Source organism: Struthio camelus, chromosome 5 (genome assembly GCF_040807025.1).
Source record: "Struthio camelus isolate bStrCam1 chromosome 5, bStrCam1.hap1, whole genome shotgun sequence".
NCBI lineage: Eukaryota > Metazoa > Chordata > Aves > Struthioniformes > Struthionidae > Struthio > Struthio camelus.
The window spans coordinates 40,500,752-40,744,108 of NC_090946.1; the positions used below are offsets into that span (position 1 = coordinate 40,500,752).

The 243,357-nt window shown below is 42.6% G+C and overlaps 2 protein-coding genes across 3 annotated transcripts; one reads left to right on the forward strand and one right to left on the reverse strand.

Moving 5' to 3' along the window:
- The first annotated feature begins 10,479 nt into the window (after positions 1-10,479).
- Positions 10,480-21,247, forward strand: CHST1 (carbohydrate sulfotransferase 1). 2 transcript variants are annotated; one of them, XM_068945870.1, is made up of 2 exons: positions 10,480-10,556; positions 19,221-21,247. In XM_068945870.1, the coding sequence occupies exon 2, from the start codon at positions 19,265-19,267 to the stop codon at positions 20,522-20,524; it is 1,260 nt and encodes a 419-aa protein (XP_068801971.1). In that variant the 5' UTR covers positions 10,480-10,556; positions 19,221-19,264; the 3' UTR covers positions 20,525-21,247. The 2 variants fall into 2 exon arrangements, with proteins under 2 accessions (XP_068801971.1, XP_068801972.1); XM_068945871.1 differs by lacking the exon at positions 10,480-10,556 and adding an exon at positions 10,897-11,074.
- Positions 21,248-23,881: 2,634 nt separating this feature from the next.
- LOC104150379 (transmembrane protein 263-like) lies at positions 23,882-226,452 on the reverse strand. The gene is made up of 3 exons (XM_068945875.1): positions 226,139-226,452; positions 209,818-209,908; positions 23,882-28,892 (listed from the first exon to the last, which is right to left on the reverse strand). Exons 1-3 carry the CDS (start codon positions 226,292-226,294, stop codon positions 28,606-28,608), a joined length of 534 nt encoding a protein of 177 aa, XP_068801976.1. The 5' UTR covers positions 226,295-226,452; the 3' UTR covers positions 23,882-28,605.
- Positions 226,453-243,357: the final 16,905 nt, after the last annotated feature.

A 243,357-nucleotide genomic window follows, 5' to 3' on the forward strand; every position in this document is an offset into this window, starting at 1 on the left:
GTGAGATGGTTAACGGTCCTCTGAAGTGAAGTTCAGCCCTGGGCAGAGAGTCTAGCCACGTCCTCAGGCCCCCTTGATGGTATGGGCTCTGGTGAAGAGGACCGTAGGGAGGGAGAGTAGCTCTGCAGGTGCACCAGTGAGCAACGGGAACTCCTGCAAAAGGGCAGGGGCCCGGTCTAGGGAGCAGAAGTGATACAGATGAGCAGGAGAGGGGAGCAACCATGCACTGTGCAGATCAATGACACCAGTTCATAATCCCTCATTTGTCGATTTCTAATCTGATTTCTCTATAATGAGATTTCTCGGCATTTGCACAGAGGCAGCAGGAGCCCAGAGGAGAGGGGCTGGAAGGAGAGCGAAACAGTAGCTTTCTGTCTTTGCCAACAGAGACCAGGCCCGGAGCAGTGTCAGCTGCCCTCTGTTCTGGGGAGCCCCTGTGGGCTCTGCATGCTGGGTAGGAGAGCTCCACGCGTGCCATTGGGGCAGACCTGGCCCTGCCTCGTGGCTGCAGTGCTGGTTTGGGGAGTGGGCACAGACTGCTGCCGAGCAGGGGTCTCTGTCCGGGGGCTCGCAGCACAGCCTTCTGCACTCTCTGAAGTGCCTGGAGGGGAAGAGTGTCTGTAGGGGATGCACAGGGACTTGTCCCACCCTTAGGGAGAAAGACAGCTACTCCAGGAGCTTTCCAGGACTGCTACATACATGTCACCAACTCACACGCATACCCCGTGCAAGAGCTCCCATGGAGGCCTTCGGCCAGTTTAGGACAAAGTGAGGGAGACACCCCACTGATACCTCCTGCTTTCTGAGAGAGGCCCCACTGATACCTCCTGCCTTCTAAGTGAATTAATGAGGCCTAATTCGAGATTCTGCAGGAGCCGTAACACCCACAACACAGGAGATGGGGGAGGAGGAGCAGGGGCGATGTGCGCCGTTGGTAGAGTCATTCCCGGCCCTCCAGAGAGGCACATCCCACAGATCTGCAGAGCGCACACCGCCCTGGGCCCTCAGCTAGCAGCCCTTTTCTCTTTAGACGCTGGCTGCTGCTCAGAGCTTGGGGGCGCAGCACATCTCATTTCCTCCTGCCACTTTGTAGCCCAGCCAGGCAGCTCTTTCCTGTGCAAGTGCCCGGCTCCCTCGTGTCGCTTTGGCGACTGTGAGCTCGGTATGTGAAATCCCCTGAGTTAGGGGAAGAGCTGCAGCTATTTAAGAACAGGGCTACATCCTCCCAGCTAGACTTTTCTCTAGTCTGAAGTACTATCCCAGCTGTTTACAGGATCTACCAACCTCCCCGTCTTGCCCAGTGATTGGCTTGCTTTTCCCAAGGCCTCTCTTCCTGCAGAGCCTCAGATGACCCTTTAAGCTCCTTTACATAGAAGCAGGTACTTAGCAAAGGAAAGCAGCTTCAAGGAAACGTAGCCAGCCCCTGTCTATAGAAAAGGAAGCCTGAGCAAAGGCATGTTGAATAGCTACCCCTGAGAAGGGCCAGGCCTTCAAGAAAATGCTGCTTAATACAGAGCCAGATTTCAATGCCAATGTGTGAGCGTGGCAGCCAGAGCAAGCTGCACCCTGAGGGTACTGGCCAGGTATCAAGTCAAGCAAGTACAGCAGGCATGAATGATGCAGAGCACCAGCTAGTAATCCTTCTATGGGCAGATCCTGGGTCGTGCCTCACCTCTCTGAGGGGAGCTCCATCGGACGGAGTGGCCAGGGTCATGCCAACTTCAGAGCAATCTCAAAAACAGAAATCTGTTCGAAGGTCCGATACGAACAACCAGCACTACACAAACTTAAACAGCTTGCATCCTTCTTCTCTCAACACGTAAGACTGATCTGACTCAAAACCCAGGGCAGCAATACTCAGGCAGGACTGCTGAAAGGTCTGTAAAATCCTGCTCGTCTGTGGATAGGAGCACAGCTTTTTGCAGTTAGCAAGGAGCGATTTCCGTTTCCCCGTAAATGCAGGGTAGCTGGCTTCTAGGTCTAGCAGATTGCAGGACGTTACTCTTCACAGCCATGATAGAGGCTTTTAACAGAAATATTAAGACTGGTATGAATGAAGTGAAAATGCAGACTCATGTGTGTGTATGCAGCAGAACAGTCTAACAGTGTGCCCTGTGCTCATAAGCAAGGACAGATTTCTAGGTAATCAAACCAAGGAGCATCAAGCCCAAGCCTGAGAAGCCCCCAGCACAGATGTTGCATTAGTAGAAGACCCTTCTCGCTGGTGGCAGAGGAGAGCAGCAACGTTGCAGCATATTACAGTGCTGATACTTTCTGTTAGCCCAACAGGAGGATAATAGCAGAAGGTCACTCCTACTGAGGGAAAAAATCTGTCCAAAAATGAGTTCATCATTGCCCATCAAGAGCAACCCAGGAGGTATAGCGAGGGCTCGGTGACTCGCACCCTCTGTCCTCTGTGTCACACGAGATCCTGGACATCCCCTGAGACGCTCATCTTGGTGTTTATACATATGAGAGCGTGACTGTGTAAAATCAACTTGCTTAGAGGTTTTTGTATAGTAAAATCACCTTCCCCTTCCCTAAGTTCTCACTTTGCTACACCATTCCTACACCATGATTACCAAAAACATTCTTAAGCCACTTAACAGAGGTTTTTAAGACACACATATGTATGAACGCAGAGCACCTTACTCCTGAAAGGGCATGGAGGTGGCACTCAGAGCGGGTTCTGGTAGCCTGGTCAGACACATACACAGTCATTACAAGACCAAAGCCACTGAGCAGACCTCAGAAATACCTTTCTGAGGGTTTTTATACTTGTCTGACTAGGGGGGTGGCTGAATGGGATTGGTCAAAGAAGGCAGCAGCAGAGGATTGGTCAGCATGCCTTTTTGCCCCAAAGACAAACTGCTATTTAAGCAGGCTTCTAATCTCAGGTTTTCACTGACACTTTCACAAACCCCCTTTTTGCACTCAAGTGAAGCACTGAATCTCTTAGGAAATAACCACCCTGTAAATACACAATATGTGAATGATTTGTATTAAAAATACTAGAATCGACATTAAAGTTCCTACTGTATTTTGAACTCCCAAGAAAATGGGACTAAAAAAGATAAACACCACATAAAAATGTTGACTTGGCTGCAGTGTGATTTATGGGACATGTTTAACATTGTGAAGCCTGACATACACTTTTATAGAAGAAAACAAGAAGAATAATGCAATGATGTGTTAAAGCCCAATATAGCTTATTATATGGGCTTTGGCCTTCCATCAGCATGTGATTTTTCTGTTGACCTAACCTATAAGAGGTTAAAGTGAGATTCAGTGAGTCACTGCTTTGTTATTGCAAGCAAGGAGGTGGAAACGAGCCTGGGATGTAACATGGATAGGGGATGAGGAGCTAAGCCAGGGGAGAACTGCACATCATTGCATTTATATTTCAAGGCTCTGCTAGGTTCTGTTGGGGAGTAAGAGCAGATCCTCGGAAGCGTGTAAGATCCGAGCATTTTCTGGGAGGTTTTTCAGGAGTAAGATGGGAAGCGAAGATGGTCACCAGCCCAGGCTGATGACAAGGACGTGGGGATCATGGTGGGGTGAGTGCTCGTGGGTTTGATGAGCTAAGGTATGATCCTACAGCTGTATTAATGAGTAGGGATGTGTTAGCATACCTGCTTATGTGGTCAGTCCTGGGAGGCTGCATGCACTTGTGGGGTCTGTTTTTCCACGTGGAAGTCTGACAGAGAGGAGAAAACCAAAGGAACGATCTAAAGTCCAGAAACCCTGCTTCATCATGAGAGACTAAAGAAGCTTAGTCTATTTAACTTCTCAGAGAGAAGGTTAAGAGGTGCCTTGATCATGATCTATTAATACCTGCAAGGGAAAATAGTTCTGATAGTAGCTAGCTCTTTAATCTAATAGGCAGAGGCTTAATGAAATCCGGTGGCTGGAAGCCAAATCTCGATGCCTTCAGACTAGAAACAAGGGGCACGTTTCACTGCGAGGACTATCAAGCACTGGAACAATTTACCCAGAGATGTGATAAGATCTCTCTCGAGAACGAATGTGCGCTTTAGCTCAGCTGCACTGATGGGTCTGATGCAGGGACCATTGGGTAAAACTTAGTATCCTGCAACCCAAAGCGGCAAGGCTAAACGATCAACGCCCATCTGGGCCTTAAAATCCAGGAATTTACAAATGGCTAGCTGGATGTGCTTGTTTTTATATAAAGGAGGAGAATGTCCCTTCCTCCCACAGTAATTTAAAGCCGATCTGTAGCCATGGTCGTGTTAAGTATGTGAATGTAACAATGTAATACTGAGATTGTTACCTTGGCCTTCATTCATTTTCCTTGCCATATGTGTTACATTGGCGGATAGTGTTTTATCACTAATTACATTGGGAGTAAAATGACCCCTGTAGGGTCCTCAGGCTGAGCTGAACATAAAGCTTTTCTCACTAAAAGCATATACTTGGCTCTTGCGCTCCAGGAATGATTTCTTCACCAGTCGCCTCTTTGTCCTCTTCTGCAGGCCAGCACGTAGGAGTGGCATATCCCCACACGTGAGTTAAATGAGCTTTTCTGAGGCACGGACCTAATCTTACATGTCTGCATGTTTACTGGCACATAAAACTAACACCAGTAAAGAAAATGAAATAGTGATCCTATTCATTGATTGTTTTAAATTCCTGATGTTTCAGTATTTCAAGTCCTAGCCCCAGCATTGTGCCAAGGTAAGCTTTTTGTCATGTCATTTTTCCTAGGTTTTTTGGAAGGAAAAACAAAAAAGAAGGAGGAATGAAAGACTGCAGTAAATAAACACATCATTAGCTACATTACAAGTCCTGCACTCATAGAGTTTATAAGCTCTTCAAGAGAAGGGATTATAACATGAGCTGTTTATTACCGCTTCTGAGCTGCAGAAGGACTTCAAGTCAAAAGTCCTTGTTAAAGCTTTTACATGAAGGCCAATGAGAGAGGACATTTTCTGAAAGTCAGGCGTCTCAAAATTATTCCAGACTCTGTCCCCTAAGACCAAGGTATCCAAAAATCACTTTGTAAGAAATCTTGGCTGGCACTGTTACGGGGGTTTAAAAAAAAAAAAAAAAAAAAAAAGATTTCTGTGACCCTACAAACTCTGTGCGTGCTAGAGCTCTTGCAGAATTTGGAAACTCCTCGGCTGGCGGCTGGTGCACCTTGCAGCTCGAGCAGCACAGCCCTGGGGCAGGCGACAGGCAGAGGCAGCCCGCCTGATTCTGCACAGGGCTGCTCAGATTTTGCTGCAATCCTCCTAACTAGAGCCAAGCTGCTGCCTACCAGCTGCCAGCTAGCAAAACAGAATCTCTCGTTCTCTGCAACTTACCTTGCAATCCCCTTTGCATAGCTGGCATGTGGGGCAGCAATGAAGTTTACAATCTGAGCCTTGAGCAGTGTTGCCTTGCAGCACACGAACTCTCCATCAGGCAGGGAGGGGGCTTGCCTTGCCGAGAGGAGCCAGCCAGCACCACACGCAGACACTGCAGCCCGGAGAGAGGCTTTTTTTCTCAAGCAGAAAAAGCATGCAGGTGGGTTTATAAATGCTACAGTGTACAGTCTGACACAGGCAGTTCAGAAGCTATCAAAATGCAGTGCTTAAGCACACAAATAGTATTTTCTATTAGTCTCCCTTTAAATTTATGTGCCTTAATACATTGATCTTTATGTTAACGGCATTTCACAGGACGTACAGGGAATGCAATGTGGCCACATTACTGGGAGAATCATAAGTTTATTCCTGACTGCATTTTGAATGATTAGAACAGTAACCTTCATATCACCTTAACATCCAAATTTGTACTTTCCTACATATATTCCCAAGTAGATTATGTTGTTAAGGCAGATTTTTAGAACCGTAACTCAAAAGGAGAAAATACAAAACCTTCACAGAAATCTGTTGCTGGAGAGCATGGAAACTGGGTGCTTCCAAATTGCATTTGAGCTCAGATTAAAATTTTAAAATGTGAGCTTTTGTGACTCCAAGTCACCAGCAACTCCTCTGCACTCCCGTTTGTTTATAGCCACATATGAAAAATGACACCTTTTAAACAGACGCAACATTTTCTGGACGAGGGCGAGGTACAGCCACAGCAGTTCCTAACTCTCTCACAGGCAAGCTGACCACAAACACCAGGAAGCCTAATTCATATTTTCATCTTAATACTCACTGTTGGAGACACACAGTTATAACATGTAAGCTTTCAAACCAACAGTCACCTCTCTAGATTTGTACTTAAAATACCATGGAACATCAGAAAATCTGATCATGCCCTGGTAAAATGATCCAAGGCATCTGTTCACCCCTCAACCCTGCATGTATTCCTCATTTCTTGCATTGTTCTTTCACGCTTCTTTCCTTCTTAGGAGACGGTCTGAACTGCCTCTCTGCCCTGATTGCACTGAGGTCAGTGTCATGATCTTAAGCACATCTGATGCGTGGGTGCACAATGCACGCTCCTCGCTTTCTGAGTTCTCCAGGGTGTCCTGCATCTGCGCCAGCCCTACATTCGGGGTGATACCACTAACACCTGTAGGTATGTGTCCGATAGTTCTGAGATTGTTCCAAATTGTGGGGCACCCTGGATTTTTGTGGAGAGATTTCTGGGAGGTTTCTCCGTAACCCTGGGGGAGTGTGGGAAAGAAGTACAAGCTCCCAGAATCTCTGTCTGGAAAATTTGAATATTCTTCGCTGCAGTTCCTCTCTCGTGAGTCCTCTAGGGCCCTGGAAAACTGGCTTGGTTTTCCCAGCAGTAGCTGCAGTTGTGAGCAGCTCCAACAGCTCGCTTGGCCAGCTGGCTCTCGATCTCGAAATCTGAAGTGGATTCTTGCAGAAGAGACAGCCTCCATGAACCCCTTTTCCCAGTCTGTAAAGAGAGTTGCCACTGGTGAAGCAAAGTGACTGCAGGAGTAGCAAAGAAAGCAACATTTGGTGCTGCGGAGCTCCAAGACTTGCCTCTGGATTGACTCACTGTCCTCGTGCCTCTCCAAACGCACCCAGCCATAGTCCCGTGCCTGGCTGCAGGGGTGTGCACAGCTGGCTGGTCCTTGTCAGAGCGGGACAGTGAGAGCGCTTGGACATCTGGCCAGTAGACCTCTGCCATGCCATGGGCAGGGGCACTGCCTCTGTCCATGGGCTCACCCAGGCAGGTATTCCTGCCTCCTTGCGGAGGACACTGGAGCCTGCACTGGAAGGAGGATGGGGTGGGAAAAGGGAAGCAAAGGGGCTCCCGACTAGTGTCCATGGCAACCTGCTACAATATCTTTTCTGCACAAGGTAGGGGAAATGACTACTGGTGGTTACAATTTTGTATTCAATTGCTTGGATTTTGCTCTCTTGAAGAACAGCAGGCAACTTTCTCCTAAGTTACCTTAATTCCATAACTTTCTTCAAGCAGGCCCTGAGAAGGAGTCTTTATAACCTCCCTTCAAACTCACCAGGGCTGGGGGGAGCAGCAAGGGTTCCTGATGCTCAGAGGCACTTCCAGTCCTGTCAAGACCCTCAGCTGTGGCCACCAGGGGTGCTGGACTACTTGGGGCTGGCGTCTAACAGAGGCAAATTGCTACTCTTTCGAAAGACTGGGGAGCACACAAATGCCTGTCTACTCTCTTATTCTTACCATCAAGCCCCTTGACTTCCTTCTGGCGCTGGTCCCTGGCCTGGTTTATGCCCTGCTTGGCAAAATGCCTTGAAATCCTGCCATTCCTGCACTTCTAGTGCCTTGGCCCAAAATGCAAGTAGAGCACAAGCATGGCTACAGGCCAGCTGGACGCCAGCTCCCCCGCTCCTCCCCACCAGTCTCTCTAGGTCCAAAATAAGTACTAGCGTACATCAAGCACGCATCATGACTACCTAGAGCTGCTGAAGATCTGAGTGATGAATAGGGGGTTGGTACAGAGGACTCTACGGCAGAGTTACTACAGGTCCGTAGGATACAAGGACAGCTTGTGTCCAGTGACTCAAGTGAGAGAACATGGTGGGAGCAGATGCCGCAAGCCCTGAGCACAAGGGCTTGGGGCCGAGCAGCTAAGAAGAACCTAAGTCTTCCCATAGCACGATGTGTTTGCGTATGAACGTGTTTCAGATTCCCACAAAGGACCGACATTCTTCCATCTTCCAGCATCTGCTGCAAGCTTTAGAGTAAGCGATGCTGGCAGCTCTGAGTAGAGATCCGAGGGCATAGGGCTCCCACAGAGGAAAATATCAAACCTGCCCTTCACAGAATCACAGAATCACAGAATCGTTTAGGTTGGAAGGGACCTCTGGAGATCATCTAGTCCAACCTCCCTGTTCAAGCAGGGTCACCTAGAGCATATTGCCCAGGATCACATCCAGACGGGTTTTGAATATCTCCAGCGAAGGAGACTTCCTCCTACTCTGGGCCAAATGTTTAATCTAAGGAAAGCCAGAGACATTTATCCCAGTACCACAGCTGAGTTTCCAGCAGCAGCCAGTGGTTCTGCTGTTCCTTGGCATCAGAAAGAGATTCAGGATGGGCAGGAGCATTAAGTCTTTGTCCTTCACAAGACGTGGGAAAAGGAGCACAGGGGAGACCAGCTTTAGGGCTTTCTTGCTCAAAACAAGGATACACCACTCCAGTAGCACGATATAACGAATGCTATGGTTGGGAGCTGTTGCTATGGTGAGAGGAATAATATTTAAGCACCAACTGTTTATAAATATGAAATCCCTACAAAGTTTTCTAAAATTAGATTAAGGGGGCTAGGATTGTCATGATATTATAAAAGAGTTGAGAAATACTGGTATTTCTGGATATGCAAGATCCGGGTACTCCTAAAACAGCAAATACAAGTCCAAATACCAAAAACCAAAAGCGACGGATTCTGCTGTGGTGCTTGTTGAGATTTAAAGGCAATCTGATAGCCCTGAATCCTTGCCGCAGCCTGGCACGCCTCAGAGAGTGGAAGCGATACCAGCATTTCCGGGCATTTTCCCCCCAACAAAATTGCAGCGAATGGATTTGGACTCTGCCGTTTCTCATAGCCCGCTTGCTACTGAGCTAAGTTGTTCCTGAGCTGCTTGTTAACATGCTGGTACTGTGAACCCTCAGTTACACTTTGCGAATTCTAGAGTTTGAGGTGAAGATTTGGAAATCTTGCAAACCTCAGGACGTTGTCAGGAGCTGGGTATTGCTCATATTAACATAAGAGGAACTGCTGTGATTCCCTATAATGCCCAGACAGCACCAAACATGTACAAAATGAAACAGGGCTACACAAAAATGAATACCCGTTGTAGCGTCTCCAGGATCATAAACTGCCTCTCATTGGAAGCTGCCATTTCAGAGGAGGTGCAGTAAGAGTGCTAAAAATGCAGTTCAGTTTGCAAGCGCCTGACAAAAGGGAAACATTCAAAGTTGCCAAAAGTAAATGCCCGACCTGCTTTAGTGGGGTCAGACAGAACCAGAAACTATGCAGAACACGACAATCCGACTGGAGCAGCCTCCCCAGCACCGACGCTCTCCTGCGTTTCATTTCCTGTGTCTCGTTCTACCTTCCCAGACGGTCAGGATGGCACCTTCTCGCCTGGTTTGCAATTACTATTGCGCTGCCAATTATGTTTTTGGTCTCTTCTGGTGGCGGTGAACCCTGGCTGTGGCAGAGCTGGGAGGATTCCTGGAGTTGGAGAACTCGGCCCCATGACAGTATTTTTTCCGATGAGCAAAGGCCACTTGAAAACAAATAAATACGGGCCACCATCACTACCAAAATCCAGCTAGGCCCAGGGAGGGGCTGGGTGCGCCCCTGCGCAGGGGCTCAGGGAAGGTGAGCCGCGGGGAGGGAGCCACCGCCCTGCCGGGCACCCCCGGAGCGGGGCAGCTTGGCCGAGCCCCAGGGGGAGCCGTGTGCTCCCCACAAACTCCCACGCCGGCGTGGCTGGCGTGGCAGGTCTCGGGGGCCCCCACTCACCCACCCCGCGGGAGGGTCTCCGCCCTCTCCTACTGGGTTGGCTCCCCTCCTGCCTGGGGAGGGAGAAATAAATAAATAAGGAGTTTTCGGCTCAGAAAGCCAGGAGCTCCTCCGCGAACGGGCAGCCCGGAGGCTGCGCTGCGGGATGCGCGGGCGGGCGAGCAGCACCGCGGGGCGGCGCGGAGCGTGAGCGGGGCGGGAGGCGGCGGGGTGGGGAGCCGTGCGCGGCCGGCGGGCGCTGCGCTGCGCTGCGCTGCGCGGGGAGGCGGCGGGAAGAAGGCGGGACGGAGGGAGGGGAGAGCGGGCGCGGCCCCCTCCCCTCGGCTCGCCTCGCCTCCGCCGCCGTCCCCTGCGCTGGCCGCCGGCGCGGAGCGGCGCGGCGCGGCGCGGCCCGAGGGGCGTGGAGAGGCGGCCCCGCGCCCGGCGCGGCGGCTCCGCGCGGCCGGGCCGGGCCGGGCCGGGCAGGAGCGGAGCGGAGCCCGCGGCTGCCGGGAGCCCCCGCGGGGCGCTGCGCGCTGACCTCCGCCGCCGCCGCGCCAGGCGCCCCCGCCCCCCGCGGCCGCGGCGGGGGGGTCCCACCGGGGGTGCGGGGGGCCCCGCCGCCGCCGCCGCTGCGCCCCGGTTCCGCCAGGTAAGGGGCGGCCGGCGGGACGCGGGTGCGAGGGGCTGGCCGGGGCGCCCGTCGGCTTGCGGGGTGCGGAGCGGTGCGGAGCGGTGCGGGGGAGCGGCCGCGCCGCAGCGGCAGCAGCGCGGTCGGAGGGGCCGGGGCGCGGGGCAGCGCGGAGCCCGCACCCCTGGGCCAGCCGCGGGGTGGGCCGCCCGCCCGCTTGCTCTCCTCTCCTCTCCTCTCCTCATGACCCTGTCCGTGCCACAAACTTTCCAAGGGTGTGAAAAATCACCTGGAGTATTGCTTAGATGGCAGGGGATTTTTTTTTTTTTTCCTGTTGTTTCCCCAGGCGCGCTGGACCGGCCGCGCTCTGGATGGGGTCCCCGTCCCAGGCTGCGAGCTCGCTGAAAGTTCGTGTTTGGGGTCGCTTTGTGGGGCGGGGGAGAATAGCAAACCTGTCATCAAAAGACTTGGTGGTGGAAATGAGCTGCGAGGAAACTTGGGCTGTTTCGCGAGGGAACCCTGCTGCCTGGAACAACTGAGTAAGTCCCAAATGGCAGAAGGGAGGCTGGAGGGCCCTGCCCTCTTACAAGGCTGTGTGTGAGCCGTGTGAGCTAGATCATATACCGAGGCATTTGCTGTCAGACTTCATAGCGGTCTGATAAACCTGCCACGAGGATGTAGGCAGGCGTTATTAGAAGACCTCTTAGAGTAGGTTGGAGCACGCTATAGCAAGGAGCAGTCCTATGAACAAGCTGAGCGGTTGAAGGTTTGAGCTCCAGACACAGCCGTATACTCGGTACTTGGCAAAGAGGGTGTTTTGAGGTGGTGAATGAGTGCGTTCATCAAAAAAGAGCCTTCGAGCTCCTGCCAGAGGAGCTCTTCATGAGAGAGTGAGCATGCACAAACAGACTGGTGGATGGCTCAGAGGAAGATGGAGATCACAAGAAATTGTATCAGGCTTATCCAGGCAGTCACATCCTCAGAAAGGCAGATGCAGTTCAGCAGATGAGGGATAAACAGACACAGGTGGATGCTGCGATAAGAAAACTTGGGGATTGGCTGGGGTTGGCATTAGTTGCCAGCAATTAATTAACTCAAAACGCGTATGCTGAGTGCAACTAGGAAATAAACAAAATCCCAGTTGAAACCCCTGTGATAATTTCAGTGTTGGCCAAAGTAGGCAGCAGTCGGCCAGTTGCATCATTCGTTGCAAAGGATCCTGTAGTCCCACCGAAATGCAGACAGGGATGGACAGAGATGGGGGAATGGGGGACAGGTTAGGAGTGGTCTGAGGACTGGTGTCCAATGCCTTATCTTTACAAAAGTGCCATGGGAGGGGATACGCATGGAGGGCAGACCAGATCTGGGTCTTTGCGGTCATACTTCATGAAGCACCTCCATTCAGCGTACAATGTGGCGCTCACCCGAGGAAGGTGGTGGGCACGTGTCCCCTGCTGGGATTTGAACCTGTGACCATAGGGCAGCTCTATCGCTATGTGGCTAAAGAAGAGGCAAGGCTGAAGCCTCGCTCCCACCCCTGTTCGTGGGCCTCGCTCGTGGGCGCGACCGCCCCTGCTCCCAGGTCCCTTGCAGTTCCCAAAGCGGGTACTGCTTCGGTGAGGGGGAAAGGGGACCGCTCCTTGCGCGGCTGGCGCGGCGTGGTGGCGGAGGAGGCAGCGCAGCTGGGAGGAGGCAGCCGCTGGGAGCCCTGGGGCTCAGGGCGTGCGCTGGGGGTCTCGGTCCGGAGGCGGGCGAGGGGGCTGTCGGCGATGAGGCGGGCTGGGCATCGGTCCCCCGTGCTGCAGTGAGCGACCCTCGTGCCAGGAGAAGGGTTGGGGCTCCTGACTCCTGGTGTGGGGTTCACCTCCCGGGCGCGCGGGCGCCTCCGCGCACCTGCCCGCCGACACGCGTGTGGGTACCTGCGTCCCGCTCCCCGTGCCGATCCGCCCGTCCTCCTCCGGCTCCGACACCCCCGAAGCCTCCCCGGGGGTCTGCTGCTGGCGGTCGTGTTTCGAGCCGGTCCCAAAGTCCTGAGTCACTGCGCGGTTTCCATGGAAACCGGCTTGCTCACCGCCGCCGTGGGTTTTAGGGGTAGAGGGTGCCCGCAGCTGGACTAGGGCAGCCGTGGGGGCAGCGCGGTCGGGCCGGGTACCTGCGTGTCCTCCAGCCCTCTCCCGGGCTGAAGCCTCCCCCCCTCCTTCCTGCTGCGGCTGGAGGCCGCCCGAGGAGTTTCCCAGAGGTGGCGAGGGGGTCGGCAGGGATGGGGGTGGCCTGCAAGGCAGCTGGAAAGGGCGGCTTGTTTCGACTGTGCTTTCAAAGAGCCTCGGAAAAGCACCCGCGCAGCAACAACGCTACCGGTCGGGGCACGGGTCCCTTCCTAAAACGGCCCTGGCGGCAGAGGTGCCCAAACGCAGCCCCCGCCGGGGAGGAGCAAGGCAGCTGCCTGGCAATGCCACGTAACCTCTGAGCCAGGAGACGACGAAAAACCTCCTCTGCGCTGCCCTGCGGAGCACCCTGGCTTTCGGAGGGGGCACTACCTGGGACTCGCGCCAAACCCTGCAGCAGCCTGGCCAGGTCCAACCTGCCTCGTGCCTTAGCTCAGCTGTGGTCGCAGCCTCAAGCGCTGCGATCCCGTTACGCAGCTAAAAAAGCAGGTCATTCCCATCCGATCTGGGAAGACGGTCCCTAAAGCGAGAGTCCTGCGTTCAGCATCTCCTCCTGGACCGCCGCTTTGCTGCGGCTGGCCAGCCACGCTCACCGCTCTCCGCGCGGGTGACTCACGGATGCCATTCAGCTTAATTCATTGCCTCCAGTCTCCCCAGCGCTCCCGGGCTGTCTTGCTGGCTTCGTGCCTGCTCGTCCTCCCCGGAGCAGTGCAGGGGCTCGGGGGAGGAGGAGGAGGAGGGCAGGTGATTATGCACCCGCTGCTGCTTCGTGCGTGTGTGGTGGGGGAGGCTGTATTGCTGTCCTGTCCTGTCCCTCCTCTCTGCTCGAGGCTGTGAGAAGCTGGGCAGGGGGAGAGGAAAGGCTCAGCACCTTCCTTTTCATGCAGCGCTCCTGCCCCGGTGCCAGGCTCAGGCCAGCCTCCTGCAACGCTCAGAGCCAGTTGCCGGATGCTGTGCATCCCTCATGGTCCTGCAGCTGGACAGCGCTGTGGGAAAGGCGGGGAGTGCAGTGACCAGAGGGGGTTGGGGCAGTGGCGAGGGCCCCTGGGCAGTGCAAAAGGAGCTACGTGCTTGCCTGCTGGAGCCCATGCACACAATATTTGCGCATTATGCCCTGCGCTAGAGAAGGGTGCTTGGCTGCATGACAGACAAATCCCTGGGTGGGGGCAGGTTGTGCGCCTGACGTGTCACAGCACCCATAAGCTGACACTGCTGTCACAGCACTGCACAGCTGATGGGGGATGCTGGAGCAGCCAGAGCCACGCAGCGCAGGGACGGCAGGGCAAGCCCGCAGTCCCAACACGCGCTCAGGCAGGCCGGCGTGTGCTGTGGCCCTGGGCCCAGTCTGCCAGGTGTGCTGGGACCCCAAGCTGGCAGTGTGGACAGCAGGCACATTCGAAGTTGCAAACATGCTCCCCTCCCCAACGTCTCTTGTCCCACACGGCCTGTCCTAACTCCAGCAAGCCCCCAGCAGGATCATGAGCTGGAAGGTATGAGTTACTTTCCCCTCTTGCGCTGGCTCTCCTCGTCCTAGCCCCGTTAGCTTGGAGAGGACTTACTGGACTCAGCACCAGTCCTTTGGCTGCATTGGGTCATCATCTTTGGCAGAGCTGAGCTGGAGATAGAGCAGAGGGAGATTTTTGGCTTGAAATACCCTATAGCATGGAGACATGACCCGAGGCCAATGTTTCAGATGACTCCCACAGTGTTGGGCTGTGTGGCCGAAAGAGCGAATGCCTCACACGGGACTTTTTAAACACAGGCTACAGCCTCACGTGGACACAGCCCACGTTCCAGCTGCTGCTCTGGAAGGTTGGCCCCTGATATCAGTGCCTGAATAGGAATAGGCCCATTTAAGAGGAAGGTCCCCCCAGGGCAGGGATGGGAGAATAAGCTGCATCCCTGCTGTGCACGCATGTGCAAGACACCCTCCTGAAGTACGTTCACTGCAAACACGTAGTTCAGCAAGCCTGATCCGGATCACGCGGATCCACACACACCTCTTCCTTTTCAGGTGTTTTATACCCGCTTGGCTGCAGGCACTGCATTTGTCCAAAAGAGGAGCCATGGAGAGCATGAGTGGAAATGATATTAAGTCTTTCCAGCAGTTCCCTGGTGCCCACGAGCTTGCACTTTCTCAAACAGCAGTGCCCCAGGGAAGGAGAGGGCATGGCCGTGGTCCTGCCAGCCTGCTCAGGGAGCAGCCTGTCCCCAGCCCTTCCAGCTGGTCAGCACAAGCCCATCTCAGCATAAGCCACTGCCCAGGCCCACCCTGGTCCTCACGGTTTGCTGTGATCCGGCTAGGTGCATGTGGAGGGAGGCGGCCCTTCCCGGGACAGCGGTGGGTCTGCAGGCAAGGAGAGGGTCTCACAATTGACATCTTGGCCAGACAAGGAGCCTCAGTGGTGCAGGTGGTGAAAAATGTGCAGAGTGCCCAGGCTGCAAGCCACCCTGCATCAGGGGCTGCTCTGAGCCATGCTGAGCACAACTGCATCTCCAGTGCCACAGGCAGCGATGGGAGGAGGCAGCCAAACCAGCTTGCAGCCAAAAGGAGTTTCCCATTGCCCTTAAGGGTCACAAATGAGACATCAGGGAGGGAACCCTTCCCCCAAAAGCTGGCCCCTCTCTGGCTGCAGCACAGCGAGACAGGCAGGGCACACGCAAGGGGCGATGGCAGGCAGCTGAGGCTGAAATTGGACTGCAGTTTTGCATCTGCTCTCTCGGGGGGGGGGGGGGGGATCAAATCTCCACTTCTCCCCTTGCAGTCTGATGCATTGCAAAAGGGAGAGGCTCTGGGGTAGACAGAGAACCTGAAAACACTTGCAGCCAGTGATTTGGCAAGAGTTGGGATCAAGGAGGCACCCATTCTCCGGTCTCCTTTTGTAGGGGAGCCAGCAGCAGGTATCTGCCACATCCCAGGACCGTCGGAGTCATGTCTTCTCCCATGTCCATCAGCAGCACAGCGAAAAATAAAAGTTGAGAGCTTCTGTGAAGGGTGCAGTTTGGCTGGCCGTCACTAGAGAGCAGGAAAGAGTTCCCACTTTGCAACTTCCACCTCCAAAATAGCACAGTCTGGAGCCTCCCGGGCAAGGAGCAAAGAGATGCCAGCAGGGACCCTCCTGTCTGTGTGTCCTGTGCCTGTGAACGGCGAGCCTTGGGGGCTGAACAGCAGGCCGACAAGTGCAAGGAAGGAGGGAAGAGCTTGGAGAGTCTTAGGAGACCTGGGAAAACAAGCAAATAAACCCTGGAAAAAGTGCTGGCTTGACACTTGCTGGCGCTTTTTCCAAGGCACGTAATATCCCATGTGGACCCTGGGGCCAGGTCTCGCCTCTGCAGCGTGAGTAACCTCCAGACAGGACTAGGAGCAGCAAGAGTCAAATGTCTGACTTCTGTCCCCTTCACACATGCCCCTTCGCTGGCAGGCAGCAGCTCAGGAGAAGCATTGGTACAAGTCTAGAACTGATTAAAAACACCCGATCAGGACTGGTTTGGCCTGGCAACAGCTCAGTGTGGACAAGGCAAAGCCCTCGTCTCGCTGTGCCAGCACTGTGTCTCGGCCCTGTCTTGCAGGGGCGAGAGGGGAAGAGAGGTCAAGTCTGAGACCTCGGAGCAGCCTCGTCCTCTCTGCTGATACAGTGGGGAGGATGGAGCAGTGCTCCTCAGCCTGCTTGTAGCCCCCAAATTCTTTCACCAAGCAGCTGCTACAGCCCACCATGTGACTCCCCCCTCCCTCAAATACACAAATGCTGTGATAGGTGGCAGGAGGGATGCCTGCAGAGCCCCCCCAGTTTGGCTCCTGCTCCGAATCAGAGGGTGAAGAAAGCCCCCTCCCAGCGAGAGGTCCGTGGAGCCTAGTAGCTCACAAAGCCAGACCCATGTGCCTGTGCTCCTGAGGAGGAGCTGGGAGCAAATGGTAAATCATGAAAAAAGGCAGGCCCTTTTCAACTTACCTGCAGGTCAGAGCAGCCCTCCCTGCTCCTGGTGTCACTCTGAGCGACAAGGTCTCTCCCGAGAGCTGGGCGCATTGAAGAGATGGGTACGTCACGCTGTGCCAGCTGCTACAGCCTCTCTGGGGAAAAAGCACCAGGAACTCTGTGCTTTGCCAGGCCTGTCAGGAATTTCAATATCCTAAAGCCCCTGAAGCTCTAGGCTTGAACAGACTCTGCATACGAAAGCCATCCCTGGCCCATGTGCCTCCTGCTCAGCGGCAGCTCTGGCAATCCCACCCTGCCGCCCTCCGTTGCCCCGGAGCAGCCAGCATGCCAGAGGGGCAAGCGGGTGCCTGGGAGCTCACTGCTAGCTCGAGGAGAGCTTGAAGCTTTTCTTGGGGACATGCAGCAAGCGAGAGGCGTGAGGAAGAGGAAGCAACCGTGAATACAGCACCAAGGTGGCTAGCGGGGCAGAGACAAGCTGGGGACAGAGGTGACCACACACAGGTCCTCAGGGTACCTAACGCACATGATGACCTGCAGCAACACAAGAGCCACACAGCCCAGTGCGTGCTTCCCCCACGCACATGCACACACTCCTCCACACCACCTCGCTTCCCCGGGCACCGCCAGGGCCCCTGCGGGCACACGAGCCAGCTTTGCGGCCTCGCAGGGAGGCCTGGGACCCATTGCAGCTCTCGTGGGGAGGCAGTGCTGCAGGGCCCCTACGTAAGCAAACTCAGTGGAGAGCCTGTGCAGGGCAGAAACCTCCCTCTCAAGCAGCTTCTGTGAACGAGGGCTCTACAGAGGACTTTTAAATAGCGACGCACTACTGCGGGTATGCACGCTGCTGATGCTCTCCCAGCACAGCGGAGGTGCTTCTTGTCTTCCTGCCCGCGAGTGCCCCATCTGAGTGCCCCACTCGCTTACCTCTCCCCTTGCCTGTGCACAGGCAGCAGAGGGGCAGAGGTCAGCATCACTAGTTTAAAGTTAGCCTGCATGGCTACGGCCTTGCTCTTCCCTGTAGCTGTCTCTGTCTCTGGTTTCCAGACCCTGGCTCCCCCAGGCTTTCTTCCCCAAACACCGATGCTCTTTCTCGAGGCGAGCTCGCATCCTCCCATGCTCTGCCTGCTCCTCTGCAATGACCTCCCAGGCAGCATCTCCCAGCCAAAACTTTTGGGCATTACCTGGCAGCCGCAGACGAGGGGGTCACTGAGGAGCACGTGGTGCAGCCTTTGAGCTGCCACTGCCTCGCAGTCATGTAGGGAGCTTCTTCTCCAGTCTGGCTGCAGAAGGGGCACAGAGGCTCTCATTGCATTTTCCAGTTATCCAGGGCCGTGAATGGTGGTCATCTTCTGCAAATGCTGGTATTTGGTTGCTTCCCCCTATGCGCATTGTGGTCTGTATGAGCCTGGACTCCTGCTTCTGTGAACAAACAAATCCCCCCAGTGCAAAGCCACAGGCAGCAGAGGAAGAGGCTCATCAGGGACATGGAGTGAAATCCTTGCTGAGGGTTTTGAGACAAGTTATGAGTCTCTCCATCCTGGCCCAAATGCCAGTTTCTGGAATACATAAGTGTTCTGGGATTTTATTCCCCATAGATGAGGGACTTTGACCTAGGAAAGTAAGATTCCCCCTCTCCTTGGTCATGCCTGTTTTGGAGCCCAGAGGAACACAAGGCCCACCACTTTGTACCAGAGGAGGTGCCATCATCCCTCTGAGGAACCGCTGCTGCTGACAGAGGATGGAGGAGATGCAGTTTCTGATGCCTTCCTGTTTGTAGTATTGCCCCTCCTCTGCCTTCCCCCCGTGCTCAGCTGTGTGGGGGACCAGCACCCGCAGCTGAGCCATGCCCAGCCACACCACCCAGGTCAGTGCTTAGGGCAGCTGGGGCTGGCAGCTGGGACATAGCTCTGGCTCTGGCTGCAGAGCTCAGGCTGGTCCATGTCCCTGAACGCTCATTTACTGAGCTGGCCTGGCCCATGGACTCCTTAGCAGAGATGTTTGCAGCTCTAGGAGAGCCATCACCCCTCTCCCCTTGAGCAGACACTCCTTGGCTCAGACAGGCTATGCCTCACACTGCCAGCTGGCCAGAAACGATGGGAGCGCCTCTCCAGGCAGTGTTTGGCAGGATCCCCTGCCCTCATCTTCCCACGACTCCTGGACTGGGTGTAAAAGGCACTGATTGATGGGGTGACAAATGGCTCACAGGGCAGCTGGGGAGGAGTTTGCGCAGCAGCTGGATGGAGGCACATGCACAGCGTGACTATTAGGCTCTAATCCCCCACTGCCAGGGCCACAGGGCATGGGGTGAGCTGTGAGGCACGCGACCTCCATATGCCCCCAGCTTGGAAGGAAGCAGTCCCTGGGGCTGATGTCCTGCCTGGAAACGTGCCTCCAGGTTGGCCATCTTGTTGCTGATCCCCCTTTCTGCTGAAATAAGGCTGTGCAGTGCATGCTGGGGATCCACACGATGATGACTGATATGCATGCGGCATGGGAGGGCATTTGCTGGTGCACTCGGTACTAGGAATACTTGGGTCCTCCCTGGAGTTCCTTGCTCAGCCTGTGACTTCTCTGTTGGGTTGCAGACACCAAGACGACCTGTGAAGAGGCCCTATGAAGGTGACCAGCCATGCAATGTTCCTGGAAGGCTGTCCTCCTACTAGCCTTGGCATCCATTGCGATCCAGTACACGGCAATCCGAACCTTCACCGCCAAGTCCTTTCACAGCTGCCCCATCGCCAACCCTGTGAACTGCAGTCTGAGCCCGGACGCTGATGCAGCTGACAGGCTATGTGACGAGAGCCCCACTTTTGCATATAACCTCTCCAGGAAGACGCACGTCCTCATCCTCGCCACCACCCGCAGCGGCTCCTCATTTGTTGGACAGCTGTTCAACCAGCACTTTGACGTCTTCTATTTATTCGAGCCCCTCTACCATGTCCAGTACACGCTGATCCCAAAGCTGACCCAGAGTAAGAGTACTACAGACAGGCGGGTCATGCTGGGTGCCAGCCGAGACTTGCTGAGGAGCCTGTACGACTGCGACCTCTACTTCCTGGAGAACTACATCAAACCCCAGCCTGTCAACCACACAACCGACCGGCTCTTCCGCAGAGGAGCCAGCAAGGCGCTGTGCTCACCGCCCGTCTGTGAGTCCCTGGGAGCCATCGATCTCCACCTGGAGGAAGGAGACTGCGTGAAGAAGTGTGGTACCTTGAACCTGACACTGGCCACCGAGTCCTGCAGAGAACATGGGCACGTGGCCATCAAAACCGTGCGGGTGCCTGAGGTCAGCGACCTCCGGGCCCTGGTGGAGGACCCGAGGCTGAACTTGAAGGTCATCCAGCTGGTGAGGGACCCCCGGGGAATCCTGGCATCCCGGAGTGAGACTTTCCGGGACACCTACCGGCTCTGGAGGATCTGGGATGGCACTGGCAGGAAGCCATACAACCTGGATGTGACCCAGCTCACCACAGTGTGCGAGGACTTCTGGAACTCTGTTTCCACTGGCCTGAACCGGCCACCATGGCTCAAAGGCAAATACATGCTGGTGAGGTATGAAGACCTGGCCAGGAACCCCATGAAAAAGACTGAGGAGATTTACGATTTCCTGGGCATCCCCATGGACAGCAATGTCGAGCGCTGGATACAGAACAACACCCGAGGAGACAGGTCCTCGTCCAAACACAAGTACGGGACAGTGCGAAACTCAGCGGCAACAGCAGAGAAGTGGCGTTTCCGGCTGTCCTACGAGATCGTGGCATTCACCCAGCGCGCCTGCCAGCAGGTGCTGGCGCAGCTCGGCTACAAAACGGCCAGCTCCGAGGAGGAGCTGAAAAACCTTTCCATCAGCCTGGTGGAAGAGAGAGACTTCCTACCCTTCTCGTAGTGCAGCCCTGGGGTCGCAGGCCCTATTTTTGATACGGACTGTTTCTAACTGTTGCCTTATTTTGTTTTCTTTTGATTTGTTTCCGCTCCGCCCCTTTCTCTCTTTTGTCTTTTCCTCTCCAAAATTTGCACTAAATCGTGAGCGGGAATCTCTGAACAGAGTCCAGGGGAAGTGGTTGCCACCTCTCACAACACGTTTCGGACGCAAGAAGAACCGGGTCTCTCCAAGCAAGAGCTAGAACTGTGGATGGGTAACAATGTTTACAAAACACACACAAAATGTCATAGACAACCGTCAAGCTTTCCAAACCGAAGGGTACCTGGGGTACTGTACTTTTGCACTGTTTACTTTTACAATGTAAGAGGTAAATATAAATATAATTTATGAATGGTGTTGTCCCCTCCAGAATAACTCCCCTTGTCCCCCAATGAGCAAGTTATATTGGTAGCTGAATGTGGAACAACCTCCTTGTTTTCAATCTCAGTTCAATATGTGTGTTTGTTTAAGTCATGTTATTGGGCTGGGCAGTTGGTCAGTTGCTGATACTTGGTTGTTTGGTAACACCTGTGATATTTCTTTGTGCCAAAAAAAAAAAAAACCACAAAAAGGAAGAAAAAAAGTGATTGGGCAGTTTGGTAAAAACCCAACACATTTAATGCTTTATTTCTGTGTTTTCTGTAAATAAAAGAGTGCAATAAAACTGACCTGGGGGGTGAAATTCAACTGAAAGACCTCAGTAATTACAACTGGAGTGGATGCACCAACAGGCAAAAATTAGTCTTTCCAGATATAGCTGTCCCCTACAGTGTGCAGGAGTGGGACAGCGCAAAGCTGTCAGGGAGAGCTAGCACAACAACCCCCTTGGCATGTGCATGTTTGCATCTGAAGTGTGTAAAAATGCAAGTAGTTAAGCCAAAAGTGAGAACCTGTGGTTATTTACAGAGCTGAGAGCTTGCTGGCCTGTGTGGCAGCAGGGGGCTCATGGAAACACTTGGCAGCAGAGCGCTCCACTATCAGCATCACAAGCCCAGCCCCATCAGCCCGCCCCAGTCATTGCTTCTGCTAGCCTTAAGTCTAACACTGTTGACACAAGCGCTAGCGTGGCTCTGCCCTGGAAGACCAGAGAACAGTGCTCAAGTTCAGGTCATAAAACTGCCAAAATAAGAACAACAAGAAAGATGGCACTGCAACTGCATTTGTTGCACTTTGCTAGCCTCCTGCTCCCGGCCGAGCCGGGTCCTTGCATGCCAGGCACCTTGCACACACACAGAGCAGGAGCTGGCCACTGCCTCGCAGGGGCTGCGAGCTAAACAAGGCAACAAGCAGCAGGAATGGGAGGCATGGAAAGCTGAAGCATCTCAGCAGAGGACCGAGGGCCAGGCACAAAGCTTCATCAGTCTCTGTCTGCTCCTTACCTGCAGAAACAACTGGCCAACTTCTCCAACCCAAGAGGGCACATACAAAACCCTCCAAACGGCCCGGTCCTTGAGGCGCATCCCACAGAAGGGCAGTGGCTGCCCAGCAATTTCACAGCTCTGTTGCCCCAGAGCCAGGCAGGATGGGGACCCAGAGAAAGCTCCAGAGAGGCCAGATGTAACTAGTCTGCATCCTCCCCAGCCCTCAGCAGTCCCTGGGGTAGCACAGACCCCCTCTCTCATCACTGGGGTTTCTGAGCCTCCTACCTAGGGTGAGTTTCCTCACTGAAAGCTTCTTCCAAGGGCTACTGCCCACTGGCTCCCAGCCCAAGATCCTACCTGGGAGAGGGGCTGGGGCACTGCAGTAACACGCAGGAGTTGGTGCAAGCAGCTGGCACACCCAGCGCCTGCTGAGGCAGGGAAGGCTGTAGCTGCAGGCAATTCTCTAGCAGCCTGTTCCCCCTCTCAAAACCTTTGGAGGGGCAGGTGCTGCTGCTACACATCAGCTTGTTAGTGGCATCTGGCAAACTAGCTTAACTTTGTAAACCTGCTCTGGCTGGGCAGGGTGGGGAAAAAGGTCAGTGAAGGCAATGAATTTGATGGCCCCTTCTCACAGTTAACTGGCAGGTGTGGGGTGGTTACACCTGCTAAATCTGCCGTGCTGTCTGCTGGGGAGGCAGCGCACACGTGCTCCAGGCTGAGCACTGCCTTCATCTACCTCCCTGAGGCCTCGCAGAGGGCCTCGGCCCAGCTTCGCGAGAACCTGGCTGCTACAGCCGCCTTCGTTGGGGCCGGGCACAGCAGCAGTCGCTCTCATGCTACCCAGAGATACAGCAACAAGCACCTTCCCTGCCACCAAACCTGCTCCTGCTTACTTGGCTCTCAAGAGGGTTGCAGCTGAGCCCTGTGGTCCCTGGGCCGTCTCTCCTAGAGAGGACGGTGGCGAGCCGGGCTCTGCAGCCCCCGATGAGCCCTTGATGTCGGCACGACGTGTGGGGCCAGCCAGGCCGAGCACTGCAGGGTGAGCAACAGAGGTGTTGGGAGCTAGCCTCAGTGCGCTGCACGTTACTCTTAGGAAGCAGCTGGCAGTAAAATACCAGCTAAATAAATGGCTTGATTGCCCTATTATTAGTTACTAAATTAATCCTTTTGTCAGCACTTAACAAATGCTGAGCTGTTGGCTCGTGGCCTTACCCCAGTAAAAGGGACGCAGGCAGAAACCTCCCTGCCAGGCCTGCCGCGCTGCGTGCGCAGGGCAGCGCTGGGGCAGGCTACGGAGGGGGCTATCGCCGGTTCTGAGCAGCTCCTCACCCGCCACCTCCAGCCTGAGCCCGCAGCCTGGGTAAAATGACATTCCTCACGTTCCCCCTGTGCTACATCGCTGATTCTCACTGAAAGGCCAACCTGCTGGTTCCCAGGAACTTGGGCAGCTCTCCTGCGAGGTGGGAAGCAGCGCCTGTGAGAAAGGCCCTGGGGAGTCAGTGAGCCCGGTAGGGGTAGGCTTTTCTTCACTTCTTGAGCTGGGAAAAGTGGCTGTTATCCTAGCACATGCAAACCTGCATGAAAAGCCAGCAGCCGTAAAGGCAAAATTTCCCACCTTCAGATGCTGACATCCCACTTTGGGGGTCTAGGCCAGCCTTCCTCTGGCCCAGAAGACCTCACACACAATGGTCTTTAAAACAAAGCAAGGAAAGGAGTTTAAGTCTTATCCAAATTGTTCTTACCATTTCAATCAGTAAATACGCTTGCAGCAAAACAGCTTTCGAATCGTGGTTGAAAGCCATGTCCTAGTTTAAGCAGGGACTGAGATGCAGCCCTGCTTGGTGCTTCATTTAGAGCCCTTAGGGGAGAGATCTGATTTCCCATGGAATCTCTAACATCTTTGTTCAGCTGCATTTCCTCTGCTCATTTTCCCCCACTGGAAACAAGAACGAGAAAACAAAGGTTTTTATCCTCAAATTTTACTGTAATTAAAATACAGAGATGCAGAATATTCCCAGAAACACACTGCAAAACAAACCAAGCAAACAAATTCAGTAAGAAACCGATTACAGACAATGAAATGATGAAGAACAAAAGTGTTCTCTGGAGCCCAGCACCGTGCACAGGACTGTGTGGCCACAGTGACAGCTCAGGGTTTCCAAAGGGCTCTTAGGCTCACGCAGAAGCAGAGATGGGCCTCGGCATCCTGTCCCAGCAGCTCTGTGGCTCTCTCCATCCATCTCCACATTTAGACTCCATCTGGTATTTTTACAAGAATGGCTTTGCAATGGAGACACAGAAATGACCCACCCACAGGAACAAGAGCCAACAAGGAAATCCAGATGAAAATAAATGGGTTAAGTTTTTCCACACACAAAACACAACTGGAAAAAGGGGTGGAAGACGTGCACTTCTCTCACAGCCAAGGGAGCTGCAGGAGCAGAGTCACCCTCTCTGCCCTCCCAGCCATAATGAAGGTCTCAATAAGAGCTTTGGAGAGCTCAATCTGGGGGGCAAGACAAAAAGCTAAGAAAAGTAAGTAAATGATAATGAGATGAGCAAAGGAAAAAGGAAGGAAAGGAAGTGCCTGTGGGTTCTCCTCTCAGCTGCCTTGGGGCATGGGGATCTCCAGCTGGGGCAGGGCCCAGAGCTGCTTGAAGGCCACATCCCAGTCCCCCGACAGGAGGAGAATCTAGCACATGGCAAAAGCCTGGGTGAGGCATAAGCAGGGAGCTGATCTGTTCTATGGACTGTCCATTGGGCATCCTGAGCTAGCTACATGGAAACACCTAGTATTTGTCACTACTACGGAAGCAGGACATCAGCCAGGAGTGGAACAACATACACCAAAACCTACATTCTTCTATTTTTTTTCCTAGGACAAATTCTGCCACATTCATCCCACAATTCAGAGCCTGCCCTAGTAAATAAACTCCCCTTCACACTCCTTTCCTTGCTCCCCTGCTTTTTCTTTCCCCTTCCTTCTGGCCACAGTCCCCTCACTTCCTCCTGTAACCAGTCTCACCTCACCTGCTTCCTATCACCAGAAAACTGGTGATCTTCCTCGCACTGGCTCCCTTCACTCCTCCATACCACCCATGACCCTCAGTCCCTCCCTCTACCTTTCTCCTGTGCCCTCCCATCAAGTATCTAGTAGGATTTCTGCCAAACATTGGTTTTGGCCCTCCCACCACAAAGGAGCTCTGGGAAAAGGGCTGCACCCGTGGCTGGGATGGATCCTGAGCTGGCTGAAGTGTCTGTAGTGAAGGAGGAGGAAAGATGGGGCATCTGTCAGGTACCAACAGCTTCCCTGCCCAGTCTAGATCCTATCATCCTGCAACCAGAGCTGTGAGGAAGCGCCTTTGTTCTTAAACTGGGAATACTGTCTTTCTTCTACTCTGCCACGGGAAGTGCAGAGAAAAGCAGCCTGGGGCCAGGTCGCCTGATCAACGAGATAGGCCCAGTTCTCCTACACAGACATACTTCCCAGAAGTCTTAAGAGTCCTACATATTTACATATTCCCATTTATCTGATAAGCAGTCTAAGGCCCTGGTTTTCAAGCAGATTTAATCCTCTATCCCCACCTGCTAGTTTGCCCTCTTTGAATAGTTATGGTCCAAGACATCTCCATTAGCTGTGCTCTAAGAATAGTGATCTAGGTTGCGAGTTCCCCTCACTCCTCTTCTTCCCTTCTCAGGGCCATCCCTCAAAGCCATGGCAGTTCCAGAACAACGGAGAGCTTTAGCCCATCTACAACAAGGACATACAGCGAGAGAAGCGAGAGAAGGAAAGAGCAGAAAGAAATATATGGGTAAACCTTAGGACCCATATGGCCTTCCTTAACGTGCCTTTATCACATTTGCCATGCCTGCTCTGCACACACAGTGCCTTGCAAACAACAGCTGGGGAAGGATCTACTGCCCAGAGCTCTTCCTCCACCAGACCAACTGGCAGCAAGAGCCTGTGTGTGATACTGGTCAGCCAAAAGCATGATGAGCTTCCCATCACCTGCCTAGGGGTGGCTGGAGAAGGAAAGCCACTTAGATACTATCTCCTCCTGTCTGTGGACTCAGGGAGGCAGTTAGGAAGAAGACTCCCTTCTGTCTCAATTGGTAGAAAACTGCATCTTCCTTTAGAGGCTTGCTGACTGCTTAGTTATGCACAAGCAGCTTTTAGTTTTGGGGTTAGAGACGGACTGAGAAGCAGGCTGTGATCTGGAATAAGAAATGAAATGCACTCAGGGAGAGCAGTGAACAGAGACCTGTGCAGCACAAACTGCCTTCCTGCTTTACAGGGGGGTCAGGACAAAGGAAGACCAGATGAGACTTCTTCAGGCCTTGCTAACTGCAATGAACATCCTAGCAAAGCGCAGACACACATCAAGGCCTGATCTTTCTGTGAAGCTGCTGCCTTCAGAGAAAAAAACCAACACATTTGGGTCAACTTGGCCTTCATGAGAACAGAAGAGATGAAGAGGGGAAACGCACACACATACCAAACGCTGTTTCCTCTTCAGAAAGAAAGATGTAGGTTCAGCCACTGTCACGCTATCAAGAGTAACATACTGTGGAGATCAGAAACTTCTTGCCACTGCAAACAGCAGGACCACTGCCCAGCAAGGAGTATGAAGAGAGACTAACACCAGTATGCCTAGCACAGGGACACACGCAATTTAAGTCAGGTCCAAAATGTGGATTTAATAAAGGTCAGAATCAAAACTGCCTCACAAGTCCAAGAACATAAGGTGGTTGGATTTTTTTTGTACTTGAATATTCCCTGATGTTTAAGTCCTAAGCATAACAGAACAGCCAGGAAGTGAAATGACCTCGAACAGGAAATGAAAACCAAGGAAATTGGCTTCAGCGTCCAAAAAATAGGGCAGAAAGTAAACAAAGAGCAAGGATGGGAGAAAGGAGATTTTTCACATTCCTTTGGTTTTAATAAACTACATTGTTCGGCAACACAGGGGAAAAAACATCCTCTAAAACATGATTGTTATTTGACCAGGTCCCTATATAAAAACTATATGCGGGAAGTGCCAAAGATGATTATACAAACTCCTCTGCAGCAGTGTCACAGTTTTGTTTACCTGGCTGAAAACATGCCTGTGGACTGACACACACACGCGCTAACACATATGCATATTTATAAAGTACAGCACAAACACTGCTTCACTTGCCTATGCATCCAACATCTAACAATCTAGGCTAATAACCTGCCAAAGCCAGGAAAGGCAGAGTTAATGTTGGAACCTGTGGCTTTCCTCATCCCAAGAATTACAGGGGACCTTGGAGAGGGAGAGTGAGTGAGTGTGTGTGAGTGTGAGATGCCACGTGACACCTTGAGCATCACGGGACAGGCTGATGATGGATACGACTCCCAGATGAACACAGGTGTTTGGGTTTCTGCGGCACTAAGAGTTTGGGCGGGCTATTTAGTGCAACATGGTCATTTAGAGGAGCTGGGTTGGAGCCCCTGGAGCAGCGTGTGGAGGAGGAGCAGCTGGTGCCAGGCCAAGGCTCACTGTCATTGGAGCATGCTCGCCCCCTCGGGGAAGTGTTCCCCCAAGCAGCTCAGCCCACTCACAGCCAGGCCACTGCTCCCAAGGGGCTAAGTCACAGGGAGAGCAATGCTCTCCACCTCCTGTCCCTGCCACCCTGGAGCAGAACTTAGGTGGCATTTGGTAACACACTTGCTCATGGTTACCAGCGACGTCTGCGGAGTGATAGTGTGGCCTGGAATCAGATTGCCCCTGTTGCAGATGGGGACACTGCAAGGACTCCAAGGGGTCAAGCCCAAGGGCACAGTTAGTCTCTGTGTGGCGGGGGCACCTCTCCCCTCTCACTGGTGAAGCACCACTACCTACTGCTGTAGTATTATAGTGGCCTGCCAGATGCCACTGTCAGCAATTTCCCCAAATGGGAATGTACAGCAGATTTCATCCTGCTGCCCCTCACCAAGGAAATCTGCCTGAGGGGGTTGATGGCTTTGTCATATGATACACTTGTGTGGCATCACACCAGGAGCTGCTCTGTTGGGTGTGAGGGTTCCTTCTCTGAAGGGTGAAATTCAACCAGGGAGTAAGTGACTGGGAGCAGCTTGTGGGATGGGCCCAGCAAAGAAAAGGTAAGAAAGAGGTGTGGGACAGGAGGGAGGCTTCCCCCTCTTCACAGAATCTCCCCTTTATGTCAGCTGGACTTTCTTCTAAAGTTCCCCCCAGGCAAACCCCAAACACGCCACCCGGAGCCAAGGTTAGGTGTGTTTTAAGGAGCTGTCTCCCCAGCTGAAGTTGAATTCAACTATATAAATCACACTTCAAGCCATGCATAATTCTTCCCCCTCCTCCCTTATCCCTCACCACCTCCAGGCAGATGGAGCCTCACACCCTCTCCCAACCCTCTGTGCTCCCAAGAGCAAAAAGGGAGGAAAGAAACTGCAAGACAGAGACAACTGCGCCTTTACAGCCCTCGGAGTAGAGATGGTTCCCAGTAGGTGATGGGAGTGAAAGGCATTGACAACAACTCTGTGAGCTCTGAGCCAGGCAGGCGGTGCTGAGCAGGCTGCAATCGGAGTCTGCTTGGGTGCTTTACCCTCCCTGAAGCAGCTGTTTCCAATTCAAAGAGGTGCTGTGTAGGGGGAGAGTATGGACAGGTTGATTTTTCAGAAGGGAGCTGCGTTGGGGATTAGTCAGCTTTGTCCTTCTTCTTTGCGGTGAAAGGGACTTTGCTGGCGACTGCACTGCCTACGGCTCCGACACCGCCGGTCACTGCCGAGACACTGCCCTTCACCAGTCCAACGCCAGCAGCGGGGACGCTGGTCACAGCTGTTTTGGTGAGCTCCAGGCTCTTGCTGCCCACCCAGGCAACTCCTCCCAGTGTGGCTCCCACAGCTCCCCGGGTGATACTGAACAAGCCGCCCGTCACTCTCCAGATCACCCCTGCCTGCTGCTGCGGATGGTCCTTGCTGGCATCTGCAGGGAAAGGAAAAAAGGGGAAAGAGTCAGAAGTGTTCTCCCCAGGCAGCTGTACCAGCCCTGAGGGGTTCTCCACCACCACAGCACATGCTCCAACGTGTGCAGTACCCTTTCAGCCCCAGTACCTTTTAGTGCCCGAAGGACGAACTACGGCAACGCCACACATATTGCATGCTAGAGGAGGACTTGGGAGGGTAGAGAGTGGGAGCAGAACCGCCCACATGACAGAGAAAGGAAGAAGGCAGCTCAAACTATCCCCAAACTCTCAAGTCTCAGTGCTGCAACTTAAAGCAAATCCCACTAATAAGAGACGTAATTCTCCTCCCCTGTGTGTTGACTAATGCCAGCATAGGAGGCACGAACTGCAGATAGCAAGAGCTGATGTCTGCCTGGCCTGCAGGTCCTCAGAAGCATCTGTGTCAAGGTAGGTCTGCGCAAATGTTAGATGAGGGACTGAGGCACAATACAGACCTATCTGCAGGAACTGTAATTTAGCTAGCACAGATAGTGAACCACAGTAAAGATACAGTGACATGGACTTCACCTCGGGTTGTACAAGGCCTCCAGAGATCTCAGCTACATACTTAATCGCCTTAGACTGTGCTTAAGTTGATACACTATGTCACTGTTGGTTTATCTGTGCCAACTGGATCAAGGCCAGCATGACATACCCACCCAAGCTGCCATCGCACCTACCCACAACAGTGCAGACATAACATTCACAACTTGCCAGTGCTTGGAAAAAGGCTCACTCTCAGCTGCTACTCACAGGACTCAAACCTGACAGCTCTGATGCCACTTTCCACACAATCCTCTCACCTTGCATCACCTGCCAATGCTGCATATAGGCAGCAAAGGAGGAGCTGTTCTTTTAGTGGGGTGAGATATTTTGCGTACTCTGACTTCTGATTCACCACCAGTTCCATACACGAGATGAGTTACTAACAATTGCAAAAATACAACAAAGCAATCCTGGCAGGAAAAAAAGCAAGCACCAGCTGGGAATACAGAAGCCCTGGAACAGCAGCATCCCTTCTAACACATTACCTACTCAGAAGAGAGCTTGCACAGTGCTAATGCGGCAGGAGGACTTTTGTTGGGATGTGTGCCCCACTTTCTGAGAAGTGGGGAAATGGCACAAGTGAAAGCGGCTTTCTGAGAGCCTGCATAACAACGTGGCATGGCGATGCCCCTGCAGAGAGCCCAGGCCTGGGGTCCTGTCAGCACCAGTCACTCCCTCGGAGCAAAGCACTGCTGAGGCTCCATCAGTGCCCTGAGAAATCAGCTGCTCTGCCCTGGGCTCTCCCGCGCTCACCCCTTCCCCAGAGCAGGTGCAGGAACAAGGTCAGGCATCTGTTACTGGGACGAAAGTGTGAGACACCCCAGCTGAAGCACTGCAACCCTGTTCCAGCGCCTGCCCAAGCTGGACTGCACGAATGGACTAACCACTAACCCAAACGAGCGAACAGGCTCAACACAGCTAATTGCAGACAGCCAAGAGTTGCTAGCTGAATGTACTCTTCTTAGATCTTTACAGGCCTTCTTTGACCCTCTCGGATTTACCATCCCCCCTTGCTCCCCCTTTCTCTACAGCTCACTGCTCCTTTAAAGAAAGCCACCTTATCTATCTGCTCACTGCCAGTTAATCAGCAGCCTCTTTCTTTGATTGTTAATGATATTCCAAGCAACAAAAAACTCTACCTGGAAAACCCCCTTTGATGTCTCCGCCCACTTTCATTTCCACACACACTAGAGCCAGTATTGATTTAGGCAGTGGATTTCCTTTGCTAGCAAGCAAAGGGCTTGGGAATGCTGGAAAGCAGACTGAATAGCTAATCAAGTTGCGGGGCCTTAGCATGCTGCACACTCTGGTTGATGGAGATGTCAGAGCTACTCAGTCTATGCAAACATGCTCCTTTTACTGTTACTAACATGTCTCACCCCATATCTTTATCACATCCTCTATTTACTATACTTCTGCCAAGCTATACTGTGAATTCTTTCAAGCAGACACCATCTTCCTGTTGTCCACATGACATGTAACACAGTAGAGGTCTCTAAGTGCTGCTGGAAAACAAGCCCTCCTCCCCTCCCTCTTTTTAAACAAGCCAACCTTCAGAAATATGACACAAAACACTCAGCAGCAGCAGGGCACAGATTTTACCCTTGGAAGCACTGGGTGCCCCAGGGTTCTGGATGCACACGGCTGAAGGGAGAACCTGACCTTGCCAAACAGACCAGAGCGGCTGCCTGTATTATAAGCGCTCAGGCAGACTGAAGGCCAAGTAGTCAGATGAGGGACTCTCAGACTGTACTGTGATCTATGGGAAAAGCTGATGTTTCAGACCTTTCAAAAAGCAACTTAAGATGTCTTCAGAATTTCACTCAAGTTTCCAAATTGCTAACTTCTAGGCACAGCAGTTTATGTTAAGAGACTGGACTCTTGTGCCTGATTGTTCTAAAATGCTGCAGATTTTTGAGTTTTCTTGGAGTCACACGTTTTCTCCTGAGCTTCACCCAAGCTGGACAGCAGCTTTCACTTGGGTAGGTCTCAAGATGGTGCTGTGAGGAGCTACTGTCTGGCATTCACCAGCTCTGAAGAGCTGGAATAAGCCTTTGATTAGAGACGAACACATTTGTCCAACTAAAAGGGAGCTTGACAGGGGCCTGCACAGGATTTCTGGTATACTCTGAGTAGCTACAATTCTGCCCAATCTACACTGTATTGCTTGGCTATTCCTCAACAATTTCTCCAAGTATTTTTTCCTCTTCCCAGTGGCTACTGAGACTTCCTGGCTCCATTTCCAGTTCAGCTGCCAGCCCCCTACTTGACGCAGACAGCTTATCCGCTACAGCAATTTTAGTGTTTTGTCTTCAGACCAAGAGCAGGAAGAACAGAAAGCATTCAGAAATCCACCAGAATTTAAAGCAGGACTTTAGTCAGTGAAGCCCTAGAAAATCAGACTGGTTCTCCCAATGAGTGGGGTGGAATTGCATGGGTCTCGTGTTCCAACTTCACGGTACGGGAAAGCAGGATCCTTCTTGTCCCATTAGAGGACTGTGATGCAGAAGTCTCACTATTAAATACCTAACTACGTGCTCATCTGGACACAACCATATATGAGCTGTATCAGTGCTGCAATAATCTTTCTGGCTTTCCCCAGGTACACGTGTGCCTGAGTCTACATGGACCCCTCTCTCTGCTGGAGGCTTTCGGGCTCTGCCCACGTTTCTTTTGACCTGAGGCTACTGGAGCTGGCCAGCCATCTGAACAACCCTAGCGTAAAAATCTCTTGGACAATACCTGGGTGCCTGCAGGTGGATAGCCCAGGGACTAGAGGGAAGGAGGCAACTGAGGACAGGATTGAGGGGACATGCTACTCTGCCAGCCAGGAGCTAAAACGCATTGGAGAAAGTGTCAGGAAATATTAATGAATAAAGACAAGGACAAAGGTTCTTTCTGATTAAGCTAGGCAGAGTCAACAATGCTGCGGCATACTGGAGCGTCAGTGCAAGCACTGCTGCCTGCACCTGGTCTCAGCCACTCTCATGGCCCTCAAACGCCACAAATAGCAGGGAGGAGAGACGGGTCACCTGGCTCTAGGAAAGTGGGAGGCTGTTCCAGGAGCATCCCCAAGGCTCCAACACAGAACAGAACTTGTGCCATGAGAAAAAAATCAAATCTCAGATTTGACTGACTTTGTAAAGGAAAAGAGAAGTCCCTCGTAACCCTAACCACAAGGGGCCAGGCCCTTCCCTGACATCAAGCTGGAACAGGTCGCGTTTGTTCTTTACCCCAGACAATGCGTCTAAGGCTCTCTAACCATGCCTGGTTAGTTTGTCTTCAGGACTGCAATAAACCCCGTAGTAAGCTGTCATGTAAGATAAGCATCGGATTTACAGTGCAAATTAGTCTCTCAGACAATGGAGTGAGCTAAGCATTTTGTTGGCACAGAGGAGCCCAGATTAAGGGAGCGACAGATAGCAGAGATGAAATACACAAAATAATCAGAGAGACAGACACACAGCCAGAGCATGGGAACAACTCTGTTCCCCGGAGCCCGCTGCAGCTCATGCTGCTCATGAAAGCTCTTCACCATCTGTCAAGCCATTTTTCCTTTCCATCAGTGACCCGGCCTTTTCAAGGGTCCCTTCAGCTTCACTTCACCCCATGTCAACTTAGAACAGAAGAAGAAGAAAAAAAGATGAATAAAATACACTCCTGTATATATGCTGATTCTCTACTCTGAGGTCAGCACCCGCACACAATAGACTCTCCTCCTTAGCCAAAGCCTTCTGCAATTGATTTCTGCGCCGAAGAGGGATCCTACCTGCTGGGGCTCCAGACAAAACCATCTTTTCTCATATGTTACTGGTAATATCTATGACTTGGGGCAGCAGTGAGATCAGTTTGTCAGAAATAACAGATATAATTTTCAAAGCTGCCATGGCGACTACTCAGGGCTTTGCATTTTATTTATTTGAGGAGACAAAACTATACCCTATGCTGATGCCCAGTGTAAATGGAACAGGCATTATCCTTCCCCTCAGCACCTGCTGGCAGGTGATATGACAGGCAAAGAGAATCCTTTACTTTAAAAAGGATTTGTATGAGTAGCTCGTTCCTATTAACTTATAAGAACAGCCCCAAGTCAGGAAAGTAGTGTCAGGGAGTAGCATGTATGGTCTTGCATCTCTGGGACATTTCTGTCCCAATTCAGCCCCATGGGAAGGAGCTGGGCTGACTCAGAGACCAAAATGTGAAGCAGTAGTGTCATCAATTTGTCCCTCAGCAGAAGTGACAGGAAGGGATGAGATTGCTAGTTTAAGTCCATATCTACCTCTGACAGCTATTAAGTGACCACTGTGGTGTTAGCCAGTGGATTTAAGCAGGCTCCCTTATCTATAGGACAGTGTGGTCTGGAGGAAAAAGCAAGGAGTGGAGGGTCAGATTCTTACACAGTCTAGTCCCAGCTTTGGCGCTGATTTTTAAGCAACTGAGCAAGTCATGCTCTCTTTTAATACCTCTGCACCACTGTGATTATGAATGTGTGATTTTCTTAAAGCCTTGGTCGTTGAGTCACAGAGATGCTATGGGGGAGAAGATTCCAGTCCTGATGTTTCTTGGAGAAAAACCTGAAAAGTTTGATTCAAGGGCATTCTTAAAGCTCTGAGAACCCCAAATGGATTACTGTTATTTCTAACCTTGTGATCCTTTGAGCCTGCTTCAATTTGAAATGCATGGGCCTGGCACTGCTGCCTCTCTTCCCCTTCTGTAAAGTGATGCTGAAGTTAATGATCCCTGTTTCCTTGTATCGCTGTGCTGTGGTGAAGGTTAATTAGGTACAGTTGGTGCGATGCTTTGAACAGGGAAATTGTGTTTGTATCACCACGACTGGCGCTGACAGATTCCTGTTGACATTCTCAGTAGAGATGCCAACGACAACTTCCAATTTATCTCCAGAAGAGGTTTTCAGATTAAAGACAAGGCCCAAAGACAAGAGGAAAGCTTGCCCCGTCCCCAGGTGCCTGTTGCGGAGCTACTCAAGTTTATTCTGTAGCAGATATTTTCAGTTTGAACGATACGTTTCTCTTCTAGCACAAGCAGCTGAAGCAGGGAGAGACACTCTTGACTCTTGGGCACAAATGAAATCACACCACAGGCCTTCCAGAAGGGCCCTTCTCCAAGGAATGGCCAGCATTGCCTTCTCCCAAGCTCTCCCATGTTACTGGAGAAATCTTAGCCGATCCTTGCTGGTGACAGTTGTAGCCAGCATTAATGCCTGAGGTGGAGCAACTTTCCTTCCTGTCCTTTCTGGCATTTTAGGATCAAAGAACCTGCAGTGTCACAGGAAAGTGTTAAAGACAGCTCCACAAAACCTTTTTTCTTTAAACACTTGTGTTTCATTCCTGCCATCCATTCAATGCTGCAGCTGGTTGGAAACCGCTTTACAGGCTCAGGAGCTGTGCTCTCCCCAGCCCTGAACTACTCCAGCACTGAATGCTGCGAACCAAGTCGGTTGCCACCAGCAAAAGGCCTAGAAATGCCACTTTGAGTTTAGTCCTTGAGTTTTAAACATTAACTCCCGGGCCCTGCAATCAGCAAAGACATACTTGCATCTTGCTGGAACGCGATTGCTTGGGAGCCTGCTGCACACAGCAAAATGGGGGCAGCTGTCTCCAAAACCCAGCTCACTCCAGGGCTCTTCACTGGCACAATGAGCTTTAATTGTTCCTCACATGTGCCCCAGGAGCATTATTAACTGCTGAAGCATCTACCTTGAAGCACTGAGAGACAGGGTTCAGGAGGGTAAACGAACAGCGATATGGAGTGGCTTGTTCTCCTCAGCTGAGCCTTCAGGGAGAAGCAGTCTAAGCTCTGATTATGGAAGTGTGAGACTGTACTGTGCTTAGAGATGGTTGGGAATTTTCTGACTAGATCTCTTTTTGTTGGGAAACATCACGTCACAGAAGCAGACATTCTTTGCAAAGACATGCCGGTATTCTTGAAACTTCCACTGGGAAGAGAATTCAGAGAGATGGGCCTCAGAGCAGCCAACAACCCACTGGTTAAGGCATTTAACCAGCCTTGAGTCAGCCCAAGGATACTCCCTAGCCTCACACACACCTGCTAAATGGTCCATGCAGCAGCTGAATGTCATTTTTATTCTTTCTGTAAAAACTGCTGTGCTTTGTAAGAATAGGTATTCATTGGAGGAGGAATATAAACTTATTCTCTCATCTTCCAAGCACTGTAAATATCAGCGCAAAGATGTGCCCTGAGATAGCTCTCTTTCTTACTCTTGAGAAGAAAAAAAAAAAAAGCAGTTGCTTTGTTTCACCCTTCTGCAGAAAAAGAATGTTTTCTTGGTCTGGAAAAATCATCTCCTATATTGTTGCAATGCCCTGTAAGGAACTGTCAGAGACCCCTTCAATCAGAATTCTCTGGGACCCTTTTGATTCTTAATTCCTTATTTCCTCTCTAGGTTTGCAGCACTTCAGCTACTCCGGTGGCATAGACAAGACGCGGTCTCTAACGATGCTAAAGACCAGGATGGCCCACAGCCCAGAGATATGGCTCCATCTGCTCTAGAAAAATGCAAGTGAGCTGCAGGACAGCCTGCACTGCCCAGTAGAAAGGATGTGGATCAAGCAGGACCTTGGAGGCCCAGTCCTCCTCTCAGCATTATCGCTGATGTGCTGGGTAATGGCTACATTGCTTCTTTTCCCTTCACCTGCCTGGCCTGTTTCAGTCAGAGTCAGCGGCGCATGGCACGCCTGCCTGCACAACATACTGGGGCACCTTGTGCGGCCTGCAGCAGAAAGGCCCGTGCAGGCCAGGAGCGCCACCCAGCTCTGCTGAGCCCGGAGTGCTGGGGAAGGCAGGAGACCACACTTTGCAGAGGGGAAACTAATGAGCGTTAGCTGATCGGCCTCACGGTGCTTCTCAGAGACGCTCTCCCAGCTCCCTCTAGCATACCTATCCTCTAATCGGAGAGTGAAAAAAGTACGTGCTGGTACAAAGTCCTCAAAAGGTTGCCATCCTCTTATTTCGATCCTAAGTGCTTAAGGATGAGGACTCTCCCTTTTATGGGCTTGTACAAGTGCTGGCTTAATGAGACCCTTGTCTTGTTTAAAATAAATGTCATCTCCTACCACAGGGTAAAGGCTGTAAGACAGATGAGCCCGCAGGAGAGTCTTAGAGCGGAGCTGCAAGTGGCATTGCCCATTCAGGAAGCAAGCTGGACATACCATTTCTGTCTTCATAGTGACATCTCTTTTTCTCGATATGAAATACACACAGATAGATCACTGGTCAGACAGATCACTGAAAAACCTATGGGATGTTGTGAGGCCACTGACACTGTGGAGAGATGATCCTAAAAGGCTTCAGATTTCAACTCGCCCTAGGGAATTCTGCACGGCAGCTGCTTCCTCGCCACGCACACCAATCCCACCAGGTCCTGTGTGAGAAACCACAACTGTGAATTACAGCAAGTAACAACAGCAAGGGGCAGCTAGCAGCTGGCCTTTGCTTTTCCTCTCTATTGTGTTAAAAACATCAGGAATGACTATCAAACTTAGTTTGGTTGAACCTTGTGTCCCTGTCTGCCTTCAATTTCCATTTTCTGCTTCAGCTACAAGCTCTTGAATCGGTTAAGAGGCTTGCTTAAAAGCCTGACAAGCTGCACCAATAGCTCCTGCTACTCATCTTCCTACTGGCGTCTCATTGTCACTACAGTGAGATTTTGGATCTCAAGACCTTTGGGATAGGAAGCTCTTCTTTCTGTGAATATACCCAATGGACTAGCACAGTGGGTCTTTGATCTCATTTGGGGATTTGTGGGTGGAACTGGAAATAATCCAGCGAATTCGGTGATTTCCAGTGGCCTCAAATCTTAACAGTCTGGGGAGAGGAGCTTTCAGATATAAAATATTATTTCCTTACAAACAATCCTCGCTAGTATTTGTGCCTAGGCTGAAGAGACCATCTTTTTGAGCCTGCTCCTTGACCCATGATAGCTGAGCTCTTGTCAGGGCACACCGCCTACCCTGTCGATTTTGTAACAGTGGTTGCACACTCTTCACTGAGCTGCTTTCAGCTGCTTATAATAGTACCTGGCATAAAAAGACCCCAAATGAATTGGAGGCTCTTGTTAAACAGCCTTGTTAATTCAGCTCTGATAACGACACAGGAGAAAAAAATAATCACTATTTGTAAAATGAAAAAGGACAAAATCCGTCGAGAAATAAAGGTCATTTTCACGGTTCTATGAGGCCCCTACGAACAATGAAGAGTAAATAACATAATCCACGCCTATGTAAGAAATGACTTTTTTGCCATGCTCTAGTGCTACCCAGTGGATTTTACACAAAGGCAGAGTCAGCTAAGCTTTCTCTGTCCATTGAGGCTACAAGTCCTTCCCATGACAATGCTGTTAACTCACAATTTATCAAAAGGTACAGGATTTTGCTCCCAGCAGGTTTGGGAAGGGGCATGGGAGTGAAAGACTCAGTCCCAGCTATCCAGTAGGGAAATGCATTAGGCTGTCAAGATCAGACATCAAAAGTCTGCTCTGCTCTTCCATCAACTGCCACAAATATTTTGGGTAGTCTGCCATCTTATTTTCAAACACTTCGTCTCTTTAGCTTATGGAAACACACAACTGTCACTCGGGCACTTTACAGCTAAGATATCCAAGAATTTATCCAAGAATACACCCAGTAAAGTCAGGAGCAGTTTCTGCCTTGCTAACATGGGAGAGACCCTGTCCAGCCACTTGCTCTTCCCACTTCTGCAGGATGAGCAATGGATGCTGATGCTTTCCACCAGGATGGTCGGCACCAGTGAAAAGCCCAGAAATATCCCATTGCTTTTGATTAGGTCCTCCTCCTCCTCCTCAAAAGACACATGAAGGAACTAGAGAAAAAAATAGATGGAAGCTCAAAAAACTAAGCCACAAATATTAACTGAGCTAAGGTCTGAATGAAAATTTTTGACAAAGAGAAATGACCCATTCATCCCAGAGGCTATCCAGGAGTCTTTTTGCCCATCCAAAGGACAACAAGGCAGTTTAGCTAAAAGCTGTGTGCTACAGAAACAGCTGACTTTGGCATTCACCAGGGAAGCAGGAATATGTTTGCCTGCTCGTGCTTCATTCAGTGTGCCAGCAAAAGGCAGGGAGGGGACTTTGTTATTCTGCTGGTTGTAGGTGTTCAGTGCCTTAGTCTCCAACACTCATCCTGAATCTCAGCTGCCAAGGGGAGAGCGCTGCATTCATGAGTGGGCAGGTATGCTGCCTCTGGGAGCAAACAGATGAACAGACAGATCGTCCCTCCCCCAAAGCCAGGCTGAAAGGGGAAGGACAGGACCGATTTGTATTTGAGACAATTAGTTCATTTCCAGTACCAAAATCATACCCCCGGCATATACGCCCAAACCTCTTGTGTGTCCCCTCGCCTCGGTCGCTTCTAAGCGAGACAGCCAGTCCTACCCATTGCTGTGCTCCTGTTGAGCCTGTCACCTTGAAATTGCAGCCCTGAATGCATAAATTAAAGGTAGCACTAACACTGCCCAAGGAGACATCAAACCTCCTCCCTTGTGCTGCTGGCAAAGACAAAGAGCTGCTGCTTAGGAATGTGCAGTCGCTAGCATGACAGTTTCTTTCACTTTCTTCCATATTCATGTTCTTGCACTTTTCAGGGCGGATTTCAATACTGCACAGCAGGGATTCAGTGTGCACTTGGCTTCCCAGTGGTTAGTGAAGAGCTCTGTCTGGTGCTGCAAGTTGGGCTGCAGATAAACTGGAATTCTTCTTTGGCCCCTGTGGCAAGGCTGCCATGGAGACAGGGTCTAGTTTGGCTCTCAGAGATACTTAGACCTCCCTTCATACATAGGAATACCAGGAATAACAGATACTTCCTCCCACCTCCCTCACCACAGCCACAAACTCCGACCTACACTCTCAGCCCCAGTTCGGAGGTTTATCTAAGCTTGCTTTCCCCCATTGCCACATAGTAACAAAGAGGCTACATTTATCTAGAGGGGAGAAGCCCCTGACATGTCTCGGGTGTTTCCTGAATCAGTCTTGACTCTAGCTGTGGGCACCTCCTGTAGCTGTCTGGAGAAGACTGGTCTCACCAGGCAGTAGAGAGGAGTATCAGAAGTATATGAACTACCAGAATAATAGCACATGCAGGCTGAGGACTAGGTTCCTTCAGTGCTCTGTTTTTAGTTTTTCTGAAGTATTTCTGGTATTCAACACATCTCTGCAGCAGTGGGAGGAGGGAAGTCAAATGGCTCCCACCAGTCTCACCAGGACCTTCATTAACTCAGTCCCTTTAGCCTCATGAAACCTATTCCCAGCAGAAATCTCATGTGAGACCAGTATCAGAAATGTTACTTACACTGCCCCTCTCATTCATTTTACCAGCTGCTGAAAATCCTCCTGCTTGCCTGACGGGGATAGTGATGTGCTGGGGAAGGCTGAATGCCTGGAGAACCTGAGGCGCCTCCAGTGGGATCACCGCCCTTCTTTAGTATCTGCATGTTTTGAATCAAAGCTAAGACAAAGGCTCATATTCCTGTCAGAGCAAAGGGCTCAGTGGAAAAAATCAGCTACACACCTACAGCAGCCTTTCAGGTCTCCACGTTAAGACAATATTTACCATCTTGATTCTATAATGTAGCCCAGCTGGGCAATGCTGTCATGTTTTTGCTACTGGGAAATGAAGAGCAGTATTAACCTTCTTCCACAGATTCCCCTTGAATTCTCTTATGTAGTTCTGCATACATAGGAAACAGGAGGGCAGAATGGTTGATTCCTCTAAAAATGAGGGAGTATCCAGGGATGCTTTCAAGTACCACAGCACAGAGCTGCAGGACCTATGCGTCTCAGGGACCATCTCAGCTTTCACACCAGGATGCCCAGCTGAGTCAGCTTGCGGTCCACATGCAGCCTGCTGCTACCCTCATTCTCCATATACGATGAAACCTTCAGAAACTCCAGATCCCAACATGCTACACTCTGGCTTGCCTATAGCAATCGTTACAGAAACTCATTTGCACCTTTTCTTCCTCCCTTTGTTTCCACTAAGATGCATATAGGGAATGACTATAGAGTGACACAAATCTAATCAGAAGCTGATGCTTGCATCAGAAACCCCATCAAGTTGTCTTCCAGTCCCAACAGGCCCTCCACTGAAAGAAAAGATATTGTCATGGCCTGGAGAACCCTGTGCACCATGTGTCCTCAGCAGGATTCTTAATGGGCTCAACAGTCAGAAACTGGGTTTCATTTTAGAAAGTACAGACAAAAATCCTTCCTACTTCTAGCTCTTAATCGTGATTTTTCTGGACTTCTTTCCTAGTAACAAACCAACTCTGTATTAAGGAATTTCACGCAGAGATTTCTTAATTCTCCAATAACACTCACTACAGCCGGACCCAAACGGTCTATGGGTGCCTGCACACACGAGTCATGCATGCTGTTCACAAGCACACATCTGCTCAAGCAAAAGTCCTGCTGCTGGACAGGTGTGGTCCTATTCGCTATATTCACTATATTCACTATTGAGCCAGCACAACTTTATGGGGCTTTTGACCTTCAAATACCTTAAGATTTGAAAATCCAGCTGATACCACCAACCCTAACCCAGGCTGCAGAACTTAACACTCCTATATGCTAAGCCCTGTTTCTGAAATGGACTAACACAAAGAGAGATGTGGCTTCCTATCCACACCTTCCAGATTTCTGCTTAAGAAGTTTTATCAAGCCTCCCATGGTGGCATTCAAATATCCTTCCAGCTAGGGTGCATCCTGATCACAGACAGATGCTGTCTGCTGAGCAATAAAGGCCTCTCTTCCCCTGCAGCAACAACTTGGCTGCCTGAACTCTAGCTGGCTGATGGCAGCACCTGGATGCTATCCAAAGGCAGTAAGTTTCCTGCAGTTGAATATGTTTAGTCCCTTTCCTAGAGCACAATCTCCATTATACAGCTATTGTTTATGACCCCAATTATCTCTCAGAAACTGGTTCTTGCCTGCAGTTAATAACTAAGGCTAAGTGATCAACTGTTAGGACCCTAACAAACTGGTTGTTAACTTCTCTGTCGACCAAGTTCAGAGTCTTTTATTGCTATTAGAAACTCAGACCAATGACTCATAACTGAAATGGACTCTTGTTACGCAGCTAGGTGAGGCCACGTGTGGGAGGGAAAAGCATCACCAGTGTTTCCTTGAGGTATCAGCTAGAGTAAGAACTACACCTTCCTTCCATTAACTCCCTTCTCAGCATCCCCTGATGTCTGGGAGATGACAAGGGAACACCTTATTTTGCAGACTACATTAAACTCTTCTTGGGACCTGGATCATGTGTAAAGATGTATATGTAAAATGGGCTAGCGCGCTGAAAACTGCGTTCAGGAACCTCTTTTCCAAACTGTAATTCCTACCTCAGTGTTTCAGATTTCCAGTGACTAACAAAGCAGGCCAACACTGCAAACGCCGTTTGGGTAGGAAAACGAGAAAGAAAGAAAGAAAGGCTACTCAGAACCAGAGCCTAGTGAGTAAAAACAATCTCAGATTTCAATGAGACATCTATGTCCAGTAACAGACATATTGTCAGCCTTTTCCAGCCTACTCCTCACAGGTTGATTTGTAAAGTAGCCCCCAAAAACTCGTAAGAAAATTGTAGTTTCCCATTCAAAAAAAAGCTAATGTCACTTCCATTTTGTAGTTCTTGCCCTCTGCAAATAGAAGACCATCAGCTTTCCTCTCACAGGCTGGCAAGAATCACTAGATATCTTACAGGAAATAATTTTGCCAAGAGATTCCCCTACTCCATAAAGCACAAAGTCTGATCTTGAGGAATCACCACCTTGGTCTCTGGCACCTTGTCTGTCCCAATGACACTGGGTGCATGAGCTCACTCTCCACCACTTTATATCCCTCTATATCCCTCTATTCCGTGGCAGCTTTATAAACAGTCAATAAATGATGGTTTGAGTGTCAAACAGCCTAGTTGGTGTTTATACTTGTTCTCTATAAACTGAAAAAGATGACGAAAGAAGAAAATTTATTAACATGATCCTCTCTCTTTCTCTCTCTCCTCCTCCCCACAACACCTTTCAGCTGGCACCCATCATCTTAGACTGCAAGCTCTACAAGGCCTGCGCTCAGGGAAATTAATCTCAGAGAGCGTAACTGTCTCCTCTCGCCACCGTGGATATACAGGGAATAGAAGGGAATGGAGTTGCTTGGTGAAAGGTCTTCTGCAGCCAACCTCTCCTGCTCAGATGCCTGAGCAGTCATCTCAGCTCCTCCAGCTCCTTTCTGACATTAAGGAGCCAGCACTGGGACATCTGACATCCAGGACCCCTCTATCCTGAATAGGCCACATACTGCTCAACAGATATTTACTTTCCTACTCCTCTATGAGTCAGCTAGGAAAAAGGAGACAAGGAAGGAGATCATTAAGAACAAGAGAGGGCACCTTTCCTCTTCTGACCAACTGTTGGACAACAGAAGACCACAACAGGTCTGTCACCATGTGTGCCAGCAGGGCAGCCACCTGCAGCAAGGGGGAGGATGGATGTCTCTGTGTATGGTGAAGAAAGACCAGCTGATATTCAGAGGAAGCAATTGGTTTTCTGGCAGTGTGAAGATGACATAAGGAGTATCCTTTACTGATGAAATAGCACTCAAATGGTGGAATATTTACGGCAAAAATTTGCTAGTGCATCTCTGATTTTTCTGCCCTGCTCAGGCTATTCCTAGCCACATCCCTCATAATCCTGTGAACATGGCAACATTTTCTAATGGAAGTGGGGCACTATTTACTGTGTGTGTGGCTGCCATCAACAGAAACCCTGTCAGCAGACACACCAGAGCCCAGCTGCCCCACAGGAGTACCTGAAGTGTAACTGCAACATGCACAAACACACACTTGTGGTGTGAAGCCTTGCCTGTAAGTCAACAACCACCCTAACATCAGCCAGTGACCATGTTAACGACTCACAGGGAGCCCGTGGGCCTGCACTGTCTGGGAGGGAGCTGAACAGCGGCTGAGTCCTCAGCTGCTGTCCTCCAACAAGGCTTGGGAATAGGGACATGGCTGACCATCCCAGAGACCACTCAGGCAGCTTTAAGAACACACTCTTTCATCCTTACACACAGATTTACTTATTCATGTATTCTCAGCAGAAGCACTAACGGCCATAATCGGATCCATTACTGGGCTTATTAGAGCTCTCAGTCACTGCCTCTGCAGCCTTGTGAGGTACCAGGGAAGTGCACAGGAAGAACAAACAGGGCAGAGGCACGGCCAGCAGTAGGAGCTTCAAAAAATTCGTTAAGTTGTTGCTGTGGTAACTATAACAAAATTTCTGGCAGGAACTGTGGTGTGTGGGGAACTGTAAACTTCTCCATTTGTGGAAAACATTGGTCATGTCTCTGAAAAGGAGGTGGAGGAAACACAGAAAGAAGGGCTCTTTTCAGAGACTGCTACAGCAAGAGCCAAAAATGGTCTGCTTGCAAATTTATTCTTATGACAAGCCCTGATGATGGTGAGATTCTACATACCAGAGCTTCCCAGGAGCCAGTGCACCGACACACAGCTGGCACTTATAGAGGAGCACTTCTAGGTATTCAATACAACTAGACTTGATTCCTAGGGAAGCAAGTGAACCGCTGTACAAGCAGCACTGGAGTCCACTCACGCCTAACTTCACCTGTCTCCTCTGCATCCCCAGCCTATCAAGAGTCTTCATGGAAAGTGAAGCTCCTGTGCAAGTTAACTCTTCTTAAGATGACAGATTCCGGATTCACACCTCAGGAACACCAAACTTTCCATTCATAAACAGGAAGAAGAGAAAAAGCAGTGGTTAGGTCTGGAAATACTGAAATTTGGCTAGGAAAATTGAACTTGATCTCACAAAAAACACCATAAGCCTTCAAGGTATTCATTCTCTCTGAGCAGTTAGGACAACAATAACAATACAGACAAATGTCACATATCCTGACCAACTTTAGATGATGTCCGCTATTTCAGCATCTCAACACAAGTTGCAAACTTTCAGGATCATGTATGGTTAGCATCTCAATTTCAGGTTTGATTATAATGCAGGACATGCAAAAGCAGAATTAGAGTTGATTCAGCGCTGATTTAGGCTAAACAACTTGCTATTGTATCACCTACCTAATCTTCTGGGAGAGCGCTCAAATCATGACTGAGCCTGCTTAGCCAGTGAAATACAATACCCCTGCCCCTCACCCTCCCCTGCTCAAAGAGCATGGTTAATCAGTTTGTTATGTATGAAGTTCATAATTCATTCATTTTGGAAACTCAGAATGGCACAGATGCACGATGCAAGACTGCATTTTCACAAGTTCAATGGATAGTTTGGCGCGAGCAAAGGGGCACTTTGCAAAAAGGGTAGAAAAACAGGTACAGACTCAAGAGCGACAGCAGATGCTGCCAGCAGAAAATTTGCCTACTGAGAGACACTGCCTAGGCAAAATGATTGATGAGAATTTCGGTTTTTCTCTGAAGTCAGCATCTTAACTAGGAAGACTTTATTGCAAGTTAGACTCACTTGGTGGGACCAATTTCTACTATGAAAGGAAGAGCAAAGGGGATGGGAGGACAAAGATAAGGGATTGGCATGAGGTCAGCAAGGGAGAGCAGGTAGTCAAGCAGTCCATTATAATGCAGCTGGGCTCCTCTTCTCTGTCCCCGGTGGCACGAAGGCTCTCGCCTTCCTGACCCTGGCCCTCACAACTCACACAACTTTACTGTGTTAATGACTGCAGGGTGAATTTTTTAAGCAGACTGACAGCAACCTGGAAAAAACCCAGGAGCTATGAAATTGCACCACTGCCAAAGGAGAGCTTAGCATAGGGCAGGAAAGAGGCCCCGGCTAAGCGTACAGGAGGGCTTTACACAGACACCTCAGGTCTGCTCTGTGCAGCATTAAGGAGTCATGCTGAGTCTCTGAGGTCAAGGCAAGAAGTGAGTACTTGCAAAACTCAGTGAAGCTTATGCTTACAAATATAATTCTAATTATCTTGTTAATCAAAGTAAAAATCCTTCAGTTTTGCAAATTCGACTGGCAAAAGGCTGAAAAATCACAGTTCAGTCACTTAACCCCCAAATGCCCAAACACCAGAAAGCTAAGGAATATGCAGTTTTGAAAGGTCCTGAAGAAATCTGACTCTGCTCCATCTCCTTATAGCCTTCTACTTCACTCCTAGCCTACAACATTTGGATAATGGCTTGTTAATAAGGAAGTTTAGAGAAAAAATGTAAGGTATTACCTGCCTGCAGCAGTTAAAATCTTAAACCTGTAGTACGTGAAAATTGTTTGTGTAGACAAAGACCTCTTGTTGGCATAAACGTCAGTCACCTCAGTCCACACCCCTGTCACCCACTGAAACGTGGAGTATGTTATCAAAATGTTACATATTTTACTCCGGTCAATGGAGTCCATAATGTGGTTGCTTCTAGTGAACAACTGAATTTTCTACACTGCAAACTACTTGTTTTCAAGCAGCTGGCTGCTTGGAGACACACAGGCTTTGGTTTAAATGCTACAGTAAGGGAGAAAAAAATCACTCTATCAAACAAGAGAAAGGTAGACTATACACAGGTCACTTCTCCATTTCCAAAGTCACTGATGCGGTGAAGATATATGTTGCTCAAGAACAGGGTTGTCACTGGCTTTGGGTGGTGAAGCACTGGCAGCAGCTAAGGTTGGCTGGGAAACTTGCACTGTGCATGAATAACAATTTTAGTCCTAACTTTAAAGCTGTTAACACTCACATGTGAACATCTCCAAACTTTTAAGCAGTTCTCAGCTTTCAGAAAACAGCCTGCGCTCATAAATTATGACCTTATTATAGCTGACAGGCAAATACAACTTTTACTTTAGGTTTATCCTGGGGGTAGTGGGAAGCTGGTCATTTCTTTAGGATTTCCGTTTTAATTGCTAAGAATTAGGTGGCAGAAATTCTTGTGAAGCATCTAAGCTACACACTTGATGTATCTGATTCTGGAGATATCAAATGTGGCAACTGCTTTTTTCACCATGATCTTCCCTCAGCTAGGAATATAACAACACGGGATTGTCATATCCAGTCTGCCGCTGCCACAGGCAACCACGTTATTTAATTCTCAAATAACCAAACTCCAGGTCAGAACTAGATGTGTTATTTGCCCCGGTACTCTTCCTTGCATATCTAAACTCTCACTTGTCTTCTGCTTAGAAACCTCCTAATTTGCAGCCTAAATGCATTCATGGACCATTTATACCCATTTCCTCTTGTGCCAGTGTTGTCTTTTAGTTTAAATTGCTCTTCTCCCTCCCTGGTGTTTACTCCTCTGATGTATTTATAGAGAGCATTCATATCTCTTCTCAGCCTTTGTTTTGCTAGATTAAACAAGCCACACACTACTACTCCCCATGTATACAAAAGAGTTTTCATTCCACTCATCATTCCAGAAGCCCTTCTCTGTACCTATATTCCAGTCTCATGTCAGTTGTTTTTGAACGTGGGTGTTTGGTAGCGTACAGCGAATTCACTAAGGCCCTTGACAATGCATGGATAGCTCCTCCTTTCTAAAGGGACAGCTCGCACAATGCAACCTAGGATTGCATTTGACTTTTTTGAACTCCAGTATATTGACAGGGTGCAAATTCTTCGATCAACTAATACAAATCAAATTCTTTCCTTCCCCCACCCCCTCTAACAAATGAGTTCCCAGCTTACACCATACATTCTTGTTATTAGCTCCTATGTATATATTCTTTCATTTTTGTCCTATTAAATATTTTCACAATTCTATTATTTTGGTCACTAGACATCAGTTTTTCCTGTTTTTCCTAAGCACTGTTATCAATAACAGTAATATCCTAACTGTTTTGTGTTATCGCTTTTCCTGTGCTTACACCCAGCAGACAATCTGTGTAGGAATCTAGAAACTGCTCCTGAGTCATTCCATAAAAATACCTGTTCAAAACTAGGAAGAGGAGTGGCCCTCCTTCAGCTCCAGTCCCCACCGACTGAGAAACAACCACATCATCTGTACGTGATCTCCTCCTGATACTGGACACTAATCATATTCTGCTAACGCCTGAGATGCCAATCCCTCTTGCAAGCATGCTGAATTCTGGCTATGCCACTGGGGAGCTTGGTAAGAAGCAGCTCTCCCAGATGATGTTCTTGTGCGGTTCTGAGCACAATGGAGGGGGCAACAGCATTTTCCTTACACAAGCCTATCTTCCTGTTCGAACTCAGACAGGTAGAAGAGAAGGACAAAAAGCAGAACACAGCGTAACTTTCTTTGCCCTAGAAGCTCTTGTAGCTTTTCGGTCTGTGAGCGCTTTGAGGACTAGGTTTTTCACAATTTCCCCTCTCCCACCTCTCGTTTCATTTTCGATGCTAGGAAGAGAACCACTACTTTCTTCTCCAGCTACTGCAGCTGAATACTTGCAGCCCTTGTGCTGTGGAATCTGACATTCCTCCTCCAATTAATTCTCATTTCTCCACTTCTAATTTACTTGTTTTGTTGAGCAGAAATTCTCTAGGGCAAGCATGGCACTGCGACTCCAGCTCTCGTTCAGAGATCGCAGAACAGAGATATAATATACAACGCTGATAGTAATACTCCTCTCTGATCTCTCAGTGCCTTGCTACAATGGCAATAGACCTTTGGAAACGCTTATCAATAACACTGATTACAGCCTAGATGCCTAGGCTAGGCAAGTATTCTCTAGTGCTCCGGAAAGCTGCCCATGAGTAAGAATCTTGCTTGAGCAGGAAGGAAGCTGTTTTAGACAACTCTGGGCCAAAAGCAAATTGGTTTAATTAAATTAAATTTAATGTAAGGGGCTGTAAGCTGTAGAGCAGAACAAAGCTCTTACAGGAAAGGAAGAGGACAGAAAAGCCTGGTCCTGAGCCGTCTGTTTCCAAACCTGTTTACTTAACTATTAGTGAGGGTGGCTTTTCCTTAATTTATTTACATAGGATGTTTCTGTAACCATCTGCTCTTAAGCTAAACGAAAAATTATCATCTTTCTCCTGCCGCTGCAGAGACTCCCTTGGATGTTCTTAATAATGCAAAAAATCTATCATTTTAATGCAGACAGCTTGGCTAATAAAAATGATCTGTACCATTAGTGATTATGCCACAAATACAATGCAAACAAGCAGCCTTTCCCTGAAGAGGCCAAGCATAAAAAACTCCTCTCAACAACCAGGGACCAGAGATGACAGCATGGGAATGTGACTGGGTTTCTCATTTGACTACCAAAGAGCAGGAAAATAAAGAGGAGGGCAGTTTAATTAAGTTAGTTATTCACTTCTTTAACAAGCTTCAGGTGCTTCAGTCAAATCTGCCTCGGCCCCATTTTACTAGGGGATACGGCTCGGGATTATTAATATAAAGCCATAGTCCTAAACAGACCTATCTTGTTTTACGTGCTTCTACAGTTCTCATTATAACAGAACCCAGCATGGCTATAAAAAGGGCAGATGCTGCTAGCCCCGTTTAACAGATGGGAAATCGAGGCAGAAAGCAACTAAAAGTAACAGCAAAGATGACAGAAGACAGCAGCGAGGCAAGAAAATGAGTTCCAGCCATGAAATCATTACCGAGAAGTTGAAAACACCACTTTCAGTAAGTCCAAATTAAAAAAACCCTCCCTCATGGGCAGTTTGCTCACAAATGGAAGGCCAACCCTACTGGCACATGTTGCCTCATACCATTTTAGTACGGCCAGCACTTGACTAGCAGGCAGGACACCTAGATCTTATTTCTCATCTACTGCTGCTCTCTTCTGTGAACAGTAGCAATTCACTTAACCTCCATGACTCAGTTTCCTGCCGCAGTAAAAAGAGCAATAAAATGCTTAGAAGTCCAGGGATAAAAGAAACAAAAACAAATCAAAGCAACACAGAAGGAAATGTTGTTTTCTTTAAAGAGTGCTGAGGGAAAAAGAATAAAATTAAACCTCAAATTATATCAATAAAATATGAACACATCTCTTTAGTAAATAATTCAATTGATAAAGAAACATGTGTAAAGAAAGATAATCAATGTCCTGGGGATTTTCAAACACTTCTGTTGAGAGATTAGCATTGTAAGACATGAAACGAGAACAAACTGGAAGGCCAGTAAGTACCATGAATTTCTGCAGCCCAAAGGTCTAACACAACTTTCACGTGCTGCATAAAGAGCCAGGAGCGTCTGTTGTGGCGGTGGAGGGTGGGACGGGGGACGAAGAAGGGCCACACGTGGGAGCACAGTTCTAGAGGCAAAAGATTTAATCCCAAGTCAGCATACTTGTCTGCTGGCAGATTTCCTTTGCTTCTGCTCTCACTCTGCAAAATGCGGTTAGGACAGTTCTGTTGTGGGAGGCTGGGATGATTCATGTTTGCATACTGTTTCAAAAGGTAAAAAAGCACAAAGGAGGGCAATTTTTAGCTAGGCAAATAAGAAGAGTAAACTACAACAGAGGATAATCAGCAGCCATGAATTGACTCCTCTGTGAAAGCACTGCAGGAAGGCACCACAGCTGCGCCCATCGCAGGGCAAACCGCGCAAAATCGGGTCAGTGATTTCCCGCGCTATGCCAGAGGAAGCGAGCTGTGAGGAGAGCACCGTGGCCCTGGCGGTGAGCCAGTCCCACAACTACAAGGAAAAATAGGAGCTGATGTTTCATACTGAGGTTAAAGATGCACATAGATCATTGACATGGATGATAGCTCACCCATGAAGAGGATTATTAAGGATGAGCCAAGCTACTTTTAGAAATAACTCTTTGGATAGTTGAAGAGCTGATCTTGGCTCGTGCCTGGGCAGGCCTGCTAAGGAAGATTGAAGACTGGTGCACAGGACTTCTCTCCTGAATCGGATACTTCAGTTAGGCTTGTACCATGCACAGGTCGCAAGCTGCAGAGCTGAGATTGGCTCTCGAAAGCTATCAGATACCAGCACCACATCTCCAAATTTACCAGGGCTTGAGAGCGACAGGCCAAAGGCAGGTGGCAGAGGAAGCGTGGAGAAAGAGGCCACTGTGCTGCACCATGTAGCCACTGCTTTCTTTCCCCCACCTCGTCAACATTTTGGCCTTGCATTGTTCCATAGCATATTAATATTCTTCAGTGACTTTCCATTGTGTTTGCACTTTTCTGTCAGGCTCACAGGCCTGATTCCCCACTTGTCTTAATAAGATGCAAACCTCACAAAATCAAATCTTATTAGCAAAATTCCATTGGATGCCCTCAGCAACACAGTAACCTCGGTTTCCATTCCTGCTAAAGTGCAAGGGAAGCCTTCCATGCTGTTGACATCTACAGAGGTCTTAATCTAATACAACACTTCAATCTTAACAGCAGAAACAAGCAGGAGTAAAACACTTAGGGCAGGGAATGCCACTGGATGCTGCTGAGTCAAGCCCCGCAGCATTACAGTCAAGAGATGGAAAAGACCTTGAAACCCTATTTCTAATGCTAGCTTGCGATAAACCTGACAGAACAATGGTGCTGGTTCATTAACACCTTTATCTGGCTGATGATAAACTGCTGATGTACCCCCACAGGATTCCTTCCAAATTCTCCATCCTAAAGTACAAAGTTTTTGGCTTTCTCATATATGATAGCTACACTATCCCAGTGCATAACCTCACCTCCGGAGGCTTCACACAGACAAAATTCAGGGGAATCACCAAGAAAAGATAGTGCTGCAAAATGCTGATCACCTTATTATGCTGACCACCCATCTCTGCTCACTGTCCTTCCTCCCTTTTTAAACCACTGACTTTACTAATGTGCACGAGTTTTCAACTCCTTTTGGTCTTGCAGAGCCAAGAGCAGAGAATGAGAGGGATTGGTGTGCTGTGTGCATCATCAACAGAGATGCTTTGCACTTCTACCTCACATGCCCTGAGTCCTGCTTTACGCCTGCTTTGTATATCATCACTGGTGATAAAGACTCCATAGACTGATTTTTCCAGATCCCTGGTGAAGTTTGTGCCTTTGGCAGAAAGAAAAATCATCCTTGGAGTTGCAAAGTGAACAGATTTTAGTCTGTAAGTCAGTGAGAGAAAATAAATACCAAATGTACAGTGTCATGTTCACACTCAGTCACTTTCCAAAGCAGAAGAGTTACATTAACACATTAATTTTAAAAGAATTTCTAGCTGTAATAGCTAACAATGATGTTGATATAGCAGGCCTCTTACTCACTGAATGAGAGCTGCTCAAGTCTTGACCCTGAACTGCCCAAAACCTTTCTGCTTAATTAATGACCTTCATTCCATATCAACAATAACTGATAGCAATTTGATGGAAAATTGCTGACCCAATAGCCAGGCCACTCTGCCAGTCAGATTTGATACAGAGTTGTTCTGTGGTGCATATCTCCTGCTCTCAATGCAAGGCAGAGCGAACCCTCACCAAAGATCACATCTTATTCTTGGCAGACCGTTCAGAAAATGAGACTAGACCCATACGAATCCAAATTGTTGAGAGCAGAGATGGGATTTAATAATAGTCTTTCTTGTCCTGGAGATGTGAAAAGCTCTCTCAGATCACCCATATTACCCAAAAGGTCCTGGGTGCAAGCAGTACTCCTGGGGAAACTCAGGAGTATCCAAGCTTTAGTTACATCTTATTACAAGGCTTTAAATTTTCTTTTCTTTTCTTTTCTTTTTTAAACCTGTTGTGTGAACACCAAAGGAAAGGAGAAATCTGTTACTGCTATCCTCTATTCATACCTCCAGCTTGGAAGTTCAGCCTTACCATACAACTATCTTTGACTACAAGGATTCTTTCAACCATACTTGATAGAAACAAGGGGAACTGGCACAGGGACCAAAGGATAGTTTTGTACAGTTTCAAGAAAACACTAAGTCATTTAGATTTTCAAATTACTCTACAAGCTGCACACTGTAATTTACAGACCGCTGAAAGGGCTAAAGTTAGCCAGCTGCTCTATGGCACTCCAGACAAGAGTGGATTATTGTATCAACTACAGCTCTGTACAAGGGTAGCACCCCAATTCAGCTTCCGAATTTATAAGGTCAGAAGGGGTAATAAATTTTGGCTCGTAAGAAGGTATTAGGAACCCTGTTCTTCTCTCAGCTTAATTACCCATTTTCTCTGAATCAAGATATCTTTGCTGGAATTCAGGGCCTGATTAATTTACAGACCTCACAAAAGGTTTCTCCAGAAACACTGGAATAGTTTCTCACACCTCAGGAGCAGAATTACAGGATGCTGCCGCAGCTGCTGCCTCAAGGTTACGCGTACAGCATGCTGAAGAGATCATCCCAGGAGAGTATAATAAAGAACGCCTTCTGGATCCCAAATATCTTAAAATACAAAAGTAAACTTTCCCAAGCCTTCCTAGCACTGTTACGGATACATAACACCACCTCTTGATATCATGCGGTAGGTCGTTATTTGTGCCCTGCCTGGACAAAACAACGCATTTTGCCTTCTTTGCTGCATCCAACTAAAACTTTAAGAAACACTGTTCCTAAAGCTGTGTCAACATCATTTAGGTTGTTGGTGCACAAACAGGGAGGTAAATAACAACAACAAAAAATGTCATGTTAATTTCAAGCTCCATTAGAAATGCAGAGTTTGGCAGCAAGAAAAATCAATGTTTGTCCAGTGGAAAAAACCCTGCACTGGTAGGGACAAAAGGGTTGTTTTCAAGTTTCTAAGAAGATGTAAAAATCTTAGTACTCAATATCCTCTTAACTATTTTCTTACCACAGAAAGCTATTTGATTTTGACAGAGGTGGTAGTTTGACGAGAATGATCCAGTCTCAGATACTGTCTGGCAACGCTTTCCTTCTTTGTACATTTGATCAGTTCTGACACTAGGACCAATTGATTTCCTTTTTTCTTTTTTTCCTCCCTAAAGATGTCGTCAATGCTGGTTTGTTCTGACAAACTCCACGAACACTGCACCAGATACAAACAGATCTCCCAGGGCTGACTTCAAGTTTAGCTGTGCTGGATAACAAGCAGAGAAACCATCATTCTTAGGTGCTACTTTTTGTCTGGGATAAGTCTTACTCACTGTGACAGGAAAAAATCTAAAATGGATTGGAGAGCTGACCTTTCAACAGTGACTGCACTGAGGCCAGCGTGAGTGAAAAATTCCTCCCTGGCTTCATTTAGGGAAGCAGCATTGAGAAATTACTGAAAAATAGCAGGTCCCCATTAGATCCACAGCTTGTTTATCTTTATGAAAAATCACAGTCATTTGCTACCATGACTATGTTAATTTGTATAAATGCAGCAAATTCTATAAAGTACTGGGACCTCCCAAAGCACCACTGTGATTAGGCTAAACTGCATGCAGCCCATCTCAACTACAAATTCACCAAACATCAGGGTTGCTGCTCATTACATCCCAAGATTTGCAATCCCCAGCACTATGCTTGTTCGCTGGGGTCCACACTCTACCCTTGGCTATGCAAACTCATGAGACTTCTCTCCAGGCTAATGGGATCTGCATGAATGACAGTCTGCCCCTATGGCAGAGTTTAGCTCCAAAGGGCTGTTTTACTTCTGAACAGTGACCAATCTTCTCCTTGCACTTGCCATCCTGAGCACTCATTCTTCTGTACAGAAGCAATAAGCTACTCTGCTGTCTGAAAAACAGACATGCAAACCACAATTCCTAAACTGTAGACTACTCCATCTCAAATAAAAAGGGTAACATTATTTCTGTACCCCATGCTGGACATTATCAGCCCCTGCTAGCACAGTCCAGAAGTAGAGAGGGAGGTGATTATATATTACATGAGGAGTGGAAAGCAGAGAAACTACAGCTAGGGAAGGCTGGTTGCATTAGCCGCATTCCCCATCAATGACTGGAACTGTAACCCTCCTTGCCTGCAAGTATCCCTGCAAGAGTGTGAAAACAAGAGTTCAATAAAAGATTAAATCTACCTGTTCTGCAGAGCGGTCCTAATGTGAAGAGAGACCTCCCTTCCAAAAAGCAAGGTATAATTCCTCTTTGTTCCCAATAGATAAGGTTTGTTTTCTCTGTTAAGAATGAAAAATATCCCAGAGAAGATCACAGAATCCATTTAACATAGACTACAAATTAAAGGGGTACCACTGCACCACTAAGGGGTAACAATGTCCTCTGGCAAGCGCTCCTCAACTTTCTATGAAAAGTATCACATAATGTGTCAGCTCTTAAACAACTGAGACATCTCAAGTAAAGTGGAACTTTTAGGAATCAGAGAGCCAAGATCAAAATGAAATGCACCAACATTTGGAGTTAAAGCCCATCTCCAAACAGCTGAGGATTTCTCAGCTTGCATCTATCAGTTCAGAGGAAGAATGCTGCTCCTACTGAAAAGGCCAACACACGAGAGCGAAATGTGGAAGCCAAATCAGAACGGATCACTTCCAGATTGGAGGTGCAGCACTGGGATGTGTAAACATCACCCTCCACTCAGAAAGCTAACTAGTTGCTTTGCTCTTAGATTTTCTGCGCTCTAGCAAAACGGAAGATGCTTGGGCTTCAGCATAGACAAATCAGACTGGGATATAAAGGAGAAAGCGTATGCTAACAAGTGAAAGGGAACAAACAGGTGAAGGCTAAGGTTATATTGCTAAGTAAATAAATATCCAGACACCTTTGCAAGTTCTACTAGCAGATAAGAACGGTGTACACTTCAACAAAGATGCAGCATCCACTACGCACGATCAATTGAAGGAAAGATCAGGCATTTCTGAGGAAGGAGAGTAAGTTCAGTAACTGCAGAGCTCTAGCATCTCTAGCTTCAAAGAATAAGCACAGCCATGTGCCACTTCATTCACAGATTCATATACACCAATTCAGGCTAAGTCTGTCTTTAATTTAGAACTTTTTGCATTTTGACAGCCCCCTAGGAATTAATTTGTTAATTCATTTGTTTCTTCCTTAGATGTTATGGTGTCTGTAGAAAGTGTAACAAGGGACAGAAAAAATAGTGGGTGTAATTGTAAGCCACAAATTAAACACCCAAGCACAAAAGGGTGGAGAGGATACATTTCATAGGAAGTCTTTTTTTTTTTTTTAAACAATGAATAGATTTTTCTTAACTTAACTAGATAGATGTAAGGTTCAAAGGTGACTTTTTCATTATAAAGCTCTATTTCCAGGGTCCAATAATTCCTCAAAATATTAACTTCTTAAATTCAAATTCTGCAGACCTGAACTCTGGTCAAAGACACCCGCCGTTCCTTGGGAAGTTTGATACAATTGCTTTTGACCTTTTTTAGGACAGTGGGAGGTGGTGGGAAAGCAAGACAGAGAAGTATGTTAGGAGAGGGATATGAAGAACAGGAAAACTCTCATGGAAGAATTCTTGTAGTCTATTCTTGAACAGTTCCACAGTCGAAAGGTTTTGAAGTTGAAATTGGCACAGAAATAGTTCTGCCTGAAGGATTTCAAAGAATAATCCCAGAAGGGTTCCTTGGGCATGGCCTGACTCCAGTGGGAATTAGTTTCCATTTGACCCAATTATACATGTTTAAAAAGCACATGCTGAGTACGCCTGCGGGGTTTTCTGGTAAGCTCATTAGGGACTTCATTTTGCCCTGCACTGAGTGCTCTACCTCAATCCTGAAAAATGCTTCACAAAACCATGAGGCTAGTTTCATAAAAGTCCATGGGACGTTTCAACTCCTTAAAACTAAGGAGGTGTCTATGTGCTTTGCTGGCTTGGACTAGAGCAGTGGTTTTCAATGCTTTCAATCTGTGGTCCCCAAAATGTTTTCCAACAGTGATCGTGATCCTAAAGAAATCTTGCCAATTTAGTACGGGATAAACGAGCTTGTTTTTCCTAACCAACTTTGCAGACTTCTTCAAAGTAATCCAGTGCCTCCCACTGTTTCAAGATCATGGACTGAAATTCACTGGAGCAGAATATTCAGTAAAGCTGGTCACAAACTATTCAATAAAATACTTAAAAATAATAGTACTAATAATAGTACCCCAAGTGTGTTGAAATGGACACTTGATGAAAATTATTAAACTGAACAAGATAAAGATATCCTTCAAATCAAAATCAATTTAAAATTTTGCAGCATGGAAAGAGGAAACTGGAAAATATTGTTTAGCTCAACATGAAATATCCTAGTTAATTCAGAACAAAACATGTCCTTTATAGTGCCTGTTAGAATAGAAAAAAAGTTATGAAAATAAATGACTGGATTCACAAAACTGGTGGTGCACTTCCTTTTTATGTAAGAACTCAGAGGGCAGAGCATCTATCACCAAAGACAGAGGGAAAACTAGGTTCAGTTGCCTTAAGGCTGCAAATTTTTATCTCCAAATTACTTGCAGAGTACTAGGTGCTTAGGCTATTCTGTATTTTGGGATGGACTTCTTTTGGTGTTTTTTCTATGCCATAATAATTAACCATGCAGTGGAGCAAAAGGTGGAACTCAAGTACCCTCCCTCCCAGCTGAGAATTCTCACTATCAGGCTCCAAATTTCAATCACTATCTCCACAAGGCTATGGAGAAGAACAACTAAGGGACATCAACCTCAGAACATTCTAGCTTGGCAGCAAAGGAGCTTTTCTGAGCGATGGAAAGTCTTTTTTCTCAAAAGGATTGTCTTTCATCTGATTCTCCTATCTTCTGCATGAGCACTTAAGCAATAGTTTGGATAAAAGCTGGGATATCATCAGGATGATCTTTGTTTTTGCTACCTTCTTCCCTTCTACTTCCTCTACGGACATTACTACAAAAATTGGGGTTGAATCAGCAGACAGCTAAGGAATTGTCTCCCATCCATCTCCTCAAACATACCTGCATTACAAAAAACGTTGCCCAGTTCAACAGTGCACAAGAAGCAGTTGTAGTTAAAGAACATCATTTTAAATTTTAGAATAAGCAGACTGACCTTAACAGAACACAACTGGGGGGAAAAAAAGAAGTTGAATCGCACATAGAGATAACGTAAGTTTTCAGGTAATTTAGACCCCTCCTTATTTACCCTATTCCCTAAATTACAGCTAAGGTGTACTGCACTACACATAGGTACCAAGGTCAAATCTGGTTCACTGCTAGCTGCCTCAGCTCCAGAAAAGAACATGTCTAATAAGGTTACTTGCAAAATTATTGCTGTAAATTATTTAATGAGAACATGTATAAGAGGTCTAATTCAGATACATTCTGATGATGAAAACACAGAAACCTAGAACAAGGAAATTAAAATGCTACAAACGTTTCTAAAGTTGCATAGAAATAACATATTCTACTACACTGTATTATGTGAGAACTACTAAAGTCATGACATTATTAAATAAAATATTGTAATGCAAATACAGCAAAGGGCAGAGTTAAGGTTTCTCTGCCAAAACTGATGATACACATATTCTGATTTTTGCATACTTCCCCTTGCACGCTATAACACTCTCCTGATGGATACTTTCTTTTTTACTATATGCAGTCTTGCACTCTCTATGCATCTACTCAGAGTAGGACAGGGTCTCTTAAGTTTAAGTAAGTTCAGCATGAACTGCTCACGCCAGAAGCTTACAACTCTGAAACAACAGCAAATACACGGATTGCTGCTAGACCCTGGACTCCAGCAATACTAAGAGATTCTAAGCCATCTGCCAGAGAGCTCATAATGCATTTTCATCTCGGGGAAAAAAAAAGCCATGGCCAGATGAATAAAACACTGATACCCACACTAAACCCGCTCATCCACTGGTAGAACATGCTAAAAGAGAAGCTGAAGTAGAAGTGAACCCACTGGGTGAATTCACTTGCTGCAAGCACCAAGCAGTCCAAATCCTCTGTGGACTATAAAATAGACAAATGAATATTTGATAGAGGTATAATTTGAAAAAATAAAAGCTCCAGTCAGCCTAGCAATGAAATACATTGCTTATATTTGACCTCTCTAAAGAATAAATCTGCAGCATGCACCAATTACTTCCAGACTGTAATATGAAAAACCTCCAAAATCACTTCCTCAGGAAGCAACATTAACCTTTAGCGGGAAAAATTTACTGTACACTAAGACATTGCATTTCAGAGGTCATGGTCGTTGCAGTTTAATTGCTTGTCCTATTAGTACCACCCAGACATCGTGTTACACTGTTGAACTATTCTAACTCACAAACTAAGGTCCCACCAAGCTTAGAGCAATCTTTTAGAAGAAGCCAGCTATCTGACTGTATCTGACTGTCATCCTCTGCATGTCTTTGAAAGGATTGATGCAAGGCTAAACACAAAAATTCGGCATCTAGGAGTGGCCACACTATGAAAAATGCACTACAACACAAAGCAACTTGTAGAGGATTTTGTATAGGCTTATATAAAAAATGGGGATTTTATTGGGTTATTTCATCATAAAGGAGTAGCAGAAAGGGAAAGAAACACAAAAGGTAAAAGAAAAATGCACGTTTTCTAAAGACATTTGGAAAACAGTGGGCAGCAGGAAATGATTCCAACTCTCTCCTCAGTTACACGGCTGTCAAGGTCTACATGGTCCTGATCTTAGTCTCTAGTCATGTGACTTCAGGGAAGAGACGGAGACCTGGTAAGCAAAAGCTAACCGAACCAACTCATGCACTGAAGACTTAGAGGTGATGCTAATGTCTTTGCTGTCCCACAGCTTCTTTCAGGGTTTACTCTGAACATTCTCTTTCCTTGCTCCCACTCCCGCTTCATTTCACCTGCCCCCGCTCCATGACAACTCTCCATGAAGACATATTTCCGTGGGTGTTTTAAGCAAGTCCTGCCTGACACAACAGCACCTTAAAAGAGAAGTAATCAATGAGTCCTCAAACCAGGGCAACCATGTAAGTCTTCACCTTGCATGGTATCTCTCTTCCTCTGGACTTTGTAAACTTTCTGGAGCAGATATCCTCATTTATTTGTCATGTTCAATACTGAGAGAAAGAAAGAGAAGATCTGAAGAGGCAACTTCCATCCAGTTTCCTGACAGTCACTGTGCAAGAAATAAAGAACAGTATGAAGGCTGATTTATGGCAGGAGACGCAGAGCCAAAGGCTCATACAATTATAGTGCAAGCCCATGTCTGAAGACAAGGATATGAAAAGCACAGGAGCTCTGAGATGAAACCTGTTCCCTGTTTCGAAATATGTCCGTGGAGGTATTGTCTTGCTCTCAGGAGCTGAAAAGGCGAAGGGAGCAGGGAAGAAAGGAAAGAGAAACAAGAAGAGCTAGAAGGGGGAAAAAATCCCCTCAGACTTTTCTTGGGGGATCACTGTGGATTTTTGCAGCTACCTTCTGGTTTGAAAGAGAGGGTCTAATTCGAGTTTGACATGTACGACACATTTTATAAGTAGGAACAGCAACAGAAGGTAGTTTGTCATTACGGTAAGAATGGAGGTGAGTACGCTGTTAGCCTGTGAGCCAGACACAGAATTAACATCTCAGGAACAAATCATGCTACAGATCGACAATCTGACAAACCTAACCTGAGCTATACCAAAGAAATCAAGTTTTTAGAACGACCTAGCCCTTAATCTTCATCAACACCTACGTCAGCCACCTCTTTTCCCCTAACATAAGTTTGCTACTTATTTTTGCAAATCTTTGCTTCTTAAATATTAGTTACCCTAATAAGTTTGCTTATCCTGTTATGGCCTTGGGGCCCAAACTGGTGAAGCACAGGTGACAGCCATTTCAAAATAAGACAAGCAAAAATCCTGTGGCATGAGCTGTCTGAATACATCTTTTTGGTATCTGTGTCAGAGATGTTTGTCTGACATGTCACAATACAAACTTCATAACACTACGGCAGTAGGCTCCACATGTGTTCTGGCAAGAAAGACCTAAAAAAGCTTGGAGGCATGGGGGAAAGGTATTTCTGAATAAGAGACAGATTCAGACAGCCAAGCTGAAAGAAGAGTTGTGTACCAGGTATTAGACCCACTAGAAATAAGAGCTATTATAGTCCCTGCATTAAAGCGATCAGACGGCGCCTGCGACCAGAACTCGGAGTATATCAGTTCTGCATTTCCACGCTTCTGACACCGGAGAAAAGACAACATTAAGGCTACAACTGAATATCTGTTTTAATGATTTACTCTCAACAACCTTAGTGCATGCTGAGATGTTGTGGGCTCCATCGTCTGTTCTCTCTCATAAAGGCTGAAATTTCAGATAGCCACGGCTCAAGAGTTCAGACGCATTGCTAACGCATAACTTGCATATTGCTGCCAACATGGGGAGGAGAAGAGGAAGAAAGTAAGAGCAAAGAGCTATGCGTTTGGATTTTGTGAGGTAAAGGTGGTGATGATTTCCTAACACATGTATCACAGAGCTACGTCATGCTCTCCAACAGCACATACGGGTCCACGTGTCAAAATACTTTCCAAACACCTGGAAAAACTGTTGCTCTAAGAACCTCAAAACAGACAAGGGCTAAGAGGGGAAGGGAAAACGTATTATGAGCAGAGTAATCAAGGTGACAACAGGTTCAGGTGTCTCCTTAAACAGCCAGGCAGCTTTTCTTTCAGCACTGCAAGTGACATTACACCATGAGGGACTAAAAGCATACTGTAGTCCTGCTGTTGTGCTCCCTGGCCAGGCATCACGCCTTTGCACTGGGTGACAGCAAAGTCTCAAATAGATCTGAGCAAACAATTTTCAGCCCATAATTTGATACATCTAGTTTTCTTCTCCCCTCTCCAAGTACAAGCTGTCAGGAGGCTGGCTGCAAAAATCACAGATCTACTTTAAAGTAGTTGTGAATGCTCTCCACAGACTGTTCTTGTTCTAGAGATTCTAGTCCAAACTCCCCTACATACAAATATTGTGCCAGTGTGGTGGTTTAAAATTGCGTCCCTGTAGAGGGATGGGCAGTTTGTCTTGTGACTGTGCATCTCCAGAGTCACTGGGAGCAGAAGCGGGATGCAGGGAGGAGCAGTGGCTGGTTTGGAAACAGGGATGGAGAAACAGAGCAGTCATGAAAAGTGCTGTGGGAGGAAGGCAGGTAGTACAAAGAATAATTGTCCAAGATACATCTTGGCTTTGCTTTCCTGGGCAGCTTTGCTTTCTGCTTTCTGAGTTCACTCTTCTGTTAGCTGGAGTTTTCTTAGACAGCTAAAATTGTGCAATCCTTGACCTGTTCCTGACACAGCCACCTCCTCCCAGTCACATTTCTCCTACTCTGCTTCCATCAGGTGCCCAATAATTGGAATTTCATCTGGAGAAGACGCTCCTCAAGATCATGTTTCCCTAAGTCAGAAACAGTTGTGCAAGTAATCACAAGCATCAGACAGATAGTAGGACATGAAGCTTGGGGGTGGGGGAGGAAGTGGCAGATAAGAAAAAACGGTTTGGAAGGGGATGCACTTTGCAACACGAAAACAAATTACAAATTCTGAAGTTAGTAATTCAACACACAAGTCAAAACTCACACTCCTTGAAGATTCAACTTAAACATTACCTCTTGTAGGTAGCAGGGCTGGCAACGCTTGAGTGCCTTTCAAATGACAAATTCGCTCTCAGACTGCGTTCATGCAATATGCTCAGGAAATAACTTGAGAATATAATTTTGTCTCATAATCCCAGCTCAGTACTTCTTGAAAAGGGGAGGAAAGTGGTCTTCACTGAGGAGATGGGGCTTGCACTGTGATTTTCAGCACACCAGTGAGACACTCGGCATTATTATTGCCTTTCCAATCAGACAGGAGAAGCTTTTCAGGCACACGTCACCACTCCATTCATACCAGGTTGGATCTGGGTTAATTTCTCTAAGTGACAGAGAAGGAGAATCCACCTACGCTTCTGACATCTTCAATTAGTACGTCTTCTAGATGAGCAATTCACGACACCGAAGAAACAAGAGTATTAGAACGTGAAATGAAGGGCGATGGATGGAGACCATAGCAAAGAAAATGATAAATCATGATTTGAGCTATAGATCTGCAATTCTGCAGAACACAGCTTCTCCTGACTCCACTGGATTCTGCTAGACCACTGCTGCTCAATTACATCCCTCCGCATTCTTCTTTTGTGAAACTAAACCAGGGATATAGTTATCATGAAAGAACTATGAACAAGAAGGACTTAAGAAGTCCTAAATGTGCTATTGTATAAATCAGTGGATAGTGCACATCTAGAATACTATGTGCAGTTTTGGTTTTTCCACCTTGAAAAGGATGTAATAAAACCAGAGAAAACAATAAAAGCGTTGACAACAATGTTGAGATGCTATTGGTTGAGAAGGATAAGGCAGCTTCCAGATGAGAAAAAACTAAATAGTTAGGGGTCTCTCCAGCGTGCAGAAGATATGACTGAGAAGGAATATCATAAAAAGCTACAAAATCATGAATGGTATACAGAATTTGAATAGGGAATGATTATTCATTATTTCTTATAACAGGAACTAGCAGGCAGCCAGTGAAATGATCAGGCAGCAGGTTTAAAACAAATGAAAGGAACAATTTTTCACGCCACACATACTTGAATTGTGGAATTAAACTGTCATGGACTTTTGTGGAGGCCAAATTCCAAAAGTGATCAGATAAATTCTTGGAGGACAGGTCTACAGTGGCTATTAAACACGATGGTTCAGATGTAATCTTTGGCACAGGAAACATCTGAACAACGGATTGCTAGAAGTGAAAGGGATGTATTAGAGAAGAATCACTTTAAACCTCCTCTAGCAAGCAAGTAGGGAACACACACTAACACATGAAAGCCTCAAAAATATCACACTTCAAAGGCAAGTCTGGCCACCACTGCAGACAGATTCACTACAGTTTGCAGAACAGCGTGCCTAATACCTTGGATCACCTTAAGAGTGCCGACTAAATGAGATTTAAGGAGAGAAAACAACAGCTTCACTCTATTGCAGAACAAAAGTAATTATTCGGTTTACACAAATGAAAAACAGATGCAGTATTTCTGAAGAAACTATGCTGTAGGCTTCCACTGCCTCCTTGAATAGCTCTTGAGAACACCTCCTCTGCGTGATGATGCTCTCAGTCTTTTGGGAAAACGGGGGAAATAAGAGAGTGCATTAATATCTACTTGAAACTTAGTTCTCAGTTGCTGTTCTGGATTCCTTCCAGCGCTTCCTCTCGCATTAGGGTACAGAGGACAAGTCCGATAACACTTCATCTTTGAGCATTACTTTGGAGAACTAAGTGAGAGATTTTTCTAAACTTTGGGGCAGAGGGTCTGAATTCACAAGGCAATACGGTTTTCCCTGTATTAAAATCATGACTTAAGAGTACAATCTCACTAGACGCCCAGAAGTGAACTGGTTTTCTTTCAGGGCACAGGGCACATGATAATATCAATGACATCTGATGACCCCTCCCCTAGTCTTCTCCCATTCTTTAATATAAGCAAATACACTATCCTGCAGCCCACAGTTAAGGAGGAAGACAATGGAAACATCCCTAAATTCATCTGGGGACAACTGCACCTTTGGTTCTGAGAGGGTTTTCTGAATCAGTGATTTCTTATGACTTACTAAATGCTTCAATTATCACTGATTTGGATGCTTCCATAGAGAATATAACCTAAGCAAAAACTCCCTTTCTGATTTTACAGCATTGTACAAGTCACATAGCATAGAACATACATGCTCTATAATCATGTTCTGATAATCTTATGACCTCTACTAGGTTGCAAGATGCATCCCTTTCTGATTTTACAGCATTGTACAAGTCACATAGCATGGAACGTACATGCTCTATAATCATGTTCTGATAATCTTATGACCTCTACTAGGTTGCAAGATGCATATAGATACTACACATCACATCAGTATTACTGATGACTAACTTGACAACTGAGGATTTACACATAATCACCTTTCTCCCTGCAAGGTAAATGGAACTTCTGATGCTCGTCCAGAAGTTGTTCTAAGCGTTTTTTCGGTTGACCGTGTTTTACTTAAGTCTCACCATAACTACCATGTATTAAAAAAAAAGTTCACATAATATCTTACCACACCTATGATTTTCAGTTCATCTCTGGCAGCACACAGAAAGCAGACATGATACCCAGAACAAAAAGCACTGTAAGAAAGGGTGTGTCTGTCCTGTGCAGAACCCCCATAATTGGACCCTGCCATATTGGACAGACCCTGCCTGTCCAATAGAGGGAGAAACCCCTTACAAGTATTGCCAGCCATCTATTTAATCCATCAGAGCAACAGCTCAATTACATGAGCAAAGTGAGGAGATACGTCACATGAAAAGCTTCTTAGACTAGGTCTTGCCTACTGTATTTTTACTTAAGGTACCACATGTGCCACAACTTGCCACTGAGATAGCCTTATTTTGCTCATTTCACCTCCTATATTCTGAATGTCACCAGCCATCACTTCCCAATAGTCATGTCACGCTGAAAAAGGCCAGTGACTCCCAGACACTAATTTTTTTTTTTTTCCAGTCCATTAAGTATGTATAAAATCCTTTCAGGCCGGATATCTATGAAGACAATGTTCTCCAGATTGCCATCGCTTTCCTGAACAACCCTTAGGACAGTCTGTGCCATGTCATGGTTCCCAGCCTCTGCAAATTAGGTGGTTGTAATCTACAACCTCATGTGCTCTAGGACAGTATCTCCTTCTTACTTTTCAGTTTTCTGTACTCTGACTTCTTATGGCACCTGTAACTGCTCGATTTTATGTCCACATCCCAAGCTCCAGAGTGACTGGGATCCAGTATAGTCTCCCCAGGAAGACAAGAGGTTTAGCAACCAGAGGCCTGAAGAGCCAGTGCCGTGTAGTATTTCAATACCAATATATCTCAGAATTTGTTCTGTGCTTTTGCCTACTACTTTTTCCTAAACTTGTATAACCAACAAGTAGCAAGCCAGTCTACAATCTTTGTTCTGCCATCCTTTACTTTCCTTTCTGCATCATTACTGATTACGTTTCCTCGGTGCTCAGACTACAAGCTCTACTGTGCCAGAAACTCCATCTCTCACATTCTGGGAAAAATCTAACACATTATGCCAACAACAATAGGCTGTTCTGCATATGCAAGAACTACAGAATTAGGAACAACCTAACAAATTTTGCAAATGGCGCTTTGGCATCTTTCATACAGAACTGGTTTAGAACAGTTACCAGCAAAGCAAGGAGACAGTGCTGTGACCCTCAAGCTCACATCTGCTGGTTTCACAAGCTTCCCACGGTCATCATCAACACGTCCAAAAAGGTCAGGTGTTTTCACGTCAAGATCTCTTGCCTGGAAACTCATGCTGCAAGTGGCATGAAGAACACTTGGTGTAGGACTGTTACAGAAAGGACTCCAGAGAGACAGGCTGCAAAACAGTGAAAGGAGACCCTACTAGAGAAAATACACACCACAGAAAGGGTCAGTTCTTTTGAGTATGCCTCTTTCTTCCTAAACTGCTCAGCTTTGTGTTTTGCCAGTCAAGAAGTCAAGGTGTACTCTATCTGAAAAGCAAACAGGGCTTATAAAAAGCTGTTACATTTCAAACATCTTCATTTGCAAGCAACTCCCATGTGAACAATTTCTGCTACTTAAATTTTTCCTTTAAACATAATGAAAATAAAGCTGTTGCACATTAAAGAAAAGAAGTTACAATGTTCTCTTATTATTTTCTTTATTGCCATCTCTGGAGTACAAACCTCACTATACACAATCCTTTTGTCTTCACTATATACCACAAATAACAAATAACCACAGATAAAAAACATTTTCAGCTCCTTTTTGGGAGTGAATGTGCTTTTCACCCTGTAGTGCATTATCTCTAAAACGTCTTCCAAAGATCAAATTCATCCCATGGTTCCCATAAAAGGTCACGTTTTGCGATGTAGCCTACAAAACAATGACATTTCAAGGATCAAAGAAAAGGTTAAAATATTCCTATAAATCTATTCTTGAGCCTTTTAAGTATTTTCTACGCAAAGGGAAATGTCATTTTTCTCATGAGCAACTTCGGGCTCTGTGATGGGTAATGGGTCTGTTAGGTTTTATATGGTGAAAGAAAGATGCACTTCACTCCCCAACTCATGCAAATGAAACCTAATTTAATTTTAAACCTCATTTATTTATTTAGATTTAATCTAAAACTCCCACATCAAAGTAAACAGAAAAACAGCAAATACTATTGGGGCCTTAATAAAAATAAATTGCAGCAAGTCAAAATAAAACTCGGAGGAGCAGCTTCTGCATAATGTCATAAATTATGGCCTTGTAGAGCACCCCAGCCCATGAAATCCTTTACTCAGTCAGGCTGACGCCGAGCGAATGCTGAGGATTTAATTCAGTCGCTTAATGCTCTGTAAATCTGAGCTAGCGTTGAATTTTCAGATCTGGAGCTTGGTAGTTAGAATTACAGCAGTGGGGTGGAGAAGCTTTTGTGCCGCAAAAGCAGTCGGTACCCTCTCTGGACTCCCAGGAGCCCATTTCCAGGTTTTAAATGAAATGAGCTTATGGCTTCCACTCACTCCTTAATTGCCACTAAATTACACTCACACAGACAGCAGATACTGTACGCAGGGGACAGAACGTGGCAGCCTAGAAGAGATATGGGGAGGTGGGGGAGCAACGTTTCCTTTTTTCCCCTTTTTAAGCGGCATTGCAGTCTTGCCTCTCTGGACTCTTGTCGCACGGGTCCCTTTGGCTCATATTCACATTACTACCGTAACAGGTTCTTTATTTGAAATGATGTGTACAGGGGAACTGGAGAGAGGGAGAAGACATAAAACTTCTCAGCTTTAGGTTGCTGGAATGGGCTCTTTGTGAAACGAGGACAGATTCAGACCAGTTTCTCGTTAGGCAAGAGTCTACACAATAAAAATCTAAACGCTGCAGATGCTAATTGGGTGCCTTTTTCTTGGCAGTCTCACCAGAGACACATGGAGGACAGAATTATCCTCTCATCCTTTGATTTCTGCACAACAAGGATAAAACCCATTGGCAGAGAAAGCCTTCTGTGCGTTTTAGACTGGTTCTTTTGACGAACAACGCACTTCAGTTCACAGTAACAAAACAGAACTGTTTTAACTTCACAAAGCTGGCACGAAGGTCTTTAGGAGTAAGGTATTTGAGGACATGAACCTGACAGCAGCCAGAACACAAGCTTATCTCATACCTGACCAATAGGAATTCTTTAGAAAGGAAACGAACGTTCCTCAAGCTTCCATTAGGAGTTGAAAATCCTCCTCTTTCATATTTGTGACTACTGCTTGGATAACTGGCCTCTGTCTCATTTGCTTCTGCAAACTTGTACACTGGGTTAGCATGGATGTGAACAGTGGCTTTACGGGGTTCCTTAGCAGAGTCAGGCTAAAAATAGGACCCCAGGAACTACGTTATGCCAGGCTTTGGATCCCCCACATCACTAGCTATTTGGAGGCACTGAGAAGACAGGACACAAGTGCTCCCGCTCAGACAGACCAGATCTCCGCCTTGTTCTGCGGACTCTTTGTGGACTCTGCACACCCTGCAGAAAGCAAGGCTTGGCACAAGGGAGACATTTATGGCCATTCCCCGATGTCAGTGTACCCCATTTACAATTTCAGTGTCTGGTTACATCAGAGATTTCATTAGATCCTCATTCTAGAGGGAGAATCCTCGTTCCAGGCATCTGAGTCTGTCATCATGCTCTTCTGGGTGGCCCTATAGTTACCAATTTCTGTTTTTACTGTTCGCTTGCCATTGAGGATTTCTTTTAGATTGCCTTTCTTTCTCTGTATCTTCCCTGTTTATTAATTACCAGTCACCAAATCACACCGGAAGTTTTCCCAGACTGAACTGCTGAAAGCTTTAGTTTTGCGCTGCTTACTCTTTTCTCATGTTCATCATTTCCTCTTTCTACACCTATTATGTAAATTGTGGAGATCTTCAGTGTTCCTCCAGGCTTGCTATTTTGTGTGGGGTTTTTTTTCAGATTCTGAAGCACCCATACTCTGCTCCATCTTTTTCTGATGCCAATAGTTTTACATTCATTTTAGAATCTAGATAGAAACTTCCTAAATTCTTAAAACTCTGCCTGGACTTGGTCCCATCTCAAATCTCAGAGAACATATTCTACAAATGGAACTTACTGAGCTGTGACTGGGAGCCAAACAATTTTTAGCCCTCAAGGCTTCTTTGATATACGGAAATAGCATTGTACAATGGATTATATGCTTGTGCAAAAGAAATCACTAGACCTATAAGGACCTGTTATTTCAAAGCTCACTTGTCCTTTATGCTGTCTGGTGCTTACAAGACACGAGGACACAAACAAAAGATTCCAGCCTTCAGCCCAGTGCTAATAGTAACTTCCAGCTATGATAACGACAAAAAAAGAAAAAAGGGAAAGTTACAAACTGTGTTATTTCAGAACTGCCTTCATTACTTCTGCTAGATGGCTTTGCTCTGTAACATACCACTGTATTCTGTCCCACTTTCTTAAAATAAACAACTGGTCTATGGCTTGTCAACAAAGCTCCATTCTCAATCATCTAGGGAGACTAAGCAAAGTGCATTTTGCAGAACCCCTACCTGTATAAGGAGGATTTGAGGGCGCTTCAGGCTGAGAACTTCTTCTGCTTTGCCTTAAAGTGATTTGCTGTCTAAGATATGACAGATTGGCACTGACAACTGGACTTAAGAGTTTAAGGAAATCCTAAAGTGGGACGGGGATATTTATTGATAAGCATGTGTCTGTCTGTAGATCTGAAATTCTCTTTCTCCCAGACCAGAGCAACCATTAAAACAATGAAAACTTAAGATGATAACACAGTGTCTGACAGGAGCGTGGCGGGTGTAAGGACAGATCACCTTGCACAGCTTAATTTGGAAGACTACATCTCTGTCAGGGAAACAGTGATGCTAGTTTGCTGCTTTCAACAGGACTTGTGGCATTTACTTTTTATATTGAGGGTTATATCTTCACCTTCTGCAGACTCAGGCTGAACAGAGGAAAAAACATCAGCTAGGATTTCGGCAAAGAAAAAACTACCAGGGATGCAATGAAAATAAAAAACTCAGTCTTTCCTGTCTCCTAACAAATAAGCTGTAATCCTACCTGTACATAATGTAAAACATCTTTGGACCTTACAGTGCTGCCAGGATTAAAGGAGATTAATTTTTTTTTAAATTGGAAAGATATTAAGATTCTTCAGCATGTATAAAGCACTGACAGCAGCTGAGCTATGTAGTTTGAGCTGAGCAGCGATTTGCATTGTGAGTGAGGGAAGAAATCAGTTGCTCACCAGGGCTGCCGATCTTTATAATCAACAGAAAGATAAGAGATACACTGATGAAGGCAAAAATTGACAGAGGAATTCAGAAGAGAGACTGGCCTGTCCCCTTCTTTTTGAAAAATCCAAGAATAAATCAGAGAAGGGATGAATGGAGAACAACTGCACAGAGCTGTCAGCACACTGTGGTTTTTGGCCATTCAGTTTTCTCATTGGGGAATCGGGGTTTGGTTTCATGTGCTGACCTGACCAAAAAAAATGACAGTGAAGGACAAGGACGTGTAGGAGGGTTGCTAGCTACAGAGTTAGTGGCAGCAAAGGTCTCAGAACTGATCTGAATAAATCAGCACAATTAGATTCTAATTACAGCCTTTATGTGCTACCATAATATAAATATTTAATAAGAAGTACAGTGCCCAGAAGATCATTATTAATCTGCAGTTAAGCAGTATTAGCAAAAGCAGCACAGCTTCTGGAGAAGATGAGCTGTTCCAGAAAGTTACACAAGAATACAAGATCCTAAATTGAGATCAAAGGCACTAGAAAAAGTTGGTCCTGTAACTATACTTGCTTGGGATATGGAGATCCCCAGCTAAAAGGCAGAAAAAAACCCAGACAACATGAAGAATGGGCTCCCAGCTGGGAGCATCTTCTGTTTTTTGCCCAGACTCCAGAGAAACCAGGACACTCACTGGGTGTGCAGCAAGAATTCCTTGGGGAAGAAGGGCAAGAGAGAGAAGTCCAAAACTGTAGGTATGAGTGAAAGAGCCTTGTAAGCGCTAATAAAAGAAAGCTACGTGGATCCTGAAAAGCCCTAAAATACTTCTCGTTCAAAACGTTGAAGGGAAGATGCAGACTTAAAGACGGCTAATATTTTTGGTTCAAGCGGCAAATGGAGCCCTTTTAAGAGCCAGCATAAGAAATATTAGGCTTTAAAAGATTTTACAAAGGCTTATGGAGTAGAGTAGCTTCTAGCTAAAGCAATGTCCATAAGTGTCTAATGAAATCCTTTTAAATTACAAGATGTAAGATAAAAGACACAGGAGAACGCTGGAAACCAAAAGCTCAATGACAAATTTTCCCCAAAGCAGAGGGCATCAGAGGAAACTGTTCCACGTCGTGCAAGAGATAAAAAGCATATAGAGACTCAAATAGAAGCCTTAGAACAAAGCCTTTTTAAGTTATAGTCAACGTGCTTTCAGTAAGGTACATCCTTCTCATGCTTTACTATATATTTGTATATAAATAACATCCCCTAATAGAAAAGTCCCACTGGAAAACATGAACTTGGAGATTGCTAGAAAGAATTTATTAGAACAAGAAGCTAAAAGAAATTCTGAGCCTTTAGAAGTGCAAATAGTATGGCAAAAGACCAGCCCAAACAACCAGATGAGAATGGCAATGTTTCCCACATAGCAGATAATGCTTAAGTCTAGCATCAAGACAGAAGGCATCCTGAGTAACGGGACAGCAGCAGTTTAACAAACCAGAGAGCACAGAAAAGAGCATGAGCTGTTGAATACAACTACAACATCACATGCCTTCAGGGCATGGGAGGTAAGAAGAGTATCAAGGGGACACAATAAGCTGGTAGGGAGTACAGCTGGTAGATGCAAAAATTCTGGTAAAGGGGTTACAAATGGTACGGGGGGTACCAAAGGGGTAAGGGGGAATGTAAATGAAGGCACTTCTTGCTTTTCTTTAGAAAACCATATCACTGGGAGGTGGTATGTTATACCTTGACTGCCGTACAACATCTGCTTTTGTAGGATCTGCTTTTCTGCACCTTAGCTTTGGGCAGGATGGTGCAGGAAATCTCTGTGCCTTCAGAAAGGACAACGAGAGATGGGAGCTCAGGCAACACGGCAGCTGCCTGCAGGCACTTAATGGACTGAAACCAGGCTCACTACTCTACCTGTGAGCTCCTGAAGGTGAAAAAATTGTCAAGGAAGGACATTATTTGCCTGGAGACTAAAGATGAATTGTCAGAACGCTTTCAAAAGGAAAAAGTCCATTTACTTCCTCACTCACTTCCACCCTTCCCCCCGACTTTGATGCTCTCTCCCTTGTGACACAGACAATGAGACAACGTAGTCAGGCTTGGGAATACTATAACCAGACATGGAAAAGCATAACTGTACTGTCCATCTCACAAGAAGTCTGGCTGCCACCCTAATGATTGGAAAAGGCATACAGGCAAAATAACAGCCAATGGCAACAGCGGATATCTGATGAAAAGCCACCCTGATTGATGTGGCACTGTTATAGCACGTAGTACTTTTCAGGGCTGTCTGAAGAGATCCTTTCTGAAGAGCTTCTCTTATAAGGAAAGACACGCAGGCTTTGTTTGCTGCAGAAGGACAGAGAACCCAGAAAGGCGAACAAACCCATTACTGAAAAGCAAACAGTTCTATTACAATAATACTTGAACAGAAATACCTCGTGTGAACAATGAGAGTTTTGCCAGAATCACATGCTTAAGGGCTCATACTCCCAGTTATGTCAGTACAGCTTAATAAGATACTAATGTCAGCACAGCTGCTTTAAATGTAACAAACACAGCTTAACTCATTTTCACTGTAGGCTGAACTAAATTGCACCTCCACGCACGCAACAGACTGAGCTTGAGGTTTTGTGCTTTAGATGACACACAAACGTTTTGAGTCTATCTTAAGCGAAGGTAGGTTAGAGTGTTTTGAGTACTCTGTAAAGCATTTCTTGTGTGTGTCTATGTGTACATATGCACTAGAAAAGCTGTGATTCAAGGTGGATTTGGACTGAAAATGGTATTATACATGACTCAACAAACACAGGTCTCTTCACGGTTACATCACAGTACTGAGAACTGGGGAGCCATCAGGTCTCAAGATATGCTGTGGGACCCTGCCTAAGTTGTGTAACCTGCCTCTACAGCTCAAGTTACACAGATGTAGGACTGGATATAAAGCAGGGATCCTATTAAAACCAGATGCTAAAGATGAATGGAACTTTCCTGGAGAAAGGTATTATACAACAAGATGAGAATTTGTTCACTGAGTAAACTTGTCCTGAAGCTAAAAGTAGGGATGCCTGACCTATTATAGGAAGTTAAGTTTCAATAACAAATTAATGGGATCAGTGGCCCCATTATCTTCCCATAATGAACACCAACTCAAATAAATCCTTCTTTCTGAAATACCTGAAGACATTTTATTCTGGCAACAAATTTACCTTATAGAACCTAAAATCACATAAAAGTGATTTAAATGTACTGAATTCAAGACATTCCCTGAAATGCAGAAGGTATTTTGAAATAGTACCACTGCAGAAGGTAAACTGATATCCTGAATTAGTGCACTAACCTTCAACCCCTAGAGAATTAAGCGAGGTCATCAATGTAAGAAATTCTAGTGCTATACCTGTAGCTTTTGGTGGGAAGTTACACAGTATGGCAACATGCCGCTCGTGGTAGTATCCACTCAGAAACAGCACATACCTGGGACAGACAGGGATATCACTGGCAAGGCTATTCTGAGTTGTCAGCCTTGGAGAAAGAATGGATAAACAGAAAAAGAATACAAAGTTTTCCACAACTGAAGACTAAGAAGCACTAGCAAATGATGGGACATGACAAGTCCATCTCCTGCTTTGACTTCCTCTTTTGGTTCTTAGCTATGATTCCAATTTTTTTTTTTCTATCTCCTTTACAAAAAATTCTGTGCAAGCAATAATGAAACCAGGCTTAGCTGTTAGTATTACCAAATTAAGATGTTGCTTCATCAAAATCCGGAGAGCTAAAAAGAACGGCTACCACAAATGCCAGCTGCATTCCTGTCTTTCCTGATTTCAGTGGTTTCTGCAGTAAGACATGAAATGAGATGTCTGCACAGCAAAGCCTGAAGTATGTTCTGCCTGCTAGGTTCAGATAGAAAGTGTCATATTTTCAGAAGTGCTCATGAAGCACAGATAAGGGCCAGATTTTCAAAACAATTTATTTCCCATAGAGGGAGACTAAAGAGAAACAGTCAAACTCTCAAAAGGAGCTGAATATTACCCTAACGCTAAGAACTTTTGAAAAATCTGCCCAAAAAGACCTACTTCAGGCCAAATGTGATTTTCTTGGAATTCATGTTCCCATTACCAGAAGGTGAATATTGTCCAGGCTGAGAAAACATTCTGATTACATTTAAGAGCAACAAGGATATATTCTCAGCCTCCGAAAGACTCATCTCTGTGAAGACCTGGGGCTTCCTATGATATCTTGGAAAGAAAAGAGAGCATGAATTACAGAGAGATTGTTGCTTGGGGACTGCTTTAAACAAGACCTATGTTTTCTAGAAATCAAGCGCTGAGGGAATTAAACAATAAACCTAAGCAGTATTTTCTCACTTATTATCGATTTATTCCCTTGTGCTGCAGGTGGGGAAAGAAAAAGAAGGCAGAGAGAGAAAGTAAGAAGTCCTGGTAAACAAATATTCCTCCATGGCTCACATGCAATCCTCACATCTGTATTATGGACAACATCAGCAGGGCAGTTCGTTTGCCACAACTGCGGTAAAAACTGTCTCAAGAATGAAAGGAGAACGTGCAGATTATTTTAATTTGAGATCATATGAAAAAGTCTGTCTATACTGCTCAATTTCCTTCCAGGGCACATTCTTCCAGGCTACAGTGGGAACTTGCCACGTTTTATAGTATAAGAGCAAATTTATTTCATTGCACATGTGCTCACATATATACTGCTGTCAGGACTTGAAACTGTTTTCCCCAGACAGCACTTGGATTCTGTGCACATCCTGACCCAAGTAAAGCCACAGATGGCAATGTAACCAGTCCTCCCCCTCTACCAAAGATTATACTGACTGTGCAACTGTTGTGTTGGATTTCTAGAAAATAACAGATTTTAAAGTACCTACAACATAGCACATTCTTCATTAGCTCTGGCTAACAACTAGAGCTCAACAGGCAGCTGAGTTTGTCTTGGCATTCTCCATTCCGTGTATTTTATACTGTGAATTTACTTCCATTATTGAATCCAGCAACTGGGGTGTCGAATGTAAAACTAAAACCAATGCTCTTCCACAGAGCAATTCTGAGAAGAGAGTTGAAGGATGCTGCTAGAGAAAGGGCTAGAATTATAGAGACGTATGTCCCACAGAGGACAATATGCTAACTCAAATGAGATTTTAACAAGTTTTAACTGAGAATTTCCGTTTTCCATTTAAACACATTGTGAATCTCTGTGCTTTAAAATTGCTTACAATGGCATGAAATTGAACGCCCCCCCCCCCATGAATGCCACCTGATAAGACTGATAAAGCAAGTATTGATACTGAGATTAGACAAGATTAAATTCTACTATTTAGAGTATAACAATTCATAATTTGGACAGCAACAGTCTTCACTGGAGATGTGAAATGGTTTCCTACTGAATGAGTTAGAAGGATCATCAAATTCTATCATCACTTCATAGCTTTGAATAAAGGTTTTATCATATACTAGGGAACTCTCTTTAACAAACACTTTACCTGATAAAATAAACCTATCAATATTGGGTAACTCCCTGCTCATCTGCAGATGCCACACAATAGCAAAACTGAGATTGTGAAAAGGACAAAACTATTCAATGAACACTTCTCCTCAAATACAACTGTTTATTGCTAGGAGATGGCATTAAAGACATTGGACAAAAATAGAGCTTTTGCGGTACGTGCATCACTGACACCATACCAACAAATAACCAAATGAGACTATTCTTTACTGCTGTTTGTTTTGTGATTTGCATTTCACAGTGGCAACAGGACAGGCCAAATAAAGCATTTCCCAAACAGCAATTATTTACACCCAGGCAATTAAATCACTTTGTTTTTAGGTCATATTTTATACACAGAACAGGAAGCAATTTACTCTTAACTGTTCAAGAACACAGAGCTTTACATAGGCTTTACTGCTTTATAACAAAATAGAAACCTCTTTAACCAATACCTGTTCAAGTAATTAACCTATTATAAAGAAAAAATAAGTAAGTCAGTGCACCAAGGTTATGCATCTAAAAGAACTCTACTGCGTTTCTTTCATTTAAATTTCAAAGTGGATGTCAATGTTATTTCATATCTACAAAGACAATTATTTCATGCACTGTGAGGTTACTTGCAAATCATCACGAATACACCACGGTCTACGAGAACACCGATTTCAAAGTGCATTGATATTCCACAGTCTCCTCTCTCTGTAGTAACTGGACGGATTGGATTCTCTAGTCTAGCTTTCATTTATTAAACTCTTCCTTCTTCCAGATGAAGAGCATGAATATATGATGCAGACGTTTTATGTGATCCTCGGCTTTTTGAGGTTTGATCTCTAGAAATGCAGGCTGTCTAGCCTGTGTGGTTAATTTTCATATGGACTGACAGCTGTCAACGAAGAGGGCTCCGGGGCAGGACTGGCACACTATGGCAATGCACATGCTCGGAAGAATAGCAAATTTTTATACATCCTTACTGTTCTCCTTTTTTCAAGCTGTGTTGCTTCTGGCCACTGCCAGGTAACTGCAGATAGCAGCGTTTCAAGGTTCCCGCCACCTTTCAGGCCAGTACAAACTATACTGCTTAAAACTTGAGCTTTTCCAAGTTGCCTACTGAGGTCCAGTGAGAGTTTGGCATCTAGTTCCCTCCGATTCCTTTGAAAATAATTAGCCACAATAAGAACCCTTGCGATACTCAAGATATGATCTTTAAGTCTGAAGTTCTAACAACAGGAATTGCTTCACAATTCTAGTTCATTAACAATATAAAATCTAGAAGGGCTGAACTCACCTCTGTGTTATGCAGTACTGTTCCATACATTAATCAAACTTTGTGTTTTGTACAAGTAAAGGAATAGAGCCACGTTTTGTTCAGGGTGATGATTTTAGATATCCCTGTCACAGAGAATTCTGACGCTTGATCCTTTTCTTAAATCAAACCCCCTTTAGATTATCCTAAACCATCTCTCCCTCTTCCTGTTACTATCAGGCGCTAAATACAGTAACAGAGTGTGAATGTCTTATAAATTGCTTTGTAGCCAAGTTATACATATTTAGCTTTTCAACATTTATTCTCCTAATTAAGTCCCACATCCTCTTATATCATCGCTGCTGCTTTTCTCTGCATGGCATCTTCACTATGAACAAAGATACAGATAGCAAAGAAAAATAAAGACATTTTGTGTTGTCTTGTAATGTGCAGCAGTCAAACTCATTTAATGGGACCCAATGCTGAAAATGACACATAAGTTATTGACAGACACATGATCAGACCACTACAGATAGCCCTGACGTACAAAAATAAATATCTGATGCTGGTGAGAAGAATGGGAGTGCACTGATAGCCATGCTCTAAAATAAGGGATTCTAGAGAAGACATAAGCCTAAAGGATAATCAGGGTTTTGGTAAAGAGTTATGATTTCAACCGTTTTTCTATTCCCCAGGCAACAGTATGCACCTGCTGTCTTCAAAAAGCAATGTACTCGTCGCATAAGCAATCGCTGTATTCACTCCTCACTCTCTTAGCGATCATCCTCAATGATAAGCTTTCCATCTCAAATATCACAGTAAGGCTACTGTTGCAGGCAAGAGCTTGATGCCTTCAGCACGCACAGAAAACCTGCTGCAAAAGGTCATGCACATCCCTTCTGATCCAGCACGGCAGTGCACACGCCTTTCCTCTGATGCACGTGTGTTTCATTCACAAAGATACCTCGCAGACAGAATGACATTCCCAGATTGCCTTTCGCTTATGGTTGCCGCACATCAGTTCCTACCAGGCAACCTCTTAGAAACACGAACAAAAGACAGTACCCCCTGGAGCCCCACGTCCATTCCACCGCCCAACAGCCGTCTACTGCCACAGGCAGGTGAAGGGGGAGCGTGCACATCTCTCGCCAAGCTGCACAGCCAAATTCCATTCTCTGATGATCCCCTTCCGCACACTCGGCCTGCTCCCAGAAAGTCAAAACAAATAATGACAAAGAAGCTTTCAGCGTCCGGACAGTTCACATGGAGCACCTTTCTAGCCTACAGAGAGCCCTTTCTCCAGCAGGACTTCTTGTTGACAGGTGGACAACTCCCAAAATTCAGCAGTAGGAAACACTTTACCTTTAATAAGCTCCAGTCACCCTAACCAGATTGTCAATAAACACAGCACATTGCACAGATGGACTAATAACGCAATCCTAATTCAATTGCCCAGAACCATTTTCTGTGCACACTCTATTAAAAGCAGCCACTCGGCTTGCAGCAGCTTAGAAACCAGGACAGGGTCCCCTCCTGAAGGAGGGAAAGGAACAGCCTTCCCTTTGACTAGCTAGCAGCTGTGCGCCAGCTCCCCTCAGCAGCGCGCTAGCTAGTTGCCTGCAACCTCGTGCCTACGTCCAGTGGCGTCCAGCCGCCTTAGCAGAGAAAGCAGCTTGCTCTTGTCCTTGGCTAACCTTTCAGCCACGTGCTTTCACATAACTCACCTATCTGAACCAGAAGTCTGATGGCCTCAGACACTGTCCTGCACTAATATTTGTATTTGAAGAAAGTAATTCAGCAGTGAACACTCAAGACCTGTTTACGTGTGTTCTTTTCCTTGCCCCGTTCCCCAAATAGCCCCTATGGAAGCATGAAGGTTCCCAAAGGCAAGGAAGTACTGGTATTATGGTCACGTCACAGCGCGACCCTTTGTTCTTTAGCTTACAGACAACTTCTAGATTGATTTTCATATGCTTTCTTTCTCTTAACATGCACTTCACTAACAAGGAAGTGGTAAGAGCAAGACTTGGGTATGGGAAAGAGGGATAGGAACCAAAATCCACCGGTATTATTTTCAAAGTTTGCTCGCTCTCTCTTTTAAAGTCAGCCCGCCAGCAGCCATGGGCTGAGGCATAGCAAGGGATTATCTTTTGCAGCGGTACCTTTGAAGTGCACAAGATTCAAATCAGTTGCAAATAGGGGACCTGAGGCCCATCAACAGACGTGCTGCTTGGGGCCAGGAAAGTCCAAAGAGCTGGCTCACTCTTCCATCTGCACTCCAGATCGAAAGGATGTAAAGCAGGCCAGGCAGAGCCTCGCTTACTCTCCATATGCCATTTCTCTGCCCTGGTTTCAAAGTGGGAGCTACACAATATCTTACACCAGGCACTGTGACCACAGCACACATGCAAAGAAAAGTCTGACAAAGTAAGGATTTTAGGAGAGCTTTTAATGTCATTTGCTGCCCACGTTTCCAACCTTACTGTGACAGCACCCCAGAGCCTCCACACTCCTTCACTGAGGGATATTTTTACGCAGAACCATGACAATTCTCACTTTTCCCTTAATCTCCTTTCACTAACTGTCAAATGGGCAACCTAGTTTGCCCCCTCTGAGTATCCTTTCCTCTTCCCTCTTCTCCTGGAAGGTATTAGTATGCCTGAGAGAACCATAAAGTGCTAAGAACCCCTTTGAAGTTAATGCGACTGGACGGCCCATTGGGGCTAGCGATGATTGATTCATACCCTACTCACACCAGAAAGCTCTCTCTAGCCCATGGCTGAGTGGGATTAGTTACCTCTTCAGTATTTTTCCTACCTCATACTTAATAAATCCTCTACTTCAGCATTACCTTAAGGTAAAACTCACTAGACATTACCATGGATGTCACTAGGGTAAGAGCTTGGATTTTTGCCTCAGTTGTCTTCTCCTTTGACATCTTGACAAGATGCTGGACAGAAATACTTGAGAATTTCCAGCAGTGTTTGCACTTTCAAAAGCTCTTTCACAACAGGCCCCCATGGGAGAAAGGGCTAGCGGTTCAGCAACAAACACGAGGAGATCCTTGTGTTAATGCAACCACGTCCATGTGCTTCTTAGGCAGCATTTTCAGAAAAAGAGGCTGTGCATTTATATCTGGCTCTTTTGAGGAAGCAGATGCAACAGCAATGGAAAACTCCATTTATTCAAAGAACACATTGTGATGAAGAATAAAAAATTAGTTGAATCCAGTGCCTGTGACAGTGACAAACTCAATAAACCTAGCTAGCGCTAGGCACAACGTTCATAGATAGGTGGCCTCAAGTCCTGCCAGTAACTTTGCAGGATATTTCCAGTTTTAATGGTCTAGGTCTCTCTAAATACCACCTCCAGCGCACCCCACTGCTGACCAGCAGCATACCCAGGCCTGAACACCTGCTCGCCATTTCTTAGCATTGGAAACAGGGAAAAGCATAATTTTAAAATGGGTAGCATGAAAGGAAAAACTATTTAGCATGTTCTAGACAGAGTCTTCCTAACCCATTTCACCTGTGATCCATTTGAAATTTGAGATCCAGTGCAGTAATTCATTGCAACACTTACTGGTCTCAAAGTAGTGAAAAATAAGTCAGGAAAAAGATGTCTGATAGAGATCTAGCTGACTGATCTTGCGTGCAGATAATGAGCCTGAGGAAAAAAATATTGTTGCAAAAAAGAAAAATGTCTATCAAAGTCCAAGTATGCTAATTATCAAGAATTTAATGGAAACTCACTTCCTGACAAATTGCATGTTAAGAAATGAGACAGACAGCTGAATATTTTAATACCAGATCTCCCGGGGGGGGGGGGGGGAAGAGAAAAGAAAAAAATTGTTTTCTTCACCAAAAAAAAGAATCTCATTTGAAAAGTTAGCTCCTGTTACATGAGCTTTTTGGAAATAAGGCAGTGTAGCTGTTCATCTCAAGAACAGGTGGTGACGCTTCTAACAGAGACCTGCAGCCAGGTCCAGCTTCCAATAATATCCTAATTAAATGGTTGTTATTCATGCAAGAAAGACAGAGTGGTCAACGTGACACAACAGATAACATGACTAGCTAGCTAGGCTAGCTGACAAGTACTCCAATGAGTCAAGTCTAAGTGAAAAGTGGAAGCCTGTTAAAACACAAGCAAAGTGATTACAGAGCGCTAACTTCTCCTGCTGCATGATGTGTGTTGACAATGCAGGCCTGTATGATTCAGCTGGCTGCCAGAGTATCCTGACACTGGCCTTTTTTCATTTTTCTATTGCTACACAAAGCGCTAAATAAAGGGCATTAGGTTCTGTCCGGAAAATCCTGGCTCGATTCTTAGGGAAATCGGACTGATCAGACTTCTGCGCTGACACTCACAGATCACCCTGGAACTCTGAAAGAAGAGCAAGAAACCATATGAAAATCATGTTGTTCAAGCAACTGGCTGTCATCATAGCCAGAATATTTCAGAATATAATTACAGATCGTTAAGTCTGCAAGGCTCTTCAAAACTACAGTCAGAAAAGGTTCACTAAATTTTAAACAGAGGTTAACTAAGAAACAAAGAAATACCCCCTGCACCCATTTGCTAAACTGTCACTCCGTTTTTTCAAAGTTTCAAGATCTGTGGCCATTTTGTGTTACCAACTCACAAGGTACTATGGCTTGGACACTTGTGCAGTACCTGCTGAGCTGTGGTTTCTGTTCATCAGTGGGAAATGCAAGGCAATACCAACCAGCTAATCCTCTTTCACTGTAAACTGAAATTAATCAAATTACCTCCCATGTGATAAGAACACACATACAAGAAGCTACTCTAGTTTGGTAGACACAGAGAAGCTTGACCATGAATCGGAGGCATCAGTTTGAATCAAACTTTGCTTACTGGATATGATACTTTGCTTGCTTGTACTTGGTTTTTGTGGCAAGAAGCTGAAAAGGTGCTACAGTGGTAGCATTAGCAAGAAGACAGAACTTGCAGCAACAGAAGAAACCCAAACATTTCACTTGCTCTCCCCACAGTGGCTACAGGCCACAGGCTTTCCTAAAGCTTAAAGAGAGTGCAGGCAAAGGCGGGGGGATACCAGAATACCAACTGAAGGTGCAAATGGATAAGAAGGCCTGGTGTAGAACAGGAGGTTTTACGGAAGCATCAGTCAACATCTCAAAATCTCAGACTAACACGCAAGTCTTCTGCCTAACTGCTACCCTAGTTCACACAATCTGATTTACTAGAATGCGCAGGAACCCTCTGACAGCCAGCAGTCATTTTCTGCTCAGCTGGGCAGTTTTAAACCAGGGTATAATTGTTCCCTGCCATATGTAAGGACCAGGCCACCCTGGGCTTCGTGATGTATAGACAACTGAATGCAAGGAGGCTTTGGTCTGTGTTATTTTGAGATCCAAGAGAGGGATTGAACAAGAAGGCCATGAATGTCTGCGGTTAGAAAGCCGGGCCCTCTAATGTCCCAGGCCCAGGAAGCAACTGGCCTGGGATAAAAGACACCAGAGAGAGAGAAAACACCAACAGCAACTGAGACAGAGGCATTAAGATGAGTACATCTAAAGTCTCAGTCACAGACATTGCCAGCTGACTCCGGGAATTAAACAGAGGCTTTAATTGTCACTGTAGAAGCAACTGCATTAATCCTTATTTTCAAGGAGAGCAATAAACTTCCGATTCCCAAATAGCAAAGATATTAGAATATCTGACTCTCTTTAAATGGGAACCAGGACTGTGAACACAGAATAACTGAAGTAAATTCACATATCAGCTAAGGAAACAGGAAAAACTCCTGCAGAACCACTCAGTTCTTATTCTAGGATCAAACAGTCTCCATTTTGCTGCTCCTCACCAATTACCTGTAGTCAGTGCTTACATAATCTGTTTCTTCTCTTTGCATTTTGCACTGCTATCCTAGTTGCCAGCAATCTTTTTTTTTTTTCCCAGAGGTCTGTGCTCACTGCTCACCTAGGATTGCACTGTAGACCACTAATAATTCACATAGCAGCTGAACTGCTGGGATAGGTATGGTAGGATCATATACAATAGCATTCTTTTGCTCTCCCTAATGCTGCAGCAAATCTTTGGGACATCAGTATTTTCTGAGACTCACAGTAACAGTACTGGCGTAACTAAGTACTTACCATGATAAAACAAATGCAATGGCCTTCTAAAGACATGCTCAGATGACAGCAGTCCTACAACTGCACTGAAAGCAATCATGCATTAAATGAAAAATAAAACCTTAAATCCTAGTGACCCTTGAACTGAATGCCCAGATACGGGAAGGAATAGACATAACAACGTTAAATAAAAATGTAAGAAAGGAAGCGAAGGTGAGAGAATTCAGCTGAAACTGCAAAGATGCCTGTTGTCAGAACTGAATTACACATGCTGGAATCCAACCAGGGGGCTAGGGTTAGACAGCTCAGCTTTCATGGAAAGAGACCTGCTATCTTTAACAACCACAGAACGTCAGAAAGGACCTCAGCTTCAACCCAGGTTTAGGATGGTGGTTTAGGTGGAGAGGCAGGAGAGATCCAGAAGAGTAACATGAGAATTCCGGCAGTATCCTTAAATCTGAAGCCACGGAGTACATACTGCTGTCCAGTTCCAAAGCTCCTGGTGGCAGAAGATCGCTGAAAAGCTAAAGCTACTCACAACATCAATGCAACAGTAGCAGCATTTCAGTCCTCTCTGTTGCAACGCAATGTTAATATATTTAAACATGGAGACTACAAGTTTTCAAATAATTACTGAAAACACAAACAAGGCAGACAGCTCCCCCCCCCCCAAAAGAAAAGGACAAGGTCAGATTGCAAAGGTCACGTTAGAGACTGCATTTCTTAACAACTTCTTCATCAACACAACTCTTGCTTAGGGTCATGGGAATGAGGCATGAGAGAGGACACATAGGTCTCATTTTCGATCAGATGCAAAGAAAACTCCTCACTCAAATTCTTGTTAATTTGTGAAGCTGCCAGAAAGACTGATGCTTCCAGAGGCAGCAGCTTTCCTTGCAGTTTACAGCATTGCCATTAGACAGCTGAAGAGCCTATCATTTCGTCCAGGGGCCCTCATACTGAGCACCAAGATCGGCCTGTTCCCACAGCCTGTCCTCCTGTCGGAGTGACTTTGAAAGAGTCTTTGCCCTGGAAACTAGACTCTGGAAAGAACGAGCTGGCTCTAAACGTTGCATACAGTGCAAACACGGGGACAGACACTGATGTGTGCCTGCCTTCCCAGGAAAGGCTTTAGCTAGAGGGCAGGACAGTTTTGTGGTCAGTGGAGATTTGCAGGAGGATGAAACGCTGATCTGTGCATTTTCATCTGTAAGACAAAGTTGATGCGTTGCCTGTTAACATTGTACTGAACTGGATCACAAACGCGTTCAGCTAGCAGAGCAGAGGCTCAGGAAGAGAGGACTAGAGGTGCTCTTTCAGTGAGTACATCTCCCAGGGCCTGTGAAAAGGTAGGCTATGCTCTAGCCAGAAAAACAGATGGCTTCTCTCCATCCAAATGTTCTCCTCTTCATCCCCAGTGTGATCTCTGTCTCTCCATGGGCCATGCACATGTCAGCATGAACCTTCTGCCTTTTCAGTGGCTGAGAAAGATGACTTTGCTTTCATCTTTCAGCAGCAGGAATTCCAAAGGGAGGTAGGCGAAAGGGAGGTGTAGGGAGAGACAACATTTTGACAGTGTGCAGTAATGAAAAAAATGACAGAAGCCACAGACAGAGGAGCAAAGAGCCTCCCTGCTTCCCATGCACCATGATAGATGAAAGGGAATGGATGAGGGATCACGGAGGAATCAGGCTGCATGCAGAACAGGCAGTGCACAGCCTCTTTCCACTGGGGACCACAAAGTTTTGATGAGTATGCATGTAGTTGCTACATCACTCCTGCACATTACCTGAATCCTTAGCTTGCATGGATGAGGACAGGTCAACTTTTTAATGCTATTCTAAAGGCTAGTAATCTAGCTTTAAGTCACCTACACTGTGACCAATACATTACTTGGGCAAGTTGTCTGATGTGCTAGAGAACATGATCCCACTACCTCCTTCACAAAGCGGTCATTCATTAAGGATCTGCGTTTCTCCAGACTGTATCTGCATAGCGGACAAGTGATTTTGCTGCAGGGAAACGTTCAGCACCAGCTCCTCCTCTCTCAAAACATGCTTTTGCTGTTATGGAAAGAGGAGATAGAAAGAATCTTTCAGGACTAGTGAGGCATCGCGTGAGGGTTGTGTGTCCCACCAGGGATTGCTTGTTCATTCTGGACGCTGTTAGCTGACTGCGCTTTGCAGTCTCCTCTGGATCCCCCCAACTTGTTCTTCCTCCCACCTTTGCTTTCCTTTGAATAATTCCCTTTCTCTTGCCTCCCATTCTACTTCCGTGAGTATTATTACTATTCCCTTCTCCAGTGCTTTTGACCTTAAACTTTTCAAACTGTTCTCCTCTTCTTCCACTCCGTATTCATATTGTTACCAGCCCTTTTCTTCTTCTGGCTGGAACCACTGCCCTGGCCAGAGCCTTCTGTCACAATAAACACTATTCTCTGAAGCCCCGTGGGAAAGATGGGATCATTACATTCCGGGACGCGTGCTCAGTCCATCATTATGCAAGTCACTGCTGGAGCCATTTTGTTTCAATTTGCTTTTCTTCAGGGCCGAAGGATCTGCTCACTCATTATACTAAATGAGGCGGTTTCCCAGCTTGAAAGTGCATTTTTAAAAATCTTACTCTGCTTAATGATTCTTTTTGTTAATTTTAAATAGATTTTTAGAATCATTCTTTCTGCTGGTAAAGGACCCACAGCAGTAGAAACTGTGTTTGGAGCTTTCCTCCATGATTGCATTCTTAATGACTCGAACATTTATTTGGAGAAGCTTCTCTCTCCGTAGGTGAGATATATTTCATGCTCCCAATTAATACAGAACTCTGCTTCACTTGGCACAGGAACTGTGCTAAGCTTTTCCTAAAAGGGAGTGATGAATTGGGGATGTTGGGTAGAGCCTGAGAAGGCCTAAAACCATATCAATGCAGCTTTGCAACTGTATCACAGGTGACAGGTCTATTGCTCAGGATCTGTTTGCAAGGGAAATATCACCTCAGAGATCACTTCTTAATAAGGTCACCAGCTGCAAGTCTGCTCAGTCTGCTGATGTGTACTGTTAAGGCACAGATGTCCAGTGGGAGTCAGGCTGCCAACGCAGGTCAAATTCCTCCCGCACACTCAGCATCTCCCAGAAGAAGGCACCAGCCCCTGTCTGTCTTTAGCGTCAACCATCATGATCCAACAAATCTTTACTTTTACAGTTAGCTTCCTAACCTGGCTACTGAGCATGGAAAGCATTTTGAGTGACAGGGCAGAGTGAGGCACATTGATAAAAGAAGATGGTATCTCCTGAGTGGCTAATGAAATGCTGAAGAGCGGACTGCCCTACAACGCCACCGTCAGCAGCAAGGATTGTTCTGAGCTGATGGGAGTTTGTTTCAATAAATCCTGTTGTCGTTCAGCCATCCCTTGTAAAGACCACAGTCAGGAAGATGTGCTGATATAACCAGAATTCTGTACACAAGAGGCAAAACGTTTTTGAAGGAGCCACTTGCTCAGGCCAGCATTTTAAGATGAAGCTAGTTTAATATGAAAGCTAATAAATTGCAGGAGCAACACAATTTTTCTCGTGTGACCTCACATTACTTGGCTCTCCTCAAAAGAGCTTGTGCTGTTTGCTCCATTCTAGAGGGAAAAGCCAGACTGCAGGACACTAATTGCTGTGACACTAATTGTTGCACATACAGCAGAAGGCATTGGAGAGACACTCTCCTCCTTACTAACAGGCATTAAAGTTAATAATAGTTTAGTTATATAAAAAATGGATTCTGAACTTGCAAAAGATGCAGGAAGACAATCTGCAGCATATCAAGGTATTTGGGTCATGATTATCTTATTTTTTCCTCCTCTGCTTCCTTACTGCTCCCCTCATTGGGTTTCATCAGAACATAAGCTCTATGGACCAGAAACTGCCTTTTTAGGAGCACGTATAGCACTTAGCACAACAGGCTCCTGAATTTATTGGAGCCTCCAGATTCCATTTGATATAGGTGATAAAATCACAAAAATTGGACACATTTGAAATAATATCACACCTGGTCAGTATCTAGCATACATCCAGAACACAAAAAAGGCATCACCAAGATATTACTTCCCTTCCACCACCACCAAACATGCCTAGACTTCCTGAGGGATGAAAAGCTAGGGACTCCAGGGTATTCAATACGTTACAATTGCTTAAAAGCCCAGGAAATGCTGAAATCCAAGTGAAGTGTTAAATACAAGAAAGGGGACTACAGGGTGAAGCTCAAATTGCACACTACAAACACAATATTCAATTAATAAACAATATTGGTTATATAGTATATTTGGGGAAAATCTGTTGGCACTGAATAACCGTACGCTCAAATGAAACAGCAAAACATATTTGTATCCCTTTAGAAATCAAGGAGAGGTTGGTAGGGTGATATTTCTCTCATGGTCAGCTAATTTCATCTTTGGGCTAGCAAGTGTTCAGATCACTTGTAAAGATCTGTTATTTTCTACAAGCATTGTCTGTTTTTACATCTGTAACTGGAGTAACAGTTCTAATTATTTACTCTTCCTTTCAAAGGGGACTTTCAAAGGGTGGAAGACTAGGAATGCAGTAAGGAGCACTGAGACAAGTTACCTTTTTGAAGCTGCACAGCTGACAATATTCTTGGGGAACTGTTCTCCATTTCAGAGCAAAGCCTATAATTTGTACCCTAAGACCACACCATATAAGGCTGGATTTCCTATTGACTGCTTCTGATGGTAATGCTAAGCACAAGAGCCAAGCTGCAATAGTTGGTTAATTTTATTAAGCTTGGGTACTGAAAAGCCCTGAAGACATCTGAAGTGGACTTTAATATTTTTGTTTAACAATTTGCATCCCTTACTGTCTCTCTTAATGTGTTTGTGCCTGTTTAATCTTCTGTAAACTCTTATCTCTGTCCTTCTGATGTATATAAAGTACATTTGAGGAGGGCAGCAAACAGCAATGGGAATTCTTGGTAAACAAAATTCGACACATCCCTTGAAGGAAACACGTTTATTGCCCACACTGTGCTCTGAGAGCAACATACTATATCGTGCAAGTGGGGGCTCACAGTGCCAGCACCAAGATAGAGTACAGCAAAAGACCCACATTAAAGTTTGCCTCAGGCAACCATTTACTATTGCGTGATACACCTCTGAAAAATACTGATGCATAAGATGTATCGGTTTTGCCACATATTCACTTTTTCAAAGTCAATTCCATTGTCTAAGCAAAACTGGGCCCATTTCTGGCTCTTGTCGTGTGAATTTTCACTTCATAGAATAAGGGGAAAGAAAATCACTTTGTTACTTTGATGAAGACGCCCTGCACATTTTGACAAACTCAAGTCCCTCCAGGGTGCTTACTGGCCATGAAGCTCTTTCATATCTCATTCATTATCAGAGAGAGACAGGAAAATACTTCCTCATTCCTCTTGCGTATGAGTAAATTAGTGAAAACCACAGAGACTCTGTTTCATTAAAAGTGATGGAGTGAGACTGGCTGCAGCCGCTGCACAGTAGGGACCAGGCTGAGCTGACTCAATGCAGTCTGCGCTGCAAATTCTGGAAGAAAGATTAGCTGGAAATTTCTCTATTGAAGCACTAACTGCTTGCAGCAGCCAAATTCGAAGACAGCTTGATGCTGTAAAATCTGAACTCTGAGCTCTAAACTCAAGACCTAGTTGAACATCTCATGTTCCTTAGCTTCATCCCTCTTTTGCTCTGTAGATTTTAGGTTTCCATATGCTAGACCCGTTTTTGCTGGTTTCAAACCATTGCTATTACCACCACCAACTGTTACAGTTTCTACTAAGTAATACCCAGCACATAATAATTCTGGAAGGTCTTTCCTCACGAGTTTGCCAGGACTGGGTGGATAAAAAGCAAAAAAATGAAAGCAGCAGGAATTACTTCAAACTCAGCTTTCTCATCTTACAAAGTAAGAAAACTCTTGAGGTGCAAGGGAAGCAGGATAAATCATTTTAATACCAGCTGAGTCAACTCTCCATCATTTCACTAAAAACTTGTCTGAAATTTTCTATTTTCCCTGAGGTTTCCATTGTTGCTGTGCAGCCCAATGATCAACAGCATCCTAAGAAGAAAGTGAAGATGCTGATAGCTGGTGACACTCCTGCCTGTGTGTTGCCTGGGCAGAGCGGCAGGAGTACCACTGCCTGCTGAGGTCTTGCTTAGGTGACAGCCCAACCAGTGGTTTTCATCACTGATAGTCACAACAGCAGGATAACGCAGGTGGTTGGCATTAGATAAAACCTTACATTGCAATTTTATGTGAATGCCTTGAAAACCACCTGGAGGAGAGTGAACTGTAGGTTAGAGCAGTGGTCTTTCACTTCAGGAGTAGGGCAGCAAGGCAGAAGGAGTAATTGGGATCATTCTAGTCTGCATCTTAATGCCTTCCTGCCAGTAGACAGCATGATACATACCAGCATCGTCACAACACTCAGCCCTCAGTCAGGCTCCGAGCTCTCTACTAAAAAGCAGTATGTTCAAGAGAAGCCTACAACTGGCAATAGAGGGACTGCTGCAGTATGAGACTTAAGCATTCCCTGATTCTTATATGTGGCACAAAACCTACCTATTCTATGTTTGAGTCAATCTACTGCTCCAGGTCCCTCAATTTTACGCCTTTTTCCTTCCTAACCCATTTTGAGCTCAAAGGTGAAAGAAGGGCCCTGAGATATCTGTAATCGAAATCAAGCCATTGACAGATTATTTATGAAAAACTCTGACTCTTGTGATGAGTTAAAAAAAATCCACATGGTTCAGCCAGTCATAAAATCCCCAACCAGGTGGCAGAATCTTGTTTAGATGACTTAACACAACTGACTTCTAGCTCCACTTAGCTCAAATTTCCAGAAAATCTGTGTTCCTACTGAGCATAATAACATACTACGCATGCTCTTTTTCCAGTATCTTTTCTCTCTGAGAAAGCTCTCATCTCTTTGTGAGCTACCCTCTTGTGACACAAAACACTATTACCTCGTAACCTCGTAAAACTCACATCTCACATAGGCTCAGGTGTCACGGTCGTTTCACAAACTCCTGGATCAGCTACGTGAAAATAGGAGATTTAGGGACATCCAGTGTACAACCACTCACCTGGGTTCTGTAACCAGGGTGTCCAAGCACCTGGGCTATATGTATTCTTCTGCTGGGCTCATGCCTGCAGGAAGCAGGAAATAATGCGCATGCTGAACAGCACACAAATTAAATCCTTAAAACTACACAAGGAATGGAAACACAAGGGAGGAAAATTCTGATGTTGCAGACACACAGTGATCACCTTGTCTTTTCATACAACTCAGCAATTCAGACAGCCAGTCCCTGAGGTGGAAGGGTAAGAAAAGACAACCTGAGGAACTATTTTGATGCTACTGGACATCACAAAGGAGTAAGCAGTACCTTTTCCTGTCTGTGATGGAATTATGAACATTTTTCTCACTACAGACTGCAGCAAAAACAATGCTCCCAGTGAAAATAACTCAAATCACCTCTATTCTCCAGTATCATTGATAAGACAACAGCGCTGTATGGATGATAGGCAAGTGGGTTGGGATAAGATGGGGAGAGGAGAAAAGCAAATAGTTGCTCTCTGACAAGCTGCCTGATGTAGGTTGCCAACAAAACAATGCCAACTGCAGATAAGTCATCTCAGACTACTGAACACTCAAAGCCACAAAGGCTAAAAAGCTTATTAGTGTATTGCTTCAAAAGCCACAAACAGAAGCAGATGCAAGATGCACAGCTGGATTATCTGTCAAGACTCAAGCTTTTCCTCTAATCCTGCCGCAAAGGCCCCAGATTCTCACCTGCTCTGCAACCAAGGCAGGAAAACAGGAAACACTGCAGAAAGTGGAAGGTTTTTACGCTGCCCCCAATTACAACTTCAGTTCATGCAGTGCCGTGCAAGTCCCAGAGACACTACATGTCCTACTACAAAACATAATACTTTGAGCTGCACAACCCCAAAACCGCCTTTATTTCACAGCCCATTGCCAGTGCTCTTCAGTGCATAAAGTTAGTCCATGTGAGTTATTCTCTCATCAGTACCTGGGAGATATACAGGCTGCACTTACGTTTGGGAAGAAATACTAATACTATGCTGTACTGCAACCCTTCACCATTAGCAAAAGTAGTTTTGTTGAATAGTGTTGTCATAAAACAGCTGCTATTTTCCTCTTGAGAGGCAGCTATACTTCAGCAGTGGTAAACCTAGCTTCTGCACAGACAGCAAAACCTTGGCCTTGCTTCAAAGTGTAGTGGTGACCTTCTGAGTCAGGTCTATGGCAATGTGGAACTGTTCTCATGATTCAGGGCAAGATTCCCAAGGGAAGGAGCACAGATTTCTGGCAGAAGCATGACTAAAGCCTACCCTCTCAGAGCTTGGGGACAGACAAAGGGGAGTGCGGAGCTCGGGCCACAGCTTGCCCCTTGCTCAAACTGCTCTTCTTTGTTCCATAGAAAGATAGCAACATTTCACGGGGGAGGCGATGGGTCTGGCTGACCCTGGCCCTTTGCAAATCAAATGTGGCGCAGGGAGGAAGAGAGAGGAGAGAGAGGAAGAGCAACCTTTGAAACGTTCTGGGCAGTTCTCCTTGTATGAAGGAGTTGGTAAAAGTTTTTTTTTTTTTTTCTTTTTAACAGGAGCAAAAGCAAAAGCCCCAAACATGTTTTGAAGCAGCTGAATTTACTGACTGCCCCCCAAATCCAGTATAATCCACAGAAGTACTAGCGTGAGCACGGTGATGGCAGGGGGCCCTGAGCAAGTGGAAGGCTTTCTTAACACCTAACAAAGACTCAGCTTTTCATTTCCTTAATTTTGTAGGCTTGCGCCAAATGTGTGTGTAGTGTAACTCTGCTTCATAGCTACAGTTTGTACTTAAAATGTCTGCTTTATTTATGTATTTGAAGTGCTTAGGTTGGGGATTTGGAGGAGGACAGCAAGCCTCTGAGAAAGCCAGCAAATACCTTACAGACCAAACGTTTTATCTTTCTTTGTTTCAGCAGAAGGTAGGGTGTGAAAGAGGCAATCTTGTGCTTGCCAGTTCATACAGCCACCCCTTCAGTCTTGTATTTTTCCACCAGCAGTTCGGCTTGTACACAACTCTCACAAACCAAAGGTGATCTTAAGTCCACTATAAAAAATAGATAGGCTGTGGACATTTTACTCAAGATGCACTTCTGAGTGATTCTCATAGACATGGGCAATGTTTTTTTTGAATTTTCTGGTCAATAACGAAAACCAGAACTGCCAAAAAAAAAAAAAAAAAAAGGAGGGAGGGGGAATTCAGCCTCAGTCCAAATTCAGTGATTTCATATTAAACATTTATAAAGAAAAAAACAAACAAAAACTAAAGAGAAAAATTTGGGGACACTAAAACTAAATCCATGTGGAATCTATCCCTGGCTAGTCACCTCCTTTCAGAAGGAAAACAAACATTCACCCATTAAAATTCCTTTCAGCATACAACCCTAACCATAGCACTGTTACCGTGAGGCATCTCATTTCAGCAAGGTTCCCGGCTGCTGGTTAGTTTTACACCAACTGGGATGCAGGGTGTTTCCCCTCGGACATTTGTGTAGGACCACATACTGGTCATGTCAGGGTTAAATCAAACGATTTTTCCAATTCTAGCTATTTGCTTTCACCACAGCTTCAATACTTTCACTACAAGTACTGAAAATACAAACTCAGCTCTAAGAGAGCAAAAGCATGGAGTATCTGCAATGCAGAGTCAGGCAGACTTCAGAGAGAGGTAGATCACCATAAAGGAATGCTAAGTCTCCAATTCAGCACCCCAAATCATTTCACTGTGAGCAGTGAAGGCAGAACAAAGTGGTCACTGTATGACCAAGACTGTACCAGATTTTTTTATTTCTGTTTGTGTTGAGGTAGCTACTTGTTTAAAACCACTACCTCAAATATTTCAAAAGCACAGTGACCTCCCCTAGCTAGCTGGAGTTAGTCTGTGGAAAACCCATTCACAACTTTTTTGATAGTCTTTCGAAAACAAATCACACTGGGATGAAGAAAGGGAACGCTGATCCTTCCTCATCTCCTTTCTGCACCTGATTCTGCTCTCTGTTATTTTCATACCAATACCTTGTGAACCTCAATCCCTTCTCCTCTGCAAGAATCTTTGTGCTGATGCATTAAGCATAATGAATGCCAAGCCAGAGGTAAAGTAGTAATGCCACTAACTTCCCATCTGCAGAATCCAGACAGCATCAGCTACTGTCTACCTGTTTGTGCACTGGCTTCCTTGCTTTGGCTTGTTTACAATCCCTCTTCAAGTGCTGGTGAGCCAAAGAAAATGTCTTTAATCCAGTTATACTGCAACATCAGCCCTTTGCCTGTGGCTGACACAATTCTTATGATCACAGTTACCATTCTGTTAAGGCTGGGATGAAGCATGATGATGTCACCAGAGCTCAAAGACTCACAAACTTACCATGGAGCCTTTTATTTAAGCCACACTCAGCACCTTGAGACCAGAAACAAACTTTCACTGAAGCAAAAGCAGTAGGAATTAAAACTGGTTATTTCTGTTCAAGCTCATACAGCATATTACAACAAAAATAGCTAAAACCAACATATACTTGTATAGTCAAGGCCTTATCTAATATCTTTCTAAATTAATTAAAAATGGGTGAAAAACCCCTTCTAGACAGTCTTATTTTAGGGTGAGAGTCATTTTTGATTTGACTTAATACAATCATGCTATTAAGTAGGTTAACATGCCTTAAAACATGAATAAAGAGGAAGGCAGCTGAGGGATAAAGAATTGACCATGTGTGAGAGGTTGGGGAGAAGACAGATGGGGACACCTGATTTGGACAGTACAGTCAGTGAATACCTCACGTTGTTATGCAGGGATGTCTTCGGCCCTGCTATGAACAATGATGCAGAAACCTGCAGATACGTACTTACTCTCCATGCTTGGGAGACTATGACAGTGGGTTGAGAATAAAGCAATAGAAAACTCTGAAAGCTCACTCATGGTTCAGAAAAAATTTGAAGAGCAGGAGACCAGGGCATCAACAGTCATGCCCAGTGGTTAGCACTGAAGTCCATGCAGAACAAGGACAGGAACTGAACTAGAAAGCGAGGCCAGAATACAAACCAAGGGACAGGAGAAGATTTAGAACAATAGCCAGAAGCTCAGCTGTTAAGCTGAGGAGCAACTGTAAATTCAGCCTCTGTTAATCAAAGAAGCCAGTCACCCAAGATGCCCATCCATAGCTACCACTGCTCAGCTAAAGGGCTAGCTTATCTCACAACTGCTTAAGTAAGCCTCACCTGGGGAACAACTAGTTTTAACACCAGTGACCCCCAAGCCCATCACCATTGTTCAAAAGGCAAAAAAACCATTGATTTCTTGCAAGGGGAAAGAATGGGAGTGGTTTGATGGGCGTGTTATATCTGGCTTTTTAAGACTTTTGCTGTGATTGTTTAATCGTGTTTGTTTTTCTGTTAAGCAATGGCTAAAGATGCCAACCTTCCAATCCTCCAAAGAGCAGGAGTGGTTAGAAAAGAGCAGCATGTTACTTGGTTTGCCAGTGTACCCTATGTGGGCAATTAATGGGTAACTGGGAGTTCTGAGTTCAACTAAATTAGAAAGAAAAAGTTAAGAGAGAAGACTGTAATTGGCTTTTTTTTTTTTTTTTTTTTTTTTTTTTTTTAAGAGGGAGGTGGAGGGGGCAGTCATAGATTTGGAAGACACACAGGGTCTTCCGGGAAGCATGAAGACTCAGCTGTCATCAGGCACAAATTCAGGGGGTTGTGTGCAAAAAATGGGTGTGCCTACAAGTTCTGAGAGCGTGTGAATGGAGATGGCTGACTCTACAGTTGCGTAAGTGTCTTCTTTAGCTACAAAGAAAATTCTCGTTCTTGGAGTGAGGCACACTCTCCTGGTGCTGTGGCTCTCCGAAAAGCCAATTACATCGTCCCCCATTCTGATCCACATTAGGTATGCCTCAGTGACGGACTGGCTTGGCAGTAATTCTATCTGCAAGAACTCTCAGCGGAAGAGCGAACCTCCAGCAGCAAAAACAATCAAAAAGCAGGCAGGAGCAAGGCTAATCCATTTAAGTGAGACTAAAACAGCCTTTATTAATAATAACAATAAAAAATAGGCTTAACTAGCAATGATGGAAATGATCTGTGCTGGTCAAGCAAAGCATAGACCATGCAGCTACTGAGCATAATCAGATCTATGGGGAAGGTGTGGGGAAGGAGGGGAGAAAAGAAATGGGGACTGAGGAGGTTTGGAAAAAGGCAATATACTGTCAGCTCTCTGAGTCTCTCACAGCTTTTCATTGGCTTCACCCCATCAACTCAGAAATCAAAGAGCTTCAAGCATCAGACATTTGCGTCTGCTCCATCTTCATCACTGCCAGACACAGCCCTACGATTAAAAGAATGGAGAAATAAGGAGCTTACAGATTCACTTTCCCCAGCTGATATGGTGACTCACTGTAGCGAGGTATCGATCCACAGGTCTGGCCTCTGCCGATAACTACACGCCACAGGGGTTAATTTAACTCCCCACTGCCTGGCTCTGCCTCAGACACTTTGCAGAGAACAGTTATAAATTATATAGCCCTCCAAAGACAGAAAGCCAGAGAGTATTTTTTCAGTACGTTTCCTTTGTTACGCATCCTCCTGTAACCGGACCTGTTTTGCTGCTTCCAAGTCTCATTTGTTTTCTTCCTGAAATTATATTAGTCATTTACTCAAGCACAAACAGCCCACAGGACACTGTGAATTAAAGCCACAGAAAGAAAAAAAAGAGTAAAAAAGAGTCTCCTTCCAAAGCAGTCAGTTATTTTATATATGAGTGTGCAGACATGCATGCATGTGCATACAGACACAGACCTCAGAAAGCAATTTCTACAAGGCAGCTGTATGTGAACACACAACTAGTCTTATTACAGAAATGCTAGTGATTTTAGATAGCAGTATCAAGCCCTGGAAACGGTGTAACAGTGATAACTGAAAGGATACATACCCAGTTTTTGAGGGTGTTAAGTCCCCTCACCCCAATAGGGCAATGGTGTACTGTAACAGGGAAATTTGAAATAAAATGATGATGAAAGTTTTCTCATTTTAAGGTCCTATGTCCAGCCCTAATTTGTAGTTTAATGGATAACAAACCCTTTAAGGTGCTATATGAGGTGATGAAATTTAGCACTGTTCAAACCCTGCAAGTTTGTTTCCAATCCATGAATTTTACAGACGCTCCCCACTGTATCTCTCAGCAAAAACAATCTCTGATCAATATAATCTCATAGGAAAACCACACTGAAAATCTGACATTAACTCTATGATCATTAAACTCTGTGCTCCTAAAACATGAGCCATCATTTATGCTCCTGATGCCTCCCAGGATCCCAAGTCTTCCATACAGCCTATGTACAAGCTAATGCACAAATACCACCTCTATCCCAGTACGCTTCTGGATCTAGATGAACCTTTCCCCTGAATATCATACAGTAGAGTAACCATAACCACATCCTTTCTGCTGGGGCAAGGTACAAGGAGTTTTACTAATCTGCTACATGGACAAGAAAGCTAATTTCACACCTCAATTACCTTCCTTCACACCTCAATTACCTTCTAGGGAAAGAGGTTTTTTGGTTGGTTGGTTGGTTGGTTGTTGTTTTTTTTAAACTCAGGCCACAGGTTTGCCCCTTATTGCTAGCGATCACCAGATCCTTCAACGAAGTCTTTGTGACTTTAGGCCTTTCTTTCATTCAGGACATCCTCCTCTCCCCATTTCCTAGGCCAAACTGTGCTCAGGTAAAAGCTCCAGCGTAAAAATTGAGGATTATAATAGAAATTACCAGATGCCAGTACACCAAATGAGTAATTGTGATTGCTGAAATATTTGGATTGGAAGTACCAGAAAATGACATTCTATTTTATACCCTAAGAGGGATGCCATTAGCCATGTCCTCAGCCCTCGCCTGTAGCCCTGCCACAGAGGATTAACTGTGTGTGAGAAATTCCTGTGTTCTCAATTCAGTGAGGGATGGTCTAGCCCTCTCTTCTGTCTCAGACAGAAGTAAAACCATAAAGATTAAATGAAGGTGCAGAAACACAGGCTAGCAGATGATTTCAGAATGAGCTACATACCGGATAAATTCTCCCCTCCCTCTTATTCCTTTGATTTCAAATGCTGTGCAGTTTCCTTAAGGAGATGAAATTCTTTTTTATAATCAGAGATGATTGTTTCATAGCACAGGTAACTAACCATGCCTGGCTGAAAGGGAGAACAGGGCTTTTATCTGATAAAGTGTGACTACTGCTCTCTGGACTGTGCTGAGCTAATTAAATATGGCCTGTCTCACTTAGGGCACATCGGTAATTAGGGGAAACTTAGGAAAGTTAAGCCAAATTAAGTATAGGTGTAAGTTTAAGGTGCATTAGCTGAAGAACATGGAACCCCTGTAAAGATGTTTTCAGTCAGAAGTAAAATGGGGTCTGAGAAAGCCAATGGGAACTCAGAGCAATTTATTTCTGATGGAGAGTGCTGAAGGGGTTTAGTGAGCTCTGTCTAACGTATCTGGAATTCAACCCTTTCACTAATGTGGTTTCATTTACCCAAGCGTTTCTGTGTAGATGGGCCTGTAAAAATCTGTACGTGACAGTCCAGAAAGGAGCTCTACAAGTCACTCAGGCCCTTTTGACTCTACGGAAACACAGCACATGACCAAAGGGTGGAGAATCCTAACGCATCTTTGCAACTAATCCTGTCAGATCTTATGCAGGCACTTGCTGTTCAGGGCTGAGCATTTGTCAGCAGCAGACAGAGAAAGGAAACGCACCCCTCAGCTTGAGATTTTGGCAATCTTCTGTATATAAGCATGTGTAAGACACAGCATAACAGCCTTTTCATTTTGTCTCATGTTTTTTCCACGATGCTTTTAGAAACCAAAGTAGGACATTTGTGCATTCCATGATTATAATTTTATTGACAGAAGAAGAGATAATAGTTATGTCTAATGTATCCCTAAGGGTTGATAATTGGATGTAGACTGTATTCTGGGATAGGAGATATGACTTAAATGCATCTAAATCTCTGAAATAGACTGGGGTGTGATGGGCCGGAAGGTAGAGGCGAGAGAATGATGTGAGAACGATGCATCAGGTATGAATATAAAATGCACTTCTTCATTCTCAGAAAAATGTAATAGTTCCATTCATCCCATGTCCCACCACAATCGTCATGCAAAAGTATATAGCAAACAAACAAGAAAAGCAAGTACGACGACTGCAAACAAAATGAGCAGTTTTGGCGCGCTATCAGTAGAAAAAGAATACTAGCTTTTGAGCTCTTATTCAGAACCACCACTTCCTGACCCTGGACTACAAACCAAAACACTGTCCCTCTAGATATGAAGCATCAAATCAGGCAATTACAGCAACCAGAAGTATCATGGGTCAGACACGCTTCTACTTTTTCCTGGTCAGCGGAAAGCCGCAGATTATGTATACCCACTAGGCCAAGAGAGACACTTCTACCGCCTGCTGGTTTGATTCATGGACTAATGCTGATGGACTCTTGCATGAACACACACAGAACTTGGGAAACCAAGTACTTTGCTTTTTTAATTGACTGCAGGATGAAGATATAGTTAAGATGAGTAACAGAGTGAAAGGAACAACACGAGACGTAAAGGGATAGTAAAGTCCCCAACCTCTTGGAACAGGAAACCACTGCCCTCTCGGCTGTGCAAGAACAGTCCCATTCAATTTCTCAGTACCCTTACTGCTACTGTGCATAGAAGATAGCTAAGTTAGCCTTAACTAGTTATTCTGTATACTAAAACCTGTGCAGGTACACAAACATCGAGGCCTTACGGGGAAATTCACCTCTGTACCGTGCAGAACAAGTGTATGCGTATCTGCCAGAATACTGAAGGAAAGTCTACAGAAATCAACACATATCCAGAGAGTAACCCGTGTTGTGTCTACAGGTGAGTGACAATGGTTTTTCCATCCTATGTCACTCCAGGATTTCATACGTTTTCTTGTTTCCTCTCTGAACGAAACTGAAAAGTTTTTCAAACTTTTTGTTCCAAAAGAAACTGAGCAAGAAAGCCCCCATCTAAGAACTGCCAATAACTCAATGGCCAGGACTCTCACCTAGAAATGGGAAAATTAAGCTCAAGCCCTGGCCTTAATGAAGGAGCAGCTGAAGTCTGGTCTCTCACACCTCAAGTGAGAGTACTCAGCATTGAGGGGAGCTCTTCTCAGTTTTTTACTTGAAATTTCTTCCCGGAAACAGAATACTCTTCCCATGAAAGTTTCCTTAATGCAAAACATTCACTTTTGACAAATTGGCATTTCCTAATCATTTAGTTTTCCCAAAATGTTTTCAGGTAGATGCAGGTGCAAGACCCTGGAAACGTCCTGCTGCAGCCCCTGACTATCTGTCATTGCCACGCTGCTTGGGAAGTCTTACCCACCAGACTGAAGAGCAGCTCACAGCAAGTACAAAAAAACAGATGTGAGAGTAAGTAATAAAATTTTGATCTAGCACATAAAATGGGAAGTTAATGTGGCTCCATTCAAGGGATCTAAGAGCAACGCATGTTTCTTCTGTTTCAGCAGAACATCCATCACCATGTTTGCCTCAACGCTCACAATCCAGTGTATCACAGTGCAGTTGAGAGGTGCTTGTGCTTTGCTGTCCAAAACGTTCGTATTTATAGCATTAATACTGACAGATCTAATGGTGACTCCTAGTATACAGATTTGTTTTTCTTTTCAGTATATTACTCAGTGCTTCTCAGCCTTTTGCATTTTACAGACCCCTAAAGGCATTTTCCAGAAAGGGTGCAGAACCTTATAAGCAAGTCTAAGTCCACAGACAATTGGTTTGCTTTTCTTAGTTGCTGCTCTTCACAACCCCCTTGGAAGTAACCCATGGGTCCCCAAAGGCCTGCAGATTGCAGCTTGGAAGCTGCTCTGCTGCAGCAAGGCAGTTCAAGGGATGATTATGGAGAATGCAAATTCCTGGTGTAGGAAGCTATAAATCTCTTGCAAATTCTAGAAAACCTGTGAGAGCACAGCAGAGAAGACAGCACAGGCCAGAAATCTTTGTAATGGTAGTTCTAGAAATAGGTATTAGTTACAAACGCATAAATATTAAGGAGTGTGACAATTAGAGCATGTCCTGTTCTGCAGGTGGAAATTTCTCAGAGAAGTAACTTAACCAAACTAGATAGGCCGCATCCAGTGAAAGCTTAAGCTAAAAAAGCTTCAGCTAAACAAAGAAGAATAGAAGCTGAGGTCTGAATGAAGCATCACTTCAGCTTTGGAGCAAATGAACAACATGCACACATAATAACAGCATTAGAAAGCTGCTGCCACCTATAGTTAACCATTAGCTTTATTCACACAGTTTCCAGTTACAAACAACAGGGATGCAGCTGCCTAATTGGCTCATACAGTAAGTGAAGGTGAGCCAAAGCATTTTCCCAGTTAATACACACCCACTCCTTATTATCAAAGCAGCTTGTCAACATGCCTACAAAATAACGTCACATGAAAAGAGCAGAGGTTAATCTGCAAAAGGTGCACAACAACTGATTAAGACCCACAGTTGCTGTCTCTGCTAGCTAGTCCATACCAAGCAGGTCAATAACTCCACTGGGAGGACTATGCTCAGGCTGCCTGCCTGCTCATGTGGGGAAGGTGCAATAAAATTGACTCTCCTGCCTCAAAACCACTTTAATTAACTTTGGCCAAGGAAGAAGCAACGCTAGGGCTCCTCAGGCATTCAAGAGCAACAAGAACACATCAGGACAAGGAAAGAGTAGGAGCAGGACGCACACAGAGTGTGCCCAGAGTCTTGGCTGGGAGTCTCAATCAATGCCTTTGAAGGCAATATAATAAAAAAGAAAGGCCACCAAAAGCCCAACCACTTTAACTTGCTCTTAAGGGCTGGAACTGTCATAAAAAGGAAATCCAGGTGAAGTACAAAAATAACCAAACTTCAAAACACTGTTTTGAGGGGGGGAAATGTGTCTGAAGGAAGCTGGGAGGAGAAATGCATTTGCAAGAGAATCGATTAGGCAAGAAGGGCTGAGTCTACATCAAAGCAGCTTCCGGCAGAACTTCTACGTAGTCCAAACTCCTTTGGCATTTGATTGTTAGACATGGAAAAAGCAAGGGCAATTCTTCAATGATCAGGCATAAAATAAGTGTTTTTTTTTTTAATGAAGAAAACATTAAGAAGAGAGAAAGCAAGAGAAGCTCAGAAGAGCCCTATGCTGTTAAGATATCAGCTACTTGCCTGCCCTTTCTCTTTGATCTTCTTTCATTAAACTTCCCTCGACAGACTATTTGCTGCACTGAACCAGCTACCCACCCAGCCCATCAGCCACAGCCAAGAGCAGAAGGGTGAGGAGTTGTGTTTGCAGAGGAACAAACAAGGAAGGCTTCCCAAAACCTTCAGCCACACCACGATGCTGCTTTCCGGTGTCTCCCACCCAAACCCAATGATTTCCAGTGCCAATGGAAGAAAAAACTAGTAATCTTTCACATGTATCACTGGCTCTTCAATTGTTACTGCTCATTCAAGCTTTTTCTTTCACACACTACTACATAGCGCACCTGCCAGAATGGGTTTAAGCAATAAGGGCATGGTAGACTGAATTTCTGGACAGTGAGAGGCCACCTTGGTACTGTGACAAGGCTTTCGCTATCCTATAACGTAGAGTAAGGAGGAACCTGCCTCTTTTGGTGCTTCAGTGTGTATGCAGTGCCTATTAACATTAATGCCAGCTGCCTACAGGCGCTGAGTCCACCAAACGACAACTGATGAACAGCAGCTTTTCATTCAGCATACATGAGCATGAGAGGGGCACAACACACACAGCCATCTATTGCAAGCACTGAGTCAAATCCAGGAGCTTTATATAACAAAATAACATAGAAAATATTCACTAAGGAAACTACGGAACACAGTATACACTCTATAGCTTTGGAGCAGGTTGCTACGCAGGGGGGACTGTTCCAAAAACACATGATACATATACATGATAACATATATAAAAACAAATCTATGGCAATCTAGTCCTAGTCTGAAAGGACTAGGCCCTGAAACCTAGTCCTCATTGCAACTAATAAAAACATTTCATTTTATCCTCCAAGCACAGAATATTCAATGTTTTGGTCTATACATTAGGTATAAATTCAGAATAAAGCTTCAACCATTGCCAAAAAAAGCCAACAAAAGACAGATCAAAAATTAGGGAATGCATCCCCCTCTTTGACCAGCTATTGATACAGGCACATTATAAAAAGAAAGATGAATTCTTTACTCTAAGGAGAAGGAAAATTTTAAAATATCCTATTTCCAAGAGTAGCCTTTCACAAGAAATGCTCAACTTAAAAACTCTAGCAGAAGGTTTGCGCATCCATAGCACAACCTGACATCAGTGGAAGCTTGTGGGAGCCATCAGCCAGACAATCAAGGTCAAATCCACCATCTGGGACCCAAAAGCAGAAGCAACCAAAATAATATTTCGTCCATTTTGGTCCTTGCATGAACCTACAGTATGCTAAATTATTATGTGTGTAAATCCCACGCCCCCCCCACCCCACCCCAGGGCTGGGAGAGAATGTTACTGATTGAACTACAGGAGCAAAACTGCAGTGGTTTTGTGCTGTGAAAAAGACATTACTACCACCCTCTGCAGTTCTGTAACGCACAGACTATTTCCTTAAATATTATTATTATTAATAACAACAACATGGGGCTGTGTATGCTTAGTGAAAAAAACACATTCCACAAAACCCGAGCAAGCTAGTTAAATATTTACTAAATAAGAATATTTAGTATTTAATAAGACACTAAAGATTAATGGAAATAAAAAACAATAGCCATCTTTCTGATGCTTCTAACATTATTCCAGTCAAATGATGTCCCTCTATTTCAAATACGAGAAATGCAGCTCAGTATTTGAACATCCAAGATGTTCAAAACTGTTGCAAGGCAAGTGCTGTTATTTTTTCAGCATTTCATCATTATTTTAACAGTGGTTAACGTTAATTGAAACAAGTTCTTAATAAATAATAATAGATTTACCCTACCACCCTCAGGGGCTGTTGGGAGGATTAGTCGATATTTGCTCATAGCTTTCAAGGTGGGAAATGCTGCATGAACATAATTATAATATTCTTACAGAGATATGCCTTAGCAGCTTACTCTTGTCTGTAATTAGATACAGTGATCAGATTATACTTTATATTACACTGCCATTTTCCTTTATCAACATACAGCAAGTGGCTCCAGAGGGCACCTATGCCCCTTTAATGACTTCACTGTTTTTCCACTAATGACCATTAAATAGACTGATCATATCCAAAGGAGATGAAGTAACCTGCAGGTATACACACAGTGAAAGGCAAGATGCCTCCCTTTTTCCACTGACTGACCATTGAGAAATTAGCTAATAATAATGATTTAATAATGAAACAGATACTCAATGAAGCTTGGTTGCTTTATGCATGAATAGCCCCACAGGAAACCACCCATCCTAGTTCACTCCAGAAGCATGCACAAGTGGACTATGCTGCAGACCGCAGAGCAACCTGCCCTTTTATTTCTCCCATCCTGGAAGTGACAGGCTGTGTCTCACAAGCTCTTGCTGTGCATTTTCTCTGTACAGTTCTCCCTCAAATGGAATTAGGAGGGCTATTTATGATGGAGACTGGCAATTGCCTATCAGGACTACAATAATGGAAGGAAACAAATAGAAAAAAGACACTCAGACTGGCCCTCATTGTGTACTGCAGGATACAGTGTCAGAAATCATACTCACACTGCCTGTCCAATATACTTTACTGAAACAATTTTAGTAAGAGGGGAAAGGTTCATGAGAAAGACACCAGCAGCAAAATTACATGAGGTCTGTGCCTTTGAGAACATGGGTTCAGTGTTGATTGCTCATGCAGGAGAAAATCAGTATAGCTCGCCTTGCATTAGCTGCTGGGGTCATATGCTTCCATCTGCAAAATCACTGCCCACGGATACAGCACAACTCAATCTCTTGCTGCAGAGAGGCCACAGAGAGTTTGAAACGGCAGCCCACTGCTACCCTGTAAGCAGCTAAACTGTCCTTACATAGCCCACGTAGCTCAATGTCCAGCCACAGCTGGCCATAGACGCTTTAACTGACACACAAAATATATCCGGGGAAGATGAAAAGGACATACCTCTCCGTCTTTGCTTCCCCTCTCCCTCTCAAATACATGCACTTCTTACCTCACACGATAAGAAGGCCAATCTGAGATATGCAAAAATGAGAAAGAGCATTTAGCTTCATATTCTATTGTATACAAATCCCTGAAGATCGTGTGGGTGGGATTCAAATAAAACCTCTCGGCTTGTGTCATCTCTGACAAAATCCAACTGCCAATGTTTTAGCACACAGCAAAAATTAAAACGTTTCTGAGGCAGCTCAAATAATGGCCTGGCTGGCTAAACGTGATAGATCTTCCATTTTGATTATACACTTCTCTCTCAGCCACACTAGGAACGCAAGAGGAAGGCTGCAGTGTTTCCAGCATTTCCAGTCATCGATAAATAAGTAAAGTCTTCTTCAATCCCTTTAAAACGAGGCAGAACAGAAGCAAAGCAAGAGTCACCAATCAGCTACAGAAGATTAAAAATAGTAACCACTTGATGCTACTGTGACAGGTCCAAGAGAAGAACTGAACACAGCTCAAATAAAGTATTTATCTTTCCGGAAGACTTTCACCGATGCAGGGAACCAACAACATCAACGTCTGCAAATGTACTGGGCCAGGGCAGATCTAGCTTTTCGCCAGGGCTATAGATTGGTCCATAGTAGCCACGCTTTACTGGTTTTCAAGGCTACAGACTATTAGCAAAAACAGTATTGCTAATTTCCAAGTTTCCTACTAATTCTCAAACTAAGATAAGAAGAACGTTTGGCCCCATCACTGTTCCAATCCAGCTCACGCTTTGAAACTTGCCCCTTTTGCAGACATGTTTACTACCCCTGGCCAAATGGCGCAGTCACAATTTACATGCACTCTCCCTAACGCAGAGCTCCACACAGAGTTTTTCTTGCCTTAAATCAGTGTCAGACCATTACTGAAGCAGCCGTATAACAGTCAGAAAATTAATGAATTTAAAGGGCGGAGGTATTGATGGCTGTGAAGTGGAAACGATTTATCCTGTAAACACAGTAACAGCTAAGAGCTCGTCTCATTACAATGTATTTGTTTCGAACACTAGTGTAGGGAAGGGTTGGCAGATGGAGGTTCCTGTTATTGGAAGAGATGTGGGAGAGAATTGCAGCAGGGGTCTGCTATTGCAAGCATGGTTGTTGGAGATGCGCAACAGCAGGAGAGGCACGCTCTCACCCTGCTAACCAACCAGAACATCTTCCTTTAATAACACACCCACATAAATATGTCTCCACGTCTACTTTCCAATGACTTCTCCTAGGGGCAGCTGAGCCTGTGCTATCTGGCCTTTTCTACATATTGTTACATACTCTGATATACAGGCAACTCCGAGGTACTGCATGGGCTGGGCTAGACTATGGGAATCCCATACCAGGCCAGGATACTGCCAGCAAGCCTCTGTTCGTTTGGGAAGCACCTCGTAGAAACATGCAGTATAAATCACAAGTTGCAACAGCAATTTTCAGTGTACTCTGCCAGGTTGAGATCTCAGAAAACTGGGACACACAAGTCATCCTCCTGCCCTTGCAGAACCTCAGAGAACAACCTTGAGAAAAAAAAAAAAAGATGGATTTTTCAGCCAATTAGTGGCACATACAATAAATATCGAACTGTTCTGTCTGAATAGCAGCCTGTGAGCATCTTAAAGCCTCTAGCTTAGCTATTTCAAGTCTCCAAACCATTCAGTTCTGTATAACTTTTCAACTGAATTATCTGAGAAAAAATTGGGAGATAATCCCAATGATTTCCACATAAAACCCTGCTAGGTCCTGGGAGCATTAGAGGACTGAAGTGAGAATGAATGGGAGGGAGGGAGGGAAGACAGTAAATACTCTGCACTTTATTTTTCTTCAAGGAGTGGAGAATTTATAGGTGTTTTTAGGTTTTTTAAGACTTGTTTACTCTGCTTTGCTATCAACCTAACTAGGATGCAGACCTATCTCTGGCCTGTACAGAAGGACATTCCCAGGCCAGAAGCAGACCTGCTGTTTCTCATTCCCTGCAAAGGATGATACAAGCCAGTATTAAGTATTAGATACTCTTTCAGTAATATCCCCAATGTGCAGCTACAATTCCATGCTTTTTGACTGTAAAGGCACTTTGTTTAGACATAAAACTCATCAAGAATTATGTAGAAATCAACACTCACAAGTTTAGGCAAACGGCTCACTTCTCAGGAGGAAAGGGTCTCTACCTTTAATTGCCCTACATGTGGCATCCAAACTTTGTCTGCTCCTTGTCTGCAGGCCATCAGTACCCCTGAAGGCAGTAGTTACTGCAAATCTCTCTTTAGTTGGGTGGTACTTATGCACTTCAGGTAAAAATCTAAAATTATACTATTATCCTTGGGTCTGTTTAAAGCCCATCCAGACAGGGTTGTGGGAACATCTCTAAACTGTCAATACTAGCTGTCATTTCATTACTGGTATACACAAAGGTATATTAGAAGGAGATTTAAACCAAAATACAAGGGTGCTCTGAAACTGCTATGAGACAAACCAAGACTTTAATTCTCAGATGTTAAAAACAAAAACAAGCCCTTTCACTTCTCTGCTTTTGGCTGTTCACTTTCATTTGTTTAGATGCCAGCACATTGCACTTCATAAAAATTAACACTTTTTTTCTTTAAACACTTACAAGCTTGTTTTCCTTTTGCCTGTACCAGCTGTTTATCTCCTGACTTGATGATTCTCTTTGGAAATGTGAGCTGACATCTGGGTACGAGTGGATGCTGTAAATTGCCAGCATTTCTGTCTACTTATGCAAGCAAAGATTAGTTCCTCCAACTACAGTAGCATCTCTCCAAAGAATGCTAACATTATGATACATAACAACCCTCTCTGACTGCTCTCACTCCTCTCTTTTCATTCAAGTACCTTTTCCTTTTGCTGAAGGCAAAACAATACATTAAGGCACTAGGCAATACAAAAATGTCATTAAAATAGAAAGCGTCCCAAAAAGTTCATATTTTCCCTCACAATAGTTACTAAGGACTGGTTGAGAATGAAGTACAAGTCCTGTGATGGATTAAAGGACGCAAAATGAGGTGAATTCACGGGCTCTAACTTGGCTTGAGCACAGCAACTGAGGGAACCCGACATGTGGTTCAACCCTTTCCAAGAAGAAAGAAAAGAGGAAAGAGGAAGGGAGCTGACCTAGGCACCAGAATATTTCACCATGACCCCAGCTTGTTCGTTTGACCTGTCAGAAGCAGGTTCCATGGCTGTTTCCCAGTCCAGATTTCCCTTTTTCCTCAATTTCCGTAATTTCTTTCACAGCTTTTAGGCTTTTGCTTATCTCACGCTGGTATAACATCAGGAGACATTTACAAATAATGCTTTATAACCATATTCCATGCATTCCCACAGAGCTCTACAAAGAGACTTTTCCTCATTATGCCCCTACCCTGGCCAATGCACTCTTCTCTGCCATGTTAAACATACAGGAGAATCCATCATTCATCTGAAAGGTTGACAAATTCAGGCACTGGCACGTGCCCGACACATGAAAAGCATCACAGGACCAAAGGCCTCAGGTTAAATCCCCCCCCCCCCCGGCCCCTTCTTAAACCAACTGGCTGTTAGTAGGATCTGAAATCAACAGAGGCACCTGAGCTATGCCACACCCCACTGACCCTATTTCAAGCTTTAAAGGTTAAAGCCAACATCTTAAATTACACAAGGAATGCAATGCGTGCACGGGGCAGAAGTGTCACATACTCCCTTGAGGGAAATGAATCACAGACAAGGCACAGCACAGTCAAAATCAGTTTCACACATAATCCTTGCAGGCAGAAAATCGGCACTGGATGGGGTTTGCCCCATGGCTCTTGGGCTTGGGAGACTTGTTGGATAATACAGTGGTGCCTCAAAAACTAAATATGAACTGTTTTTCAAAATCTGTAATTTTTTGTATATTAAATAAAAATTGTTTAAAAAAATTTTAAAGCCTTCCATGCCCAAAGCATGGAAAACAAAAGCATCCTTTGCTCTTGGAAAAACTCTCTGCTCTCTAAAATAAGAGCTCATAAATAATTATTCCGACAAAAACATGTTAAGCAGAAGAAAAGGACAAAGCACCACTGAATGAACTGGGCTGCTGTGCTTTCTACGGAAGACATTATTTATCCGGAGGGAGGGACAGTGGGGTTTCTGCCTAGAGAAAGAGGATACTTGGTCAGAGAAGATCAGCTCCACAGAAATGGCGACAAGATGGGGGGAACAACATGTTGTTAGTAAGGGGGAAAAGGAGCATACCTAAGTTTTATACGTATTTCTATATGAACAATTGCTTAACCTCAGCTTCAAGACAACCTACCATTGTGGTGTTAGCCTTTGAGAGGAAGCTACTTGGTGGAACTAGGCCTCCTAGCTACAGTGAGCATTTGCTGCCATTTGGAGAGCCGTAGAGCGGCAGCAGGTCTAGCTGATCCCTCCTCTACAGGAAGGACTGCTCCAAACACCCAAAGCCCACAGACAGGGCTGTCGCAGTCCAGAGTTCTTTTGCAGACTTGTTCTTCACTTTAGGAAATAAGGTGAGTCCTACACAACATGTATGGAGACACTATGGAAAAACCATGACCACCTATGATTAAATGGATGCAGGTTACTTTACAACATAATACAGGAAAGTAGATTTGAGGAGAGGAAAAGAAAAGCAAGTGGTACCCTCCGCTACTGGATTACAGAAACACTGCTGCTGATTGTGCTGAGACTCCCACATCTTGGGACTCACTTCCTTGCTCACTTATCCCCTCCTGCTTCACACTGTTCCTCCACTCACTCTTCCAAAACAGTCTCCCTTACTTATTTAGCTATTTAAACCATAAGGGAAAAGTTTTCTGAACATAAAACAGCTCTGACGTTATTCTGAGATCTTAAGTTCTTGCTCTCCCCAACAGTTCAACCCACTGCTCCTCGTGAAGGAGAGAGTATTCAAATATGCTCAGAAGTTGAGACATACGTATTTGCATGACGTGTTGTTTGCAGAAGGACTAATTCATTTGTAATTCCCAAGCCCAGAAGACAGTCATCTGAAGAGGCATAGAGACACGAGCTCTTCAAGCTCTTCATGGAGACTCTTTCCCATATTATGCTTAACCTTTGCAAGCTTCCTGGTTGTACTGAAATTGTTCCATTTTGTTTTTATAAGACGTCATGGGAGATGAGAACGGCTCCAAGTAGAATATCAAGAGAGGAGACAGCAGCAACATTTCCAGGAATGCACATGGCGCAAGAAGGATCAAGAATATTAGTGCTTTCCGCTGCTTATTTTGCGCTCCTCGCACCTTGCTTCTAGTTACACTTTCTGACAGCAACGGCCTCCAGCAGTAGCGTGACATAAAGCCTAGTGCAAAAGACAAACCTGGGATTTGCTAATGCATTGAACCTCTTGGAGGAGCGAGGAGCAGAAATTCTATTTGAGCACAGGCAGCCTAAGTCATTTTGGCTCTCTCCTCACAGGAGGTATAGCAAATTGAAGGATGCTAAAGGAGACTGGGTAAAAAAAGTAAAAAGATTTCAGTGAAACAAATAGCAATGTCATGGACAATAACCTGACCCGTCTGATTATTCCAAAGGGAAGAAGGATGGCAGATCATGCCTGCTCTAACTATATCCTTCTAATAATCTTCCCAACCATAATAAAGTTGTTAAAAAAAATAAAAAGCAAGAGTCTACATAAACCTGTGAGAAACAATCCACCGACTAATTGTCAAATAGTCAAGATACGCATCTGCCCAGAAGAAAACTAATATATCCAAAATAGGTATCACCCATCCGCTACGATCTTCATTCATCTTTTAAATAGGAAGAATCAGATCAAATATCTGGGTAAAATTAGACATGATGTTAAATCACTGGTCATTCTAAGATTCATTAAATGACAAATCTTTGGCTGCTGCCAGAGATGTAGAATATTGTACCATTACAGAAGTTACTCACACAGGAGGCAAAAGATGTACTGCACAGTAGGAGATGTGTAGTTGAGCTTACCTTCTCTTTTCTTTTCAACCTTTCTTATGATATGCAGTACCTGCCATTTTCAGGCAACACATGAAAACGGGGAAAAAAAGTCTGAGGTCTGAACGTTTCTTGCTAAATATGCAAGATGTAACTTTCAGTAGCTTTTCACTAGGAACGTGCCTTTTCTGTGTCTGCACAGCACCCACAACCGGACACTGATCCCAGTTATGCCTTAGACCCTACTATTTGCTGACAAACTTGGGAAAAAGTAGAACACTACCAAAAGACAGCTCCAGGCATGTGAAGAGCCCATGTATCCTTAGGAGCTTTGCAGGATACCGCCCTGCACAACCCAAGTTGTGCTTACCCCAGTGCGCTGGCAAACCTTGGGACTCCTGGAGCTCAGGGGCTATGTTCTCCCTGTGGGATGCAGCTGCTGCCTGGCAAGTAAAGAAGCTTCTACCGAATTGCAAATCTGCAGACAGATCGCCTGCAGGTGGCTTCTGCCACTAACGGCTCTACAGCAAACTCGCATGGAACCGCGCTTAGCGCCCCTATTGTATTCCAGTGCCTCTGCCAGTAAGGGGACTACCAAATACCTGAAACTCCTCTGCAGAAAAGAGAGATGCTCCTTGCATGACTGGGAGAACTGCAAAGCAATTGGCATGTCACAGTACTAAAATTAAAAAGTATAAGGATCACTGCATGCTGTCTAGTTTGTACTTGGGTTTGGAGGCAACAAAGAAGTTCTCCATTACTAATAAGAAAAATAATTAAAACCCTTGACAAGGCCTGACAGCTCACCAACACAGGGCAAAGCACTGCAGGAACAACTATCCCCATGGGAACTGCCAAGTACAGAGCATAGGAAAATAAGAACTGTTTGAATTAACAGAGAACATTTGCTCTAAATAAAAGCTATTTTGAGGAATTAAAGCAAACAAATGTCAGCTCCATGCAGCAGCGCGTTGGGATGTGATGTGCTGTAATGTGTTGTGACACTTCATAAATTAAAGCTTTTTCTTCTCCCCTGAGGGGAGAGAATTCAAGTGCAGTCAAATGCATGAACTTGGAAATTCTGCAGGTTTGACACTTACCAGTTTGTGACTCTACCGATCCCCAGAAGTCGGGACACCTTTGTGCCTGCCCTGTGGACTGCTCTGTCCTCCCAAGAGGAGACTGACGCATGAGGAGCTTGGAGCTCACATGAATACAGGGGCTGCCGTCATCTCACCTCAGCTGTCAAACTCCAAGCAACACTCACCAGTCCACAAGGTGAAACCAACTGTTGTCATAGCCCAAACTCTCAGTCTGAGGTGACAGTTCTTTTGCATCCTATCTATCTGACCACACAGATAGTATAAATTTTAGCAATTTATTATGTATGAAGGCACCAGCCTTATTATGCTAACTGTGGTATAAAAGGCCAACAAACACCCAAGGTGAAGCACCATCCCATTTTAGCTGGCATGATTCAAAGATGGAATGAAACTGTAGGCTCAGATAAGCGTCAGCCGTCGATTCTGTGGCACTGGAAGCTTAACTGCACAACGGTAACCCTATTTCTAAGCTAAAATGGATCAACACTGAGCAATAAAGCTCTGTGAGGAAAGAATGCAATTCTGCTTACGCAACGCCTGATGTAGAAAAACATCCACCCTCGCCACATTTCTTTGTCACACACCACTCTTCTCAAACAGCTTCAAAAACAAAAGAGGAGAGGTGGAAAAAACAAGAACAAGAGGTAAGAGGAACCTAGATGACCTTGCTTGTTACCAAAAAAAGAGAAAAAAAAATCACACATACATACACACACACACACAGAGAGAGAATATCCTTTTCTTCAGAGCATTTTACAATTACTATTTGGAAGATGCCAATAACAAGTTCGGAGCTGTACAAGCTACACAGATACCATGCAAGTTCATTATCTAGGAGTCAAATCCAGAATGGTGAGAGACGCTATGGAGCAAAGGAACAACTTTAACTCTTCTGTCCCTTCCTACTTTCTGTGTATAAAACCCTGAGGAAAAAAATCTTTAAAAGTCATTTGATTTAGCTCAAAATTGGAGAACAAGAGTGTGTTTGTGACTGGGGGCTGCAAGAGAGGAGGCATAGCCAGTAGTAAGATTTGGTAAAGCTTAGAAAGACATAGTTGCAAATTAGTTTTTAAACATCCTAGAGATGTAGACACCATTTCACAGTTACATAAACTGAGGCATGGCTTCAGCTGCAGCATACAGTTATTACAGTACACAACTAAATCTCATATTAATGTACTGAATATTTAAGGATAAGTGTCATGTCTCCAAGCCAGTTCCAGGCATGTGGTTATATCCTCACCACGTAGCCACAGCAAACAACATCTGTGTGAACAGAGCTAAGCCTTGCCCCTTGTGCGATGCACGCAGCAGGGGCACAACAGGCTGCCAGAAGCTGAAACCTGGTGGGAAAACACACTCAGAAAGCCGACTCTGCATTGCAGCATGGCCACAGCAGAGCTTCACCAGCCATGGGGAAGCAGACCACGTTCTGGCACAGATCTGGGTACAGGCAGGCAGCTTTAGACACAGCACACTGCCTGCAGACCCCGAGGCCCTGAGAGGAGACTTCAGACCTTGCTATCCCCTGCTCCACCCTCACACTGTTGACAGCACTCCCAATCACAGTGCAGCACTATGCGGGGTACCAAAATCATGTAGGAGAGCGGGAACTAAGCCTAGCGGACAAGGCAACGACCTTTTACATCTCCACCTTCCCCTCATAAATCCCAACCTGTTCAGTGCAATGCCATATGGAAATGCCAGCATAAGTCCTGGAAGGAGCACAAGCATGTCAGGGTGGCTGAGCTGAACAAACCAGGCCTGTGCATCAGAAACACTATGCTACCGCAGAAGCATCCAGACAGTAAGGTGTGGATGCGCTCTCAGAAACATTAGCCTATTGCTTTGAGTTTCACAGTTAAGTCATTGGGACAATTAGAAAAAGACTGCTTCCAGAAGCTGCCTGAGGTCGGTCTTATGCCAGTAAAGGATTTTTCTAGTTTACGACCCGGTATTGCTTCTAAAGAAGTCAACAGCAGAACTCTTGTAGCAACAAGACTGTCCTTTTCAGTTAGAACTTTGCAATTATCCATGTAGACAGGCTCATCCAAGAATGATAGCTGCTTTGATCTATTGTCTAAACTCTCAAGTAATAAGGGACACTTCACTCCCACTTGTAAGCTCAGACCACTACGAGGCTCAGACAGATGCACTCTCAGAGTTCTCAAGGGAACATTTCAAAGTTTTAATGGAGGTGGCAGCTGCTCTTTATAAGCTGAAGGCAACGGCACTTCATTTTTTAAATGGAGGCAGATTCTGATTTATAAATATGAAAACCGAATGTATGCAAAAGCACAGTCCCGCTTCTCTTTGCGCATATGCAATTCAGACAGCTGAACTGATCAGTCACCAAACTGAGTTGAAAGTCATTACACCAAAGAAAAGACCTTGCTTGCCTAACCTCAATCCAGAATGAATCTAAACCTCTACTTTCCAATCTCTGAATATGAATAGGGACAGAATGAATACGCTGACAGGTCTTTTATTAGAGCTAGAAGGTGTAGCAATAATTAAAAACCAAATCTTGTATGTATGCACTTTCCAGAAGAAATGCTCTGACTTTGTCTTTTTGCAAGATTAGGTTGTCAAATTTTTTTAAGTTTTTGAGAGAAATCCCAACACACAGGATTTCCAAGTAAAGGAAGCTTTAAAAAGCTGCAAAAGGGATGAAAGACTAGGGACGTCCTCCAACTTTCCCTCTACTAGTCTGCGCAAATACCTATGTGCAAAACACAATAGCACAACGTTACGGTTGAGATGTAATACATAGAGGACGGAAAATTCAAATTCACAGCTTTTTCAGCAACAACTTGCTACTTCCACAGCACCAGAATCCATATTTGCTGCAGAAATCAGCCAGTAATAACCTTAACACAAGCATTCTGGCCAGGCTGCTGTAGGAGCCATATACCCAAAGGTCTGGTACTTCAATTAACAGGTGAAACATACCCTCCACCTACTTGTTTTTAACTAATTTCTCAGTTGATCTTTTCAAGCTCAGCAAAGAACGTATTTCCCACTGAGCACCACAGGTAGCACAAGCAGAAATGTGAAGTCAAAAAGGATATGAATTATTAAAAAGTCTGAACAATTGAGGTTGAGGGGGAAAAACAGTGGGAAGAAAAGCTCTTTGATAACTAAAGAATGACAACATTGATATTTTAAAACATTCAAAAAGGTCTTCTCCGGGCTGAAACAAATGGTGAAATAGAAAAGCATATGCAGTAAGAGGTCTAGCAGACTTCAGATCTGGAGTAAATCCCAAGAGGACACCGAGAACATAAAGGGTCTTTGCACTGAGATGGGGCTCATCTCCTCCTGTGACCAGGAAAAGAGTTTTTTCTCACAAACTCTGCAAGTTTGCTGTTATCTGGTCACAAATCTGGAGGGAGGAGCGCAAAAATAAAGCCAAGTTATGCACTACTATTTCAAGCCTAACTGTGAATGCTGAGCATGATCTCTACAGACTGTTGCTCAGATAACACTTCAGACAAAGTCAGCTGTTTCCAAGGTCCCTGTTAGGCAAACCTTACTAGAAAAAGTATTGATTTAAAATGAAGTTAGCACAGTCATACTTGTGAACTTTCTTCACATATGTTACTCCAGAAGACTTCACAGCTTTGCCTGTAAACTGGTTTCAACATATTTACATGTGACGATGACTTTTTTGTGTAATAGCTTTATCACCAAAATTTAGAAATCAAAGTTGTTCCCTGACAAACAGTCTTGGGGATCCGGGTGCTACCCGTTGGGCCTTATCAGACTGGCTGCCTATGTTGTAACATCCTGCTTTTCTGTCTTTCAGACATCCCATTACTTCTAAGAAAGGTGGGCCATTTTACTCTGGCCCAACAGATCGCAAAGCAAAAGATATGCCACACTAACACAGATCACATCTCCTGTACCTCACTTTCAAACCACAACATTACATCCACCCCTAGATGCATTAACTTTTAAAATATCACTGTTGGTCCCATGTTAACATCCATCTCCCCCTTTTGTCAGACTCCTGAGGGTTTCTAGACAGCTGCTTAATGCTCTCTTTCTCCAGGGATTTATATTTTCCCATATGTTACAGAGCTGCAAATTGAACTGTTGTGTAGTATCTCACATGCCTGCCAGAAGAAACAAACGTGCCGGTAACTCATTTTATTTGCTCTCATTCTTTTGGATATTAAAGAGTTTTTCCTCATTTTCAGAGTACCTCCTTTTACATTTGTCCTGCTTACTATCCCTAGGTAGCTGGAGCAGTCTACAAATACTGTTGCCCAAGTCAACAGGGAAGGGGAGACAACTTGTATTAGCTCAAGCAAATTGCAGCAATGGGCAGCCCAGCTGGGCTCCTCATCACCGAAGAGTGGTTGTGCGCTGCAGATAACTTTACCTGGGATTGCAGAGTGCCCCTGCTAGGCTCCTATCAAGGCACAGAGGACAAAAAAGTATCTATAATAAGCTCCATTTTCCTGAATCGTTGAGGAGGAGGAGACAGAAAATCATTCCTGTAACACTTCTGGAAAACTTGAAGAGGTTATTGCTATGGAAACCGTTCCAGCAAAGCGGGTGGGGAGCAGGGGAGCGGCAGAGAGAAGCATGGCACACGCAACCAGAATTTTCAGTATCCTGAATGAAATCTGCGCATCTCAGGCAAAACAATCTATTTGGAATAACCTCAACGATTTACCCCTAGTCTTACATAAATAAAACCAAAGGTAGGAGACAATGAAGTGAAAACCTGAGACTGCTCTAGAGACCCACAAACAGAAACATATTAAAATTAAAAAAAAAAAAAAAGAAACCAAACCTCATACACGGCAGTAAGGAAAATCTGGTAGAGAACAGAACTGGGCATCATTTCCTCCAACTCAACTAATGCACACTTTACAGTGGAGCTTGTCTAAAACAAGCGGGAAGGCAAAAGGTAAACACTTGACTTTCTTTTTAGTGATCTTTGAGGGCAAAATACAGTGGGCTAGAAGAGGCCTTTAGCAGAAGAATGAATGACACAGAAGGGCTCGGATTGTACCAATGGCTGCTCCACAAAAACTAAGAAATCTGCTAAAATGGGGACTTAAAAAAAGGAATAGTTCCATCAAGAGAAAAACTGGCCAAAAAATAAGGTGACAGACAAAAAGCTGTTTGAAAGAGACTGTGTCCTACAAATAAACTGTGAACCCACATCGACTATTTTCTGTCAGTTTTAATAGTAGATGGGAATTCTGTTCCTTACAGCATGCATGTGTGTGTATATGTGCATATTTTTCTCCATACAAAGAGAGAGGGTGGTCCAAGTGTAAAGCATTTTGGCAGACGTCCAATCAGCATTAGTAGGGTTTTGTTATGTGTTTAAGAATTCTGCTAAATTGGGGTTTGTGCCTGTACAAACCCAGCAACCTGGAGGTTTTAAATGAAAACATGTAGTCTATTCTGGTGCAACTATGTCATCTTGGGATAGTGTTTTTAGCTGAACACCTACCTGAAGAAGAATAGGTTTCCAAGCTGGGGTGGGGGGCGTGGCAGGATAAAGGGAAATGATGAACTATGACACTAAAAAGCCTTTCGAGATCCTCTTATCTTCAGGAAAATAAAAGCCAAGCTTCTGGGTCAGAATTTAACAATGTCCCTTTAAACTTAGCTTGTTTCCTTTTTGGCTAAATAAACATCTGTAATCCCCAAATTCCTATCACTATTCCCACCAGCCGGTGAAAATGAAAGTGATCCAGCAAGGAAAGTCTGATCCCCATCAGCACAATGACAATATAACACCATTGTGCGTGACCCAGCTCCACCCTAGTAACAAACTGCCTTTATAAAACAATGCAGCGCACTTGTAAATTTAATAAATTCAAATCATTTCACTGACACAACTATAAGGCACAGCTGAGACAAATTTTTGCTTTCTCTAGCCAGAGAAAACCCGCAAAGACAACAGTAAAGGTCTTCCAAGGAAGGCATAAGCTGGTGAAGACTATGTGGGACTGGTAAGGGTTAAGCTCAGCATTGGCAGCATATTTCCACTCAAGCGTCTGAGCTTCTGCTGGAGGGAAATTTTACAAATAAACTTGCAAGCTTTGCAGATCAATTTTCTACTTGGTTTTATCACTCTTCTCTTGCAAACAGCCCCATTGCTTCTTGGTCTCTTTTTCAGACTCATTTTAAAGTTTTGGTGCCGTTTTTGAAACAATACGGACTCCTCTATTCCCCCTTTTCTTAGTACTTGAAACCACATATGGAGCTTTGGTGGCATCTGTATTTCTATCAAGAGTATTTAGGAATAAACAGCTATGAAAAACATTACCCTAGGGCTCCAGCACTGCAGAGCACGCAGTACAGACCTTCACTGTCTGAATACTCAGCAAGCATTTAAATGATAATATTACATTAGAGTGGCGGCTGTAGCCATGTAAATAATTGTGCATTGTCCCTGCTCATTGATTTATTTTCATAAGTGCAAACATACACGGCTGAAAAACTGCTTAAAAAAAATTCAAAACCCAGACAGTAATAATCCAATAAACTCTAAAGTGAATCAATAGACTACTTAACAGCAGAGAGATAAACCGCATTTAATAAGAGTTAGAAGGGAGGGAGAGAAGGCTCTGCAAGATTCAGTCAGCAATACCAGAAGCACAGACACTGAGGGTGGGAGAGGCGGGAGCCTTCAGTGGTCACAGAGAGACCAGGTTGTACAGGGAGCACAGCACGTCCAAAAATACCCTCCAGTTTTCAAAATGGTCGTTACACAGCAATAAGATTCATAGGATTTCCTCACAGACATAAAACGTAACAGAACCTGGTGGATACTTAGGATAGGATGACCTTCCAAGGAGTACTCTGTGGTTGTTAAATTTAGTTTCTGATTAACGCTGGGGCTCCAATACAGATGTGCGGCGCTCTCACAAAAACTGCCTCATACAACTGTGACCCAGAGCTTCCCACAGGAGAAAGCAGCAAACATTTTTATTCTAAAGTTGTTTCTAAGGACATTTGTGACTTTTACAGATACAGAAACTGAGGCACAAGAATTAAGTGATGTGCCAAAGATTAAAAAGAATCAGTGGCAGAGCTGAAAATTTAATTAGTTCACTTGACTAGCAGGCCTGTGCCCCATTTACTAGCCGTGTTTCCTACTTGCACTGTGGATGACAACCTTTAAGACAAAAGAATTGACTTCAGGAGATTACAAGGTTCTCAGTGCACAAGGGTAGGCAGATTACTCAAAGACAGAGTAATGTATGCCAGGATCACCTCTTCATTACACATGAAAAAAAGTGTTTTTGTTGTGTCAACAAAAAACCTCCAAATGGAACAGATATGAGATCTGACTACTTCTCTCCCTCTTTCTAGTATTTGCTTGAAGTACTTTCTACTACGGAGAAGCCTGGAAGATCACCCAAAGTTATCATTTTGGCATACAAACAGCAAACATTTTGTTTTTTCTTAAAACTGGACATCTTTGTCTATCTGGCATAAAAATAGCACCATAATAATTAGGGAATTCTGATACATTATATTTATTTTTATTATTAACCAAACTCTAGCAAGTCATTGCTAATTTTGACTCTTTGTTATGGCTAGCTCTAGCTCTGTCTGATGGATTCTCCTGACATTGAGAACCTGAGAAAAGCTTTAAAATGTTTGGAGAATGACTGAGTGAATCCATCTCTGAAATTATTTCCTTCTAAGTCAGCAGAAGAGACAGATGAGACATCACTTTAACCACTCTGTTTCTGTCATGTAACAAAACGCTCCAGAACTAACACCTGGCACTCATGCTCTGATTTTCCTCTCAGCTGCATCGACAGTCTATAAAAATAATTTCCAGAGAAAAACAGTTCACAGATCTTATCAAGAATCTGCAGTTTGAGTCTAAGATTTCTGGATTGGGTCCAGTGTCCTACATGTATTAAGTTTCTACAGTCTAAACAAATCCAGTCATACCACTTCAAAAGGACACATTTTCAGGGCTACCTGAAATAGTAGGCTACCATCCCTACTCAAGGCCTATTATCCAGTTAAATTACCAGGGCTCTCTCACCCAGCAGCAGAGGTATAAAAAATACACACAGAAACTTTAAAAAGCCTTCTACAAACTCTTGAACAGATCATACCATGACCCATTTGAAAAATAATCTTCCTGAATGCAAATCCCCTCAACATAGCTCATCCTTTTCTTTCAAAACTTGACAGAAGGAAGGAGAAAGGGGAGATGTCTTACTGCCTCTCATAACCTTCTGGAGATTTTCTGGGACAAAAAAGAAGGTATCTTGGTGCCAAACATACTGAAATAGTAGATCACCTCTCTTCAATAAAGGAGCTTTCCTAAGTTCTACTCAACCTTAACACAGCAAAATAGAGGTGTTAAATAAGTTCTAACAGCTGGTGAAGGTCCTGTCTGGCTACACAGACGCATTGCTTAATGCTATATCACTGCTGAATCATAAAGGATTTTTAAGGCGCAGTCGTTACCTTTACCTTTCATCTCTTCCTTCCAAACAACATTTTCAATTTTTTTATTTCCTTTTCAGTGATTATTTCAGTCTGTACATCAAGGAAACAGATGAATGTCATCATCCTTGACACAACATGTGCAACTGGAACTGGAAGTACCTTGCAGCAACCTGGCAAAGAGCTGACAAGGAGAACAAACTCCTATGCCAGGCAGCGCAGCCCCTCTGAAGTCTCTCACAAAACTTTGTCCTCTATCTTCAAGTTAACATTTCCTTTTGGAATTATATCCGTATAATGAATAGCTGCACAGACATCCAACTTATCTTTATGGATTGGCCGTTGACCACGCTGGCTTTTACTAGTGAACAAAAGAATATTCTGTGTAGGCTAGTTTTAAGCACAGACGGAACAAGACCAAGAGCCCATGGCTTCCCTCAACACACCTACCACTCCCTCCAGGTGGCACTGGGTGTTCACAGCTGGTTTTATTTCTGCTACAGAAGATGACTTAATCAAAGGCAGGTTTTGAGGGAAGATACAATGCTGGGCTACAGAAGACGGGAAGCAGGGCAGACCATCAGTCTGCTGATGCTTACGTTGCTAGTGTTGGGCACTTTATCTTGCAGAAGTCCTCAGAGTTTTCCTTCTTTCAGTCCTTGCCATAAGCATTATGCATTGAAAGTAGTATCTTAGAGGTACGGCTAGTTGGTATAAAAGATGGCAAATGAAAGGCTAAGACATGTGACAACAAAATAAGAAAAAGAAAAGCCAAGGAGAAATGAGCTTTTAGCCTATTTTATTCAAGTAATTAGATTTACTGACTGTAATAGTTCCTTCAGTTTTAAACCAATAGGAAGTAACTCCAGTTTTCATGCAGAGGGGGAAAAAAAGCGGCATTGATTTTTAACCGTGCTTTTCCTAACTGTCTCAACAGGCAATCCAAAGACCCAGCTACTTCCTTTCTCACCAGAGCGACTGAATCTGAAGCATGTTGGCGAGAAGTGCAAGCGAAGATTCATCTCTTCTAGGGATGAACAGGGATTAAAATCTCCCAAACTAGCACTATCATACAGATCCTTTCCTTAACACAGTACTAAAACCAAGATGAACACCATCATCTTATTGCTGGGAAAGTCTATAGCTTCCCTTTCTCTTGCCTCCATTCTGTTCTCCTTTCCTTTAAGGAGGGCACATTTAGCGAGAAAAGAGAAGAGTGATTGTTATTAGATTTACATTCCTGCTGCTTTTTGATACAGTAGAACGTTACAGTAAGTAACGTCATGTAGAGCGAACTGAAACTGAAAATCAGGATTGCTTCAATGCAATTAGCTCTATTAGTGTCATTTGGCTTTAGTCCCTTTGAAATGTGGAATGTAGTAACCCCTCTCTAAGGGAGCTAGTTGCACATGCTTCTGTTTTGAGAAAGCAAAGGAAAAAGACTCCCCTACCTGTTGTAGCATGAAATGACAAAGAAAATTAAAAAAAAAAAAAAAAAAGGAAACCAAGCCCAGATACACAGCTTCTGGACGTAGCAATAAGCCATATGTGAATGCAATGGTTCAGTTTAAAAAGCAGCTCAGTTTTACGCAGGTAATTATAGCATCCAAGCACTAACATAAACCTCTTCCCAATATACCCAGACAGGAGAAGAAACAAAAATCAGAATAAGGAGCAAAATTCTGTAGCATGTCAGTCAGCAAATCCAGAGAAAGGAGATAAAACTACTCAGCTAATATAAAGCCAGGTAAGGGACTATACTGGCATGTTACAAAAGTAGGTTCCTTCAGTGTGATAATGATGATCCTATCAGTCAGACACAGAGTCCTTTTTTAAAAATTAGCACGTAATCCTTCTGCAAGGAGCAGTCACAGACTATGTAAGAAGGTGCTAGTTAAGTCTCTCTAAGCCACAGAAAACTAAGCGACACGCACACTTTATGACTCCAGTCAGCAAAGGCTAATAATAAGCATACTTGAAAGAAAAACAAACGAATCAGTAAGCAAAGAAGAGGAGAGGCATACGATGCCCAGATGATGAGGAAACGCATGAGATATTACATAGAAAAGAATTAGGAAAGAGGATTGAAAGCGACTGGCAAGTAGTGATAACCTAAAAGCACGAGGACGAGCTAATCACTTTCCACTGGAGCAACATTCACCTTCCCAAATTCAGCTAAAGCAGAGAAAGCAAAAGGAAAGACAAGGAACTAACCTATTTCTGTTTCACCAGCTGCTAAGAAATTTAAAGGTACAGCCTAGAAGACAGCATTAATTGTACTCAAATTATTTTTGTCCTGTACACTGAAATTAAAGATCACCTCAACTGCAGACGCTTAAAAAGTTTCAGGTTCATTATGTCCAGGTAGTCTCTCCACATGGCTTTCTTCACTTCAGTTAAAGTCATTGGATAAAATCAATTACATTTGTAATTCGATTAATGAAGAGATACATTTTGTTAAAACAACCACATAGGAAAAACTCGGATCCAGACTCACTGCTCTCTAGTTGGTAAGTTATTTCCCTTGAGAATGGGAAAGATTTTCAAAACCATTCATAATGAAGAAAAACGGCAGGTCAGAACAGTCCTGGAGCCAGTTAGAGCAGCCTCTCAGCAGATTTTCCTCGAGTTCCCCCCGGCAGCATGAAAATTTCAGTCCAGTTTATTTCCCCACCTCAAAATAAGTTGACAGCACAAAGAGCTTTTGTCAAGGGACCAGTGGTCACCTCTGGCTGCCATTTACTTCTGCTATACTCGCTATTTTTGGTGGCCGTTTTCATGGCTATATTGGCAGCTCACGCTGAATGAAGTTCAGCTACCTTTCTAAGACTTTGCTCAGTTCAAAAGCACTGAACCAGCAAATGCGCTGTGTTGTACTGGTGGATGGCTTCAAAGTGCATAAATGCGCTGTGTTGTACTGGTGGATGGCTTCAAAGAGCACCTGAATTTGCTACAGAAAAACGGCAGAGGACAATGAAAAGGCACACTTATTTCCACTTAAAAATTTCATTTATGGGCCCTGGAGGTCACTAGTCAGAGCTGTTCTCTGTCTAGTGTAGACTGAGAATAAATGAATGACAGGAGAGGGGCTTTTCTGTACGGTAAGCAGTTGCATCAATTAGCTTAGTGGATATGAAATGCAAGACCATTTGATCCTAAACCATTCAAGGGGACTTTTTGTTTAATAAACAAAGTACAGTTTTTGGAAGGACTTATAGCTTCTTTCTGTTCACTAATCAGCCATTTACTAGCCTTTACAAGTGAGAAAGATCCATGATCCCCCCCCAAAAGGGCACAACAGTTCAGACACAGTAAGATGGTCACTGTTCATTTCCAGCTCTGCTGTGTTTCTTCTCACTTGCTTCTGGCTGCAACCCAAAGTCTTTACAAGTAAAGAGGAAAGAGTTCTCTCTTTGTCATTTTATGTACATTTTATCCTCTTGAACATAATCACTGCCCTTATAACGGGAAACCACCAGGAAGTGGTTCCTCAGTTCCTACCAGACAGTTTACCTGACAGCTGACTGCTGAATCTGGAGACTCAGACCTCTCACTAAACAAACTACTCGATACTCTTCACCCACATACCAAACAACAGCTTTGTCATGCCCATGGATGGCATGATTCAGAGAGCACAGCTAAGGAGCTTACAATGAGCTAAGTGTACAAGCTCATGAGGTTGAAGCAAGCGCACACACCCCTAAGGCAAATGCGCAAGACAATTTAAAAGGTCAAACATGCACTTCATCCATCCGAGTATTATCAAACGGAAAACGGTTCCTTGGATTTGAATAAGTTTGCTTATCCAGCAACACACAGGACTCAATATTGCTCTGCAAAACTTGATTTCAGGGAATGACTGATGTTTCCTGTTTGAAAATTCCCAGAGCCTCAGGCTGTGGTATCACTAACATTTAAAGCGGGCATAAGCTGACATTGTTGCTGAAAGCAATTCTGCCAATCCCTGCCCCAGCCTCCTCTTATTGCCCTGGCCTAAAAAACCCAAATCCACCTCAGTTCCCCAATCTGATTCACCATATAACTGCACAAATATTTATGCTCACAAAAGAGTTGACAGAGGGAATGAATGGCTGGGGGCAGACAAGACTTCTTCTATCAAAGGCAAAGCTGACTGCAGACATTATCTTGCTGGAGTCAAATCACAGCCTAAAATACTAAATAAAGTTTATGAATTACTTTATCATAGAAAACAGAAACTCTCTGAGCTATTTCTACAAGCAGTTGCATCAGCAATGTTTTTCTCCTATCAGTACAGTTATGGCTACCTGCAGCTAAACATATACATAACTGAACGCACAGAATACCTACCTACATGGTAGGCCTAACCAGGATGGTTCTAGTAGAGTCTACAGTTGAGCTTCATCTCCTGAAAGTAGAGAATCTGTTTCACAGCTGTCAGTGCATTTAACACAAAAGCTGAGAACAGACAACAGTATAGCTATCCTTAATTTAAAAAACCACTCTAGACTGAGTTTGCAGTCTGTATGATGTGCTTACTTAAAACAAACAAAAATCACAAAAAAACAAAGTCCCCTTGAATGGTTTAGGATCAAAAATACAAAAACCCACAAAAAAACTCAGCAATAACAACAAATAAAACCCGCTCCATTTCATATAACGTAAATCATCTCCTGAGTTTCTGACAAGATACCACAGCACTTACTGACAGAGCAGTGACCTTATTTAAATCAAGACAAAATTGCACATATCAGTATGTATTTACTTTCAGCCAAAAGTATTATTAGAAATTGGCTTCTTTTCCAAGTTATAATCTCTGCTTTTGAGAACAATTACATTTCATCCTAACAAGGAAGTCTGAGAATTTCAGAAATTTTCTTTCAAACAAAATGAAAAGCACCACAAAATTTATGCAAGCGCAAAGCTAGCACTGGCCTGAAGAATCATCATTATAGCTTCCAAATCAGAAATAATCATCATAAAGCACATGAAGTCTCAAGCAAAGGAAAAGTTCAGCATGAAAGACAAATGGACATCATTTTGGAAATGGTCACTGCTCTGAAAACTAAATTTATGCTACATACCTCACAACTTACTTCACAAAGACAACATTTCTAAACGACTCTAGCTAGTCCTTCCGGACAGGTCAAGCAACGTAATGCTGCAGGCAAAGTTGCCAGCTGCAGAGAGAGGCAAGCCTGGAATTAAACTGGTCGCCTGCAAATAAGGAATCACAGAATCGTTCAGGTTGGAAGAGATGTGGGGAAGTTAACTGCTCAACCTCCTGCTCAAAGTGTAATTAATCGAAGTAGAAGCTAGCTATATGGAAAAATGAAAGGATAAACTAGATTTCATGCTGCCAGGCACAGACTGACCACTGGACAGTCAGAAGGGAATTTTTGTTTCCTCTGTTCTCTCACCCCAATGGTAACTACCATGGGCAAGGAATTCACCTTGTGGTACAACATGATCTTCTCTAGAATCTCAGGATCGGAAAAAAGATATATAGACCTCATCATCCTAAAGACAGCCTAAAAGCAACAAGCCAGTCTAACCTTCCCTAGTCCAACCTTCTGCAAAGTCCAACCCTGAGAATTCTGCACAGCTCCATTCTCTTTTAAGTATGGCCTCACAGGCTCTACAATTGTCAACTACTTAATAAAAAGACCACCAAATATAGCAGTTCTTTTGAAGAAAGTGTTCTTTTGCTCCAGTCAGAGGTACAGTATTTTCTTCTCTAATTTCTTGCTGGAAGCTGTTTGCTTGCCATCCTCCCCACTGGTCCCCCCTTGCATTCTTCCTGCACTGTCCCATACAGTTTAGCAACACAAAATGGGTTAGGGAGCTGGAGTTGAACTGATGAGATGGCAACAAGATGAAACGGCTAAAATTGCTCTTCCATTCCCTAGGACTCCTGAAAACATGATGGCTCTGAGGAAAGCGGCCTTAAGTGGTCCTATGAGCTGAGACCTGGAAATAAGGGCCAGGTCACACAGACAAAGGAAATTAAGGCTATTCTCAAATATAATTTTGATGGACAAAAAGAAAAAGAGAATTATTATTTTATCAGTGGCTATTTTCAACTGTGACCTTACCTGCATATGCACACATGGAGTGGTACATCATGCATGACAAGAGACTAAATTAATGTCATTGCAACTTTCAGAAGGTTTAGAAGAACTCTTCACCCCATATGTGCTTTCAGGTACACAGGATCCTGCTACCTTCCCTGCATTGTCCAGGGGATCTCACTTTTCTATCATTTTCTTTTAACACATTAATAATTTTAAAAATGCTGCTAATTGAGCCTGATCATAAAAAGGCAGAACAGACAACATTTGACAGGAATCAAAATAACAAGTATACCTGCTGGTGTTAAAGTTATTCAATCACTGGTCTTCCGCAGGTGATACTCTTCCCCTAGCGGTGAAAAGTCTGGCATACTTGTGTTTATTTGGCTCTCCTGCCCTCAGGAGGCGTGGTGATGGGAAGCACACAGGAACACAGCAACTGAAGCACCACTGCTGAAGGTTTAGTATCAGCCAGATGGGCACAATGACCATACTCACTATTATCCTCCCTGTGCCCATAGAAGTTATGGAGAATTATCTATTGCTGAGAAGCTACTTTTGCCTTTTGGTATCATGTAATAACAAAAAATAAACTGAACTTCACAAAGCATGCCATTGTGAAATAGCTCCAACAACAGAAACCTATACTGATCCTGCAAAAAAGCCAAGATAGTTTCTGTCCCTGTGGTTCCCTTACAGAAAACGTACATCTAATATAGACAACATCCAGCAAAAAATCATTAACGCTACTTCAACAATGTTTTAGCACGGTGACAAAGAGATTATAAGCTTATGAATGTCTGCATGGAGGAATAAGAATATCCGTTTAAAGATAGGCATCACAACTCCAACGGAGTCTACGAAGGGGCTGACAAAACTGAACATCTTTTGCGAGCGCTGATTAAAGCATGACGTGGACCTGGTCAATAGGTCAGCATAATGTTAACTATGTAAGGCAGGGAGCCAGCTAGCTCATCAGATTAGCAATGGAAATTTTCAATTGTAGTTTACCAATCTGAATATAATCTAGACTGGAAGTTAGTCAAAAGTTTGTATTATAAAAAAGCAGTCTCAGGTCTATGTGAATTTGGGGTTCCAGAACCACCTCCTAGACAGAATTACTGAATTATCACCAAAGCTAGCCCTGACTGCATTTTCAAGAATTGAAAAGGTCACAAAACATTACCACCTCCTTCACCTAGATAAGATTTTGAGGCATAGGGACAGGTAATTTAGAAAGGAATATTTCCCTCATTTCTGTCAAACCTTTATCTCTCCTGGAAACAATCAGCCTTAGTGGGTTTTAAACTCAAAATCTCTCACAAACTCCAAACAGACTAAAACTCTTTATAAATCCCCCTTGCCTATCTGGTCTACTAACAGACTTACTATAGCCACACTGAAAACATGCAGCTTCTTGTTGGCATGAAAGGTGTAGGGAAAGGAGAGGAATTACAACCAAGAAGAGTTAATGCAGCAGCTTCTCACAAAATGTTCCTCGTTCGGTTTAGCTAGAAAGTGAGAATACCTTGAGCACATCTGCAAAAGGAAGAAATAATCTTTGTTGAGAAAACTCCTTAACAAAGAGAAGAGACTTCTCCCTTTATGGATTTCTTCCTTCTCAATGTACTGTCAAGTGTTCAGTAGTGCAGGGTATTTGTTTTCTTTTTTTTTGATCTCTTTCTTCAGGTCTGACATCTGGGCACTTACCAGATATATGTTGAGACTCCACACTGCAAATAGACCCCTTTGTTAAGCAGTATTTTGCGGGCTTTGTTTCCAGAGACAGACAACGCTCTGAGCTCTTGAGTCACAGCTCCTTTAGCAAGATGGATTTTCCCACCTATCAAGGACAACCTGATAATGTTGGCAAGAACCCTGGAACGGTGCACTGAAACCCATAATGTTATTTATGAGTGAGCAAAATAAAGGAAAGATTAAAGAACATTTTGAACTTTGAATTTAACAATGAGTTTGCCATTTAAGTCTGACAGAGCTCAAGGCTGCGCTAAATGATAAATGCAACACTAATGAAAAAATCCCTTCTGTGCCACGCTAGGTGCTGCCTGCTCTCAGTTCATTTTCATGCACCTCCTTCAAAAAAACAGAACAACAAAAGATTACTTGAAAGTCACCACAGGCCATGAGAATTGATTATGTTTATAATCTGAAGCAATCTCATCTTTTGCTCATCGTAACACTGCCCATACTTTGGGTTTTGCTAGAGAGCCTGCAATATCTAGCATTATTTTTAAAGCTTAAGCTGCCAGTTATGTGATGAGAGGATGATCTCATCTTGTGCGTAAATAAAAATCAGGTTTCAGGGTATGTTCATTAAGAACATAAAAATATAAGTGATTTACATTCTTATTTTTTTAATATATGTAAGTTACACTACTGTAATATCTCATGATTATAACAGTCTCAGAATTTGAGGGCAAAGGCTACAAATAGATTTCATTGCCATGTTTGGGATCTGACAATCACAAATCTCACTTCTTTTCCCGGTAAGACTGTCCTGTCCACAAATCACAAGCTAAGGCCTCAAATGTACAACTATACTTCTTGTAAGTATATTTTCTTTTTAATTGTCATTAAAAAATTGACATCTCTTGCCTGAAGTCTTCTTTCATATTTCAGAATCAAGAGGACTGCATCATCCGCCAACTAAAGTAGAAAATTATTCTTCAGTCATACGTCTCTCAAAAAGTGTAATATCAACACAGGGTATTATGACATGAGATAAGATTACAGACATATCATTTAATTCCTCTCTGTATTTTGATATTATGAGCATTCATTAAATCTCTGCTTGACGAGTATAAGACAGCATGTCATGGCACAAGAAAAACTAAAAGTCCCAGCTTAAGCCATGTCATGATTTGGGAAATCTGTCAATGCACAGATAAAGAATTAGCCACAGTACTGAAGATGTCAGGCTAAAGCCCCGTTTGGAATGTACGGCTTGTCTGTGCTTTCCAATGGAATTTCAATGCAGTATGAAGTGAGGAGACAAGGGCCAGCAATACACGGTTAACAGCAGACAATTGTTAAATTTTAATAATCTCCCCTATTTGCATAGACACACAGTAGGCAGAGCGCTATATATCATCCAGAACAACTGGTCTACAGGGCTAAACAGATCGCCTAGTAAGTAAGAGATGATCACTTGAGGAATCTGATGGGAGAAGCGTCACCTGAAGCAGGGCAGGGAATTATTCACTGGCCATTAGCAGATGAAAGGACACTGACTCCAGGATGACAGCCAGACTACCTTCCTCATTTAGAGGAAAAAAAACAAGCAGAAAACAATCTTTGGCAGTCTCGGTGAAATACTTGATAAGGGAGGCAGGAGGGTTAAACCATCTGAGCATCTGGGTAAGCAGTATGACTTGCAGGGCCAAGGCAGCTGGGATGCGACATCTCATTTTTCTGATACGTGCCAGATCTGCACCTCAAACACTGTCTAAACCCAAATGAAGAGCTGATATCTGGACTGCCCTTTGACTTAAGCTATTTATCATATGGGTAGAACATAAAAGCTCCTCAGAAGAAAAAGAAATCATTTTTATATTTAAAAAGAATCATTTTCATATTTAAAGAATCAGATTATAGTTTCAAAACTCTGATAGTAAAATAAAAAAACAATTGAAAATAAATGTATCTCATAGATCTGAATGTGCCAACAAAAAGCAAAGAGAAATTGCTGAATCTTTAATAAATACAGAATTGCATGTGAAGTCTGTTACAAATCATGTTGTCAGATTTTGGGGTTTTTTTTTCTTGCTGTCAGTTTCTCAGTGAGGGAAAGAAAATCACCTGGGGAACTACCAACTCCATGGCTCTTATTTTAGTATAGTTAGATCACATCAGAAAGTACATAAAAGAAACAAAAAGGCCAGAGAGAGCTCTTTTAATGATCATTTTACAACTGGACAGGGTAGAGTCTATGACACAGGTTTATCTCTACGGTCACCAAAAAGGGTACTGCTTTGCAAGATGGATGGTGCCAGCAAAGCCATCACACAGGCAGACCACAAAGAGAGAGAGACATCTTATTGTCCCTATTTTTTTCATCTAATGGTAAAAATGCTATCTTTCCAATGTTCAGTCTGCAGACTCAAGAAAGACAGCAGAATAATTTATCAGGCAATCCCTTTAAGCATCTCTCTGACACCAGCAAATATGAGTGCCTCAGTGGAACACTAACAATTTTAGTTTCCCTGCCTCCTTCTTAAACCTTAGCTCCCTTAGAGAACAAAGCGCTCTCTTTTGGGTTTAGAGGGTAAGTGTCAATGACCAGCACCTTCTTAATAAGAAACAGGCTTATCTGGAGCAAACGTGCTGACTTTTGCCACCCATAAGGCAGTGAATATACACTGATATGTACTTAGGATCCTTCAGAATGATCTGGAGGTTAGATTGCACTACTGACCTAACCACAAGCCTTCCACAACAAAGTATATGGAAGACTCAAGTGTCTCAAACACTTACAGGATCCAAATGATAATTGTACATTTTATTTTTAAAAACTACCTGAAGATTTGGTCATTGAATTGCTCCCTCTGTTCATCTGGCGTCAGTCTTCTCTTATTATGGAGAGGCATCTTCCTTTGTAGCTCCCTGCCACGTGCAACATCTTTTCTAACTTTGGTCTTCATTAGGCTAAGTGGAAAACATTTTTCCTCTGTTGCTTACCTCTGTCTTCATCTCTCCACCTTCTGCACTTCATTACTCTGACCAAATAAAGCAGAACTGTATTTTTCAAATGTGCTTGTAAAATGAAGAAAAAGGACCCGTGCACTCCTCTGGTTCAGCTGAAAGCGCTTTGCTCTCCTGGGTCACCAACTAGTAGAGATCCATCCACGCTGGTTAAAGCAGACGCTTAAAATCCTCTCTCTGTTGAAACAGCAGAACGAAGTGCAGGCCCTTTATCTCACCTGCTCTGTGGAGTTAGTCCATTAACTCTCCTCTGTCTTCTGTCTCTTTGCTTTGAATTTCTAAGTCAAGCCAACAGGTTTCATTCTGCTAACCAGAAAAGGGGATTTACCACAGCTTCCAAGCAATCATGTGATACGCATCAACTACAACTTCTACAAAACTTACTATATAGAAAGCCATGTTCATAAGGCAGCTGCAAGGAAGAGAAGCAGAAGGCTTTAAGTGAAGCACCAAAAGGTGGTAAAGTAGGTCATCTAGGACCTTCAAGGGAGCAGAGGTAAAAGAGACAGGATTTCATAGGTGGATAAATCCCTTCCTTGCTCCCTGCAGAATTTCAACAGGTATCAAGGCCCAGTCCTGCAATTACCAACAGGTAGCTACAAACATCTCGGTACATGTGATGGTCCTGACAGAACCACTGTAACAGTGCTGGGAAAGGTATTGCAGGGGTTTTGATATAAGGCTTTTCTGTTTTTTCTGGGCTACTGCCAAGGAGGGTAACACCTATTTATTTGAGATTTTTACTTAGGCTATATTTATTCGGGGCTGACTATCAGCCAGGCTGCAGTCAATAAATGGCAAGACGCAGGACGGGTGCATTTCCAGCATTTGCCAGAAGCTTTTTCTACCAGCATTTTATAACCTGTCTGACCCTCTTTTCTGGCCACCACTGACACTTCCCTTCCCTCTGCATTTCTTCTCCTGTTTACTTCAAAAGTCTGTCAGGCACATAAAAGGTGGGAGCATCCTCATTACCATTCTAGACACAAAGTCGTCTTTTATGTCAACACCTAGATAATATTATCTTTATTTCAACACCTCTGAATACTCTCATTAGGCTGCTTCCTCTCTGCTCTATGATCTGTTTTCTGCTGTAGCTTAATTTCTTAAAAAAAAAAAAAAAAAAAACATCATTACCAGATAGACAATCTTTCCCAGGCACCCCTCCAAACTTCTTTGATGTAGCGCACGAGGTTTCTAAAGATACCTTGTAGGAACAGACAGGCATTTCGTAGACCTCATCCTTCTGGTATATGCCTTTAAAAAAATCCCAAACCAGCCTCCAGCCTTTTCTCCATATACAAATTCCCACTCAGAATGGCAATTAGGCTCCCCCTGTATTTGCATGAAGTGCTAGGCCATGTGTACCAATAAGGCTATCGATTATACTTAAAAATTTCTGCATTCCAGTCCAGTTTGTGATCCTTCATACTGCTTTATCTTAATGCATGAACAACAACATTTACTAATCTGATCCATTATACTAGACTAGAGGGCTGGGATTTCAAGATTTGGGGGGAAAGTTGCTACTACATCTCTTTCCCTGCAGTTTAACATGCACAGTAAATATGACTTTGGCACGTTTACATATGTAAAACAGTAATTCACAGGTTCCCAGTCAGCCTGCTGCTTCTCTCACCGTTATTGAGCCTATTAAATGATATCAACCTTAGCTAAAAACTGCCACCTCCTGCCTCCTCTGTATCTTCTGTTAAAGTTAGAGAGAGGAGTGAAAATATCACGTGGGGAAATGATAGCTTTATTTTTTAAATGGTTGAATTTTAGGTTGCATTTGGCCCAGGTATCATTTTCCTTCACCATCAATATTAAAAATAACTTGAGCTGTTTTCAGATGTTCTCTTCTTCACAAACAAAACACATGAACTGATCATCCTCTGCAGAAGGGATTGAGAAGTTTTAGCTATTCTGGTACAAGTCTGTTAGAAATGCTTATGAAATAGGTGGTTTTTCTCTTGTCATGTCACACTACTCCAAAAGGGCACCACGTCACTGTCATTCCCATTATTCCAACTAAGCATTACTTCTATGCAACTAAACTAAATAATTCATAGCACAATTCATAAAGCTAGATATCTAACTGGGATACAATCTCTGTGAAAGACTTTTCTCTCAAAGAACACAGCTCCCAAGATCAAGGCTTTTAACTGCTGCCATTCCTCTGCCTTCGGTGAGCGCGGAAGATGTTTAACTAACTGTATGGTGGAGCCCCAGGTGTAAACTCTCTTCACTATCCAATGCTCATGTTTAAGCTAGGAATTTCTAAAGATGTTGAACCAAATACCAATTGCTATGGTGTGGTGAATAGGCTTAAACGGGTGGCAAACAAATTATACCGCTCCTCCCAAATAAAACAGAAATAAAATTTTTATATCATACATCATGCTTCTCTATATACAGCACACATTCTAAAGCTATTTTAAAAAGTTTTGAGGTATTTTACTGGTACTGTTTTCCATATGGCCTATAAAAGCAGGTCACTTTAATACTCCAAGTCCAACTGTGCATGCCTTGGAGTCAAAGGGAAATTGTCACTGCTATGTTTTAAAATCTGTAATATCCCTAAAATAGTTCTTAACCATATAAAAATGGGGTTTTATTAAAATCCCAGATATCTTGGTACTTTCTAGAACTAGAAGCAAATGTGTGCATTCCAGTAACGTTGTTTTTCCAATAACAGTGCCTTTTTGTGGCCCTTGTAATTCTGGAAATTACCTAAGGCAGGTAAGGTTGTAAATGAGGTGTGCAACTCATGCTTAGGGTCTGCAGCTCCGCTCCTACACAGTTGTAACCACTTGGGCAAATACTTGTTCCTCTGAAGAATCATACTCACTTCAGTACTACTCTCTACATGGCAACATTTCTGCATATAATGAATTCAATTACAAGATCGGCATCACAGATTAAAAAAAAAATCTATAAAGATTCTAAACCATAACAATAGCGAAATGAGCAGAAATATACAAGATTAAAGTAGTGTAAAAAATACTATCCAAGGGATCTAAGGCTTGTACAAAAAAGCACATGCTGTGGGAGAAGCATTACACGACAAGGTAATTAGACTACACTATGCACAGGCATACTCACATAAGGAAACTAGATCGTATATGCAACTCAAAGGCTGTTACTGCCTGACTTTTGAGCAGGAAAATAGTCAGAGAACAGCTTTCTGAAGCTTTGCTTTACACAGCATTCTAGGACTGCAGAAAGAAGTGATGGAAAGAAAATATATATGACACCAAGGTCTGTTAAAGGGTCCTTCTTCTAGTGAATTACAAAGCCGACTAATCAGAAGTATTTGTCCTGCATGCTTTTTGGAGCTGGACACCTTTTCTTTAACGGTCATGCAGTAAATCACATCAAAGGTTTTCACAGATGATACTGTAAGCAGCAAGCCAGTCTTCAGTGGAGGATGCAAAATCAGTTCCTAACAAGGTTACTTCCATGATAAATTTCAGCCTCTTACTCAGGCAATTTGTTGATACTACATAGCTCTGAGAACAGAATAAAAACCCCAAAACACCCTTCTTCAGTGACCACAGAGACATTTTATTAATCCTCTTTGTAGTCAAAGATTTCTCAGAAATATTTACCTTTAGGTGGAGAGGAAGCCCAAGAATTTAAAGGCCTAGGTTGACAATGCAAGCAAAATTAAGTGACCGAAAGCAGGATATTAAACTGAGAACACTTATGCAACTGTAGTTCCTGAAGGAATTGTCATCACACGCACATGGGAAATACACACATAAAACGTACATGTAACAGGCAAAAATGTGTGCCATTCCCCCTTTTCAAAGGTAGGATTCTACTTCCAATTCCAGAGAGCTGGAATTTCATCCCTGTGCCATGCAATAGAGAACTTTACTCTGGTAAAAGGATTCAGACATTACTGGTAATGGAGGAGAGTTTGTTACGTGTAACACAAATGTTGAATGTTTATGTACAAACACCGACACAGGATATCCAGCTGTGCATTTAAACATAAGACATATTCTAAAATGAACCTGTTCTTGATTTATAATGTGCTTCCCTTCTGTGGAGACCAGAACTTCAGCTTCACTGAGGAAGCCTAACATCTGAAATTGGAGTGTGGGTTGGAAGCCACACTCCAATATGGCTGGAAAAGTACTCGCTCCATTCTCTTGTGAAGTCTGGATCTGAGACAGGCTAATTGTATGTGGGGATTCATCCACACCCCAGGACAACGAGTATTAAGGGGTTTATCAAAAGGAACATGACAGAAACAGATTTCCCAACAGTTACATTGAAGTTGCACATGTAAAAACCACTGTGCTTCAATCTAAAGCAACACCAAAAGGCCAATACCTGTCCCAAAGTAAATTTCCATTGACACATCACTTGAAGAGCCTATAAACATGAGGAGATACCGCAAAATAGCTTCTTCCACTCAGCCAGGTTTACAGATGAGCCAAAATGATGCGGTCACTTCACAGAGGAAAAACAAAGGGAAACATGGCACATATCTAGAGTCTACATTTTGAACACCTTCTGTTACTGGAGTCTCAAAGACAATTCACTTGTTAGATAGGGGAAATAGAAGATAGGCAGCGGATTATTTTTCTGATTGCTTCAGGTACAAATGCTCCAAAATCTCAACTGCCCATTTTTCTGAATAGCAACATATTAGTCATCCTCTAATGTCTAACAAAGGCTGGAGAAGCTGCAAGAATGACCAGTTGCGAAGGATGCTGAAGGGATGTTAACAGAACTCACTTTATACTTATTATGTCAGTGCTTTAATTTCATCTCATTAGAAAGGCTTTACTGTTGTTTGTCTTGTATATAATTAGCGTGTCTCAGAAGGTGGGCACACTTCCTCTACGCTACCTCCCTCCTCTGGCTATATGAGTTTATACAGGTCTGTCAATGGCCAAACAAAATGAGTTGCTAATCAATGGCAGCCATACTCCGAGTGACAACAAAAGTGAGGAATTCAAGTTTCAGAGTTGTATAAGGTACAAGGAAGAAATTTCTCTAAATTTCTAGAGCAAGGTTGCGCAAGTCACCAAAACAGAGATTTTTAAACAGTAGTGAGAGTCAGGTTACTCAAATACTATCAAAAGGGAATGCAAGTGTAAAACCAGCATCCCGGGCTCTCTTGAAAATGTAAGCCTAGACGGAACAGCAAATTCGGTTTCTTGCCAATGCACTGGATATCACTACCAGAGCTGATATACTGAATGAGAGAGGCATATAATTCAGCTTCACATAATGCACCAGAAGTTATTTTGCAGGGCAAGAAGATCATTAAGAGCAGGCATTGCTGTCAACTAACATCAGCAAATATCTGCAGGAATGGCAGACCTAGTGGGTAATAATAGAGGTGAAGCCCTTCTTTAAACAGTTTAGCATTTACATATCTTTATTAATAGTAAAATGCATTAATGAGCAAGAGCTAGTGCAAGGGGAACAACTCAGAGGCTCTCAGGGGATCAGTTAAGATAGACTTACTTGAAATAAAGCCATTTAAAAGGACATATACAGTATAATCCAGGGCAAAGGAAATTCCCAGTTTAGAGAAACAGGTGTTTCTCAAACTAAGTTCTGATGAGCTTCCCTTACTTGTTTTAGAAATAAATTATAGTTATAATTTTAAGAAAAAATTGAAGGCTTGAATTGCAGTTTTTCCACTTGCTGCTTATGGCCACATACAACGAAAAAATACATCAACCTGGGAAGATGACCTTGTGTCAGTCAGAAAAACACAATGGAGTGGCAGAAAAGCACTGGAGTGGTGACAATCCCTTTGTCATCCAGTAATGATTTGCCCCAAATCTGCCTCCCACATGGTCCTCGTTTAACTCCGAACATAGGCAGTCTTTGCTGAACACAAGCACTACTGGAGAAATAGCAGATGCTACCAGCGGTAGAACCTGGAAACCAGGATGAATCAAGACTCCACAGAAATGTAATGGCTTAGTCTAAATGCTCATCTTGAAAAGGTTTACTTGAGGAGCATCCCCAAAGGCCCTAAATAAGAAATGTTCTGTTGCCAGCAAGGGTTCTGCAAATAGCCTAATTGGAAGACGTTCTGTGCTGCTAGAGACTGTCTGCTTCACAGCCTGGTACCCCTGCCAAGCCACTGGAAACGAGGTGTGTCCCAATCTTTGTTAAGACCACCACTGTAGTTTCTCTTGTTGAAATGCTACTGAAATGCCATTCTTCTCTACCAGTTTCTCTAGGTGGTATTTGAGCTTTTCTCCTAAATAATCCAGCTGGCAATACCATTAATCAAAGGTGAACTCAGCTCTGCTTTTTTACAAGATCCCTTTGTACCTCCACTCTCCTCACTACATTTAATTAACATCAAATTTGGTTGAAACATTCTTCTCTTCTATCTTATGAAGACCAATGTTACTGTTGTGATCATCCATAACAATTGTGTGTGCAACTAGGACACATTCACTCACACTGATAGCTTGAGAAGTAAGAGCTCTCAAGTTAGACAAATCTCACTAAAGTTAGTGGGGAAGCCAATTTGGAAGATGACCAAAGAGAGAGACGCTCTTCGGTGGCACATATTTGTCCTGCTTGAAATTTACAGATAGTTTCCCATAATACCTCCTTTTAAAGCAGCATTATCACAGAATAATTTATGATCAGCCTCACTGGTTGCAGGAGTCTCTTGCAAGTTCATAAAAATAACACTGTGGCAAGAAATGTCAATTACAAACACATTAAAACAGATGCAGTGAGACTGCACTGCCACAGGAGACAACCAGGTTCCAGGTCCAAGCTGCAGGAGAACTAGAGGCAGCACATGCAGCCTCTACAACCTTTTCAGCACCCTTCATGGCTGAACAAAGAGAGACCCCAAAGGATTCCAAAGGATAAGAGAACTTATTTCTGGGTTTAAAGATGATTTCCAAGATGCAAGAGCAGCAGAGAAAGAACGTTAAAAGAAGGTAACAAATTGTCTTGAGGACACAAACAAGCAGGAGACGTCTGAGCTACTGGACACAGCAAGTCATGTGAATGTCTTTGGTTATGCATAATTACTTCACCATTACATGCAGGTTGTGACTGGAAACCTCTCTGAGCCCAGAAAGTATACTAACAGCTACACTCATTCTCCAGATCCTTGTGAATGCCAAATAAATAAATAAATAAATAGAATCCACCAACACTGTGCTAATTTGGACAAGATTAATTTATGTAAGTGAAACCAAGCCATGATTGGGACTGTGGGTTGGGGAGTCCAGGCTCACCTCCTTTCAGTTTGCTGGATAAAGCGAGGATCTCAAGAAAGCAAGATAGCAGCTATAAAATCATTTGTTGTAATATTTAATATAAAGCAGATTTTAGCCTCAGAGCAGGAAAGGAAAAGGGGAACGGAGAACAGGCTTATGCTGACACTGTGGATGGTCTATTAACTACAGCAGTTCTGCTGCTAGAATGATCAAATTCAGGTCCAACGGTAGTACCATCTTTTTCACTCTGCAAGGAAGGAACAGAAGGGGCTTGATAGAGCTTACAGACTTTGAGCTTTCAGTGTAACTGACAAGAAATAACTCATTAATGAAGACCTAAGAGGTGAAAGAATTAGTAGTATTACTGACTTACTACATCACCCAAACATAACCTACAGGTTCCCTAATTGCTCTTCTATTTCTCTTCACACCACTCATGCAAGAGATTCAGGGATATTAAGACCACTTTCACACAGCTGATGAAAAGAATACAAACTACATAAGCTGAAAGCCTTTAAAAGCCCTGTAGGCTTATGAAAAAAAGTGAGGTCATTATGCTCCAGTATTCGTCTCAGCTGTCCTCAGTGGGTATCAGTCATCATTACAGCCCTCTGAATCATAATGGACTCCAACAGTTTAATAATGATTGCAACACCCTTCCTAATGAGGTTGGTGCTGCCCTCTGATGTGAATATTCATAAAACACGGCTGGTAATGGGTTCTGTCTTGATTAGAAGGCTGTGGTTCTGTATCAAGTTTGAGACATCTTTTGATGCCAAAAAAAAAAAAAAAATCAAATTAAATCCTTGTTTCAAGCAGAGTAAATGAATTTGACTTTAGGTGATCAAGAGGGGAAAAACTTCTAATTAGACACGCAAGCAATCATCACGTTCGGTGTTCTTTCAAAGAAGGGCTATAGGGACGCAGAATCCTAATAAACCTTCCCTCAATCACCTTTTAGATAAATGTTAAGGATTAAAATTAAATGTAATTAAAGTTTACTAATCTGATGTGGTTTCCACCAACAGCCCTTGATTTTTTTTTTCTTTGCCCCGTTATCCTTTGCTTATTCCCAAATCCCTCTCCTCACTTCCTACCAGTCTCATCTCTTCTGGCAGACAAGGTAGAAAAGGCAAGCTGCTGCTTGGAATATCAGACCCCAGTGGTAATTAAATCGATGGATTGGCACTTGCTCACTCCACCTGCCCCCATACTGCACACAGCAGTCACTGCTGCATCTGGTTTTGAATATAGATGTTTTTACAGTTCTCATCACTGCAAAATCTGAAGTACCTCCCAAGTAATTAAAATAATACTAACACTCAGGTTTCCTTTTTTGATGGGGAAGATGGGCATCCAGTCCTCTCTTTGCAATTGTTGCTGATTTCACTTCATCACTAGCACATAAAGGGCATCCTAGGAAAGTAAATGGAATTAACCTTTAAAAATCAGTACTTTAGCTTCTGTTCATTAAGTTCATAGAAAGACTTCAGTTTCTTCCTAACTCCAGGACGAGGTTATTACACCCTTCAGTAATGGAGGGTGAAATGGCTAACCCAGTCCAAGGAGCTGGAATTCACGGGGTTATCCTTGTAAGCAAAAAGGTTCTTGCCTAATAAACCAAAAATTGCAGCTATCTTGCTGCTAAACCAGCCAGGAGGAGAGAGACTGATTTGAGCTAAACTTTTGCTTTTGGAAAGAAAAGAAACACAGTGATGCATATGAAAGATGCACAGTACTTTTAAAGCTCTGACATCTTAATTTGAAGTATCCCACTGCAAACACAGCTCCAAGGGTTGCTGATCTGCATGATGCGGACGAGACTGCCAAAAGTCATGGAACAAATAAATCTAAGAGGCACGTTTTTCCCTGTCCCCCTCAATTTGTAATCAGCCACAATTAACTTGGGCAAGACATACCTTCTTGCCCGGATGCTTGAAAGTGTAATGAAATCATGAATTCACTACTGAATTCAGCTCTCTCCTTCTACCCTGACTTTCCTTCATTTGTGCAGACTGTTCCCTTCCCTTTACTCTCCAATGCTTCTGAGAAAGAGCAAACGCTGTTCACGGAAGCGTTGTTTTCTTCTCCTGGCCAACGACTTTTTAAAACCCTCAGCACGTAGGTGCTCAATTGCAAGAGCACTCGGTATCTTAGCGAGCAGATGCTGTGTCACTGACAGGCTTCTCCTGCTGCAGACCTGTGCCTGGCCTCCGCAGCTCTGTTTCAGCCCCCGGACCACTAGGGGCCAGCAAGCAGATGGCTTATCTCAAAGTCTAATTATCAGCGCTGACTGGAAAGCCTGCAGCCGGGACCAGCACAGAACAAGACTTTGTTGGGTTACTGTTCAGGGGAAATGGTGGCAAAGGAGGATGGGATAAGGATGGATGAATGAGACTTTTCTGCCAGGATCCTACTGCACCACAAGATGATGGTGAAAGCAGGACTGAACTCTGGTCTGGGGTTCTAGTGACACCTGGCTTGCTGGGAACAATACCCTGGAAAACATTAAATGACTTACACAAAAACAGAAACAATATCAAAATCTTTTCAGTATTCTTTTGAGGCTTCAGAGAAAACGGTGCAGCAAGAATCAACAACACTATCTTCTCTGTTGTCTGCAGTAAACACTGCATACGGCACTGAGCTACACAGACCATATTCAATCTGCGCTGACAGCTCAAAACAGTTTCCAACCATACCTCTTTTTGTGAGCTTGCAATGAAAAGAACAATCCCAAATAAGTGAGCTAGCAACCCAATCTTAACCACAGCTGTTTTGTTCACTTTCAGAAAAGAATAGCAACAAAGATAGTCATATTAAAAATGAAAAACCATCACAGTAATCCTGGGTTTTGTCTTTTAATTTAGGCAACTTAGAGCTAAATCTGAGCACAAACTGAACAATGAGTAAGACTGACCCAAGGCAAATACCTAGGCAGTATGCTTAGCCCCCTCTATCCTGGCCAAAGAACCATCTTAATATCCTTGGGTTGGGGCCATCCATGCTCTGTTGTGCATTAGTCCTCATTTGCAACACTATCTGATTTTCAGTAGTAGTTACTTGGGGTTGTCCTAGATACCACTCATCTCAAATCTCCTCCTCTGCTTGCTAGGATTCTAGGTTTCATCATCTAGAGGAATAGCCAGCATGGACCAGCCTAAGGCTCAATGGCAATATTTGCCATTAAGAGAAAAAAAAAAAGGGGGGGGGGGGGGGGAAGAAAAAAGAAAAAAGAAAAAAAATCACACACAGCTCTCCCAACCTCTTTCCAGACATAATACAAGTTGAACACCATCTTATCCAAGCATGTTATCCCCAAATTGTGTTGCTAAAATACATCAGTTCCCTTTCAAATGTATCAATTACCTTTCTGTCTCTGAAAATCCTAATTGCAGTATTTTTCATGTAAGTTATTATGTCAATCAGAAAATTTCCAGAGACAGTACAAAAGTTGCATTGCAGCCATTCCTACAAAGGGATGAAAAATCACAAAAGCCAGAAGAACTAGGTTATTTGGAATGGCCTTAGTGAGAGAGAGACAGAAGCTATTTAAATGAAAGAGTGACAAAAAGGAGGAGGACATGTCTGAAACTAAAGCAAAATTTTCTCCAACACTGCAAATTAACTCCAGTACTAATCAAGCGGATATAAAGGGCCATGTGTTGTTACATGACAGCAAGGTGGCTAAGGGCATCCCAAGGCTTCTTTAAAGAGGAGAGCCTTCATATCCATATCAGGAATTACCATTTGCACGTGTTCCCTTTCACAGCCTTGAAGCAACCAACATTTCTTCTGTACTCAGTATGTCACCAACGCTAAAACCCTTCCAACTAACCTGCTCTGCCTTTTTTGTGCCTATGTGTGCAAAACAGTCAAACAGTCGGTTACAGGTGCTTTGACATTCCGTTCCACAGAGCTAGAAATTAGGGAGTGGAGGAGAACTACAGCAGGACATCACTTACCCCATCCTCTTGGCTAGGGAGATGCATATAAGTGGAGGGGAAGAGGCAGCAGAATCTCCTCTAGCTGAGAACCTGCTTATCTCCAGTCCTGTAAAATGTTTTATACTGAAAAAAAAAAAGCCCAGAAAATTTTTTGTGTGACTTGACAAATAGGTTGCTTATTCCCTTGCACGCAGTTTATCCTAAGCCTATCCCACAGTAACTTGAAGCAACCTGGAGATAATGTAAAACAACAGGCTGGCAATGCTCTCCAACATGCTACCTACCAGTAGGGGCTGACACTATACGGATGCAGGTCTGCAGGAAGGGTATGACTTGTTCGGGCCATCTCAGTGCACAACCTTGAACTGGCTAGCTTGAGCGTAGGATGTTCAGAGCAGCTGGAATTCAAGATGACCCTGTACACACTGTTACTTGCCACATGTAAAATATACTGCTACTACTTTTAAGACCACAACGTAAATGGGCCCATACATACCCTTGGGGATGTGCCTATACTTGGGAATATTTTCTATTTCAGTAGAGCAGTACAAAGAGAGCAAACCTGAGGTCAGGATCTGAACTTCTGTAGTCACATAGATGTTATGTAAAATTACTGATACACCCTCAATACAGTACTGAAATCTAGAGATGCAAATGCTAAGTAAAGAAAAAGGAATTTATATTCTGCCAATAAAGTAATTCTAATCAGCCTATCACCATAGCCTCTAAGCACCTGTATGATTGCAAAGCTCACAGTATCCTTTCAGTAATCCCATCACCTCCCCAATCTGAAAGTTACCACAGCTATAGAAATATTCTCTATTAAAAAAGGAACTTATATTTCGATGTGCCTATGCATTCCAATATAACACATTGGCTGAAATGGACAACTGGTATAACTCAGCATGACTACTACTTCCAACAAAAATCATCATCAGATGTTCTAGAGGCAGATTCAGAAAAGCACATATAGGAATTAATTAGCCTAAAGGAAATATCAATTATGTCCTACAGCAAGAAACTTTTTTTTTTTTTTAAATGAGAATGACTGAAAACTGGATCAGACCAAAAATTCATCTTGTGCAGGATCTCTCTCAGTCAAAACACTGGGACACAAATGAAGGGAAGAATAGGACAAGTTTATAATGAAGAATACTTTCTCTGTACTTTCTCCTAATTTCCAGCTATTTACAGCTAAGATATTTAGTCTCACCTACACCTGGCAACCTTGTGTTTAATAGGTCCTGATGGATTTTTCTTCCATATTTTCCATAAATTTGTCTCCTCATTTTTTAAACCCATGTAAACTTTGGCATCCGCAATAACCTGTGGCACTAAGATCCCAGTTTATAAGTGCTGTGGAGAAAAACCTGCCTTTCGTTTTTTTTGAGCCCACCAGCTAATAGCTTCACCAGCTAATAGCTTCATTAATGATCCCTAGTTCTTGAACTAGGGGACACAGTGAACAACTACTACCTGTTCATGAAACTCATGAGTTAATACACCTCTATCCCAGATTTCCTCCGAGTGGTTTCTTTTCTACAATGCAGAGACTTGGTCTGTAGTCATTCCTCAATATGGAAACTGTCATAGACCTTGAATTATTCTTGTCATCCTTCTCTGCTCCTTTTCTAGTCCCATCTTTTTTTTCCCCGTAGGAGAGGAGTGATGGTAGGAGGGACAAAGAAGCCCAAACCACACAAAATATGCAAGATATGGATGCCCCATGAATGTATGCAATGGCATAACAACGTTTTCTGTTTTATTCACTGTTCCTCTCCTAACAGAGGCTACCATTCCTAATATGAAATTTGGTTTTTCAACCCTCTTTATTGGTAATTTTGAATGCTATTTATATTTTTAAAAAAAAAAAAAGAAAGCTTTGTCTCAAATCTTGCTAGAATGCACTAAGCCTCAGCAACCTTCTTTCTGCCCAGGTCTTCCTAAGGTCAACTTTGACGGCCAACAGTTCAGCCAGGACTTTCTTCATTTCAGCATTAATGCTGAGCCTAACTTATTACATACTTGAATAACACACACAAAAAAGTTATTAGGACCTATCCTTCCCTACTCCCCAACTTGTCCTAAAGTTCCCTAAGGGAAAACCAAAAATAAACAAAAAAACACACCCCAAAACTTAATCAATTTGTTTGCCTATATTCTTTCCAAAGTCTGAAAGGCAATCTAAAAAGGTATGATTACACATCCTGCATGTCGCATGATGTTAATTAGTAACTAGACAGAAGGAAGCACTTCTAGAAATCACATAGGCTATTTGTGGCCTTTAGAGACACATCCAAAAAGAAGGGATATCTCAGCTCCAAAGCTGTCTACATTGATTAATTAGGCTGTGTATCAAGTTCTGCTTATGAACTAGCTAATGTTGCTCAGCCAGGACACCTTAGGCTCACTCTGCTAAAACGATGGCAGTTTCTATTGCACATCTCCATAATAAGTCCTTATTAAGTAGCAGGAGAGCTACTACAGAGAGCTTAGCTCATGTGTTCAGTAATCACTATTCTCAGCACTGCCAACAGCATACACTGGTTTACAGCTCTTCAGTTCATCTGACACTTCTTCGTAGCAAACCCTGCTCCTACATGGGGAGCTCCATTGGAAGCAGTATTATGAAGTGTTTAATCTCATTTAATTTTTCCACCCCAATACTTTCAGGCTGAGACTGTGCTGCAACATAACACCTGCCCACAAAGCATTCCTTCCTATTTCACTTAAGTCTTTCACCTACTTTTACTGCTGGAAAGAATAAGCACTTCACATGCTGCTGTGACTCAGAACACAGTGAGCAGTAGAGAATCATGCTCTGAACTCTCACCTTACTGATCTTCCATTTCTATTTGTGAAAAACTCAAATATTTGGAGGTTTGGTCTGTGTAAGTCTCCATTTTTTTTCTGGTTGCTTTCGCAGGTCTCTAGGTTTGCAAAGGCAGACCTGAAATCTTGTGAAGGCAGACTCTCATTGTAAGATTAGCAGCAACACTGCTACAAAGCTGGCTTATTAAACTAAGGTAAAAGAAAGCTTCTTTGTGGATACACCTATGCAGAATTCCAGAATCTCCTAATACACAAATATATCTAAAATATCAACAGAGAAACGTTGCAGAAAGACAGGAATATGTATCCCTGTTCCTCCCCCTCCACTACTCTTTGCCGACTTCAAGCAGAGTGCATCTTCATGCACCTACACAAACCACCTTACTCAGAGTGATACAGCGTACTACAGATCTCTGCACTTGGGATGAAAATACTTTAATAAAAAGATTTCATGGTAGATTCTTGATTCTCTCACGCTTGGCCACCTGTGTAACAGGGCAGATGGATCAAAATAACATTGCACTATATAGTTCTGAGTCTGTAAAGCAGAATACCCAATTCTGCCTGCTTACATTACTAAAATAAATTAAAAAAAAAAACCAAAAACATCTTAGTTTTGCAGTAGCATCAAACATGGATGCTACTGCCTGTCCTTTGTCACTCTCTCCCTTTGATTCCTCTATGTTGTAAGATCAGTTTCACAAAGAGAAATTAAATGTTAAAAAAATCTGTTAATAGAGCGAGAATATTATATCCACATTTTTACTGTTAACAGAAGAATTTCTCCTGGCTTAGTCCTTCACTTCATCTCACTTTTGGCTTCTCCTGTCAGTAGCCAGTAAGGTCAGATGAATCCGCAGCTTAAATATTGGATGGGGTGTTAGTCAGCCAACCAACATAAAGCTGTTATTCTTTTTCCAGTGACAGAAAATGGTCTTACTCTAGGGCAGAGTGACCTGCATAGAAGGATGTGTGAAATACTCAACTAAGGAAACACCCCTTACATCTTATAAATAGATAATTATAGGGTAAAATACCCTCATATATAACAGAGAAAGAGAGTGTGAGCACACGAAAGTGCATGAGAAAAAGCACCTGTGAGTGGGACAGAGCATGAGAGTGTGTGAAAGTGTGCACATGAGAGAAAGAAAGAAAGAAAGCGCGCAAGAGTCGCATTGATTTGGTTTAAATGAGATCGTTGCTTTGAATTTTGGCTAGCACATACAATCTCTAATCCCCTCCCCCCCCCCGAAACCTAGCTTTCATATGAAAACCAGTAGGTTTGTGGATATTTTTACGTCATATGGTAAATTAAAGTCTAGTCTTTACTGGCAGGTGCAGTAGCACCTGGGACAAGGGTAGGAGCAATAGTTCCTTCACTGAAGTTTGAGCACTAAGACAAATACCCAAATATTTATATAGTATGTCAGTAAGGGCCAGTGTTTATGTTCTGATCAACATATTTTTCTGAAGAGTAAACAAAGGCTACTGTGCTGCCACATCCATGGGCCAATGCACTGGAATTTGTGCACCGCAGCTTTGGACAGCTGAGGTCCTTGGGAGAAAAAGTCTGCCAAAATCCCTCAGGCAGGGCTAAGATATTCAAAAATAAATACTTTTTACATGAGGGAGCTTTTCTGTGGAACTGGATTTAGAGGAAAATGTATGTGTCAAAATTAAATGGAATTATGCCTAACTCGAGGAATTAAATGCTTGCATCTCAGAGACAACACACACAATGCCTGCATACGTAATGCACGCTCACTATGGGAAACCAACCACAATTGTTGCTAAGTTAATTACTTGCTTGGTGTTAACAGATGTTTCATATCTGAGCTGCAGTTTTCAAAATTCCTGTTCTTGGGCTGTTGAGCTATTTGGACAAAGCAAGCGAGACTACAGGAGCAAAGTGTTATTATACTCATGCCGAATTCACTGGTTACCGTGTTGTTGTATCTGTTCTTTTGACTTTCACTGAAATTTTGGGTATCAAACTTACAAAGTTTTTGGGACAAAGCGGATAAGACTTAACCCTAAGAAAAATACATTAAAAAAAGCACAGGTGTTCTAAAGCCTATGATACTTTTATGCAACCATAATGCTCTGTGGGACTTCTGTATATATAGGAACTAAGTGATGAACCAAAAATTTAGTTCTTCTAACTAAGCTATTTTTTTCTAACTATTTTTCTCCTAGATATTTCCCTAGGCAAGTGTCTTCCTAATTTCTTTTAGGCATAGACTGAAAAATGTCAGTACAGAGAACTATAAACATACCTTTTTTATCCTGTCTCCAATCTTTGAATAAAGCTATAGATCCTGTTCTTTACTGCAGATTATCAAAGCTGTTGCAGGGTTTTTGTTGTTCTTTTTTTAAATGATGCTACCCAACTGTGAAGGGAATAAAAGAAAAATCAAATCACAGCCATGGGAAGACAGGATGTATAAGCCAGCACAACATGGTGAGCACGAATATCCTGTGGGGTGCTCTTCCTCACCTTCTGTGGTTTATTAGACTCCAGAGACAATAGACTGTATTTAGTCAAGGACACGAGAGCGTGTGAGGGGGGGAAAACCCTAAAGTGCAAAGTAGTTTAGAATTTTGCTTTTGCTATGACAGGCTGTTGGTGGAGGGCAAATTAGGAGGGCTACACAAATGCAGGATGATTCACAAGCTCATTGTCCCAATTCCCCAGGGATAAACAAACTTCTATATGATGAAATCAGAACATGCAGCAAATTTACATTACTGATGCCTAGGTAACACGACAATACCCTACCTAACCGTCTTCTGAAGAGGAGCCTACAGTCCATAAATCAAGACAAGTTATTCTTTATATGTATCCCTTCCATTAAAAAAAGAAAAAATGTGAAGGTTTATTTTTTTTAATGTGTAACGTGAAGTATGATTATTAAAAGCGTATTTCAGTCAATGAGTTCTTCAGAAATTACTTTAATATTCAGAGCCGCTGAACTTCACTTTAACTTGATTCATCACCTTAATTACAAAGGCTCTTTCTGCTCCCTGACTAGCGGATTCCGAACCATTCCACCGAGAACACACAAAACTGTCCTACATCTACAGTACAGTGAACAAGGAAGATGCCTCCAATGTTTCACCAGTCTTAAGGAAATGACTAAACCTAGGACAGACTCTCCAAAATACAAACGCTTTCCTTACCAACCGCTTGGGTGCTTAGATTTCCATGGTTTTGAAAGGCTACATTTTAACACTAACTTAATGAAAAGTAAATCCTGGAGCAGAACTCAGAAAAGATCATAACACAAGAAAAAACAGCCCAGGAGGAGCTCCTGGCATTAAAGTTTATTCAAAGCTAGCTTGCTGTCTTGGCTTTTGCCTCTTCTTTCTGATTGTGGTAGACTCCGGTGAATAGAAGATGACAAGGGCAATAAAATAAATTTAAACTTAAAAAAGGCAAATCTGAACACCTTACAAAAGGAAAGTTGACCAATAAAGTATAAGACAAAGAGTTAAAGATCTGTGGACAGTTCAAACGGGGACACTGGAACAATCTCCAGCTGAAGTGGGCAGAAGTGACAGAGATCATCTAACGTTTATGCTTCACAGCACCACTGCCTGTGCTCAAGAAAAACTTCTCCCTGCAGAGCAAACTGCACAAGCGTCCTTTCATACACATCCACCTTACAAGACGGACTACTAGAAAACGAAACTAAATTCTTCCTCTCTCCTGACAGGCTTAAGAAAAAACAAGATTAGCCCAGCTCGTACAAGCAAATTTTAAGGCAAACAAAAAACTGAGGAAGAAACTGAAGAGAGGACACAAGGTTCTCTATAGAGGGAAAAGAAGTCCGAAGCAGAACAAAGGCTACATTTAGGTGAGAACAGAACTGTGTAGGTGATGCCTTCTTACGTGGAAGGACATGAGAGGCCAGCTAGGTAGTTGACTGGTGTTTTTCTAGCAGCGTCTTCAGTTTCTAACATCACTCGTTGCTTTTTCATTAAAGCGGCCTTTCCTTTATTGTTTTGGTTCACTGCAGCCAAGTAACTCTGTGTCTGCGAAGTCCCTGCCTCTGCCTTGAGCGCCAGCAGCTTAAGAGGTTTGTTCACAGAGCGTTCCATAATTCTTACGCTGACTTCACTGTCCAGTGGCTTCCTTCTCCCCATCACATGTATTTTTAAACAGCTATCAAATCCTTTAGAATAGAGTAGCTCTTTGGATGCATGGCTGTTTTCTGTACAAAAGGAATGTGGCAGACTAAGTGCAGCAAATAGGCATTTAGCTGCATGATCACCATTAATGGCTTCTTAGCAAAATCCTATCACCCAATACACTTTTATATTTGTTCTACACGTTATACTACAGTGAACTAATACATTTATCAGAATAACACAAGAGTAAATGACAAACTGTTTCCCCATATCAACATCTGGGTTTTTTTTCCTCCCAGATAAGGCCAACAGGTCACTAATCTGGAGTATTTCAATTATAAACAACTGTATGACATTAGCTTTAGAAAAAAAAAAGTTTCAGTCTGTACATAATAAAATTTCTTTGAGAAGATAAAAAAAACCTCATCAACATTGTATGTTACACGACACGCTACTAGCTGACAAATATCCATAGCTTTCATCATTTAAGAAACACTTTAAGAGAAATGTTAGTGCTGATAGCCCTACTATGGTCTACAAATAAATCCTTAGTCTGCTAGAGACTGGCTAATCTTCCTTGGCTGCCATTTTGGATTATCTCTGTTTGAGCTATGCAGCCATCCGATTTCTTTTACAGGCTCACTTTCATTTTTAAGTTTTAAACAAACAAAAAAAGGCCAAACATTTAAAGAAAGCATTCTATTGTTGTTTGTTTTTTTTTTCTTTTTAAGTGGTGTCAGTGCATGGTCATAGGATTTAGATATTATATGGTACACATTACAGAAAAGCTGAAAGCCCACTCCAGTAAAAGTGCAGAAAGTGCACATGGGTTTCATGCATCTTTCCCATTCTCTTACTAGAACGGGAACAAAAAAGGAAGAAATATTAGGGGGAAAAAAAAAAAGATGAGAGTAGCTAACACACTAGGAGGTAACCCAAAACAGCAAAGAAATTCAAAATCTAGCCCCTACCATACTTAAGGGCTTTTCAGAGAGGTTTGGAATATATATATGGATATATGTTTCACAGGTGCTACATCATCACAAAACATGAATGGAGGAGCTGCAAGTAAATTTTTAAATTAGAAAATCTCTTCTTTCAGGGAAAATTGCTGTTAGATGAATACACAGTTGCTTTCACAGCTTAAAAAAAATGCCTACAGGAATTAATGCACACGAACTTACTTGAAGTAAAACAGTGAATGCAGATGCTTTTACTGCAAGATAAACTAGGCAGGATCAAGGCAAGGAGGAGTGAAGCACTGACTTCACCTAAATCCTTTGTGGCAAAACGGAAGATCTTTTTCTTCCAGGTTACATCAAGGTAACTCAAATTCATTAGTTACCATAAAATATACCAGACATCCACACCAATACCATATTATTTTGTGATACCAGCTACACATAATCTCCCACTCCCAGATCATATTGCTTCCCTTACTAAAATCTGCCACGGAGCTTTGCATGCCCCGTCCCCCCCCACCACCCCAATTTGCTACCTCTGCCTTCTCAAGCATTCCCTTTTCCCTTCTCTCTCTTACCACAAAGAAGAAACCTAAGGAGCTCTGACACGATCACTCACACTTTCCACTTCCGTTCTTTTCCCACCCTTCTCTTCTAATCACTCGTTCTCAGGTTTTTCTGCTTTTCCTTTTCCAATCCATACTGGTATAACGACGTTCAAGCTGCCCGCTCCCCTCATTTCTCATCTTGGCTACACAACCTCAGGCTCCAACTCCTTCGTTGCTCCCCTCAAAGTTGCTTCACCGTTCCTTGCTTGCCCCCAGGCTTTCAACTCTCATCTGCTTGTGAGTTTACACTTTTAACTTTTATTTCTTCAGTTCCACCTTTGACTGACAAAATTTAAGGGACATCCACCCCCTTGAAAATGTTCTGAAGTTTCTCTTCAGCTAGCTCCCAGATCCTAATGCTGTATCCACAGCAATTAGTTCCCTCAGTCAAAATGCACTGAAAAAAAAATTAAATCAAAGAGATAACTGAACAGGTCTCCAGTTTTCTTTAATTATGTTAGAAGTTACAGGAACATTTGCAAGCGACCAAGAAAGGCAAGGCAACCTCTGATCAGTATTGCCTGGAGAAGATCAAGCCCCAAGAAAGTTGAGAACTGATAGGAGGACAGAGGCTTAGGGACAACTAAGGACATGTTAATGGGTAACCACTCCGCACTGATCAGCAACACACCTTATTCAGGATGTCCTTTTGCACAGAACTCTACTTTTGCGGATATTCTTCTCCGTGTCAGGTAGGCCTGGCTGTGTCTACACTATCTGGGCAGATTAAAAGCATCTGAAAACAACTAGGTAAATGTATATTCAATAAAATCATCATGGAATGAGATTTGAAAAGTAGTTTTTTTGGTCTCACATGCAAATATTTAAAATGTTTAACCTAGTTGTGGATGGACGTTTTTGTGCCCATGTATGAAAAATAGCTAATTGATTTTAATTTTACTTAGACTACAAGTTTATAGCTTCTTCTAGTCTCACACTGTAATGACATTTTTCCATAAGTAGCACACAGAAAACAGACTCCTTATTTAGTGAAAATAACTCTTGAGAAGAAATCCATTATGAAACACACATTTTTCTAGGCGTCAGACCCATTGAGCTTGCTTCTGCATAAAGAGCATTATTTAAAACTGGAGTTCTTAAAAGTATGGCTATTCCTATAAGGCAAAGGAAACTCTGGACAGATTGTACCTGAGCTCTTAATGATTGCTTCTCTTTCATTAGCTGTGGGGAGGAAGAGTAAGTAAAGGACTGCAAACATGTATTCATGATTCTCATTAGCAAAAATGGCACTGTGCAAATCAATTTCCATGGATCCTGCTAGGCTGGGCTTTCTAATTAGTCCATCATTAGACAGCTAACTTCTCACTACTTCTGAGACATCAAATAGTCCATCACCCTAACACATCACCCGAGCTAACAAGGAGAATTCTAATGAAAGCAAGTCAAATTGGCTGTACCACAGAAAGCACACAATAGGCTTTGTTACTAATCTGTCTCTACCCTTATTTCTATTCTTTATTTTAGTTTCTGTTCTTATAAACCTTTTGGTTTGCACCAATATATTTTTTTTTCATTTCCTATTACTAAAGAATACACTAGCTGCAGTATTGAGGAAAAAGCTCAGATAAAACCAAAAAAAAGGTACAAGCTGAGATTGCTACTGGGCATTTCAGAGCTTTCCATCTTATGATGCTGAAGAGAAATGTCAGCTTGCTACTCGTGGTTTTAAATGGAAGCAGTCTGTGAAAAGCATTTGGCTGACTGACTCAGCAGTGTGGTTTAGATGAGCTTCCAGCATGGTCACCCTGCTTTACACAGTGCAGATGCTCCCTTCCAAATAGTGGGGTTCAGGTTTGATAAACCTATCAGCCAGCACAAAAGGGGAAACTCCCTTAAGATTAAAAGCTATTTGACAAACACATTTGCATGGGAATAAAAGAATGCTTGAGAAAGATGAAAAATTCTCTCCCCCAACTGAGTAGCCACTTCGGTATTCGAGAAGTAATGCTGGTATTGTTGCTTTGGGGGGAGGGAGGGAGGGCTGTTTTGTTTAAGTCAAGGAGAAAAAAAATACATCTATTTAAAAGGATAAATTCTATAAGGATATGTCCCTACTTTCAAATAGCTGCTCCTGCCTCAAGGAAAATCTGCTGCCCTACTACTCAGACACAAGCCTGTTCACAGCAATTTTCTGGTTCTCCATCATATTTTCCCTCCCTTTGTTCTTTATTACTAGGGACATTTACATGAAACAGCATTTTTTGCTTTTAAGAGTTCATCTGTTCCTGCTGCTTACCCCCCCACCTGAAGTCATAATCCTCCGTTTGTGACGACATAATAATTTCCACTGCAACCAATTCTGATGCCACAAACGGAGGATTATGACTTTAGGTGGGAAATAAACAGCAGGAACAGATGAACACTTAGGAAACAAAGATCCTGTTTTCATGCAAATGCCTTTTGTCATCAAAAACAAGGTTAGAGAAATGCAGAAAATATACGATAAGAGCAAGTAAGCAGAACGGGTACTAAACAGAAACTCCTCAGCAGTTTCCAGGAGGCATTCAGCTGCTCTTTCAAATTAACACCCGACATAACCAGGAATTTTAAATGTTCCTGAAACATAGGTAACTTTGTATTTGATTGAATTACCAGCATAATGTGATCTGAATTATTGACGCCTTCTCTCCAGCAGGGCTAGTGCACTTCACCATGAGGTTCATGAGTGGATAAAATAAATAAATAAAAATCACTGAAATCAGATCAAGAAAGGTTCCTGATGTCAAAGCTCAGCTGGGCTAAACATTTTCCTCCCCTCTGTCTTCAAAGCAACAAATTCTCTAATTTCAGAAGTATCGTTAGCTGAATTAATATTCAAGTAATCCAAACAGTGTGAGCTGCAGCAGCAATTTGGCTTTTAATTTATTTTGGATCGATTTCATCACGGTTGCAGCTATAATTAGAGAGTTGGAACAAATATATCTTCTGGGTGAAGCTCTCCCCAAATTTATTCAGAACAGAGCCTGTAAGATCTAGCCCAAAAGGACACAGAACCTGTGAAGGAAAGCATCTGAAATTATCCTTCCTCCTGGAATAAAACTAACACCTAAGCAAAACAATTTCAAAAATTGTTCACAATTTTCAGTGTAGATTTTTTGCTTCTGAATACAGATTCTAAAAATAAACATTCAAAATACAAGCTCAAAAACGTTTTTGGGGTCAAATGAAACAGTTTAGGTTAATTCAATTTGTTTTCAGCTCACTCATTGAACTTCAGAATACAAAAGAGCCCTACTGTCTACATTAAGGAGTTAATTAACTTAATGAAGCTCACATGACACCAGCATTTAGAGATGAATACTTCACTCCCTCCAAACCAGCTCTGCCAACTCTGTGCAAAATCGACGTGCTCATAACACAACGCAGCACTGATCCGAACCATTCTCTCCCCAGCAGAGCTTTCAGAAACAGCAAGGGGCTTTTTGGTTTTTTGGTAAGGCTTATGGTGAATTGACTTCCCAGCAGGGACATTGACTACATGAGCTAGTTTAAGAAGCCACGCCAGGAGGCGGGATGCCCTGCCTGGCAAGGGCTGCCGTGCAGCCACGCACCCCTTCCAAAGGTGCAAGCGGCTGGGGACAGGAGGTCTCAGCACGCTGCCTGCCTGTGCGAATCAGGCCATCTCACACCCTCAAACAGGTTTACTGGAGGGAAGCAGCTAATAATTACATGACTTCCCACTTGTTCTTGAATTTTTACTTTTCAAAGATCAGGAGGCCTTGGCTCAGATCCATTCAGCCTAGTTTTAAGCAGCTGACTGAAGCCGTGGATTAAAGGTCCAGTCTTTCTAATCTTCCTTCACAAACAAGACCTCCAGAATATGACTTATCTTAAAGTTCTGAATTACCCTATGGAAACGCCTGACTGACTGCAGAGGAAGCTATGTCTGCATGTACACACCACAGCTCTCAAGCTCACTTTCTATTTTTAGGCTATCAAATTCCACTCCATGCAACTTATTACACATTAAGCGATGCAAAAGGTGATCTTCTGGTGTTGGCAACAAAATTTTTAACCTGACACTCACAGTGCAATGTCAAGACAACCATTCAGTGAAGTCTCTGCTGAGAAGCAGGAAAAAAATTGTCCTATTATATTGTCAGATTTCCTATCCATTTCTGAGACTACTTCAAATTAATTTTAGAAAAAATGCACCTTTATTTTCTCTTCCCTGTCGCATGAATTAGCTTTCCTTTTTTCTTTTTTAATACTGAGCTCTTGAAGAGGACCCTTAGCAGATATCACTACAATAAAAAAAAAAAAAAAACTCACTACTGTTTATTATCAGAGCCATATATGTCTGCACATAGAAATATGGGTGAGAAACAGATAACCTTTTCATTCAAAGCTGAAGCTAAAACTAAAGACAAACAAGATGAAGAAAATTATCAGCAGAACTAGATTAGTAGCAACTAGAAAAAAGGCAAACCTAAAAGAGAATCAGAGTAAGTGACAAAACTTAGGAAGTACAGCTAGTAATTTGGGCCCTTTTACAGATATTGAGGAAGGCATATATGTGTACTTGCATGTGAACAGGAAGAGAGTGTAGCAACCGGTTTGTTTGATGGAATAATCTATTTCGATTTCAGGACTAGCTTTTGCATTGCCATACATTCAGAATATACCCACTTAGGGTCTGAATGATGGATACATTTTATGTTTACATGGCATGCTATGAAGTGCTGGACTTAAGTTTTGAACAGTGACCCACATATTGCCAGAAAGTTGAAGTTCAGGCACAGTGAATCCAGTTCAGTCGTCCAGAGGCTTTCACATTTGGACTCCATCCACATGAGGACAATGCTTAGGAGCAACCAGACTCCTCATTTAAGCACTTCAGTTCAGTATCTGAAGTTGGGAGAATGAAACCGAGGCTTTACACAGCTGTACAGGTAAGTTAGAACTTTTGGAGTACGCTACATAGAGGTTACGGTTATTTAGTAGTATTTCACTCACCTAACTGAACATCAGAAAGAAAAGGAACCCAGAAGGGGGGAGGGGGGGAGGCGGGGAAGAGTAATTTTTAAAATATATCTTCTTGAAAATGAGTTTTTCCATACAGCTGTTCCTTTAAGCCAGAAACAGAGCTGGATGAGGCACAGAAATCAGCTCTGAAAACTGGTCTTTAATAACTGAGTTACACAAATTGAATATAATTCAGTTACACCAACTGAGCATGTGCTATGCGTATTTGAATGATGAGGTCGGCAGTAAAAAGCAACAGAGAACAGACGTTAAGGTAATTTCTATACAATTTTCCCTTGCACTAAATGTGCCAAGATATTCAGATCGTAAAAGGGTCTTAAGTATGTGCAAGAAACTAGTTTATATTTAAAATTCATTTAATACATCAAATTAAAAAGTGAAATATGAAAAACTAAAACATCTCTCCTCTATTGTCAGCTCGATAAAATGGAAAGTAAGAGGGACAATGAAAGAATTTCACTATCAAATTTGCTTGCAGTTTTCAATGTGACCCCAAAGCCATAATTCTCAAATCACCCCTCTACAGAGGAAAATTACCCATTCTTGATAGTTTGTAAAAGTTGTTATTCTTTATAAGTGTATTTTTACTACTACATCTTGTGCAGGATTCTAACAGGAAATTTAGAACTACAGGATAGTTTATAACAGTTCATATACTTTAAAGGGCATATACTGTTTACAAAATATCTCACCCTTGAAAAAAATTGAAATAAATCTGCAGTCCATTACAAATTACAGAAAAAAAAAAAAGACAGACATAGCTACAAGGGATCTCAAGAAGTGATCTAGTCCACCCACTGTCCTTGGAAGAATCAATGGATATGGTACTCCCGAGAAAAATCTAACAGCAGGTGAGACAAAGATATCCAGTGATCAAGACTCCACAATTCACTAATCTAATCCAATGCTTGACAGTCTTTTCTGTTAGAAATATTTTCCCAACTTCAATCTACCTTACTGCAGTTTACAGCTCTCTACTGCTTTTCTACCCACCACAAACACAAAGTTCATGTTCCCTTTCTTTCTTCAGTAGCCTTTTAAATGTTTCAAGATTATCTTTATGCTCCCTCCTCCCATCTTCTCTTGACTAACCAGTCCCTGTTCTTTCAGTTTTTCTTCACACAGCAAGTTTTCCAGGCCTGATCATCCTCATTGCTCTCCTCCGCACTCTCTTCAACTGCTTCACAGCCTCCTTGAAGCATACCCGGAAGCGACCACCACACTCCACTTGAGGTCTTCAGGATTATTTCATATACCCTCCGACATCCTTTTTAGTTTTTTTGTTTGTTGGGGGGGGGGGGGGAAGAGGTCCTGTTTGTTTGTTGGTTTGTTGCAAGGAGTCTAACATTTTGACCTATGTGGTTCATAGGCTAAATGCCAACAGCACATCTTTTTCTACAAAGCCACTGCATTGCCAGTTGTCCTCTACTCTGCGTTCATGCATTTCAATATTCTGAAGTCAAGGAAGATGCCCTTTTCCTTACAAAGTATCGTTCTATCTTCCCAAACCATTTCTCCAGTTTGTCAAGATCATACCGGTTTCTTACTGTGTCCTCCAACATGCTTGTAATCCCTTCCAACTTCATATCATATGCAAGCTCAGTAATTACAACGCAGATAAAAGAATGGGGAGCATCAATAGTTACACTGAGCATTACTGGTCCAGGACAAACCCTGCAGATTGCTACCTCCCCCCACTTGAGAGTGAATTGTTGGGGTACAGTGAGCTGACCAGTTTCGCACTGTTCATACTGGAGAGCACAGTGTTGAAAAAAACTCAGTTTACTGTTAAGTTCTCTCTTCCCCAAATGTAGATACTACAATAGGTATCTTCACTCTATTTCCCAGATCATATCTGCAACACACCCCCAAACTGCTCCCAAAGTAATACCCAGATACCATTAAATATGGTTTTGATATTTATGTCGGCAGAGACAAACGACAGTCTAGCAACTCCTCACCAGAGGATCTCCATCTCAAACTTTATCTGAGAACACATGTTCACATAAGAGCAGGTGCATCTTCACATATAAGGCAGTTATAATGAATACACTGTTAACAAGCATTGAAAACACTGAAAGAAGCCAAAAAATCCAGGGCTTTAACCTTTCTATAATCTGCAAAAAGAGGGATTACAAATACAATTGCACTAACAATGCTCATTATACATTAACTTTTCTACTCTTTGAGAAAGATGAGGGCAGGCTCAGCTTTAGTTTCTCCATACCCCAAGTGAATTGAGGCATTTGATTACGTCCATAAAAATGAAGTATTTTGACAGCCTTCATCAAGGTGTCAAACAGAAATATTATATAAGCAACCATCATTACTACAGCTCTTGTTTTTTTATTATCTGACTTCAGAGAAATTGAAGAAAAAAAGGTGACACTTCTAAAGAAGATGAAGGCATATATTAGCTAATGACAGTGATTTACTCTGAACTGCACTCGGTATCTGCTAAAGTAGATACTTAGTGATTCTGCCTTCAGCAGAACTAAACGTGGAACTTTGGATACCAAGTCCTGTTAAAGTTAAGATATTAACACACTGCTTTGAGGAAAAGGACATTTTTCTTGGCCTAGAATTCTAAATTGTAGCACAGATATTTTTTAATCATCATTTTAAACTCAGGAGTGCATCTAGCTCATTAACCCCACTACCCTCACTATCACTAACCCTGTATATTTTTCCAGTATGATGGCGGACACAGAAAGAGAAAGCATCTGCTACACTAGAATAGCAGTAAGAATATCAGATGGACCCCTGTCTCCTTTAGAAATCTAATGTAGTGAGCTGTAATTTGCTTTCAATAACTGACCATCAATTAATCATTGTGAGAAAGGTTTAGGACCATAAACTTGCATTGATTTTTAAATTAAGAATAAAAGCGGAAAATAGCTACATATGGAACACCCTCCAAAAGTGTTTCACTAAAGAGACCTTTTGCTTCCCACCTTAATTTCTGCAAATTCATGTACTGAGAAAAGCCAAAAGAAACTCTTCACTAAATTAATAGCGTAAGTGGATTTACTGCAGTGAAAACTGGCCCTACTCACGCACTCGGGCTCTTCACCTTAAGGAGGATTTCACACATTCTGAACTTCTTGAATCCAAGAGGAAATCAATGTTTACCATCCAGAACAACATATGGAATTAGTTCCCATCGAACCTCTAAAAGTCATTTATTTTCTATCCTTGAAAGACTTTTACATCTCAGGAAGTTTGAATATTTTGAGCGAGGTCTCCAAATAATCTTTAATCCTCCATGTCAAAGCCTTCCGTCTATCTCCACAAGCTACATTTGTGTGAATAAGTATTTTTGTAAAGCAGAAGTGTATATTGGAAAAATCTTGCTTCTCATCAACTAAGTCTAGAACCATTAAGGGGCTTTCAAGAGCCAATATACTGGAAATTGGACTTCCTCCTGTAGCACTCACTAGAGATTCATTATTTCATCATTTATAACAAAAATACTTAATCAGATAAAAGTCATGAGATGCACCTCATGTCAATGACAGTCAGTGAAAAATTGGGAAGAGATGCAATAAAAGTTATCACATACATAGAAGAGAGGCTTACACAAATTTTCATAAAACTGACATTGTTTAATCCCTTTGTATTTAGGTCTCTATCCCACACTATGTTCCTGTTGTCATTTAGGCATCCGTGTGTTATACAATTTAGCAGAGCAGACATGCTGAATTCAGATATACCTGACACAGGAGATCACAAACATTTATTGACCTTTTTGCCACAGGGGAAGGTGAGGAGAAGGGAGAGGGATTACTCCTTTCCATTTAAACTGCATTATCAAAAAAGTAGAGATGAAAAACAAATTAGTGTTTTCCTACTACTAAAATACTAAAATTCTGGACAATCCTCTTCAGTACCACTACTCAATGCTCCCAGGCTAAGCAGACATCAGGTTTTCATATGCTGTAGGAGACCCTAGAAGGTTTCTCCATCCACTATCAAGACATTCATTGCTCCTCTATTTATGCACCTTACATGTGAAATATAGAGAGGACTAAGTTTTAGGATTGTCTACATTGGGAGTTGGAAAAAAAAAAAAAAAAACACAATTCATGGCAACCAAAGAGTTTTCCAGACACCTACTGATTTTAACACATCATCTGACAAACCACAGGCAAGCTTCCAAACCAGCTGGTTAGATCAGTTTGAATGAGAAACTTGCCAGGCTTCCTGCAAGACCCTACTCCCCCTCATCAGCCACCTGTTACCACACGCAACACGGGGGGCGGTGGAGCCAACAGGCCCAAAAGCAAGGGCTGAATCGAGAGCTCAGAACTTCCGTTCTCAAGCGGAACTGTGAGGTACAATCTTGGAACAGTGGTTTAAAGTCCCTTCTGCAGAACGTTCTCCAGTTTTTAACCTACTACTTACAATTCTGACAGGAATTCCACAGCTTGATTAGCTTTAACCTTTTCGTCTCTTGAATGAAGAGCTTAGGTATTGAAAGAAAAAGTGCTCATACCCAAAATGAAAGTCTTCATATGTACTTTAGTGGACTAGACCACAGCTCCCATGAAAACCACTGATGTACAATTCAGCATTATCAAATTTATTAAAACATATGGATTTATGCTTTAATTTCCAAATCATCTTTAGAGGGAACAAAATAGGATCACAGCACAGTTGGGGAATTCCATATTATTAAAACTATAAATCCCCCTAAAATGAAAATAAGTCTTTTTATTTTTTCCTTCCAGTGTTGAAAAGGACGAAAATGGTGTCACGGTCTTCCAAAAGTTCAGCAGACAACTTAATATTTTATTCAACTAAGTGCTTTGTTTCCTTTGCTGCCTTGCTGAGGAATAAATAATAGGTGCTCTAAAGGTATGCGAGTGTGGAAAGCACACACTCAATTCTGCCCTTTTTCAGCAAAGCATCAAACGCGTGTCTAACATCCAACATTTACCCAAGGTATATCAACTTTAACAAGATTTAAGTGCAGTCTGAAGCATTCAGTTAGGCAGGTTTGCTTTCCTAAACCACTACTAACATGATCCAATAGTTGAAAGATGCTCAAGTACCACACTGGTAGATGAGATTAGATTAAATAAAATTATTAAATTAAAAATTGGAACTATTCATAAATGAGTGAGGGTAAACAAGTTCTTCTCTTTTGGGGTTTTGTTTTGTTAAGTGTACAAAGAAATTTTTCTACTACTGAGTTCATTTAGGGTACAGTTTTCAGAGGTGTGCATTCAAAGCATGTGCATGCTGCTGCACCTAATTAGACAGAAACAATCATCTTATCCTCACACTGTTGCACTTGCTCAGATAAATTATAGCAAAGTTCTTACAGTCTAATTTTCAGCATTTAAAACAAAACAAAAAGATCTATGACTATGCCCTTCTGCCCCCCACCTCACCAGTAGTTCCTTCAAGGTATCCTTTCATACCCCCAAGCCTCCAGCTGCGCATGAAGATAACTCTTTTCCTATCGCTATCATTTTTTATAGAAAGTTTATCACTTGTTACTTAGGCACTCTGACAAGCTTTGACTTTACCATTAGTTTCACTTAAATTCCATAGCTTGGAAATATCATGAGCGTTAGCAAGACACCCAACCATTTGCTTCCATCCTGCCCAAGAAATCTCAGTAGGGAAGCACACGTAATGGAGCACACCTACATAGCATCTAACAGTACACAGTGCTGAGAAACTTCACTGCACACCACAGCACCAGCAAGCAGGTCACACTCACCATAGCTTTCCGAAAGTCACAACAAATGCCTCTATCTTACGGAAAAGAAAAAGAACAAGGTGCTTACGAAGTAGCTTTTTGACTCAGAAGGGGGTTTATTGTACACACACAGAGATTTTTCTATGCAGTAAACGGACACTGGTTTGAAAAGTGAACGCTATAACAAAATGCTTCAGTACGCACAAACGTCAAACTCACTTCTGTTGTGCGACCATTTAAATATGATTTGCACATTTGCCTGTGCCTCCAGCGATATGCACCAAACACCCCAACCTTCCTGCCAGCACTGCTTCAATGTTTATATTCCCACTGCTTCAGCTGTTGCTCTAGCCTCTCTGTATCTAAAGCTCTGCTACCCACCTTTTCCTCTTAATTTGTGTGTCATTTTTCCTACCGCTAATCATGGCGGTCTTCGTTCCTCACGTTTCCCACCTCTGACAGCAGCTTACCCTCCTTGTTTTCTTTTAACCTCCCAAACCTTCCTATGGCAGAAGGAGAAAGCAAAGAAATGGAAGCAATAATACGTCATAATTTAGCAATGGTACAGCTAGTGCATGGGTTCACAAACCTCCATTTGTCACAGTTCTATTACAAAGAAAAATATTTTTTCTTGTCATCACTTCATCCATTAGGTTTAAAAATAAAAAAAAAGCCAGTACAGAAAAGGTTCAAAAGCAGGAGAAAAAAACGATTTCAAAAGGCAGCACGTATTAACTACTATCCTGAACACTGAATTAAGGGATTCCACAGGATTGGGGATGGACACACACACACACACACACACCCCCTGATAACTTTAATTTTTAAGAGGAGCTATGAAGCAGATTTGTTTCTATTTCCCTTCCACATGCCTTGAGTGCCCAGTCGTTATCCCTCTGCATCTGGACATGCTTCAGGATAGATTTGGCAAGCGAACAGCACGTTCTACCTGGGTAGTATCCATACAGAGTCGAAGGAAAAGCTACTCTGCATTCACACTGGAGTGTGAGAGAACTTGCTTTACTGCCATCACAGCCTCCCACTCCAGTCTCACATTCTCTCCTCACCACAGACCACGCATTGATTGCTCAAACAAGGAGATCAGAAGATAAAGACACGATGCTGTTTTCAGGATGGAGATGCAGTACAAAAAACAGCAAAAAAAGGATATGAGCAATTCAATTAGGAAAGTTTACTCTGAAATAGCTGCAGAAAGAGAGAGGTTCGCAGGCTGAAAGGGCTCAGAAACAGTGGGAGCAGAAGACAGAGGAATCCAATGTAACCTGACTGGTCCTGTCAAACCTGTGGCTCAGGAAGGACCACTGGCAATCCCTCTTCTGAATCTCCTCTCTCCTCTCTTGTTTTGAGGGCAAGCCTGCTGTGAGTAAGATAACATTGTTTGCTGTCCCGGCCTCCGCTTTTCGCTACTGGAGGCAGCCTGGATCTGAACATGCACTTAGAATAACCGCCCAGACAGAGCGATGGCCCCGAGGATGCAGGCAAGGATGCACGACCCTTACGGATGGGCCTTCCTGTAGCGAGAGCATGAGTGCTCCAGAGGGACTGCCAGCTCCTCGCTTCCTAGGCTCTCAAGTCCCTTATGTTTCAGTTGGTCATTTCTGAATACTGTTCAAGGCACCCAAAAGGCCTCATTTGAAATCTCCTGTACCACTCCAGTCAACTACATTCAAGGAACAGAAGCTTTAACCGGAAAGGTTACCAAAAAGGCTGCTAGAATGATTACAGTTATTGAATCTCTCTTTAAAAAGAAATTAAAAACAACTTATTTTAAAAGCTTCAAAATGCTTTTCAAATATGGAGAGAGTAGACAGAAGGGATAAGAAGCAAGGTAAAAGACTTATCAACTATTTCAGTCAAAGGGTAATGTTTCAGCTGAAGAACAAGTAGTTAGAAAATAGTTGCATGCAAGTTCTGATAAAGTCAGAAAATAATTTCTGACCACACAAAGAATGAAGCTCTAGAATCGCCTTCCCATTTCAGCAGGAGGAGAGGGAGCAAGGGTGCTACGTTGTTTGAAGACAATCTGAAAAGCTTATGAAAGAAATCGCGTTAAGTGACTGGCTCCCCAAAGAAGGCTTAAAAGGAGAGACCAGGTCACAGTTTCCTCCCATTGCTTTTATTTTGCACAAATCCCAGATTCAGGTCCTTCCTACCGTGCCACCACCCCACAGCCCAGTCAGACTGGCAGGACTTTTTGCTTTGGTTTGCTTTTTTTTACCATCCTCTATAATGGGATGTACAGTCTAATTCCTAGGTTCATCTACAGATTTTTCATAATAAATACTATGCAAACATAAGTGCAGGAGTCCAGTTACATCCTTACACTCTCCCGCTCTGCTTTATAACGCATTATGGTTGCAACTTTTGGGGTTTTATTACAGGTCATCAGATCAAATTGTTTAGACGCACACTATCACTTGTGATGAGTGGGGTTCATATCCTATGAACACTAAGCTAAACATCAGCAGATAATTCTCGTTACTGAAGAGTGCCCTCTGTGACCCAATGGTCCCTCCCATCTGTATATTCATAAGAATATACAATAACACTGATAATGCTGTGTGACTTGAGACTCCCTTACCAACACTTACTGTGACGTCAACTCTCCTTTTTTTTTAAAGGATGTGCTATGTGGAGGTGCTAAAGTAAAGCAATTTAAGTGCTACTACACATTTAATAAGAGAAAAAACAAGCCCTGAGCATTATCACTCTAGATGCATCACTGGTGTTCAAAGGCTTTTCATTAGCTCGCATATTTCACTTATTTTTACCTAGATAGTTTTAGAAGTGTCTTTCAAATTACATCCTCCCCTATTACAGATAAGCAAAAGCGATCCTTCAGATTTCTTTTACAGGCTGTACAGCACTGAAACACATGGATGCAATCAGCTTGGCGATGGGCACGACTCCCAGAAAGCAACACTCCCAGGGCACTTGCCAATTTTATTTCAAGTTCACATATGCAATAGCTCGCTGTTTACTGGGACCTTCCAGCCACATCTGCGTACACTGCAGGGAGAGCTGGTACTTCTGTCAGCAGATGGCAGCTGACCATTTCCCTGTGTTATCCAAGTGGGAATTGAATATCCAAAACAACTACTGAAATTGGAACGTTTCTACAGGACGCACTGGAAAATTAAGTTAAGAAATAGCTGCAGAAATTATGTTTAATTTCCCTATTCACTCCTCTCCCCAGCTTTCACTTAAACATGGAATTGCCAACTAGCTTTCTATGAACTACACAATAGGCATGGCTGAGCTTCGAATGGGCTATGGGTCATTATGTTGGACAAAGAGTTTTTGAGGAAGATTTCTGAATCATTCCTCCTCCCTCTTCTTGCCAGCACTGCTATACAGAGGAGTGACGCCCAAGAGGGTTTTACTCTCTTCCCTGCGGAATTGAACCATTTGGTTAGCTACGGCTTCCTGGGAACCTCGCAGGAACGGTCCGTTACACAAACGGCTAGAAAACATCTCTGTCCTTCCACAAGGACGGCAGGCAGGCTGGCTGAGATCGTAACTCAAGAGAAGGGCTGGACTCCTTTACAAAAGCCAGTACTCATGTAAGGAAAGCATGCACACCTTTCAAGGAAAGAAGCTATACCAGCTGGTATTTCTTTTCAAAGGCCTCAGGGAAAACTGGCTTGTTTAAATGGTCAAAGCCACTCCTGCATCAGGAAAAGGAAGGTGCATGCTGTGAAGTGAGAAGTAGTAACGCATAGCATTTTCCATGTTTGGTGCAACTCACTAACATTTATTAAGGCATGGGACAACTCTGCAGTGTCTTGTAGGGGCTAGGCAGGGCTTCTTTTCTTTTTGACTTAAAGATGGAACAGCAAAGATGAGGAATTTATACAGCTTGGCCAAAACCCAAGGATGGATCACCGACAGAAAGGGGTTTGGAGAATAGGCCCCTAAACCACATTTTAGGGCTCGTATCATGACCACCCCATTGAAGACGAGCACATTTTAATACTCCGCTCCTTTCCTAGCACTAACCCCACTTCTCCACAACATGGATGGGTCTGTGCATTGAAAAGGAACAAGGAGTTGGTTTCAGCTATCTGCAGGGCAGTGCTGCAGGCACATAGGCTCCCTAAACAGTTCCATTAATGCATTTGCTGGCTTAGCACGCTGTGGTCTAAATAACACCTTATCCAAAACTGAGACCTCTGCAGTTAGAGGAATGAAAATATGGCATGCTCTTCAGGGCAACAGTGGAACCACCACTCCTGGAATAATATTCAGAAATAAAATAGATAAGACATCATAAATATTGAGTGGTGTGCAAGATTGTCCCTACAGGGAGTCAGGAAAGAGTAGATGGCCAGCTATGACTTACATCTGGGATTACATTAGGCTGAAAAATCCAAACAGAGCTAAATTACAGACATCTACAAAGCTATTCCAGCACAATACAAGAGAAAATGGCCTGAAGCAGGAAAAGGAATAGGTTAGTTTAACTGATTTGCAGAATGGGTGGTACTAAAACAAATGTCCTCTGTATACCAACTGAAGGGATTAAACATGGACAGGAACTGTTTAAGCCATCCAACCCTTCAGTCTTCCCTTCCCTTTCATCCTCACCCATCACCCCACTGGAAGTCTGAGCATCACTTCGGAAATTCTAATCTAACATTAGCTTACTTATATTCCTGATTGAAACAAGAACTGCAAAAGCCACTGTCTTTAGCAAGAATCTACTCCTTGGTGGTATTGCTTATCTTTCTTTTAGAGAGGAGTTATACGCTATGCATACAGAAAGTGGAGGTCTTAACAGAGCATAAGCAAGTTGAAAAGAAGTAACAGTTTCTCAAAGATCCACCACAGCTTTAAGCTGGCAGAGGTACATTTCACAAAGGATACCCAGAGGTTGCACATGCTGCCGACATCACTGTTATGAACAATTGTACTTGTTCAGCTAGCGCAGCTTTGTGCTGGTGGAGACAAGGCCCATTAAAACTTTGCGATTACCTAGGGCTCCAAATCCCTTTAGCAATGTTACATTCCGGAAACAATCGGTCAACCTGTAGCTCCCTTATCAGCAGCATTCAGCAGTGCAGATGGGACTGTTCCAACTCCATACTTCTGTTGGATCTTGCCAATCTGCCAGATTTTCCACAAGACTTTGATCTGCCAGTTGAAGCCAAAGTGTTAGCTAGAAATCTAAAGCCTGGCGAAGTAAGCTGTCATGTCCTGTGCTTTGACATACAACAGCTACAGATCTGTAAGCTATATCTCTTGTTACAGAGCATACAAGATTGACTGCATACATTTGGGAGTCAGCCTAATGAAACACACCATAAAGACAAAGTCAGCTGGACGTTGTATAGTTATGCTCTTCTGTGGTTCTTAGAGAACGGAAAAAGAGGATCGGCCAAGGTCCCATTTGTTAGCGTATCCCTCATTTACTCTGAAATGATTCACTTCCATGCCCAGGCTTCTTCTATTCTTGCCATTCTTTAGATGAACGGGTGTTGAAAAGAATGTCTCATGAACGTTGAAAGTTAGAATGATTTGTCTGTTTGCACCACTTGTGTATCCACTTGGTTTGGGGGTGGTGGTGTTGTTTTTTGGTTTGGTAATCTCAAGCATTTGAATAAATCCACTGGGAGCTAATGACATAAGAGGGGTTAAATGTAGAAAGAAAGTTTTGCAGATATAGTATGAAATTCCAAATTTATTTTGTAGAAAAGGTAGTCTAATATACCAGAATATAAAATCTAACTCCTTCCAATTATTTTAGATGAGACAAAGACAAAGACTTTTCATAATTTGAAAGAAAAATTAATTTTACCTGTTGACAACTAAATAAAGCATTTTAGACTTCCACAAGACAATTGCCACTTACTCTGTTCCACCAAAAATATCAATGTAATAGCTAGAAGAGATGCATTTGCAAAAGAACAAAAGTGAAAAACCCTTGACTACACAGGGAGTATCCCATTATACTGGGCAATAGATACAGAAAAGGAAACTCCGCAAAAGGGGTTTGTCAGTGCCTTCATGAGTTCTGCCACAGAACGTTCGGGGGTTTTGTTTTTTAAAAGGAAACGCTGGCTCAGATTCTCTTCCGCCCTCAGCTGGCCCACTGTTTTCCCCAGATTCCGAGACAGCCACAGCAGTGTCAGTAAGGCAGAGTCTCCGTCTTCTGTAATAGAAGCTAACCCTTAGGAGGAAAAAATGAATTCCTACACAGGCTACTGGAAGTGATGCTGACAATATCTGTAATTTGTTTATCCAGTTGGTTTTGTGTTGTGATCTAATGGGACTAAAAGGCTGGGTGGGAGAATTAGGAAATAAAGGTGAGAACAAATTGCACAGAAACGTTTGATCCGTTACAAGTCAGTTATCAAGCACTGTCAACCCAAGACTGACGTTATCTCAAGTTACATTCAAAGGCCCACCACCAGTCATTAACTTCTAAAGATTATCAACCAAAAGGGAGCAAAACATACGACAACCACATAATTAGAGTTTGAAACAAAAACCTGAAGTGTTAAAATACTTTAACTGATGAAGCTGACTCACAGTGGGATAACCAATACTAGCATGGCTGTGCTTGTGAACTCCGTTGTTTCTACCCTAAAACACCCAAAACATCATGTTTTTATGTGATTACAAGCTTTCGAAAAATTCTATTTTGCTTATCTCAGCAGGAAAGAAGTTTACAGCCTCCGTAGACTCCACCTGCATTGGCCACATCCTAGTGCAATATGGAGTAGATCTCTTTCCAGTTATAGCACCAGGGAAGGCCACATCTCAGGCACCTAACCAAAAGCAGGAAGAACTCTTTTCCTACACCACTATTTGCCAACCCCAAAAAGCTGCTCAGTTTGAATATAGAAAGAACCACCACATCAGAACACAAGCTGGAACACAGACTCCAAAGCTCACATGGACCAAAGATACTTCTGTGCCTCAGTTTCTATCAGCAAGGCTAAAACTACTTTCTTGTTTCACAGCTACATGCACTACAACTATATTTATGCATACAAGTTAAACACTGATATCAAAGTAATACTATAGAACAGTCTATGAGAAGAAATTAGCTCTGACCTTACAACAGGGTTTAAATTGTATGCAACGTAAGACACGCAGTCCTCCAAAGAATGAGGAAAAGCAAATGCAATTAATACAACAGAGGTTCTGTGGGAAACAGCAGTAGGATGTGAACCTCGCTAAAAACAGAGTCATAATAGAGATACACAAAAGAAAATGGCTAAAGATCATCTTCACTAAGGCATTTCTTAGAATGAGTGCAACTCTTCATATTCTTTTAATATATACTGTGTATGTGCAGTATTTATAACAAATATCAGGGGGACAAAATAATACCCATCTTAGAACATTCAAGTGTTGTCTAGCACACCTAAGTGCATGCTAAATTTTTCTTCAAGTATTGTGGGAAAAGGAAAGAATGAGGAAGGAGAGAGGAGATAACACAGAAGGCGGTATAGGTTCTGCAAAAACAAACCTTTCAACTCTCTTTGTACATGGATTTTAGTAGAAGAATATATTTAAATGAATATTTAAGTAACTAGAGGATAAAAGAACTGTGAGTGAAAAGCAGCAGGGAGTTCACAAGAACTAAGTATCAGAAAAGCTTTCCTACCTTCTTCTGGTAGAATTATTGCACTAAGGGAATGAAAGGGATGCAGTGGATGCAATCTACAAAAGATTCAGGTCAAATACATGCAATACTCCCAAGAAACAAAGCCTGAAGTACATCTTTTTGTCCATTATCGTTGGCAGATATTTCTTTCTTAGGTCCCTACCTTATGTCAGGACACATCTTTTCAGTGATAATAGCAGAGACCAACACAGAAAAGCATTCAAGAATATTGGTGCTGCACTCAACTGACTGACATTTAGACTTACAAATATTTCTCCCCAGAGGAGACTATCTAATTTCTGTCCTATGGAAAACTGCTGTCTTTTACATGGAAAGCAATACCCGCTGAAGCAACAGACAGCTGTTTCAATAGTATTTAATTTACTTGAGAGATGGTGAGTATGAAAAATCTGAATCGGAGACAGCACCAGGCCTGCAAAACATGATAGACGTAAAATAAATTCAAGGTTGTGCACTAAAAAGTTTTTCTTCTGGTGAGATGGATTATTAGGAATACAGTGAGGGCTGTCAGCAGTTTATTCATCTAGTAGGTGCCCTCTTTATAACTTTCTCTTCTCCATGCTTTGAGCTTCACTCTGTCTTCAGAGCACGCCCTTTCAAGAAAACCAGCAGAGCTGGCAAAGCTGATTTGCCACCTTCACACAAATACAGCACAAAGAGTCCACATCCTTTACACGTCTGTACATTATAGAAAGTCTTTATATGATGAATATTTTTATAAAGGCATATTTCAGCACCCATGAAAGAGGGCTCATACACTAAGCAAAGTCAAGTACAGAATAGGCTGATGATGTTCAAAAACCTCAGACAAAGCCCTGAGAGCGTACCTCAGATCTGACCTGAAGCCCAGACAGCTAACGCAGTTCTGACCCATGGGTTATCCCTGTGCCAAGTTTCTCTTATTCCTAGGCCAGACAAAGCTGTCTAAGGCCATTTCTAGTCCACTCCTCCCCCACTTCTTTGACATTGTATACCACGCCTAACTTGCAAGCTCCCCAGTCCTGTTATTCCTCTCCTGAGATTCATTTCAGCAGACTGATGCAGTGCTGAGCTAGGTAGTACCTAGCAACGCAGCAGCACGCGTTGCAAACAAAAAGCAATTAAGATCTAGTCTAGAATAACCAATCTCATTTCAGTCGGAAAAAAAATAAAAGCATTTCACATTGGATGCACTTCTAGCACATTATTAAGAAAATGACTGGGAGAAAGTGAAAATTTGGGGGTGGGAGGGGAAGTATGTTTAAACTGCACCTATAGCCATAGTTTCGGCTTTGCATTTCTGCTATTACTAGAGGAATACAGTTCCAGGATAACTGCAAAGTATAGTAAGTGTGAACTGTTAAATGTTCTGTCACAAAGCAGACTGGAGTTTTCCATCTTGACAGCAAAGCAAGATTTCCGAGCTCAAGGGTATTCTGAGGTGTTGTTAGACCTCAGGGACATATTAGAAGCGCATAACTTCTCAACACCCATGTACTTGCTGCCACTGTAAATGCACAGTCAATTGTACTCAGCTTGCAGCTCATAGTGAAAACAGTTGCCCTCTTCCTTAGAAACAACAGATCCTGCAGGATTCAGATAAAGGCTTCTTTCCATACTGCTAGTCTATTTTCTGCCCAAAACAAACTGAAATAAGACAGAGTTAAATATAATGAACTATTTCAGCAGCTCTTCTGCAAGAGCCACGTGTCAGACAATAAAGACCTTAATGTCACTGGCTTCCAAGGAACGCTGATCTATCTGGGTCTCAGACTGGCACGTATTCCAACTACTTAGAGCGCTTCCTAATTTAAAAAAAAAAAAAAAAAAAAACTTAGAGAAACAGGAATTTTTCCACAAACATATTTCAAATTACCACCTACTATCAGTGTGTCATTCTCCACAACTGCTATATACTTTAAGCTCAGCTACAGCCACTGAAAGCTTAATGGTGTTTTAAGTGTCATGAATACTCTGTTGTATTAATGCAGTGACACTTTTCTTCTGACTGTAATTGGAGATTCAGATTCCAGCAACTGCCAAGCTTACTGCGGTCTCATCTTAAAAGGCAGCAGAGCTAGAACCGATTGACTCTGAAGAGTTATCCAGTATCCAGACAGCTCACCTTTTATAAGGTTGCAATACAGAAGTGAAAGAGCCAACATAGTTTCTAATAAGAAAAATATAAGCTTGAAATCACAAAAAAATATTCAGTGTATGGTGCAATCATTACTGGGGAAGAGGAGAACAATAGGATTTTGATTGCTGGATGAATCAGCTAGTCACTGCTGATTTATTCATCTACAGGGAAAAGAGAGGGAACACATGCAAACAAAATATACATTTTAATTTTTAGCACCTAAACTAGGGATTGCATTCATCAAAAAGGGTCAACTCTGAAGCCTGAGAAGAAAGTTGGAACTAATCTCTTTACAGTCTCAAGAATCCAAACTGCTATGTTCTACTGCCTTTTTAGACAAGGAGTTAAAAGATTTCTAACTGCAAGGGGAGAGACTTACTTCACAGACGAATAATTTAAGTAGTCTCAAAATGATCAGTCCTCTGATCATTTTATGTACAAGGTTGTATGGCCCTGCCTGATGCAAACAAGGTACTGGACTTGGACATTTTGATGCAGGATAAAAACACAGAAAGAACACTTATCTGTATAAATTTTTAGGAAAAGCTAGAAGAAATCAGTACATCTGTGTGGCTTTTCATTGTGAAAATAGTAATTCATCGATCAAGTTATGATTTTACAATAGGAATATATAATAGATGAGTTAAAACATAGTATCTGTGTCCAATATGAGAGCTATTGAAGTGCAAGTTCATAGTTACGGTAGGCCAGCACAATCGCTTTCAATGTTCTCTTTTCTGTTGCTTCTCTAAGGCAAAGAGAGAATTGATTTGCAAGCTGAAAGCCTAGCTCTTCACCTTTTCAAATAAAAAAATCACTTGAGCGAGCTGTGGACACCAATGCAGACGTTACTTCCGCGTACTTGGTCAGAATCCTAAAATCCCCCAGAACTGTCATCCACATACTCAGCGTCTGACAGTGCTTGTCAGCCTTCAGCAGTTAATGCAGCAATAAGGTTCTACGGCTGAACCTTTACCAGCTGCTAGTAAAAACACTAGGCAGTGCCATAATTGTAATATTTAAACTTCAGACGAGAACACTAAAAAAGTATTTTGTAAGTTTTCAATCTAGATTTTGGCCTCTAAATAAGCTTCCCAGATTCCTCTGGGCACGGGCTCTTTACAAAGCAGTTCATTACCTGCTTTCGACAACCGAGAAGGCAATTTATGCAACAGAGGTGTACAAACAAGCCGACAAAGTTGTTTCTGATGCAAAAGAAATTAAAATGTAGAGCCTTTAAATCCTGATTGAAACAGTGAATTGAAAACAGCAGTCAGCTTAGCTGACTGTGCAAGACACTGGGCTTAAACAACACTTCAAGTCATTTTAATGAACATTTCAAGACATCACCACCACCAGTGAGCAGCAGGAGCCTCGCAAGTGATACAGAATCTGTTAAAGCTCTATTTATATCCTACTTGTTAAGTGACAAAATCTCATTCTTGCTTTGTATTGACGCTCATAATAGAGATAGCATCATATGACAAAAGATTGTCACTGGACGCCTGCGTGCGGTTGGAATCTTGAAAAAGGCAAAAGAAATTTCTGCTCCCCTCAAAACCATTGCTTTTATTTTAAATTGGATTTTTTAATCACTCCTTTTACAAGGTCCCAGATAAGACCCAATTTTGATGATAACGTGCCACCACTGTTCACTTCTTATCTGAAAATCTGTACAACTGGAAAGAGTTTATAATCTGATTATATGTGTAACTGAACATAAAGAGATCCTACACAATCGAGTGTCACAGAGCAGGGGAAAGACACACCCTAGAAAACAAGATGGCAAGAGAGCCCTTTTTTTTTTTTTTAAAAAAGGAATTTCAGTATATAACAAAAGACTCTGAAACCTCACAAGTACACACTGCGGCGTTCAAGTAAAGGAAGACCATACTAAATCTACTCCTGATGAAGATAAGCACAAATTAATACCTAGCGAGACCATTTGGTTTCAAAAGGGCTGCCATCATGAAACCAATATTCCAGAAGATTACTAAATCAAATCACTTCCCTGAGCAGAGATTACAACTACTGGGGAATGCTTATTGTGCGTACCTGTAGGGACTCTCACTAGGAACAGGTCTACAGCTGTAGAAAGTCTCTAGGTAGTCAACGCAGAGAGAGAGTCTTCTACGAGACGATCCACAACAGATATTCAGGCCCCCGTTTTATTATCTCCTTTTGGGAAACCTTCCTATTTCCTTCTGCTGCTTACATAGATCGGAGGGAAATAAGGCAGCACAAGGACTAGGAAGCTAATTTGTTACTTAAGATGATAACATTGCATCCGAAAATCCCTTCCCTGCCCAACACCAAATCTGCAAGGCAGGCATACTTTGGTAGTATTTAGGCGATACACACACCTATGTAGCAATATACATAAATGAGACGCGGACACAGGTTGAGGAGCCGGACAAAACTAAGACAAAAAAGCCTTTGTTTCTCCAGCTTCCATCGCTTTGTTAATTTCTACCTGTTGTTTGCTGCACTTATTTTAATTCTGCTCAGATGTTTCAAGCTCTCTGTGTTCAAGTCAGCTACACAACCCTAGCAATCGAGCACAAAAATCGAGCTCCCTCTATTTTTGCAAGAAATCCTGTCTCTCCTGAAAACCCACTCTTTACCTGGTTTCTCATTGCTGACCAAATAACACTTTGCTTGTTCTTACCCTTGTCCTTTAAATTATTTGGTCTTGTAGCTACACAGCTTACAGTGGAAGTTTCCCAGGCAGGGACTTTGTCTAACTAGATGTTTTGTACAACACTGTCAATATTGTTATTACAGTGGTGAAAAAAAGCAGGGTTTTTTTTTTTCCATATAAATTCAGGCCAATTATAGCTTCAAAAAGCAGCTGGAGAAACGGACACAATCTTCTTTCCACTCCAAACCCCTACTTTAGGTTGACACCTCACATTTTTTTATGTTGTCAACCTATTACAAGCTCCCATAGGTTATCCTAAGCCTTGTCCCTCTGGCTTCTCATGGCTTACTGTAAAAAGCAGCTGCCGCTTTTAACGCGACCCTTGATAGTGACTGTATGCGGACGTGCACAGCCCTGCAAGCTCAGTGCTCAGAACACACAGACTTCCCTTGGAAGGGGTAACATCCCTGTGTTTTGGCAGCCAGAGACCATGCAGTCACAACAAATCCCCAGAGAACAACACAGCACAGCACGTGGGAGCATACAGGGCCTGCGAAAAGTCAGCGTACGCTTGGCTCTTTTCTCAGGGCTAGGCTATTTGCTAGTTACAGACAAGCTAGGACTTTCAGAATTCTAGACAATCATTGCAGCTGGTGTTTCTCCTAGGGGAGGATCTTACAGGATCTCCTCTGTGAAAAAGTCTTTCATATCTGACCATGAACATACCATTCCTCTTTGCAGTTTGGCTGCCTAAGGGCAATGGCTTGAATCTGACTAGGGACGCTTGAATCTGACTAGGGACATAAGAAGCAACATTCAATATCATTTATGGTGACACACTTTTGGGGGTAATTTGAGAAATAAATGAGCATTTATCTGTGCAAAAACTCAGTGTGAATATAATAAACTGATCGATTACGAGTTTTTCTTCCCCCTACTCAAAGCTCTCCAAACACTACAGTATTTCCTCAAAATGCATGATATCTCTCAGTCCAACTACTCCAAAAAAAAATCCACAACGTTCACATAAGCACAGATTGTGGTAACAGGAGCAGAAAAGGATGTACCTCATAGTAGGATGCAAAAGACAGAAGCAGATGTATGCATGTGTGCTAAAGTTCTTCTAATCATAGGTAACAGTAAGGGAAACAAAAACAAAGTACACAGAAGAAAGGAACAGATTACAGGTTAAAAAAAAGAATAAATAAGTGTGACCCGAAACTTCTATAGCTGATTTTTAACAATGCAGTAAAGCAGACCTGTAAACCTACGTGCTATACAAAAGCCATTGCCACCTATTGTCCTTCCCATTGCGACAATCCCCCACTCCAAGACCACTGCAGCAAGTATTGTTATAGGTACTCATATACGCATGTGATCTCATAAAACAGAAATATAGCAAGAGTTTATAATGGATCCTAGTCAGGGGGCCGCAGCCTCACCTCTGCAGCAAGCTGGAGCACAGAACCCAGTCTGCTCTACTTCAGACCACAGGAGGTTCTATATCAAGGGCATTTCAAAAAGGGAAGTAAATTAAAATTCACACGCACTCATCTTCTGCCCCACATGTGCCAGAGATTCCTAGACATGCAACAAGGCTCCTCAGCAAGGGCATCAAAACCCCATGTTCTTGGCCTTGGCAAATAGCAGCGATCTTTACACAGGGAAAAATCCGTTTGCTTGGCTTAGCCTACCAACTGGCCCAAAAAATATGACAAAGCAACAAATGCAGTTTGGTTGCCGGATGTTTCTTGTGGGCCCCAAATGCTACCTACTGCTCTCCACTGTGCCATAGGAAAGCAAGAGCAGGGGAGTGCGGTGTGTCATTCGTGTGCTGCCCTTGTTTGTGGGTGAGCACTTCTATAAACAGATGCGAGAAAAATGCTGCATCCAATATATGTTTTACACAAGCTACTACATTTAGCAGCAACAACGGTCTGGTTATCGTGTAAATTCAGGTGAGGAACAAGAGAAACAAAGCTTGTAGTAGGGCAGAAGGCTGCAAACTTTCCATTGAACTCTGTCCCTAATTTGCTTGTTCATGAAGAAAGACAGAAATTAAAATGCAGCCAATGAAGTCAAAAATCCTAGAGATTATCTTTCCCAGTGCATTTTAAATTTAGAACAGTTGTTCTTGGACAACTGGTCCTCTTTCTCTCCCTCTACACTCCCCCCAATCTTCACTACCACTGCCTCTGATTATACCATCTCCCTTAACCTCCTTGCTTCAAATCTCCTTCAGCTTCTGGCAATCTCTTCCCAACCTAAGTTCTAGCCACAAGAGCGAGATACAGCCGGCCATACGATTGTTAAAGTTACTACAATCTTCTGGCCCTGCAGAGATCTGGGAAATCACTCTGCGATCCCTTAGTCGATTGACATGAAGTTGTGTCCTGAAGTAACTAGGTCTTGAAAGCAGACGCATCCCGAGCGATGCTTGAGCATCAGAAGCCACAGGACCTCAGGTTAATGTAATCTCTATTCTCACACACACTGTGTCTTTATCACTTCCCCCTTCATCTTCCTATTAGCATGCAATAGCAAACAGAGGCCTGTTGGAATTCATAAAGTCAGTCAATCTTCAAATTCTTGACTCGTTTGTGTATAGACTTCACAGCTTTAGTTCCCTGCAGAGACAGCAGTTGAAAGACCTGCACTCAATTCTATATTATTAAATACAAATACATAAATGCTGCCATTTGGTCCTAAAGTGACGATAGCACAGAAACTCAGTTACTTGTGTTGCTGCAAAGTGAAGAGTTGTTTAACAGGTAGACACAGGGGCTGAGTCAAGGACTCCGCAGAAGTTTAAATTCACCATTTCCTTCTTTTATCCATTAAACACTTATGAAAATTGTTTGTTTCCTGCTGTAATATATCTCCTGCTTCTCTCAGATGAGAGATTTCAGGTTAGAAAAGCAAGATGATTGCCTCAAGCATCTGCCAAGGCTCTGTACTACCCCAGCCCCCCGCAACTCTCCAAATTTCCATGTCTTACAGATGACTGCACAGTTGCTAGTTTTTTACTAGATCATAAGACTAGGAAACAGCAAGGAAGATATATATATAGTGACCAACTGCTTACAGGAGGACATTTTTGGAAGTGCATTCAAACAAGGAGGAGGCCAGCTACAGTTCAGAGGCAAGGGACTAATACAAACAGCCTGAAGAAATCACTGAGGTTAAAACGTCCTGAGGGCAGATGCACTGAGAAGATAAAGAGAATAAGCATATAAATCCAAAGATCAAATCAGAATCATATTTTTCCATTTTTGTATCTGCCAAAATGAAAAGTTTTCTTCTTTAGTGAAACTATTAAACAAATTCCACCAGTCTTGCTGCACCCTGCAAATATAGCAGCATTGACAGCAAAGGCTTCCTGAGAGAAACTGGCATAATTATGTCACGTTTAAACAAAACAGTCCACCCTGAATGTGATATGTTTCTTAGCATAGATTCAAAGTAATGTTTAGCTTTATTTTAGCTGACTGAAGTATACCCCTGTGCAACCTGTTTAAAGAAGTTTTTGAAAGCAGATGCTTGGAAGCTCTCAAGCTCTGTTTTTCCTGCTCACAGTGCTATGCAATTAGGTCACTTGTTACAGAATCCTAAAATTATTTATTATTTTATTAGGAAGGCTGCTTTCAGAAGTCCTGATCAAGAAATCAGTCCAGCTAGTCAAGAGTCCTAGGAACACATGAAAAAAACAAGCCCACCATCACCACCCACCACCACATAGCTCAGGCATCAATAAGATGATCTCAGGTGGAAGAAAAGCATGAAATAAAGAACAACTGGTCAGCTGTTCTAAGGAATCTTGCTGTTAAAAGAAACTGGGAGCCATGACACTAGACTCTCTTGTGATCCCAGCTCTGCAACTGTGACCTTGTGCAAGTCATTCTGATCTTCGCTTCTGTTTTCATATATAAAAAATTCATCTACTTACCCTTAGCATTAAAGCACTCATTTGAGAGAAGTGCTGTGAGTATTAGTTTAATGTTTGGAAAATGTTTAAACACTTTCAGGTAGAAAGTAGGCAGAGGAAGGCAGGCAGAGGATTACATTACACACTCTGCAGCTAACCTGCTTTTAAGGGAATATTAGGGTGGAGGCTGCTTCTAGGCAGAGTAATCTGATGTTTAGTTTCAGCCTGAAAGCACCTCACACATCTGAGATGGAGGATAAGCCAGTCACAGGGGAAGTCTACAATGGAGAGTACCATACAGCAGTCCTGCTGGGTGGGCCCTACCATCTTCAGACAAAGTCTTTTATGAAGAGTTAAGAGAAGAAGCAGTAAGTTACATTCAAGACAGATACCTGTAACCACACAAGGCTGCACTTTCTTACTAATGCGACACGTGGTAAGAACAGCTTAGCTTGCAAGCATCTTTACTAAAGTTTAGAGAAAATGACAATGTCCACAACAATGTCCTATCAGAAAAAGTATTTTCATCATAGCCAGAGAGTAACCTGAGAGCTTTAAATACCCCGCATTAATTTACCACCTAAAGAGTTTTCTTTCACTGGACAGAAAGTCTACTCCTCTCTCCTTGCCAGGACAGAACAAACACCAAATAGCCAATTCCATGAGAAAAATCTCCAAAGTAAAACCTATTTTCAACAATAACTCAGAGCTCCGGTTTATTTTGAACAACAGAGGGAAAGTGCAGTTAAAAAATAGCTATGATAAGCCTGAGAATACAAATCCCACTGTGGCTGTACTGCGTTCCTTCAGAGTGCTGATTTACTTCACTGTCCCAAGCCTTCTGCTTCAAACTTTTACTGCTACATAAAAGCTGCTCTCAACAGTACGCAGAGCGGCACCATTCAGCCTGAGCACTAAACAGGATTCGGGGTTTGGATGGGAAGCACTGCACAGCTAGCATGACAACACGCTGGGAAATAACCAAAGCTACTAACAGAAACGGGCTACGACCCTAAGTCAGTCTGATCTAGGGAGATGGGCGAGGACATGCTTCACGCGATAGCGGACTGGATCACAGTTTTAAAGCTATACTCTCATTGGCTACAGCAGCATTTCAGTTGTCAGAACAGGGGACAGAGTATTCGGATCATCATTAGGAAGGCATTAGGCCTTCATCATTGCTCTGCTGTACAGTCCTGGACAATTCACTAAGCATCTTTTTTGTTCAGTCTCCTCACCTGTGAAGTTGGATTAACTAAATTTCCCTTCTCAAAACTTACGAGAAGGCTTGCTTTGGTATGCTTTACCAAAGCACACACAAATGACCATATCGTTCTTCCTCTAAAGACTCTTCCTCCTCAACATTGTGTCTGTTTTAGACCGAGGGTGAGGCAAGGGGAGGTGGGACACAAAAGGCCGTGACAGCCATACCTTGCACTGCTCTGCTGCAGACAGAAAGATGATAAAATTTCAGCCTCTGTCTAAAGCGTCAACTGTACCATACGCAAGGTGTTTCCAGAATTCTCCCTGGGAAGTTTATTACTAGGAGAGAGAAGGAATTTAACTCTACCTCTAAGAGTCTTAACTGAGCATATTAAAAACAAACAATTAATATGCAAATCCCAAGGCAACTTCCTTTACAGTCTGCTACAGCTGATGAGAGTCTGCAGGATACCTTGTCACAAAGACAGTTCCATCTTTATACTCTGAACACTTCCTTTGTGTCAACCTTCAAGATCTCCGCATAGTCAAGTTCGTTCAGAGGGGACACCAAAGGAAAGAAAATTAGACAATTACATCAAAAGCAGTCAACTGACTTGTTGCCTTCTCTGCCTTGCTTATTATTAGACCTCGCTGCTCTAAACAGCTTTAGCCAAAATAAACCAGCTTCTCTGCCTGCTTGTAACCCAGTATTTACTACAGATTTCTGTAACGATCTTAGTTCTGGATATATGTCCAAATGCTACTTTAAAAAGATTAATGAATAATCCAATATAATCCTATAGCGACAACGACACAATCCAGGGAAGTGACTGACGTGCCAAAAATTAATTCTGTTTTGAAAAGGAGATGAAAGATGGGCTCTGAAAGTCCTGCCCATATTTCGGCTACGTGTACTTGAGCAGGTGAAATTATTTAACAGAAGAAAGAATCACAATAGCTGCACCTGAGAAAAGGATTTCTACCACTTCCTCTCACATAAGGAAGTTCATCTTCCACGCCATTAATAGCAAGTTACCAATCTTATTCCTCAGGGAAGAAATCTAGCAGTCTTCCACTGAGGAGGAAACGGTCTTAAACACATGAAGGAGAGAAGTAACAGAACAGTATAGCTACAAAAAAGTCTCCTAATCCTGATAAATGATGCAATGGTTTTAGGAAATTTAACATAATTATGCAAAATTGACTGCCACTGTTCTGTCCGTGCCCGTGCTCAAAATACGTTGTAAGCATGTAAAGCCCTAACTCCATTATACAGTAACATTGGGTTTGTCGCCCCAAAGGTTATGCAGGTTCTCATGTCCACCAGATGGGTAAAAAACACATTCCCCATAGCCCTGTCTTTTCAGATTGGGAAAACAGTACAGTTTTATACATTTCCCATTAGTTTTGCTGCTCTGTCGTTCTGGACAAAGTGGTTATGCCTACTGTACACATGCTTATCAGATTTGCCATAGTGCCCTATTATTCAGTACATGGATTTCTGATGTGTGCGGTGTGAAGAACTGGAAAGGCTTCATTCACTAAACTTCCTGCATTGGAAGAATTGGGATTCAGTTTAAGACTGGGAGCTAAGATTGAGAAGCAGAAGTTCTTAAAAAATTAAGAGAATTAATACACAAACCTCCTTTCAACTTCAGCAGAAGTTCTGTAGTTCTGTTTTCTAGACTATCTTAAGAATGTCTTCCAAGGCCTTTATTTATTTTCTGCTAGTAGTAGAAGTCATTCAGTGCACAGCTGCATAATGAGATTATATGACATCTAGAAACTGTAGCAAAAGAGAAGAGCCAGGCTATCTTTGGGCAACGGACTATCCCATTTTATTTCTGGCATAAGAAATACGTTCACCTAAAACGTGCACATAAATACACATTCATCTCTAAGAAGAAAAAAATCCGTGTGCCTATTAGTCAGCTTTATGATTCAAATGAACGTATGCACTCCAGCTTGTAATGATGAGGTACCCACTGTAACATACTCCCATTTTTTGGCTGAAAAACCAAGATTTAAACGATCATACTCCTTATATGCAGGGCTTGAGGACCAGCAGCTCAAAAGAGGCAGTACATCAGCACAGTACAGTAAAGAAACTTGCTCTTTCATCTTGAGCTTTCTCCATCAAACAGCTTGCATAAAGTAGTAAGAGTGAACATATTAAAGTAGGTGCACTGGATAATGACACTGCTTTAGTGTTCTTGCAACCTTTAGCTGCAAGTTTAGTTTTAGTGCTTTAGTGTTACACTCCACAGTGAAGACAAAAATCAGCAAGCAGATCAGATATTTCACGCAGCACTAATTAACAGGAGGAAGGTAGGAGGGAAAAAAGCCCACATACAAAATACAAAACCAAAACAGCTGAGACACTGCACCCTCTCTGAAATGCTAATTCAGTCATGGTTTACTCTATGAAGGTCTACAGCCACAGATGCAAAAGACCAAGAGTGCTGAGAAGGAAGAATTTAGCACAGAGTTCTCCACAAATCCATCCCCATTTGTACAGGATGTCAAAAACAGGGAAGGTGGTCACAACTGGGGGAGGAAGCAACCCATCTGTTAGTTAGCAGGCACTTTTTAATCTTACCTTCTCTTCCTGAAGAAGCACTAAAAAAGCCTCTAAAAGTCTACCAAAATAGACAGCCACACATCCTATCTCAAGCAACAAACAAACATTTACAGATACCATACAACAAAAAGGTGAAGACCATGTCAGAAAGACCAAGAGCAGCAGCAATAATATTATGCAAGTTTTAAACTAAGGTTAACACATAAGAGTGACAGAGTACTTTTTTTCTCCTTAAGAAACAAACTGAGTGAACAAATACAAACTGCCCAATTAAGCAGCTATGTTCAGGTAGCTATCTTGAAAGAAGAGAATGACAAATAGCTCAGTTTCCCCACTGCTCTATTAATGCGTCTCCTCAAATCTACCATATCTGCCATAACAGATGCATTGCAATAGGGGAATGCAGCATATTACGTGAGAGGAAAGGGAACTGATCAAATCACTTTGAATAAATCTGTATGTTCAGTTCTCCTATGAGGAAAGGCCTGGCCCCACAGAAACTACTCATCTCTTACACATTAGAGAGCCTTACATGGCATCTGCACACTGCTTCCACTCCCCCTTTCTCTCCCTCCATAACGCTTTACTGCGCACAGAAATGAGTCACAGTAATATTGCAGCCTATGGCTATGACAAACATTTTGGATTATTTTCTGTCTTTGATGCTATGAAGTATTGTGAATGTATTTGATATCCACAACCAAAGCTGTAATTGAATTTGCCAGGAAAAAAAGGTCCATTTTATTTGCCTGACGCAATGGTAGTTGAAACCAGCAACAGTAATCTGCCAGCACAAAGCACAAGAACGACAATCACATCTGACACCGTTCTCCAAGCCAAGATGATGATAGGTGGATGAACAAATCAGTCCAGACAATCTCATGCTGCAGCATTCTTGAACGCCACAAGGGTCTGATGCTTCACGACCCAAGCATCGACTGAGGGAGGGACAGCAGTCTGAGCTTCTGTTTAAGACCATACTACATATTTTAGTTATTTCTGTGCTTCCAAAATGCATCCTAGTTTTTGCTATATGTGGTCTTGGTGTGGTCAATACTATGCTTCTCTAGAGACATGGGTTACTTGTAATAGAAGCAAAAGAATAACATACACCTAAACTCTCCACCCAGGGCTGTGCAGCTGCCTACAAACAAATGTCTCATCACCACATAGACTTACTATTTCTGTACATAAAGAGTTTGAGGAAGTCCATAAATCTTCAGTATTAGCATGAAAGAGTTTAGATGTTAATTGACTCAATAATGAAAATGAAGTTAAGTGATTTTCTGAAGGTATACGCTAAGGCATCTAAAAACACAGTCAACAGGAAAAACTGTAGAGACTACATCTTGTACAGACTACCTCTAGGGTTATTAAATTCCAAGATATGGAATATTTATTGTTCAGTCCCTCATTCAGTTTCACTAACATTACAAATGGTCCCTGGAGGGAAGAACCAAATGCACCCATGCATTTTGCTGTCATGAGAGCAATAGCAGGTGCTGCTTAACCTTTGGAGACTTTTCTAAAGTGCAGTTTAACAGTTCAGTTCACTGACCGTTTTCATAGCGGTTAAGTGTATAGTACAGTATGATTTCTCCTTATGAATGGCAGATCTACAGCGTACCTCTCTCATCAGCATTAAAGTCAATCAAAAAGTGTGGTGAAAAATGCTGTCCTTCATCAGTACTCCAACAAAATTTGGGGGTGGCGGGGGTGGGAGGGTAAGACTAGAAAAAAGAAGATTAGAACGTCCACCTGCAGAGCAGGGAGCACAGATTCTGTGCCTGCGCTGCTGAACCAGCAGGAGCTAGGATAAACTACTCTTTAGCAAACAGCAAGGATTTGAGCTCTGTTGCCTCATAACGTAGAGCAATCAAAACCCTTGCTCTTGCAATGGGGCAAGATCGTACCATCCACAGGCCTCTAAGGAAAAGCAAGGGAGTTTGGTGAAGAGGGGTACTACTGTAGCCTTTATATAAAGTCAGATAATAAAATTAAGACAAAGTCTTACAGTGTTAGGTTTAGCTTACGAAAATTTTAAATCGCACAAACTGACAAATGGCAGAAATTTGGAAGAAAGGGGAAAGATGGGAGCAGAGCTCTCATATTGCCTTCTTACAGGTGCATCTTGTTTGCACTGTTTGGTTTTAAAATCAAGGTTGAAGGGCTGTATTTATTTCCATGTTATTTTGAAGTTATAAGGATACATTATTACTTCAGAATAGCAGAGCCTAGCACAAATGTGGGCATGGAAACGAACAGAGAGCAGGCAACAGAAATGGAATTAAAGCAAGAGAATCAGATCGCATATTAATCCACGAACAACAAGGCTTATTCCAGACTTTTATGTCATATAAAAGAGCAAACTAATCAGAAGAGTTTAAGAGAATTCTAAGCTAGTTATCTTTTGTTTCCTGGAAAGAAATCCCTTGGTGGGGGCAGGGAAGGAGCCCAGCAGCAGTACAGAGTACACCGTCACTACTACACCGTAATGCTTTTTTCAGAAATGCAATGACTAACACACTGGCGGTTTTTTAAACAACCCACATACACACGTGCCAGCTTCCTGGGACCAAGTAGTCAGTGAGTCTGCTTGTATACATAAAATAGAAGCCTTACAGTAGGGAAAGAGCAACAACATCTGAAAGTAACTTTCAGATTTAGGCTTCAAATGTGTTAACAAAACAGTGGAGAAAAGTAAGATTTTTCAACTACCACATTCCTTCAACTGTACTTCTTTAAGGACATTATTTTGAGATTATACTGGAGTGCCAGCCTCCTGTCTTCAGGTTACTAGAACCAACCCTTGCACACCACTACCCAAAGCCACGCTACAAATGAGATGACTTACGAAGCTGATGATGCACCCCCAAAAAAGTTTCTAGGAAGACACAAGTGGGAACATTATCACTTTCAGAGGTCACAGCCTTCATTACACTGCCAAGAGAAGCCAGCGCATGTGCCGCACCTTACTTCACAATCCAGCTCCAGCCTACCTGTATCAGCAGTTTAAGACTGCAAACTCAGCTGCAGCTGCCAAGCAAAGGATACACTTCCCATTCTATCAGCTGCTCTGAGGACAGTCACTTCCAGCAAAGCAGACAGCTGCAGCTGGTTACAACTTAAAACTGCTGTTCTAGATGCATCAGAGATGCATCTGGCCCTAGCCTTTACTTAAACAGAAGACAGAAAGAGATGGAGGAACAGCTGTAACCTGTAATTCTTACCCTTCTGACCTACTGCATCATCAGTGTCATCTCTGCACAGCAAAACTTTCCTAGTACTTCTCCAGAGTTGGTGAAGAACAGCTTCATAATGTTACTTTCATTTTAGTTTTATAAAGGGGAGCCACCTCAGCTGCCTATTTAGTTTTTAATCTTAGTTGCTCTTTAAACATCACTGAGAAGGCGGGGGGGGAGGGGGGAAGGGGAAAAAGGGGAGAAAATAAAAATAGTTTAGAGAAATTTATTATTTAAATTGCTCTTTATACATGCTAAGTAAAATTATCCAAGAAGCTCTTCAAAAGGAAAACATTTAAACATTTCCTGCCTCAGTTTTCTCCAATACATCTGAGCCACTGGGAAGTTTCATTTGTAAATTCATGGGAGGTGCCTTGTCACATGCTCACAGTCCATGCCAGTGGTCTAGCAGTGCTAGACCTGCTCCAATAGCTTATTGTTTTACTATTTTGAAATCAAAATGGTAAATTAATAACAAACAGACATTGCAAGATAAATCCTCTCCTTGTTATTTGGAATGATCAAAGGAGCTGTCAAAAAAAGCTCTCACAGAAGAAATTTAATTTAGCCAACACCACAAGGGTGGCAATATCTACCAACTTGGAACCATGTGGATTCACTTTGGGAACCTGGCATCAATATTCACATAGTTAATCATACAAAAAAAAAAAGAAGTTTAGATTGGTATTTTGTTAGTGAAGGAAAAGCCTTTCCCTTCCCTTCACCAGCCACATATATTACAGTCTTACACAACGAAGCAGATCATATCCTTTTGCCTGTGAAAGGGCTATTACTGTTTATTTTGGTGTACATTCAACATAATTGGTTTGCTTAGGAGATCATTTTTCTTCTTCAGTCTAACAAAGCTTTTATTTCCAATACTCCATTTTTGCTTTTTTAAATATACATGTATTTGTAGTTAGGAGTACATACAGAATGTTGTTGTACGGGGTCCACATACTCACCCAGAAACACTAAAGCAGAAAGGCAGTTCTTGTAGAGAGAACAGATTTCCCTAAAAATTACTTTTTTTTTTTTTTTTTTTTTCCTCCTGGCACTCCTCAATACCATCTTTCAAAACAACCAGACTCATGAAACCTCAAGAAAGGTTCCTCACCATAAGGGAGTCCCCACAAATGTTTTTCTCATGGTTATCTGTTCAGTCAGAGTCTTCCTGTCAGTGCCCAGCTTAGGCAGTTCAGAGCTCTTTCCACTTCAAAACCAAGACCCAGATGTGTTCTTTTTGTCATGACTCTAAATTCCACAGTTCTTTGGAACCACCGGTTTGTATATCCTACACATTAAATGCCTGCCAAACAGTACCAGAGTTCAGCTGCAAAGGCAAAACCCGTTAGCTTTGCTGAGGCTAGAATTTCACTTATTGTTGGTGTTTTATTCACTAAAGGGGTTTCTATTTCACTTTTTCCCTTCCAATGATTTTATGTACTTTTCAACAAACAGGCAGGTAAACAGTCTAAATGGGACAAATTAGGAATCTGATAACCTGCTGCAAGTTACTGATAATTTGTCTTGCAATTCAGCAGTTGCTGAAAGCCCGGCAGGTAGAGATATGCCTGATGAACATGAGTAAACAGAATAGTTGTCGACTATCTTCTCACACAGAAAAGCAAGGGGCATCAAACAACGCCACCAGATTTAACCCATTCAAATATTGCATTGTTTTCCCCACACAGTGTGTCCTGTTGAGAGTTTCACTGTTTAAATTTCCCTTGGCTGCTAATTTGTCCAAGCTTGTTCTGATAAACTCAGAATCAAAATTGAAGAAGTAAAGGTGTTCTGCATATTTATTTCCAGCAAGAGGACACTGGTTCTCTAAAGCAGCTAGAGTTAGCATGAGAAGTGGCACTCTCTGGAGTTGGTATATAAAGAATAAAGGTTGGAAGTGCTCCAGTGCTGTTCTCTAAGAAGTACTACCAGCATTTTTAAGAGAGCTAATAAAAACGCTAGAATGATTTGAAAGTGACAGTCTGAGATCATCCCCTTTGCCCCAACACAAGGATTGGATAATTTTTTCTCCAAAAAGTCCCTGGGAAGCTGAGGAGAAAAGACAAACTGGCTCCACTCTCTTGAGTCTGCTAGTGTTCACGCAGAGGAGAAAAAGGTGTTAAGTGGTGAAGGGCTTCAGAAAAATCCATGTTCCATACCAAGGGAAAGCAGATGAGCCCCCTGCCAGAAAAGCCAGATTGTAAGAGGTAAAGTTGCACTCTGGGACCCCTTGCAAACTATGCTGGTAGCAATTGTGATTCACACTAGCACATATGCTTGTTTTAGTGTCGAAATTTCAGTCAAGGACTCCATAATCCTAGAGGAGGAAGTCTAAAACAAAAAGATACCCTTTCATGTGTAAAATGCTAGGGATTGCATTATTTTAAGGGATACATACACAGATCCCATCTACCAGAATGGTGAGCGCTCAAACAGAAAACTAACTTCCGGTACTTGGCACATCAAACTCACACAAAGAACTTAAAGACTTGTCTTCTGCATCCTGACTGTTAGTTGCAGGAATGAAATCCTTCCTTAAACTTTTACAGGATGAAATCCTTGTCTAAGCATTTGGGTTTTTTTCAGATTACTTATGGCAAAATAAGAGTTTGTTAATAAAAAATGATTTTTTAGAAATTTCCCTAAAACCTAAGGTAAAAACCACACCTCTCATGTGATACACAGGAACAGAAAACAAGTTTCCCCAGATGTTTCTGCTCTTGTATTTCTTGCAATCTGTAATGTAACAAGGTGAATTGAGGACAAAGTAGCAGTTCCTCAGTTTTGCTCATGGGGAACATACCTCCAAAACATCATTTTAAATACAGTTTTCAAATATATATTATTTAATACATCAGCAGTGCATTGCACCTTACAACACTGCTTTTATTAATGAACATTGCAGCGCCTTAAGAAAAATAGGAAGATAACTGCTTTCAGCAGAATCATTATGCATTAAAAATTAAGGAATCTAAAAGGAAGCACAGCTCAGCACCCTTGTGATAAACATATTTCTCATTTATACAGATTTGAAACAACATCCTGCCATTCCAGCTGGTAACAGATTGCTACAGTGTGTGAACAGCATCACTTGTCGATATTTAGTCATCTTCTCTTTCGCACTCAGGATGGTCAAAAATGTTTAAAATAAAAAAAGCACTGGCAATATATAGATCAGACAATTATTTAATCCGAATGGCTTTTGAACTGAGATGACATTAAAAATCCAAAATTTCTAATAAATTAAAGAGAGCATGTTCTTCCTCTTACCTACCAAACTAGTGTCATCTCTCTACCTCTCTCCAGCTGGACTACAGACCTCATGAGGAGCCATAACAAATTAGTCCATGGTTGAGTAAGCTTCTGCTTCATTGCACAACGTAATGGTGATTCAGGGAAGAAACTCCACTTCTGCTTTCTTAATGCCCCCTCTAATTCTCTACTGCTGATTCTGTTAATAGGTAGTAAGTTTATCCGAAGTTCAATCTTTTATTGAAACTTTCTAATTGCTTTTAATTTTTCAAATCAATTAATACATTGACAGCCTAAAAAGGATAAAATGACAAAGTAAGAACAAAAATTCCATCTTGTTACTAAGGCACCATACACAACTGGAAATATTGCCTCCAAAAGAGCCCAGTACATTTGTGTGTGTTCAGCTGGGACACAGCTAACAGCGCTCCTAACTTCTCAATGCAAGCAAGTAGCCTGGACACAAAAGGCAGATAGTGATTTGTTGCAGAGCTAAAATCCCATATCCAACTTAGGCCTTAGATACCTACTCCTTTATATTTTAAGAAACATCTAAGGTATATCCAAGTCCTTCCATGCTCTTGTAAGAGGGGTATATGCTACTGTTTTCTAGCACAGTTGGAATCAGTGCCTGCTGGGCTGTAATTAAGTTTTAATTCAGAAATCTATCTTAGGACAGAATTTCAAACCACTGCCCTCTAAAATGCAGTAAGGCACAGAAACTATCACGAACCATCAGAAGTCTCCAGGTTACAGATGCCTACAAAGCTGCAGAGCCTCAGAAACACTATAGTTTGTAATGGCAAACTGCCTGGAGCACAAGTCAGCTAATAGGCCCATATACTTACTCAGGATTTTAAATCAATGATAAACACACCCCATGCCTCCAGGAGTACTGCAAACATATACAGCATATGGCACAATATCCGGTACAGAGATTTCAGCTTCTCAGTTGAGAAGTGTCAACAGTTTCATGGTCAGAATGAATTTTTTTTTTAAATGTTATCTCATACAGCTTCATCCTTGTCCTGTGCATAACACGAGTTCTGGATTGCTATGGCAGGCAGCTGTTTTCCAAACTTTCCTTTTCAACATTTCCATATGGGAAAGAACTGTTTAAAAATACGGAAGCTGATAAAAATACTAATTCTCATGAAACTGCAGCCATCACTCTGCAAGCCTTTTGGGACAATATAGAAGACTGCCTTACAGTGCACGGATTAGACCATCTAAGCCGGTCTGGTCTCAGTTTCTTTACAATCAAGTGGAGGAAGACAGGGCCTGCAGGCAACATGAACATCTCTAGGCTGTCTTGAGAATCTGTTACTGATCCCACATTTCCTGGTATATCTTGTTCATTCAATGTGGAGATAATTGTGTTTATAGTTCTCAATTCCATGAATGGGTTAAAAATGAAGTTGCTCATACATGCAATTGAATTGGCAGAACACAGCCTCTGTACACCTGACTTTGGTAAAACAAAAATCCCAGGCCTCCCACAGAAGTTTGATGGTTAATGCCAGAAAATGCTTTCTGATTTCCAGAGGCGAACTGACCTAAACCTTCCGAGTAACACTCCTTTTTGCAATCTTCTGTGTTCAGCTGCTGTTGATGCATCTTACCTTACACCACTTTTCTGAGAAACACAACAGACGGTCAAACTTTTTCGCAGCTTTCATACCCTGTGATGCAGCTTTAGAGCAGGTAGTGGTTTGGCTGCTTACACCACTCTCAGTTCTGTTTCAGCACCGAAGTCCAGGAAGTCACCTGTCCTTATGATCTACCCTTTTTCTGACCTACCACTGCTACTGCTGCAACAACACACACACACACGCTAAAGGATGATGCTACAAGATGTTCACATGGTTATGCCACAAACCACATCTTCCTACATTGTTTCTGCCAGGAAAGACAACGAGGAAGAGAAAAGGAGGATGAGTGCCAGATATCAGACAAAAGTCTTCTGTCTAGCATTTAGGAAAAAGTGACCTGAATTTAAATTATAATGAATGTAAAACCTCTCCTGATCTTTACTAGGGCAACACTGTACTTTCCTGAGATAGATGGAAACAGTGGAACCACTTTTGGTGCAACATATTTCTAACATCACAGCTTCTGGTGTAAGGGCTGTTTTTTTTGTTTTTTTTTTTTTTTGGGGGGGGGGGTCACTTGTTTTTTAAATCCAGAACAATCTCATGTACTTTTCTTCAATTAAGTGGATGAACAAGCACTGCCACCTTACTTCACAGACTTTCATGGCTTAATTTGCAATACAGGATCTTAAACTACCTTGATAAAACTAAAAGTTGCAGATATCAGTATTTCAGGAAAGAAGAAAGAAAAATATCCTGTTTTGTTTTAAAAAGGCGTTTAGAGCCCCTGTGGATTCTGTGACCCTTATTCACGCATAGACACTTCATTCTTTCTCAGTAATTGCTCTTTGAGATTCAAGGAATGGTCCATGAAGCCAGAGAAAGAAAGTGATAGGACATCAGTAAATGAAGCATGAGTCATTATCATCTGCCATCACTCAGCCACATGAATGTGAATGCTGGCACAAACCTAGACATTAAATGCACTGATGACACTGAGTCATAGGGTGCAGAAGTTAACCATCAATGTAGTCATCATATTCTCTATACTTCAAGTGCACTCTGCAATAATGAGATTCTTCATGCTCTAGACAAATTCAGCAGTGGAAGGCCTGAGGCTTCACATCAATTCAGACTGTGTCAATGCCTTAAAGAGAAGAAGAAAAAATACCATACACACACCACACAGTCATACCAAGACTCAAATTCTATCAGTGACAATCTCACAGAGCTTAGAGTTTATTAGACCTTTTATCATTCTAACTCCACTGAAAAAGTAGAGCCACATTAAAAAAAAAAAAAAAGGCAACAACTTCTTCCTTAATAATCTCATCCCAAAATAAGGCATAGGAGAGATTCAATCCTAAAACAAGTCAAGACAGCAGTTAACAGGTATGTTGATATGTCCATCTCAGCCATACTGCATGTACAACAATCCCTTTCAAAAGCATACTTTTGCCTGATGCAATAGCTAAGAGAAAACTTATGTTTTTTTAAGATTGGAAAGAAATGGTGGGTCAGATTTCCATGCTCTTCAAGTCAGTGGAAGTTTTGATGTCAACTTCAAATGGATCGAGTATTTTATCAGAAAAAAAAACCCTAAAAAGATGTTTAAATTCAGCATAATAAACATTGTAATTTTTTCATTGGAAGACTGTAGTAACAAGTTTTGGCTTATGAAAGACTGCTACCAACTCCTCTATCAAAATTCATTAAAGATCAAAGTGTCTGTAATTGAACCATAAATCTCTTCTGTTCTTAGAGACTAACTGAATAAAAAAAGAATAGCAGACACTTACAGTGATACACTTAGTGGCTGCAAAACAAAATATTAAACCATTTTAATTTTACTTTGAAATAAATTCCACATCAGTAAAGAAAAGGAAAGAACGGATAAAGACGTAAATCAGGATCTCCAAGACAGAGAGGAATGGCTCTAAAACTGGGGGTCCTTGACTTCTACTCACAACCAGTTCTTAAGGACAGCATAGATACAATTAATAATCAATGAATTAATAACCCTTGGGAAGGAGGCATATAGTCTCTACTTGGAAAGTAGCCAGGACACTCTGAAGACTACTTTAATCTAAATTAACACAAGCTCCCCAAGAAATGCTCTCAGGATACTATTTCAATTTCTAGTCACCGGGGTTACCCAGTGAGGTAGAACTGCAACTAGAGGGCAGAAAGATGAGCGAGTTCTCTGGAGGAATACACAGTAATGATGACCGGGATAGGCCCTGGAAGATGGCCTCTAATAACATTTAAGGAATTGAGTCAAGTTTCTGGTAAATCTTTAAAAACAATAATAAAAGTTTTTCCTCTTTTTCCACAGTTGGAATCAAGTACCTGACCATTTGCCTTGCTAGAGTAAGTGTCTTTTTTTCTTTGCCTGCTGCATTTGTCCAGTAACGAGAGGTTTCAAAGCAATCTGACATGCATATGGTACTGCATGTTGCAGACAAGAGTTTATTTATATGGCCATGCAAGTTTCCTTCTTCCTCACATTGATGACACATTATGGGATTCTGCAAATAAAGTGATGTACTCTTACCAAGGTAAGAGCATCAGTTTAGGAGGAAGCAGGGCCAAAAAAAAGAAGAGGCCTCTACCAGAGGAATGCAATTCATTATTCTTTTCTCAAGAGCACGTAAGCAGAGATTAGGGGGACACAGGAGGGCAGAAGAGGACACGGACAATGGAAAGCAACATTTTGGGGGCGGGGGGAGGGTTATAACCTTTGCATATATGTGACTTCATGGCACTGAGCCACTGCACAAGACCCAAGAAACATGGACTAAACCATAGCCATAGCATTGTTCCTTTTTGCTCTTTACTTGAACAAACACTAGGAAAAATGAGAAACCTTTGATGCCACTGATGATGACATCCTATTGACTTAGCTTAGCAGGGCTGCACAGGGTTGTTGCAACACAAATGGTTGTTGTGGCAATTGCTTCCCTGCCCTAAAGCATCTCTTCTAAAAGTGTACAAGGAACTTTGCTCATTGTGGTTGAGGACTGCTGGGAGAATTCATGAAGAGCCAGGGACTGGGACACTATCAGCATGTTGATGTCTCTCCTGTATGGTCATTTCCAAGACAGCTGAATTTAAGGAAAAACATTGTCATGTTTGGTGGGACATGGGACTTGGAGGATTAGCTAATGACAGCTAGCTGAACTAGGGAAAGCTGTCCCGAGGGTAAGTGTATCATACCAGTGAACAGAGACTGATTGCTGAACATAAGACAGGTGAACAAGTTCCTGGTATTATTCGAAGCTAGTGTTCTGAACAAAAGTAGTGTCCATCTAACACAACAAAAACTGCAGCTTCCCATTTGATATATGACATTCCTGCCTCTAAAAGGATTGTCTCCATGCTTTATGTTCTGACCATGCCCCATATCTGACTTGCAAGACACTGTTTTCGCTTTTTGCATGCGGCAGCTCCAGCAAGATGCATACAACAAAGCAAATGAAAGCTGCAAGTCAAGTAAGCTGGTACGAGCCAACAGCTCCAAACTTCACTGCAGCATCTGCGATGCCAAAACATCAATTTCCTCCTGTCGGGGAAGATGGACAAAAAGCCCTACCACAGATATTCCCATTATTTCTGTAAAGACGACCTGCTTTGCTCTCCTTATACTGAATGGGTCATAGCCTCCCTGTGGAGATGCCTTTATGGCCTGTGTAAAATTAAAAACAGGGAGCCTAATGGGTCTTGTTAAAGATTAAATAGGCACACCAGTACCTAGTCCAAATTAAACTTAACACCTCAGGTTGCTCACGTCAATTTTCTGAAACATGGAGGGAAAAAAGGTAATTGACAATTAATAACACCATCGACTTGGGGTTGGTGGAAATCAATAACATGAAACAATATGGAGCTATATAATCTTAATCAGTATTCTATAATGAAAAGACTTTTAGACAGATACACAGAGTAATTGGCAGTTCCCTTGTGGCCCATTCTCTACACCATAGAGCAGTCCAATTAAAATGTAACATCAGTAGCAACACAATTATTTGTTTGTTTTATGCACTAGGTTACGTTATCTAAATCAAAAGTTGCAGACACTGAACCAGCATCCACAGAACAATAAAACATGGATCAAATTCAAGGGATCAAATTCAGGTCAGACACCACAGTCAGGCAGTTTAATTGTAAAAGGCTTCCAACTCGCCATCTTTCTAATTATATGTACAGGATGACCACAGGATTCACATCTCTTGGGCTCCACAGGGGAAAAAAAAATTGCTCAGACATTCCTCTTTCCAACATCAGTTGTATACTCCTCTCAGGACAGTTTCACATCTTCCATAGGAGAAAGGAGACTGGCTTGAGATAAAGTCTGCTGCTTGCTGACGAATAACAATCCATATAGTCTCCCAAAAGCAAGAAGAAAATCATTACACTGATGCATCAAGAGTTCTTGAAGAAAACTAGAAAGGCTGGATGGATACAGTAATAAAGAGAATACACATAGGAAAACTTTTCCAGTGAGACTTTTCCCCCTCTTGATCTTTGATACAAAAATGAAGCGTTTGTATCAAAATAGCTCTGTTAGGTTAAAAGTGCAAGAGAAGCACCTGAATTGAGGTTAAAAAAATCTACTGCAGATGGCATGCTCACATATATTACAGGAAACACCCATATTTCTTTACCTACACCTAACCTTTGGGGTTCAATATTGATTTTTCCAAAACTAAATTTTTCCAGTAAGCTTGTGACATGCTTGCTCTTTCTTCATATTGGTTACTAAATGGTAGAGCAAATCATAGTTTGTTCTTAAGTGACAAACTGTCATGTCGCTATCTCTAGGACTGGGCAGCCTGCCCATGCTACCCATGTTAGAAACATGGCCCCTTAGGTCACAAATCTACCCAAACATGCTCCCATTTTAATCCTCACAGCTTGATTTTTTCAGTTTAGTAGATTTTGATAAACCATTTCTCTTTCAGAGTTAACAAGTGCTTTCAGGAAAGACTCTCTCCTAAGTATCCACAAAAATTTGGTCTCAGTCATACAAATCCAAAGAGGAAGGAGTACATTCTCTAAAACCATAATGCCCAGCAAAGATATTTGTCCCAATGGAGCAGACACATCTGTTCTAGAAAGCAGGTCTGCTTTCTTTCCTAATTTAGATTGCATAGGAATATTAAGTGCAAATTTAGGTGAAGAATAAGTGCACTTTTGCACATGCAGGTGTAATTGCAAGCTAAAGTCTATGTTGCCTTTACTTGCGGCTGTTCAGTGACGCAAACATACACATCCCCAAAACTGCAGCTCGGACCCAGCCCATTACACCTCATTTGAGAATTCTGACTTGAGAGCTGCAAGGAAACCTTCATTTCACTGAGTATGCATTTATCAGGATGGCTAGAAATTACAGGTGTTGCACAATCAAACATATTTTGCATTTCCTCAAACGTGGCAGGTGTGCTGGATGCTAGTAGTACATAGATAAGTAGCTCTTACAAGACTAGATTTTTCAGCCACCGTGACAGAAACAGCCCCACCAAAACCTAGGCTAGAGAAGACAGCACATTAAACACATTTACTTTAAAAAAAGAAAAATTTGTAGCTGTCTTTGGAAGCCGGATCCCCCATGAACGCTTAAGCTTTTATGGCTGTGCTCAGGCTTTGGGGGATGGGAGGGAACAGGTTTGTCTTTTCCCTTTAATGAAAAAGGGCACTAAGTTCTTTCTTACAGGTATGAAAGAGCCAATCTACACTCCAGATGCCCTGATCTCTGATGCAGCAATGCCAGAGAAATACTATGAGGTTAGTGAAAAGAGACAAACCAAAAAAAAAAAAAAAATTGTGCTTAGTGAGGATTATAATTCCCAAGGGACTATCCAAAGGTCATTTAAGACCTCTGCGAAGCAAAAACATGGAAGAGGTGTCAGCATTCCATTAACAATGCACTTGTTACCCACCGTCAGCTGGAAATACTACAGCATCTGATGTCTCATTAATATCAGAATCATTCATTTGTTTACAAATGGATTTTTCACTCTTGAAACAGAAATTAATCTTAAGCATTGGGAACATTGCAGTGCATTGGACGCTGTCACACAAGCCATTATGGTTTTAACGCACAAGCTGAGCAGCAGCATAGCAACACTTCAGAAAATCTAGAAAGCTGCATTTGAATAGCAGCATGAAACTATTTCATTAAGGACACTCTTTAAAGCATTGAGCTTACTAAATTTAATGTCAAGCTTGAAATTAAATACCCAAACGTATTAAACATTAAAAAAAGTAGTAGAGATGCTTCAGCATCTTGCACTACATCTTCCAGCAGTATTATGAGTTCCCTATAGATAGGAGCAAAAAGGCTTGGGGGTGGGGAGGAAGGAGGGCACAAAATCATAAACACAAATCAGATCATTAGTTCTGGTCTAGAGACTAGAGATGGTGAAAATGCAGCTACTTCTACCGGCTGAAGTATAACAGCCATCACTTTAAGAGGAGGAAAATAAAAAAAAACAAACAACCAACAACCAAAAATGTTGGTATTATAGGGAATTTATTAAAAAGGCAACTGCCCTTTAGGAACAGAAGCATCTGTAATGGCTATCCCTTTTGTGCCTTTGGAGTCAGCCTTTTTGGCTTTTACACAATTAAAAAAGCTTCACTAATGTTGAAATATCTACCAGCTCTGTAACTTGATTAAGTGTTAAAACGTGCACAGACTCTACAGCATAGAGTAACGTTAACAGGGGTTGTTAAAGGTCTACAACAAACAGTTGTGAAAGCAAAGAGGCAGTGGTAGATTATCTTCTGAAAGTGAAAGGGGGAAAGAATCACTAAAAATAGAGGGGGGAGAATTCCTGTAGCAGCAAGTGGCAAGACGAAATTAAACCAACCTTCCCTACCAAGCTTTCTGATTTCTCTCCTGCAACTACCAAAGATTTTTTCATGCAGCTGTCAAATACCAAGACATTGTTTACCATGGAAAAGGCAAGTGCAAAATTCTGTGCCACAGTTTTCATATTCTGTAATGGTATATTTATAGAAATAAAGGGAAGCTCTCATATAATTAAATAGAAATGTAAAAATCTTAGGTAATGCAGAAACTCAATTTATTTCGATATGAAGTCCAGTATATTTGATGTCATTCCCATATTCAGCTTACAGTGTGCCAAAATTTTCTATTTTTAATAACTGCATAGTAGAAATTGCCAGGGAGGAGCCAACAGTCTCAAAAGAAGTTTGAGACTTATGGATTCCTGTGAAATTAACCTAAAAAACAGTTTTGATTTGGTGAGATAAATGCAGCAATAAGATGGGTTTTTTTTCAAAGAGATCACCAGTTACATTTAAAATATCTGTCATTGGAGATAAAAATCCCTAGAGACGAAAGCAGACAATATGCAAGTTTTGCTTCAAGCTAAGCGCTTGATCAGTTCCCCCATACTGACTTATACTCAGCTACCACCAAGGTCTCCTTGCAACCAGCCAGGCCCCACACTGGTGGGAAAGGTGAGATTCTACAGACAAGCAAATACAGTACTGTTTACTGTATTTCACTGTACTCTTGCACCCAAAGTCCTGTAAAGCACTTTACAGTTAAAGTGCATCTCAAAACAATTACACTATGAAGTCACCATTTGCCATCTTGGAAAAGGGGAAAGGAAAAAATATCAACATATGATTTATTCATTTCAACTTGCTAAAACAGCAACAACAAATCCCTTCTACTTTGTCGACCTTCCAGAAAAAGCAAGAAAACTTTGGCAGAGAACACAGGTTTAAAAGCAGGTTTACAAGAAAGCACCATGCCCATTTCAAAGACCCATCAATGAAGAAATTGCGATATCAAGCAAATTTCACGTTCAAAATGAGCTAGAACAGAACTCTGATGCGTCTCTGGAGTGATGACTCCCTGCGCAGCTACACAAGGCTCTTATACAGAAACTCCACACCTTCTGAACTTGTCTGCCCCACGGCATCCTCTGAGTTCAATTCCCCCCCTCTTCAATTCCACAAAGTAAACATTATATAGAATACACATTTTCATCTTTACTTTGGTCTGTGGTGCACATACAGCTAATGTCAATTAAACTCTCCAGCAGTCTAAGATCAAGAGAGACAGACAGTGGTAGACTTCAAACTTTTACTCAGCCAAGCTGATAAGGTCTGGATAGGGTCCTGGCCAACATGCTTCAGTCAACTCTGTGGTTGATGGCACCCTGCTCCTGTCAATGTGGCAAATGGAGTCTACCATAGAGTACTCACCTGTACTGAAACTACTCCTGCCCATCAGTCTCAGAACAGAAGAGGTACAAAATCCATTCCCATGACAAATAAATCAGAGTTCAGTAAGGTCCAGATGTCTCCAATGTCTGCTGGGGACAAACCTCATTTAAGGTTATTACACTCTCGCTGAAATATTGACCAGAATCAGTTTACCTCTTTCTTCCCTTTTTGTATTTCTTCCCTCCTTTCCTTAAGCCACTCCGCTTTGCAAGCATTCAGTGCTTTACTTTTCGACATCACATTGTTTTCTCTGACAAAGTAGGGTATCTTGCCATGTTACAATGGAGACAGCTTTAAGTCCAGATAGTGTCCTTTCCAAACTTAGCAATGGATATGGAAAAATATATACGGTTGGACGGGTTTTTGTTTTGTTTTCTTTTAAGGAGTGTGAAACTCCCAGTTGTCCAACAAGAGATTGATATCTGCATCTAAAGGGCTGGAAGCCTGAAAGGAAAAAATTTGACCACAATTTTTAGAAACAGAAGCTACAGCTGCAGTTAAAAGTAGCTGGGCAATTCAAAGACTATCCTTCCCCTATCTGTCAGTTGTAACTGCCCAAATATATCCTACCTACTCCATGTAGGGCTGGAGACTGCTTTCTTGTCAACTTGTTACCGATCTGGTTTCCTGTGTGGCAAAGAGATGTAATACAGCACAGGTTACTATCTGAGAACAAGAGCTTGCTCAGAACAAACTGCAGGCAGAGGAGAGTGTGCTTCTCCGAACTGAAAGCTTTCTCATGATCTCAAACCACACCCGTGACTACTAACAGACTCCAACAAGGTCCCCCTGAAAGGTCAGACTCAGACAGAACTCTCCTTAACTCCATTTGATATTCTGAATTTTTTTGTGCTGCAGTAAGAAGAGAAGTCAGGTGAAAAAATGCTCTACTTTTACTCTGAAAATACTTTCTAGACAACAGTTCACTTGTTCCTGCTGTTTTGCCTTTATTGTATGTCATGGAGTATGACTGCAATGATACAATTTGTTCCTCTGGAAGAGATCATGCCAAACAAAAGGACTAAGATCTCAACTTGCTAATTAGCAGATACATTTGGAGAAGCCTTTTTTACTGCACCTGCCTTAAAGGAAGAGAAGAGCAGATGCTTGTTTTCAAGAAGGACGTAACAGCTTATGTAAGGACTGCTTCCCCCTTCCCCAAAATTCTTTCAGTCTAACAGATTCTCACAGTCAGTAATTAATCAAGGGCCACTCTGCTTTAGGAACGTATCAGTGGACAATCTGGAAAAAAAAATTTGAGTGGAATTGAAAGCGTTCACTGAATCAGCAGTAGCCTTGTTACACTGCGAAGCGCACTTCAGCTTCAGAGATGAAAACAAAGCTAAGGGTTACAAAGATTTCATTGGCTAGTGTGCATGCTACAGTTTCCACTTCCTCAGGTATTTGTCACCCTTAAACCAAATTCCCTGTCTAGACACACCTCCTTTAAAAGGTACCCTACTGCTGACAGGGAAATCAGGGATGGTTTGGACACTAAGATCCCCAGAGAGGATATGCGGGTGGTGGGGGGAAAAAAAAATTAGAAGTCTTCCAATAAGGAAAAGAATAAGAAAGGAACTAGAGGGGAAAGAAGCTTTACCATCTCTTCCAAGTTTTATTTTTAAAATGAATTAATTATAGAATAAGAAAACCCAGACACATTAACAATGTCTTAGAATTTAAACTCAGGGAAGCAGCAAATGTAAGCCTCATGATATTAAAAAATTGCCACTCTTATTCTAACCATATTTGCCATCCCAGGTTTAAGCAAAACTTTGGTATGCTGATTAACATCTATTTTAGCCCTTGGCAGCCCTCTACTGGACTACTTGCAGTAACACCATAGCAATCAAAGTTAGCAAGCAGAAGAGTGGAAAATCCCCGTTGCTGGATAGCTTTTTCATTCAGGATCTCAGTGAGCACACTGTCAAGAGGTAGCAATAAGCGCTAAAAAAACCCACAAGCTCATACCAAAAAAAAAATTACCGTCCAGAATTCTGCTTGAGCAACAAACTGTAATTTGCCATTTGCTGTCTCTAAATTGTGTCAGGAGTATTTTGTCCTCATGGGACAATTGAGGAAAACGTTTAAAGATGAACAATTGTGAATAGACTGCTGAACTGTAAAGTTGCAGATGCCAGATCTGTAGAAAAATTAATAAAGCCTATCTCAAGTAATTTCCTAAGGCCAGGCTTTGCAGATGCTTCCCTATGGTACATATGCCAGTGTGTTTCTCAATTTAGTTGTAGATATTTGTTTTTAATAGCACATGTCAGCATGCTGGGTGGTTAACTTATAATGTGTCACACAAAACAAGGACAAGCCTCCCAGTTAATCAAATACCAAAAAAGTGTCTCATGTCACCATTAACGATGCTTGGATCTGAGCCAAGTGGAATAAGTTTTAAAGCCAAGATCCTTCTGCTTTCCTCACAATCTTAGTTAGTGTGCTACGCTGAAGTTGCTGGAAGCATGGACATCAACAAATGTCCTCTTATATACTATCACAAGAGATCTTTTTAAGGACACCTGCAGTTACACCTCTCTTCTCCTCCACAAACAAGAAAGTCAGAAAATCCCCACAGCACATACCAGACCCCAAACTTGCCCTTTGGTTCCATATCGACTCACGCCATACTACAGGCTCTCCTCAGCTGCACAAAGCATCCTCCAATTTTTGATCTAGGGAATGGTCTAGAAGTTAACTTGAACTGGTTAAGTCCATGCTCCCTCCAGAAAGAGGCGATCCTTTTCTTTGGATACACTGCTGCTTTTGTGGCAGCATTCAAAAGTACGCAGCCACAGAGTGGGGCAAAACTAGTAACACGTGACCAGGGCCAAATGTAGAAATATTTCTTTCAGTGCCTGTGTGGGCACATACTACCTTAAAACAACAGCCATACTGCATTTTTAATATAGCTGATTTGGTTTATTGCTTGCAGATCTCACAAACAAGAGGTATTTCTTTACACGTTATAATGGAGATTTTTAGGCAGTATGTAGACTCTGTAAACATGACTTTGGTGCTTTGGTAATCTTTTTCAGTGTAAAGAACCAAGATCAATAGACCGGCAGCACTCGCCCACTTCCCTGATTAAACAAATCAAATATATTAAGCAAAAACAGCCCCCAAGATGCTAGGAACAAACTACTGCAATAAAGGTAGCATTAACATTGTCAAGCTATAAAATACAGGCCACACTCCAACAAACCTGGAGTTGCAATTTGCATTTCCCAGAGCCCCAAGCTTAACATACTGTAACAACACCATGTTAAATCTTGGTTTTGTCCACTAGCTTTTGGAGAGTACTGAGCACTGGGCACTTCATACAATCAGACTTAGCACTTTCTAACACTAAATACATACAAATTGTTTCAAATGATTTCACATAATTAGTTACATTTATCCCAACTCTGTATTAGAAAAACAGAGGGACTCTGTAGGGGGAAACTAACAAATAAATAAAAGCCAGAATGATCCCCCCCACCCTCACAAAAAAAAAAAAAAACACACACTAACACATAGCAGCCATTTACATAGGGTATATAAACAATCTTGGGCTTTGAACTTCTGCATAGGGTGCCAGAAAGACAAAGACACTAGATGCCAAGAGCAGTACCAGTTTCTCTTACAGTTTTAAACAGATGAATAGTTTTTTTTTGCTAAACAGCTCACACAGCTACATTATAAACTCTTTATCTCCTGCCTATCTCTTGAAAGCCTCTCACTTGTTCCAGGTGCTAGAAAATAAAATCTGTTACAGTTCAAGACTATTAATCCGTTCTTTCTATTGTAAGAAGATTCCAAGCCATTATTTTAAAAATCCCAGATCTGAAGACCCTCTCACAAACCACAAAAATATCATGGCCATTTTTATCATTAATTGCAAACTTAATTTAATACTTTATGAGGAAAAACACTGTTCCTTTATTTCCTTTTGGATATGATGGGAAAAGGATTTTTTTCATAATATAAGACCCCAAAATATAAAGTCACCTAAAACGTTTGCAGCAAGCGTATCTTACTTAATATTACACACTTCAGGCAATAATTGAAAAGGGTACTCATATTAGTGGCACAGAGAGGGCATAGCAAACCAATAGAAGTAAATATGAAACTTAGCCTTAGCTAAACTCCTTCTGACCGGGCAAAAGGTCAGCTGGATAGAAAAAGAGGACAGGTCCCCACAAATATGCCAAAGATGTCTGCTACAATAGCTTGAGAATCCTCCATACATCACAGGGAATGTGCATTTCCTTTCACTGTGATCAGAAAAATCAAATGAACAAAAGCTCATCCTTAAACTCATCCTTCAATTTATAAATAGCTTTGAAAATTAACCCACTCTTCAGAGTAAGATTGTTTTCGCGACCCAAAGTGATCAGTCCAGGACAGACAAGACTGATGCAATTGTGCAACTATACTGGCAGACTTTAAAAGCCAAGCAACTAGCTTTGGATCTCCTACAGTAGTCCAGTGCCTTGAATCTCAAACATTTAATTGAGCTGAGACAACAGCAACTGAACTCAGAGCTGCAAACCAGCTAACTGCTCTAGGTCTACAAAAGCTGGTGAAAGCAAAATTAAGGGGGAATTGACTCCTATATACAATGAAAAGCCACACAGAGAAGAGTAGGTTGTCTTCTAAGCTTTTGTTCATAGAAAGACGTTCGAAAGAGGAAGAGATGAAAGAACGCAGTCACTGGCTATGCTAGCATAAACAGTTCCCTTTTTAAGGGATTTTTGCTGGTGTCTGCACTTCATCAAACCACCCAACACCAGGTTCTAAAACCAACACACGCACGCATCCCCAGGAAAGAGCAGGAACATGAACTACACTTCAGCTTTGCAAGAGAAGCCTCTCAGTCTCTTCTATCTAAACAGAAGCGTCATCAGCAATTCCCCAAGAGAAACTCCTAAGCCATCAGGTATGTCAGATAGGTCAGAGTTCTACAGGCACTTTAAAAGGCTGGTTCATCTGTGCTAGGAGCACAGCTGTAGGATGGGAGAAAAAAAAAAAAACCTAACTAAAACAAATGCTGCAACAGTCAAGTGTAAGTTGTAAAAGGAAACTAGTTGTAAAGAAACCCACTCTGGTGATGGTCCTTCCTTAAAAAACAAGCCAGGCTGATTTTACTAGTTGCTCAAGTTGTTCACTAACAGCTGAAATAAAGATACGCAGCCAGGTCGAGACTATAGAGGTTTATGAAATAACTGGGCATTTCACTCAATTTTGAGGTAGCAATAATAACTTCATGTACCAACCTTATGATTTAATTGCCTGCTATATTACTTTGATAGTTTAGCAGTTTAAGATATCATCATTGTTAGCACACCGATTTCAGCCCTGACCTGGATTTACTGCATTGCTCATTCTTACTTAGTACTTCCGATTGTAGCTATACTAAGTCACATTTGCTAGCCCCTCACATCCCCATATGATGTCCATTAGGAATAAACACTTTCTTTTTCAGCTTTGGAAGTGGACTAATAACTGCAAGTTCAAAGATATATTGAAAAACTGTTGGCTGCATTTCTATATTAATAGTTTTGCCCCTCAAAATGAAAAATACACTGTAAGAATATGTTCTTGCATTCATATGTTTCTAGCAAACGTACAAATGGTGACAAACGTCTGCCACTTCAGTCGGGTAATACGATATGCTCGTGAAACAATTCTCGTAGTCCTGCAGTGCAAAACCCTATTGCCAGAATAAAACACATTCACCAATAATTGGTAAAGATGCATCCTCTGACAGAGGCTTCCCACTGGCTCTTCACATTTGGATGATGCGCATTATTTACAGCAACTGTACAAAGGCAAACAGTAAAACTACTGCTGCCCCCATCCTACGTGCAAACATCCCCAAGGAAAACCAGATGGTTATTGACTCACTTTGCACCATTATTATACTAACAAGATCCACTGATAAGAGGTTTCCCACACTTAAGTTACAAGAACCTTTCTTCTGGAATACGCCAGGCACTTGGAGGCTATTTATGCTGCCATTAACAGCATATGCTGTGCACACATACAACACTTACTGACAGAATGATTTGCAGGGCTCGAGGCAGGCTAGAGAAAAGGGATGCTGAGCTGTCAAAGTAACATCTCATTATATCATACAAGGACAGTGAAGAGGAAAGAATGGGGCAGAGGGAGAAGTTGAATAAAAACAATTTAAATTGCTTTCATGCTGTTTCTAGGAGACCATGGAATATAGTTGCTGAATGGAAGATGCACATGATCAGCAGCTGGTATACTGCAGCAGTAATACAGAGGGTGGGGGGGGGGGGGGAAGGGGAAGAGGGATACACACAGAAACTGGTCAGGTATTTTTCCAATTTCAGATTGGCGACTTCCCCCAGGGAACAAAATTATATAAAGTATGAGGAGGCCAAGACAAACACCGGAGAACTTAAACAACAGAGAATCTCAGCTTCCACTAAAATAGTAATAGTAATAAATGAAACAAAAGGAACAGAAACATGGTATTAAGAGTTGGATTGATGTCAAAGCATTTGCAACTCTAGTAGAAATACTCAAGTAGACTTTGCTTGGAAGATGGAGCTGACATTTCAGGGCATTTCTCTTTGCAGAAGCAAGAACTGTTTTGGCCAACAAAAGAGCATGGCTGCACAGAATCTGTACCTTAAAAGCAGACAGATGATAGTGAAATGTTGCTTTGCAGCTTCAGGCCATTTGGAGAAGATCAGGAAGTGTTTTCACGGATGAGAGGACAGGCCAGGTACATAAAGTTTCAGCTCCAAAGAACAGACAGCCTCATTGCTAATTTCTCTCTCTGCTGCTTTCTATTTTAAGTTCTCTGACAAGTCCAATCACCTTTTCATCAAAAAAGTCTGACAAGACATATATCAGGCAAAGTTTTATATTATTTATACATTGCTACCATATTTACTGCTTTAATTTTCCAAGTATGTTCTACCTCTACAAGTTGACAAAGTTATAATTTGTTTTTTAACAGTCCTCATTTATAAATAAGTACAGTCATTTTTGTTTTGGAGGCAAAAAAAAATTTTTTGCCTTTTAAGAGAAGGCAAAATAACTTGACCAGCACCACACAATAAGTCAACAACAGAGCTAGGAATAGATCATAGCTGTCCCAGTTCCCAGTCTTTTGCTTTAGGTATAAGACCACAGAACTGCATAGGTGAATCCAGGCCACAGAAGTTGCCAACTGGCCATTAGACAAAAAAAGCAGATCATTTAAAGAGCTCCTGTGTAGAAGAATTTGACTGTTGGACCTCACTAGGTAGCACACTGAAGAGAGTGATTTGACCTAGGATAGCATAGTTTTGCACTGCCAAACTCCCAGAGCTTCTTGAAGATACTGGTCTGGTAAACTACGCATGTATGAAAAAACAACACCAGAAAAAAACAACAATTTACAGTACAGAGTTAAACATCGCCTGGAAGCTGAGGTGCTATAAATGCACCAATTTCAAAGGTGTTTTCTTTGCAGTTATTTAGATATGGTCAGTTTTGGGACAAACATGAAGGACAACTTGCAATAAAAAGATGGAAAACATGGTGCAGCTCATGTTTGCAGCGTTTAAATCTTGGAACGGCACTTAAAGTAACAAACATTTGGTCCATCAATAAAAATTCATCTCCAATGGAGACAGTTCTCTGTCAAGAATACTGTAAGCAAAGTAATCTGGGAAAATGCCACAAGTTCATCAAACTTGGATCTTTCTATAAAAATTTACCCCTTTAACAAAGTTAGACACCATGGGCTTGAACTGGATGTCTCATATCTCAGAGGAGGTGCCTAAACAGGCACGTTCTTCTTTGCTGGCTTCAAGGTTATGCTGTGTTCTTACAAAGCAATGATGCAACATCATCCCAATATGAAAAGTCAAATTAGTCTCAGAAATTTCAAACAGGGAAACGAGCTCTCACCTCTTCAAACACACAGTAGTCCTGAATTGAGACACAGCTGTACTTTTTTTTTTTTTTTTTGCAAGTTAGATCTGAAGAGATGGTACATGTAGGTAATATACTTGCATCCAAAGTCAATCCTGTATGAGTGATCCATAAAGTTCTCAGACAACTTGGATCAGTAATACTCAAACTGTGCACGCAGAGTCCTAACGTTTCCCACATAGGCATGCAATCTACTTTTATCTTGCAGAAGATATAAAACACCAGAAAAGGCTATATGCCTCCATGGAGGCAGATTATAAGACAAAGACAAGACACTGTTCTAAACCGGTGCAAATCATCTGATTTACAGTAACTATGCATGCTCTTTACCCACAGCAAATGTAAAACAATTTGAATTAGGAACACGACAGTCATTGGGAAAGCAAATTCCCCAAGATTTGTTATATACTCCAAACTTGATAAGACCCATTGCTTTTTAATAAAATGTTACTCCACAAGGTCCAATCAGTCTCCAACAAAGACGGAACATCTCCGCTAGGACTGAAGCCTGCAGAAGAGATAGTACAGATGGTTCAGACACAAGGCTCATGCTCATTGCCAAACTGGTCATAGCTGGGCAGCCAATAAAATTTGAATGATTATTACTTAAAGAACTTGGAAGAGAGCACCTGGTTTGTAAAATCCCACGAGCGGCTACTGCTATTAACCAATGACGCAGCTTTGCAACCAGATCACACCAACCAGCACTAGGCTCTAGCACACTCGATGTTAATTAGCTATGTAGTGGCACAAGGAACTACAGGGACATGCCACTATCTGCCAAGGACGCATTCCAGAAATGCACAAAAGTTAGCAATTTGCCAGAGCAAAGTTATTTTTCCCAGAAGAACTGACGCAACAGATGAGGAACGTATAAAAAGACTTCAGAAATATACTTTAAATACATAGGGATAGTATGTATGGTGTGGAGGATGTAGAGGCAGGAGCAAGGTCAAGGTCACAAAGGTTATCACATAGAGAAGATCAGGGTCTAGGTCATTAAGGAGAGGAGAGGCTGGCTTTTTAGAACAGATCATATTACAGAAGATCTGATCAGATTTCATCGCCATCATCTTCCTCTGATGATTCAGGGGTGAGGGACAGAAAAGCAGGGTGATAATAGGTAACAGTGCACTGTATCAAATGATCAGTAACAGAACTCAAACAATGAGTGGAGAAGCAACATAAATATATATTTACACACACACACTCTGTATGTGTGTATATACATACAAAGACACTATAGCCATGCAATAGCAAATACTTGAGAACACACAGTATCTACTTGACTCAAAGTAGTTCAGTGTTCAGACATGCTGCACCACAGATCAGCAGTGACAAACCTCTTGTAAAGGCAAAGGTGCTCCATACATTTAACACATACTTCCTCCCATCCAGAGATCATTGCCCTTCACTGTTGGATAGCGATAACTCAGCTGCACACACATAACCTTCTTTGTAAAGTGTTAAAGAACACGAGGTTGAGCAGTGCACCAAATGCTAATTACTACTGTTCCCCCCCGTCCCCCCTCCTCCTTTTTTTTTTTTTTTTTTTAAAGGAACGAAAGAGGATGTGAACAAGATCAAAGACAGGGGAGACTGGGCTAAGGGATGAGGAGGGGGAAGAAAGTGAAAAAAAGCAAATTGGACAGATGGATCACGAAGTTAAGTGATAAAATATCATTAGGGAATAAATAAGCTTCTTATGGTAGGAAAGTATGGAAAGCTAACCTTGTCATATCACAAAGTAGCTTATGGGAAAGGAATTGTAGGTTTAAATACTTTTTCTTGTTCACTTGGATGTGTACACAAGATGTGAAATCTATGTTTTATATAATTAGAGCCTATTAAAATATTCTTAACGGGGTTGCCTTTTGAAAACCAGAATTAGCCAAGAGTTTAGGCAACTATGATATTCTCAAGTATGCAGCGCCCTCAGGTGTCCATAGGAGAACTACTTAACAATTCCTTTAAACAAAGTTTGGAGGAAGTATTTGCTCTCAACTTTTCATAACATTTAATTCTGCAGGTATGACACACCTCTTCATTTACTGCTACAGTCTTGGCCTCCACTGACCATCCATTGCTTTGCACATCGTTTGCATCTTCCTCCATTTCAAGAAAGAGCACAGCACAACAATGCCATTAACAATAATGTATCATCATTATAAATAAAAAAGCCTTTTGACATCTAATGCCACTTACAGTATAACAGCTGCAATTTTTACTCATCTAACCTGTTGACTTCTTTTAATATCAAAAGTCAACTTTGACAGCAGATAAAACAAGTGGATTCAGGTTAAATACAAATACTTCTAACAGTTACCTTTTGGGATTTCCTAGCTAATGCTGCACCCCCACCCCTTAAGAAAAAAAAAACACACCTTTCACCTCTCAAATACCGGCAGGCTGCCAGACAGCACCAAAAAGCAGTTTGCTATACTATAGCTCTTATTCCCCTTGCGTACACTTATTCAAGAGTTACGTACACAATGAACTTGTTAAATTGTCCCTTTTTTTGTAGAAGGCCATGCTGCAATGTTAGTAAATAACATGACAATCCCTGAAAGGTAACCTTTTTATTACTGCAATATTTATATAGCTTCTAATTCTAATGACTGCTTCTAATTCCCCTCCTTTCAGGAGGGGAGTAAATATACAGTACAAGCTAGAAACTGAAGTCCCTATGATGCAATCCGGTGAAAAAGTGGATTGTGCTAAAAACAACAGAGACTCTGGAGAGCTTTCCATCCCTTATGTGCTCATTACCACCAAGGCAAGCCAATATAGTCTCCAGTTCATAGATCCCAGGAAACAAGAGCGTTGCACTTAAGACAACATGATTTGTTTATTTATTTCAAAGCATTTGATTTAACTAGAAAAACGCTATCAAGAGAAACTAGAATGTAGTAAAAGGCAACAAGGAGTTCGAGCTTAATGGCATTTCCTATTAAAAGGACTTCAGACATCTATTTCTATCACAGGCTGTTTGTAATCACTCCTGCAACTACACAATCTTCATAATAATTCCAGTTGGTCTGTGTTGGTAGACAGCAGCTTCTAAGTAAGATTCCCACTACTCAGTGCCACTAATACACAGAGCCAGTTGTAATTTTAGCATAATCCTGAAGGCTATCAGCAACAGTTTTTTTACCTCTTCCTCCCAAGAAGAAACTAATTTGAGTTGTGCTCTCAATATCCCTTCTGTTTTGCTACTCTTGAAAACATCGCAAATCAAAAAAGTAGGGACTGAGCTCAGATTTTAAAAGAGCTCACAGTATCTATAGCTTAACCAGATAGTCTCAGCTGTCAACATTCTTTTTCTTAACACTAACAAAGTAGGCATATCTGAAAACTGCATTTCTCACAGACCTCCCAACCATTCACACAAGCAGAATATTAACACTGACATTTTCCATCATCCTTCAACCCAGCAGCATTACAGGCAGAAGCAAACATTTTGATTTAAAAAAACAACAAACAAAAAACAAACACAAAACTTGGGTTTGCCAAAATTTTAGGTCACGTTACCAAAAAAAAACCAAAAAAACAAAAAAAACACACACCCTTTTGATTAAGAAATTCAAAGCCAAAAATCTAAGCTGCTTCTTGGTAAACTGATGAGAAGATGATCTCCTGCATTTTACATTTCCGGATTTGATTTTGAGGCTCATGTAATCACCAGCTCAGCCCAGTGACCAGAATGCTTACCTCAACAATGCATTGCCGTTACATGCTGATTTCGCATGACTATTATTTTCAAAGAAAGGAATCAAAATTCTATCCTGTGTGTACATATACAGTAAATCCTGACTCTTCCACATGTATTTCTGCTTTTCACTTACCTCTATACACTGTATTTGCCAACAAAGAATCAGAGTATATGGAATGGCAGAGCAGGGAACTAGAACTTCATGAGAAAACTCTAACAGAATGCTGAACAAGAAGGGAAGGAGCAGCAAATACATAAAACACTATTTGGTTCATATTCCCTTTAAGAATGGCTGTTAGTATAAAAGCTATACCAAGAATAGATTCTTCTCTTAAAGAAAAAATATGAGCCACATTTATGTTCCCCAGTGACACAACATGGCATTTTACTAGCAAGTTGCTAGTAAGAATCTCAGTGCTCCGGCTTGTTTAAGACGTCCAAAGAGATTATGAGTAATTGTGTTGTAAAAGTCACTGAATTGGAGACAAAGCTCAAAACATACCACACTGCAACGTGGTACTTCTATTTAGAAGAAAGCAACGCCTACTTTGTTGCATATATATATATATATATATATATATATATGCGCAATGTCTGCAACATTTGCACAGTGGGCAAAAATTTGTTCCCTGTATAAATCCAGAGTACATCACTGCAAATAAGGTTTTTAATTAAAATTGGCATTGCTGAGCCTCCTGCTGACTGATAGCCTCTCACTACCTCCTCCTCAGATGGCTAAACCAGCTTCCAAGAGATATGGCAGAAAGAAACAAAAATCACTAGCATGCCTGGATTTGACAAGTCTCTGCCGGGGATGATTTCAACAGCAGGGTACTGCAGAGAGAGGTAAGGAGAGAGAGTAGATAACTATTTAGGAAATCTTCCCTAATGATTGCTCAGAACATCACAAACAAGACAGTACAGGTGGCGTTTTATTCCCAGGCCTGCAGACAGGATGATCAGGCAGGACAATTTTAATTAGAAGCCATATTGTTAAGCAGAACGCAGAACAATGTTTGCACCTCAGCGGGTGAAGCTTTCTTAAAATACAAAGTAGTCTTGGGAGTTGACCAAGCCTCTTTCTGGGAGGTTGGCTCACTTGTCAACCCTGATCTATATCCCCCAGAAGAAAAGGTCGAGGTAGGCTCCCAAGTCCAAAAAACAAACAAAAATTTCTTACTTCCATGGCCAGAACACTTCTCCCCATTTTACCAATTTACACAGAGGAGCTTATACTGACTGCTAGTATTGTACCTTCAGGAGGCTCTTCCTGCAGATGAGGGGGCAGTTCTTCACTGGTTGTCTCAGTTTCATCTTCCACCATCTGTGTTTCTAAGCTAGGTCCCTGTAGAACAGAACAGCAAAGAGGAGGTAAATTGGAGAAAGTTCAGAAAGGAACCACAAAAAATAATTAAAAGATTAGACAATATACCAGACAGTAAGGACACAAGGAGCTCACTTTAGTTGATGAAAAAGAAAGCTGCTGGGAGATTTATTTGCAGTCTAATTATGTACAGGAAGAAGGAAAAAGAGATTGATAAGAGGATTGTTCCAGCTAACAAGCAAAGGTATGAGCGCCCAAGTGGACTCAAAACAGGAACACTTCTAAAAAAAACAGGAACATTTCTAAAACACATAATGCAATAATCATTTCAAATCCCATTTGCTAAGGGTTGTGGCAGATTCTCCACCACTTGGAATTTTCAGGAAAAAAAATTCAATCTTTGATTTAGAAGGATTTATCCATGTCTTACCAAGACTGGATTCCAAAATGTTTGTAGCCTGTCTGATACAGAAGGAGATCAATATGGGTTACACAAATGGTCCCACACCTCACTTTACATATGTGCAAGCAAGACTTAAAATAGGAAATTATTTTCAGAGGAAGACAAAGCAACCTTATTTACAGTCTCCTAAGCCATTCAAGTCTGTTGACCACAGTTTTCCCCTATCAGTCACATTTGTACCTGCTTATATATAAAAGGTGCTAAATTAACTTCCACTTAAGAGCTACTAGATTTCCCTCCAAAGTTTTACAATTCCACTTTCCAGCCTTCAGGACCTTGGCAACAGCCTGCAACATTGCTGATATGTAAGGATGTGAGCAGAGTTAACCTTGTAAACTTAGAGAGCACTAACTTTTACTTAAGGCTGAGAACTCACTTTACATACACAACCTTTTCATGACTTGAGGAGCCATAAAAGTATAGTTGCTTTTTCAACAAACAAATAATGCCCTTAATCTTTTTTTAAAGTAATGGTAGAGTGAACATTGGGTGTAGTTTAAAAATAAAATTTAATCACAATTTTCTTCATTGGAAGCATTAATGCAGTCAAAAGTGAAATCAGAATTTTAGCCCTCATTAGGAACAAGGCTCTTGTGCACTTTTAAAAACAGCAATGAGCTTGTAGTCTGGACTATCAGAAAACGCACATCAGCATACGCAGCTGGAAGGTTACGGAAGCCGGTATAAACACCAGTACATCAAAAGCTTGCAAGATTTTACTATTCAAACTCAAGAGGAAAAAGGGATAACATTAAAGCTGCAGTATTTGTTTTCCAATCCTGCAGCTGCAAAGGTCCCCCCCGCAACACTGCATACTTTGCAAATTATAAACAGTAACACACTTTTTATTCCTCCCTTCACAGAAATAGCTTATATTTCCATTCATTTCCCATTATTTCAACAGAACAGACATGAAAACTGGAAGTACTACCACATTATTTTCAAGAGTCTGATAGCTAAGAAAAACAACAGACAGGCGAAATGTAAGAGTCTACTACATTAGCACCACTGTTGTAACCTTGACGGCTGCCATCCTTGACTGTGCAAGCTTTATCTATGGAATCAACACTGAATGAATATTTCTCCACATTTAAAAACACCTAGTATCCACATCTTCCAGCTTTGCTCAACAAATTATTCAAACATTAAGTCATCCCTAGTAGTAGCTATCATGGAAAATTATATATATATATACACACACACACACACACAGTCACCACAGACTACAGATAAGTTAAGTATTTTTTCCTGACAGTCCCATCAAAAATTTAACCCAGGAGTCAGCTATCAGCACTGAGGTCTAATCATCTCCTCACTTCACTGAAATAACACAATCTAGATTTTAAGAACGCGTCAACATGTCTAGATAGGAGCAATAAGTTGAATATAGAGTATGTTTCTCTATATAAGTATAAACATGTAGGTAGTTTCTGCATCAGTCACATATAGCGTATTTCTATACTTTTTTCTTATCTACTAACATTGCAGAGAGAAAGGAGATGAGGCTACAGCAGTTTACCAAAACAAAGTACATTTTCACATAAATGATCTAGACATGCAAGACATAAGGTACCAATATTTGTATTACAAACATTCTAAACCACAATCTAAACTATAAGCGATCTCCTAACTCTTTGTCTCTACTTTCCTTTATCGCAGGAAAGCCTAGATAGATATTTAGAATGCACGTGACGTTTGGATAGTCAGGGACTAATACAGTTACTCTTTGTCTCCATGTGATCTTCAACACTCATTTTGATTTCCCTCAGTTTTTATTGCCTCCAATAAATATAACTTGATTTAGCCTAACAAATAGTATATAAAATCTGTTTATCAAGCTGTCTTCCTTGTATAATTAGTATCCTCCTCTTGCCCCAACCCCTACTTAACAGCAGCACCTGAGAAAGAGTAGAATCACTGCTGTTATCTACCTCCATGTTACACATCTTGAAAGAAAAACAGCTTCTAAGACAGGCAGATCTTAGCTTTGTACACCCGTACCGGTTAGGACGACATAGATTGTGTCAAGTCACAAATTAAGCTTAGAGTACTTCCAGCGTCGGTGTAACTTAACCAGCTAGATGTTTTGCTGGTGTTCAGGTGTATAACTGTACTAAATAGCAGTCTATTTAAGCTATGGCTATCCCTTCTTAATACCCCGAACTCAACAGCCTTTAACTAAAAAATGAAGAGATAAAGATATGTAGATGATATAGTGTCAGCTTAGGCAGTACCAGTTTGTGTATCCAAGAGAAACTTACCCAAAGTACTGTGAGATTTGGCAGATTAGCTAGCGGTTTGCAAGACCTAGCCTAAAAAAAGACAATATTAATGGTTTAAAAAAAAAAAAAAAGACACACACACACACAGCAAGAGGACCCATCCCACACAATGCAAAGCTTAAGTCCATATCAATTACTTGCTGCCTGATGAGATGTTCCGACTTCTAGGACTAAGGAAAAAGCAGACATGCTCATTTTTTGAAGAACCCTTCCCCATACAAATTTAATGCCCTAAAGATCATTAGTATAGCAATAAAATTAACTAGCTAAGAACAAGGCTCTTTAACATGATCATTTAAAGCTATTAGCCACAGGCTACCATGAAAAACACCACTTTTTCCTTCTTCAAAGAAAAAAGCTAGTAGTCTCACTTTGATTCTATAAGACAAACCTGCTTAGCGTTTTATCCTGATAACAATCTAAGATAGTGATGTTCCTTTGATGTATAGCTGCTGTCATTTACGCAAACACAAAGAAGATAAAAAGTCACTCCCTTTTAGTAGCATTTTCCACCTTTTTCCTTATGCATGAACCACCCAGTGTTGAGAAAACAACAATACGGCTCTCCAGCCAAGTGGATATCATTCACAATATTTATCCTGAAATAAAGATTTGTCCTAGCTGATACTCAATTTTAGGCCTAAACTAGTATTAACAAATCCAGTTTGGAGCAAGACAGAGCCCCCTACAGAAGGCGATGGCCGAGCGCATCTTTGCTATCACTTGTTTTTCTTCAGATAAGAACTTTAACATTTGCTGGCGGATTTCCACAGAAGAAAAATACGCAATTCCAGAGAATTACAGTTAGAGAACATTCTTAATATCTAACAGAGATGACCAGAATTTTTGAAGGGAGTTTTTACACTACTGAGGAAAACAAACAAGAAACCAAAACCAAAGGAAAATCACACACAATTTCATCACAACACAGCATATTTTGAACTATATTTGGTATGTATTTTGTACCTTATATAAAATTTATTCCCAAGAACAATGAAAAAACTGATTACCAAATTTTGTCATTTCAAGTTTTTATATTAAAAATTGAAAACACAGTCTAGATTGAAGTGGCATTTCAAGTAACAACAAACTTAACTTTTCTAGGAATTCTCTTTTGCAATCTTGAAATCCTGAGATCTCTTACTTCCTAAAATGAAGTTGGAAACATTTTCTATAGCACAAACTCAAGTTCTTATCTCATTACTAGCTTATCACCCTACATAGGAAGCTGCTAGGAAAAGTAATTCATCAGACTTGAGCATATCAGTTTCATCATTGTTACCAGCAAATAAGCATGCATTGCATTACTACTGCATTTCACTAAGTAATTAAAATGTCAAACTGTTAACAGTAGATGAGATACTAGTTGTAGCATCTAGCATCCCTATCTAGAAGGAATAGTTAGGGTTCTCAAACCTTGACAGACTTTATTAACAAAATCATAGCGCCTCTTTACAATGGCTTTGTATCTTAGATTAGCAGGCCGATGGCTTTTGCATCTGCTAAGTTCAGTTCCCCACGTCTGCTGGGAGCTTGGTAACATAACCATCAATATCTAGTAAAGATACCCACAGTTCTGGCAGCAGGGTAATCTAGAGCAATCAAAACAAATCCTCAAGATTGTCTTCCAGGAAGATTTATAATCAAGTTAAAGTGGTTAGTCTCAACTTGTCTTGGTTAGTATTTCAAGAATGAGGCACCAGTGAAGTCTGATTTTTCATTCTTAAGACGACAGACAAATAGGGGAATCTGATCAGATATACACAACTGACTATATTAACAAGTTGCACATAAACCATCACGCAGTGTCCAGCAATTCCGTAATCAAGTCCTCTTGATCTCCAACTACGGCAGAAGCAATACGCTCAGATGTTGCCTTTGCTTTGATGTCCCCTCTAAAAGCATCCAGGAAGCAGGAAAAACGTATAGACAGTTTTAGAAACATTGCCAAGTTATTAAATGCATGATAGTCCTTCAATTATTTAGGGTTCGTACAATCTTTTTAATTGAATATGTGGTCCTATTCCTCACCACAGCAACTGAAGCATAAAGTTATACACGTACTATTAAAGGAATACTCAGGTTATGGCATATAACAGAAGAACATCTGACTGAAAAGCAGCTCTGGCGTCTCCAGAGACAGACCCTGCTCTCATAAGCAAGCACATCAGTTCTTTTGAGAAACTAGTGAGTTTCTGGATACAAGCACTATTAACGATTCAGTGGCGATTTTTACAGGTCATATTTAAGAACAAGATCTAAGCTGACCATAAACAAGTCAATTCAAGTAGAGGCAACAGCACCCTTCCAAACTGAAGCCTATGCCTGTGCCAATACTAAGGCAGCTTGGCCTGTCCCTCCTAACAGCTTCAATGAACCACAAAGATGCTGAAGAGCTTTGCACAAACACACTAAAGGATGACAAAGGTCAAGAGAGAAAACCTACAGGGATTCTCACAGAAACTGCCTGAGGAACCTAATAACCTATGTTCTGATCACACCATGTTACTACTGACCTTACAATGCAGTCTAACTCAAATACTGTGGGCTGCTGTGAGCTGCTAAATTAGTGCTCATTGGCTGCCTTAAACTGTGTTTCAGAGAAGGCTAAGTATTTATGGATGAAGAGTCTGCCACTATTCAAGGGAAACCAAACCAAACAAGCGACAAACTGGAGAGTAATCACCTACAACCATTTAAGACCTACCCTACATGTTTTCTCTTGGGATATAACACTTTTCAGTATAATTCTGACCAGGAGTTCAGCGTTATGCCTGTGTTTTCAGTGTACTGAAAAACTGTGCATTTTACTAGTGCTGTAATAAGTCCATACATGACAGGAAACAAGAAGGTTCCCATCCAGTGATAGGCAGTATTTTCTGCAAGGTATCAAGCTATAATTAAGACAAAAACACCAAGAGCTGTCTTTAACACCATATTTATATTAATAAAGTTTTCAGCATAGTCTTTTCTGCATCTTCCTGAATAGACATGTACTGTAAGAGACCTGTAAGAGTTTAGAACACACCCTAGGCACCTCTGACTGTGCGATCAAAGTCCAGTCCTGCTTTTGGAAAACAAGATCATGAAGAGTCTACTTTATCTGCAGTGTATTAAATATTCAAAAAAAACCCATATAGTTTAGAAACAATCCCAACAGTAGGCAACCATTATTGGCCCATTTGCACATTAGTTAACAGTGACACGAGGCTGGCACTGCAATGCCCAAATGGATGAGTCAATGCTGGAAATGGCTAAGCTTGCTAAAGACTCCCCATATACAAGCCTGAAAGTGAAGACACTGCTTTTAGGTCTTTTAGACTCTGCTTTTGTACTTACATTACACTAATCATGGTATATAATCTTAAATTGAGATTAAGACTGTCTATTGACTCTTGACTAGGCCAAGATTAGGCTGATAGCCAAAAAAACAACAAAATAAAAGTCCAATCAAGTCAAATCAAAGATCATTTTTCAGGGGGGTGGACTTTTTATTACTGGAATTAAATTAATCAAATCACTTGAAGTTTCTTTCAATTTATGACTACTAATGATAAAACAACTTTACTGCTGCACTGTTGTTCCCAAATCAAGGAGAGGCACATATCTTATGAATCTGTTCCTTCTTCCCATTCCTACTCAACCTCTAGAAATGGAGCATTTAAAAAAAAAAAAAAGTCACACACAGAAATAACCCCTCTTCTCCACTACACTGAATTTTATCTGGAATCATTTCCTCATTTCAGAACAGAAACTGCAGGTATTTAAAGCCCACAGTCATGACTTCTGCAGCAGCTTGAAAACTGAAATATTAAACTACTCTTTGAAATTATTCTAGACTCCTCATGAAACTCCAGCTTTAGCTGGACAACTTCCCTAGGCAATTTCTGTTAGAAAGGGTATTTATTTCCCAACCTAGATCTTCATATTTCCATGCTTGTTCCTGAATACTTAACTCCAGTTTTTCCTTTCTTTGATATTTATCACCACATTCTCCTTTATCCTGCTTTTGAGCCTAAACTCACTTCCTTCACTGTTTGAGTCTGCCTTCTTCCTAGTAAAGCCTCCCCTTGAGAACTCGCAAGGTCTTATCTCCTACTTAAAGCCTATCTAAAGCTACAACTGCCAGCCTAAGTCACCTGTCCTCAGTCCTGCCCAATGCCGATTTCAGCTCTTTGTACGTAGACACAATTCCAATAAAGCCATTTTGCAGAGGAAAACTACTGACAGCACAGACTTCACCTCTCCACATCTGTGATTTCACTGGTAAGCTTTCACAGCACAGGTCCAACACCTTTTTCGTATATTGACAAACACATGGCAAACAATAGCTACAAAGTAAAGATTCACCTCTAAAGCATTACAAGACCCAGTAAGTCTGTGAGAAGAAAAGGTGGAGTAATCCTTAAATATAGGACAGTTTGATAAGTACTTTGGGAATCAACAATGGTATTTTTAAAGTATCAATAATAAAAGCATTGACTTTTTTTGCATTATGTTTAAATAATTTATTTCATGCCCACAAAACAACCGTTTCCGGCACATTGGTGTACTTAGTCTCTTCTTACAACCACAAGATCCCAGCTCTTCTTGTCCCAGGTCTCTTTCCTCCAAGTGGGCAAAGGATGGTACAGTTATGATTAGGCCGAATTCATGCCAAATGTTTGTCAGATGCAGTAATGTAACAGCCGAGCTTCATCAGGTTTTCTTACAATGACATCGTTAATGACAGTATTAACGTGGGGTCTCTCCTCTATCCAGCCACTGACTGATATGAAGTTCCTCAGAATTTATCTTTGAGATTTCTTGTTTAACCAGATTAAATTATCTCATCTTTCATATTTGATAGTAGCTTTGGTTCAGAATGTCCTTTTTGCTTCCACAGAATTACATAAAGCCTCAATTCCTATAAAAACGAAGTTAAAAAAAAATCAAAAGAGACAAAAGACCAACCCTCCCTTCCTCACAAAACAGTTTTGGCACAGACACTGGTATAGTTCAACTGGAAGTCTCCCTTTCTCAGGCAGTTGAGGGTCTATTGGTACTTGTTTTCAGCTAAAGCACATAACCACCCAACATTACCCAGCATCTCCTTATACGTACTTTAGCGCTCAGATAACCGCTCTCAAATAGCAGAAAGAAGCTTAAAACTATTACTGCACCTTTGTTACACAGGTATCTGTTGTAACTGCAGGTTTTACCTTGGCAATGAATTTTCAGTAGATTCTGGATTTGAGACAGCTTCATTTAATATTTTCTAAATACAATAGGAAAGTTCCACTGAATCAGCCAGCACTATTGAGTGCATGCCAATACCTCAGGGGTTTCCAAAGTCAGCTGGGGTTTTTTTTCTTCTTTTTTTTTTTGGGGGGGGGGAGGGGGGAGAAGGGGACTGGGGAAGGGGGTAGAGGAGAACAAAAAGTGATCTGTAACCACAAGCCTACATGAAAACAAAAAAAAAAAAGCCACATTTAAGAAAGCTTCTTGATGGATGTTTTGCTTTTAATTTAGCAAAACAAGATTATCTCAAAATGAGAGCTTTTGTGGCAGGTTTCAGCCCAAGGGGGATTAGTGTTGTAGCTACAAATCCCTTAGAACACTGAAGAAGAGTTCAGAAGTAGAAGTGCTGAGGATACGCGTGTGAAGTTACAACACTTCGCTGCTAGTATGCTACAAGAAAGAAAAGTTACTTAGATTAATTATGTGCTCTTCTACATTTGGCAAACACATTAAGGAGGCTATGAACTAACTATACTTAATTTTGTCTTGACCATGGGACTGAACATGCTTGCAGAGAAAAAAAGGCAACATGAGCAAGTTTTAATGTTGCAAAGTCCAAATTAAGATCAACTTCCATTGCTCTTAACAAGAGTCAAATCCTGTTCTACAGTAAAAATAAAACTTCAGACTCGGTAATCCTAATTAGGGTTTACTCGGCATAAGTAACTTCAACAGCACTAGCAATACCACAGTCTATTCTCCATTCAGAAAGCCACAAAACAGTCTGTTTTATACTTCACTTTTATACTCATACTTTTATGGGGCAGAGAGCATTGTTTATACAGCAAAAAACAATATAATCTACTCAGTGACAGTTCAGATGGCTTTGCACTTTTGAACTAATTATTGTATTTAATTGCCTTGATCAACATTTCTTTTCCATTCTGAATTACAAAATCGATATATTTAGCCTCCATTTTGACAACTGACAGAGATGAACAATCCTGAGGCAATGCAATTTAATGTCATATCCAAGGAAGGGGTCTTTATTTCATAGTCTCTAAATCTCTGAATTATGTACAGCAGCAGCAGCATATAAGACATAACCTGCATCTTTTAACAGATCAATAATCAGTGAAACTCATAGCAACGCCAAAAAAGCAGCAATCTGTATATTCTTGACAATTAACAGTGTTCCAACCAATATGTAAAGATCAGTTCCCGCCAGATAAGTGAGACCACTTTTTTGCTGAATTACTAAATTAGTCTAAATTCATGATAGCACAGAAATTTTTTTCCCCCCCTTCCAAAAGACTTCATTTGATATATATTTAATCTGGCCCAAAGACAATGCTTGCCACTCAGAGCAAGTTAAAAATTGTAACAATCAAAAGCATACTATGTGGCACTATAATGGCTGGAAATTTACCCAGGCTGACTTATTGTCAGGTCTGGTTTAAGTTAACACCTTCACAATGAAGAGAATACCTTGTCCAGAACACTGTTTATATTCAAAAATGGACTGTGTTAACTTACTTTTGCAAGGAATAAATAAGTTACGTGAAGACAAAGTGGCGTTGCACAGTAACTCAAATACTAACAACTGTTAAAGTTGGGGGCATGCTCATACATATAGAAGACAGTCATCCCAGAAACACCCAGCAGATTCAGAAAGAGCAAGTAGGACCACAGATACAAGATGGAAAGATAAAGGACCAAAGCATGACCCTGCATCACAGAAAATAAATCTGAAAGCAATTAAATCATTACCAATAATGATATACCAAAACTACTAATTAACTAATTAACCCTTACTGGTTAACTGACCATTCACTGATCTAGATAGTTTCAGTGGGAAGAAGGAAGAACTCTTCCTACGTCCTGTCAGTCATTCACTGTCTGATGGTGAAGACTTCAGAAAGAAATTCAGACAGTCAAACTAGCAAGTCAGAAGCAAGCAGTAACAAGACTGTAGTTTTGTTTAACATTGTACATAACTACAGTTACCAAAATGGTACAACTATACTTTCTCCAGCCTGGTCTTTGGCAGGTGGACTTAATGATTAATGTCAATATTACTCTGACTGAAGAAATCAGACAATGTACATTGCATACAGAATATTTTTCATCTTCCTAGTGAAATGTGCAAGTACCATCCTAGAAAGCTGCAGACAGTATGAGAAATTTGAAATACAAATGAGAAGTCCTTCACTTAATATAGGCCTACATTTGTATCAGAGAGCACATTAATATTTTCTTAACCATACTAGAGAGTAAAGGGGAAAAAAATAAAGAAAAAATAAAAGAGAGAACTCACTAGGGCCACAGTTTCACATGTGGAATTTAAGACAGACCCTGCAGTGATGCATTAAGCAGTATTCTCTAACAGTGGTTTCACAGGGCCAACTTGAATTACCTGACTTTCATGCATGTATTTCCTTAGAAGTGCAACACTACTGTTTTAGCTTTAATGACTTAAAGTATAACTGATTTTTGCCAAGTGCTCTTAGTGCAGGAACATGCTCAGTTGCATCATAAAGCTCCAATTCAAAGTATATAAGCAGGTACTCAGCTTGGGGGGGGAGGGGGGGAAGTAGGTGGAAATCAGTCATCCCCCCCACCCCCCCAAAAAAAGACACACACGTGGCTTTACTGAAACAGTTTTAAACAAAAAATCTTCTTGTTCAAACTCAAAATTTAATTTTAAAAAATAGACAAAAGATTTTGATAATGCTGCAAATCCATTTTAAGTATAAAGTTGTCCCCAAAACATCAAAAGTGATTTGAAAAACTAGAAATTGAGGTTATAAACAAAATATTTTATTCAATCTAGAACTTATTTCGTTTGGAATTGTATTTCTTTAGGAATTGCAAGATGAGTTTTCTGCTAAACAGATCAAACACCTTCTGAAATTAGCACTGAGCAAACAAGCAGGGAGATTGCAATATGCTGTATTTATCACACATTATTACCACTTCGTTTTTTGTTCATGGCTAGGCAATATAGTCTATTTCCTTCCTTACAAAGGAGTTCTTACCTCAGATCCGAGCTCTTTCAGCTCGGCATGTTGTTTGCTGCTCTTGTGTTTATTGCTGTAGTGTTTTAAAGGTGTACACTTCAGATAGAGCATCTACTTATTCCACAAAATACAAACATCGCAACTCATGGTACTAACAAGCTCTCCAATTATACCTAACCAGCATGCCTCAAACTTGACAACCAGACTTACCAGCAATAACATCCATTTTATTTCCAGGCTTCATAGAAACCTTATTCTCTTCCAAACAACTGTTAGTAGTGCAAGATCACAGCTTGTGGCATACAAGATTCCAAAACAAAGTTACTTCACTCTGCAGCTAAACTGCTGCCAGGTAGAGAAAACACTTGATCATTACAAATGCAATCAACGCCAGACTTGTTGACTTAGAGGTAAAGACTTATTCTGGTAGCAATAGCTTTAGATAATGACAGCCTTTTATTTTTGAGAATCAGCAAGATTCATAGGCTCTCCATAAAAATTAATTTATTATATGGAAAGGAAACACAGGAATTGCACTAGAACTTAAATAGCTCTGCAAAACTCTTAAGATTATACCGTTTGCTAACGCAAGCAAAAGGCACTTTTGTAACTCCCTGTAAGTTCCATCAGCATCAATATTTCTTTTTAAGAAACTGCTTAAGAGCCTGTCTCTACCTTCACCCATGCAAGTGTGTACCTAGTCAAAAAACTCTGAAAGCACGTAACCTCTTCCTACCTCTGAAACACTGGGAAAGGAAAAGCACCAGAAAGTTTGTAAGTTAACTCATCAATACAGAAAAAAAAAATAAAATACAAGCACAGGACTGGACATGATCAACTGCAGACAGACATAAGTCAGAATTATCTACAGAATATCCATTCCATATTCCCTTTTACTCTTCTGTTCACTTGTATTCACTTCCTCCAGCTTCCTGTAACAAATTTAAGATTGGATGCCAGCAAAATGACAATTATATACTCCATAAAAAGCAATATCTTTTGTCTCTTCTCCTTTTTATAAGCTATTCCTTTCCCAAGTACTTTTCATTTCAACTGTTATGAGCCTTGCTAAGCAGGATCAGAGACACGTAATAAGAAAAGTTACATATACATCAAGTTTTGATAGGACAATCCATGACATCCTTCAGGAACTGAATTACCTGTCAAAGGTAACACTGTAGAAGAAACCTAACACACAGTAATTACAAGCAAGAGAAATATTTACTTAGGTTGTCCATAACTTTTGATGCCTCACATCCAATAACCAGCCTTTATCAGATCTCTGGATTCACCTGCCAACATCAGGTACCACAGTCAGAAGGTCAGAACCACCAAGGGCAATGAATTCACATTACTTCTTAGACACAGCTGTAACAATTTCTCAAAGGAAAGTATCACAATTATATATTTTGGGATAAGAGGGTGTCATAATTCAAACGCAAGCACCAGCCAAAGCACCACCAGCCCTCATCCTGCCTTGCAGCAAGGATCATTTCAGTTCGGAAAAAAAAAAAAAAGGGACTTAACTGAAATCATATCTTAAGCTTGCACCCCTAAATAAGAATTCCAGAACCACCTGACACTGACAGTGTATTTTATTCCTCTGATTTTGGTTTTAAGCCAGAGCAAGGACAGGAGCAGTGTTAAAAGCAGCCACTGCACATTTCAAGTGCTGCCTGAGACTTGAGAGACTCAGAGCTTAGCCATAGCAGAAGACTATTAGAAGCATGCTGTATTCTGGGCTAGTAACTGGTGGCTGACAGCATGTAGACGGGGATTAAGGCATCCCTCACAGTTACGCACATCCCTAATGAACTGAACAGCCCTCCCACCCGACAGAGCAGGTATAAGAACCTTCTTGTTCCCCGGGCTCCTAATGCACCCACAAAAAGTGTATTTCCTTGTCATGAAGGAGATCTGCCTCTGAAGGAAAGCAAAAGCTCTTGGCCTATTCACCACATAGCCCTTAAATACTTCTACATATGCAACAGGTCCACTTTCACTCCTGTCCCACAGTGCAGGACATATGGGCTTCAACCAGTTTTATATTTCACATAGCTAAAAAGGCTCCAGAGATACAATCTTTAACCACTGCCATTGCTTTAAAGAGATGGGTACAGAAGAGTACGTATAGAGACAATCTTGAATCCAATTCAGCTTCAGCACTTTAAAGTATGACTTTGCCATGCTGCTTTATTTCACTGTACTTTCTTAATAAGATGCTTGTATTATTTCACTTGATTGACTTAAAATATGCGAAGCTTCAGTTTCTCAGCAACAATCAGACATAAGTGGTCCTTTCGGGATACATCATTATTATTACAAGGGAACTCCCCTGACATTACCACTTACCTCTTTTCATGAGCTTCTTCCCTCCCGTAAGTAGGCAGACCATCTTTACACATAGTGGCATTAGCTTGTTTTACTTTCACAGCCCTACGTTCTCAGCAATCTGCTAACAAGCAGTGATGAGAAAGACTCAAAACAACTGCCGACAAAAATATACAAACTGAAATGTATTTCCAGAGGCGGTTAGGGAGTTAAGGGAGAAAGACGCAAGGTGGCTTTTCAAAAAAGCTTGGTTCTGACTTTTCTCTGCAATGATCAACAACTTAAACTTTATATCGATTCATTTTAAAGTCACACCAACTTATTTGTTAGCAGGTCTGTAAGAGGGACAGGGATCCAATTCCCACCCCTGACAAAAACAGATTCTTCTTTCTTCCCTCTGTTACCCTAGTTCAAGTGAGCTTTGATACTTGGAGATCAAAGATGACTAGAACAACCAGCTGGGAGCAAGCAGGAGAACAACAACACTAAGCTTCTTCAAAACTTCTTGAAGCTCCTGCATCCTAGAGACTTAACTCCCAAATCTCACATACAAACAAGACAGATTATTTACAAACCCTAAGAACATAAAACTGAAGAAACAGCATCAAGGGTAAACAACTCCGGGCACATTCCACTTTTTTTTTTTATTTTAAATTTTATTTTGTATTTATTTCTCCTTCCATGACTTCTCAGCTTAAGACTTCAAATCATGCATCTAAAATGATCTTATCTGGAGGAAACTGAGGCAGCTGCCACAGCAAAAGATGGTACGTGTGATAAGGAACATACATTGACAGAAATTATTTTGTCAGAAGGAAGACTGTGAACCCTTTTTATACTGAAAAGTTCTACACAGCACTTTTATCTGATACACAATTAGTTTAAAAAAAAAAAAAAACACACCCACCCACCCACTCCCCTCTAACACACAATTTCCTCGCAATCAGAACATGACTTCACTCACACACTGCCACATGCAGCGTGAGCCCATCTAAAATAGCCATGAGCATTCCCACTCCAGTGGGGCAAAAGAGGAATCCAGCAGAAGTAATGAGCTTAGCAAGAAGAATCAGTGGCTTATTCTCCATGCAATAAAACAGAAGCTGAAGGAAATCTTTTCGTTTTTGGCCTCAAGCTGGATATTCTGTTCTACTAGCATGCTGAAGTTTTTCTTTTGCAGTGTAAGTCAGTAGCTTATTCAGGGCCGTAACACAGTATCTTCCTCACGTATATCTTTGTTGTCCTATACTAGCAGAAGTAATAAGCATTCAGAGAAAGAAAAAAAAATCTCTTTACTATTAGGGGTTGAACAAAAGCAAAACAAAACAAAACCTTAACACTGCATAGTAGGAAACTTTCTTTCTATTACATCTACTCCGAAACTATCAAAAATATAACTTTTCGCATTAATTAACAAGAAGCAGTACTTGTTCTCTTATAGTGTAAAAACTGCTCTTTCTTATTATTTGTGAATACTTATTGTACTTTAATAATCAGGAGATGAAGATTTACTGCCCTTTTTGGTTTTTAGCTCCTTCTTCTGTTAACTGTGTAGATAACTCAGCCCTGAGCACCCCTCATACGCAGGGATGATCCTTAGCTCGTCTGACTGACACGCACGCACTGCCCAGAGCCCAAAACCTACATAAGCGGGGGGACTTCTAACGCTTACTTACTGGAGTCATCAGCGCACGGAAAGGCCTGAACCAAAACTCTCCATTACGATAGGTACAGACCAAAGGTACAAACAGTTTCTGCCTCAAATAGCTTACAATTCGGTTAATCAATACAACTTTTACCGCAAGGCAAATTCAGCAGACAGGGAACGCCTGGCTTGACTCATGTTTCAGACTCATTAACAAGAGACAACAATTTAAAAAGTCATACACTTGCAAATAAAACAGATACAACACAAAATAATAGAGAGAAAGAAGGAAAAAACATTCCAGAGCAATACCGTGTTTTTTCTACAATATAATCCTGCTTTGGACCGTTAACCACGAGACCTGCACAACCTTTCAAACGAGCACTAACGTGCTGCCGCTTTTGCGACGGGGACAGTCTCCGCGGCTGCCGCTACCCAAGTTCCCGACGAGCTGCGGCTCCCCTCGGCTCGTTTCTACCCTAAGGGCTTTCACTAGCCAACCAGGCAGAAAGATGCTCGTTTCCTCCAAGCTGCTGTGAGAGAGGAAGCAGAGGTGAACGCTACAGCTGTTCCTGGGGGCATATTAAAAAGCATAAAACCCTGCAGCTATGGAGATGTAAAACTGCCTTCAAAATTATTTGCGTGAGCTAAAAAGCCTGGGGAAAGCGGGACAGTCTCCCGGTAGAGAGAGAAACCCAGAAGAGAAACAGGAGCAGTAGTGGGAAACCTCTACCTCGCTTCCCAACTGGTTTTCCTTTCAGTGACAGGACTACAATAAATAATTCATCCTATAATGGAGGAAAGCGCGGGGGGGGGGGGGGGGGGGAAGGTGTCTTTTATCACGAGACGTTTTTGAAAGGCGACACGACGCGCCCCGCCAGCAGCGCACCCGGGAAGGTTCCAGAAGTGGCGGTTCGCGCGGCCGCGGAGCAGCCCCCCGGCGCCGCGCACCCCCCCGCGCCCCCCGCCCAGCCCGGACCGGCCCGACCCGACCCGCCGCGGGGCGAGAGGCTCTGCTCTGCCGAGCCGAGCCGAGCCGAGCCGGGTCCGGTCCCGCACGCCCCGCCTCGAGGGGCCGGCGCCGAGCAGGCTGCCCCGCCGGCCGGCCCCCCCGGCCGCGGGGATGCTCGTCCCTCCGCCGCTGCCGCGTAACGACCGGAGGCAGCGACACCGCGGCGACCCCCAACACCCCACAGAGCCGAGCGGAGCCACTGGCCCGGCCCCCCCCCGACCAGCGGGGTAGCAGCCGCCCCCGCCCCGCCGACTGCCGCCCCGGGAACGGCGCATCACCTTCATGCCGGGGCTCCCGGAGCACGGCCCGGTGGGGGCGCAGGGCGGCCGGCAGCGGCGGCGGCTGGGTGCCCGGCTCGCCCGGCGCTGGGGCTCCGGCTCCTCCTGCCCGATGTAAACACACAGCGGCGGGAGGGGCACGGGGGGCAGCGCCATGGCAACCCCGGCCGGAAGAGGAAACGCCGGGGTCAGGGGGTGGGGGCCGCCATCTTGGCGGGGGGAGCGCTCGGCCGAGGCGGCAGCCCCCGGCCACGTCCGCTGCGGGAAGGTCTCCGTCCGTCCGTCCGTCCGCCCGTGTGCGCAGTGCTGCCGTGGGGAGCGGGGGCGCGGCCTTGCGGGCGGTGTCGGGGGGCTGCGCGCCGCCCGCTGCGCCCCCGGCTCGGCGCGGGGCGGGGAGGCGGCCCCGGGGCCGGGGCCGCTGCCTTGCGGGTGTGCAGTGGCCGCTCAGGCAGGGAACGGCGGGAGCCGCCCGCTGGGGACGGGTCTTGCACTTCCAGCGATCCGCCCAGTGAGTCTCCAAAACTGGGAAATTCCCAGACACCGCCCCCCCCCCCAAAAAAAAAGATCGAGTTTGTGCCCCCCCCTTCACTGAGGAATTCAGCCGTTCATGCTGACCATCGCTTACACTGCGGTAACGGTTTGCGCTTCATGTCACTTGACAGCAGCTTAGGTTTAAAGCACTTCACAAAATAGAAATGAATGGAAACATTCTCACTACCTCAGTTACCGTCCCCAATTTATACCTGCTGAAAATGGAACCAAGGGGAATGAATTGACCTGGCTATAGTCCAACAAGAAAGTTTTGTTTAGCTGAGAACAGAAACCTGCTCTCGGGGCTCCAAGTTCTGACCTTTTCACTATTTGTTTGCCTTCATTTAACCAACTCTACTCAAGTATTTAAGTTAGTGGGGGGGTCAGGGCTGTCTAGCCCTCTCTCCCATTATCATCAGCCAGTGTATCACATGCTCTGGCCCACAAAACGGCGCTGCATCTACTGCTGCTACTTCACATGAAAGCATATTATTTGGTGAAGATAAAAGAGACTCTGGAAATAGCGTCTCTGGAGCATCAAGCTTGCTTTCTCATGTGTTGCTCTAAAATTATCCTAGGGCACAGTCAAAGATAGGCACATGGATAGAAGGATGTTACTGCTCGTGAATCGCTTGATGCAATGAGTGACACCCAGACAAAGCAACAAAAGGATGGTTCGAAAGCAATAATTCTTGGAATTGGGGGATAAAACAAAATAAAGCAAACAAAGGTGAGCAGAGTTCCATTTTCCCTGACCTAGAATTGTTCTACAGGTGAATGCTGAGTTGTTACGTTACACAGTGACCATAAGTACAACTTGACAAGTGATTAAATCCCAAAGAGGAAAGATTCCTTTTGTTCCATTTTTCTGTTTTACTGAGACACTTGCAATTTCTTCTTTAAAATAATTTCCTTGACCACAGTCTTCTAAAACATTCTGCTGGACAGTGGACCCTACTTAGTCAGCAACTACAAAGCAAAAAAAAAGAAAGAAATGGGCCTAAAGGCCAGAAATGCCTTCTCTCAGTGCAAAGTGGAGGAAAATAAAGCAGGTAAATTTTGGAGTTTCCTACTGTCTTTTCTAATCTGCAGAGCCTCCTTGGCAGTAGAGGTAGAGTAGTAGCCTAAGACTAGCTTTCATTCTTCAGTTAAGTAGGGAGGTCATGAAACACACTAGTCATTCCCTTGCCCCGCTTGGGCCGATATCTCCAGAGGCCCCTTTTCTTTGCTTCTTGCCTTAAATCCTTATCTGGATCATGGCTCCGAGAAACACCCTTACACCCTTTCCTGGCACAGGTTCCCATAACAGAATTTACAGTTTCCTCTGCAAACATACTTAATTTTAAACACATGTGTCTTCTCAGCAGACCAGTAGTGCTGTTTATGTAAGTCACTGAGTCTAGGAAGGTTTCACAGACCACACTGATTTCTATACATACACATATATACGTATGTGTGTACGTAAATGTAAACAATATGTGTGTGTATGTGTGATATTACCCTTCAAATAGGTGTATAAGAAAAACCTTGAAACCAGTAACAAAATATTTTGACCTTCAGATTTGGTAACAGTACATTCCTAGACAACTTTTTGCAAGAAAATAAATACAATTTCGTAAAAGTTATTGTTCTTTATGTAAGGGTGAGTGTGAGAGAGAGAGAGAGAGAGAGAGAGAGAGAGAGAGAGAGAGAGAGAGAGAGAGAGAGAGAGAGAGAGTGTATGTGTGTGTGCATTCTTAGGCTTAATTTTTGCTGTGTAGACTGATACACAAAAGCTTTCGGGATACAGCACCTTAGAGAATGGACTCAAAAGTATTTGTTTCATTGCTGGCAGAAGCAGAGAAACACTGCTGCTGTAATACTGAAAACAGCAGCTTCTCCTAAGGAATACTTGATTTGTTAAATCTTAGCTAAAAGCTGGTTCATGACTGGATTTGAAGAGGCTGTGCAGTAGCGTAGAGGGGAATAATAACCATCCTACATCCTAATGTGTTAAATCATGTTAGAGTGCTTTGTATCTAGACTTCGAAAGTGAGGAGAGGGAGAGAAGTGGTCTCATACCCTCTGACAAGCACGTGGGAGATGAGGCATAGGAGCTGAACTAGTGGGAAGCAGACGGAGCACTGGCTCCATCCACACTTGTCATGCCTCATCCAGTTGGCGCCAGAAAAAGTGCCTGTTTCACTGTGTCCAAAGCTAGGACTATATCCCTCCTATCTGTTGTGGTGCCCATAGTCTCTCCAACTCCTGGACCCCACATGGCATATTCAGATGGTTGATCTAATCTGTGATCCCATTGCATCTAGCTGGCAGGGGAGAGGCCAGGGCCATGCTGTACTGCAGTGCAAGGGCACAGTCTGCATTGAGATCCTAGGCTTGAAAGAAGCTTTACTAGAAAGCACGCTCCTCAGGCACAGCATAGCATAATGGCACTTCCCTTTTATGTGCACTAAGTTTAGGAGATCAGACTGCAGTCCTTTTTGCCTAAGCTGGTGGCCAGAGACTCACTCAGAGATAAGAGTCTGAGGCAAAGACTGAGATTTGAAATTTCAGCCCTACGATGATAACACTTTCCCTCTTTTTTAATATTTTAAAATATTAAAATTATTGTAATGATTTACAATGATTTACAATGATTATTGTAAAGCATTCATTTGGACTGAGACATTGGAGATAATTGATGGTAAAATTAGACTGCAAGGTTCTATTTCACCTTCCCAAGCAAGCTACCACAGTGCAGGTGACTGGTATCATAAAGCAGAAGTGCCCGGCATTTTTACCCCTGTTTTCTTTCACGCTCTTTTCAGCCCTAGTTACCTATGTCATGTACTTGTCCTGTGCGGCATTTGAACAGCCTTCACATTGTCTGCTGTTAAAATGGAAAATGCAACATGAAACAAATATAAGCACCATGTAGCATAAGATGGAAAAATAATAAATAGCAATAATTCATTGTAACAGGTGGTCATGACACGATAGCAGTAGTTGGCTCATGTGCTACTGGTAAAAATGAAATTATTTCCAGACAAATAACGTAGCCACTAATTAGTAATGACTGTAGCATTCACAGTTCCTCCAGACCTCCCTGTTCCAGATCAAGAAATCCTCCCTTAGCTTGAGAAAATAAACTGGCCACTAGCCTTATCAAGCACCTCAAGAACACCCTGCAAATGAATCAGCCACAACTTTGCAAAAACGTAAGCAGTAATCTTTCCATATGCGTCATCTTGGTGAAAGACTCCTATGTATTGAGATAATTGCTCTGAATCTGTTTATCTTGCACAGTTATATAGCTAATTATAGCAGTATTTGAGAGTTTCTTTCCACACTTCATCCTCACAACATTCTGGGAACATGCGGAGGTGCTACCTGCGTTGCATATCTGGATATTAGAGAACACCCCAATCCAAATAAAAAAAAAATTGTAGAATTCCCTCTGAGAATGAAGTTCAGACTTAGGAAATTATAAAGGTGACTAAATCAAGAGAAGAACCTACACAGCAATTAGTTGCCTAAACGACATCATAGATCTGGATCTGAAGGAGATATCAAGTGCTAGAGAAAATATTTGTGGCAGAGCAAGGAGCTGTCACTTAGACTCCTATGGCCTAGACTGGTAATGCCCTAATTATGGAACATGCTGCTATTAAATGCTTGTTCCTATTTAGTTAAAACATCAATAAATCATAATGGTATAACAAGAAAAATCTAGACAACCTTGTGATTCAGCTATGCTGCTGGATACCACAAATCATATCTGTAAAAAGGAGCATTCAGAGGTCCATAGTTCTCTTTCTGCCCTGTCCTGAGAGAAGCCTCTGGCACTCAAGCCGAAGAGTGTTGACTAGATAGTCGCATGCTCTAGGGAGGATTTCAGTGTTTCACATTGTATTTTAGAGTTGGGTGCAAGGTGCATGCGTGTGTACGTGTGTGTTTTTAAAAGCAGAAGTGCAGCTCAGTGTTGTATGACATAAAGACAAGCTATGGTTCTCCCTGGGCAGAGGGAAATCTTGTCACCAGGCAAGACAAGAAGTTTAAGAAGAGTGGGAGAATCAACTGTAAATGACCAGCATGTTTTTAAATGCCTGTTAGGGGCTGGTGACAATTGGAAATGTATACTATTAATAGTTTTTGAAGTTCATTATAGTTCAATTTGACATGTTATTGCCTAGTTCTGTGCATATAACTTCTGGGTATTGCAGATGGAAAGGAAGAAATCGTGACATTTCCAAATAATCTATTACACTCTTAATGTTTAAAGCAGATTTGGTGACAGAGAAAATTAAAAAATGGATACTTATAACTGTACTGCTGCACAAATTAAAGCAAGAAGCAGCAACGTTTGAAGGCTCTTGAAATCTAAAAAAACAGGAAATAATTTTCTACCAAATGTCTTTGCAGTATCTGCACTAGAGAACAAATCTGTTTAGTAAAATACCTCATAATAAGTATAATATGTTGTGCATTAAAATGTGCTCATGACTGAACACCTACACTGCATCATTTTGGCAATAATAGGAAGGGTGGGGAATATACAGCCCAAAAAATATCCCTCATGCATCTGTATGTCTTAACCCTTACTAGAATAGAACAAAAAATTGGCAAGGGGAAGAAAGATTAAACTAGTTAGCCTATTTTCACTGTCTGAGCTGAAAGGCAAAATATAAACAGCAGACAGAGTAAAAATCTTTATACTTTACAGATAATGACTTTTAAGAACACATCTTTTTTAACTACAAAGCTATTCTTCACGGATGTTAGACAGCTTGAGAAATCTGTCATTTTTGTCTTAGGATTCATTTGTCTTGTAAGCTTTTGTTATGAGGAGCGAGTGAACGCCACACCTTTGTGGCTGTGGTAGCTCCACTGTGAAGTACCAAGCAACTTTAGAAGGTGTTTGCAGAAGGGTGTAGCAGAGAATACTGCAGGCAAGCCTTCCAAACTTGAGGATAGACCTAGTCCTCTTGGTCGTTTTTTTGTCTCTCAACTCCATGTCACTGCAAGCTTCCCTATTGCTGTGAAACTAAAATAACAGAACCACTCACAGACTTGTTTCTTTTAACTTCTTTTTACTACTGATGACTGTGACATTTCTTAACACAAGTATTAAAACTAAGCTGGAAAACTATTTGTGGTTGACCTTAGTGTTCATAAGGTTTTTAATATCCCTTTTCCCCCTCGTTCTTTGTTGTTGCATTACTAACAGGCTTGGGCATATTAAATATAGATGTATTATTCTTGCAGGGGAATCCTAAGCAAGACTCTAAAAGTAAATGTGATTTATACCATACTGAAAAATGGCTGCAATAAAAGGAAAAATCTATCAGCCCTCTTACTAAGCGGAAATCATCTAGCAATAAAATAGATATATGAAAAGGACTTAGTGCATATTGCTGCTTTGGGTAACAAATGGTACTTCAGCTTTAGTCTGTTACATTTTCCCTCTTCTTGAAAACTCCTTATATAAAATCTATTTTTAACTCTATTAAAGATCCTTCTGCACAAGGGTACAACATTTACTCTTTACCTTCCAGGGCTGTGCTTATCATTCTGCCCACTCCTCTGCAATGCACATGCTTTCTGCTCAATTGGCTAAAAATCCTGAACTCCAAATTGCAGCTTTGCTTATTCTGTCATTATTTTTGGTTCTTTGATATGTTTCTTAATAGTTCTTTGAAAGAGCAGCGTTAAATGAGGCTGTTTAATGCATGTAGCAGAGCCTTCCACAAACTATTACATGACACAAGAAAACAATACATCAAGGATGATATGAGGACATGCAGAACTATGACCAAGGGCTACTTAGAGCACCAAGAAAGAATGATTTGCTATTATGCTACATCATGCAGTATTTTATGATGTTTAAATTTAATGGTCAAGGCATTTCTAGAAGATGCCATCTTCTAGAGAGATTTTACAAAAAAGGTTTTATAAGAAAGGGCATACTGTTGGCTATCAAGGTTTCTAAGAGCCTAATTTTTCCCCTGCCATTCATCTTATCAGGCACATCCCTGCAAATGGAGCACAAACTTGGTAGAAAATGCTACTACCTGGAAGGCTAAGGTAAATTATGAAGTAAGAATAGTTATGCCAGGAACATAGTTACAATAGTTGCATCTGCTGTTCGTTGGATAGTGTTGTTATAGGAGCATTCAAGGAATAAAATCCTTTCATAACTGAAGTCATGCAAAATTCCTGTTAATTCCAATAGGACTAGACTTTTGCCTCATAGTGATAGGAATTTATCAGATACCTCCTGTATTTAATTCTCATGCTGCTTGAGAATTGTTGGTTCATATACTGTATGGTTAGTTTTGCAGCATTGACAAAAATACCAGACAAGATTTGAAAGAACTTTAAACCAAAACTGTGAATATATCCATGCTTATGTGGTGACAAAATTAAAACGCCTGTGAGATTAATTGAAAAATCTACAGAGATTCACCAGCCTTAGAAGCAATTGGGAGCTGCATTTGATAAAAAGCCATGTATTTGGCAATTAAAGGAGATTTTGATATTTTTTCATGAGGAAAAAAGTGAAAATAAGCGGGTTTGAACTTTTGGGTTCACTTAAACAAAGCTGCCAGATTTCATATGCCTTTAGTTATAGCATATAGCATGAAAGCAATTTTTTTTTTTTTAATGTAAGCTTCAATGTCTTGTAATAGAAACCTATCTGTGCCAAAATGCTACAATACATAACTGGATTCACATATGGGCTTCCCAGATTTCAGAAATGTTCAGATTAATTTCTACTTTGAACCCATGCCAAAGACTCCAGACTGTACAGACAGCAAGGCCGCAGCTCTGTTAGTGGATTCTGCTGACATTTGGAATCACCAGCGACTTGTTCCTAGGATGCCAAAACAAGACTCTTGGTGATATTTCCTCCATAACAAGAACAATAGAATTCACAGGTGTATTTCTATCCTTTCTGGGTATTTTTGACCTTTTAGTGTTAAGCATACTTTTTTTTTCTTCCACCTACCTGGGCAGATTCTTTTACAGGAAGGAGACATTGTTGTGCACAATGCTTGCGAGCTATGGAGTTTCTTTAACCAGAGCTTCTGGCCCAAATCCTGTAACGGGCTTGTCAACATCCCCTTTGTGATCTCCCCTTCCTACCGTAAGCTCTTCTCAACACTGCTAGCAACAGGGAAGAGGAGTCAACTGGCAACCTCCAAACTCAGGATATGTGGTCCAGAAAGAACAATATTAGTGGTGCTGAACTGAGATAACAAGACTTGTATTCCAGCATAAATTATTTTTTACAGTGATACAGCTTAATTAAATACTGCCCTGGTTAATGTTCTGCTGAGTATCTGAGCTGGTTTTGGAGCAGATGGACTTTTCCCTTCCCCTATTCCTACTGTGAAATATTTTCTTCTCTTTCTCCAGCCTTGCCACCAATGTGCACACACACATATATCCCACCAGTGCAGGTGGGAAAAGGTAATCAATATGTCCCTTGGGACAGAGAAGAGGAAAGAGAAGAAAGTAAAAATGCTCCCCTTTACAGCTGTTAAACTGAGATAGTGGGCCTAAAGTAGAGGAATACAAGGCCCTTCAGTCCAGCCAGTGGTACGTTAAATGTAGGTAACTCAGGAAGAACTGAGGATTTTAGAACCCTCATACCACCCTGTATACGTTAATCAAAAGCCTTTGGACACCACCTAAAAAAGACTTTCTCCCAGTTTTTCTCCTGGCTATACGCTACAGGAATATATGAACATATAAACATATGGAAAGAGGGTTTCCTCCTTCATCTTTGACCCTCTCTACAGATACTTGTATTTGAAATCACTGCAGGAGTTCACCATGGCTGCTCTTACATGTAGCACTTGGACTCTGGAGCTATCTCCGTAAGTCAGTATAGCTTGAGCAAGCATTACTGCCCAACTAACAAACCCCCATTCCTAGCTGTTAGGAAGTCAAGGATGATACGCTGATGTTCCCCAAGCTCTCTCCAGCGTCCATTCACGGGCAGAGTTCCCCCTGCCCCCCCCCCCAGTGCTTAGCCTCAGGCCCTTCTCTACTCATTGTCTCTGTGGAGCTGTGCGTGTGCACATCAAACAACTACTGGCTATTGGAAGATAATTAACTGGTGTGTACTTCCCTGTACTTGCTGTTAGGTAGCGCGAGCCAGAGGGGAACTACATCACATGGCACTAGAACAGCTAGACTTGGTACGCTAGCTGTAGCTTCCACATACTGTCAGTAGAGCTTTGCTGCCTCCATGAGCAGCTCTGTAGCCCCTTCTGCATTAAGGGTCTGCAATCTGGGATTGCAAGGATTTTACCTTACAGCCCAAATCTGCTAGGATGTATTGAATCCCAACAGAGTGCCCTACATGCAGAGCACTTCCAGGCTCTGGCCTCTTATCCACCGCTGCGGCTAAGACGCTTGTCAATATTTGCAAATGAGTAAGCTACTTCAGCGCAGTCCTGCGGATTTATGCAAATTATGTTGCAGAAGTAGAGTGTGGTCCTAAAGTACCTGCTATCAAAAGAAGAGACAGTACCCTGCTGATCATTCAGTGTTAGCAGTGCCCTTGGTAGCTTCTTCTCGCAGCTCATCGGGGAAAAAACAATGCTTGCTGGGGCAATCCCAGAGTATGAAAACCTGACTTGTATCTGTTTTTCAGACTGCACAGCAGGAAAAGACTACATAAATATTTCTCCTAATGGCAGGTAGGTTCCAGTGCACTGATTCCATTACTCTTTGATTAGTAAATTAATTGTGTGTAAATTAGTACTCCTGGAGAGGAGAGATTAATAGCAGTGGCTTGTTTTCCTGCTAAGTACTGTGTGAACAACTCTTCTAAGCTCTGCAGGCAAACCTGGGGCTGTAACCTGCAATTCCAGATCTGCCTTTCCTACTGCAGCTTTAGCCACATGTCCCTGTCCTGCCATACTGCCCTATTATTACCTCTCCCTGCTCTTCTGTCCAGCCTGTTGCTCCACATTTCCACTGCTCCAGATCAGACCCATATTAATGCTCCAACACCCTTTTTGGAAAAGTGACTGACAATGTTGTTGAACTTCTTAGTGAAACAGGTAGAAACTTAAACTACCTGGCAATCTACAGTGAAAAGAGAAATGTTATTGCATTTTTCTTTGTCAATGTCTCTATGTTGATACAATAACTGACAAAGATGCTTCAGTTTTCACAGCAAGCACACTTTGTATAGTTTTAAATACTGTCTACATTCACCAGTTTCTGCTCAAAACATAAATTTTCAGTGAGAGCAGCTGGCAATACACATTAAAATTGATGGGTAAGCCAATCACTAGGCAAAAATTTTATAAAATCCTAACTTCCACAGGAACAGGGCTGTGCTCAAATTACCTATTATGTCAGGCCAGGGCAAGTATGCCTAGTATGGTGTCTAGTCCCAGTGAGTGTTAAGCACTTCAAACAAACTGTTTGTAATCCCAGAACTGCTAGTACTAGACAAGGGATAGGTTTATGTATGCCCCTGTTGGGTCTAATATTGCGTCTACATGTAGCTTCTGCAGCTTATGACCAACACAGATTTTGCTAGCTGCCACAAGTGACTCCCTCTTTACTGAGGAAGTTTAGGGCCAGCTCCGCTCTTCAGGTTTGGTAAATGAATTCTAATGGGCCTTCTTTCATTTTCTAGGTGCTGGTCTCACCTTGGAAAGAACAGGCGGCTCTTTGAGCAAAAGTTGCACAAAAAAGAGGGAATAATTCAGTATCAATTAAGCATGCACAGGGAATACTGCATGAACAGAACAGGAGCGTCAGAGGCAATTGCATACAAAAATGGCTGGCAGTACATCAGTCCAAGTATTTACCTTTCATACATGCAACCTTAGCTTTTTGGGAGGACAACAGAGCGAGTGAAAGGGAATTGCAGAGCTTTAAGCCAAAACTTCAGGGTTTAGGATGTCACACTGGGTACATTTATACTATGTATGAGATGCTGATCAGAACCTCGAATTCAAGCCTTGATTCTGCTTATATTTTTATTGCTGAAGTCTGAAGCTCACACCTCCATGACTCTGATTAAAGGCTTCAGTCTAGCATCCTGAGACATTCAGGAGCGAGCTGCAATTGAGTTGACTTCCTTTATGAGTCTGAATATCCAAGAACGATCTCCGACCTGTCTACAAGAAAAGTTTGTGCTCTGAAGCAGTTATCTCTGGGGTAGAGGTTGGGAAGGGTCTGGAATAAGAAGGGAGAGCACTGAATCTTTCAGTTTGGAGTAATAGGAGGCTGTCATCTTCCCAGTAAGAACAGAGGTGGGAAAGAACAGGAAAGCAGTTGAAGCCAGTGTGCCAGGAAGCTTTAATAGCTCTGGTAGGCCTCCTCCTGAGAATCTCTTCTAATGCAGACTGGGACAGCATCTGAAAACTGTCATGTTTCTTATACTTGTGAAAATTTAAATTACACACAAAGTGGGTCACAACAATGCTTCAGAGCTGACGATATAACACAAAACCACTGCTCTGACTGAAATCTTCCTTTCTAGTTCCACCTCAGACCCTGCTCACAGGAACGGGTGCAGGGGGATAAAGATTCCTACCTTATCCTCACCTCACGAACACACAGAGGCAATATGTTACATGGACTGTTTCAACTCCTGTTACAGCTCTTCTATACTGTTAGAAGTTCCTTGCAGAGCAAATACATGTTGATGTTTGTATACTTATGTGCTTGCAAGAAGCTGTGCCTTTGTGCAAAACTCTGTGCTTGTGCATTTATGCATATATCTGCACTTTTATGCATGCATATGGGGATTGGCATGTACATTTACTCCTTTTTCTAATCCCAGTGAAATGTGTTGGGACCCCTACTGCCAAGAATGGGAACTTCCAGTTTTCCCCATGTCCTTCATACTATCCTGTACTAACAGACCGTGCCTGTGTAATCATAAATCTAGAAAGGAAAAAAAGGTGAGCTGAGTTTACCCGCTGTAGCGTTAAACCCTCGAGATAGAATATTAGCATTGTCTGGAGATAAAAGCACTAGAAAGTTATATGCATTCTAGTAACAGCTGAAGATATACCAACTATTTAAAAAGCTAAATGTTAAGGTGTAAGGTTTCAGTTCTCCACTGCATCCAGGGAAAGTACTCATTTTCCTTTACAAAACAGTTAAGTGTAGCAAAAGAGGCCACGGTAATTCCATTGCTGGCAAATAGCCCTCCCGAAGGAGAGGTTCAGGCTCGACAGAGTTCTATTCTGTCATCCTTTTTACTTTCCCTGCTCTAATTTAACTGTGTTCATAATGCATCCAGATCTTCAGCTGATGCAGACAGCTATGTACCCTTATAAATCTGTTTCTGTACCTCTTCAGTCTCTAGATGTAAGGCAGTGACTAACTGAAATGCAACTTTTTCTACAGTACATCAGGATCTCAAATGCCTGGTGCTCCTATCAACCAGCACAATGTTGATATGGTAAATTCTCCAATTCACCTTTCAGAGAAAATTATAGGGTCTTTTTTCATTTATTCCACTGATAAAAAGAGCCTAGAAATTAGCTGCTGTTCCTCATAAATGTCAGAAAGCCCAGGCATAGGAACTCTGGGCATGGGTAACACTAGAGATAGCAATGTCTCTCCAAAAATCCCCCAAATCCATTAGGAAATTGGATAATGATAGATGTTCAGGTTGGATCCAGTGTAACTCTAGAAAGCAGGTGAAGATTCAGATCATATTCCATACCAGCATAGGCTATAGGACTGGTTGCATGACATAGGCCCAACATAGAAACTGCTCTTGAATGGCTCACAAACAACATGCATTTGAAAAGCTACTATTTTGAGATCCCTGAGATAATGCAACACTAATCTATGAATTGCTGCTATTGTCAAACACTGATAATGCAATAAGCCAAAATCTGTCAGACTCCTACACATCTGCCTCTTGATGCTCTCTAGACTTGAGATCATAACGTAAATACCTTCTGTATGTGCTGTAATCCATCAGGGTTCAAAAGCAAACAAACCTGGAAAATACTTGTGTTAAAAAAAATCTTTCAGAGAGTCAAGAGAAATACAAGAAATGGTGCTGATTACTAGATATATCGCTTTTTCCTCAGTGAATTATAACCAGCTGACAGTCACAGCTTGGCGTATGAAGTATTTTTTGGCTGGAAGCTCCATATTTCAAATGAGATATAAAATCAGGGCCGCAAATATTTGTTTTCATGAAAGTTCAGCTAGCACATTTTTTAAGATGGGGGACAACAGGTCCCAACATGTTAAAAACATATATATCCCAAAAAGCTAAGGAGTAAGAACGTCGTTTTACTAGCTGTAAAATTTCCCTTCTTTCCTTTTGCAAAGAGCATCACTATTTTCCTAGCGGGCGAGTGAACTATCTCCTGTCTCCATACTGGGCTGTTCCTCCAGCACACCTGAAATTACACATCTCTTTAGCTGAGTGTAGATCATCTTGCTCTTTGTTTATTTATGCCTATTATTCTCCACCATAGCCATTTCAGCTTCATTTAAGCAGCCTAATTCTTCTGTGGGAGGTGCGAGATATGACTACTTAAGACATGGTATGAAAACCTTATAAGCTGATTTCTTTTCTAATTGAAAAGTAAATGTTTGCCCAAGATAGGAAACCTGGGCTTTCTTCAACACTGTCCTTCTTCATAGCTTAGTGCCCTCAGCTTTCTTCTCCCCTCAGAAAAGAGCCCCTTAGAACTGTAGGACTGTAAAATTAAATCCTCTCAGATAAACTAGGGCTCTAAAAGTTAGTGGTGGTGACCAGAAGGTGCCTATTTTAGTAGTAATGATGATATGCTACCCACCTAAAGCCCAGGATAAGCCTTCTGTTGCTATCCATCTATACACTGATGTAATGATTTGTGACAGAGATAAAGTTTGGGTCATTAGTAATGCTTCCTTGTCTCTGCTGTTAATTCCGTGCAAGTCTAGTTAGTTCCACAGCAAATACTTCCTGCAGTCCCTGGGATGGAAGGTGAAGTACCTCCTCAGTACACATAAAGAGATTAGTCAAAGAAACACTGACTCTAGAAAGCTTCCACTGCATGAAGCTAGGTACCTCCTTCAAGACAAGCTTTTCAAAGCCAAAGCCCAAAATTCTGTGAAAGCCAGAGGTACTAAGCACCTCTGAAAACTAGCACACCTGTTTCAGATCCTGAATGTGGGTGAAGGTGCTTCTCTTTAGTACTCAGCTTTGAAAACTTGACCTTAATTCTGTGCATGTTTACTTGTCTAGAACAGAGATAATAGCACCCAACTGCGTTTTGAGCCCTTGTAAGAGAATACTTGAAAGCTGGAAGCTCCGTTCAGTTGCCAAATATTACTTGGCAGGAAAGCGTAGCAATTGCCACCGTGGGGGGACATAGGACTCCTGGGTTCTAGTTCTCATTCTGCCACTGACTGAGTGATCCTGGATCAACTGTTTCATGAGTCAGTGTTTGAATTTCCTTATTCATGAAATGGGACCAAATGTCTCATTTCTCAGTATATTTCAATGTGTTTTCAAAATATTTTGAAAGGGACACACTAGGAAAGTACTCAACATTATTACCTGCTTGAACATTTTCCATGTCATTTTTAGCCTAGCAATATTTATTTCCAAGGCATATGCTGTCCCTAAAAGCACACATAGAAATTGAACCTATTCTGTTTCTGAAGTTTTGTCCTGATAGATTTCTGAAAGAAATATTTATCCCTGCCCACTTGCCCAATGTAGAAATTTGTCTATAAGACATTTTATCTGAAAGTTAAATTTCTCATGTATGGAACCAATTTTGTTTCTTAACATAAAATCTTTGCCCCACAACCACCATGCACAGTAAAACCAACAAAACAGAAACGCAAATTGTAATATCAACACAGTATGCCAAAAGGCATACAAATTTTAAAGTCAAACAAATGCATCTGTGAACATGTTTCCCATAACTTTTTGTCTCATGATTAGATGCTGAGGCATCTGATCAGGCACAATATCTGACTGAAGCTTTTCCTGCAGTTGGAGCATTCATGATGTTTTTTCATATGAGGATTCTCTAATATATAATAGACTATAAATGCTAACTGTAACATCTCCCAGTGTTAAAGTATTTATTTTGTCTGTCTGAGTGCTATAGATGAAAGAAGTCACAACATAAATAAATTATCTGAATTAACACTTAGCTCAGAATCTTTATGCAGTGGAATTCCATGCCTAAATAGGAAAAATTAAACTTCTAGGGTTATATTATCAACCACATACCTAAGGCGGTGAATAGAGAGGAACCTCATGAAGTTCAGCAAAGGCAAGTGCAGGGGAGGAATAACCCTATGCACCACTACAGGCTGGGGGTTGACCTGCCAGAAAGCAGCTCTGCAAAGAAGGACCTGGGAGTCCTCACGGACAACGAGTTGACCATGAGCCAGCAATGTGCCCTTGTGGCCAAGAAGGCCAATGGGATCCTGGGCCGCATTAGGAAGAGCATTGCCAGCAGGTCGAGGCAGGTGATCCTCCCCCTCTACTCAGCCCTGATCAGGCCACACCTGGAGTACTGTGTCCAGTTCTGGGCTTCCCAGTACAAGAGAGACATGGAGCTGCTGGAGCAAGTCCAGCAAAGGACTACTAAGATGATTAAGGGACTGGAGCATCTCTGCTATGAGGAAAGGCTGAGAGAGCTGGGCCTGCTCAGCCTCGAGAAGAGAAGACTGAGAGGCGATCTGATCGATGTGTATAAATATCTGAAGGGAAGGTGTCAAGAGGATGGGGCCAGACTCTTCTCAGTGGTGCCCAGTGACAGGACAAGAGGCAACGGGCACAAAGTGAAACACAGGGAGGTCCATCTGAACAGAAGGAAAAACTTTCCTGTGAGGGTGACAGAGCACTGGGATAGGATGCCCAGAGAGGTTGTGGAGTCTCCTTCCCTGGAGATATTCAGAAGCCATCTGGACACAATCCTGGGCAACGTGCTCTGGGTTACCCTGTTTGAGCAGGGGGATTGGACTGGACGATCTCCAGAGGTCCCTTTCAACCTCAACCATTCTGTGATTCTGTGATTGCGACAAAATGCTTGGGGAGACTAGAAGTCTGTGAAGATAACAGTAACTATGGGACACTTCAGTTATCATAAACATGCTCAGTAAATGTCATGTATGCACATAATGCAGAGATTTATTTTTAAATCATAAATGAATGTTTCTTGGAAAACCAGTCAGAGAACCCAAAAGAGAATCCATTTATCATGGTTTATCTCACAGGAGATAGTGTAAGAGGTACATACAGAAGAACCACTTTCAACATGATCTTTGTATGCTTATAATTTGTACATATATATATATTTTCATATGCATATGTATATATCCCTATATGTATGTATAAATTCAATGTCCTTGTAGCAGAGAAAGACATACTTTCTCTAAGTTGCCCCTGTAGCAACACTTAACTTTAAAAAGGGTAACTCCCCAAAAACAAAGAAGTTGATAAAAGAAGATAAAAAGAGCAGCTAAAAGCATTAAAGCTTGAAAATGGCAAGAAAATAACATATCTGAGAGAGAAATAAAATGTATCCCAGACAGACTGTAAAAAGATGACAATCTTAAACATGGGAGCAGTCAAAACATGCTCAAACATGGGGAGCAGTCAAAATAAAAAGACTGGAAGTCATATCTAAATGGTAAAAATAAAGAACAGCATAAGTTCTGACAATTTAAGTAGAAACACATCACACAGCTCAAAAAGATGATAATAATAATATCTTTTTTAATTGGAAATCTACCAAAGTTGATGGAGTCAATAGATAAGCAAGGTACAAAAGGGGCTCTCAGGGAAGCTAAGGTCATTGCAGAAAAGCTGTGTATTCTCTGTATTGCCATTCACTATAGAGCAGGACAGGGAAGTTCCTGATTGAACCATTTTTTAGAGCGGTTGAATCTGAGGAAATCTCAGATGCAGGAAGCATGTCTCAGAAAGAATGTCTTTGTTGAGAAGAAAGCGTTTTAGAACAAATCAGTATAATGAACAGTAGCACGTTGCTAGGAACAGATGATATTCGTCTAAGTTCTAAGGCAACTCAAATATGAAATTGCTCAACTGCTGAGACTGGTGTACAAGCTGTCACTTAAGTCAGCCTCAGTGAGAGAACTAAGATAGCTAACATATGTCAAATCAAACTTTAAAGAGGATTGCAGGAGAGTGATTGTTAGAACTACAGAGCCACAGTTCTGACTTCCATACCCATGGTTAGAAAAAGTATGCAATAAAAACAGAATTAGTAGACACAGGGATAATATCATGTTGGAGCTGAATCAAAATGACTTTCACAGAGCATGAAACGTGATCTCCTGGAGGCCTCTGAAGACGTCAGTGAGGATCCAACACATGATCCAGTAGACACAGTTATCTAAACTGCACTTCTGTTTGCTGGACGGTCCAAGGTGGGTGCATAGGGAGTGAGGGAGGCTGCTGCAACATGCTGCAGCTGTCATGGCTGGAAGGTACCAATAGGCCTTAATGGCCCTGACTGGTCTCACCTGGGACCTCCACCCACATCCTCTGCCCATTGGCCCAGAAGCTCCATTTAAGCTCAGGCCTGGGCATTTTGCTCTTTCTCAAGCTGTGTTTTAGGAGTGCTTCACTTCCAGTCTTGCCTCTGGATCTTCCTCATGGATGGACTTTGGACCTGTGCTTCAGTCTTGTCCTTAGTTCTGTCTCATCCCTTTTTTCTACTGCTCCT

Bases quoted from the DNA above. Each gene is read 5' to 3' on its own strand.
- CHST1 (XM_068945870.1), top strand. From the start codon at position 19,265: ATGCAATGTTCCTGGAAGGCTGTCCTCCTACTAGCCTTGGCATCCATT.
- LOC104150379 (XM_068945875.1), bottom strand. From the start codon at position 226,294: ATGGCGCTGCCCCCCGTGCCCCTCCCGCCGCTGTGTGTTTACATCGGG. The intron at 209,909-226,138 runs GTGATGCGCCGT...TCTGTTCTACAG, and splicing joins CCGGGAGCCCCGGCATGAAG to GGACCTAGCTTAGAAACACA. The intron at 28,893-209,817 runs GTACAATACTAG...CTTTCCCTGCAG, and splicing joins GCAGGAAGAGCCTCCTGAAG to ATGCCAGCAAGGACCATCCG.